Source organism: Lepisosteus oculatus, chromosome 7 (assembly GCF_040954835.1).
Source record: "Lepisosteus oculatus isolate fLepOcu1 chromosome 7, fLepOcu1.hap2, whole genome shotgun sequence".
Taxonomy (NCBI): domain Eukaryota; kingdom Metazoa; phylum Chordata; class Actinopteri; order Semionotiformes; family Lepisosteidae; genus Lepisosteus; species Lepisosteus oculatus.
In genome coordinates, this window is record NC_090702.1 from 2,587,105 (window position 1) to 2,806,091 (window position 218,987).

At 48.4% G+C, this 218,987-nt stretch overlaps 7 protein-coding genes across 14 annotated transcripts in view; 4 read left to right on the top strand and 3 right to left on the bottom strand.

Annotated features, from left to right (window-relative positions):
- The window catches only part of LOC102693954 (haloacid dehalogenase-like hydrolase domain-containing 5), a 15,031-nt gene extending 12,700 nt beyond the window's left edge, over positions 1–2,331 (bottom strand). Inside the window, exon 1 of the mRNA XM_069192022.1 lies at positions 2,030–2,331. Within this exon, the coding sequence (XP_069048123.1) occupies positions 2,030–2,137 (108 nt within the window). The 5' untranslated portion in view covers positions 2,138–2,331. The remainder of the gene's footprint in view (positions 1–2,029) is intronic.
- Positions 2,332–7,860: 5,529 nt separating this feature from the next.
- On the bottom strand, positions 7,861–21,283 carry ccdc77 (coiled-coil domain containing 77). Its single transcript, XM_069192024.1, has 11 exons — positions 21,199–21,283; positions 18,591–18,795; positions 17,194–17,336; positions 16,266–16,362; positions 15,784–15,847; positions 14,721–14,806; positions 13,818–13,966; positions 13,033–13,264; positions 12,153–12,278; positions 9,654–9,806; positions 7,861–8,281 (listed from the first exon to the last, which is right to left on the bottom strand). Exons 2-11 carry the CDS (start codon positions 18,792–18,794, stop codon positions 8,135–8,137), a joined length of 1,401 nt encoding a protein of 466 aa, XP_069048125.1. The 5' UTR covers position 18,795; positions 21,199–21,283; the 3' UTR covers positions 7,861–8,134.
- A 15,935-nt stretch (positions 21,284–37,218) lies between these two features.
- Positions 37,219–47,057, top strand: LOC107078088 (apoptosis facilitator Bcl-2-like protein 14). The gene is made up of 7 exons (XM_069192025.1): positions 37,219–37,316; positions 39,178–39,268; positions 41,321–41,642; positions 42,590–42,694; positions 43,108–43,178; positions 45,008–45,268; positions 46,230–47,057. Exons 3-7 carry the CDS (start codon positions 41,354–41,356, stop codon positions 46,278–46,280), a joined length of 777 nt encoding a protein of 258 aa, XP_069048126.1. The 5' UTR covers positions 37,219–37,316; positions 39,178–39,268; positions 41,321–41,353; the 3' UTR covers positions 46,281–47,057.
- Positions 47,058–50,782: 3,725 nt separating this feature from the next.
- Positions 50,783–135,076, top strand: rassf3 (Ras association domain family member 3). 4 transcript variants are annotated; one of them, XM_069192026.1, is made up of 6 exons: positions 50,783–51,336; positions 74,449–74,576; positions 123,015–123,122; positions 125,228–125,474; positions 129,621–129,736; positions 131,096–135,076. In XM_069192026.1, the coding sequence occupies exons 1-6, from the start codon at positions 50,835–50,837 to the stop codon at positions 131,243–131,245; spliced, it is 1,251 nt and encodes a 416-aa protein (XP_069048127.1). In that variant the 5' UTR covers positions 50,783–50,834; the 3' UTR covers positions 131,246–135,076. The 4 variants fall into 4 exon arrangements, with proteins under 4 accessions (XP_069048127.1, XP_069048128.1, XP_069048129.1 ...); XM_069192027.1 differs by lacking the exon at positions 50,783–51,336 and adding an exon at positions 57,335–57,485; XM_069192028.1 differs by lacking the exon at positions 50,783–51,336 and adding an exon at positions 68,591–68,672.
- Positions 135,077–137,920: 2,844 nt separating this feature from the next.
- On the top strand, positions 137,921–151,919 carry LOC102693358 (adipocyte plasma membrane-associated protein). 2 transcript variants are annotated; one of them, XM_069192031.1, is made up of 9 exons: positions 137,921–138,214; positions 140,537–140,626; positions 142,420–142,541; positions 143,090–143,188; positions 144,322–144,471; positions 146,573–146,685; positions 147,706–147,884; positions 148,376–148,571; positions 150,592–151,919. In XM_069192031.1, coding segments are annotated over exons 1-9 (1,158 nt in total). In that variant the 5' UTR covers positions 137,921–138,212; the 3' UTR covers positions 150,799–151,919. The 2 variants fall into 2 exon arrangements, with proteins under 2 accessions (XP_069048132.1, XP_069048133.1); XM_069192032.1 differs by having other exon boundaries at positions 137,924–138,214; positions 147,724–147,884.
- Positions 151,661–173,584, bottom strand: gnsa (glucosamine (N-acetyl)-6-sulfatase a). 2 transcript variants are annotated; one of them, XM_069192030.1, is made up of 15 exons: positions 172,785–172,876; positions 172,229–172,395; positions 170,834–170,893; positions 167,477–167,683; positions 165,793–165,858; positions 163,808–163,906; positions 162,073–162,240; positions 161,086–161,168; positions 159,662–159,780; positions 158,814–158,917; positions 158,339–158,440; positions 157,010–157,120; positions 155,611–155,721; positions 155,268–155,428; positions 151,661–154,538 (listed from the first exon to the last, which is right to left on the bottom strand). In XM_069192030.1, exons 4-15 carry the CDS (start codon positions 167,612–167,614, stop codon positions 154,463–154,465), a joined length of 1,338 nt encoding a protein of 445 aa, XP_069048131.1. In that variant the 5' UTR covers positions 167,615–167,683; positions 170,834–170,893; positions 172,229–172,395; positions 172,785–172,876; the 3' UTR covers positions 151,661–154,462. The 2 variants fall into 2 exon arrangements, with proteins under 2 accessions (XP_069048131.1, XP_015208811.2); XM_015353325.2 differs by lacking the exon at positions 172,229–172,395 and having other exon boundaries at positions 172,785–173,584.
- Positions 173,585–178,265: 4,681 nt separating this feature from the next.
- tbc1d30 (TBC1 domain family, member 30) lies at positions 178,266–217,496 on the top strand. 3 transcript variants are annotated; one of them, XM_069192033.1, is made up of 14 exons: positions 178,266–179,252; positions 180,853–181,017; positions 189,854–189,915; positions 191,283–191,348; positions 192,329–192,454; positions 195,484–195,669; positions 196,997–197,165; positions 198,212–198,380; positions 202,349–202,454; positions 207,077–207,183; positions 209,917–210,056; positions 212,568–212,777; positions 213,652–213,711; positions 214,622–217,496. In XM_069192033.1, the coding sequence occupies exons 1-14, from the start codon at positions 178,715–178,717 to the stop codon at positions 215,386–215,388; spliced, it is 2,871 nt and encodes a 956-aa protein (XP_069048134.1). In that variant the 5' UTR covers positions 178,266–178,714; the 3' UTR covers positions 215,389–217,496. The 3 variants fall into 3 exon arrangements, with proteins under 3 accessions (XP_069048134.1, XP_006633896.2, XP_069048135.1); XM_006633833.3 differs by lacking the exon at positions 213,652–213,711 and having other exon boundaries at positions 178,269–179,252; XM_069192034.1 differs by lacking the exons at positions 178,266–179,252; positions 180,853–181,017 and adding an exon at positions 187,203–187,728.
- Positions 217,497–218,987: the final 1,491 nt, after the last annotated feature.

Below are 218,987 nucleotides of genomic sequence, written 5' to 3' on the forward strand. Positions count from 1 at the left end.
TGGCCAAATCTCCCATCGGCCTTTATCAATCATGGCCTCCTAATTACCCCCCTCTCTGAACTGGCTTCATTACTCTGCTCTCCTCCCCACTGAGAGCTGGTGTGTGGGGAGCGTTCTGGCGCACTATGGCTGCCGTCGCATCATCCAGGTGGGGCTGCACACTGGTGGGGGTGGAGGGGATCCCCATTACCTGTAAAGCGCTTTGAGTGGAGTGTCCAGAAAAGCACTATATAAGTGTAAGAAATTATAATTATTATTATTATTATTATTATTATTTTCTCCCGGGTTACAGGCAGGGGCCGGACTATGGTGTCCGTAGGCCCCCGGGCACTTCCCCTCCGCCACGCGGAGAAAGAGGGGCGACACGCCAGTTGAACGACGCCGACGGACGTGACGCACTTCGAACTGTGCCAAACCGCGTGACTGACGGAGCCGAGCGACTGTCACTTCGACACTCCTAGTCTCTAGAAGAGCCGCCGGACAGCGTCTGATCGTTGATCTGGAGCACCTGGAGTCCATCGCAGGCCTGTTGCTCCAGCTCGTTTCTCGTCCGTCACTGGTGTTTCCCTCCTGCGTGGGCCCCTGGGCACTGTGCCTGCAGAGCCTCATGGGAAACCCGGCCCTGTTCACCGGGCTAAAACCGAAACAGGTACGGGCTTGGATTGAAAATCACAGGGCGCACAGCAAGGCCGGCAGGATATGCCCGAGCTCCACAACCACCCGACAGAGTCAGAAAGGGTTCAGTACGGTGCTCAGGAGTAACAGACGCCTTGTGAAGAGAGGAGTGCGTTTTTTTTTATTGTTTGGAGAACTGTTTGACATCCAGACCAGAGCGGAAGAGCCGCTGAATGAAACCGACAGGGCCCCGTTGGCAAAACGAGACACCCTGTCTCTCTCTTTCTCTCGGGAAGGGCAAAGAGCAGAGAGGGAGAGAGGTCGCCCCCTGCTTCATCTCGTTTGAACAGGAGACACGTGATCTTCTCGACACAAACACCGATCCGGAGGAAAGAAAGTTTTTGCTCGAATAACTACCCGGGTGTAGCGCTTCTCCTAAAACAGCCCTCTGAAAACAACAACAACAACAACAACAACAACCAAATAAAATAAAAATAAAAACCTATTTTCCTTAAACAAGCTCCTTTCCACATATATACACATCTACTGCTACATCTGTTCTCTTTCTTTTTCTTTTTCTTGTTCCCGTTTACAACCACTTTTGTGCAATATATGCCAGGGACCTGTGCAATACATTTATATCTATATCTATATTTACATCTATATTCATATTCATATGTGTGATACGATTTTCTGTGTACTGTTCTGTTCTAGTTTGTTCTTCGTGTGTCCGGACTGTGAGTAACTCTTGTATTGTATTGTATGTATTGTACTATTATTATATAATTCGTTACACTGTGGCTGTGTTGTGTGTGTTAATGCTGCTGTTGCACTGCAATTTCCCTCACGGGATCAATAAAGTATCTATCTATCTTTCCCAACCTCACACCGGTAAACCCGACACAAGACCGAGACCGTCGTCAAGGGGTCTGACGGACGAAACGATCGTGTCACATGCAATCGTTTTTAAGGGTATTTTACGGTTGAAGCCCTCTTTAAATAACACGACGTGCTCGGGATCAAACCCGGCAGAATCTCTGCTGGTTCCCCTTGGGTTGTTGTTTTTATGTTTTTTTGCACCCCGACACTGAACCTCCACAGAACCGGAACAGAACTACAACCAACGTGAGCCGCTTACGTCATCGAACGCGGACGGGCTCCTCATACCATGAATTATGAGTTAATTGGGGGCGAGTGCGGGGCTGGACGTGAGTATTCAGAGATCCCGGCAGGAAAAAAAAGCCCAGTAGACCATCCCAGTCGTGGACTGGGAGTCCGGACGGCACGGCACATGCAAGCACACACAAACACACACCATGTTGAAATGCAATCAATGAACGAGCACAAGGCAGCCCTATTGCGACCGGCCGGCCTTCGGTTTTTTTTTTTTAGGACAAACGGAGTCGCTACTTACGGAACAGGAGCGGTGCGCCGCCACCGACACAAACCTGCGGCTTTCGGCTGCAGCCCCGGCTCCGCATCTCGCCAGCCGCCTCCAGACGCCCAGCCTTGCGTGAAACATTCTCACCGACCCGCACAAACGCGCTCGAAACGATCCTAGCGGGTAAATTGCGATGACTAATCCAAAGCCCGACTTTAGCAACGCCCCGTCAGCTACGGCTTGCAAAGCTAGCCGGCCGCAAAAAGTTAGGGGTCGGTTGCTATTCCCGTGCCAAACACTGGCGGGGACTCGCGGGTTCGCCACCGCCCCGGACTACAAATCCCAGCGTGCATAGCGCCTCATGACGTATTAATCGAGCGCCTCCTAAAGGGAGGGGGGTGTACTCGCGTGTCGTTTTAAAAAAAATAATTAAAAAAAGTTGCGTGTGGTTTTAGGTTGCACTTAGGCGGATCACTACTCGCAGGAAGGAAGGAGTGTGATTTTCTTGTCGCTGCGCTGTTCCAAACTCACATATACCTCACAAAACCGTGTTGCTGGTTCAGTATTTCAAAAAACAACTGTCTGTATCCCCGGTGCAGTTTCTAATGCCAAACATAACGAACTGCAAGCATTAAATTAAAGTATAAATAATATTTTATCGCGGCAGTGTTCCGATATAGGGGCTTGCCTGCTTCACTTGGGTCTAGTCAATTACAATATTGGTTAGATAAGTCCATATGATCTTTGTGCTATTTATCTCATGTTCTTCTGGAATTAAATCAGTGAAGGTGTTTCAGATAAGTAAAATACAAAAACAGCTGCTTATTCGTCCCTGCCTAAGGTGGCTCTGCGGCTCAGGACCTGCGCCTGTGGCTGGGAGGTTGCCGGTTCGAATCCCGCGGCCCAGCAGAGGAATCCTACTCCGTGGGGCCCCTGAGCGAGGCCCTTCACCCCAGCTGCTCCAGGGGTGCTGTATAAATGGCCAACCCTGCGCTCTGACCCCCAGCTTCTCTCTCCCTGTCTGTGTGTCTCATGGAAAGCAAGTTGGGGTATGTGAAAAGACACATTCCTAATGCAAGAAATTGTATATAGCTAAAAAAGTGCTTATCTTACTCGGCTCGGGTCTTTTCCTGTTGTAAAGAGTATGGTCTCTCCTCTTCCGGTAGTGCCTTCTTGTGGTTGAATAGCTACACAGAGATTGTGGTTACTGTACAGACAAATGCCCCTTGAGAAGGCTTTCAGTTTGCTGTACAATGCACTTAGATATTAGTAAGTATAGGTGCATTAACCTTTTTTGGTTAAATAAATCATGCACAGTATCTACATCTACATCTAGAAGATAAGTTTGGTTGGATTTTGACTTTTTTTTTTTAGTAGGCTTTGCCCCGGAGTAAGATTTTCTCACAGATAAGTACACAGGAATAATCTTTGCAACCCACTCTGCTCGTTTTGGATGTTAGCAGCTAACTGATAACACATCTACATATGAAATATCACATCTACGTATTTGTTGAAAGGACATCGACTCTAAAACATGACCGAGCAGCTTGTTCGACAGCATAGGGCATTACTTGAAGTCTTTGTAGTTTTACACAAGTTCCTCACCTTGGGGGCGATCACAGAGCAGCAATATATATTTTGTTGGACTGCTGCACCCACAGTTACCCACAACGTTTTAAATAAGGTCCTCATCGAGCATTAAACGTTTAACATAAAGCGTTAGACATTTTCAACATACTTCAATTTGCCTTCTCTACTTCTGACGATGCATGCTAAAATTCTCTTTGCCTTTTTTAAATTGCTTCGCCATGTGATCTGCAATACGCCAGCGATGCATCAGTATTGATGCCTTACAGTGAGGCTGTGCCATCAGTAGCTTTTGCAACCTCAGTGATTCTTATTGTGCACATATACCACAATATAATGTGGCACATATAATGTGCACATATACCTGCACATTAAATCCAAGCAAAAGAGGGCTGACAGTTTCCAAGGCACCTGTAAGATCTTTAGAAAACACGACCAAAGATGCACAATAAAAGCATAGAGAACATAAGATCGATGATACCAGGACATCAGTAGGTCAAACCTGTTCTCAAGCCAGTCTATACACTGGAGTATATGTAGAGTACCGAACTGCACACTACAACTGCAGCTGCACCTTAAGAGTTACACCACTTTGTACTCTTTGTACTCTTTGTACTCTTTGTGAACTCTGTACGTCGGCGTGTAAGCTTGGCATGCTACACACGTGAAGTCTTTCTGCGTGATCCGGATTATATGGCCATGTGTAACACGAGCAATTACAAAACATCGCAACAGCAAAAGAAAAACAATAAGGTTTGACCGCATTTCTCAGATGTCACGTGAGGAGCTGTACGGATCACCCTGAACACGATTTTCAGACGTTCTGTGGTCTGATGATTCAGCCCTTGAGTCATCCCTACAGCAGGTAACAAGTTCAAACGCACACGAGACAAGGGATGACTGCTGTGACAGATTTATAGCTCCTGGCATCAGAATCGATGATACATCCATCACCGTTCTGCTTTACGCCCTGAGAGACTGAAAACCTGTGTGTGATCAAAGTACGTTCAGCTGAAAAAGCACGTTACTGAGTGCAAAGCCCAGTGATTGGCTGCACTAGATTTCACTTCCTCTGTCAGCACCATGAAGGTCGAAGCCAACAACATGGAACCTCTGGGCAGGAAAAGGATGAGATTATCTGAGACCCCATGACTATACCTGACTTGTTATAATAATAATAATTCCCTACACTTATACAGCTCTTTTCTGGACCTTCCACTCCGAGCTCTTCCCAGGTCAGGGGGAATCCCACTACCCCCACCAGTGTGCAGCCCCACCTGGATGATGCTCCAATCCTCTCACACACACCAGCTCTCAGTGGGGAGGAGAGCAGAGGGATGAAGCCAGTTCAGAGAGGGGGGTTATTAGGAGGCCATGATTGGCAAGGGCCAATGGGAAATTTGGTCAGGACACTGGGGTAACACCCCTACTCTTGTTGAGACACCCTGGGATTTTTAATGACCACAAAGAGTCAGGACCTCGGTTTTACGTCTCATCCAAAGGACGGCGCCTGTTTACAGTTTAGTGTCCCCGTCACTATACTGGGGCATGAGGACCCACACAGACCGCAGGGTGAGCGCCCCCTGCTGGCCCCACTAACACCTCTTCCAGCAGCAACCTCAGTTTTTCCCAGGAGGTCTCCCATCCATTATGCTTGGACTTGAAGACACGCTCAGCTGACAAGGGAGCAGGAGAGCCGGATCAACCCTCTTCGAAATGACTCACCCCCGAGCCCTTAAGGGAGAAAAGGGAAGGTGCGTTTCCCAGTAACGATGCGGGAGTCACGAGCTGGGTCAGCTGCGAAGGGACAAGCTCAGTCCAACTACCACGCCGAAGGGGGAAAGAAGAAACAACAGGTTTCGGCCACCAGAGCCTCCTTTAGGTTTCGTGACACAAGCAAGTCGTTACACGCCCAGCGAAAACCAATCACACTTGTATATACTCGCCATTCCATTGAGTCATCGTTGGGAATGCAGGGCAGGAAAAATAGAAGTGTAGAAGTCTGATCTGATCTACTACTGTAGTGCTGAACTCACTGGGGTATCTAAATTGACTCTGAACAAACTGCAGTATGTCCACAATTCAGCAGCCAGAATCCTGACCAGGTCTAGTGCAGGTGATCACATTACTCCTGTCCTGGAGTCCCTGCACTGGCTTCTTGTCAAATTCCGCGTGGACTTTAAAATCCTCATTGCTCACCTATAAGGCTCTGCATGGCCTGGCCCCTCAGTACCTCCCTGAACTATTATCGCCCTACTCCCCACCTCGCAACCTTCGCTCTTCTGATTCTGCTCTCCTCACTGTCCCCCAAGCCCCATCTACACTCTAGGGGTGACAGGGCCTTCTCCTGTTATGCCCCCAAGCTCTGGAACTCTCTCCCCAAGGATATCAGAGAGCCACCTTCTCTAAACTCCTTCAAATCCAGACTCAAAACTTTCTTCTTTAGAAAAGCCTTTACTGAACTGGTTCCATTCTTCACCCCTCTGCTCCTACTGTACTTAGTACCACCATCCACGGTCTCCTCTGTGTATTGTCATTGTGTTTTATCTGGTGTATTCTACTTATTTATTGTTGTTGTCACTCGGTGAAGCGCTTTGAGAAGCCACCTTTAAAGGCGCTATATAAAATAAAGTTTATTATTATTTATTATTATACTCATTTTGAGTAAAATAAGCCGTACTGTTGAGCACTGCTTCAGATAAAATATAAGACGTGATTCAGACCTTCGTACCCATTTGTGCAAGGCAAAACAACAAAACGCACAATTAGACGCATTTTTTAAAATAAATCATACAGTCACAGCACACACACACACACCCAAGAAAGGCCTGGTCCTTTTCACAGAATGCAGCAAACGCCCCCCTCCAAAAGAAAATAACCCTTTATTAAATACCTACAAGGATCTACTAAACCAGCTGGGTAAAAATATATTTTAGACGTACCGTAATGAGCTATGATGTCTTGGCACCCAAATTAAAAAAAAGAAAAAATCAAGATGGGAGAACCCCTGAAGCTGTTTATATCTACAATTTTTTCTGATCGTCAAGAACATAAACAAATGAGAGGACAGAAGAATCGTCTGGAATACTATAAAGTAAATTATATGATCTAAGCACATCCTGGCAAAGTCAGGAAAAAAGCTTTCAAGCCCAATGCAACCTCATATGACAATCCTAATCTATAGATTACCTACGGCATGTTGAAATGAATCTACTCTTAAGAACTGTTATGTGGAATCCACTCGTATATTTCTTTTCAGCCTCTCAGGGTGTTGAACCTTAGATGACGATAGAGAAGAGCACCCGCGAGTCAAAGGGCTGGATAGCAAACCGTCAATTTGAAACCAAAGCAGACGGATTTGGACAGAAAATGATCCGTTTTGTGGGCTTCACGCCTGGAACAGAATTAAGCTCCCAGACGCAGGAGGAGGTGTCCAAAAGACATCTTGAATCGGTCAGGTTATTATTATTTTTTTGAAACCCTTGTCCCAGAGGCCGTCAGAGCGCAGGTGGGGGGGGGGTCGAGGCAAGATGCACCCTGGGCCAGTTTGTTCTTTATATCCTTATCCTGTCCAGCTCCAGAGATGAGTGGTCATCTTCATTCAATGACATTCAATGGCAGGGGAGGTGTTTATCAGGCTTGTTTAAAGCACACAAGTGGGCTCCGAAACATCTCCGTTTCAACTTCTCAGGTTGAGCACGATGAACCAGATGTCGCTGGTTATCAGCCGAGAGCTGATGTGTCTCTGTATGCATATGTGTTTGTTTAGGTGTACATATCTATGCATGTGAAAGTGTATGTGTTTGTACACGTTTATGTGCATATACACGTGTATGTGAGTCTGAAGGTGCATGTATATGTGTATTGCAGTGACCTGTGTATATGTTTGTGTATACAGTCCACGTGAACGCTTTGCCGAGTCAATTGTAGGGGGGTGGGGTTGGGGATAAGTTGGCCAGGGCTCTCTTGACCACCCGGAAAACAGTGATCTTAGCTCCCAGGTGCCCGTGCGCTCGCGGTGACATCACTGCGGGCAGCGCCTCTCCTCCAATCAGAGCAGAGGCTCCTGCAAGTCCTTAGGGAGCCTGCAGCAAGTGAACAGATGAACAGCCCCGTGGGAACACAGGAATTGTTCCAGTGAGTGGGGGATGTGTAAAAAAAAACAGCTGGAAATTCCAGACTGGTTGGGACATAAAATAAAATAGTTAGGAGCTCTAATGCGGGGACAAAAAAGACAAAACAGAAAAAAGACATCAAAAGATGTAGTTGGCACCATCTAAAAACAATGACCTGGGCTTTAATTAAGTCTACAAAATATATACACATATTAATAAAGGTATTATTATTTTATTTATGGGTGATTCATTAATTTGCAACGCTTGAGGATTGTGGGCTAAATGCATTCTTGAAAATGAATTTCAGGACGCGCCAATAATTGAAACTACCACAAACAAACGTCCATTTTTAAAATCGGAATTCAAATAAGAGACGGGGGTGGGCTCAGAGCTCACTGTCCGGCGGCCTCGGCTTCAGGCCCCCCCCGGATCGGCCTCAGCCCAACCGCAGCTCGTTCTCCAGCCCGTAGATTTTGGCCTTCAGGGTCTTCAGCTCCCCCTGGATCTTCCTGGTGCGGGTGTTGCTCTGCCTCACCTCCTGGAGGATGGCCAGGTCCTGGTTGGGCCCCACGTTTAGCGTCACCTGGGGGGGCCCGGAGAAGGAGAGATTGAGGGGTTCGTGGGAGGTGGGAAGATGGAGGGAGGAAGGGGGTGTGCGGCGCTGCCCCACCCTCTCTCCAGTTAGAGGAGGACTGCAGTCCCGACGGCTCTTGGAACCGGCGAGGAAATGTGGGTAACAAAATAAATTCGTTGGTGGAACGGAACACAACGTGCGGATTACAAAATGAAGCAGGAAATCGTGTAGTCACCATGTTGTCGCAAAGCCCCGGGTCTCTCCACGGGGAGAGACTGGGAGTCGGTGAGAACTGTGAGGTGAGGCGGCCCTTCCTGCTCACTAGTCCCTGCACTGACTGAGGCGCTGTGATGGACGAGCGGATAAGGACAGGTTGTGGCAGCAGACATTTCACGGATCCCTATGCAGAGCTAACAAGTAGTGTGCGTCGATAAAACCGGCTGGAAGTCGAGAGCGATATTTCAGCTGGATTGTTTCACATCGCATACCGCGTTCTGCGCCGTTTCCAACGTAACAGCGTCACGTCGCCTGTCGTCGTTCTGAATCGCAGAACACGGCGCTGCGCAGACCTGGAAATTTCCCCTATTTTGTGACGGAAATTGGAGGTTTCACAAGTTACTGCAGAGAAACACTGGATACCGATGAAATTTTAATGTCGTGCTTTATCCCTGTGGGGGCAACACAGTCGCACGTTGCTGGCTCGCACTAGTGCGGCCCTGGGTTCAATGCCGGAGCTGGGGTGCTGTCTGTGCGGAGTCTGCATGTTCTCCCCCACGTTCGCGTGGGTGTCCTCCAGGTGCTCTGGTTTCCTCCCACAGTCCGAAGACATGCTGGCGGGTTCATTGGCTTCTGGGGATTATTTTCCTGGTGTATGCGTGTGCCCTGTGATGGACTGGCGTCCCACCCACAATGCACCCTGCCTTGCGACCTGTTGCCTGCTGGGATAGACTCTGGCTCCCCCATGACCCTGAATTGGATAAAGCGGTTGGAAAATGGATGGATGGCCTTTATCACCGTAAAAGCCTGTCTACCTCTGGTCACACAGTACGCCTTTTAATTGACGCTCGGTGGTTTCTCGGTGGCTCAGGATCTGCGCCTGTGGCTGGGAGGTTGCCGGTTCGGATCCCGCGGCCGGCAGAGGAATCCTACTCCGTGGGGCCCCTGAGCGAGGCCCTTCACCCCAGCTGCTCCAGGGGTGCCGTATAAATGGCCGACCCTGCGCTCTGACCCCCAGCTTCTCTCTCCCTGTCTGTGTGTCTCAGGGAGAGCAGGCTGGGGTCTGCGAACAAGACGAATTCCTAATACAAGAAATTGCATCTGGCCAATAAAGTGATCTGATCTGATCTGATAACACTGAAGGAGCTGAGGACAACGCGCCCACCTTGAAGAGCTGCTTCTCCACCTCCTTGAGCCTCTGGCGCAGGTGCTTGATGTCCGTCTTGAAGCCCTCCACCTCCATGGACCGCCTCTTCTCCAGAGCCTCGTAGCGCTGGGTCATCAACTGCAGCCGCCTGGCCATTTTGTCCGAACGCTCCTGAAGAGAGGGGAGTGACGGAGATGACTACCTCACCAGCGGGGGACACACCCACACAAACACAACACACACTGGCATGCTACTGAACTAGCTGAATGCCTGACCAGAGTAAGAAACAGCAGAGAGAAACAGACCCTGACGAATTGCAGGCTCAGTGGCCGCATTCTGGCCAGAGAAACTGGGCGAAACCTGCAAACATAGCTGTCCAGACAGGACAGTCTCAGTGACCACAGCCTGGCCATATTCAGTGGACATAGTGAGACCTAGCTGTCCAGAGAGGACAGGCTGTGCTCCAACTGCCCACAGGGTGAAGCAGAGACAGAGATGCACTTTCTATTGCACTGTCACAAATATCCTGGGATAAGATCAACATTCCTCCCCAAATTAACAAATCTAATCCCAGAATTCCCACGTCTGCCTAAATCAGAACAACTCTCAGTCCCACTGGGAGAGGGAGGGGGAACTCAGTTGAACTGATAGCCCAGTCTGTGATCTCCTGTCCCAGGCTGAGGAACAGACAGTGAGCTTGTCTCTCAATAATAATAATACAGTGTGTGATCTCCTGTCCCAGCCTGAGGACAAGACAGTGAGCCTGTCTCTCAATAATAACAATACAGTGTGTGATCTCCTGTCCCAGCCTGAGGAACAGACAGTGAGCTTGTCTCTCAATAATAATAATACAGTGTGTGATCTCCTGTCCCAGCCTGAGGAACAGACAGTGAGCCTGTCTCTCAATAATAATAATACAGTGTGTGATCTCCTGTCCCAGCCTGAGGAACAGTGAGCCTGTCTCTCAATAATAATAATACAGTGTGTGATCTCCTGTCCCAGCCTGAGGAACAGACAGTGAGCCTGTCTCTCAATAATAACAATACAGTGTGTGATCTCCTGTCCCAGCCTGAGGAACAGACAGTGAGCTTGTCTCTCAATAATAATACAGTGTGTGATCTCCTGTCCTAGCCTGAGGAACAGACAGTGAGCCTGTCTCTCAATAATAATAATGCAGTGTGTGATCTCCTGTCCCAGCCTGAGGAACAGTGAGCCTCTCTATCAGCATGTTGCATGTAAACGTCCTATGATGTGTTTGTATTGTAAATGTCTGTAGACGTTGTGTTGATTGTACATGCTTTGGCAACACTGTAGTTCAACGCCGTTGGAATTGAGTAAAATTCAAGGACAGAGAGAGTGAGAGAGAGACAGAGAGACAGAGAGACAGAGAGACAGAGAGACAGAGAGACAGAGAGACAGAGAGACAGAGAGACAGAGAGACAGAGCACACAGAGCCCGGAGTCAACACTGGCCGGCGAGGAAGGACTGAGGTGTGGCGGTACAGAACAGCCTGCGCAGATTTTCCTTCAAAGCCGAACGGCACAAGCCTACAGCGTGAGTCGCTACGGCTCGGGGGGGTCGGTCGCGGAAGAGGCTCTCAACGAACGAACCTCTCGCGAGGCCTGCGAGGGCTGGGCTCCCCCCTTCCGTTTCGGGAGCCCATGCTGGGGCGGAGGGAGAACGGGAGTGCAGAGCCGAGCAGCGGACGAGGCCCAGCTTTGCGATATGGCGGTATGCGCACGCGGTCGGTCGCGCTGTACTGAAGGAACCTGTGCCTGTCAGCACCTCATCGAGCCCCTCAAGAACTCAAAACTGCTTGACTGTTACGCGCACTCCCAGCTGGCCCAGGTTCCTTCAAGGTCTCCTGAGCGGAGGGGTAACTCAGCCCGTCTCACACGTGATTCAGCAGCGTGAAAGTGAACAGGGGTCGCGGTTAATTAGGGTCTTGGTTAATTGCCCTAGGGTAGCCTAACAGCCTAACTTTCTGGCCGTGTTTACACCTTATGTGGTAACAAACTGCTACCGACCAATCCGAAATGGCCGAAAGAGTTTTGTGTTTCTTTTCTTCTCGTTCCGGCAGGGAATAAACTCCTTTGCAGCCTGCGCATGCTGACGCAGCTCCCCACCTGAACTACTTCTGCTGCGACCCAACATGCTCTCCTCTAAATCTTTTCCCAGATCTCTTCCATCGTTCCTCCTCCTCCTCCCTGGGCTCCTTGCCCGCTTCTCTCGGCCAACCAGCACTCTGTCTCTTCACGGCGATCTGTTCCAAGACCAGGCTTTCTACCCACCTCCTGTTCCTTTCCGTTATGATATAATTCCCTGAAAAAGGATCTCGCCTGGAATGGAACACTTCAGGAATAAAAGCCTGTTACTGCCCTAAGGAAAGTGAATGAGAGACGGGGTTATCATGTCTACATTCGTCTGTCCTCCTTCCTTTGTTGCAATAAAGAAGTCTCCGGCTCGATCGGGACAGGGGCGCACGCGGGGTTTCCCGAGAAGAGGAACGAGCCGTACCTTGAAGATCTCCCTGCCCACGTCGCCCTCCTCTCGGATCTGGGCCAGCTCCGTCTCCAGGCCCACGCACTGCTCCCGGTACATGTCGGCCAGGCGGTGCGCCTGCTTCAGCTGCTCCTCAAGGGCCTGGCGAGACAAACCGCTGAGCTCGGCTACACTCCCGCTGCCACCCGCCGAGATGAGATGGAACTTTATCGTCCATCCAAAAGGGTGGACAGTCGTGAAACCAGCAGGTTCATCACTCTGTTCTGTTCCCCAGACCACCATGGTCATGGCCTCCTAATAACCCCCCTCTCTGAACTGGCTCCATCCCTCTGCTCTCCTCCCCACTGAGAGCTGGTGTGTGGGAGAGGACTGGAGCATCATCCAGGTGGGGCTGCACACTGGTGGGGGTAGTGGGATTCCCCCTGACCTGGGAAGAGCTCTGAGTGGAGGGTCCAGAGAAGTGTTATATAAGTGTAAGGGTGATTATTATTAATTATTATTATATGGCAATAGACTCTCTTACTGTGGTATTATTAAGTAGAGTACGGTGTTGTACTGGAGTACCAGTCATGGCCTCCTAATAACCCCCCTCTCTGAACTGGCTCCATCCCTCTGCTCTCCTCCCCACTGAGAGCTGGTGTGTGGGAGAGGACTGGAGCATCATCCAGGTGGGGAGGCTACACAGTGGTGTTAGCAGTGGGATTCCCCCTGACCTGTAAAGAGCTCTGAGTGGAGGGTCCAGAACAGAGATATATAAATGTAAGGGCAACATTATTATTATAATGACAATGATGTTTATTCCACCCATTTTTACGATAACAAGAATAGTACTGAGAATGACGACGGCAATGATGACATTATGATGTCGATGACCGTCACCTTCAGGGACACCCACCTTGACCTCCTCCCGGGATTCCGGCTCCGCGGGGGGCGGCGGCGGCGGCGGGTGGGCCCGCTCCCGCTCGGGATCGCCGCGGCCCTGCCGCAGCCTGTCCCGGCAGGCGTCCAGCTCGCGCAGCAGCCGGTCCTTCTCCGCCATCCAGCCCTTCTCCTGGGCCCTGCCCTCGAACTTCAGCTGCAGGAAGTCCCGGGTGCTGTCGTAGAGCAGGCTCTGGGTCCGGTGCAGCCTGCGGCGGAGGGGGGAGGGAGACTGAGCCCAGCACACACGGCTCAGCGGGTGTGAGCCTGGAGGGGAGACTCCTGGGAAAGCTGAGGCTGCTGCTGGGAGAGGTGTGAGTGGGGGCCAGCAGGGGGCGCTCACCCTGCGGTCTGTGTGGGTCCTGATGCCCCAGTTTAGTGACGGGGACACTAGACTGTAAACAGGCGCCGTCCTTCAGATGAGACGTCAAACCGAGGTCCTGACTCTCTGGGGTCATTAAAAATCGCAGGGTGTTTCTCGAAAAGAGTAGGGGTGTTACCCCAGTGTCCTGGCCAAATTCCCCCCCTGGCCTTTACCCCTCATGGCCTCCTAATAACCCCCCTCTCTGAACTGGCTCCATCCCTCTGCTCTCCTCCCCACTGAGAGCTGGTGTGTGTGAGAGGACTGGAGCATCATCCAGGTGGGGCTGCACACTGGTGGCGGTAGTGGGATTCCCCATCACCAGTAAAGAGCTCTAAGTGGAGGGTCCAGATAAGCGCTATATAAGTGCAAGCAATTAATAATAATAATAATAACATTACTTGTCGGTGAGGGCGGAGATGCGGTCTTGGTCTCGCTGGTGCTGCAGCTGGGCCTCCTCCACGCGGATGCGCCGGTCCTCCAGCAAGGACTCCACCTGCTCCTTGGCCAGCCGGGTCTGCTCCTCCATCTGGGCCTGCAGCGCCTCCACCTGGACACACGGGCGGCAGGGCGGATCGCCGGCTCAGCAATTTATTTTGAAAAGGGGGGGGAGCCGCGCCGAACCTCAGTTTTCCTCAGGCCGGCCATCAAAATCTCGGGACGAGACAAAATCAATTCACTGGCCCGGGCACCGAATCGGGAACTTGGCGGACGTCCTGTAAGTCTCCATGCTGTTGCAAACCCCTGGTCTCTCCACGGGCCAGAGGGAGGGTGTGTGAGAACTGTGAGGTGAGGCGGCCCTTCCTGCTCACTAGTCCCTGTACTGACTGAGGCACTGTGATGGACGAGTGGACAAGGACAGGCTGTGCAGCAGACGTTTCACCGCAGAAATGTTCCGACCTGATCTGCAGGCAAGAGTTAACAATTAAGTCGAATTTGTCAATGAAACCGTCTGGAAGCTGAGAGCGATATTTCTATTGGATTAGAAGAGCTGGATTCACAAGCCTGCTTGTCTACAGTGTCACCGGAGGTCTTGTGGCCTCGTTCTGAATCACTCTATTTCGTGATGGAAATTTTACATTTTACTGTATTATTTTTGTCAAGGTCTGAAACGCGCTCATGTTTCCCCATGACCTGGAAAGAGCTCTGAGTGGAGGGTCCAGAAAAGAGCTGTATAAGTGTAAGCAATTATAACTATCATCCTCACTACGGCTGGCTGACACAGGCCCCCTTCCTGAGGCTGGGCTGTAGGCACTCTGTCTTAGCTGCAGGGTCGTGTAATGGCCTGAGGGCTCTAGGCCTACCTGGAGCAGCAGGGTCTGATTGTCCTTCTTGTAGCTCTCTGGGCTTTCAATAGCTTCATCCCCCCTCGAAGACTTCCTGCGGGTCACTGCGTTAAAAAAAGCACAAAGAAGGGAACTAAATCACAAGGCATTCCTTCTGTACGGAGCTTTCAAAAGTCATGTCATTTCTTTTTTTTCGGGGACTCCTGGACCATCAGATCAAAATTGTGCCGGGCGGTTTGAGTTCAGGCATGGTCACATGCTCTCCCCCAAGAAAAGACTGCCGTTCCAGTGTGTGTGGTCTTAAGTCCCTGAGCAGATACACATATGACAGAGAAAACAGTGTCCCATAAAACAAATGACACGGCACCAGCGGGAACTACAGGAAAGAGCATTAAAATCCCCAAACAGGAGGCGCTCCTTTACGCAGATAGTGGTGGGAGTGTGGAACAAGCCGTCCCGGCCATGTTGCTGAAGCCGAAACTCTGGACTGCTTCCAGATGCAGCTGGATGAGATCCTCCATTCGGGACGGGGGGGGCAGCACTACTGTACACAAAGAGTGGTGGGGGAGTGGAACAAGCTGCACAGCTAGGATGTTGGAGCCAAATCCCTGGCTTCTCTCAACAAACGTCTGGATGAGTTCCGGGGATCAATCGGCTACCTCACGGCTTACTCTCAGTTATAAGAACATAAGGACGGATGCAAACAAGAGGAGGAACAATTTTTTATGTTCTTATACAAGTAGGGAAAACTATTCTCAGCAGAAGACAGAGCAAGATTCAAAATCCCCGGTACCAATGCATTCACCAATGCACGAAAGCAACGCTTTAAAACACTTAATGATTTCTCAATTTCAGGTGCAACTCGAATTTTGATATTTGGTTCACTCCTATTTAAGGGAGTATTAAATCAGAGTTGCACAATGTTCTGAATTTCTCTGTTAAAGGCTGTGCAACTGTAATAAGCTTCCCCACCCCAGCAGGATTAAAGGCAGATGTGCCGATTAAACATCCTGCAGCGTTTCGATTCATAACTGCTTGGCTGTTGTGTGGAGGAATGAAATCGTTCGGAAATCAGCCCGACCTGTTTTTGTCCTCTTAAGGGGCTCTCTCCCAGTGGGCTGGGTCTGCTTTTGAGAGATGGTTACCTAAAAGGAAGACAGCGGAACAGTTTGGATTGAAATAAAACCGCCACCGCAGAGGGGTCTCAGGGCCTGCGAATTTACTTTGGATTGACGTTATGAAAACCACAGCCCCGTTATCTCACTCGTGTCTTTTCGCAGTACGTGCAGTTCGAATTCCTGAAAGACCTTCAATTACTCTAACAGCTAGTGTCATTTTTTCCATTTTAATAGTTTGTAACATTTTTTATTCTGTCTAAGATAAGATCACTTTATAATCCATGTACAATTTCCTGCACGAACCGCCAAACTTCCAGCTACAGGCACAGATCCCCATGACCTGTAAAGTGCTTTGAGTGGAGTGTCCTGAAAAGCACTACATAAGTCTAAGCAATTATGATCATTATTATTATTATAAGGGAGAGGGGGAGAAAAGGTGTCTCACCTTGTGTGGGGGTTCCTTATGAAAGTAGGTGATTTCTCCAGCGTCAGGGCCCACCAGGGCCAGAAGATGCTGAATTTTCTTCCGATCCTCTAGTTCCCTGGATTGAGACAAGGAACGACACTGCATTGACACAAAACACGGCCGTCTACTACCTGTAGGGGTGCCTGTCCCACAAAACACGGATGTCAGTTCTAAAGTAAGTGCCTGTAGTGCTTCAGCTACACAGACATGTCCATCCGCAGCCAGTTGTTTGTCTTAGGACGCAAGAACCTGAGAAGGTCACAGACCCAAGAACAAAATAAATGCCCTGTCATGTTTCGAGCGCTGCTTTGGTTTTCTGGTAGAATGGTTGCCTGGCTTCTGGAAGGTCCCGGGTTCGATTCCTGGACAATGCACAAGTTGCACTGTAAATTCCTGTTTTGACACTGGTGATGGTGGAGGGGAGTTCCCGTGACCTGCAAAGTGCTCTGGGTGGAGTGTCCAGAAAAGCAATATATAAGTGTAAGGATTATTATTATTATTATTATTATTATTATTATTATTATTATTATTGAAATGCATGTCATGTAAATTGAAAAAAAGAGAAAGAGGTAAAGATATCAAAATACAGTGAGTTAAGGAGAGGTTCAATATTTCACAATACTGCACATGCTTCTAAATGCCCCTGCAAAAAAATTCATCTTTCCAGACCACAACACTGCAAATTAACTTCAATGAAATCTAAGGTACGTGATCTGTTTCTGCGACTCTATACGCCTACCAGTGTAAAAGAAGAGGATAGAAAACGACAAGAAAGAAGAACAATCAAGTAATCATTAAGGAAGTATAAGGATGCATAGAGGATTCGGATCAAAACACACTTTGAACCTTAAGATCAGGCAGATTTCGGGTGTATATTAATGAAGGGGAGGGCGAGACGGCGACCTACCTGATCTTGAGCCGGTCGTTCTCGGCGTACAGCCTGAGAGCCTGCTCCCTCTCCTGGAACAGGTAGACCTGCATGTCGCTCAGGGCCTTCTGGAGCTCGGCGATCTCGCCCTCGCGCTGGCGCATCTCCCACTCCATCTTGTGCTGGGTTGGGGAACACGGCCACAGAGTCAGAGAGGCGCGAGCCCAGCGAAAAGCAGAGAAATGGCGGAGCGGAGCTGGGGAAGGCACTGCTTCAGAACCACTCCTGCGCAGATCGCATCAGGGAGAGCGCACTCCTGCGCAGATCGCATCAGGGAGTGCGTACTCCTGCGCAGATCGCATCAGGGAGAGCGCACTCCTGCGCAGATCGCATCAGGGAGAGCGCACTCCTGCGCAGATCGCTTCAGGGAGCGGGCACACTCCTGCGCAGATCGCTTCAGGGAGCGGGCACACTCCTGCGCAGATCGCTTCAGGGAGCGGGCACACTCCTGCGCAGATCGCATCAGGGAGTGCGTACTCCTGCGCAGATCGCATCAGGGAGAGCGCACTCCTGCGCAGATCGCATCAGGGAGAGCGCACTCCTGCGCAGATCGCATCAGGGAGCGGGCACACTGCTGCGCAGATCGCATCAGGGAGCGGGCACACTCCTGCGCAGATCGCATCAGGGAGAGCGCACTCCTGCGCAGATCGCATCAGGGAGCGGGCACACTGCTGCGCAGATCGCATCAGGGAGCGGGCACACTCCTGCGCGGATCGCTTCAGGGAGCGGGCACACTCCTGCGCAGATCGCTTCAGGGAGAGCGCACTCCTGCGCAGATCGCATCAGGGAGCGGGCACACTCCTGCGCAGATCGCATCAGGGAGCGGGCACACTCCTGCGCAGATCGCATCAGGGAGAGCGCACACCTGCACAGATCGCTTCTGGGAGCAGGCACACTCCTGCGCAGATCGCATCAGGGAGAGCGCAAACCTGCACAGATCGCTTCAGGGAGCGGGCACACTCCTGCGCAGATCGCATCAGGGAGAGCACACTCCTGCACAGATCGCTTCAGGTAGCGGGCACTCCTCTGCAGATCGCATCAGGGAGAGCGCACACCTGAGCAGATCGCATGAGGCAGCGCACAAACACCTGCACAGATCGCATGAGGCAGCGCACAAACACCTGCGCAGATCGCACAAGGCAGCGCACAAACACCTGCGCAGATCGCACGAGGCAGCGCGCACACCTATGTGGATCACCACAGCTGCTGCTGCTGCTACTGCACACATTTTTAGACAAAGAGGACAGAGCTCAGAACAAGGAACCGTGAGCACAGTCAGCGAGTAAGGAGACAAGGCGCCCGGAGTCACAAGCCGCGCAGGAAACCGGGTCCACGCATTTCCCGATCCGGAGTCCTGCCCGCCCTCGGCGCCGTACCTGATCCTCGGTCGTGAGGCGGTACGTCTCCAGCATCCGCAGCAGCTCCTCGTGCTCGCCGTCGAACTCCGCCACCTTGCGGCGGTAGAACTCCAGCAGCTCCCGGGACGGCCGCAGGCCCGCCAGTCGCTCGCCGACGGGAAGGAGGGGAGAGTCCCGGCCGGGGGTCTGGCCGCCGAGGAGCGGAGAGCAACGTCCAGGCATGCTGCCGGGGGACAGAGAGGAGCAGAGAAGAAGGTTCCCATAATAATAATAATAATAATAATAATAATAATCCCTAAAACTTATATAGCACTTCTCTGGACCCTCCACTCCGAGCTCTTCCCAGGTCAGGGGGAATCCCACTACCCCCACCAGTGTGCAGCCCCACCTGGATGATGCTCCAGTCCTCTCACACACACCAGCTCTCAGTGGGGAGGAGAGCAGAGGGATGGAGCCAGTTCAGAGAGGGAGGGTTATTAGGAGGCCATGAGGGGTAAAGGCCAGGGGGGGAAATTTGGCCAGGACACTGGGGTAACACCCCTACTCTTGTCGAGAGACACCCCGGGATTGTTAATGACCACAGAGAGTCAGGACCTCGGTTTGACGTCTCATCTGAAGGACGGCGCCTGTTTACAGTCTAGTGTCCCCGTCACTATACTGGGGCATGAGGACCCACACAGACCGCAGGGTGAGCGCCCCCTGCTGGTCCCACTCACACCTCTTCCAGCAGCAGCCTCAGCTTTCCCAGGAGTCTCCCCTCCAGGTACTGGCCAGGCTCACACCTGCTGGGCTCCAGTGGGCAGGGCGATATGGCTGCTGGCTAGCTCCACTAGTCTACTCTAGTGAAGCGATTCCCCTTGCGGTACCTCCGCCTGAGCTCCACTCACCCATCCTCCCTGGCCTGAGTAATCCGAGGTGGCGGACTTAGCACGTCACTGTGAAGCTGTACTGTACGGGGGGGCAGCCCAGTGGCACAGTGGTCAGCATTGCTACCTCGCAGCGCAGGGGCCCCGGGTTCGATTCCCGACCTGGGGTGCTGTCTGTGTGGAGTTTGCATGTTCTCCCCGGGTGCTCCGGTGTCCTCCCACAGTCCACAGACATGCTGGTGGGTTAACTGGCTTCTGGGAAAATCGGCCGTGTGTGTGTGTGTGTGTGTGTGTGTGTGTGTGTGTGTGTGTGCCCTTGCCTTGCGCCCCCTGCTTGCTGGGAGCCCTGTGTCACCCTGCCACTCGCTATAAACACAGATTAATCCTTCAAATGTTAGCTAATAGAAATGCAGGTAACTCTATTATTGATACTCTATCAAGTATATCTATTATAGGAACAAGTAAGAGGTTTATTCCCTGCTGAAAAAAAGAAGAGAGAAAACGCAACGTTTCGGCCGTGGAGCCTTCTTCAGGTGTCTCTTTCTTCTTTTTTTTTCAGCAGGGAATAAACCTCTTACTTGTTCTTTTGCAGCCTACGCATGCTGACGCAGCTCCCCACCTGAATATCTATTATAGACATCTATCTATTAGAGATATATAGGTATATCTATTATAGATATTCTGCTTTCTGATGAAGCTTCAAATGCCCCCCATCTTCCACCCTACGTTATGCATGTGTGTGAAACAAAACTTTCAATCACAATCACCTGTGATTAATATGAAGCTTAAACGCCACGACTGTGTGGGAAGAACTACCACCACATTCATCGGAGAACGCCCAGATCCCACTCCAAATAATCTCTCTTTAAACATCGGTACTGGACAGCGGGCATATTGACTGCAATTCCGCTTTTATTTTTCCGGTTGCGAGACGTCGGTGTTCCTATCAAGATGCGAAACTAGTTGTGTTTTTTTCCCTCTCATTTTGCGCCGAGATGTTCCAGAGCAGAAGGCACGTTTCTTTTTGACGGGAAGGGGGGCTCTTTGGGAGTTCACGGCGCACGTACGGGAGTTAATACGTTGTTTTTACTGGAAGCCTTAAAGGATTAACTTTCGGGGCGGGAAGGTTACAGCATTGAACTCTATAAAAACAAAATGCTGATCAGTCCTGCCTCACTAGACGCGTTGTCATGGCGCCACCAGCCGCCAGTGGAGGCGGGACATTTAAACCAACTGAACTTCACCAGCACGGCCACCGTGAGGAGGAGAAACTATTTCCCTTCGCAGTTTCAGCTCATTTCTTCTTTGTTTTTTCACCTGTATGGCTGCGATATTCTGTATTGTTTGTTTGTTTGTTTGTTTGTTTCGCTGGCTCTCTCTTTGACACGCATTATTATTTGTATCCGTCTGCATGAACACTGGCGAGAGGGGATAGGCACCGCGACTTCAGACGAAAAGAAACGACGACGGGTTTCCCAGGATAAATCCCACGAACCGACCGTGGAAATCACATCAGCGGAGCTCGCTGTAAGCGATAGCAAAACACAAGCCACGCATTTTGCGCACATCAATCCAAATAAAGTAGCCAGCGATGAGATTATACCCGATAACGAGTCCCTTTTCCCTGTGCAAAATTGCGACTTTCCTAGGCGATGCAATATCGCTTGCAAAAGTAAAGCAAGTTACTGGGAAGGAGGAGGAAAAAACAATGCTGAGCCTAACAGACTTAGCCTGAAAAGAAAAGTACAAATCGTGTTTACCTGGAGCTGTTAAAAGGAGTAGCTGCGTCTTCCTGCTGTTAACCTGAGCTAAACAGACAGATCTCAGCCAGCCAATCAGAGGGCGACTTCCTCTCGACAGTTAGCCGGACTTCCGCCTCCTCTGGCGCGGGGGTGTGTGGGAATTGAAGTCCTGCACAAACACAGGGGATCTTGGGGAGGGGGTGACTAGGAATTCCTGTCATGTGGCGGGGTGACCAGCCGTAGCCTAACAGAGCTACAGTCCAGCTGGTCTTATGAGACACCCTTAAATCATCAATTGTAAAGGCTTCAGAAAAGACTAAAGAATACGCATGAGTTTCGATCTTTTTTAGGAAGTTCCGCGGTGCAGTTAAGTCAAACACAGGCAGCTGCGGTCATTGGGATCTTATTGCACTAATCACGCAAGTGGTCAAAAAAGTGATCTCAGCATTTAAATTTAAAGGTGTTGTATAAAACCTGTTGGATTAGCCCCTGGTCTAATCCGTCCAGCAATAAAGCAGTTGCAATTTGTGGTGGGATCCGTTCCTCGCACGAATATGTCATTTCCCCTGAAATCCTCTTCGGGGTAGGACTGCGACTCCAAGCAATGGGACTGATACTGTATCAGACCCGTCCACAGCAGCGGTGACACTGTCTCAGACACCCCCCCAGTGGGAGTGACACTATATCAGACACACCCCCAGTGGGAGTGACACTGTCTCAGACACCCCCCCAGTGGGAGTGACATTAAATCAGACACACCCACAGTGGGAATAACACTATATCAGACACACCCCCAGTGGGAGTGACACTGTCTCAGACACACCCCCAGTGGGAGTGACATTAAATCAGACACACCCACAGTGGGAATAACACTATATCAGACACACCCCCAGTGGGAGTGACACTGTCTCAGACACACCCCCAGTGGGAGTGACATTAAATCAGACACACCCACAGTGGGAATAACACTATATCAGACACACCTCCAGTGGGAGTGACACTAAATCAGACACACCCACAGTGGGGGTGACACTATATCAGACACACCTCCAGTGGGAGTAACACTATATCAGACACACCTCCAGTGGGAGTAACACTATATCAGACACACCTCCAGTGGGAGTGACACTAAATCAGACACACCCACAGTGAGGGTGACACTATATCAGACACACCTCCAGTGGGAGTAACACTATATCAGACACATCCAGAGTGGGGGTGACACTATTTCAGACACACCTCCAGTGGGCGTGATACTATATAAGACACACCCCCAGTGGGGATGACACTGTCTCAGACACACCCACAGTGGGGGTGACACTATATCAGTCACACCCCCAGTGGGAGTGACACTATATCAGACACACCCACAGTGGGAGTGACACTAAATCAGACACACCCACAGTGGGGGTGACACTATATCAGACACACCTCCAGTGGGCGTGATACTATATAAGACACACCCACAGTGGGAGTGACACTATATCAGACACACCCACAGTGGGGGTGACACCATCTTAGACACAACCACAGACAATATGATTATATTGGTTACATTTCAGGAACAAGTAAATGAAAAAGTAAAGTAAATAAGCACAATGTTTTGGCTGTGGAGCCTTCTTCAGGAGTCTTTTCTTCTCTTTTCAGCCTGGAATAAACCTGTACTTGTTCCTCTGCAGCCTACGCATGCTGACGCAGCTCCCTACTGGAACTACATTTCAGGAAGCACTGCTGGATGAGGGCAGCTCTGAAACTCAGAAATTACTAAAACGCTGATCCCACTTTAAAAATAAAATCCCATCTGACCTTTTCACAGCTGAAAAGCCGATTTTCAATGTGCTGAAACAGAAAACTGAAATCAATTCCCCTGTGATTAAGAACTCAGCTGGAGCAAAGAGAACACCATTCCTACAAGCCCCAGGTTAGAAAATCCCTTTCCTAGAGTCAGATCCAGTTGTTTATCCCAAGATACTCCAGCAGGGGAAAGTGTTGTGTCAGTTCTTAAATCACAGCCACTACGGATACATTCTCTTTACTGGCTGTTAAACCAGTTCTGCATGTTCAATGAGGGCATATGGTGATTAATGTCTGATGTGGAATTTTATAAAAAGTCTTCTCGGAATCCAAATTTCATAATGTGCTGTTACACATCCCCGAATGACTAAGTCTTTCTTTTTCAATACAAGGTAGAAGCTCAAAGTTATATTTTCTACTAGTGTATTCCAGCATTACAAATTTCATACATTTTTCATTGCAGCAGATAAGAGTTTTTCCACACCATTCTCAGTGTGTGTTTGAGTTCTTTCCATATCAGCCTTTCCCAGAGAGTGGAGTTTGCTGTTTCTCAATGTATTTCTGTTAGAAAAACACATATTCAATCACACAGCGGTTATGTCTTCTTAAAGATTTATTTTCCAGGCTATTAAATGGCATTGCCTGCGGAAGAGAGTAGCCCAACTTTTGCAAGGATGTTATTGAACCTGAAAGGTACCACCTGGGATAAATTATCCATTCATTTTCTAACACACTCCCACAAGGGACAATGTTCCCAGAAGCCCAAATAACCCACAAGCATGTCTTTGGACTGTGGGCAGAAACCAGAGCACCTGGGGGAAACCCATGTGGAGATGGAGAGAACATGCAAACTCCACACAGACAGCACCCAAGAAGATCAGACTTGGAACCCAGCACCCCACACTGCAAGACAGAGATGCTAACCACTGCGCCACCCATGTGGGATGATTGATACGCCAAATTTGGTTTCAAGAACCGGTGCCTGTTGATTGTCACAGCAATTGTTGGCAGCCAACGCCGATCACTGCTGCTTGGGAAAATCTAATATTAAAAATTAAAATGTAAACCTTCCGGATATTTGACCAGTTTTTAAGAAAAATGTGCTTTTCTCTAGCTTCTGAAAAGAGGAAAGGGGCCCAAGCCAGAATGACTAAAATGTCCTTTTAATTCCTGCAGACTACAGGAAAACAAGCAGAAATTGTTAAAAAGGCAACATTAAGTCTGTCCCAAAGCCCCAAAGTCTATTAATGTGGCAATCAGAATACCAAAAGCTTTTTTAAAGTGAAGTAATGGGTTGTCTAATTCTGTGAGGCACTGTGGGCCTCCCACGCCCGAGCAGTTTGTGCATAAAATTTTAGGGGGAAACGTATCTTCTTTGCATGAATACAAAAAAGAACTTAACACAAGATTTTTCGACCTATTCTCTAACATACATTAAGTCTCCACGACAGGTTTGGAAACATGTAACAAAGCCACGGGCTTCCATGATTTTATCTTGACTTCTCAAATGAGCGGAGAGGCCAGAATGAGTACAACTTTGTTTTAATGACTACAAACGACAGGAGAACCAGTACTACTCAGAAAAAAAATAACATTTAGCACCTGGGTGGCTAAAGGAGGGAATTATACTCTTCCCCAGTAAAACAGAAGAGGGGTTCATGAAGTCTCTGTTGTAACAGAACGAATGAGGTTCTTGATCCCGAGATGAAGTAAAACAGATGAGTTTATTGCACGCAAGGAACAATAAAGCCGAAGTCTTGTTTCCCGCAAGAAACAACAAAACCGAAGTATTGTTCCCCGTACTGGTACAAACGTTTGGTTTATATAGTGTCTTCTTTTCCGTTTCTGACGTCACTCAGTCTGATGGTAAAGAGGGGGTTCATGGTATTTGGCCAGTTTACGATGTCCTGGCCAAATGGTCAGGTTAAGATTACACCCAGGGGGGTTCCTAGCTTGCATCTGCAATCCTTATCAGTTAACCCCCTTTCCTGCCATAAACTCCAGCTTGTGACTTAGAAGTCTAAACCTCATACAGAAAGGATTAAATTCAAACCCCCGTCTTCACATCTTTCTTCATCTCCCTCCAAGGCCAACAGACGATACATTTTGGCGAACAGAAGACTGCGATCTTTTTTAAAAAGCGAGGCAGAAAGAAAAGTAGTGGCTCATTTCTTTCTGAGAAACACCGTGTGGTACTCATGAGTTCTTTGAAAAGCATGAATGCTAAAAGAACTCTGACGTAAACAAACGCTTGGGAATATTTTGCACAGGCTTGGGCTGGGCCGCCCAGCTCTGTGACACTCACGTGAGTCAGAAACTTTGGAAAACCGACAGCGCCTTTTTAATTGAGGGAGATTTTCTATCAGTAAGGAATCCTGTCACTCGCTGACTGCAAAGGGGATTTCACAAGCTGCGGGGAGAAATGGCGGGGTTGGGACTAGTCAGTCTTGTTTCTCGGCAAACGGCAACTCCTGTGTCTTCCTGGATGATGGGTGCAGGCTTCACGTGATGTCACTGAGAGAGGCATTGCTCCTCCAATCAGAGCTGACTCTCCTGTAAGGCACTGTGGAGCTCTAAGCATGTCACAGGTTAAAGACAGCATGTCCCAAAGCAGAGACTCCTGTGACTTCCTGGATGAAGCGTGTGGGCTTCCTGTGATGTCACTGAGAGACAAGTTGCTCCTCCAATCCGTGCTGTGACCCTCCTATAAAGCACTGTGTAGCTTGCAGAGTGTCAAAAGATGATTGGCTCAAGGTGTAGGCCAGTGGGAGGAGCTTTTGGAAAGGAGATGCAGGGATTGTCCGTCTCCCCATGTAGTATAAGAAATCATTGTTGTGAGATGAGACGTAGACAAACAATTGAAGATTCGAAATTGGTTGGGTATTAAAAGAAAAAAACAATAAGATATTTCACAATGATGCTAGCATTAAAATGTTTTTGTGTATTTTAAAGTTTTAATGAATAGGAATGAATCAATTAAGTTAGAAAAATACAATTACAGTACAACTCATGCTTTTGTTGAAAAAAACAAAACAAAAAGTCCACACTTGCTGAGACAAAAATGCAGAAGGTAAAAAAGAGCAATGGCAAACGGGGGGGAGGGGGGCAATTGCTTACACAAAGGGTGGTGGGAGTGTGGAACAAGCTGCCCAGCCATGTTGTTGAAGCCGATACCCTGGTGGCTTCTTCAAGGAAACAGCTGGGTCAGATCCTCCAGTCAGGACAGGAGACACCTCTTTATGCAAACAGTGGTAGGCGTATGGCTCTATTAGGTACTAAATACCAAAAGGGATAGACAGGTCAAAAGGTTTTGTATGTCCTTAACCCAAGTCTCCTGAAAGAGATGGTGCGATGTTGCACAGCAGATTCTGATTGGAAAGCCTTTCAGATGTTCAGGGTTAGTACTGGACAAGCCCATCCACCCACTCAGTAATTACTGTAGTTTTAACTGAAAAGCACTGTTAAACTAATATTCACATGCACAAACTATGTACCCATCCATTTTTTATCCAAAGCAGTGAGCTCTTCCCTCTCTTGGTTCGCCATCCCAGTACAATTTGGGATGTTTAGCTGGAGGTTAAACAATTGAAATCTCGCATTTTTAATGAAACAGAGTGGAGAGGCAGGGCCATACACACTGCACGAGCTTGGAAGCTGAGCCTGAGCTTTTTAAGACCAAAATCAAGACGATATCAAAGCTGATGTCTTATAAAGGAGGAGGTTTTCCTGAAGCTTGAAAGATAGAAGATAACAACCTTCTAAAGGGGATAGAAGATAACAACCTTCTAAAGGGTGAATCAGAAGGGGATTCCGATTATCGGTCTATCTGCTGTCAAAAAGTCAGGATTGTGGCCAGGTGGGTCACATTTTCTGAGCTCTTAAACCGACCCTAACTGGAAAAGACGTGGAGCGACAGAAATCAAGAGGTTTCTGAATAGCCTCACTCACACAGGGCAAAGTGACATTTAACAAATCACACCGTCCTGTGTGTCACGAACACGGACTGAAATCCGTGTCAGGTCTTGTAGTAGACCCTATGCGAATGCGGTAAGAGCTGGAGAAAACAGGAGGCGTGGTAAAAAGGAACACACAGGGGTTTAATAGTGCACAAAATAATAGTGACAGTCCGCGAGACAGTGTACGGGGAAGACAGAACGGCATCCAAATCCAAACGGGTCCAAAGGCAGGTCAAAGCACAGTCCGAGTGTCCATCAACTAGAAATCCATCCTGGGACGCGACAAAGTTAAAATCCCCGGGAGGGGGGGAGAACACGGACAAACGAAACATGGAGGTCCAGGGGTGACGGGGCGAGATCCTCCAGACCCTGGGCTCAGGAAGCGGTAGGTGTCGGGGATGAGGCCTGTGCCCTCAGGAGACGGCCGTAGGGTTTCCTGGGGCTAGGCGGGCCTCGCGACATCTTACCCTAATGATGAGCCCCGAGGACAGGAGGAGCTGGTCTTTAAATAAGAACACTAAAAGGGTACACCTGGAGAGTTTAATCACACGGACAATAATGGGAGCAGTGGGGCGCCCTCTAGGGAGGGATGTCGGGCGTGACACTGTGTTTGGGTTTTTCCATATCAGCTTTTTCCAGAGATTGGAATTTTACAGTCTTCAAATGTATTTCTGTTAAAAAAAAACACCTATTAAATCACAGCATTGCCTGCAGAAGAGAGTAGCCCATATTTTGCAAGATGTTATTGCAGGACCTTATTGAACCTGAAAAGGTATCACCTGGGATGATTTCATCCATTCATTTTCTAACACACTCCCACCAGGGACAATTTTCCCCAGAAGCTAATTCACTCCCCAGCATGTCTTGGGACTGTGGGCAGAAACCAGAGCACCTGGGGAAAACCCCACGTGAACATGGGGGGAACATGCAAACTCCACACAGACAGCACCACAGGTTCGGAATCGCCCAATTAGGGTCTGTTTAAGAGCTCCGAAAATGACTCATCTGGCTACGGTCCTGACTTTTTGACAGCATCTGATTCGCCCTTTTAGAAGTTTGTTTGCGTTTATCGTTCAAGCTTCAAGAAAAGCTTCGCCTTCATAGAGCATCAGCTTTTGATACTTCAAAAGCTTTTGATAATCAGTCTAAGACTGATTCCAGCTCGGGAAACTTGGCTGCTTCTGCTACATCTTGTGCTTGAACAGAATTGGACCCTGCTGAGGAGAGAAGAGAAGGAACACAATGTTCAGGCGCTGATAAGCAGCCACTGGACTCAAAGCCCCAAAGTACCAAACGTAGCGTGTTATCGCTCCATGAACACGTGCTAAACTCTGACTTGGTGAAATAGCTAATCACATTCTGAAGCTAGAAAATAAAATAAAAAAGCTTCAGTCGTTCACACTATTAATGAGGTACTGAGGGATCCCTGTAGGATGAGGGTCTTGCATCGTAACGTGATGACAAACCAAACGAGTAAGGCAGAGCAGTAAGGTGGTGCAGTAGTCAGCATTGCTGCCTTGCAGTGCTGGGGGCCTAGGTAATAATGTATAATAATGTAATGTAATGTTTCTTTATTAGCCCTATACAATTTCTTGCATTAGGAATGCGTCTTTTCGCATACCCCAGCTTTTCTCCAGGTTCAAATCCAGACTGGGGGTACTGTCTGTGGGGAGTCTGCATGTTCTCCCTGTGAAGGAACAAGTAATAGGTTTATTCCATGCTGAAAAAAAGAAGAAAGAGAACACAACGCTTCGGCTGTGGAGCCTTCTTCAGGTGACACCTGAAGAAGGCTCCACAGCCTTCTGTGGGCTCCACAGCCCACAGGTGTCACCTGAAGAAGGCTCCACAGCCGAAATGTTGTGTTCTCTTTCTTCTTTTTTTCAGCATGGAATAAACCTATTACTTGTTCCTTTGCAGCCTACGCATGCTGACGCAGCTCCCCACCTGAACTACATGTTCTCCCTGTGTTTTATTGGGGTTTCCTCTCACAGTCCAAAGACATGCAGGTAGGATATTTGGCTTCTGGTGTGAGTGTTTGCGTGCCTGGGTGAGTGCCTTGTGATGGATGAGTAATGTAGGCTGAACGGTTTAGTGACGTATCCTCTTCCCAGACGGGGGGGATATTTTCTCTTCGTAAGGTCTTCCAAAATAAACAGCACAATTTTCATCAGATAGGTTATCCTCTTGTGGAGTCACCTCCCACTCATCAAAGAAGATTTCGAAGAAACAGAGCTCGTCTCATCTGAACTGTAGCTGCAGCAACACGTCTTAGTAAAGATGAATTAATTTATGTCCTGAAGCCCTTGCTAAAGTTCTTCAACAAGGATACGTCACAAGAAGTAATCTTACATACCGGCGATATCTTACAATAAATTTATCTTTTCATCATGGGAAAGCCCAGACACGTTGTCAGATCAGATAACTTCTCTTCTTCCTCGAAAGAGCCAGGTGAGTTTGCTTGGGTAAAACAAAAGAGATAAATAAGCCGCACTGCAAATGAGGTCTTCACAGCGTGTAGGGAGATAGCAGGGCAGTCAGAGCGTTAAACTCAACTACAGATGTCTGATTTGCCAGATGAAAATGAAGGACAACTGTAAGACCCAGACAGCAGTGACTCAGCCTGTGGTGGGCAGAGGTCAGAGGTCAGAGGTCACCTCAGGATAGCTGGAAGATCACCCAATATGGATGTCAACCCTAGACCTGCCTTAGGAAATATCTCTTTAGCGGGAATCGAGTAAAGCAAATAATGGATATAAACCTCAGAAAACATGCGTTCTATAGCTACTGTATCATGCTGCAGAAGCTCCAATACTTTGTAAGACTTTGAGGTGGGGAGTGGGTTCTCTGGAAAGTAATCTCTCCAAGCAAGGTGCAGGCTGGGGGGGGGTCTTTAAGCTGTCTCTCGAAGAGCTGTAAGTTGAAGATTTCCTCAGTGATCTTCCTCAGTGCGTGTACGTTTTTTAACAACCTTCCAAAAACAAAACGTTTTTGCTGCTGATCCATGTCTCTGTTCTTTCTGTTTGCCTTATTTCCACCCTGAGGTCGACATGACTACCAAGATGAATCGGCGCAAATAAGACCAGCGGGAATTACTGTGCTTATCAGAAGATTCCTCTAGGCAGCTCCTAAGCTACAAAGTCCTTAAGTAACACTTGAAAAGTCCCGGGGGGCGTGCTCTGTGTGAATCTGGAAAAAGGACAGCAACCCATGAGATGAAAACAGTAATGCTTATTTTACAGTCGTACTAAATGTGACAAATATTTGTGACTCTGTCCCTTTCTGATCCATCTAGTGTAACCAAGACCGTTGCTGCTGGTGTTGTGGCTGATCAGAATATTTCTCTTTCTGGGTGAACAGCAGAAGTAGCTCCAAAGATGGGCAGCCTGCCCTTCAGGGCTTTTGGAACGAATTCAAAATTCAAAGCTGCATTGTTAGAAAACACACACAAACTTTTTTTTGTGTGTGTCGTCAAGACAAAGGAATTTACAGGTAGCCCAAAATAACAATCGACTGTTCTGTTTTCACTTTTCATTTGACAGTTATCTTATGTTTTTATGTAGTGAACTATTTACGGTATGCCAACATGGGTTACATATGGAAATGTAATTAGTAAAAACACAACAGCTAATATCCACACAAAAAAAATGCTTTATTTTCTTTCACAGAATAAAATCAGGTCTTAATGGGGTCACACACTATATATATAACCTAAGAGAACATGTTATCTTTAGTAACTTTGGCCAGCAGCCATATCACCCTGCAACTCACAACTGGCAGCCCCACTGAAGCAAAGCAGGTGTGAGCCTGGTCAGTACCTGGATGGGAGACCTCCTGGGAAAAACTAAGGTTGCTGCTGGAAGAGGTGTTAGTGGGGCCAGCAGGGGGCGCTCACCCTGCGGTCTGTGTGGGTCCTCATGCCCCAGTATAGTGACGGGGACACTAGACTGTAAACAGGCGCCGTCCTTTGGATGAGACGTAAAACCGAGGTCCTGACTCTCTGTGGTCGTTAAAAATCCCAGGGTGTCTCTCGAAAAGAGTAGGGGTGTAACCCCTAATTTCCCATTGGCCCTGACCAATCATGGCCTCCTAATAATCCCCCTCTATGAATTGGCTTCATTACTCTGCTCTCCTCCCCACTGAGAGCTGGTGTGTGGGGAGCGTTCTGGCGCACTATGGCTGCCGTCGCATCATCCAGGTGGGGCTGCACACTGGTGGGGGTGGGGGTGGAGGGGATCCCCATTACCTGTAAAGTGCTTTGAGTGGAGTGTCCAGAAAAGCACTATATAAGTGTAAGCAATTATTATTAACTTAGTTTAGTTAAACGTTAGTTAATTTAGTTTTCAGTGAAAGCACAGTACCTCCTACACGTTACTAATCATATATAAAATCGTAGGGGATACAGATATACCTCTTCCCAACTTGGGGAACAGACATCCAAGAACTATTTTTTTTTACTGAAAAATACATCCTGATATGTTTCTGATCCCAACAAAGGAGCTCAATTAATCCTGTCTCAAAATATTCCATTCGACTCAGGCTTTTTTATCCTCAGGAGGAAACTGGGTTGTAGGTTTATTCAATGTAATGTCTTTTTTGGAAACGTATTTGACAGTCTAATCCAACCATACGACAAGGAAGACGAACCGACAGAGAAGACTGTACAGCGGTGCTACAGGAGACAAGAGAGAAGACAGTTACTTCACCTTGTTAGAGAGGGATATTGCCCAGTATGTGATCTCCTATCCCAGTCTGAGGAACAGTGAGCCTGTCTCCCAATAATGCTCAATATGTTTACAGTATATGTAAATATTTTATGACGTGTCTCTGTTGTAAATGTCTGTAATGTGTCTGTAGATTTTATTTTATGTTTTGTTCCATGTTAATTTTATTATTTTTATCTGCTTTGGCAACACTGATTGTACCCATCGGTCATGCTAATAAAGCCCCTGGAATTGAATTGAAAATATTGCAGAGGGCTCGAGAGATTTCTCGTTACACAACGGCGTCTCCGAGATGGGTTATAGTGTAAATTCACAGGGGGGTGAGACACACACTCCATAATTCTCCTGGAATTCTTTACAAGAATTCACCTGTAGAAGACATTTCAGTTGGCGTGATTTGCCCTCAATTCTGTTGGTAATTCACGAAGTTTCCCGGTCTATTACGGTTAATACTACCAATGTTAGGAAAGGCAATTGTTGTCTTGTTGTCTTGGTGGTGTATTTTGTGCCTGCCACTCTGTCACATCTGTCACAAGATCCGTGTCAGGTGAACAAACAGACGTGAATTCCTCACTGAGCGGCAGGAAGAATGGGGAAAAACTCCCCAGGTTGTGGCTGTGATTCCCTGCTACTCGTGTGTTCCTGTTAGCGGACTCTCTTTGACATCAACCCTGCAGTCCAAACACAGCCCCGCTCCCCGTCTGCATCTGTCAGCCTGGAAATAAAGTCTGGACAAAAGTCCCTTCGGCGTGGTCTGCCCTCTGGGCATCACAGACAGGAAGCGCGATCACCAGCCCCCTCGTCCAACAGGCTATTCCGAGGCACAAGCGGGTTTGCACAGAACCCATGGGGAAATATACTGACAAGCGGTGGATCGTCAGTCCATGAGAAATCGTGAAAACACACACACACATATGAAATAAAAGAAGCACTTCTAAGAATACGAAAAAAAAAACAAGCAATCCAGTGGGCGATGTGGTACAGCGACAGATGACGGCGCTGACACAGCGGGGAGGGGAGAAAAAACGGGAAGGCCCCCCCGTTCCTGCCTACGGTCAGGGAGTTGGTTCGCGGTAGATTAATCACGGGAAGAAGACAAACAAAAAAAAAACTCATGCTGCGCGAAAAACGAGCTCCCACCCGCTCAGGGTTTCTGGTTACGAGGTGTGATTTCAGCCTGACCTCATCGCCTGTGGTATTCCCCCAGAGACGCAGAAAAAAAGTGGGATTCCGGACCCCGGACGTGATCTGCAACGATTGCCCCCGCGCTGCAAGCATGAATACCCCCGCAAGGTCGTTCTGCTAGCCGGTAGACGCGAAGGGTGCATCAGCGCACCACTGTACTGTAGCTCTCAAGGCTCACGCCTCGGTGTTAAAACCTCTTTGCAGGCCGATTAAAACCACATGCCGTAATGATGGTAAAGTTGTTGAAAGGGAGGTCAAGACAGGGGATTCCACTTCTTAACCAACGTCGGTTGGGTGAGTGAAGGAAAGGAAACATACTGACATGTGACCCTGCCGCTCCCGGCTGGCTGGCAGCCCCCCCCACTGGAGCCCGGCCAGTACCTGGAGGGGAGACTCCTGGGGAAAGCTGAGGCTGCTGCTGGGAGAGGTGTGAGTGGTGTCGTGGGGAAATTCTCCATCAGGGGAGCAGGACGCGGTCTTGTGCAGATTTGAGTTTTATTGAGCTCAATAAGTCCGACAACGCGCGCCGGGTCTGCCCCACAGAGCAGACAGACTGCAAGGGTCTCCCAGCTCTTATATATACATACAGTCCGAAGAAAGGTTGTCTCACAATCTGAGTGCTTGTCCTGTTCTTTGATATGTAATTACCTCTTGTCCTATTCTGTCTTGCTCTAGGTTCTGTCCTTTGATATGCAGTGGACATTGGTCTGGTTTGTCCTGTTTGCGGGTGTCGTTCCTGTCGTTCCTGTCTTTTATTATGTAGCGTGAAGTATGCACCTCAGTGTAACTTTTGTTTGAGGCTAAATTAACAGACCCCACCAACACCTCTCACAATGTGCTTAAGTGGTGATACTGTGATGCTGGATAAGTGAGATATATACATGTTCTACTTCAGTGGGGCCAGTAGGGGGCGCTCACCCTGTGGTCTGGGTGGGTCCTCATGCCCCAGTATAGTGACGGGGACACTAGACTGTAAAAAGGTGCCGTCTTTCAGATGAGACGTAAAACTGAGGTCCCGACTCTCTGTGGTCATTAAAAACCCCAGGGTGTCTCTCGACAAGAGTAGGGGTGTTACCCCAGTGTCCTGGCCAAATTTCCCCCCTGGCCTTTACCCCTCATGGCCTCCTAATAACCCCCCTCTCTGAACTGGCTCCATCCCTCTGCTCTCCTCCCCACTGAGAGCTGGTGTGTGTGAGAGGACTGGAGCATCATCCAGGTGGGGCTGCACACTGGTGGGGGCAGTGGGATTCCCCCTGACCTGGGAAGAGCTCGGAGTGGGGTGTCCAGAAAGGCGCTGTATAAGTGTAAGGGTGATTATTATTGTACAGTAATGGACTCTCATACTGTGGCATTATAAAGTAGAGTACGGTGTTGTACTGGAGTACCAGTCATGGCCTCCTAATAACCCCCCTCTCTGAACTGGCTCCATCCCTCTGCTCTCCTCCCCACTGGGAGCTGGTGTGTGTGAGAGGACTGGAGCATCATCCAGGTGGGGCTGCACACTGGTGGCGGCAGTGGGATTTCCCCTGACCTGGGAAGAGCTCTGAGTGGAGGGTCCAGAAAAGAGCTATAGAAGTATAAGGAATTATTCTTATTCTATGGCTAAAGTTAACATGGCACTTTCTGTCGCCTGCAGGTGAATGATCCCTGGCCGAGACGTCTTCATGCGGGAAACATGAAGAATAAACACTGGTTCCCCGAGACCACAGTTCCTCTCGAAAGCTGTCTCTTTCCTCTATGTCTGACTCTGGACTTTCCACCTCTGCGGTGAGACCATTGCCACGCCCTCTTATATAAGACTTCTTGTTGTTTACAAGCTAACTATAGCAGAACGGCTACAGAGATACAGCAGACAGCCCAGGAAGCTGATCAGAAACAGTTAAGAAGAGGAAGTCATGCGGTTTCCTTTTTTCTAATTCTTTTTTTTTTCTCTTCTTGCCAAACCTAAAGAGCGCTTTACATAGCAGCCCAGAAGCCACTGAGTCACTTTGTACTGGAACTGAAAATTAGGGAACCGTTTTTATTGTTCAGAAGAAGAACAGAGGAATTCCTCACTGTGTTATGGAAACAACAGTCAGTGAATAATAATAAGTGAGAAATGTATTTCGGTTGGATAGAGATCAGATCAGACCACTTTATTAGGCAGATACAATGTCTCACATGAGGAATGTGTCTTTTCTCAGACCCCAGCCTGCTCTCCATGAGACACACAGACAGGGAGAGAGAAGCTGGGGGTCAGAGCGCAGGATCAGCCATTTAAACAGAACCCCTGGAGCAGCTGGGGTGAAGGGCCTCGCTCAGGGGCCCAACAGAGTAGGATTCCTCTGCCAGCTGCAGGATTTGAACCAGCAGCCTTCCAGACACAGGCGCAGATCCTTAGCCACAGAGCCACCACACTGCCCAATATTACATATTGGTGAATGGGGCAGTGTTACAGATTATACAGATGTACACAAGTGTACAAGTGTACAAGGGCATTAATTTGGAATTTTTATGCCATCATAAAGTGATCGTGTAGTTGTAGAAAGCACCCCATTGTCTCTTCATAGAAGTAGGTAAACGTTAGTCCTTTCTGTCGAAGCATACTCATATTATTATGTGTATTTATAATGTGTACACATAACTTATGTACACTTCATAGTGTATTATGAGGGGGTTCCATGACATAATCCAGAATGGCAATAATCCAGAAATGTACTGAAATGTACCCCAATAGACCCCAATGGACAGGTCTCGGACCATCAAGGAAGCAAAACGCCGGAGGACACAAATCAAATTTATGAAGAAGTGTATTTAGGGTCAAAAACAGGAGGTGCCTTTTTCTCGCAAGACCCAGCTGGATGAACTCCTCCAGTCAGGACAGGAGGCTCTTCTTTACACAGAGGGGGGCGAGGGTGGGGAACAAGCTGCCCAGGCGTGTGGTTGAAGCCGATACCCTGGCTTCTCTCCAGCCACAAATGGATGAGATCCTCCAAAGACACTCTTCTTCTGACCAACCTTTTGGCCCTTGAAACTCTCGCCCTACCCCCTCGACCACGGCTTCGCCTATGTTTTTTTTCGGAAGTGGATACTTTTGTACTTGATGGGACCCTTCTGGGACCACTGAATCGCACAGGGTCCCAACCAGCGACTTCGCGAGCAGCACCTGACAGCAGTCAGACAAACATGCACACACACACCAGGGCCAGTCCATCACAGGACACACACAGATATATACACACACACACACACGCGCACGCACGCACTCACACACACAAACACACACACACACACACACCAGGGCCAGTCCATCACAGGACACACACGGATACACACACACAAACCAAGGCCAGTCCATCACAGGACACACACACACCAGGCCCACTTTTCCCCTAAAGCCAGTTAACCTGCCAGTATACTATGGAAGGAAACTGGATCACCTGGAGGAAACCCACACAATCACGAGGGGAACATGCAGACTCCACACAGACAGCACCCCGGGCCCCCAAAGCCACCAGTTTTCATCGGCTTTTGTTGATAAAACATAAGATATGCCATGCCAAAAAAAAAATAATAAACGACTGAAATATTCCACAGCGGGTTCCCTAGGGTGCGATCTTAACTTCTCTTTAAAGTGAAGGGTCGCTATATCTCTAAGCCGATGACAGAAGAGGTTTTTAAGGTACTTTCAACCTGCAGCGACACACTATTACGACGGTCTACAATTTTGTTGTACGGTCCTTGTTGTTTTAAAGAAGGGGTTCTTGTCCGCGTTGTATGCTGTGATGCAAGGCGTAAAATATTAGACATAGAAGAAGTTTGTTGGCGTTATTCGTCTTTTAACACTTGAAATCGTTTGAAACTGTCGAGCCAGCCCAAACCCCGCTGCTCAAAACAATTAAAAACAACAAAATACCGTTCGCGTAAAAGACGCATTTGCCTAGTCTCCTCAATACCTAAATCCTCTCGGCTCAACGTTAATATTCGTTACGGTGAGGGGCTCTGCCAATAAGTTTTTAGAAATGCTTTTTTTTTTACCAAGGTGTGTTTCGTTTTTTCTATGCCAAAATTGTTGTTGTTTTTCGTGATGTGACTCTGTCGCATATAAAACAAACAAAATAGCAGGCATAATGTAAATAGTTTATTTTATATGTATGTAGAAAGATAATGTAACAAAAATTAAAGAAAGATGATGATGATGATGATTATTATTATTATTAAAGATGAAGGCAAATGTTTATGTTTCTGTTCCGGACGCGTTCTGGTTGGTAAACCTTCCCATCCGCTAAACGGGCAGAAAGGAGGATAGCATTTCACGGGGTTTTTTTTTTTCCTGAGCTCTGTTCGGATTGGGCGAGGCTGGAAGATGACGCGGCGCCCCGTCTTTAAATCCCAGCTGCGCCTCCAGCTGCCAGTGTCGTCAGTCTCGGGGGGAGCTGCAGGTGCTTTCCGCTTCTTCAGCCGGTTACCCGCTCGGTGCTGTCTGCTCATTGGAGACCAGGTAGGCTGTTTGGATACTCGACTGTCTGACAGGCGGCCGGTGAAAGGTCGCTGGCGTCTTTATTGCTTTATTGGCGCTGGGGTTCAGCGGTTCGCGCCTGGGGCGGGCGGTTGTCAAATACTGCACTAAGTAGCACAGGTACAAAGTAGCCCCGCAGATCTCTGCGCCGGTCGAGGCTAGAGGCTAGAGGCGACCCCGTCAGATAACAAATGGGTGATCTTGGGGAAAGAGTCACCCTGCGCCCGGGTTTCCAGCCGTTCTCCAAGAAGCAGCCCCTTAGCCGAGGCGTTTTGGGGGAAAAGCATCGCATAACGCCAAGGAGTGTCTTAACTTTATTTCCTCTCCTTACTGAAGGGGACTGTCCCCCTACCCCCACCCCCGTTTTCCTAAGTTTAAGAGTTTCACCCGTCTTCTAAAGGATAGGAGCGAGCCGAGCAAGACCCCAGTTCAAACACCGGAGCGGAAGAAGCTGGCTTAGAAAACGGGCATCTGACGTCATCGTGTTTTTGTTTTTTTTGCTCGCAGCTGACTCTGACCAAGCGCGGGTGAGTCACGGTGCTTCCCACGCGTTCGCGTGGCTTTCTCCTGATCCTGTAGGACCTCCACTTTCGCTCTCCGCGGGACTGTTTCCGCGTCCGTGTGCGCCCGCTTAAAACCCCCCAAATAAACGCGATCCCCCTATTGCATTACCTTGCACAGAGAAGTAAGAGCAGGCTCTTTCATTGATCTAATAATGTAACGCAACGGGGGTTCAGGCGGGCGCACTTGCCGCATTAGGTCGGCCCCCCACCGTCGGGGGCTCGAACCCGGGACTCCCGCGTCGCTCAGCAGGGACCCAGCCCGGTGAGCTGAAGAGATCTCTCTACAGCCCAGTAGCTGTGGTCCTGCTCTTACTGGGAAGGGCGGTGACGTCACCTGCTCTGGTACGCCGGCTCTTACACAGTACCTGTCGGCCGTAAGCGTTACAATAATAATTACTACTGTTACCAGCTTATAGGAGGCTGCGCAGGGTGCAAACGAAAGCAGGTGTCCGGGCTTTCAGGTCTGAACTTTCTGGAATTGTCGCTTCCCCCCAAACCCCAAAAAAGTGCTGATCGTGCGTTTTCCTGTAAAAGGAAGTCCTCTTGAACTGAAGAGCCGGGCGGCAGCGCAGATACTGACGCACCCCGCACCCCCCGCGTCAAAAAAACTCGGAATGCGTATCGATCCGTCGGTGTTGCTCGGGGGCGAAGGAGTTGGTTTCCAACTTCCGAGACCTCTGGAAAGAACTGAGCTTGGGTGGGCTTTGTGAGATCGCTACTGGTAACCGGGAGACTTTTGTATTTTAGCGTCTCGAAGTTTTTAAGGACGCGTTTTCCCTTTTTTTTTTAAAGCTGTCTTGTGATTTTTTTTTTTATTATTGGACTTCGGCATGTAATCACGATTCACGAAGGTGCGTCTAACTCTCGATTCCCGTCGGGCTCCGCAGTATATGACATGATATTTCGGAGAAGAAACGTGAGAGCTGTCTTGGTGAGAAACATGCAACGTTTTGGTTTTTATGCGATTGTCTGGGCTCTGCTTGTGCTGGGAACTCCTTTCTACTTCGGAGTGGGGGGGATATAGAAACTATTTTGGATGTATGCGTGGCTTCCAGCACGCTGTCGCCGCTTAATGGGAGTTTAACGATTTAAAAACTTAAATCTGCCCGCCTGCGTACGAAACTAAACCTCGTCGCGTCGCATTTCTGGAGAGAAAGTCACAGTCGACTTCGGAAGACGTGCCTTCAAGTCACTACGGTCAGCTTCCTGGAGGCAAGCCTGGACTAGCCTGAGTTCTTGTTTTTGGCACCGATTTTATTTGATGTTTTCTCTTCCGCTAGGATATCTGGAGCGCTTTCAGGTTCAAAAGTATACGAATACCGTCCATCGCATACTCGTAGGACACTGAAGGCCGTGTTCAGACCTGTTACGGTAAGGCTTTTGATGACGTGCATTCTCTTCCTGTTTTTTCCCCCGTTTAATTGCACCTTCTTGTCCGTGTCTTGCAAAAGTTTCGATCGTGTTATTTTGAACGCTGTCCGGGACGCTGAAATGGAAAGGATTCCCCCTCAAGGCGGTTTCCTGGAATGCAGTGTACAAGTTTAGGATTTTTCTTATTCAGTTGAAAGAAACCGAGGGTATTCAGAAGCTGGAATAGTGAATTAGCCCGTTTTTCGGGCAGATGTGGACTAGTGCGAGTAGCTACACCATCGCTTCCGTGGTTGTTGTCAAGAAGGGCCCGTAGCTTTTCTAATCTGCACTTTTCCTTTCGTTATTGAAAATTTAAAGTGAATGTAGGCGACTGTGTTCTGAGCATTATCATAACCATTTTTTTTTAAACTGGAGGAGAAAGTGTCTGTGGTCTTGCAGACTTTTTTTTTTAATTATTTGGTCCTTCAAGAGTTAAACCCCGGCTGGCAATGTTCCCCCCCGTTTTAAATCCCTAGAGAAACTCAAACATGAGGCATCTGGTTCTTCTGTCCAGCTTGGGTCAATAGTAACATTGGTCTGAGCGACTTGCCCAGCTGTTTCTTGGAAGGTGTCAGGCATTGAGAGAGAGAGAGAGAGCGCGTGTGTGTGCTCTTGAGCTTGTTCCATGCCCCCACAACCCTTTGGGTAAAGAGATCTCCTGTTCTCAGATTTTTAGGTGCACATCCTGGTGTAGTTTCCACCTGGTTTGTGCTTCACTGTTTATTCTTGATGTGTGGGTGCAGTTGGTCGCTGGCTTTGAAGATTTTGAGTGCTCGAATCTTGATTCATTGCCTCCGTTCGAGCCCAAAAGTTCTTTCAATCTTCCATGGTGGAGATCCTATAATGAGCAAGACCTAACATTTAAGCTGGTTGATCTTCCCGCTGGCAGCACAGTGGATAGGGAAGGCTGCCTCATGGTGCTGCGGCCCTGGGTGTGATGTTGGACGTGAGGTGCTGTCTGTGTGGAGTTTGCATGTTCTCCCTGTGGTCACATGGGGTTTCTCTGGGTGGTCTGGTTTCCTCGCATAGTCCACAGACAAACTGGTGGATGAATTGGCTGCTGGAGGGAAAGAAGTGTCTGTGTGTGCGTCCCGTGGTGGACTGGCCCTGGTGTGAGTGTGTGTGTCTGTGTGTGCGTCCCGTGGTGGACTGGCCCTGGTGTGAGTGTGTGTGTCTGTGTGTGCGTCCCGTGGTGGACTGGCCCTGGTGTGAGTGTGTGTGTCTGTGTGCGTCCCGTGGTGGACTGGCCCTGGTGTGAGTGTGTGTGTCTGTGTGCGTCCCGTGGTGGACTGGCCCTGGTGTGAGTGTGTGTGTCTGTGTGCGTCCCGTGGTGGACTGGCCCTGGTGTGAGTGTGTGTGTCTGTGTGCGTCCCGTGGTGGACTGGCCCTGGTGTGAGTGTGTGTGTCTGTGTGCGTCCCGTGGTGGACTGGCCCTGGTGTGAGTGTGTGTGTCTGTGTGCGTCCCGTGGTGGACTGGCCCTGGTGTGAGTGTGTGTGTCTGTGTGCGTCCCGTGGTGGACTGGCCCTGGTGTGAGTGTGTGTGTCTGTGTGCGTCCCGTGGTGGACTGGCCCTGGTGTGAGTGTGTGTGTCTGTGTGCGTCCCGTGGTGGACTGGCCCTGGTGTGAGTGTGTGTGTCTGTGTGCGTCCCGTGGTGGACTGGCCCTGGTGTGAGTGTGTGTGTCTGTGTGCGTCCCGTGGTGGACTGGCCCTGGTGTGAGTGTGTGTGTCTGTGTGCGTCCCGTGGTGGACTGGCCCTGGTGTGAGTGTGTGTGTCTGTGTGCGTCCCGTGGTGGACTGGCCCTGGTGTGAGTGTGTGTGTCTGTGTGCGTCCCGTGGTGGACTGGCCCTGGTGTGAGTGTGTGTGTCTGTGTGCGTCCCGTGACGGACTGGCGTCCCATCCAGGTGGTGTCCTGCCTTGCTTGCTGGGATAGACTCCAGCTCCCCCCTGCGCCCCTGGATCGGGAGAAGGGGTGGCTAACGGCAGTGTCTCCGTGGTCTCGCCCCCCCCACAGTGTTCCCGCGATCACACGCTCGGCAGCGCGGCGATGTGTCCGTCCAGCAGCTTGGAAGCGGAGACAAGCGCCATGGAGCCCACCATCGAGTTCCGCCTCCTGATGGCCTACGCCCAGCGGAGACGGCCCGGGGTCCGGCTGCAGGCGGAGGAGGGGCTCGCCGCCAGGGACGCGGGGCCGGACCCTGCGGCCAAGGACGACCAGAAGAAGAAGAGGAGGAAGAGGAGCTGGAAGAAGTTGCTTCCGAAGTGCGTCCGACCCGAGGGGGAGTCGGAGTGTGTGCCGGGCGCCAGCCCCCTTGAGGAGAGGGCGCTCGTACGAGGTAGGTAGCTCCACGCGTGGCCCTTAAAAATGGTGGAACGTAGTGAAGGGTTCCTACCGAGCGACGTCTGTTTGACCCCCCCAAAAAAAAAACCCAACGTTTCTTTTTGACGCGTGGGCTAACCAGCATCACTCGGTAGTTCTGTTCCTGTTACCTTCCAGCTGTTTCTTGGAAGGTGTGAGAGAGAGAGAGCGTGCGTGTGTGCTCTTCAGCTTGTTCCATTCCCCCGCAACCCTTTGGGTAAAGAAATCTCCTGTTCTCAGATTTTTAGGTGCACATCCTGGTGTAGTTTCCACTTGGTTTGTGCTTCACTGTTTATTCCTGTTACCTTCCTCAGCTCTGTTCTCTTTTTTTTTTAAATCGTTTTCTCCAGTTCGGGGGTTGTGGGAGAGCCGGGACCTATCCCAGCATGCAATAGGTAGATGGCGGTACACACCCTGGATGGGACGCCAGTCCATCTCGCACTCGCACACTAGGGCAACATGCAAACTCCATTGGGATAGTACCGCAGGCCTGGAGTCGAACCTGGAGCCCCAGAGCTGCAAGGCAGAATTGCTAACCACGGTGCCATTGCCCTGCCCCTGTGACCAGAATGACATTGCACCATACCATCATAGTTTTGGGGTTTCAATACCACTGGAGCCTTCAAGACCTTTGCAGGACTGTGTAGTTTTAGTAGGGTGTTCCCAATGTGTACAATTTTTCTCTGCTTGCTGTTAACCTGCATTTGTTGCAACAAGTTCTGAAGAATTGTGACCATCATAGGCTATTTTCTGTAGCTCTGGGCAGAGCTGAAAAGTTCTGACCGGTTTAGAGGCTTTTTTGTACCTCCTAAAGAAGATTTTGCACGTCACTCTTGCAGGCTTTTATGAATGCCTGTTACTTTTTTTTAGGCTCTCTAATGGATAAGCGGAAATGCTCTTGAACCAATTTTAATTTTCGTTTAGCTGCCGAAACGAGGAGAGACCTCAATGGCGTGGCTGAGAAGCTGGAGGAGATCGTCGATTCTGTGCAGCTCTGTCCTGCCGAAACGGAATCGGATGGGATTGAAGGTAAGTTTCTGTGCAAAGCAACATTTTTATTTTTACCCATTAGAGTTGACGTGTGCATAAAATACCTTTTTCGAGCATAACCCGAATCTTAATCTAACCCCAAAGGCCAATACTCGGAACGCACAGTCTCTGATCAATGTTGGTCTTAAATGTTCAAGAAGACTTATGCCAGAAAATTGGTAAATGTGGGTGATAATTGAAATCTGATTTGAATATGAAGGGCATTAACTGTACTGTTAAATTATTCCTGAACATCCAGCGTTCCAATAAACCCCTGGTTATAAGTGTTGCCCCCTCTCTTTAAGTCATCCAGACTAAAGTGTTCGGGTTCATTGTCCTTAAGATGTGCAGCAAAAAATTTAGAGACTTAAGATCTGTGACCGCAGAATGTTTTAATGTCTGTTTTTGAACAGATGAAGAAGACTATGCTATCCAGAGAGTGGTGGAACTGTTAAGAGAGTCTGGAGACCAGCTGGACGAAGAGGCGAGTATGATCGTTCGTTAAATGATTCCACATATACCCCCAAGTATTGCATCGGCTACCTCAGGAATGACCATCGCATAAGATCCTCTTGTTTTGATGAGGGTTCTGTGGTCATGTTGACAGCCGGGCGGTCTGATAGTTGGCCTTTTAGATCTTGGAAAGACTTCTCTTTTTAAGCTCATCTGGTCTTTGGACGATTTTTCTCATGCTGTGCTCAGCCCTCTGCGATTTGCGTTCGAAACATTGACATTTTAAGTGATTTTTGTTTTTACGTTGGTGATTAAGTACCTCATACAGGAGAACCAGATCCCAGGTTGGTGTTGGAAAATGTAACAAGTACGGCTTATCCACCAAGTTCTCATTCTGGATACCTGTAACTGCTGTAATCTGCGTTGGTATAGTACGGGTTTATTCCATGCTGAAAAGAAACAACTTTTCTGACGTGGCGCCTTCTTCGGGTGTGAAGAAGCCGGCTCCACATCCGAAACATTGTTTTTCTTCACATGTTAACGGAGCTACTTGTAAAAGTACAGTAAAAGGCACTTATTCAAGCCCTCCTAATTTGGTGTAGCTATTTCTGTGTTCCTGTTGGATAAAAGAGTTTTTTTTTTCCTTGTTCAAGATCGACAGTGATTTTTTAATTAGTTATGATCTTTTATTTACGTAGCTTTCCAAGTAATGCCATCCATCCAGTTTCTAAAAGCCTCCTCCGGTGGAGGGTTGTCAGGAGCCTAGCCCGCAGAGCACCGGGCGCAAGACAGGATGCATCCTGGACAGGATGACACGCTGGCCCTACTACGAATGTGTGCATTTGCATTTATCGGCCTGCCATTAAGTTTTTGGACTCGGGTGGTGGGGGAACCCATGTGAACGTGGGGAGACCATGCAAACTCCACACGGACAGCATCCCAGATTTTGAGCCCAGGGCCTCGGCACTGAGAGGCAGCAACGCCGCCTACTGCGCCACCCTTGCAAAACTCGTTTCATTTGCTTGTGCTGCCAGGTTGTGCAGGCATGGCCTGTTCTCATATAGCCCACACTAGGGCTGGGTTAAAAAACGGGGTCTCGCTGTTGTGCCGTTGAAGCTGTGAAATACAGTGACTTCTGACCAGCTCTCATGAAATAAGATTAATAGTGTTGATTTTAAATGGTCATGCAATGGACCTGCACCACAAATTCATCCCCTTTAGGGTTCTGGGTGTTTAAAGCTTTTCAAATGAGCCAAACAGCACCTAGCATTCATCCTCCTGCAGCTCCCAGCTGACACACCCCACTGGAGCCCAGCAGGTGGGAGCCTGGCCAGTACCTGGAGGGGAGACTACTGGGAAAGCTGAGGCTGCTGCTGGGAGAGGTGTGAGTGGGGCCAGCAGGGGGCGCTCACCCTGCGGTCTGGCTGGGTCCTCATGCCCCAGTATAGTGACGGGGGACACTAGACTGTAAACAGGCGCCGTCCTTCGGATGAGACGGAAAACTGAGGTCCTGACTCTCTGTGGGCATTAAAAAATCCCGGGGTGTTTCTCAAAGAGTTAGGGGTGTTAACTGTAAAATGCTTTGACTGGGGTGTCCAGGAAAGTGCTATTATAAGTGTAAGGATTATTCATTATTTAGGAAGGACATGGCACATATAGATAGACGAGCTTCGTTTGCTCGGCCGTTGAGAGCATCCCTCCAGATAAACTGGTGGGGGTGGAGGGGATCCCCATTACCTGTAAAGCGCTTTGAGTGGAGGGTCCAGAAAAGTGCTATATAAGTGTAAGCAATTATTATAAACGCGATGGAAGCAGACCGCCTCTGATGGGGCATTTTTGGTGTGTGTTCCCTCCTTCCAGATCAAGAAGGACAAAGTGCTCTCCAAGGCCTTCCAGAACCTCTTCGGCTACGCCTTCTTCGCCAGCGTCGCCGACCTGTTCCTGATGAGGACGGGGGCCGCCGCGGACGCGGACCAGCAGAGGGCGAAGATCGCCCTCACCGCCGAGATGACCAGCAAGCTGACGGCCGTCGATAACCACCCCATGAACCGGGTCCTGGGCTTCGGCGCCAAGTACCTGCAGGAGCACTTCACCCCCTGGGTCCAGAGCCAGGGAGGATGGGTGAGTGGAACTCAGGGGGAGGTGCCGCAAGGGGAATCTCTTCACTAGAGTAGACTAGTGGAGCTAGCTGGCAGCTGTATCGCCCTGCCCACTGGAGCCCAGCAGGTGTGAGCCTGGCCAGTACCTGGAGGGGAGACTCCTGGGAAAGCTGAGGCTGCTGCTGGGAGAGGTGTGAGTGGGGCCAGCAGGGGGCGCTCACCCTGCGGTCTGTGTGGGTCCTCATGCCCCAGTATAGTGACGGGGACGCTAGACTGTAAACAGGCGCCGTCCTTCGGATGAGACATCAAACCGAGATCCTGACTCTCTGTGGTCATTAACAATCCCAGGGTGTCTCTCGACAAGAGTAGGGGTGTTACCCCAGTGTCCTGGCCAAATTTCCCCCCCCCTGGCCTTTACCCCTCATGACCTCCTAATAACCCCCCTCTCTGAACTGGCTCCATCCCTCTGCTCTCCTCCCCACTGAGAGCTGGTGTGTGTGAGAGGACTGGAGCATCATCCAGGTGGGGCTGCACACTGGTGGGGGTAGTGGGATTCCCCCTGACCTGGGAAGAGCTCTGAGTGGAGGGTCCAGAGAAGTGCTATATAAATTTAAGGAGTTATTAAACAAACTGGAAGAAAACAGAGTGGGGGAATGCTTATGCAAAAGATGCAATTTGGGGCAGCGGCTTTAAATCTTGGGGAGGATATATCATTGGAGTGCATGGGTTTATAATCAAGGATGTCCTCCTCCCTCCTGCTGGAGCTCGGTGGAATGGGCTAGAATTGCCATGGCAACCGGTGGCCATGACAACACGCTCTGGTGTCTTTTGTAAGCGAGGTTAAGCAGCTTCTTAATCGAAGCCTTCATTGAATCTATCGGATGAAGGTGGGAGGGAGTGAAAACCCGCAGGTGTGTGTGGAGCACCAGGCCTGAGAACTAGTGCCTTACAGTTGTTTTGTTTGGTTTTTTTTCCCCCCTCAGGAAAGGGCTTTTGATGGCACAGAAGACGATGACAACGACGAAGTCCAGTAAGGAGAGACGCACTCTTCGGCGGTCGAGCCATGTGAATGACCGGGTATTTTACAAAGGACCTGAAAACGGGTTTCACCCCCAACCAAAACAGCTTCAGATGGCTCTTTCTCAGGGTTGTTGCTTCTTGCCCCTGTAGGGCTTTGTTTTTTATGGCTCCGGAGGGGAAACTTACTCCGGAACCCTACCTCCGTTAAAACCTGATGGGTGCGTGCATGTGTGTACTACCACTCTTGTGTTTACAAAGTTTACATGTCTGATTGTGCCTCAAGAGCCGTTTTAGGCCTGAATTTCTTTTAACTAAGGAGCAAGAAGGGCTTTGTTAGAGTCCCTTTTTTTTTATTTTGCTCAACTCCTTGAAAGCAGGCTTTGTTTAATGTCTACGAGCTTGGTGATCTGCCGGTTTTATCTGGTTGGTTCTTGGAAATGTCCGAGAACCTTTTTAAGCGACTGGGGGGGGCGTGTTGACTCTGTAAAAAGTTGATTTTTAATCACCATTTGTCTTGCTTTCTGCACCACCCTGGTGTTGGTGTTTTTGAGAGATTTCTAGTGTGAAAGCTGAACCATTCTAGGGTTTTCTGCATCTTGTGGGGCTCATGCGTAAGATGTTATGGGTGCAATGTCTCGAGTGTGCCTTGATTACTGAAATCCTGTCTGTTGACAGGAGTGAGCTGTTAGGGGTGACACGTTTACATTCCAGCTGACCTCTGTAATGCACAAAAATCTAATGTTTATATTGAAGGGGGTGACAAAGAATGTTAGCATTTTTTTCAAACGCTAAAAAAAGTGACTTGGTTTTTGTAGAAAGCTGTGAGTAATGAGTGTCTGAAAGGGGGTGGGTGGGAGTGGGGTGCACAGTGTCCCTTACTGTGCATGGTACAATAAAACTATCCCTCCCCCCCCCACCCTGTGTCACAGTGCTGGCTGGGTATGTGAGGGAGCCTTAATTATCATTTTTGTAATGATACAACTGTCCACTGAGCTCTTCCATCTTGAGACTGAAAATATTTTAAGAACAGATCTCTTGACGTGACCTGCAGACGTCCCCTTCCGAAGCTCCTGGGGAGGGGCCATGAGGTTTGTGGGATTGCTCGGGTCTTCCATGAGCACCTCGGACCACAGTCTTCTCCTCTCCCCTCCAGTCTCATTATTTAGGTCTAGGTTTGGTATTAACTGGGCATGGGGCTGTACAGTGGGTAGCACTACTGCCTTCCAGCACTGGCACTGTTGGGTGCTGTCTGTGTGGAGTTTGCATGTTCTCCCCATTTGTTTACAGGGGTTTCCTACCCTAGGCAAAAGACATGCTGGTAGGTTAGCTGGCCCTGGGGTGAGTGGGTGTGTCTGTCTGCACCCTGATGGCCTAGTATCCCTGTCCTGGCTGTGCCTTGAGCTTCTTGCTTGCTAGGATAGACTCTGGCTCCCCCTACAGACCCGGAACTGAAATAAACCAGTAGAAAATGGATGCATGGATAAAAAGCGAAATCTCCCACTTGTGCATAGTTGAGGTCTTTTGAGAAGTTCTTTCTTAGCTTGCTAGAAACTTCACCCCGTTTCTCAGTTTCATTCAAATGTCTCTGAACACTCATTCCAGACTATTTGGCAGATATGCTGCCTTTGTCCATCGGAGCAAATCTCCGTAGTCTTCGAGAACGGGCCGCTTTTAGGTCCGGACTACAACTATCCAGGCTTCCTGTGCCAAAGTCGGCCTCTCTCATCAGAAAAGAGCTAATGGCACAGAACTTCCTGACATGGGGCAAAAATACTGCACATGTTCTGAGTATTAAACGCTTATTGCTTTATTTTCCTGGAGATTGACTGGGATGGGATTCACAACGTGCATGTGTTTATAGCCAACTTTAAGGTTTTGAGATATTAACTGTGAAATAGTGCACACACTATGCAGATGCCTTTTGTCCCCAAGGCACATAGACATTATGGGACATAGAATATTTTTCCCCTCTTTTTAAATTGTGTCATATTGGCTTAATGTTAACTCTACAGGTGGCATAGGTGCAATTTGCAGAATTAAGGGCACTTGCTTGTATAGCATCTTGAATCTGCATATGTGATCAGCACTTAAAACGGACTGGTCTTATTGATCCTTCTGTATGAAGACGTTCTCAATTCAAATATATGCAGGTTTGGTTTTTTTAAGACCGGGTTGGAAAACTGCATTAAGAAAAGGATGAAGGTGATATTCCTGGAACTGCCAAATCTAAAACAAAAAGATGGTTCTGTATTGTAAGTGCATTCGTTTCAAAGTATTCCTACCTATTGCAAATCAAATGAAGTTCAATGAACAGGCTTGTGTTCTGAAATGGAACAGAGGTGTTTTGATCCATCTGCCAATGTGCTGAATGTTTTGTATAAACATGTTTTAATTTCCCGTTAAAGTGGGAGACAGACTGAGATAAATTGTACAACCTAATGGTGTTAGTCCAATTTCAGGGATGAAGCTTTTTTTTAATAGAATAAATCTTTAAAACAATTGTCCATTTTTTGTCTCTGAGGTGTTTATTCTGAGGAAGGGTGGAGTTCACACCTGTGTGTTTGGTGTGAACAGGGTCACAGTTGTCCAAGAGCATAGTTTTTATTCTTCCCCACTGTTTTTTTTTGGGGGGGAGAGGGAGTCTCTTGGACCCTCAACACCAACAGCCCCCGAGACAATGCAAAAAAAAAAGACTGGAGTCTGGGATTCATTTTTTTTTTTTCTTCTGGCAGTGGCAGGGGTGCCTTTTGAAAGCCCAAGGTGTCCACATCTGTTTTATTAACAGAATATCGCATCCTGTATGCGATGCAGGAATATTTGTGCTTAAATTTGCTGTCGGTGTGATCTTTCCTCTAGCTGACAGAGCAAACTCATTTCGCGTGGGGCTCCTTATCTCTTCTCGGTAAGCTGCAACATGTCCAAAACTCTGCAACTCAACTATTCACGTACCCCAGACCCTGCCAGCCCATCACTTCATATACTTGCATTTCTACAGGGGTCGCCCACAAAGTCATGTGTTCAATACAAGATCTCGTTACTGACTCTAAATACTGGAAGTAATCTGGCTCGGCCATACATCTCCCCCTGGGGGGCTCTGGTCACTTGTGGCCTGTCCTCTGTCCGCTGAATCTGACTTTGGCTGACCTTTTCTGTCGCTGCTCCTTGAGTGACCTTCCCCCTGCCTCCCCGAGAGACCAAATCTCTCTTCAAATCTAAACTCTGAACTCGCCTTTTCACTAGGAGCCTGCGTCTGCTGGCTCCTAATAACCCCCCTCTCTGAACTGGCTCCATCCCTCTGCTCTCCTCCCCACTGAGAGCTGGTGTGTGTGAGAGGACTGGAGCATCATCCAGGTGGGGCTGCACACTGGTGGCGGTAGTGGAATTCCCCCTGACCTGGGAAGAGCTGTGAGTGGAGGGGCCGGAGAAGAGCTGTCTAGGGAATAAATTCATTTATAAATACCCTCCTGCGCCTGCACGCTGTTTTCAAAGACAGCGCTTCCCTTCAAGCAGGGAATTTGAAATTGACGCCCTTGAATACAAACCAGATATACCGGAGACTGTACTGAAGCGCGTCCTAATGTGCGAATCGCAAAAAGACACTGAGACCTGCCTCAACTTGCCAGTTCGTTTCTGTTTTGGGGACTAAAAGGCAAAGCACCTTTATGAACGTTTTCACCGTACAGTTGCAAACGTGTTTTTCTAAAACGCGGTCTGTCTTGGTAACCCGTTCAGCATGCAGTATGGGCACTGCAGCGATTAAAGAACAGGGAAACACGGTGGAGATAAAGGTGTACTCGAAACGCCTTGCTGAGTAGTTATTTTACACACCCTACTGTAGCTGCTTCTGGGGGGTATAGGCGTGTTGTCAACTTTTCTCTCTTCCGGCGAACCGTGGGGGCATCACGTCGAGCACAGTGGATCCGACCCATTTCACGAGCTCAGCTGAGATGTTCAGGAGCAGGCAGTGAAAACGCGAGCTCAACACTTTTGCCCAACAGCTGGGAAACGTACAGGCTCTACTAGGGAGAACAGGTTGAAGGAACGAGAGATGTAAACACACAAGCTGGGCGTCGGTTATTAGGTATAAAAAAAAAACTTCCTTGAAGCAGGTGGACGTGACGGGACCGGTAATATATCGAAACGATCCGGGGTCTTTGATTGGAGGGCGACAGATTCCTGTCCGCCGCTGGGCTTCTGAAACGCGTCGCCCAGTGTCCGTCTCTCCATATCCCCCTATTACAGGCAGAAACACCCGGCTCGCCCGGAGCCAGCTCCTCCGCCGGGCTCGGGTTCCTCGGCTCTTCCTCGCTGCTCGCAACCCGGAAAGCCGTCGATGAAGCGGGGGGAGGAAGAAATGCCTTAAAGATCACAAGAGCGTCAGCGGGCTGCGCACCTGTTCAGATTCGCCTCCGGACTCGGTTGCGCAAGCGGCCGTCGTCTCTGGGTAGCAGGTAAAAAGAAAAAAGAAAAAAGTTACCGCTGTCTCGACCCCGGCGCGCTGAGCTTCCTCCTCGACCCCGGCGCCGACGTGATTCGGCAGGGATGCGCTCGCCCCGCCGTGTGGAGGGATGAACCAGGCGCGGAAATACTCCTTTGCGCTGCGTCCCGCCGCGGGCTCCCCGGCGCCCTCGCCCGCCGCGCCGGACCCGACGCCGAAGCCCCATCCGGCCCAGCGGGCGCGCAGGGACGGACACGGGGATGTGCCCCCCGCCGGCGCAAGGGACCGGAGCCCCAGAGCGCACCTGAAGGCAGTGAAGGCGCTCCGGACTCACGCCGCTCCCCAGGCTCCTCCGAGGCTGGACAAGGGGAAGGCGGCGGCGGCGGCGGCGGAGGGCGACGCGGCGCCCCGGGAAACCGAGCCCGGCACCGCGGGCGACGCCGTCGCGCAGCCCCGCAGCAGGAAGAGAGGCTACCGCCCGCCGGATGTCAGGACGATATTTGAGCCCACCGGGAAAGACCCGCGGGTCCGGGAGGAAAGGGGAGAGGGGCACACGTTTCTGCCCCTGGCGGCGGAGGGGTGGTGCGACCTGTGCTGCGAGTATTTTTTCGACGGCGGCTTGACCTGCAAAGGTAATAGTACCGGCGGTTTTGCGAAACGGACCCCTGATTTCATTCTTGCGGGGTGTGTGTGTGTGTGTGAGTGAACCGACCAAAAACTATTGCACAGGCCGTAAGGTATCACAAGTTGTGCTAATTGAGCGTTGCTCAGCGATCATCTGTTGTGTAAGGTACAGTAAGAGAATGCTCTTTTTTTATCTGAAGATAATGCATGGAGACGAGGTGGTACAAAGTTAAGAAACGACAATAAGTAAACAGTCAATTTTGCTTCTTATTCGATTTACACCACATGTGGAAATCCTGCTCGCTCCTAACCTGGTTTGACGTCGGGGGCGGGAGGGAATTGATATTTTAACAGTAACGCGATCGGAGAAACGCACAACCTGTCTCCTGTCAGCGCGACCTGGGCGATTTTATCTGGGCGCTGAATCGCGAGTTTCTCTGTCGAATCCGGTTTCCAGCTCACTCGATTCCCACGCCCTCAAAACGCGGATTTCGGGTGACCAGACGTCTCCTGGACTTGCAAGGAGAGTGACCGTGCCCCGTGGTCGCTCTGTCGGGTCTTGGTCCGAGTAAGGTGCATTATTTCCCAACAGCGCGTAAATTACTCATCTGATCTGGCTTCACCTGCAGGCTGGCGTCGCTCAACAGCGGCAGGACTTAGTATGATTTAAAGCGCCTGCCTCTTTGTACAGGACCTGCACGCCGGTGGTCCGTTGGCTTTTTCCTGTCAAGACGCACTGTGAGCCGTCTCGATGACCTTTCTTATCACGCTTCTGGGTCCGGGTAGGGGTTAATCCTATCTGAGCCATGGGATTTTGCGGGAGAAAAAAAAAATATAGATGTTTGCTTTTGTTGACGCGTGTCCGCGGCGCCCTCGTCCCTAGTCCCTTTCCTTGAAGAGAAAAATCTCTCTCACCCTCCTGCGAAAGATGTTGTTCGGGACAGCTTTGAGGCCCGGCCGGATAAAACGGTTCTCACCCGGGTGTAGTTATGGAGCTTTATCTGGACGAACGCTTGAGAGGGTTTACTCAAGATTATACCGCAACCTGGGGCAACGCAATTTAATTGAAATGCAAGTGACCATATTAAGAGCCGTATTAGATTGGCCAAGATTGAATCACATCATGACGCCCCGCAACAAAACGCTTTAGAATGAAAGTATCGGACGACGGCGCTGCGTTGGGTTTAACTACAATACTCGGTGTGTTGTTCTTGTTGTGAACGGCTGTAGCCTTCAAGGAAATCTGTGCTTTCGCAAGTCTTAAAAAAGATCACCCTACCTTTATGAAGTTTCCTCATAAAGGTAGAGTGAGAACTGCGCCCTTTAATTCAGGAATGTGTCCGAGTGCGATGGGGTGTGACTGTCTCACAGGGACGTGTTTGGGGGGTGTGCTAGGGGGTGACGCGGATACCAATTGTTCACCTGGGACTGAGCAAATCTGTCTTTTCAAAGCCAGCCGTGACAAAATATCACTCACCCAGCGCTGACTTGTTACATAATGTCGTTTTTTTTCCCCCCAAGTCGTCTTTCTAGTTTTTGTGGGTGTGTGTCATTCGTACAGTATCGAAAACTTCTAGGCCAGAGATAGGAGGCTGCCCAAGGACTTTTTGTCTGACTCTGCAGGTTCGCCGAATGATGTGGTTCGAAACAAGGAGATCTTTAGCGTAGATCCAATAAGAAGTATTGTTTTTCATGAGCAAAGATCCGAAATTCCCCTCTGTGTACCCCAAACGATAAACGCGTACCGTATTTCACAGTTTGAAAAACAAAAAAAAAAGACCTGACTTTGTGGCTTGTCCGAAACTGTTCCTGTCTTGACACCAGACGGACGATAGCACGCCTTTCGTGTTTTTGAGAAAGAAAATAGAAACACTTTGAATTTCTAGGCAAGACGTCCGTACAGCCTTCACAATTGAACAAATGGGAGGACGTGTGTCCATACCGCATGTGTAAAGAAGATATAGGGGCCATTCAAATTCCTAGAACAAAGTCTGTGTGTTTGGAAAGACGCTTTGCATATTGTCTTGGGCTGTTAGCCGTGGAAAATGAATAAACGGTTTTATTAGGAAGGCGAGAGGTGATAGACAGGTCCCCAGGAGCAGATAAAGTACAATCGGCATTTGCATAGTTGCATAGCACAGTGGTTAGCATTGTGCTGCGGGCCCCGGGTTCAAGTCCTGGATCTGGGGTGCTGTCTGCGTGGAGTTTGCATGTTCTCCCCAGGAGTGTGCGGGTTTGCTCCCACAGTCCAAACACACGCTGGTGGCTGAATTGGCAACTGGGAAATTGGTGAGAGTGTCTGTGTGTGTCCTGTGATGGACTGACCCTGGTGTCTGTGTGTGTCCTGTGATGGACTGGCCCTGGTGTGAGTGTGTGTGTCCTGTGATGGACCGGCCCTGGTGTGAGTGTGTGTGTCCTGTGATGGACCGGCCCTGGTGTCTGTGTGTGTCCTGTGATGGACTGGCCCTGGTGTGAGTGTGTGTGTCCTGTGATGGACCGGCCCTGGTGTGAGTGTGTGTGTCCTGTGATGGACCGGCCCTGGTGTGAGTGTGTGTGTCCTGTGATGGACCGGCCCTGGTGTCTGTGTGTGTGTCCTGTGATGGACCGGCCCTGGTGTCTGTGTGTGTGTCCTGTGATGGACCGGCCCTGGTGTCTGTGTGTGTGTCCTGTGATGGACCGGCCCTGGTGTCTGTGTGTGTGTCCTGTGATGGACCGGCCCTGGTGTCTGTGTTTGTCCTGTGATGGACTGGCGTCCCGTCCAGCGTGTAGCCTGCCTTGCACCTGTTGCTTGCTGGGATAGGATGGGGGTGTCGAGACCTGTATTCGGTGCGAGTCAGCCGTTTAGAGGTGGTTCCAAGCCCTTATTTCTACGTCATCCCGATTTTCTTCCCGAGACGCTGACAGCAGCTTCCAGTCCCGTGGAAACTGGTTCGGGGATCCGGCCAGAGTTGCTTTCCCGGTTTCGCGACGCGGCGGTGCCCGCGGGCGGAAGGAGGAAGGCACGCCGCAGGACCGGTTCCGCGGGATCCGTTTCGGCGCTTTCCGGGCGAAAACACGATTTCTCACGAACTCCACCCCTCCCACCCCCCACAGACACACACGCACTCAAACAGAACACGCCCGTGCGTCCGAAGGCGAGGACGCTGGGCTCTCGGCTCGAACCCTGAGCCGGCTCTTCTCAGCCCAAGGGTGTTCAGGGAGCTTCCACTGTGCTGTTCAATCTGGCGCTACGCTCTTCCAGACGTCCGTCTGTAACCTGGTCCTGGTATGGGACAGCGCCGCCCTTGCACTGAGCGCTAATTTGAAGCGGAGGCGCTCAGTGGTAACGAAGCCCTGTACAAACAGAATGTACCACACAGAGGCTCCTTGCTCTAACTCGCATTGATCCGTGCACCGTATCTGTAACCAGGGCACTGTCTGTGATCGGTGCACGGTGTCACAGACGCTTTAAATACTGTATTTGTGTTTCTCTCTCTCTCTCTAATTTCACGAGACTTGAAGAGTATCACCTTGTTTGAGCTCCCCGGTTCAATTTGCACTGTTGCACCGGTAACCTGTGAGTTTCTTAATGACATAAGAAAGGTCATAGACAGGCCCAAGATCTCTACCAGCCGATTCTCGAGAGAAGCGCAGGCTACCGTCGTTTTTTTAAAAAAAAAAACATTTTTCTTTTTTTGAGAGAAACCGAATGCGCCTTTACCGATCAAGGCACTGGGAGAGCCTTCCCTCCTCAGAAGATTTCAATCGGAAGTCGGACCTCAGGTTACAGGACTGTCTTGTGAGGGTTAACTACGCAACAACCAGACAAAACGACAACAAACAAACAAACAAACAAACAAACAAACCCCTTTGGACCCGTGGCGCAAAGAAACTCGAGAGACAGAAACGACCTACGGGTTCGTAGAAGGAAGAAGGGTTTCCACGCAGCCGAGAGAGTTTCCCCGTCTCGATTTTCTTTTCACTGCTGGTTCGTGCTCGGTTTTCCCCCTTCAGTTTCTTTTTTCGTGGATCTAAGCTGGACGAATCGTGTCTGATTGCCAGGCTGCCTGCCCCCACCCACCCCAACACCCATCAGTGAAAATGACCTCAGGTGCGTTGTCTCTGTTAGGCACCTTTATCGGGTTTCCTGTACAGCCAGGTAGCTTAACGGTGCCTGTGGTCCTGGGCATGCCATCTCATTTTTAAGCAAAACAGATGACAAGTGAATCACACATTTTGCAATGATTTAAATCCGTCCATCCAACTGCTTTGTCCAGTGAAGCCTATCCCAGCAAGCACCAGGCACAAGGCAGGGTACACACTGGGCAGGATGCCAGTCCATCGCAGAGCGCACACACACACGCACGCACGCGCGCACGCACGCACACGCGCGCGCGCAACAGGGCCATTTGTTTAGAGAGGCTAATTGACCTAGCAGTACTGTATTGTATTTGGCCTGAGGGAGGAAACCAGAGCACCCAGAGGGAACCCATCCAAACATGGGGAGAACATGCAGACTCCACACAGACAGCACCCCCAGGCTTGGAATTGAACCCGGGGCCCCAACGCTGCAAGGCCTCAATGCTGATCCCTGTGATTCAGTGCCATTTGTTGGGGGGGAGGGGAAGGGGAACTGTGTGTGTGTGTGTGTGTGTGTGTGTGTGTGTGTGGGGGGGGGGGGGTAGGGTGTTTGCTTTTACCCCTGGTGGTGTACATCTTGTAGCAGCTGGCAGCACTGGAAGGGCCTGCTGGTAAAAAAAAACAAAATTCAAATTTCAAAAATAACCCCGCGTCCTGAGATATCCCTTTATAAAGACATGAATCACAGGCAGATGCGTCAAAGGAGATCTTGAAATGCCTGAGACGAACTGTTCTGCCTTCTCTGTGTTTTTAGAAAGGGAAAAAAAGAAATCGGGGTCGAACATCGAGAAATGTCACGGGTTCGAGAGTATAATATTACAAATATGCAGAAAAACCTTATTTTTTATATTGAGTTAATGCACCCTGAGTCTAGTTACCTTTGGGTATCATAACAAAAATGCACGCTGTCTGAAATAAGCTGTGTGGGGAGTGAGTAAGGACTCTGGGTGTCTCTTAGCTGTCATTTTGCCAATGGGATCGATTCCTGCTTGGGGGCATTTTGCTGTTGTACCCTTGAGAAAGGCACTTTCCTGTAGCGCTTTCAGTAGAAAACTCGGCGGTGTAATAAATCATTAATAATAATAATAATAATAATTGCTTACACTTTTGTATAGCGCTTTTTCTGGACACTCCACTCAGAGCTCTTTCCAGGTCAGGGGGAATCCCACTACCGCCACCAGTGTGCAGCCCCACCTGGATGATGCTCCAGTCCTCTCCCACACACCAGCTCTCAGTGGGGAGGAGAGCAGAGGGATGGAGCCAGTTCAGAGAGGGGGGTTATTAGGAGGCCATGAGGGGTAAAGGCCAGGGGGGAAATTCGGCCAGGACACTGGGGTAACTCTTGTCGAGAAACCCCCTGGGATTTTTAATGACCACAGAGAGTCAGGACCTCAGTTTTGTCTCATCCGAAGGACGGCGCCTGTTTACAGTCTCCCCGTCACTATACTGGGGCATGAGGACCCACACAGACCGCAGGGTGAGCGCCCCCTGCTGGCCCCACTCACACCTCTCCCAGCAGCAGCCTCAGGTTTTCCCAGGAGTCTCCCCTCCAGGTACTGGCCAGGCTCCCACCTGCTGGGCTCCAGGGGGGCAGGGAGCTGGTTGCCGGGTGAAAAGGCTCAGGCGGGGGTTTTCGGCAGATGACAGGGGACGGCGGAGGGGGAGACGGACCCTCCCCTGACCGACAGCTCACACCTCCTCCTCTCCGACCAGACGCGCTCAGGGAGGGAGGCAGAAGGAGCCGTCTGAGGCAGCTGCCACTTCTCTCACACATTCCTCGGAGGGCGGAGAGACGCAGAGAGGAAGCGCAGGGGAGGATCAGGGGACGAGAGGATCAGAACCGGGACGCGGGGGGCTGGGGGGCCAGAGCTCTTCCCCCCCTGCCCGGCGGTCCGGCCCGCGATGAGCCCCCCCACCCTGGGGATTGGGGCGGGGTTCGGCAGGACGCTGCGGAGAATCGCCCGCTTCTTCCACGGGGTTCCCGGGCGGCCAGGCGGCTCCAGGAGGCCGAGGCTCAAGCTGCTGTGGAACTGGAAGGGTGAGTCGCTGCTGCTGCTGGGGGTGGGGGTGGTGGTGGTGGTGGTGGATGGGGGGGTTCCGACCTCCCTCGGAAACCCCCCTCCCCCCCCCTCCCCCCTCCACCAGGGCTCCCCGAAAGACGATTCCAGAGAGAGCTCTCCAGAGCGGGCGGGCAGGCAGAGATCCGATCTCGCCATAGCTCCGGCCACCCCGGGCACATCTGGGTCTCGGGTCAGAAGACACCGAGCCTGCACGGGGCAGGGCTTGATCGTGCTCTCGCTCCGCTGGCTTGCTGTTTGCTGGCTTTGGAGGGCGTAGCAGTCCCGAGGCATGACGTGCTGCAGAAGATTCCAAGAGTGGGAATTCGTAGGCTGCCATTTCTGAGAGCCGGGTTTTTAGGCTTCTGTCTCCCGGATGTTTGAAGGGGCTTCGCGAGGGGGTGTTTCTGGATTGCGGGAGGCTGTCTTTTGTAGCAGGCTGTGTGGGATGAAGTCCTGAGCGCGCTCTCCCCGTGCGGAATGGGAGAGAAGGACGTGGAGTCCGAGTCTTGCGAGCCTCAACACTACAAGAGGTGGAGACGTGGAATAAACATCAAGGGTTGAAGTGCTAAGTTTCTTGAAAATGATGATCATTTCTAACATAGTGGCGCAGGGGTGGGCACTGCTGCCTTGCAGCTCCGGGGCTCCGGGTTCAATTCCTGGGATGCTGTCTGCATGGAGTTTGCATGTTCTCCCTGCGTTCGTGTGGGTTTCCTCTGACGTCCTAGTAGGTGAATTGGCTTCTGGGAAAATTGTTCCTGGCGGGAGTAAGGGATTGTGTCTGTCTGCCCTGTGTTGATGGACTGGTGTCCTGTCCAGGGTGTTCCCTGCCTTGCGCCCATTGCTTGCTGGGATGGGCTCAAGCATACCCTGTATTGGATTAAGCTGTTGGAAAATGGATAAATGGGTGTTGTCCGAAAAAGCTCCAATAATCGCTACAGGTGTACCTTTTCTCCAATGCTCAGCCTATAATGTGCACAGATACTGGATGAAATATTTCTTTGTGTTGATGTGGTTTTCAAGAACCTGCCTTCCCCCTCTCTTTAGTATTTTCTTAAAAATTCACCTTATTTATTATTTGGCTCTTGGGGTGTTGTGTGTACAGTTATCACTACCTTTTTAAAAGGACAAAAAATTTTTGGATCGTCTTCTGTCATCACACTGTACAGTAGGAGGATTCCCTATGAAATCGGTCAGTTGCTGCTGACCCCTCAGCCTCCCTGTGCTCTGCCCTCTGGATGAGATGTAAAATCAGGTCCTGCTGCCAGTGGCTCTTCAGCAGCTGTTACCGATATCACAGTTCGCCTTTCCCATTTCGCTCTCCGTAAAAGCCTTCGCTAGATGAATAATAGGAACATAAGGTTAAAAAAATTGGCCCATCTGGTCGGCTTGGTATTTTAGCATTCAATTGATCGGGAGAACAACTTGACTGGGCAGCTTGTTCCACACTCCCACCACCCTTTGTGTAAAGAAGAGCCACAGGGTAACGGCTGGGTTGCTTGTTCCTTACCTTTAACGATGCTGTGAGGCTGCAATGCTGACTAATGTGTCACTGTGCCACTACCCCTATTAACTGACTGCTGTTTCCCCATCTGTTGTTCAGTTGAGCACTGGTTTTGCTCGCTTTTGAAGCACAGGCAGAGTTTTACCTGTCCCTTTGCAGTCACTGCATGCTTTTCGCCCCCCTAACTCGAACCTCTTGAAGAAATAGCGGGGCCACGTCAGAACTTTTCCAGATCACGGCTAGGAGACGATACAGCGTCCGGACTCGGAAAAGAGCTGATCTCCGCAGCGGGAGGCGAAGATGGATGCCCTTCGGCTCTCGAGGGAAACGAGCTGTTTGGTTTCTCCTCTTCTGGCAGGAGACGCCAGTGCTTAATAATTGAGTATAAAGGCTGGGTGTTTTCCAGAGGAAGGCCAGCGAGGCCCTGAAAGGCATTTCATTTAAGTGGGTGTAAATTCAAGGGATCAGCAGGGATCGCTCAGGTCCTGCGTAAACGCTTCACTCCTGCGAATCCGCTTGGACTGATGCCCCTGTTAACAACCTGCATGGTTTAAGTCATGAACACGTTTAATTATCGCCCTCCTCTGGGCTGATTTCTGCATTCCTCCTTTGGGGATCTCGGGCAGAGACCTTCTAGCAATCACTGAGAGTTTCAGTCACACAGGTGACTGGGGCCACGGGTTACTGGGGTTGAAACGGGGTCTTGCCACCAAACTGGAGCGCTCAGGCTTGTGCAAAACGGTAAACAACTCGGAGCTAGGGGTGTGGATCTTGATCTTTCTCGGCAGAATTGGTCTCCGTCGGCCTCAAGGGGTGTGTGTGTGTGTGTGTGTGTGTGTGTGTGTGTGTGTGTGTGTGTGTGTGTGTGTGTGTGTGTGTGTGTGTGTGTGTGTGTGTGTGTGTGTGAGTGAACGGCCTGGAGTTTGTCATTTCAGCAGCGTCTGAATGGAAGACAACTGTGATAACAGGCAAAAGAGCCAGCAGGGTGTGATCACGCTCCTCAAGACTCCCCCAGCTGGCTGTCAGGCCCAGTACGCGCAGAGGATGAGTTATTCTGTCCCAGCGACACCCCCACCTCCCAGCAGCCAGTGACCCCAGAAAAGCATTCAGACAGCAGCAGCTGAAGACATCTTCTTCCCTGACACCTGGTATTAACCCCACGGCCCCAAAGAAAAACAAAATACACTCGACACTGCGCCAAAAGGCAATTTGAGAAACAATCAGTTGGACGATTTCATGCTAGCTGTAAGAGGGAAGAGTGGCGTGTTGGTGCACTGGCTAGCATGCAGTGCTGTGAGGCCATGGGTTTCGACTCCTAGGGTGTTTTCTGGGTGGAGTTTGTCTTTAACTCTCTTGTGTTTGTGTGGGTTTCCTCCAGCAGTCCAAAGACAGGCTGGTAGGTTGGTTGGCTTCTGGGAAAAACTGACCCTGGTGTGAGTCTGTGTGTGTGTGTCCTGTGATGGACTGGTGTCCTGTCCAGGGTGTACCCTGCCTTGTGCCCATTGGTTGATGGGATAGAGTCACTCTCACCCCCCGCCCCCCCTGTATTGGATAAAATGGTTAGACAATGGATGTACGTAGAAGGTAAATCAAAGGTGTCTGGACAGTACTATGGATAATGTTTGGCTTTATAGGGTCGCTGTTCTCTGTAAATGCGAGGGCACTAAACCACTTTTCTGAAAAGACCCCTAGCCCGCGCGCAGAAAGAAAACGTCCTGTTTTTTCGCGAGTGTGATGTTGTCCACTTGTTTCCTCTGAAAATGAGATTCCAGCTTTTCCGCCTGTAGGTAACTCACCCCTGACCGCTCAATTCAGAGGGGTGAAAAAAGGCGATCGCAAAAACGGAGCGCAACTTGAAATGGGAAAAAGGATATTTTCTGAACTCTGTTTAGTTAAAGTTTAGGTTCCCCCCCTTGTCAGCAGCTTTAATATTGGAACGTAACTCGCTTAGCTCCATGTCGCTACTCGGGAATTTGCCTGGTGTTTTGTCAGGTGTCCTGAAACGCCTCTTTCCAAATCACCCAACTATTTGGAGAGAATGTGCAGCAAACCAGTGCTTGGCAGATGGGTTTTGAATGTAACCCAGGCGGAAGGGGAACGAACAAGCCCCGTGCCTGTCTGAAAGGTGAGGAATGTGTCGGGCCAGCAGGCAAACAGGCCCGGCTTTCAACACCATTCCGATGAATTTTCGTCTGTGTCTCTTCCTCTTGACACAGCCAGACAATCCGCATCACAGCTGGGGGGAGGGGATGTGGGCGGCTCAATGCTCAGCACTGCTGCCTTGCAGAACTGGGGGACCTGGGGTGCTGTCTGGGTGGAGTTTGCATGTTCCCCCCCGTGTTCACATGCGTTTCCTCCGGGTGCTCTGGTGTCCTCCCACAGGCCAAAGACATGCTGGTGGGTTAATGGGCTTCTGGGAAAACTGGCCCTGGTGTGAGTGTGTGTGTCTGTGTCCTGTGATGGACTGGCCCTGGTGTCTGTGTGTGTGTCTGTGTGTGTCTGTGTGTGTCTGTGTGTGTGTGTATCCTGTGATGGACTGGCCCTGGTGTGAGTGTGTGTGTGTGTGTGTGTGTATGTATCCTGTGATGGACTGGCCCTGGTGTGAGTGTGTGTGTGTGTGTGTGTGTGTGTGTATGTATCCTGTGATGGACTGGCACTGGTGTGTGTGTGTGTGTGTGTGTGTGTGTGTGTGTGTGTGTGTGTGTGTGTGTGTGTGTGTGTGTATGTATCCTGTGATGGACTGGCCCTGGTGTGAGTGTGTGTGTGTCTGTGTCCTGTGATGGACTGGCCCTGGTGTGTGTGTGTGTGTGTGTGTGTGTGTGTGTGTGTGTGTGTGTGTGTGTGTGTGTGTGTGTCCTGTGATGGACTGGCCCTGGTGTGAGTGTGTGTGTGTCTGTGTGTATCATGTGATGGACTGGTGTCCTGCCCAGGGTGTATCCTGCCTTTAGCCTGTTGCTTGCTGGGATAGACTCCAGCTCCCCTGCAACCCTTAATTGGAAGAAGTATCTTGAAAATAAAAGGAAGGAAGCAAAAGAGGCTTAAAAACCCAACGGGGAAAGTGTTGGAGAATGGCAGACTGAAGTGGTCAGATAGCATCTCGTGATGCAGCAGTCAAATGCAAATATCTCTGTTTTTGTTTTTCCAAGGCAGCGGACTTTATAGCGAACTCTGGCAGTACGGTTCTGGCAGTTTTGAGGTTTGCTGACAAAGTGTTTCGCAGGTGCTAAGTAAACTGCAAATGTATGAGGATTTCCCCAGTGACCTGACACTATCAGAAGCCACCTGAATGTGGTGCTACACACATTTCGGGCTTAGAAATTGGTACCTCTCATCAGAATTTACTGCGGTGTGTCATGAGCTGCACAGGTTTAATGAGGACTAAAATGAAGGCACAGGGGACGCAGCAGGATTTCGAAGGTAGCCAGCAAAACTGTTGGTGTAGACCGACTACAGCTTTCAGGCGTCTACATCAAGCGAGTATAATCAGGCCAGTATAATCACTGACTGTCATGGCCACCCCCTGCACAATGCATTTGAGCTCCTTCTATCTGGGCATCGTCTTAGGCTGCTTAGGATTGAAGAGCAATACAGCCAAGGCACCTTTTATCCCTCCAGCTATTATCCTTCTCAATTGGGACAATTGACTGTACATTCACTTCATCTTTATTCATTTTCTTTCTCACCATACCTTTGTTAGATGCATTATGTGTTAAATGTACAGTGGAATGTGTGATGTCTCTGAAATCTATTATGTTATGTCTTTACCTGCCTGCAAAGCCAATTTTCCCATCTCCAGTAAAAGTACGTCATGGAAGAGGTGTTAGTGGGGCCAGTAGGGGGCGCTCACCCTGCAGTCTGTGTGGGTCTTAATGCCCCAGTATGGCGACGGGGACACTATACTGAAAAAAGGCACCGTCCTTTGGATGAGATGTAAAACCGAGGTCCCGACTCTCTGTGGTCATTAAAAATCCCAGAAAAGAGTGGGGGTGTTACCCCAGTGTCCTGGCTAAATTCTCCCCCTGGCCTTTACCCATCATGGCCTCCTAATAACCCCCCTCTCTGAACTGGCTCCATCCCTCTGCTCTCCTCCCCACTGAGAGCTGGTGTGTGTGAGAGGACTGGAGCATCATCCAGGTGGGGCTGCACACTGGTGGCGGTAGTGGGATTCCCCCTGACCTGGAAAGAGCTCTGAGTGGAGAGTCCCCAAAAAAAAGCTATCTAAATGTAAGGAATTATTATTAATTTTTATGCTGGCATCGTCTGTATACGACAGAACTGCCTGAGGCGTCCTGTCCTGTCCACTTCAAATGAGATATTTGCTCTCAGCGCTGCTAGCCCAGTCAAACCCTGACTCCGTTAAAACTGTCAAAACAGCCATTGGTCGTCCTGGAGTCAGTCAGGTTTGTTTGTCCTGAAAGAGCTCTGATTTGTGCACGCACACAAAATTGTAGCTCAAAATGAGCTTTACATTTGACGCCACAGTGTCGGCTGGCTTAGGCTTCGCAGGTAAACGCGATGGAGACGTTGTACCGCGTAGCTCTGTTATAAAAAGCTCAGGCGCTCCCCCTGATTCTCGTGTGCTTGTGAACGAAACTAGAGAATAGGCTCTTCAGGCAGGACAAACAAGGAGCAGGTAAATATATTCTGAATCTTCTGCAGGTCACATTAGCTTAAGGGGGTGTTGAAGAACTTGGAATAAAGACTAGTGGGCAGGCTGGGGTCTTGCTTTCAAATCCTGGGGTACTGTCTGCGTGGAGTTTGTATATTCTCCCCCTAATTGTGTGGGTTTCCTCTTGAGGTCTCTGTTTTTTTTCCCCCAACCCAAAGATATACTCACGTATTGATGGGCTTTTGGGAAAATTGGTCCTGCTGTGTAGAAGTCTGTGTGTGCCCTGTGATGGACTGGTGTCCTGTCCAGGGTGTACCCTGCCTTGCGCCCATTGCTTGCTGGGATAGGCTCCAATATACCTGCAGATCTCTATTGGATAAAGCATCTCCAATGCTCAGCCTATAATGTGCACAGATACTGGATGGCATATTTCCTCGTGTATGGGCGTCAGCGTGCAAGAGCCTGTTACAGGAAGTGACATCACTCCCCTTGAAGCCTAGGCAGGAGGCCCGGCCTTTCGGCGTAGTGGAGTTTGGCGCTGTCCAGGGGAGTAGTGCTATCTCTGCTCAGACGCATGCCTCTCAAAAACAATAGTGTTTTGCCCTACAGCAGGCCAGTGCAAGGTTCTCCTGGACAAAGCAGAGTAAATCTGCAACCAACAGAAAGAACGAACAAACATCCAAGCTTCCTTTCAGCTTCGGCCTCTACATAGATTAGGGGATAGCTAGTTTCATGTGTAAATACAGGTTTGCGTGTTGTCATAATACCACGTCCCGGGGCAACAGGTGATAGAAGCTGGTTTCGTTTGTTTTCGGTTTCTTGCCTCGAAGCACAGCCCCGAGGGGAGAGTAAGTCTCTCTGGTGGTGCTTCTTCAAGGCAGATGGATCCTGGTTTTCACCTCACACCTCTCCTAACAGCCCTGCTGGCGAGCAGCAGAACTGTGATGACCAAGCAGGGGAGCCCGAACTGTGAACTGAGAATCTGAACCCGGAAGGCTTTCACTACAGAGCATCGAACCACAGCCTATGAATGCCCCTGCTTTTTTTGCATTTCACTCGAAATAACAACACCCAAGATTTAATCATAATTATTATAATAATTGCTTACACTTATATAGTGCTTTTCTGGACACTCCACTCAAAGCGCTTTACAGGTAATGGGGACTCCCCTCCACCACCACCAGTGTGCAGCCCCACCTGGATGATGCGACGGCAGCCATAGTGCGCCAGAACGCTCCCCACACACCAGCTCTCAGTGGGGAGGAGAGCAGAGTGATGAAGCCAATTCATAGATGGGGGGTTAATTCATAGATTAGGGCCTCCTAATAATCCGTTACACCCCTACTCTTCGAGAAACATCCTGGGATTTTTAATGACCACAGAGAGTCAGGGCCGCGGTTTTACGTGTCATCTGAAGGACGGCGCCTGTTTACAGTATAGTGTCCCCGTCACTATACTGGGCCATGAGGACCCACATAGACTGCAGGGTGAGCGCCCCCTGCTGGCCCCACTAACACCTCTTCCAGCAGCAGCCTTAGTTTTTCCCAGGAGGTCTCCCATCCAGGTACGCCTGTTTAGAGTATAGTGTCACTATACTGGGGCATGAGGACCCACATGGACCCTGGACTACACACTCCACTGAGTGTGTTGAAAGGATTGTGGAGAGTGTTTTAAGTCGAAATTTGGCCTGCCCTCTTGGTTGAGGGCTAACCTGCAGGCACAGAATGAACTACTTTTTAAATGAAGGGTCAAGATGTGTCACGGGCACATCTCGGATCGTACCGGCGAAAAGCTTGGCCGAAACGAGGGATTTAGTACTGTAACGCAACGGGGGTTCAGGCGGGCGCCCATGCCGCATTAGGTCGGCCCCCCACCGTCGGGGGCTCGAACCCAGGACTCCCGCGTCACTCAGGAGGGACCCAGCCTGGTGAGCCAAAGAGAGATCTCTCTACAGCCCAGTAGCTGTAGTCCTGCTATCACAGGGAAGGGCGGTGACGTCACCTGCTCTGGTAAGCCGGCTCTTACACAGCTCTTACCTGTCGGCCATATGCGTTTCAGTACGCTGGTTTTTGCTTGTAATTTGAGAAGGACTGGGGGAGCGACTGGCCCTAGTTACGGGACCATCGTCCTTGGAGACGAATCTAAATGGGATCTGGACAGCCCGGGCATCGCCAAGCCAGTACTCGGCAACGTCAAACAGCATCGTGGGTGTCTATAATATTAAAAGCGAAAACATGATGTGGCTTTTTCGGAAACTGGATAGTGCTGATGTACCGACTGCACATTCGCGCCTTCCTGTCCGAAACGGTGAGGAGTACATTTGCCACTGATAAGTTTAGCGTTTATTACCCGACTAAAAGTATTGAAGAGACGGCAACAGCGCACCAGAGTCAAACTATACCGAGTGAAGGATTAATACGCGTTTTAACCATTTTGCTCGCGGCGACAGCGTTGGCAATAAGACTGCTAAATAGCCAAGCTGCAGCTCCTTCAGCAAATCACCCGGAATCGTACATGGACACACAGTTTTCACTGTATTGGGCATACTGCACGACTTGGATATAATGTATTGCATACGCCCTGGGCACATCGCAGCTCTATTTATATTGAGTTTTGTCTGAGTCTATTTTATTTAATTTCTATTGCACTATTATCTATCATTATGTCACCTTATTTTGTTACTTTAAGTTTGTGATTTTTATCCTCTCCCCCCGGTGAGCTCGTAGAAAAGACATTTCACTGCCAGCAACTACGGCTGCTGCACGCTGTATTGTTGTGCATTTGATGAATAAACTAATTTAAGAAGGTACATTTTCAAAACTGTATTTACATGAGATATTCGCGAGACGTGCGTCGGAAATACCACAAGGTGGCGACAAAGAACGTGTTTACCTTTACAGTTCCTCTCATTTCAAAACCTGTCCTCCCAAGTCAAATTAAAAAACCAAACCGGACCGGATCAGATTTTCACATGGATCCGGACTGATAGAGGGAAAACCCGGACCGGAAAGGCCGTCCAATGGATCCGGAATGTCATGGGGAAAACCCGAACCGGAGATAATGATGATGTCACAACTGCAGCAATGGTGTAATGATGGACCAATGGGTCCTGCATACAGGAAGTGGGAAAACAAAACAAAACATAGGGACACACACACACTCAAACCAGGGCCAGTCCATCACAGGACACACACCAGGACCAGTTTTCCCAGAAGCCAATTAACCTCTCAGCATGTCTCTGGACTATGGAAGGAAACCAGAGCACCTGGCACAAGCTTCCAAATCCATAGCGTAGCAGTAAAAAACGATTTTATTTGCTTCTTGACTTACTTCAGTCTTCTTCACTTCAGTCTCCCGAGACTGCAAGCTTTTTGGTCGGGACTCTGCCCGTGCAGATTCAGGGTGTGATGGTCACAGTACTCCCTGCTCGTTCTCTGACCTCTGTCCTTATTGATGGAAAATGCAGTGGTTTCATTGTGGCAGGCGTTTCGACACATCCATCAAGGAGGCGATCGGTACCCTTTCTAAGGTTGCTGCTGGAAGAGGTGTTAGTGGGGCCAGCAGGGGGCGCTCACCCTGCGGTCTGTGTGGGTCCTAATGCCCCAGTATAGTGATGGGGACACTAGACTGTAAACAGGTGCCGTCCTTCAGATGAGACCTAAAACCGAGGTCCTGACTCTCTGTGGTCATTAAAAATCCCAGGGCGTTTCTCGAAAAGAGTAGGGGTGTAACCCCGGCGTCCTGGCCACATTTCCCATTGGCCCTGACCCATCATGGCCTCCTAATAACCCCCCTCTATGAATTGGCTTCATCACTCTGCTCTCCTCCCCACTGAGAGCTGGTGTGTGGTGAGCTTTCTGGCGCATTATGGCTGCCGTCGCATCATCCAGGTGGGGCTGCACACTGGTGGGGGTGGAGGGGATCCCCATTACCTGTAAAGCGCTTTGAGTGGAGTGTCCAGAAAAGCGCTATATAAGTGTAAGCAATTATTATTATTATCAAAGGAAGGGAGATTCAGATCTCACCTTCAGTGGACGAGCACAGTCTAAATGGCCCGCTCTCGGTTTCAGTGTAGTCCCTACATGACCTCTGACCTGGTTTTTCTAACCAGGCACACGGAATGTTCCACCTGAACCGGTGTGCAGATCAAGGCTTTAGCCAAAGTAGAGGTTGATTTTACCTGCTTGATCCTTGAGAGCCTACGAGAGGCTACAATCGAGAAGAGCCGGTAGTGAATTGATTCAGGAATCTCATTCAGTCGTTTCTCGAGAGAAGCCAGGGTATCGGCTCCACCGACATAGCTGGGCAGCTAGCTCCACTCTCCCACCACCCTTTGTGTAAAGTAGAGCCCCCAACTTTCCTTTCCGCGTCAAGGCTCCGAAGGAGAAAGTGTCCATCCCGATTTTCAAAACCTCACCATTTCGTTTCCTGCGCAAACTGACCCGACAGGTTTTATTTTGCCAAATTGGTCGAAGAACACCCTTCATCGCATAACATCGGGGCTACAGGGCTGGGAAGCACTTCCACTAGCGCGCGTTTCCACAGTGCCCAGCCTTTACACGGCGTGAAACAGCATCCTTTCAAGAAAAGGCCTTCTAAAGAGCCGCAAACAGGGTGACACCTCTGCTCCTGCCGGGTCTTGACTGCTCTCCTGCGTTGTTTGGAAGTGCAGCAGGGAGAGTCTATCATTTGACAGGCAAATTGACAGGCTCAGCAGAAAAAAAAAACAAACACAACAACTCTGGAATCCAGGCAAATGAGCTGGCCAGAGCCCTGGGGCCTGTCTTTGTGGAGTCAGGAATCTGCCTACAATTATCCCAGCTGCTGTGCCTGCGTGCGCATGTGCTTATGAGGCCAGCCCGAGAGGAGAGTCAATGAGGTCTTGCCTGTTGCAGCATCACCACCACCCCAGCGCTATCTGGGCTCGCTGGCTCAGCTCGGCTCGGCTCGGCTCGGGGGAGCAGGTGTAGGGAGACAGCCCGGATGACATGGGGACGGCCATATACAAGCTTTCCGGCAAAATCACGCTGCAGGTGAAGAAAAGGGCCGCAGCAGGTAAGAGCAAACTTCTGGGTTGTGTTTTATTTTTCCATTCATCTGAGCCAGGGTGGGAGAAAGCAAAATCAATCAAGCAAAACGCTTCCCAGATGTAAAAAAAAAAACCAAACCAAGTCTGGCTGGCCTGGATCCGAAGTCGAGATTGTCTTGGATGTGATTCAGGAAGGAGCGTTTTAAGCGTAATATTCTGTTTAATGCACATGGCAGAGCGGATGTGATGGTGTGATAGCTTCTTTCTCAGCATGTTTTATGATGAAGAAGATGCCTCTCACCAGAAGAGCATGCAGTGCACTGTGCTCCCCGCCCCCTGTAATTCTTAATGCCTGCACAACATTTCTTCTTATAAGGGATATTGGACAGTAGCCCAGATCTGGAAAATGAATTAGCGCAATCTGATTTTGTCCTCGGCTTAACGTCACCCAGAACGAAACGCGTGCAAATGGAGAGCATTTTTTCCCTCTCGTGAGCTGTGCTTTTCTGATCCGCAAGGAATGGCAGCTTCTGTTGATCCTCGCTGCGAAAGCGCAGTCAAAGCGAAAGAACACGGTAAAATAAAAAAATAAAAGCACAGCAACATCGCCAGGAGTTTATAAAAAAAGTGCTGCCACAACTGCTGAAGATCAGGTCAAGGCCCAGAAAGTCTCCAAGGTGTGTGAAGCCCCAGCTGTAATTTTTCAACTCCTCAGGGCTCCTTGTAAGGCTGGTGTCCCCTGCCTTTCAGATTCAACAAGTTCTCACATTCCTGACACCTACCGAGCACGTGCAGTACGACAGCACCAGTCGCGTGGAACAGGACTTCATCTCTGCTGTAATGCTGCCGTCAGGCTGTACGTAGCATCAGGAAACGGACTTCTTCAGAAAAATAAAGAGGTGCTTCCCAGTCCTTCAGAGACAGTGGCTGGCCAGCCTACGTTTTGTGCGACGCCCGAATGTAACATTCACAAATAAATACTAAGAAAGAGTTTCTCTTTCAGAGCGGTCGGGTACGGTTTTAAATGAAGGGCCTTGTTCCACACCCCCACCACCCTTTGTGTAAAGTAGAACCCTTACTTTCCTATCCCCGTCGAGGCTCTGAAGGACAAAAGTGTTCATCCCGCTTTTCCAAGCTGGAAGTCAAGTAAAAGGGAGAGGGGAGAAAGGATGCCTTCATCACAGATATAGCCAGCAGCCATATCACCCTGCGACTCACAACTGGCAGCCCCACTGGAGCTCAGCAGGTGTGAGCCTGGTCAGTACCTGGAGGGGAGACCTCCTGGGAAAAACTAAGGTTGCTGCTGGGAGAGGTGTTAGTGGGGCCAGCAGGGGGCGCTCACCCTGCGGTCTGTGTGGGTCCTCATGCCCCAGTATAGTGACGGGGACACTAGACTGTAAACAGGCGCCGTCCTTCGGATGAGACGTCAAACCGAGGTCCTGACTCTCTGTGGTCATTAAAAATCTCAGGGCGTTTCTCGAAAAGAGTAGGGGTGTAACCCCAGTGTCCTGGCCAAATTTCCCATTGGCCCTCACCAATCATGGCCTCCTAATAATCTCCCTCTATGAATTGGCTACATTACTCTGCTCTCCTCCCCGCTGATAGCTGATTATAATAATAATAATAATTGCTTACACTTATATGGTGCTTTTCTGGACACTCCACTCAAAGCGCTTTACAGGTAATGGTAACGTCAGCTATCATGAGCTATCTCTCTGATGTGTGGTGAGCGTTCTGGCGCACTATGGCTGCCGTCGCATCATCCAGGTGGGGCTGCACACTGGTGGTGGTGGAGGGGATCCCCATTACCTGTAAAGCGCTTTGAGTGGAGTGTCCAGAAAAGCGCTATATAAGTGTAAGCAATTATTATTATTATTATTATTATTATTATTATTATTATTATTATCATCAATTGAAGTGATTCGTTCGGTTTTTGAAGACATCTACAGAACCTGAAGACCTTGGGGCCTAACGGTAAAGATCTGGGGGGAGACAGAAATTGGAGAGAGAAAAGGCTCGTTTTTGTCAAGGAAGGTGTGACGAGGAAGGCTGGTTTGGGTCCCAGGGTGGGCTTGGTTGGAGTTAAAAACGGAGGAGCTGGGATTCTGTCCTGACACTGATGTCTGTAAAGTCCACACAAGTTCTCTTGGCCTCTGTTCTGTTCGTACTGCTTTGCTTCATGTGTTCAAAGGTACTGTAGAGGCTCTGTGTTTTGCGTGGCACCTACATCCATCCATTCATTTTATAACTGCTGAATCCACTGCAGGGACGCAGAGGGGCCAGAGCCTATTACAGTAAAAAACAAGGGCACCCTGGACAGGGCACCAGTCCATCAAAGGGCACACACACACCAGGGCCAGTCCATCACAGGGCGCACACACACACACACACACACACACACCAGGGCCAGTCCATCACAGGGCACACACACACACACACACACACACACACACGCACACACACACACACACACACACACACACGCACACACACACACACACACCAGGGCCAGTCCATCACAGGACACACACACTCACACCAGGGCCAACTTTCCCAGAAGCCAATTAGCCTACTACCATGTCTTTAGGCTGTGGGAGGAAACCCACAAGAACCTGCAGAAGAGAACATGCAAACTCCACACAGACAGCACACCAGGAATTGAAGTGCCTCAGTGCTGTGGGTCATTAATGCAGCCCACTGTGCTACCCGGCTGCTGATGAGCCTTATAAACTTACACAATTCCTGTAGCTGGCATTGGAGAAAATATGCAGGCTACTCCTTGTCTAATTCAAGTCAACTCTTGTCAGCTTGAGTAGTTGGAGTTCTGAATCAACCAAATCCTGTACTGGGTTTTAAAAGCGCTCACATAAGTCTCAATCACTTTACTGTGCCTGTTGATTTTGAAATCAAATTTAGCCTGGGCTGTATCTTTGACCTTTTTTTCTCTGTGTATAAAGCTGATTCAATCTCCTTTCATTCCAATGATCAGGGTGAGTGTTTAGTCAGACTCTGTACTCGTGCACTCATGAAGTCTTCATCGCTCTGTTGGAAGCGCGTTTATCTCCTGGAGAAGCAGGATGCTTTTTGCATGAATTATAAATAAGAAACTACTTCCGCAAGACGTTGATCTGCAAAGCAATGATCGGAGATGTGGTCTTCGGAAATGCAATCTTCAATGCGCTGCATTTCTTCAAATACACCGACTTAAACCAAGCAAAAACGCAACAACAAAACATCCAGGTTGATTTTTGGAGATGATAGACTTCTTGAACTTTAATTGAGCTCTGATACAAGTGCTTTCATGTGGGCACGGTGATGCATTGCAGCCTCGCAGTGCGGAGACCCCCGGTTCGGTTACTGGGGTGCTGTCTGTGTGGAGTTTGTACGTTCCCCCTGTGATCGAGTGGGTTTCCCCTGGTGTCGTCTCAGAGTCCAAAGGCATGCCGGCAGGTGAATTAGGGGGGGAACTGGTTCTGTGGCGAGCGAGGGCTCGTATCTGTCTGCCCTGTGATGGACTGGCGTCCTGTCCAGGGTGTACCCTGCCTTGCGCTCGTTGCTTGGTGGGATAGACTCCAGCTCTCCCGCGACGTCAATGGGATTGGGCAAAATACTATGCATGCGCATTCATACAGTACATAGCGTATATGTATATAGCATGTCAATTGGCTATGTCAGATAAAACAGAATATCGAAGGTCGGTACAGTACTGGACTGTATTTTGTTACTGAGATCTAACAACCGGTCTGAGAAACTGGGACTGCAGTTAATAATAATAAGAATTGCTTACACTTATATAGCGCTTTTCTGGACACTCCACTCAAAGCGCTTTACAGGTAATGGGGATCCCCTCCACCACCACCAGTGTGCAGCCCCACCTGGATGATGCGAATGCAGCCATAGTGCGCCAGAACGCTCACCACACACCAGCTCTCAGTGGGGAGGAGAGCAGAGTAATGAAGCCAGTTCAGAGAGGGGGGTTATTAGGAGGCCTTGGTAAAGGCCGATGGGAAATTTGGCCAGGACGCCGGGGTTACACCCCTACTTTTTTCGAGAAACGCCCTGGGATTTTTAATGACCACAGAGAGTCAGGACCTCGGTTTGACGTCTCATCCGAAGGACGGCACCTGTTTACAGTCTAGTGTCCCCGTCACTATACTGGGGCATGAGGACCCACGAGAGCCGAAGGGTGAGCGCCCCCTGCTGGCCCCACTAACACCTCTTCCAGCAGCAGCCTTAGTTTTTCCCAGGAGTCTCCCCTCCAGGTACTGACCAGGCTCACACCTGCTGAGCTCCAGTGGGGCTGCCAGCTGGGAGTTGCAGGGTGATATGGCTGCTGGCTAGTTCCTCTTTAAAGGGGTCTCTGCTGCCGTATTAAACCTCTCGGTCAGGGAGTGCGCTCCAATGTGTGCCTTGACTCTGAAGCACTTGGTCCGGCTCTCCCTCGATCTTCCCTGTTCTGCGCCGAAAAGGTTCTCTTCCACGCCACAAACCAGTCTGGCTTTTAGCCTTTTCAGCCTTTTCAGGGGCAGACTCTTTTCTTACGGTGTGGCGACCAAAAGACGAAAATCCGATCCCTGTACGACGATGTTTCGCCTCTGGTTTTATCCGGCGTGAGGCCTGCTGTGATTTGGAAGGCATGACTCCCATTTTTTTTTCCTGGCACAAGTGTCTGTGAAGCTCCTGCCCAGCGCACATGACGAGCAGAGCTACCGATAACGGAACATTCCTCACGCACTCCCCCTCGCTGATTCACACAAGAATTCACCTGCGAGCGATGCGATTTAGACGCGCGCATCGTGAGAGCCTGTAAAAAAAAAAAAGATTGAGTTCAATGACAACTCACTTCCAGACCGACACTGGATCTGATGTACTTTCTTAAGATCGCCTTACCTTGCAGTTCTTGGTGCGCTGCAGTCAGCTATTCTGGAACTGTCCTGATTTCCTTGGAGAGCTGTAGGATTTCTTTACTGTAAAGATTCGAGCCCTGTGATGCTCTGTATGGAGTCTCTGCTACACCCCGAGCTCATTTCTGGAATGGGTGACCTGGATGAGGCGATGGCACGTAACTTCGAGGTCTTCGTCGGGCACTTTCGTCGTGCCCTGCGATAATACGCCCGCGTTTCGGGTTTGCTTCAGACCGTGCTCGTTCGGAAAAAATCTGGTTTACCCGTGAACTGATCCACTGAACAAATCCTGCTGTCATCCCTTAGCGGAGAGCAACTGAAGTCGACCCCCCCCCCCTACAAACAGCACCCCCACATTTGTTTGAGCCAGATCGTGTTGCTGAAAGTAGCGTCTGAAGTTGGTTTCCTTCCCGAGATAGGGCGCCTTCTTTTTCAGAGGATGCAAGATAAGATTAGATCACTCTATTGGCCAGATACAGTGTCTCGCATGAGGAATGTGTCTTTTCTCAGACCCCAGCTTGCTCTCCAGGAGACACACAGACAGGGAGAGAAGCTGGGGGGTCAGAGCGCAGGGTCGGCCATTTATACAGCACCCCCGGAGCAGCTGGGGTGAAGGGCCTCGCTCAGGGGCCCCACGGAGTAGGATTCGTCTGCCGGGCCGCGGGATTCGAACCGGCAACCTCCCAGCCACAGGCACAGACCCAGAGCCACAGAGCCGCTCATAGCAACAATCATAGCGTAGAGAGCACAAACGCAGGGGAAGTTCACAGGGAAAGCCAGCTTCACGGAGCTGAGGAGCGGAGGACGGCCAGGCTGAATTCCGATGCAGCTGGGGGTTAAACCTGGGAAAGTTCGTCGAGCGGTTCTCGCTAAGCTTCTGTTTCCTCCTCCTCCGCAGACTGCAAGTACTCCTGCCACCCTCAGTGCCAAGACCGGGTCGCCCTGGACTGCCACCCAGATGGCGCCTCAGCCGAAGGAGTCACTCTGGACTCGGAGGACCACCTCAACAACAACCACCGACCTCTGGTAGGGATCGACCAGGCTGGTCTTTTTCTCCTCTTTCCCTCCTTAGACTGGCTGCATCATTCCCTGCCTGTGGTTGTACTTGGGGGTCACCCTCACCCTGTTCTGAGTCAGAGGCTCAGCGCCATGCGCCGGGCAGGGAGTCGGCCCCCACTCATTACACTACAGCCAGCAGCTACTGTATATCCCAGTTGGCAGCCCCCACTGGAGCCCAGCAGGTGTGAGCCTGGTCAGTACCTGGAGGGGAGACTCCTGGGGAAAGCTGAGGCTGCTGCTGGGAGAGGTGTGAGTGGGGCCAGCAGGGGGCGCTCACCCTGCGGTCTGTGTGGGTCCTCATGCCCCAGTATAGTGATGGAGACGCCATACTGTGAAAAGGCGCCGTCCTTCAGATGAGATGTAAAACCGAGATCCTGACTCTCTGTGGTCATTAAAAATCCCAGGGTGTCTCTCGACAAGAGTAGGGGTGTTACCCCAGTGTCCTGGTCAAATTTCCCCCCTGGCCTTTACCCCTCATGGCCTCCTAATAACCCCCCCTCTCTGAACTGGCTTCATCACTCAGCTCTCCTTAGTTTTTCCCAGGAGTCTCCCATCCAGGTACTGACCAGGCTCCCCCATGCTGAGCTCCAGTGGGTTGTCAGTTGTGAGTTGCAGGGTGATGTGTGTGGTAACACACACACACCCAATTAAAAAAAAATAAATCCCATCAAGGGAGTGCTATGTCATTGAGCAGACACCCCAGACATGTTGTTGAAGCCGATACTCTGGCATCTTTCCAAAAACTGGCTGGATGAGATCCTCCTTTATTTGCACAAAGAGTGGTGGGAGTGTGGAACAAGCCACCCAGCCTTGTAGTTTAAGCTAATATCCTGACCTCTTCCAAGAAATGGCCTCCTTTCTTGGTCTTAATGTTCTTATGATCAAAGGAAAAAAGAAACATTCTCATCAATATAAAAAAGTGGAATTTCAGGGTCAGAAATGTGATAGTAAAACAATCCAGTTCCTCTGATAATTTCATAAGGTGCCTTTTTTGTGCCGAGAGTAAGGGGAGAGTTCAATTTGCCAATCAATAGGACCCCCGATCTTATTTGGGACTGGTTTCCTAATTAGTGTTTCCTTTTCAGTTCTGTAACAGCAGAAACTGCCAACAGTTTTCCTTTACACTTTGATTAATAAGCTTGTATGTTTTTATGCATATAGTAGGAGTATCCTGTAGGCTATAACCTCACCAATTCTAAAGTTCACCTCATATTCAGAAGGTATAAATATATATATATATTGGCATGCATCCATTTACAGTTCTCTGCTGAGTATGATCTCCCTGTATTACAGGCTGGTGATAATTTAGGTTCTTTTCCAGAGGTGTTTAGACAGCTGTTGACCCGTTAATGTTAATAGTTAAGGAGGGTTCAAAGCCAGTGTCATTAAACAGAACGGTTGTGTCTGCTGCTAATTGCACGACCTACTTAGTAATATTCCCTCGGGACAATGTTAGGAGGCACCTGGGTCTCTGTACAAAGCTAATTACAACATCTGTCACTGGGATCAAACGACTAGGTTCAGTACGAGCTGCTGGGATCTGTCGGTGCTCTCCTGTTTTATCTTTTTAACCCTGCGGAGGTTTGCTGGGAGTTCTGCTCTGGAGCCTCTGTTTTTTTTTTGTCATGCGTCGCAAGCTGATTTAGTGTCTCGGCGACCTCTCTGTGTGAGAACGAGCCAAGCTTGTTTTCTGCTCAAGATGCCCCTAGCTTGACCCCCTGCGCTGTCCATCCAACATTAGGAAGAGACGTGGCACTACTATTTAAGAGATACTTCAAAGATCCTTCTGTGGAGGGGATGTAATATAACTACCGAGCCCAGACAGAGAAGGAGGTGTAGCAGTAGAGGTCTCAGTTCCCCTTACAAAGTTAATGGCCATAGTAGGTCACAAGAGGCGAACCACATATGTTTCTCAGACCAGGGCTATTCAACATGCAGTCCTTCTGACTCCTGTTATTCATCAATTAAATAATGGCAGGAGCTAATTAATGGCAGGGGGTGGTGTGGTGGCAATGTGCCTCAGGATCTGCGGTTGCCGGTTCGTATCCTGAGCCCCGCAGAGGAATCCTACTCCGTTGGGGCCCCCTGAGCGAGCCCCTTCACCCCAGCTGCTCCAGGGGCGCCGTATAAATGGCCGACCCTGCGCTCTGACCCCCAGCTTCTCTCTCTGTCTGTGTGTCTCATGGATAGCGAGCTGGGGTCTGGGAACAAGACACATTCCTCATGCAAGACATTGTATCTGGCCAATAGAGTGGTCTGATCTTAAACTCAGCTGGAATGAAACCCAGCAAAAGCAGTAAGTGTCTGTGGCCAACAGGGGTCACTGTTTCACTATTTAAATTGATAAATGATCCTGGAAAGGAGACAAGAGATAAGAGCACACGGACACCAATCCTTTTTTCTGTTCTCCGGGATGTTTTAAATGTATTAACTGCTTTTTATAAATGTATTTCTTGCTTGTCTTTTGAACTCTTTCATTGCACCAGTTAAAAGACGAGCTGAAATACACGGCTTTAGACGGGGAACATCCATGAACTGGATTAGACGCCTCCTTTCGTGCGTAACTGTTCCTGTCGCTCTGTTTTTGCAAAAGAAAAGAAGAAAATCTCTGATCAGGAGAGTTTGACCCAGGTGCTTGTGTGATTTTAAAGAGTTTTAGGAGGACCTGTACATGCAGAGGAGGAGCGGTTGAAATATCCGTTGTTAAAAACGCTATCATGCGCTTTTTTTTACAGTTTGTTGTTTTACTCTCCTACGAATAGTGTGCTTGCATGTTTTGTTCTGTCGTGCAGATCTTAGAGGTGTATTTACGTGGATTTTACCCCTGTTATAGTTGTAGATCTAACGAGTTAGAGAAATCATAGCACTTGAATTTACGGCTTATGAAGTTTATTTTTTTTTAAAAACCAACGACCTATTCACCTATCCCGTTTGTACTGGAACACAAAATAATTGAAATCTATATTGAATCCGTCTACTTTTATTTTCTTCTTTTTTTTTAATTGGATACAATAACGTGCAAAAGATCGGGTCGCTGTATAATTGTATGCGTTTGCTTGAGATTTGAGCTTCCGGTGGCTTCAAGCGTATTCAATAGACTATCGCCAGCGGTTGCGCGGTGCTAGAAATCGGGCTGCTGTCAGTACGCCTTCAAAAACGATCGGAAAACGACATGAGAAGACCACCCCCAAAGAACCGCAGCAATTCGTGCCCTTTTCCTCCGTGCCCGGTGACGCACGCCGGCGTGGGCAGTCACGGCCAGGGCGCGCTCCCGGAGCGCCGCGCTGAACAGCCAGCGCCGTGCCGTGAAACCAGTTTGCCCGCAGCGTGCGGTGAGCTATGCGGGCTCGGACAAACCGAGCGCCGCAGAGGCCCCGCCGGTACAGCTGTGTGCAAAAGAAAAAAAATTGTAGGCTCCCCTCGCCAAACTGTGCGTTTTCAGCGAATCTCTCGGTGGGAAGAAAGCTGACACAACCTCTGCGTGGCACAAACACGAACAAACGCTTTAGCTGCTGACTTTCCTCTCTCTCTCTCTCACACCCGAAGAAGGCTCCACAGCCGAAACGTGTTTCTTTCCCTCTCTCCTCAGCAATGGAATAGACCTTGAACTTGTTCTTTTGCAGCTCCCTACTTGAACAAACTGTCAACAGGACGCCTGTCTGCGACTTTTAAGGCACGGCCGGTATTGGAAATATTCAAAATAATAAAACGGTGAAGATGCCGAGTGAAAAAGTCTGGGCACCCTGCCAGTCAGCACTAAGTGACACCTCCACTGGCAGAAACCACAGCTTCCGAAGGTTTCCTGTAGCCAGCTAAGAGTCTTTCTGTTCTTGCTTTTGGAAGTTTCTTCCCCTTACTCGGCCTTGCAGGACAGAAACCGCCTTAGGTCTCCTTGCAGTCACTGCAGGTCTGAGATCTCCCCCACAGCTGTTCAACACTATGCAAGTAAGAATCAATTTCAATATTTCACCTCTTCAGTAACATTCATACTACTGTGTATCTCACAGACCCAGAGCTCCGACTTCATTGAAATCAGGCTGTTGCGACCTCAGATGAGCCCTTTTGAGCAAAAGACTTAATGCACAAGCTTTCTGTGGTGCATTCTTACACGCAGCCAGTAGCTCTTATGGCAGAAGTTGTACAATATATTGCAGTACAGCACAGTAAACACAGTGTAATCATGGTAAAACAAGGAAAGCACAGAGGTTTGGTAAAGCACAGCCATCGGCAATCTCAGCCAAGTGGAATGCTTTATGGGAAGAAAAGTGTAAGTCTAAACCACAACGAGAGGCACATTAATCCCCTGTACGGTTGTAGTTTTCATCAGAGGATTTGGTTGCTTATCTGAATCTGTATCTGCTCCTTACTGGTCACTCAGCTGTTGGGGCCATGAAAACAGCTGACACAAATCTGCTTACGGCAGCACCTGAGGTTGAGAGCAGAGACCAGGGCCGAAGTAAAATCTGTGGAACTTCATTAGAAAATAAGACAGATGAAACTTCTTTCCATCCAGGTCCCGAACTTAGCACGAAGAGGTTTGTGTTTCAAATTTCAGCTGATCATCTTGTGCTGCCAAGATTAATTAATCATCTTCATTAATTAATAATCAATTAATAATTGCTAACACTTATATAGTGCTTTTCTGGACACTCCCCTCAAAGTGCTTTCCAGGTCAGGGGGAATCCCACTACCGCCACCAGTGTGCAGCCCCACCTGGATGATGCTCCAGTCCTCTCACACACACCAGCTCTCAGTGGGGAGGAGAGCAGAGGGATGGAGCCAGTTCAGAGAGGGGGGTTATTAGGAGGCCATGAGGGGTAAAGGCCAGGGGGGGATTTGGCCAGGACACTGGGGTAACACCCCTACTCTTGTCGAGAGACACCCTGGGATTTTTAATGACCACAGAGAGTCAGGACCTCGGTTTTACGTCTCATCCGAAGGACGGCGCCTGTTTACAGTCTAGTGTCCCCGTCACTATACTGGGGCATGAGGACCCACACAGACCGCAGGGTGAGCGCCCCCTGCTGGTCCCACTAACACCTCTCCCAGCAGCAGCCTTAGTTTTTCCCAGGAGTCTCCCATCCAGGTACTGACCAGGCTCACACCTGCTGGGCTCCAGTAGGGCTGCCAGGTGGGAGCTGCAGGGGGATTATTGCTGCTGGTATCTGATCAATCTTGTAGAAAATAGAGGATGTCCTTAAAAAGCAGACAGATGAGCACTCACTGTCTGAAACAGCTGGAACCAACTAAGTTCATGAAATGTATCCAGTTTTTTTTATCATGTTTTCTTCCATCTTCTCAGAAACATCATAGCAACATAACAACTTGAGAATGGTTACCAACAAAAGGAAGCTGTTTAGCCCATCAGGCCCGTTTCGTAGTGAGTAGTTAATTGATTACAGGTTCCCATATGGCCTTTCTGAGAGAAGTGAGGGTGTCAGTTTCAACAGTATGGCTGGGCAGCTTGTTCCACGCTCCCACCACCCTCTGTGTAAAGTACTGTCGTACTTGCTCTTCCATACAGTTTCCACTTGAATCTTAATTTGGAAAGACACTTTGCAAGCAGTCTAACTACCCACGAGCCAGATATTAAAGGCCGTTTTTAAAAACCCCGACCTCTGTTTGTCAATCTGTAAATTTTAATAATAGCAAAACAGCCTGCAGCCGATGCACAGATAGCAGCTTAAATCAGAAAACCTTGCTGCTCCATTTGGCTTGTACCCAGTTCTTTATGACTTTTCCCAGTCATTTTTATCATCGATGATGCAGATAAAATTACAGAGAAATTCAAACCAATTCACATTTGATTTACAACAACAGGCACGAACAGAGGCGGGAGACCTCAGTAGTTTGGATATACAAGAATTCCGTATTTCAAATGAAAAATGACTGCGCGGTTTCATATTCTTAGACAAAAGAGCAGACCAAAACCATAATTGACTACAGCTTTGTGTTTTGTGGCTGTTTATCTTTCCATTGGCAGTAGAGGTCCATCTGGGCTGCAGAAAACAAGATTAAAATTGAGCTACAGTGGCTCAGTGCAGGTTAGTGCATCTATGCCACGCTTGCAGGAGACCTGCGTTTGAATCAGGGCGCGGGCGTCTGTCTGTGTGGAGTCTGCATGGCTTTCAGAGGTGTGCTCTAGTGTTCTTCCACCTCGCACAGGTGGAGACACACCGATAAGATCTGAGCGGCTGAACTAGACTTGTCCCCCCTGCCTCCGCTGCCCTCTGGGGGCAGTTGACCTGCCCAGCGGGAGACAGTGCTTTCGCCCCGCCCTCTGCACGGCTGGGATAGCAGGAGACGGCGCTCGTCAGCGTAAGCGTTTTTTTTTTTAACAAAGGCCCGAACTGAAAATTCATCTAAACGCTAAACTAAAACTTCAAAATGAGGATGAGGTTTCAAGTTGATATTCAGGATGCGATTCACGGGGGATTCTCGTCTTTCCGAATTAAGGATCACTCATCCAGGACGTGAACCGAAGCCCGCTCTTTGCAACAAGAGTGGTGGGTGCCTGGAGCTCCCTGACCGTATTGTAGAACCTGACGCTGCGAGATCCTTGAACAGTCTGAGGAGTTTATTGGAGTGCTTCGTAGTGAGCAACCGAGCGGGCAAAAAAAAAAAAAATTGACAGCGGTTCTCCTCTCGTGTGTGACGTTCTTATACTTTTGCGGCTCCAAATGGTCAGGTGTCAGATGCCGAACAGCTGCGAAAGTTCGCGTTGTGTTATCATCTTAATGGACAGATGAGCCCCAGCTGTGACGCGCTCGATTTCACGTCCTGCTGGCGCTGCTGCTAGGACTCGAAAATGCTTATTGGGGGGGAACCGAACTGCTCCAGCAATAGACCCATCAGCTATTGATTAATCCGTCTGTCAGGCGGGCAGTCACCTTCCTGTGATCAATGAGAATCTGGCTGACTGGTCGTGATGAACCATTGGCGCCGGCTCGGTGGGTTCTGCTTGCTTAACCCCTCCCCCAGTTAATTCGAGTTAATTAGATGGCTCTAGAAAGATATGAGGCGTTCTGCAATAAAGTCAGATCCAGGAGACGGGAGCTTAAGGTTGTTTTTTTTTCTGCACATGCGGAATCTGTATTTGGCCAGAGAAGGTTGGAATCGAGCATTCGAAAGTTTGGACCATCATACTTGGACAGCGAGCGAGCGATTCGTCTTTCGACACCCCGTAATCACAGAGATTTGTTTCCACTCACATTGGGGGGAAATATGAAATATTAAAAGACGCTAAATAACGTCACTAGCAGGAGCGCAATGGCGTGGGGAAAAAAAACAACAAGAAGTTAAAACGTTGTTGCTCTTGATGGAAGCCTTAATTCATTTCAATACTTTTATTTTTTGTGTTAAGGCGTGGGAGGAGAAGGGAGGAAATGCTTTATTCAACTGTTTTAAGTGGGCCCCCCCGCCGCCACCGTGATTTGAAAAAACGTCCCTCTGTCCCGCAAAGCGGGAGAAGGCGCGCCTTGAGACAAGCGTAGCAGAGCCCACCGAGAAGAAAATAAAAACGGCGTTACTTGTCGATGGGCTAGAAAGACTCCTCAACTCGGCGGTGTCGCTTTCTAAACGTGGGAGACGAGACATTAGAGAAAGAGAGAAACGTTGTCTAATAGGAAAATAAGCGCATGTACACCACTCCGCTTACTGATCTGGTGTGGTGTTTTCGAGGCTGGGCGGCTGAGAGCACACGACAGCGTTCATTTGTGGTGCATGACGTCAGCCATTCCCATAATTGGCAGGGGGGGATTCTGTGGCATTTTAACGGCCCCGTCTTTCTAAAGCGTGGGCTTTTTTGTCGACGCTCTTCGTCGGCTAATAAGCTCAATCATTCCGTTGGTAATGCGCAGGGAGGCAGGGCACAAAAGCACATTGTGCTGCGCGTCCCTCAGAATGCACGGCTTTTGAGAATGCAATGCCGTTTTGCCCACTTGCTCCACCCACAGGTTGTAGGTCTGACTGCAGATCACCCCGCGTGGTTCAGCTCAGTTTCAGTTTGTTTGTCAGCTGCACGAGTGAGCAACGAAATGAGTATTTGCACGTATCGGCTCCAATCCAGAGACAGGAAAGGAAAGAAGCTCGTATATCGCGATATGAAATACCCCCGACAAAATGCCCGGCCCCTATGTCGCGACATGGAGTCCATATGTTGCAATAGGACATACCCTGACAGGATATGCTGACACCATATTGCGACACGTCCTATCTGGGTATATTATGTCCTGATATGAGACCTTTGTTGCGACAGCGGTGGCATGGAAGCAAAGCGCCAGTCGCGATATATACTGCCGCGATATACATGCGTTATACATGAGGTCCCTATCATGACATGCTGCGGAGGTCTTGTCGCGATGGTATCCCACAGTTACGCATTTGGCAACGTGCCTTAGAAACTAAAAAAAAACATAGATCTTATAATCACAGTGATTTTATATACATTACAACCACAGGTTTATGTCATAGATGGTTAACTTGTCGGCAAGCGTCATGTCTTAGTATATTATTCACATCTAAGGAGGCTCGTATGTTTATGGATGTTGATTGTCTTTACAATGTCAAGGGTGCGAGCTCAACTGTAACAGAGCGCTTGAACTGGGCAGACGGGGTCACGGGAGGCCAAAGGCACCGTGCACGGTCACGCGATCACCGGAAAAACAAGGCGCTATATCTCGAGAACGAAAGCCGCACAAACGCAACTTTCAACGGCACAAACTGGCGCAGACGCAGCCCTAACGAATGAGGTGGGTTTCATCGTTTGTGCTGTCTGTGTGGGGGTGGCAACTTCACGGAGCTCGGTAGAAAGTGTACAGTAATTGTTCCCAGTGCCTGGCGCGTTTTTACTTCAAATGCACAGCCCTTTGATAGTCCTGAAGAAGACACCGTTACGCAAAATGAGCGACTTGGGGCGCTCATCCAGCAACCGGCTCGCGTTTCAAACGGAGGGGAGGGGGGTCTTTTTCATAGGTTTCTGGCAGAGCCGAACAGGTCCCCCGAGGTAAACGGCCGCCCCCCGTCGCCTCGATGAGACGCGCACCTGAGTGTGACCCCTCTGGAGATTATGGCGGTTTAAACCGCCGGGTGGCCCTTCTTCTGCTGGCTGGTGCCCAGCGCCTAATGGGATCGGCGTGATCCTCTTTGTTACCCCGCCGCAGGCCGCAGGCGTTACAGTAAAATCCGAAAACCTGTCGAGGCCGTTCAATGTCTCTGTCCTGCCGAGCCTGAAAGATATAGAACCAGCTGGGCACTTCGTAGCAACTCAGAATCTACATTCTGAAATATTAATAAATTATTCAGAACTTGGAGCCTTTCTCCCTCATCGTCGGATATTGACATTAGGCACCTCAATTAGACATGTGGTAATTTTTTTATCTGCTTTATCCAGTATAGAGTAGTAGGAGGAGCTGGAGTCTATCCCAGCAAGCAGTGGGTGCAAGGTGGAGTACACCCTGGAGGGGACATCAGTCCATCACAGAACACACACACACACCAGGGCCAGTTCATCACAGGACACACACACACACACACACACACACACACACACACACACACACACACACACAGGGCCAGTTCATCACAGGACACACACACACACACCAGGGCCAGTCCATCACAGGACACACACAGACAGACAGACACACACACACACACACCAGGGCCAGTCCATCACAGGACACACACACACACCAGGGCCAGTCCATCACAGGACACATACACAGATACACACACTGTAGAATTGAGTCCATTTCCCCAGAAGCCAATTCACCCACCAGCACGCCTTTCGACTGTAGTAGGAAACCCACTCGAACACAGGGAGAACATGCAAACTCCACACAGACAACACCCCTGGAATTGAACCCAGGGCTGCAAACCACTGCTGTGGACCACTGTGCCACCGTGGCCAGTTTAGAAGAACCTGCCAAATTGCTCACTGAAGAGACAAATTCCTTTTCCTCCAGATGTGGAACAGTGCCACTCTGTTGTCTGTTGTGGAGGCCCTGTTTACATCGAAAAGGGGTAAATGTGAGACTATGAGCAATGCATAGCAATACAAACCTAAATTAGGATTTCTGTGCTTTCAGTTCTTTCAGTTCAGGTCAGTTTCAGTTTCAGTTCTTTTGTCTTAGCCGGAGGATTTTACATAACATGTATCCAGGGTGAGAACGAGAAATGTCTAGACACTGAAAAGGAAATAAAGTTTCCTTTATTCAAATTCATCTCAAATTGCAGGCAGTCGGTATTGGAGGTAATGCATGGGATCACACTGAGAACCATTTGATGGACAGAGAACAGAGAACAGACAGGGATGTTTATTTTGGATGAAATTAAAAGAAATTAAATGTCAGCCACCTGAGGTGTATTTACAGTAAGATCACTCTATTGACCAGATACAGTGTCTTGCATGAGGAATGTGTCTTTTCTCAGACCCCAGCCTGCTCTCCAGGAGACACACAGACAGGGAGAGAAGCTGGGGGTCAGAGCGCAGGGTCGGCCATTTATACAGCACTCCTGGAGCAGCTGGGGTGAAGGGCCTCGCTCAGGGGGCTCAACGGAGTAGGATTCCTCTGCCGGCCGGGGGATTCGAACCTGCAACCTCCCAGCCACAGGCGCAGATCCTGAGCCACAGAGATTATTAGAGCACATTTGTTGCTCTAGAGTGTACTGTATTCCTGGATGGATTGGAATCCTCCAGAGTCTCTATAGAGTAGTAGACTAGTGTTTACTGTTGGAAACTGTGTGCCAGTAGGTCTTGGAGGAGACCAGAAAGATGCATCTGTCAGTGAAGAGAAGACTGGCAGTGGAAGGGTGTGCCAGGGTCCTATTACTACTCTGGGACCAAGACTCTTCCTAGTAAAGGGAAGACTGAACATACAGTAGATGGAAGGGCCAGGGGTTAGTTGATGCTTGCCAACCACCAACATTGGGAGCTCCATCGATCATTAAGACAAGAACTACCCTCTGCTATTTCAGCCCTGCTTTTACGATATTTTTCCTTGATCTTTAAAATACCTTTGGAGAGACTTCTACCTTGTTTGTGCAGTTATTTGTACAACTATATAATGTATAGTCAGTCAGTCTGTGTTGTTTCTCAAGATAACACAGATTACAGAAATCCTAAAACATGCCCACCGTCTAACCCTTTGAAGGTTCCCGTGGCTATTTAGAAAGTGAGTGATTGAGTCATACCAAATCAGAGATGAAAACAAGGAAACTAAATGGTTTCCGCTCTGCCCCTGTGGATCTAGGGATGTGACGTTAGAAATTGTACAATGCACTACTAAGGCCAAGTTTCATAAGATGGTGAACAGTGTCGGGCGCCACATGACAGAAACGATACGCCTGCTCTGGAATCAGCCCAGAGAGCAGTGACCGTGTTGACAAGGGATGCCCCGGTGTGGCAGGCGTGAGTCCTTTCAGTGGAGGAGAGAGGGCATCTGGCTCAAAAGCACGAGCCGGAGGACAGAAGTGGAAACTACAAGGGACTGAAAACAGGAGGCGCCTCTCTTTACGCAAAGAGTTGTGGGGGACTGCGGCCATGCTGTTGAAGCCCACCAAGCCATGTTGGTGAAGCCGATACCCTGGCTTCTCTCCAGACACAGCTGGATGAGACCCTCCAGTCCGGACAGGAAGCACGTCTTTACACCACAGGTGGTGGGAGAGTGGAACACGCTGCCCAGCTGTGTTGTTGTAAGCCGATCTCCTGGCTTCACTCATGAAACAACTGCCGGAGTGGCTCAATGGGCTGAACAGCCTCCTCTCTTTAACACCTACATTCTGGTGATCTCTGTAAAGATCCTATTTTATTACACGCGAGAAGCTCCTCATTTTTCTGATTAAAGAGGTGTTAGTGGGGCCAGCAGGGGGCGCTCACCCTGCGGTCCATGTGGGTCCTAATGCCCCAGTATAGTGACGGGGACACTAGACTGTAAAAAGGTACCATCCTTCGGATGAGATGTAAAACCGAGGTCCTGACTCTCTGGGGTCATTAAAAATCCCAGGGTGTTTCTCGACAAGAGTAGGGGTGTTACCCCAGTGTCCTGGCCATATTTCCCCCCCCTGGCCTTTACCCCTCATGGCCTTCTTATAACCCCCCCTCTCTGAACTGGCTCCATCCCTCTGCTCTCCTCCCCACTGAGAGCTGGTGTGTGTGAGAGGACGGGAGCATCATCCAGGTGGGGCTGCACACTGGTGGGGGTAGTGGGATTCCTCCTGACCTGGAAAGAGCTCGGAGTGGAGGGTCCAGAAAAGCGCTATGTAAGTGTAAGCAATTATTAAATGATTAATTATTAATGATAAACCCCACAACCCCGAACACAATCTGTTGCACCGGTGAGCTTCCACAGGGAGAGCTTTCCTTTGACCTATAATTGCGCTGTGTACTGCTGACATCGGCGTACAGTACTGCTGAGTTGGTGTTACAGTGTGCAGGTAGATTTACTTGAGATCATTTCCTGAAGGTCGCCGCATGAGTCATTAGTGCAAATATGGGAGGCCCAGTCTGCTTTCCTCCAAAACCTCTTATCAGCGTGGCTATAAATAAGTAAATGGAAATCTGTTTGGTGGCCTCTGTAATTATGTTTGCTTTGCTGCCTCATGTAACAGAGGGCTGGTCAGAGGAAAGAGGGGACATTGGGCGTTCAGTGGTTGGAGCCAGGTGCACTGGGAAATGCCAAAGCAGGCGTGCTGAGGGCGGGCCACACTGTGCATTAGGCCCTTATATTGTCAACGTGAGGTACTTATGGATCGTAGCAATGTGGAACCATAAGGCAGCTGGCAAGGGTGTCATTATTTTTGTCAGAAATACAGGAAATACCCTGGTGGCAGCTGCTGTCCAGGGAAAGGTGAAATGACATCACGAGGTCTTTAATTCGCTCTGGGGTGGCTGGACATTAGGCCCTGACCCTAACCCAGACCCGACCAGTCGATCCATGAACCACACCCACTCACAAACAAATCAATCGACCGAGCAACTGATTGACCCATCCATCAATCGATCAGCCAGCCAGTCAATTAATCCATCCATCCATCGATCTGCCAGCCAGTCAATCAATCAATCAGTCAATCGATCAGTCAGCCAGTCAATCAATCAGTCAATCGATGAGACAACCCTAGAGAGTTGGTACTTCAGTAGGTACTTCCCTACTTAAATCTGGAAAATGACAGGGCAGCAAATGACCATGTTTGAACCCATTCAGGTGGACGTCCTGTACCCTCTGGGTCGCACACGTCCTCGCATCCGCTGGACGTCCACAGGGCTAAACCCCCTGGCCTCCAGATCTTTACCAACCCAGGTGACACGCCTGGGCACCATGTGTGTCTCTGACTTCTGCTGTCCATGCTTGGGCAGCTCTCACACGTGAGACTGCGCTTCACAAAGAAGTGGAGCAAAACTGTTCCTAAAACATTTACTGGACAACAGTGATGGCTGTTACTAGCTTTCAGACACCATCCATTCACCTGTTTAATAACCACTTTATCCAGTTCAGGAACGCAGGGGGAGCTGGAGTCTATTCCAGCAAGGAACGGGCACAAGGCAGGGTACACCCTGGATTGGACACCAGTCCATCACGGGATACACACAGACACACACACTCACGCCTGGGCCAGTCCATCACAGGATACACACACAAACACACACAATCACACCAGGGCCAGTCCATCACAGGATACACACACAAACACACACAATCACACCAGGGCCAGTCCATCACAGGACACACACAAACACACACACACTCACACCAGGGCCAGTCCATCACAGAACATACACAGACACACACACTCACACCTGGGCCAGTCCATCACAGGACACACACACAAACACACACACTCACACCAGGGCCAGTCCATCACAGGACACACACAGACACACACACTCACACCTGGGCCAGTCCATCACAGGACGCACACAGACACACACTCACACCAGGGCAAGTCCATCACAGGATACACACACAAACACACACAATCACACCAGGGCCAGTCCATCACAGGACACACACACACACAAACACACACACTCACACCAGGGCCAGTCCATCACAGAACACACACAGACACACACACTCACACCTGGGCCAGTCCATCACAGGACACACACACAAACGCACACACACTCACACCAGGGCCAGTCCATCATGGAACACACACAGACACACACACTCACACCTGGGCCAGTCCATCACAGGACACACACACAAACACACACACACTCACACCGGGGCCAGTCCATCACAGAACACACACAGACACACACACTCACACCTGGGCCAGTCCATCACAGGACACACACACAAACGCACACACACTCACACCAGGGCCAGTCCATCACGGAACACACACAGACACACACACTCACACCAGGGCCAGTCCATCACGGAACACACACAGACACACACACTCACACCTGGTCCAGTCCATCACAGGACACACACACACAAACACACACAATCACACCAGGGCCAGTCCATCACAGGATACACACACAAACACACACAATCACACCAGGGCCAGTCCATCACAGGACATACACACAAACACACACACACACTCACACCAGGGCCAGTCCATCACAGGACACACACAGACACACACACTCACACCTGGGCCAGTCCATCACAGGACGCACACAGACACACACTCACACCAGGGCCAGTCCATCACAGGATACACACACAAACACACACAATCACACCAGGGCCAGTCCATCACAGGACATACACACAAACACACACACACTCACACCAGGGCCAGTCCATCATGGAACACACACAGACACACACACTCACACCTGGGCCAGTCCATCACAGGACACACACACACACAAACACACACACTCACACCAGGGCCAGTCCATCACAGAACACACACAGACACACACACTCACACCTGGGCCAGTCCATCACAGGACACACACACAAACGCACACATACTCACACCAGGGCCAGTCCATCATGGAACACACACAGACACACACACTCACACCTGGGCCAGTCCATCACAGGACACACACACAAACACACACACACTCACACCGGGGCCAGTCCATCATGGAACACACACAGACACACACACTCACACCAGGGCCAGTCCATCACAGGATACACACACAAACACACACAATCACACCAGGGCCAGTCCATCACAGGACACACAAAAACACACGCACACTCACACCAGGGCCAGTCCATCACGGAACACACACAGACACACACACTCACACCTGGTCCAGTCCATCACAGGACACACACACACAAACACACACACACTCACACCAGGGCCAGTTAACCCACCAGCAGGTCTTTGGACACAGGTACACGAGTACAGGGGAACGTGCAAACTCCACACAGACAGCACCACAGTAGTTGAATCAGGGCCCCAGCATTATTGTTAATATTATTCTTGTTTAATTTAGTATATGTTAAACATAAAGAAGAATTGCAAACCCTACGTATGATTTTAAAGAAAGAGCCCGATTTAGCAGATTCTGACGATGCTTGTAACATTTTAAAATAAACAACAGTGACCCCGAAACAGCCGGGCGGCCGAGCTGTGTAAATTTACCTCGAGGGGTCAAAGCTCGGGTGTTGGACGGATCTCGATCGGTTGCTATCGCGACCATTTACTTCTATCACGCGGCCCTCGGCTCTCGGTCCAAGCGGGGTTTAGCAAAGGGCACAGGCTTGGAGCGGCGTGCAATTTTTAAAAACGTTTCCAACAAAGAAAAGCGCACGTCCCGCAAAGCGTCGGACTGCATCCGCGCTGTCCTGAGTTCTTCATACGTTTTTGCGAGCTTTGGTTGCTAACCCGTTGTTGTTGTTTTTTTTTTACGCGTGGCAGCCAGTGCGTTCCCGAATTTGATGTCATTTGGCGATTTGCCGACTTTGGCCGCACAGGCCAGAACTTTCTCCCCTGAACGGCACCGCTTCCCTGCCCTCTGACGCTCTGTCCCGTCCTGTCACTGCTCCAGCCGCCCGGGCACCGCCACTTTCTCGTAACTTGTCATTTTCTGTGCCTGTAATACCAGTGACAGGGCTTTGCTCCCAACAGCACGGCTCCCAGTCAGGGGCTGCCAAACCACAGCTTGTGGGAAATAAAAACCCCGCGGAACTCAGTATTTCCTGCTGGATCTTTCCTTTACTGTGAGGGAATTGTATTGTACCGTTGTCTGCTCTGTACTGTGCCTCGCCGAGGCGCTGATGTTACCCTCCTTCGGGAGATGGGAGGGAGTTTTGTGTATGAAAATTGGCTGTTCTCTCGCTGATGTTGTCTCCTGGCCCATGAAAGTCCTCCTACGGTCGATAACGTTTCCAAGAAGCTTGAAATATCATGAGTTTATTTTGCCCTGTGTACAGTACAGGTAGATTGGGAATAAACACACAGGACAATAAATACTGACAATAAATACAACAGGAACTGTGGTAGCTCCAGTTTGTGTAACAGGTCCCACAGTGGGTGGGATGAGATTTCCAGTACTGCTTGGCAAGACCTGTTATGTGTGCTGTGTGGTTTTGGGCTGGTTCATTCTGTGACATTTCTTAGAGACATTTTCATTTTAATGCAGCCTGGTGGTGAGCATCCCTGCCTTGCAGAGCAGAGGGCCCTGTGTTCAGTTCCGGACCTGGGGTGCTGTCTGTGTGGAGTTTGCATGTTCTCCCCATGTTCACTTGGGTTTCTTCCGAGTGCTCCAGCGTCCTTCCACAATCTAAAGACATCAGGAGGAAGGTTCATTGACTTCTGGGAGAATTGGCGCTGGTGCGAGTGTGTGTGTGTGTGTTTTTGTGTGTGTCCTGTGATGGACTAGCGTCCTTCCCCAGGTGTACCTCGCCTTGTGCCAATTGCTTGCTGGGATAGACTCCAGCTGCCCTGTAACCATGAATTGGATAAAGCAGTCACAAAATAGATGGATTTTTTTTCATTTTAGTAAATGATCCGGAAGTCAGACAAAAGTTACTTACCAAGGATTTCGAATATGAGATAAAAAACACAGAAGAACAGAACTCGGTCTCCAGAGATAGCCGACACTCTTGAAAAAAAATATTTAAAGGAGGATTCATTCCTAACAGTGAATTACTAATAATGAATCAGTCGTTGTGTTGAAGCTTCCCGTTCTGTAAAAATTGGAGTCTTCCAACTTCCAAATCCTGTTGTCCCCATCCGGCCCTTCAAGATGTCAAGAATACTAAAAAAACCTCCAGAAAAAAAAAGAAGAAATGTACGTCACCTATGAGACTGCTTTCTCAGTGAAACGTGAACTCATTAATCCGATACCTGCACTCCAGGAAAGAAGAGAAAGACAGCTCGCTGTATTTAAGTGAACAATAATACCAGTGTTACTAAATTATACATCAATAGAATCCCCCTGTAGTGGAAATGGGTTTTCACAGATAGAAGCTTAAGCCCTTGGACAGGAAGTAAGTCACCCTTTTAAAATTCTGCGCAGATTTACGCAGGACTTGAAAGAACCTAAAGTGAAACATAGGAAGGTTGAAAAGAAGGATCTGGCCCCTGAATATCTTTCAAATGTGGATTCCGACGAGAGTGCATCAGACAGCATGACAGACAAATGCGCTGTATTGTATGTTAAACATGGATTTCCTTTTGTTTAGCTGCAGGCTCAGTCTTCCTCAGTGATTGTTTTCGGTTCACCTCTCACAGTTGCAGTGTTATCTACCCATTGTAATCTATCATCTCTTTATGACCTGGAGTGGTAATGATATAGAAGAATAGGTTCCTCCTGATTAAAATGACAGTGGCGATTCATCATGCTCAGCGTGGCTCCGAAGTTTGATGGCGTAACAGAGTATTTTGTTGAATTAAACGTATACTGCTTCGAAGCACAGGATGTGTGTGCCGGGGAGAAATGCATCCCTTATCAGATACGATGGATTTTCGGCAGAACAAGACTAGATCTGACCTGCAGCAGGTCATCTTTTTAGTGCTCTGTAAACACAGTAATCTTGTCTCCTAATGACTTCCTGTTTGTTCTTTTAACTAAGTTACTCCTTTGTTTCTCTTTGAGTTGCAGGCAGTGCAGCATTAATGTTGTCTGGTGTCACTTTGTAAAATTAGATTCATCGGAGGACGTAAAAGGGTATAATGTTGACTGCTTTTCATGTGTTTGATGTCTTGTAACTGTCAGTGTCTTTTTAAAATCTGATTCACCAGATCTGTGAGTCAGTGTATTTAGAATATATTGTGCACTATTGCTCATCATGTTATAAGACACAGTTATTGTTACTCTGGAATCACAAGGGGGTTGAAGGATCTGAACCTTTTCAGTTTTGAACAGGGCAGACGATGACCTGATTCAAGTCTTCAAAATCCTCAAAGGCACCGTCGATGTCAACCCAAATTATTTATTCAGAAACTGCCAAACAAGAATCAGAGGACACACTGTATGTGGAAGCTACAAGGCAGTATATTTAAAACTGAGAACGGGCGCCACTTCTTTACACAAAGGGTGGTGGGGGTGTGGAACAAGATGCCCAGCCATGTGGTTGAAGCCGATCTCCTGGGTGGATGAGCTCCTGGGATCAGTCAGTTACTACATACCAAATGGGTGACATGAGCCAAAGATATCCTTATGTTTTTCTGGAAGATCAATGCTGGGAACACGGAGGGGTTTCTGTGTCTTTAGGGGATTGTCTTTCGAACAGTTCCACACGCCTGCGCTTGAACACTGGCGCTGTTAGCGTGACGCCGCTGAGCTGGAGGGGAACCATGCTGGACATTTTTGTCCAGAGAAATGTCCACCCTCCCTGTAACGATAGGTTCTGAGAAGGCCGACGCCACCTTGCCCGCTCCTCCTCAAAACGTTCCCTCATCGGCAGGCCGTTTCGTGTTCGCCTCCAGCGTTTTCTGTTCGAGCCCGAACAGCGTTTTCTGTTCACAGACCTGATTGGAAGGGGAGGAGAGACAGGTCTGTGGGCGAAACAGGTGGGGAGGTTGAGGGTGGCACAGTGGTGCTGTGGTTGGCCTTGCTGGGGCCCTGGGATCAGTTCCGGGTCTGGGGATGCTGTCTGTGTGGAGTTTGCATGTTCCGTCTCCTCCAGGTGCTCTGTTTCCCTCCCCGCAGTCCCAAGACATGCTGGTGGGTCACTTACCTTCTGGGATAATTGGCCGTGGTGTGAGTGTGCTATAAAATAAAGTTTATTATTATTATTATTATTATTATTATTATTAATGCAGATAGCACCCCAGGAACTGAACCCGGGACCCTGTGCTCCTTACCACTGCGCCACCCTCTCTTGCTAAAGTCAGAGCTTCGCATCTCGCAGAAAGGGAAATGAAAACGAAGCCAGAAGCTCGAGTGCTTTTCAGGCGGCTCTGTGAGAGATGCTTTTTTGGCAGGGAGGTGGGGAGACAGCTTTGAGGCAGAGGGCACGGCCCCCCCATGACTGGCCGACTGGGAAATGCCTGGGTCTCCCTACCTCTCCGGCTGTACTCGTTCGGGGGGGTTTCAGTTCCAGCCCAGTGATTATTTCCGGAGATGTATTCCCTGCATTATTATGCCTTGTGGTCCGTTGCTTGCTGGGATAGACTCCAGCTCCCCCGCGGCCCCGTACTGGATACAGTGGTTAGAAAAGGGAAGGGAGGGCTGGATTTATTCCCTAAATGATGCCTTTGGGGTTGTTTTTAGGGGTTTGGACGGCTGGCCGCGGGCGGGCTATTTTTAAGCCGATCTCGGTGTTGGTTTCGTCCTCTCACCAACCCCACCGCGCACAGGGGTGTGGTGTCACTTGGTGATTGACTGCAGATGTTCCATGCCTCGGCCCTTCATCCCCCGGTGGACGATTGGAACGCAACAGGCTCGTCAACACAGAAGGGCCGGCCCTTCGCAAAATAACCTCCATCGACCGCTGGAGTTCAGCCCAGGGACTCACAAGTAAAGCGTTTCATGTTTTTTTGCCCGAGTGCAGTGGTTTGGAAGTTCACGGCGGCTAAAAATGTCTTGTGAGCTCCGTCTTTGAAGGGTAACAGCAACCCTCGTGCAAAAAAGGGGACAGAAAGATGAAGCAGGTGCTGATTGTTCCTTTAAAACTTGGCTCTTGATGGGGGGGAATGCTCCTGGTGCAAATAGACAAGAACTCAAAAATCAACAGAAAATAAGAGAAGACCGATATAGAAAATAAGAGTAGAGGAGTTTACTGAACACGCACAGTCCAGCAGATGACACAGTATGACAGACAACAGCACACAATGTAGACGGTCCATTCCAGAACAGTACAAAATGAATGGTATATAATGGTAGCACTGTAGTATTGCTGGGCACTGTGGCGTAGTAGTTAGCGTTGCTCCTCACTCCAGTCCCGTACCCAGGAGGTGCTGTCTGTGTGGAGTTTGCATGTTCTCCCGGTTTCCTCCCACAGTCCAAAGACAGGCTGGTGGGTTAATTGGCTTGTGGGAGATCTGGCCTTGGCTTGAGCGTGTGCGGGTCCTGCGATTGGACTGGTGTCCCATCCAGGTGGTATCCTGCCTTGTGCCCGTTGCATGCTGGGATAGGCTCCAGCTCCCCCCCACCCCCCGCGACCCGGAATTGGAAGAACTTGTTCAGGTCCAGTACAGGATCGCAGGGGGGGGGCGGAGCCTATCCCAGCAAGCCACAGGGGCGAGGCAGGGTACACCCTGGATGGGACACCAGTCAATCACAGGGCAGACACACACACACACACACTCACAACAGGGCCAGTTTTCCCAGAAATGAATTAACCCACAGGTTTTGGCCTGCAGGAGGACACCACTTCCTCTTTACCCAGTCAGCGTGAGGGCGAGTGTTCCTCGGACTGGGGGTTGCTGATGGTCAAGGCCTCTAGGTTTTCCTGCCACTGTTGTTTTGTTGTTTTTGTCCTCGAAAGTGTTTGCGCTGCATTATCGAAAGACGACAACAACGCCAACAACAAGGAAATAAACACTGAAGCAGAGCGGTACTGCGCACCCCAAGCTCGGCGTTGGCGCTGGTGCCAGTTTGCAGATCCCAGAAACCGGTTTTTAATGATCCTAGACGGACCGTACTTTGGCCTGGGTAATGGAGAGGAGGGGTATTGGGATAAGGGACTGCCTGAGGATTCGTCCCATCCAGCTAAATTCCGAGCCCCGAGACCGACGGGTTTGGATGTGGCCGCAGCGCTGGGCTACACCCTCTCGGAAAGGGGGAGGATGGTGTCGGTGGCGTTTTTCTTTTTTTCTCCCAAACTTTTCTCTCTCTCTCTCCTTTTTTTTTTTTTTGACATGCCTTTTGGTTTTTGTATTTTTAGTCAGTCGGCAAGTCGGGGCAAGATGCAGGAGAGAAAGAGGCTCAGTAAGCTGGCTTTAGTCTGCTGCTTGTTTATTGAGGTAAGTGCTGGCACAGAGAGAGAGAGAGAGATCTCAGTTGATCTGGCAGCCCAGTATGTGATCTCCTGTCCCAGCCTGAGGAACAGTGAGTCCGTCTCCCAATAATGCTCCAGCCGCCTACAGAATATGTCGATATTATATAATATGTCTTAGTTGTAAATGTCTGTAACATGTCTGTAGATTTTATTTTACTTCTATTTTTTGTTTTGTTCCATGTTAATTTTATTATTTTTATTTGCTTTGGCAACACTGATTGTACCTATCGGTCATGCTAATAAAGCACCTTGAATTGAATTGAATTGAGAGAGAGAGAGAGATCTCAGTTGATCTGGCAGCCCAGTATGTGATCTCCTGTCCCAGCCTGAGGAACAGTGAGTCCGTCTCCCAATAATGCTCCAGCCGCCTACAGTAGATGTCAATATTTTATAATATGTCTTTGTTGTAAATGTCTGTAATATATCTGTCGATTTTATTTTATGTTTTGTTCCATGTTAATTTTTTTATTTTTATTTGCTTTGGCAACACTGATTGTACCCATCGGTCATGCTCATAAAGCACCTTGAATTGAATTGAGAGAGAGAGAGAGAGAGAGATGCATTTTCACCTCAGCCTGCTACCTTTGCCCTTCCAAAGAGGACAGCCCGCGTATTAGAGGTCAGCACGGGTGTCTTGCACCTCAGAGCTTGCCCGCAGGGCTCCGGAGTCTTCCAGCTCTCCTAACCAAGGAGATCTTTTCTCTTTAACTGGCCTAGCCCGGCCATTTTCTCCCCACCTTCCTTTGCCAGACGCGTGTTCCAAACGGGATTTGCATTGCCGTCCCTACAAAACCGGTTTTGTGGCGGTTTGCTTTGTTTTGCGCCAGCGTGGTTTTCCTTTCTACGGTGCCGACTTGTTGTTGTTGTTGTTGTTGTTTTTAAATTCCTAACCCACTTGTAGTTTCGGAGGGGGGGCGGCAGAGGCCTCGTTCTTCAAAAACAGAAAAGAAAAGATCTCGACGCGTGAAAAGAGAGAGAGAGAGGGCGCCTGGTGTCTGCTCTCCTGGGACTCCACCTATAAAATCCGAGCCGAGCCTTCAGACATTACCGGCCGGGCGAGTCCGTCCCTATCCGGGAAGCGATCTCGGCTGCTGTGCAACAGGCAGGCGCACCGCGGATTGGCCCGGCGGCCTGGATGACTTCACCCCGGGCTGCGTGGGTGTGTCCTGCCGAGCCAGCGAGCTCAGAGGACGGCCTGTCGAGACAGCGGTCGGTAGGGACGGGAGTTTTTGGGGACCCGCTGGCGAGAGGGTCTGGGGGAGCGGGGATCCGCTGGCTCGCTCGTTTGCCGAGTTGACTTTACCCGAGGAGTATTTTTTATTTTTTTTTGGGAGGGGTGGTGGCAGGAAAGGTGGAATTTGTTTTTTCAGAAAAGGAAAGAAAGTTCTGACAACGCCGGCTGGAGCGTGTACAGTAGCCCAACGCGCAACAGGCGGCCCTGTGACCCCCTGTACCGGCGTGGAGTGGGGTTCGTGTAGGCGTGGAAGACTCTCTTCAGAGACACCCACACCTCGGCCGTCCCCCGTCCCCCCTCTTTTTTAATTTTTTTTTAAATTGGGGATCTTTGGATGTCGCGGCGCGCTAGTGGGGGAAGCGGAGCCGACTCCCCCAGCGGATGACGTGGGCGAGCACGATGAGCAGCGGCTACAGTAGCTTAGAGGAGGACTCGGAGGAATTCTTCTTCACCGCCCGGACCTCGTTTTTCCCCCGGCCCCTGCGCAAGCCGGGCGCCGCCCAGGTGAGTGCGTCTTCGCCGGCTGCGGCGGCCGGACCAGAGCGCACAGCGCAGAGCGCAGAGCGCACAGCGCTGCCCGAGCGACGGAGCGGGCGCAGTGGTGTGCGCACAAACACGCACACGCACGACGGTGGTGTTGGGTGGGTGGGTGGGGGTTGCGGGTTCGCGTGTCCCGGGTCGTCGCCAGCATACGCCGGGGAGCAGTCGGCTGCTGCTGCTGCTGGGCACCTAAACTTGTAGTCTCTAGTCACCTAAACTGGGTCTGAGTCCCCCCCGGATATTGTGGGACACTACTCGCGGCGCCGCACGCCCGTCGCCAGGTTTCCCGAGTGGAGACGTGAGAGGGGAGGGAAAAAAAGATGTTTCACCTCCCCAACCTCCTAAAAAATAACAAATGTGCAAAAGTGTCAGCAGAAGTGAGTTTTCCTAGCTAACGCGTTTTTAGAGCGGACCAAAAAAAAAGTGGTTTCGCCAGACAAGAAGTTTCGGGTTAATGCTCTCGGTCGACAAACTGACGATCGCTAGAGCTTGCTTACTGCAAGCGACCCAGGGGTTCCTACTCACCTCTTAACTGGCGTGAGAAAATATATATTTTTATAAAACTTTGTTTATGAAGCATTTTCTCCCTCTCTCTCTCAAAAAAAAAAATAAAAAAGGCCAGACAATTCACAGTAATCACGAACAGGCCCGCCGCCCCTGCCGGTTCTCGCTGCGATCAGGAGCGATGTGTATTGTTTTTTTGCCTCGTATTTATTGATGTTTACGTGTGAATTAACATCATCATGTACACAAAGCTGCGGGTAAATGCAGCGCCTCACTGGAAGTCTTCAGTCCCATTGGAAACCGGAGGGATACGTAAAGGAATTACAATGCTGTTAAGGGACAGGGGGACGTGGGGATTTGCAATTGACGCATTTGAGTTGAATCGGGGCAGAGTTGAGAAAGTCTGCCCAGGTGTGGGTGCTGCTTTTTTTTTTTTGTAAATAAAGGGTGCGGGCCCTTTTGTTAATCCGTGGAAACCTCCAAACCGAGGTCTCTGAAAGTTCACATGTCACATGCAGTCTCTGTGTTGACGGGTTTATATCGTTTAAAAAGCGGGGAGGGTGCGGCGGAGCTGTGCCCGCCACCAGCGCCGGCCCCGTGGAGGTCACACTCGGGCATCGTGACGCGGGACCAACCCGAGACCAGGGGCTGCGTTATGCCACCCGTCCCACGCTTAGCCCGCCAGGGACCCAGAAGGTGGGGTACTCTGGAGACGTGGGTGCGCAGGACGCGTGGATTCCGCGTGTGGCAGTGCCTCCTTCGTGTAGGAAAATGACTTTGGGAAAAAAATGCACCCCCATCGACCAAAATGTCGATTTTTATTTTCTCCTGCTGTAGGGTTAACCATTCTATAAGTATATTGTCTTGATGCACTGTTTGCACTTTGTTTTGTTTTTGTACACTTGTTTTACAATCGAGAGACTTTCAGTAAATAAGAATTCCATTGTACCAGTACCGATTACATATGGCAATAAAGTTCTTCAGTAGTTTTCGCTTATGGTCCCGAAGGTGGACTCTGTGTCTTTGGTGAATGTAAGGAAGGTGGAGTTCACTAAATAGTGACTAGTGCTGCATCTCTGCTGACACCATGACCTCAAAGGGTTTTGCAGGCGCGAGCGTTTTGCAGACCTGGTGCTGGACGTCCCGAGAGCACAGCAGGCCAGAGAGCAGATATAAACGAACTTTATTTTATATAGCGCCTTTAAAGGTGGCTTCTTCGAAAGCGCTTCACAGAATGACAACAACAATAAATAAAAAGAATCCACCAGATAAAACACAATGACAGCACACAGAGGAGACCGTGGATGGTGGTACTAAGTACAGTAGGAGCAGAGGGGTAAAGAACAGAACCAGTTCAGTAAAGGCTTTTCTGAAGAAGAAGGTTTTGAGTCTGGAATTGAAGGAGTTTAGAGAAGGTGACTCTCTGATATCCTTGGGGGCATAACAAGAGAAGGCCCTGTCACCCATAGAGTGTAGATGGGCCTGGGGGACAGTGAGGAGAGCAGAATCAGAAGAGCGAAGGTTGCGAGGTGGGGAGTAGGGCAGTAATAGTTCAGACAGGTACTGAGGGGCCAGGCCATGCAGAGCCTTATAGGCGAGCATGAGGATTTTAAAGTCCACACGGAATTTGCCAGGAAGCCAGTGCAGGGACTCCAGGACAGGAGTAATGTGACCACTGGCACTGGACCTGGTCAGGATTCTGGCTGCGGAATCTTGGACATCCTGCAGTTTGTTCAAAGCAGATCGAACCCCGCCCCCTTAAAAATTCTCTAGATGTGGTTATTGTACAAGGGGACAGGTCAGGTCAGCGTGTTTTTAATGAAAGATCAAAGTCCGGAGTGGACCCCGATAGGCCATCCCACAGAGCGAGAGGGTGTCGCGTTAGTTTAGGGGGATTTCAGGGTGGTCTGCACCCGAACTAATTGCCGGTTTCGGTGGTTTCCATTGAAATCCCCAAACCCCCCCCCCCCAAGGTGCTGAGAAATTCTTGTTTTCTTGATTGACTCGCGATACCAGTTTTACCTGCGTCCCGGATTTGTCTAATCACAGACCCTTAAGATCTCTGCAAGCGAGTCCTGCCAGCGTTTCCACATTGTATAGCGGTTTAGTCGGAACGAGAGTGACTTCAGATTCGCACTCTTTGCTGTGCGAGTTAACGTTCTCATCGTCTCCTCAAACCATCCTGTTGGACTCCAGTCAGACACTCTGTGCACTAGCTCTTGAACACCTGTATGTCTGTCTGTGCAACAAGGCAGGAGGAGAATGTTTGCAGACCAGTTACTGCAAAGGTCATTTCCAGTGTCTTAACCAAAGTACCTGTTAGAGCCTCACAGTACTTTTCAGTCTAGAAACTGCTGCAGACTTAATTGTATTTGTACTTGGTGTGCCCTTTATGGCACTGTGGTGCAAGTGTAGTGTGCATGCTTGAAAATACGATGACAGACTGCTATGTATGGTATGGTGGAAAACAGCTGTGATGTTACACTGTGAATTTCTGATTATAATGTTACTGTGCAGTATTTAAAGCACTGTTTTTAAATTCTCAGGATGACTTCCATGTATTGAATTTTGTTATGTAGGCAGGGAGTGGGCCGCACAGCTGCCTCACAGAGCTGGGGTCTATTCCGGACCTGGGGTGCTGTTTGTGTGGAGTTTGCATGTTGCCCCCTTCCCATGTTAAAGTGGGTTGTCCTCATGGTGCTACGGTTTCCTCCCACAGTCCAAAGACATGCTGTCGGGTTTGTTGGCTTCCGGGAGAATTGGGTGTCTCTGTGGGTGTCCTGTAATGGACTGACGTCCCACCCAGGGTGTACCCTGCCCTGTGCCTGCTGTTTGCTGGGATAGACTTCAGCTCCGCCCTTGACCCGGAATCGGACAGTTTAGAGGATGTTATGCAGGCAGGTATCCAGACAGCTTGCGACAGTTAGCAGGTTTTTCAGCTCTAAATCATTCCCTGGACAGACATACTGGTCATTTCTTTGGTGCATTGGAAACAACAGTCCTGCTCGCACTACAAACCTGTCTGTAATGTGTCTTGATTTTTTTTTTTACAACTGTACGTGTTAATAATGGAGCTTCCACAGTCGGGAAGAGAAAAATCCAGCTGGACTCTTTTCGAAGCTGAGCTTGAAAACTCACTAGGGACTTACAGTTTATCCCACGAGTCCTTGTTTCGTTTGGTTAATGGTTTTTTTTTTATTGCATTTGTTTCTACCTCATCGCTGTGTACGGCGTCCTGGGTTCAGAAAGGCCCTTCCTAAATACAAGTTGAATACTGCTACTAATAATGTAGCTAATAATAATAGCTAATAATAGTAATTCGTGCGGATGAAGGCATGACTCTGTCGGACTGCGGGGTCTCTCCACTCTCTCCTCAGTGCTGATTGGCTGGCGCTTGTGCTGTGGTTTGGCTCTGACTGGCCGCGTTTCGGATGAGGAGTTCCAGAGCAGCCTGCCTTACTGTTTACCACATCAGTACTATGGAGCTTCACTGATCTGAAAACATTCCTTAATCGTGCGCTGTTCCATGCCAGAAAGGGGGTACCTTTATTCCTGAAGGGGAGGGAGTCCCTGACCCTGGTTCTGGAGAGTGCCGGTCCAGTTAGTACAGGGGTCTCCGACCCTGGTTCTGGAGAGTGCCGGTCCAGTCACTACAGGGGTCTCTGACCCTGGTTCTGGAGAGTGCCGGTCCAGTCACTACAGGGGTCTCTGACCCTGGTTCTGGAGAGTGCCGGTCCAGTCACTACAGGGGTCTCTGACCCTGGTTCTGGAGAGTGCCGATCCAGTTAGTACAGGGGTCTCTGACCCTGGTTCTGGAGAGTGCCGGTCCGGTCAGTACAGGGGTCTCCGACCCTGGTTCTGGAGAGTGCCGGTCCGGTCAGTACAGGGGTCTCTGACCCTGGTTATGTGTACCAATCTAGTTAAATTTTATAGGTCACCTGTTTTTAAAGATTGGCTGCACCTGTTAGATATTGGCGAACCAAGCAAGTAATTGTTCAATTAAGAGAACTCTGGGTCTTAAGAGCTGTGGTCCTTAGTCCTAAATAACACATTTTGTGCTTAATTGAACAGAGCAGCTCTGTAACGGACGACAGTGGAATTGGCTCTTATCTTGAGGGTCTGTTGATTTTAATAGTGACCTGCCCAGCCTGGCTCTCTCCGTACTGTACTAACTGCCAAGCTTGTACTAACTTGATGGGGGCTCTCCAGAACCAGGGTTTAGAGACCCCAAAATTAACTGGACGGGGGCTGTCTCCAGGACCAAGGTTTGGAAGGTCTTTGCTATGAGGTTGCAAGATCTATGGGTCTCGGGACTGCAGCACCTGAAGGACCTCTGTTCTTGCTTAATCTGGTCAGTCATATTCGTTGGGATTCTTCCGAACTCAAGTCAGAATCGAAGCTTAATCTGATATCTGGTGTGTGGGGAGCGTTCTGGCGCACTATGGCTGCCGTCGCATCATCCAGGTGGGGCTGCACACTGGTGGTGGTGGAGGGGATTCCCATTACCTGTAAAGCGCTTTGAGTGGAGTGTCCAGAAAAGCGCTATATAAGTGTAAGCAATTATTATTATTATTATTATTATTATAAAGCTTAAACCCACCGTTGCTCTCGGTTTGCGTACCCAGGATCTGTGTATTGTCCTGTTCAGGCCCAGTAACCAGCCAGACTCTCAATAAGAGGAAACGTGAAGGGGAAACCGATGAGGCACACAATGTTTTTTGTTTTCCTCAGCACTGTGGGACGCCAATCTGCTTCCCCTGTACTCGAGAGCGTTCCAGACGCCGTGTTTTGCAACACAATCGGCCGACGTGGTTAATCCCAAAGAAGCCAAGTTTGTAGACTCGTGACCACCCGGCACGGAGAGCTAAGTTACTCTTCCTCCCCACAGCTTTGAGCCTGCTCGGTTTGGACAAGCGCTGGCTTTAATTTTTTTCTTTTCCCCTGATCGTTTAAAACATCTGCCTTCTCGCGTCTCCTGCGTGTTAAGCTCCTTATCTGCTAATGGGTTCGTGCTGGGTTCAGTGTATTAGGTGTTGTGCTCTTTGTACCCGCCTGCAAAGAACGTTTCCCATCTGGGACAGTGAAGTGTATGTAAGTCGGGGGGCTGTTTGGGGTGCAGGAGAGTGAGCAACATGCAGAGAGATCAAAACTGCCTGCTTTTGGCATTGCAGTCGGTGATGTGTCGTCTTATGTGGAGTTTCTGTGCTCCACCCTGTCGGTTGCACATTTGCATACGGCCAGCAGTCATATCACCCTGCGACTCACAACTGGCAGCCCCACTGGAGCTCAGCAGGTGTGAGCCTGGCCAGTACCTGGAGGGGAGACTCCTGGGAAAAACTAAGGCTGCTGCTGGGAGAGGTGTGAGTGGGGCCAGCAGGGGGCGCTCACCCTGCGGTCCGTGTGGGTCCTAATGCCCCAGTATAGTGACGGGGACACTAGACTGTAAACAGGCGCCGTCCTTCGGATGAGACGTAAAACCGAGGCCCTGACTCTCTGTGGTCATTAAAAATCCCAGGGTGTTTCTCGAAAAGAGTAGGGGTGTAACCCCGGCGTCCTGGCCAAATTTCCCATTGGTCCTGACCAATCATGGCCTCCTAATAATCCCCCTCTGTGAATTGGCTTCATTACTCTGCTCTCCTCCCCACTGAGAGCTGATGTTTTGGGAGCGTTCTGGCGCACTATGGCTGCCGTCGCATCATCCAGGTGGGGGCTGCACACTGGTGGGGGTGGAGGGGATCCCCATTACCTGTAAAGCGCTTTGAGTGGAGTGTCCAGAAAAGCGCTATATAAGTGTAAGCAATTATTATTATTATTATTACTACTATTATTTGATTTGGGGGGGGTTCCCCGATCTGATTTTATTTCGAGGGCATTCCGGCCCCCAGAACAGACTCATTGGACCGTTTTGTTGCGGCAAAGAGGGGGTGCAAAGATCCCCTCTTGGAGCACGAGCCCGATCCCGGGAGCTCGTGTGTTTGTTTGTTTTTTTTTCCGTGTGTGTGCGTGGTGGAATTCAGCGAGGGAAAACGCATTTCCGCCTGTAAATCTGTCAGCTGCGGGCTCCCTGGTCGTTCAGCGGCTCTCTGGTTACGGAGTCAGCCGGGATAAACTACCGTGCTGTCAGTGGCTCCGTCATTCATACGGTCACTAAGCCACCTGGTGCCAGTTTAGGATTTCTCCCTGTTCCCCCCGTATCCTGGAGTAAACATTCCTTTGGTAGTGACCCCAAGGAGACCCATGAACTCTTGACTCTGCTAGAAGCCCACTGTGGTAATGAGTCCAATATTTGCTTCAGTCCCTACGCTGATCCAGGCTGATCCATCCCATTCTGCGTTGACGTAATCCTTAATTGCTGAGCGTGAGGACCGGTTATGTAATCGAGTACAATTGCCCATAAAATCTCAGATGACTGCTCTCACCCACTTTTTTTTTTTAGAATATATTCTCCTGCCCCCTGAGAGGAGATACCAGATCGCCTGTATAAAGACTAAGGGAGCACGGACTTCCTTCACACCTAAAAGCCTTCAGTGGTTGAGCAATGGAAAGATTGTCTGCAGATAGCGATCTTCCTGTTCTTGTTGTTGTTTTAGACTTTTAACCAGCTAATTGTCTTGTTTTTAACCTCTGTGGTGCTGGATGGCGTTGTGGCCAAGCGATGATTCTGGAATGCTGTTTTTGCCGTTGTGGTTGTGTACCGTTGTGTTACCGTTGTATTTGTGCGTCATATGTTTATGAGCTCTTGACGTGCGAGACGAATCCCCCTTAGGGAGCGCTGAAGTTCGGTGACTGGCGGGCGGCGCTGTATTGCGGTGGTCCGCATGGCACGGGTGGGCTTTGGGTTCAGTTCCTGGGCTGCTGTCTGGGTGGAGTTTGCGTGTTCTCCCCGTGTTCGCATTGGGGTGTCCCCCCACTGCCCGAAGAACAGGGTGGGTGAATTGGCTTCTGGGAAAACTGGCCTCCTCCAGCTTGAGAAACAATGGAGACACGGAACTCTCTGCTTACATTCCTGTCCCCTTGATCTGTGTGTAGATCTTCTGAGTACAGCTGTGGAGGTGGGGTGTGGGGGTGTGGTTGTGTGTTGCCCCTTCCAGGGAAGCAGAAGGGACTTTTTAAGCTGTCTCCCCCCTATCTCCCCACCCCGTTTCGTTTGAAAAAGTGTGAAACAGCAGCGCGCACAGGAAATAACCCTTTCTCCTGTTCCTACTCGGCTTTTTTTAACGGCTCAGTCCAGCCCATTGTTACACTCGCGAGCTGCTGTGTTTTCAGCTCTGCGAAACTTGTTTCCAGGTCTGAAAAGCTTGGAGGTTTCCGAGAATTTGAACGAGTAGCTGTTTTCACAAACTGAACTGCGCAGCTGCGAAAACGGTTTAAGAGAGACGCTCGTGGTCTCTGCCTTCGCTCCTTGTTTTCAGTGTGCACTGGAGGGGACTAAACGTCTCATTTCATAACGGGGCACCTCAGCTGTCGCCGTTATTAGACTCTGTTAAGGGGCCTTTTTTTTTGCAAAGAGCTTAATTTCTGATTCGGGGGCGTATTTAAGCCCGACAAATAAAGCGCTTAAAATAACGGTAACTATTTATCAGCAGGCATGGAGGCATGAGAGTTAGCAGTGTTGTCTCGCAGCTCTCGGGGCCTGGTTCCAGTTCTGAATTGGATCCTTCTGCGTGGAGTGTGCATGTTCTCAGTACGTGACATTGCTGCCTTGCAGCGCTGGGGTCAGGGGTTCAGTTCCGGACCTGGGGTGCTATCTGTGTGGAGTTTGCATGTTCTCCCCCCCCATAGTCTGCGTGTTGTTTTCTCTGGGGGGGTCCCTGTTTTACTGTGTGTGTGGCATCCTGTCCAGGATTCCGTGCAGCTGTATTCCCTGGGAAGATCTCAGTTGCTGCAGCTCCAAACCACGAATATGCAGCTTTCTAATAAGGGGTGGCTGGTAACCCCAGACTTCTGTGTCTGTTCTACCTTGTGCTCTGGAACGACGGAGGATATCTCCGGGGTTCTGAGGCTCTGTCGACGGCAGCTGACGGGTTCTGCTGTTGGCAGAAACCCTGAAAGATTGTTCACTTCATACTGGCACGGGTTACCCCAGCCTGTCTCTGCCTCTCCGGTGTTCCGCGTGAGGGATTCTCAGAGTCTTGGGGAGCGACCGCAGAATTGTGGGTCAGTTTAACCAGATTCTTGGATATTTGCGGGGAGCTCTATTAAGAAATGAGGTTTAAATGCACAATCGGCACCTGCTTCGTGTTCCTGTCCTCTTGTCTTAATGGCAGGGGGCACGTTTTGATGACTGTCAGCCTTTTTTTATTGTAGAAAAGCATTTCCTTAATATCTTGAAACTACAACCCGGCACGGTGAATATCTGTCCCTTCCCATCTGTATAGTTTTTTTTATTCGAGGGGTATTTCTTACAGACCTGGGGGTCAGATTTACAGTTCCAGCAGCTTTGATATCTTGTTCAGGGACAGTTCTTTTTTTCTTCGATTTTCTAGACTGAACTTTTATTTAACTGGTTCTGTCTGTCCCTTATCTTTCCTGCTTTATTCCAAAACCCTCATCTACTCTCTCCTCTCACTGGGCAGTTTTTGTGTTCTGTAAAGTGCTTTGAGAAACCACTTTTAAAGGTGCTATATAAAAATAGTTTACTATTATTTATTTCTTAGAGTACTTACAGTTGTGATAGAACAGGTTATTATAAGCGTAGCTGCTGATTAATAAAACTGTTCTGAAATGCAGGGGATTCCTAAGGTATAGCAAGTGATGTCATTGTGTTAAGAAGAAACAAAGGAATGACTGAAAAGTGAGTAATGAACCGACTGTACTGTTAAAAAACAAAAAAAGGTGCTGTCCTTCGGATGAGATGTAAAACCAAGCTCCTGACTCTCTGTGGTCATTAAAAGTCCCCCTGGCTTTCTCTAAAAGAGAAGTGTAACCCCAGTGTTCTGGCCAAATTTCCCCCCTGGCCCTTACCCTCATGGCCTCCTAATAACCCCCCTCTCTGAACTGTCTCCATCCCTCTGCTCTCCTCCCCACTGAGAGCTGGTGTGTGGGAGAGGACTGGAGCATCATCCAGGTGGGGCTGCACACTGGTGGCGGTACTGGAATTCCCCCTGACCTGGGAAGAGCTCGGAGTGGAGGGTCCAGAAAAACGCGATATAAATATAATACATTATTATGATCCGACGTGGATGTTGTTTGATCACCTGAGCTGCCTTCGCAGTCACACTCGCATGACAGGCCGTTGCAGGATCACAGTTATGGGTGACCCGAGCTGTCTGTACCATTGACTGTATGGGTTTATGAGGAGAGTGGCAGTTGTCCTGTATGCAGCAGAAGTCTCGGCTCCCTGTGCGTGTCACTTCCTGTCTCTGGAGGGGATAGGTGGCGGCCCAGAAAGAGGATCTGTTTGGGTCTCGTCACCCCACGACTGTGTCTATCCCCTGCCGTGAACAGAATTTGTGTCGCATTCCTTGCTTTGAAGAAGTATCCCTGCACACAGGCAGGTTAACCAAAGCCCATTTCCAGGGGTGTCCGTTCCCATCAGCCTCTGTTTTTTCTATTTGGGGAAGAAAAACATGACGCTGCACAGCACACGGTTTCTCACACTTTGTTCTTCTTGTTTTTCTTCTGAATTCGACACCCCAGTAGAGATCAAAGGGTGGCAAAGTCCTTCAAAGCAGTAAAAAGGTTGCTTTTGAGCTGGAAGACTGGTGCAGGAGTCCTGTCATTTTTTTTTTCCTCCCCCATCTAAAGCTGTGAGGTGTTTCTGTGCCATTGAAATCCTAAGCCGTGCAGCTGCAGGGTTTTAAATCTTCTGTCTTGGGGGAAAAAATATTTTCATCTTTCAGCGCCTTCAGATAACCTATCTTGCTGTAGTTTTGTAGCTCACGGGCAGAACAATCCCTGGCACTCTGGAGGTGAAGAAAGACCTCATTTTGAAGTTGCAGATTTTTCAGTGTTATTGAAAGCTGAGCTTCCTGTGGCACTCGGTTCTCACAGTTGAATTTCTAAACCGAGTGTGCTGTGCTTCTGGGAACTAGCCTGTTTATATAGTGTCCGCATGGCATAGGATAGCCCAACCTGATCACAAACAGAGATGGCTTAAGAGTGAATTTGACTTGGTATTGTGTTATTTAGCCATTCCAGAGACACGGTCTGTGTATCATGTCTAGACCTGCAGGAAATCAAGGCCGATATTTTTTTTTTTAAAGTACAAAAAGCATTTACCAAGATCCGTGGGTAACTATTTGCAGCAAAAGTGCGTTTCGGACCTCGATAAATCTCTCTTTGTGGGATTGCTCGTGTTGGCATTTGAAAACCATTTCACGTTTCAGTGAATAATTGTTGTGGGCACTCCTGGTGGTGTGAAGTCTCTTAAGACTGCAGAAATGTTCGAAAAATTCAAGGCACTGTCTGTTGTTTCCTTACAGAACAATTCTGCTCCCACAGCCCTGCTTTATTGTAAACAAAACTGCAGGAATGACTGTAACGTTAACATCTGTAGTCCAGGTAGGTAGACTATCCGCTTAAAAAGGAGCAATTCCTAAATCTTAAGTAGCCTCTGTACCCTGTGTTTTCTCGTTACTCAACGCTACAATAGATAAGTGGAGCAAGTGCTTTTACAATGAACCATTCCCAGTGTCATTAAAAGTGCTTGGGACGACGAACTGTATACAAACAGGGCATTGGCGCTCCCTGCTTAGGAAAAGTGAAAGCTGAGTCTGTCTTCGCTGCTCTGGCGTTTGTTATGAAATTGGCAGCGTGTTTCCCCGAAGATCCGCTGCCCAGTCCTGTGAAATGCCCTTTGCCCTGGACTCTCTCTCTCTCTCTTCATTCCTGCTGGGCACAAACGTCCCCCGCGTCTGTGCGCAGTGCCAGGGTCTTTCCTGTCCGCGCCGGACTGGAGAGCTGCTGTTTTTCAGCTTCCTCTCGGAGCAGAGCTGGAGGGAGGCCGAGGGAACGGATGTGATTTTCACGAGACGCCGTTGGGGCTGTTGGGGCAGACGAGTGATGTCGATGAAGAGACCTGGGAGAATCCCGGTCGTGCCTCTGGATGTGCGGACCCGTGTAGCCCAGAGTAAAGTCGCGCATTCTCAGCCTCGCGTGCTTTCCAGTGGAAAAACAACTCCTGTTGTTCGAGAGCGCAACAGCTTTTCGAGCGCGGCGCTGTTAAATCGCTTTTACGTGTACTGCTGTTACTCTCGCCAGTGCCTTATGTGACTCGAGCTCAGTTTGGACAATGAGGCGTCACAGTTTATAGCTAACTGTGGCCAGTTAGGGGCGGCGGGGTGGGGCAGTGGTTGGTAGTGCTGGGATCCCGGGTTCGATTCCCGAGGTGCTGCCTAGTTGGAGTTTGCATGTTCTGTCCAGGTTTTGTGTGGGTTTCCTGCAAGTGCACTGGCTTGCTCCCACAATCCAAAGACCTGCTGGTGGGTTAATTGGCTTCTGGGAAAATTGGCCCTGGTGTTTCTGTCTGTGTGTGTCCTGCGATGGACTGGTGTCCTGCCCAGGGTGTACCCTGCCTCGCTAGTCTCCCTAGACTCCAGCTCCCCCATGACAATGAATTGGATGAATCAGTTGGAAAGCAGATGCTGTAGCTAGTTTTAGCTACAGTGTACAGAGTGAAGGAATACTGTGCAATACAAAGTACAGACTGAGTAGTTCTGTTTCCTGCCCTGGAATATGCGCCCCGACACAAATTAAATCTGACACATTTCAAACAATTTAAAGCCTTTTTCCAGCTCAAGTCCAAGGGAGAACTGCCAGTTTGATTTTTTAAAAATTTTTTTATGGAGCCAGCACATCCCTCGGTTTGGATACTATGTCTTTTAAAGCAATTGGACAGCTGAGAAGAGAATTCTTGAGCATCTAATGTTTCGGACAGCATGGAGAAATCGTTCCTCCCAAAGAGGACACTCCATGGTTGCTATCTTTGCGTTTTGCAGCATGGCTGGTTTCCTGGGCAGATCCGAGACGTGGCTGCTGAAGATCTCGGGCTAGGGAATAGCCGATGTTGTGTGGTATAACTAGGGCTGCTGCTGGGAGAGGTGTGAGTGGGGCCAGCAGGGGGCGCTCACCCTGCGGTCTGTGTGGGTCCTCATGCCCCAGTATAGTGACGGGGACACGAGACTGTAAAAAGGCGCCGGTCTTCGGATGAGACGTAAAACCGAGGTCCTGACTCTCTGTGGTCATTAACAATCCCAGGATGTCTCTCGACAAGAGTAGGGGTGTTACCCCAGTGTCCTGGCCAAATTTCCCCCCTGGCCTTTACCCCTCATGGCCTCCTAATAACCCCCCTCTCTGAACTGGCTCCATCCCTCTGCTCTCCTCCCCACTGAGAGCTGGTGTGTGTGAGAGGACTGGAGCATCATCCAGGTGGGGCTGCACACTGGTGGGGGTAGTGGGATTCCCCCTGACCTGGGAAGAGCTTGGAGTGGAGGGTCCAGAAAAGCGCGATATAAGTGTAAGCAATCATTATTATACCTGGAGACCCCAGCAGATACAGAAATAAAAACTGTGATTTTTCCATTTGGAATCTTCCGACTTCAGTCCTGGTGAAGGCGTATTAAGTGCTGCGTCGTAGCGGAGAACCTTAGCTCAGATGAGGGTCGTTTGTAGTTTGTAGTTGTGCACAGCTGCTGTAACCCTCTTGTTGCAGCAGAACCTTCCCAGGAGCTCTGGGAGCTGAACCTGCAATTCTCGAGCTAGGCCTGCTGTCGTACCTGTACCTGTACCTGTACCTGTACCTGTACCTGTACCTGTACCTGTTGACCACAGCTTGCTCCTCTGTGCGGCTGTGTGCTGTGCGGATCTTGATCGGTGGGGGCGGGAGAGTCTTCCCAGGAAACGCTGGCCTCTTTCTTGGAATTGTCGCCCGACAGCCGAGACTGCTGGGGTCGAGCTACGGGGACTATAGTGTTGCAATGCTTATCGGAACAGGCGATGGCTTTGTACACACCCCTGTGCGACTTGCATTAGAGACGTTCAGTTCGGCAGCCAGCGAGCAAAACAGCGCGTCTCATGTTTTCGTTTTCACTTTGACGTGGATCGTAGCCCAGGAGTTCAAAGTCGAAAGACAGGCTGGGAGGTTCGTTGGCGTCTCAGACGGTTGTGAGTGTGTGCCTGTTGAATGTTTGTGCCAACATTTTCCTGGCTTCCTGTCCAGGGCGTATCCTGCCTTGCGCCCGTTGCTTGCTGGGATAGACTCCAGCTCCCCTGCGCCCCTGAATTCGATAAAGTGGTTTGAAAATGGGCGGATGGATAAACCTGGTAAATGTGGGGCTCGGTTTTCATGCCCTTTTGTGCGAACTCAAATCTGTAAGTGCAAAGTAGCTTCTGCAGGTGTGACATTTTCTCACGTGGCGTTTAAACATTACGCACTCAAGAACGTCTTTATTATCCAGGGGCACAGGAAGAACGTCTCGGTGAGTCGTGAGATGAATGCGTCACTCTGGTCTCCTCCAGGCCACCATGAACAGCTGCCAAGGTTATAATTCAGCATGGAGAAACGTGAAGTTTTTGAATGGATTTGATCCAGACCATGCAAGAAAAGTCTGAGCTTTTCTTTTTCTCCTCTGTCAGCCAAGTACGTCGTCGCAAAGCTTCGGTGTATTTTTGATCTGTTTGTTTTTTTGGCGATCTGCTTTGACACTTTTTCACAGTTCAGTGCCTGGCTTGACCTTGTGGCTCAAACAGAGCAGGCTGTTGTTCTAGCTGCTGTATTTAAACAAACAGAGCACAGGCTTCTGTCTGCCAGTCTATTCATGGTGCAGCCACTGTGTGCTAACAGACACTTGGGTACATAATGAGAGAGAGAGGGACTCTGGAGTACATTAACACTGCACTGAGAGAGAGAGGGGTTAATACAGGCACACTGACTGGACACTCCAGTACATTAACACTGCACTGAGAGAGAGAGGGGTTCATACAGACACACTGACTGGACACTCCAGTACATTAACACTGCACTGAGAGAGAGAGGGGTTCATACAGACACACTGACTGGACACTGCACTGAGAGAGAGAGGGGTTCATACAGACACACTGACTGGACACTCCAGTACATTAACACTGCACTGAGAGAGAGAGGGGTTCATACAGACACACTGACTGGACACTCCAGTACATTAACACTGCACTGAGAGAGAGAGGGGTTCATACAGACACACTGACTGGACACTCCAGTACATTAACACTGCACTGAGAGAGAGAGGGGTTCATACAGGCACACTGACTGGACACTCCAGTACACACACAGTGATTTTTAGTTCCGTCCATGGGAACAAGTGCTGAATCAGGTGTACGTGGATCGACTGGGGTGGCTCCTTTCGGTCTGAATTGCGCAAGGAGAGGCGGAGGCATTCAGCAGGTGATCTCCCGCCCCGGCCCCGATAGTGCTGCTGTGTCAACAGACCGAGAGCTGACATCAGCCTGGTGCTGGGGGCTGGGGGAAGATCTTATCTGTCAAGTTCCTTTCTGTGTCAACACTGGCTGCCTGCAACACGCCCACTACAGTAGCTCCTGCACAGTGGCCCCCTCAACAGAGGGATGAAGCCAGTTCAGAGAGGGGGGTTATTAGGAGGCCATGATGGGTAAAGGCCAGGGGGGACATTTGGTCAGGACACTAGGGTAACACCCCTACTCTCGTCGAGAGACACCCTGGGATTTTTTAATGACCGCAGAGAGTCAGGGCCTCAGTTTTATGTCTCATCTGAAGGACGGCGCCTGTTTACAGTCTAGTGTCCCCGTCACTATACTGGGGCATGAGGACCGACACAGACCGCAGGGTGAGCGCCCCCTGCTGGCCCCACTCACACCTCTCCCAGCAGCAGCCTCAGCTTTCCCAGGAGTCTCCCCTCCAGGTACTGATCAGGCTCACAGCAACCTGTGAGCTGTATGATGACGTAGCTGTGTGTTACAGCACAGTGAGCCATTATTCCAAATAATGAAGAATTGCGAAAAATGAGAAAATAATTTTACTGTAATGATTGGGTTTTGGGTGAGGATTAGGGTGGGACAGTGAGGACGGACTGCTTGATTAAATGGCCACATTTCTGTTTAATTTCACTGAGTAAGACTGACTGAGTGGTGAATGTGCTCTATTACAGCGCCCTGCTGCAATTGTCATGGCTGGGAAACACAAAGGGGGGTGGGAGGGTGGAACAAGCTGTCCAGCTGTGTTAAGAGTTTGATAGCCTGGCATCTGTCAAGACACAACCGGGTGAGATCCTCCAGTCTGGACAGGAGACACTTCTTTACACAGAGGGTGGTGGGGGTGTGGAACAAGGTGTCCAGCCATGTTCTTGAAGCAGGTAGCCTGGCTTCTCTCCAGACACAGCTGGATCAGATCCTGAGGTCAGTTAAGTACTAACTCCCAAGCAGGTCTCATGGGCCAAATCGGTCCTCTGGATTGTAACCTTAATGATATAACCTTTACCAGCATTTGATAAATAAATAAGAAGAGAAAAAAGTGAAGTGGATTGCCCAAAAAATGCATAGATTTTAGTACAACGATCAGATGTTTTCACAGTATTTCATTGGTTTACATAAAGTAAAGATTATTAGATAGTCAGAAGTAGTAAAGGGGATATACTTCATAAGACTGTCTTTGAAATTTATCTTATACTGCTGCCAATTACTGCAGTTTTCATTGGAGCCAGGTCAGCCCTGTACAAGGACAAGCTTGACGTCGTGGACTCGATTTTTCTGAGTGCACGAGGCTGTGGGGTCTTTCCAGGGAGTGGGCACTCAAAACTGTGCACAGAGTGTCCGTGATGCTCATTAGCAGAGAAGGCAATGGTTTTAGGAAAGGTGGTGCCATACACTGCTAATGGCCTGGATTTCCTGTGCAGGCAGTGAGGAAGTCTGACTGTTGAATTTGTAGCACACTGACAGCACAGGGATGCTCTGATTGCTTGGTCCTGCTGGTTTGGGAATTGGCGGTGCTGTCGCTTGGTGGTAATGAAGATCTCTTGATGGAAACCAACCATTAATTTTCTGACTACTTTCATCCAGTACAAGGTTGTGGGGGAGCTGGAGTCTATCCCAGCAAGCAACGGGCACAAGGCAGGGTACACCCTGGACAGGACACCAGTCCATCACAGGACACACACAGAGACACACACACTCACACCAAGGCCAGTCCATCACAGGAGACGCACACATAGACACAGACACACTCACACGAGGGCCAGTCCATCACAGGACACACACACACACACACACACACACGTTTACACCAGGGCCAGTCCATCACAGGACACACACACACTCGCCAATTAACCAGAACACCTGGAGGAAACCCAGTGATCCTGAGGAGAACATGCAAACTCCACACAGACACTACCCTAGGTCCAGATCTGAACCCAGGGCTCCAGTGCTGTGAGGCAGCAACGCCATGCCAACTGGCATTGAATCATTTGGGGTTCCCCCCCCCCCTTTGCTGTGCAAATGGAGAATCCTCAGATTGGCTTTGGTGTCTCTGCGTAGCTTGTATTTCACTCCCTGCATTCCTGCAGGATGATCAGAGCTGGTGTCTTCAGAGGAACATGCACGCCCTGACCCATAGCCTGCCAGCAGTGACTTGTCCGTGTGGTTTGCCTGCCTTTGCGCTTGTAGAAATCGGTCACTGTTTCAGTCAAGATTACATCTCGCTGAGAAGAGAAACCAGATAGAGCCCGGTGCTTAAGCAAACTCCTGGAACTGAATCCTTTAGAGTCTCGAGAAGCAAAGATGACAAGGGGACCAGGTCCAACTATTCAAACAGGCACTGTCTGAACTCGGGGAAAACGGCCACTTCTAGAGAGCACTGAAGGAGACGCACACAGGGTGTCTTTCCCACAGAGCCCTGAATTACAACAGTGCTACAGAGGGTTTTATAATCAGCCATGTTATTACCATGCATGGGGGTTTAAGAGTCTTGCTTTCTAGTTATGATCCAGTGGCTATTCTCGATGACATTGTCCAGTCTTTCAGCTATTATTGAGACATCATGTACAACAGCAGGTGTCTGCTCCTGATCTGGCTTGAGGGTGTTGTAAACAGTGACCCCTGGCCCGGGTCAGATTTCTACATGATGAAACGGGGATCATAGGACACAAGTGGAAACTACATGGGAAGTACCTAAAACGGAAGAAGCTTCTTTACACAAATAGTTGTGGGAGTAGGGAACGAGCCAGCCAGCAGCGCTCTAGGAGACGAGACCTTGGTTTCTTTCAAGAAATCACTTGGGTCAATTAACTACTAGCAAGTGGGTGACCTCTTGTTTTGTGATACTTTATTTTATTGTTAGCTTCACTTCTGAGATCAGTGTGGCTGGGGAGCTGTTAAATCATTTTAGGAACTTCTTGAAACAAGTTTTGTTTGAAAATGTCGACCCACAGGCTTCCTGATCATAGGAGGATCCACAACTTAGGCAGAAATAAAAATAATGTCTCAGGAAGGAGGCCTTTTTCTTTTCCTTTTTCTTTCATCTTCAGTAAAAGATAGTAATGGATTTTTTTTCTCCAGTTGTAGCTTTCCGTCTGTGCTGTTGTGCATTTTGCCATGCTTCTTGGCTTCAGAGGAAAACCTAGCTCTTTGTGCGTTGGTTGTGGTTTTGTCTGACACAATGAATTTATATTTAGCTGAAAGCATCAGGGATGTCTGGTTTTCCTTGCCCCTTTAGGCTATGAAAAGTCTCTAATGCTCAGATATTGTTGGGTGTCCTTATGAAGGTGATTGAAATGTTTGAAAATTAACATTTTATTCATAGCCAGCAGCTACATCACCCTGCAACCGGCGATCCACTGATCCGCTTATCAAATTCAGGGCCTTGTGTCTCCACTCTCAGGATACTGAGCGTTTGTGCTTTTTGCTCATGCTATACTGAGTCTAAAACCTTCCACTTTTCATTGGTTATTCTAGGCCTTGTGAATTATTATTTTTATGTATTTATTAAAATTAATTTTAATATAAATATGAATAATGGTACTTCTTTGTATTTTTTCGACCGATGCTGTACTTTATTATTCCGTCTTTCGCTGAGTCTGAGGTCCACATCTTGTTTCTTTGTTTAAAAAATGACCATTGCAGGAATTAACTGAGTCCTTCTCACTGGCTGGAAGGGGCCTGCTGGCCTGTTCTTGTTTGTAACAAGCCATGTGTTCCTTCGTATGGATTGTGGAAGGCATTAGATCTCTGTGTTTGTGTCAGGCTCGCCCCCTGCTGGAGTGCTGCAGAGTGAGCTAGCACTGCCACGGCAACCAGCCAAGCCCCTACCCATCTGTCAGTCAGTGCTGGTTGCCATGAATACATGATCAGACGGGAGGCCTGTACCACCTGTGGGCACTATACAACCACGCCTCAGGTGGTCCAGGATACTTAAGGTCTGCTCTCACAGTGATTTTGTATAGAGTTTTGCTTTTTGAGTCTATTTAGAGCCTCTCTGAGTTCCTTAGTGTTGTAGTTCTTTAGTTTCTTGTCTTGGATGTTTGACGCTCGCGTCTCTCTAACCTTGTCTTCTGGATTTGCCTGTTCGTACCTTCGAGCTCTGAGCCACACTTTGCTTCTGATGGTGTTTTGCCAGCACCATGCTTGCTTGCAGGCTTCTCACTTGTACCTTGGCTGTGACCTACACCCCTCCTTCCTGCAGCTTCCCTGCTTTGTCTCTCTCAGCCAATTCTTGGGCTCACCTCCCGACTCCCACAACCCCCGGCTTCGCTCCAACAGAGGCAGACGGTACGATCGTCTGTTCCTCTGAAAGGACAAGGGCAGAAAGAGCAGCTCGTTTCTCAGACGCCTCTACCTTTGGCGCGTCTGTCATTGTCGGACGCAGCATGATACCCCAGGGTGGACTAAGCCTCCAGTGTCCCGCGCAGGGAGAAGAAATGTGCTTCACCTGAGCTCTCCCTTTGCTACAGAGGTTAGGGATCACGCGTGTCAGAGCTACTTTGCTCAAGACCCCACAGTGGTGGGGAATTAATCCATGTACTGGTAGTTTTCTTGCGATCCCTAAATTTGTGGCGTTAGGAAGGACAAAGATGGACACAAAAACACAGCCTGATTACCTCCCCTTTTAAGAGCTGCAGTCCCTGTTCTCGGGGAAACCCGCCTCAGAGGATGTGAAATCAAAGCAGGAGAAGAAGGAAGAGACTCATTAGCTCATCGGCTGGCTGGTGCTTGTCTGGCTTTGTCACGCAGTCGGCAGTGCTGTTCAGAGTTTCCTAACCCTCTCCCGATCAGCTCCTCCTTCTGCCACCCTCTCTGTGCGGTATAGCTCAGCTGGTGTCCCAGGTGGGCCTAAACAAGCAAATTTGTTGGCAGACGCATCCAGAACCAGCCCGTTTGGCATAAGGTGAGCTGCTACACCTTGAGCAACTCTTCGCTACAGCAGTTTTTCCCCTGTATAAAATGTTTACCTGCTTGATGTATTTCAGTTACTGGAGTGGCCCTCATATGGTGCCCAAGCTGGGCTTTTTAATTGCTGTTCCTTGAGACAGTCCCACAGGGTTTTTTTTGGTGCCGTTTGGAAACTTGGTCAAGGCTATGAACAGTTCTGAAAACCGTCATTGTGAGTGAGTCGCTGAATAACGTGACCCACTGATGCTTGGATCTTCATTACAGTCTTTCTGAAGAAGGTTTTTTCCCCAATGTGATTTGGGATACTTAAAGCACAAGGCAGCCCAGTCGCTTGTGATGTGCGTGTGGTGTGTCGGTTTGCATAACATGCTGTTTGTTTTCAGAAGAAGTGGTCCTAATTCTGTCTCTCGTGGTGTGCGGGCTGATAAACTGCCCTTGGTTGGTTTGAGCTAACTTTGTGCGGGGAAAAAGTCAGGACTTGGAAGTGTTTCCCTCTAGGGTGTGAGTTGGATGTCCTTCTCGAACAAACAGCGGAGTGTTTTCTGTTTAATCGACTTAGCGTCTTGGAATCAAGAGCAGGAGTTTTAGCAACATCTGGTTTTCCTGTGTTCCTTCTCCAAGATGTAATGGTTTAATTGAATAATGCGAGTCCATAGCACTTTAAGTCCAATGAAAAAGGCTTCCACTGTCTTGCCCTGCGGTGAATAGGCTGTACAGTAGCCAAAGAGTAACGGAACATGATCGTTGGAGGCAGTGGTAGAGAACATCGGTTACAAAAGGAGATCTTGCAGACAGGAGGTCCTGTTTGCAAGTTGGAGAAGTTGGAGCTCTGGCCCAGACCCTGGTTAGCATTAGGATGGTCAGAGTTTGCTCACGTTGTTGAGCTGCAGCTGCCTTGCTCATTAAACAGACTCATTTGGTATCATCAGAAGTTTTTTTTTTATTGCAGCCATATCACCCTGCAGCTCCCAGCTGGCAGCCCCACTGGAGCTCAGCAGGTGTGTGAGCCTGGCCAGTACCTGGAGGGGAGACTCCTGGGAAAGCTGGTGGGAGAGGTGTGAGTGGGGCCAGCAGGGGGCGCTCTCCCTGCGGTCTGTGTGAGTCCTCATGCCCCAGTATAGTGACGGGGACACTAGACTGTAAAAAGACACCGTCCTTCGGATGAGATGTAAAACCGAGGTCCTGATTCTCTGTGGTCCTTAAAAATCCCAGGGTGTCTCTCGACAAGAGTAGGGGTGTTACCCCGGTGTCCTGGCCAAATTTCCCCCTGGCCTTTACCCATCATGGCCTCCTAATAACCCCCCTCTCTGAACTGGCTCCATCCCACTGCTCTCCTCCCCACTGAGAGCTGGTGTGTGTGAGAGGACTGGAGCATCATCCAGGTGGGGCTGCACACTGGTGGGGGCAGTGGGATTCGCCTTAACCTGGAAAGAGCTCAGAGTGGAGGGTCCAGAAAAGAGCTTTATAAGTGTAAGGAGTTTTATTATTAAATGTAACGGTGTTCTTTTTAGAATGACTGTGAGTGTTGGGAGAACACCTTACAATGGGCCAAGGAAAGGTGCAGAGAAACCTTAAGCAAACATTTGCTGATTTTCTTTATACATTTTTCCACGTAACCAGCGCCTCTCCGCTTTTGGACGAGGCAGTTCCCTTAACGAGCTTTAATTGTGCTGTGCACGAGATGAAGGCGGCACCTGTTCCCCGCGTACGCAGCGCAGTGCAGTTTCTCCACGCTCTGCCAGCCTTCATGGAGAACTTGAGGAAGACGCCTTCCACACCAGGATCTCCGATTCCTCCTGCAGGTGGAGCTCTGAGAGGGATTACAGTAAAGGACAAGCTGTCTGAGCTTTGGGAGTTGGGAACTGCTGCCTGTACCCGGTATCGGGCTATGAAGTTGCCTGCAGTAACTTCTGATAGGCTGTGCAAGTAGGCGATGGGGTCTGACTGTGTCTTTTAAGTCTCTAATTAATAAACACAGTATCTGAAGGGGGAGGGCGTTGCTTTCTTCTGAAATCCTCAACGGTCTGAAAAGTGACCTTTTCTTCCTTTTTGAAGGGAGAGCAGGAGCATAGCTGCAGCAGCCAGAGGAACCGGTCTTTGATTGACCAGCAAGTACTTTTCTCACGCTGGCAGGAGTCTTTCATGTCATCCCAGCTTCTGAACCGCCGCTGAATCTTGTGCGATTAATGTGCCCTGAACTGCCGCTGAATCTTGTGCGATTAATGTGCCCTGGACCGCTGCTGAATCTTGTGCGATTAATGTGCCCTGGACTGCCGCTGAATCTTGTGCGATTAATGTGCCCTGGACTGCCGCTGAATCTTGTGCGATTAATGTGCCCTGGACCGCCGCTGAATCTTGTGCGATTAATGTGCCCTGGACCGCCGCTGAATCTTGTGCGATTAATGTGCCCTGGACCGCCGCTGAATCTTGTGCGATTAATGTGCCCTGGACCGCCGCTGAATCTTGTGCGATTAATGTGCCCTGGACCGCCGCTGAATCTTGTGCGATTAATGTGCCCTGAACTGCCGCTGAATCTTGTGCGATTAATGTGCCCGGCTGTTCTAGACAGTTTAATACTCTGTCTCTGGTTCTAGCATGTCGTCCTTGTCATGATGATGATAACACTTGTCGCTATAAACATCAGATGAGTCTTATACGACTTTATCATATAGTCTTATTATCTGGTTAGTTATACAAAAGGCCCTTTCAACAGTTAAAGCCCCAGACAAAGAAACAGCGTGCTGGAACTCTGAGGATTGCATTTTAATCAAGTTATGTCATTTGTTAACAATCTGAAGTCTTGTCTTCAAAACACATGAGAGCTCAAATTCCCAACTGCTGCCCAAGAGTTTTGAACGCAGGACCCCTTGAATTTGTTTTATTAACAGAGCGTTTGTCTTAATCCGCAAACGGCGAAGTGGCAGGGGCTCGGGGAACGTTATCTCAGAGTAAACGCGGAGCTCAAAATATTATTTGGCTTCATGCAGTGAATCGATTTGTGGTTTTAAACCATATAAGGTGTGGCGACTGCTTCTATTCTCTGACTGGGGAGCTGTCGGGTCGTTCCTGCCACAGCTGTGCTGAGGCAGTACTTACTGCGTGTTTCTGGACTCTCTGTCCTTTTATACCCGACTTGAAACCCCAGAAAACTTGTAGAAGCTATATCTGGGGCATGAGAGAAGTCTTGCAGTTCTTTGCTGTGCATCTTAGTGTTTGGCCCCATTGTATTCTGGGAACCAGTGACCACACGAAGGGTAACAAATGATAAAAGGCCATTCTGGACCGTTTGGTAGTTTGTGGCTAATTGGGCCGAAGGTCTAATCCATCTGTCTCGAGAGAAGCCAGGGTATCGGCTTCAACAACATGGCTGGGCAGCTTGTTCCCCACCCCCACCACTCTTTGCGTAAAGAAACCCCTCCTGTCCTGACTGGAGGCTCTCATCCCGCTGCGTCTTGACAGAAGTCAGGGTATTGGCTTCAATAACATGGCTGGGCAGCTTGTTCCACACCCCCACCACTCTTTGTGTAAAGTAAGTGCCTCCTGTCCTGAGTGGAGGATCTTATCCGGCTGTGTCTATGAGAGAAGGCAGCCAGCAATGGAACTGAGGCTTCAGGCAGGTTTCTGTGTAACAGTTATAGAGGCTGAGGGAAGTCAGATCAGACTTAAGGTTTTGTCCCCCAGCTGAGTTCAGACGACTGCAGTGCAGGGGAGAGTCACGTGCTCTTTCTTTAAATAGCTCTCCGGCCATATAGAGTTAATGCAAGCACGGTCTTGAGCTTGAAGTCGCGTCAACATTTCCTTTTGGAAAGGCAGCGCTACAGCTGTAGGGCCCAACTGAGCGGTCAGGGTGCCGTCTGTGCGCACATTCTCCCCTTCAGGGGAGGGGAGGGGATGTTGGGGGGGCCCTGGGTTTTGTCGACTCCGTTGAACGCCAGCCAGCTAGTTTAATTTCCCAGCAGGCCCTGGGGTCTTAACAGACGCTGTGGTGGGCAGAATCCATGTTCAGGGCAGCCTAAGGCAGAGATGGCCGCCCCCGTTTATATAGAGGACCACAGTAAGGCAGAGGGAGGCCTGTTGATTTCTGTGTGGTTTTCCGTGTCGGCAGCACTCGGGGTAGGTGCCCAGCCCATGGAAGCAAAATAATTAGGGTTCCCTTGGCTGTGGATGAGGTATTCATACAACGTTTCATTGCTGCAGCCTTTATTGAATGAGATCTGGTCGTTGAGCCTGCAACCACATTTTAAGGTCGGCTAACGGCTGGCGTCCCGAACGTTCTAGAAAAATGTATTGTGGGGGGGAAAAAGATTCCACGTGTATCGGAGTACTCCTACCTCTTGGGGCCTGGGAACCTACTGTGCGGAGTTTGCACGTTCTCCTCGCGGCGGCGTGTGTTGCTGTCTGGCTAGATCCCATCATGCATTGAAGAAGGCCAGCAGATCTTGTCCAGAAGTCGCGTTTTTACAAAACTCCTCCTAGATCTCTCAGATCCCCCACCTGTCTGCGCAGAGTTACTTTTAGAGGTTTGCTCTTTTAAGGCCAAAAAAAAAAAGGTGGGGTCAGGAGGGATTGAGATCTGGAAGCAGTCGGTGACCGAGACGAGCAGAGACCAGAGTGTCGTGTGAACCGATGTGAAATCGCTGAATCCTCTACGCCCTGATATGGGGTTGATCTGCTCTTACGGGGGCACCAATGGGAGAAATGAGTAAAAGAGCCCGTCCATTCTTAAAGACTCCCTGCCCCGGCGTGAGTTCTTTTAAAGCTGGTAATTGTTGCGATGGATCTGATTTTCAGGTCCTGTGACAGTGATGTGTTGTCCTGCCCGGCTGTTTGTACTAGACGTGTTAAGTATTGCAAACTTTAAAATTGTATGAAGATTTTTTTTTTTTCCCCTGAGTATGTCTGGCAGCTGGATGGGACACCTCCTTAAGGTCAAGGAGAAATCTTAAGATGTTCTTCTCTGGACCCTCCACTGGCTCTTTCCAGGCCAGGGGGAATCCCACTACCCCCACCAGTGTGCAGCCCCACCTGGATGATGCTCCAGTCCTCTCACACACACCAGCTCTCAGTGGGGAGGAGAGCAGAGGGATGGAGCCAGTTCAGAGAGGGGGGTTATTAGGAGGCCATGAGGGGTAAAGGCCAGGGGGGAAATTTGGCCAGGACACTGGGGTAACACCCCTACTCTTGTCGAGAGACGCCCTGGGATTTTAAATGACCGCAGAGAATCAGGACCTCAGTTTTAAGTTTCATCTGCTTTGAGTGGGGTGTCCGGAAAAGCTCTAGATAAGCGTAAGGAGTTCAGTTTAGTGTTGATGTCCTCTATGTGGTAGACTTGTGATGCACTCCCTGCTGCTCCTCTGTGTGCGCCGTCCGCTGTTTTGACATGCTCTGACGTCTCGTTGTCTCCCTTGTGCTCCCTAGGATGTGGAGAAGGAGAGAGAACAGCGCACACAGCTCAGCAAAGAGGAGATCCGGCAGAAGATCGAACTCTACAACGCCTCGGTCACGGACCATCTGAAAATGACCTTGGTAAGTCGACTTTCTTGTTTTTGTGCGGGCCATGTAAATCTTTTTAATCGTTTTGTTTCCCCCAAACGATTTTTTTTAATTGAAATATCCGTGCACCTCATTCTACTCACATTGGATTAACCCTCTCTCTGGTCCAGAGCACTTCATTCTAATTGGACTGATTTAATTATTTCTCTGGACTAAAGGTTTTAAAGACTTAAGAGGTCTGCAAGACCTGCTGGCCCGTGTGTTGTGTAGTACTTGCTGTTAAATCTTCCCTCAGGGCAGTGATTAGGATTGCTGCCTTGCAGGCCCTGAGTTCTGTCCCTGGGCTCAGTTCCTGGGATGCTGTCTGTGTGGAGTTTGCATGTTCCCCTTATGTTTGCATAGGTTTTCTCTGGGTGCTCCGTTTCCCCCCCCCACCCAACAGTCCAAAAACATGCTGGTAGGTTAATTTGCTGTGTCCTGTGGTGGACTAGCGTCCTGTCCAGGGTGTATCCTGCCTTGCGCCTGTTGCTTGCTGGGATAGACTCCCGTTCCCCCTGTGACCCTGTATTTGGTGGCTGTGAGACAGCAAAATGGACAGATGGAAATCCTTCTTCGAGCAGGTTCTGATATGTATTTCTTGTTGGTTGAATTAAGAAGCTGTAGTTCAGACGGTTTTTCTTTTCCCCAAATCAAAGCCTTCACCTACAGTACTTCTGGAAAAATTCTGCCCAAGCAGTTTTCTTTGTCGTCTTGTTTGTGATCTATAAAAGCAAGGCGTGACTCACCCTTGCCTCCGTTTCCACGGAATTTCTTTGTTTTGTTTTCTGTAGCCACTTCTGCTTCACAATGCCAGTGATGACCTCAAAAGTTTGCTTCATCTCCTCTGTTTAACCCATTTTCTGCTGAAACGAGAATGATCGCAATCATAACAAATAAATAACGTTATTTATTTATAAATGAATAAATAACACTATTTTTACACCACCACATTTTAGAGCTTTTAGCATTTCGTGTTTTTCGGAGGATTCAAATGCAAAACGTGGAAGAAAGTAGAAAATTACAAAAAAAAAACAACTGGGGACAATATGCCTGTGTAGCAAGTTTTGCTTTGCAGTCGTGTAGCTACTCAACATGTTCTTATTTTTATTAAGTAATCAGGCAAGAGTTTTTAGTCTGGGATTTGAAGCAAGAAGCCTCAACTGTGAAAAAGGTTTGAGATTTCAGGAATGGTCCAATAAAAGCTCACCTCTGAGAGTTTTCTGTTCTCTTTGGGTCTACAAAAAACAACACTTAAGTCACCAGTGTATAAGGCGCTAGCTATAGTACCAAACCATTAGTGATGTTGCTTTTTCACCAGCTTCAAAATTCAATCCTTTAGCTGTGAAAAGAGTTTGTTTTTGGAACATGCATAATACACTGTTTTTTGGAACCTGATCATTTTTTTAGTGGTTGGACAAATTCATTTATGTTTTGTTCCAGACCAGTTACTTAAATTGAAGTTTATTTATAGGGTGGCACAGTGGAACAGAGGTTAGCATTAGTGCCTTGCAGAGTTAGGGCCCCCAGTTCAATCCCCAGTTCAATTACTTTTTTCTAACTTCAGGATAATTTAATCGAATGAAAACCCACCTATTTTCCAGTTGCTTTATCCAGTTCATGGTCGCAGGACAGCCGGAGCCTATCCTAGCAAGCAGTGGTCACAGGGCAGGATACATCCTGGATGGGACGCCAGTCTGTCGCAGGGCACACACAGACACAGAACCACACACTCTCGCACCAGGGCCAGTTTTCCCAGAAGCCATTTATGCTACCAGCATGTCTTTGGAAACCGGAGCACCCTGAGGAAACTCACACGAACGCGAGGGGGGAACATGCAAACTCCACACAGACAGCACCCCAGGGGTTGAACCCAGGGCCCCAGCGCCCCGAGGCAGCAATGCTCACCACTGCGCCCCCCCCGTGCCGCCCCCTTTCTATACCAGACCCGGTCAAGATTAGCCCCCAGCGCGAATGTGACTCTTCTCGTTAATCAATTAAAGCACCTCAGGCGAATCTGTGTCCGAGGACTAGAAACTCGAAGGCTCGCTGCTCGCTTGCTCGCTCGCCCTGCCACGGCTCTCCCCTCTTTCCTCCCGCAGAACGCCAGCGGCCTGTATACGGGGTTCATCAAGGTGCAGATGGAGCTGAAGAGGCCCATCACCGTGCGGGCGCCCAGGGGCGGTAGGGAGGAGGCCTTCTTCCTGCCCAGGGGCTCCACCAACACGCTGCACATCAGCAGCGCCAACACCGCGCAGGAGGTGATCGAGGCCCTGCTCAGCAAGTTCCTGGTGGCTGACAACCCCGCCAAGTTCGCCCTTTTCAAGTGCTGCCACAAGGAGGACCAAGGTGGGGGTCCCCGACTTCCGCGCGCACACGCTCCCCCAAGGCAGAGTAGCGGGAGAATCCGGTCTCTCTCTCTCGTGACAAACGAGCCCGGTTTTTACACGGAACCACGTTGCGGGTCCGCGTTTCAAATATCGGCTGATCTCGAGAGGGCAACCTGGTGTTTGCCGCAGCGGAGCAGCTGATCTCCGATCCGTGTTGTAGAAGAACTGTTACAAGTGAGAGGAGGGCGTTGGGTCATTGCGTTCAGTAGCGCGCAGTTAACTGATCCCAGGATCTCATTAAGACTTTTCGTGGGGGAAAAAAAGCCAGGTTATCAGGTTCAACCACACGGCTGGGCAGCTTGTTCCACACCCCCACCACCCTCTGCGTAAAGAAGAGCCTCCCGTCCTGACAGGAGGGTCTCCTCCAGCTCTGTCTAGGGCGAAGCCAGGCTATCGGCTTCAACCACGTGGTTTGTCCCACACTCCTACCACCCTTTGCGTAAAGCCGCGCCTCCTGTCCTTGGTTTAAAATGCGCTTTCACGCCGTTCCTGCTTGTGCCAGCTGTTTTCCCCGAGTTCTGACTCGTTCGTTCCTGGGATGCGTTCACTTGAGCGACCGACCAATCCTCCTCGTGCTCTTCCCTCGAGAGAGAGAGAGAAAGAGACCACTTGATAACGCCATTAAACCGCGGCGCTTGCAAACCCACCCCGCAGAGGACAGGGGATCCGGGACGGGCACGCCCGCTCTCGGGGCATGTGCGAAGGCCATCTGCCAGCGATCTGGAATGTCGCAGGCCTTCCAAACACAACACGGCGCTATTAATACCCCAGCACAGCTGGAGCGCAGGGAGAGCCCAGCAACTGCAGAACAGCACGAGCGAGCGCTTTACAGCGCGGCTTGGAACCCGTTCAGACATTCCCTGGCTGGCTCCCGGCCTTTCCTGTGAAAGGAGAGAAATGTCAGTTTAACCCCCGAGGGGTGAGCCGGGCCCAGCGTGGACCCACAGTTTGCCTCTTCCCTCAGGAAAGCAGCATCTGAACCTTTAAAACGCGTCTCCCTCCCTTTCCAAGCCAATAAACCCCAGGTCGAAGGAAACACTCAGCTGCTGGCGTGCTGTATCATCCTGTGCAGTTGTTTTTCTTTGTGGTGAAAAGCCAGTTTCGACACTGGGCCGTCCGGTGGGAAATATTGGGGGCGGAGCGCTGGCTCTGTGGCTCAGGATCTGCGCCTGTGGCCGGGAGGTTTGCCGGTTCGAATCCCGCGGCCCGGCAGAGGAATCCTACTCCGTCGGGGCCCCTGAGCGAGGCCCTTCACCCCAGCTGCTCCAGGGGCGCCGTATAAATGGCCGACCCTGCGCTCTGACCCCCAGCTTCTCTCCCCGGTCTGTGAAAAGACACATTCCAAATCCAAGAAATTGTATCTGGCCAATAAAGCGATCTTATATACGCCTCACGCGGCTGACATGCAAAAAACATTTTTGTTGGAATTGGGAAGGGCCTGCTCTTTTGGAAAGCTGCAAACTGTCCGTGTGATTATTGAGGTCTCCTGCTCCCTGGAGCTCCCCCCCCCAGCAGACGGAAAGGCAGAGCGTTCCGATCCCCAATGGGGGATCGTCCTAGCGTGGCACTGTGGTCTCGGCAGGTTCAGTCCGTCTCCTGCTCTCGGCCGCATTAAAACCGCGCCTGGGCTCTGCGGGATCTTTCAAATGCCATTCCTGTCCCGGCAGGGGGCACACAGGTGGGAGAGGAGAATCCCTGTGAGGACTAATCCCGCATTCCAGGGTTCTCTTATCTGTGCTGTGTTTGCCGATAACAGCACCAGGAATGGGAGGAGACACCTCCTCCCATTAATGAAATGTGCTGTCTAGACACCCCCTGAGCAGATTAAGGGGACGTTCTGGTGGCACAAGTAGGCACAAGCGCCCGTTTCACAAAAAAGGCGATCATCCTCTGACCTCTCGTTCCTTTCCCTAATAGAATCCATGTCCTCAGGGAGTCTGTGATGTCTCCCGTCTTTAAAATCTGTTTTTCGACTGCCCCTGCTGTCTGTAGCAGATGGGAAATGCGCCGTGCACCGCAGAGCCACTTTGGAGCTGTGACCTGAAATCGGGGCGTTTCTTAGGATTAAGATGCGCTGAAGGTTTCATGTTTTTTTTGTCTTGCAAGCACCTTAACTCGGGGTCAGTTGTGCACAAGAGGACGAGATAAAAAACGGCGGACCGTGGCTTCTGCTTAGCGCTGGTCAGGAAGAGCAATTTTGTCTTGGCTGGGTTTTAATCGCGCTGCGTGACAAAAGGGGTCTCGTCTCGACACCCTGTAGTTTTGCTCAGGATAATTGTGTCGGTTGTACATTCACAGAGTGGCTGAGCCTCTGAGACTTGGCAGGGGGAAACGAGAGAGACGAGTATCGAATAGGGTGTTAAAACGCAACATGCGCTTTTAATGTCTTGTTGCATGAAGCAGGAGAGCTGATGGGATCTTAAATTAGAACAGGCGGGGTGCTTCTTGCTGGCCCTGGGTGGGTTTGTGACAGTGATGATGAAGCAGAGCAGGGAGAATGTCTGCCTCTTTATTGCCAGTCCTGTGTGAACACACCACAGACATCGGAGAATAAGAGCAGGCCATTCAGGCCTGAGTTAATGGCCTTTAATTGCTAGTAGGTTATTGATCCGACCGATCAGTAACATTCTGATGCTGGTTTCCAGTCAAGCCAGTCAATTTAGCTGCAGTGCAGTAGTAGATTAGTTAAATGGTAAACTCCAACTCGACTAGCAGAATTAAGGAATCAAATGCTCTAGCACTTCCCCGATCTCCCATCTCCCATGCTAAAGGATTCCGATTAAGATTAATCAATACATTCAATATGTTTAATCGTGATCTATGAAAACTTGCATACAAAGTCCTTTCCATTTTACTGCAAGTGCAAAGCTCGTTGTTTTGATGTTGTGCTCTTGGACTCTTCATTGACGATTAATCATTTACCCAGAACTTAATTAACTAAAGGTGAACTTTACAGTTGCTTTGATCTCTGAATCTGGGATCACTGCATCTTGGCCAAACATTTTAATTTGAAGCTGGAAATGTTGAGACTAGCCAGGCATTACTCATTGTATCTAGATTCTTAAAGCCACTTCATAATACAGATTCTGATAAATATATATATAAAGTTGCATACAATGTAGTTTACCTTTTAAAGGGGAACTAGAGTCTAAATTTTTCCTTCCGGTTATTAAATCTCGGAAACAAAATTAACTCATTGGTGCTAAAGAAAAATGTCACAAACTTCGAATACCGTAAGTCGCCATGTTGTCGCAAACTTGCATTCGAGCCGTTAAGAATTGTGACGCGAGACGGCCCTTCCTGCTCACTAGTCCCTGTACTGGCTGAGGTACTGTGATGGACGAGTGGATAAGGACAGGTTGTGCAGCGGACGTTTCACTGCAGAAATGTTCCAACGTGATCTGCAGGCGGAGTTAATAAGTAAGTCGTATTTGTAACTGTCTGGCAGTGGAGAGCGATATTTCTGCTGGATGAGAAGAGCTGGATTCACAAGCCTGCTTGTCTACAGAGTCACAGGGCCACTTCCCCTCACATGAGGTCTCGTTGCCTCGTTCTGAATCGCACAACATGGCGCTGCGCGGACTAGCCGAACCCTTGTCGCCGTTGCTGTGCTCCCCGAAATGAGCAGGCATTTTGAGCCCGCGCCCTGAAACCTCAGAGTTTCTCTCCCCCCAGACCCCCCCCCCAGTTGATCCTGATAAGACCCCTTCGGTCCTGTGCAGCAGAGGGTGGAGATTTTGAATCTTTTTAACTGCAGGGATGATGCCAGGGCCGGATTGTGGTGTCCGTAGGTCCCCCGGGCACTTCCTCTCCGACATGCGCAGAAACGCCAGTTGATCGGCGTCGGCGGACGTGACGCACTTTGAGCTGTTCTCATGCTAAACCGCGCGACTGTCACTTCGACACTCCTAGTCTCTAGAAGAGCCGCTGGACAGCGTCTGATCGTTGATCTGGAGCACCTGGAGTCCATCGCCTGTTGGTCCAGCTCGTTTCTCGTCAGTCGCTCGTGTTTCCCTCCTGCGTGGGCCCCTGGGCACTGTGCCTGCAGAGCCTCATGGGGAAACCCGGCCCTCGATGACGCCTGTTCCCTCGCTGTGTGTTGCAGTGTACGTGTGCAAGCTGTCCGACGGAGAGCACCCCCTGTACCTGCGGCTCCTGGCCGGCCCCAACACGGAGGCCCTGAGCTTCGTGCTGCGAGAGCAGCAGACCGGGGAAGTTATGGTAAGACGTCCCGCAGCGCTCGGGTGAAATCCCCCCTTAATTGCTTACACTTATATAGCGCTTTTCTGGACACTCCACTCAAAGCGCTTTACAGGTAATGGGGATCCCCTCCACCACCACCAGTGTGCAGCCCCACCTGGATGATGCTCCAGTCCTCTCCCACACACCAGCTCTCAGTGGGGAGGAGAGCAGAGTAATGAAGCCAGTTCATAGAGGGGGATTATTAGGAGGCCATGATTGGTCAGGGCCAATGGGAAATTTGGCCAGGACACTGGGGTAACACCCCTACTCTTGTCGAGAAACACCCTGGGATTTTTAATGACCACAGAGAGTCAGGACCTCGGTTTTACGTCTCATCCGAAGGACGGCGCCTGTTTACAGTCTAGTGTCCCCGTCACTATACTGGGGCATGAGGACCCACACAGACCACAGGGTGAGCGCCCCTTGCTGGCCCCACTCACACCTCTCCCAGCAGCAACCTTAGTTTTTCCCAGGAGGTCTCCCATCCAGGTACTGACCAGGCTCACACCTGCTGAGCTTCAGTGGGGCTGCCAGTTGTGAGTTGCAGGGTGATATGGCTGCTGGCCATAATGTGCCCACCAGGCTCAGAGTCAAGGAGGCGCACCGGGCAGTACCTAGCTGTGACCTCCACAGGTCCTGGGCGTGCTCCACATCACACACGGCGAGGTCACATCCCGAGGAATATCGCGAAGATCCAAGCCCGCATCTTGGTTTGAAGACCAACCTGAGAATCGTCGCTGTGCGCAATATAGACTTCAGCTACTTTTTGCTACAAGGAGCCGATTTGTTATCAAGTTAACTACTTGACTGTTTTGTAACCCTAGAAGACCTCACGGCAACAAAGAGGTCTCCATCCATCCGTTTTCTAACTGCTTAATCCAGTTCAGGGCACAACGCATCGGTTCATCTCAGGGTGTAGACACACACACACCCACACACACACACACACACACAGACCAGGGCCAGTTTTCCCAGAAGCCATTTAACCTCCCGGCGTTGCCTTTGGACCGTGGGAGGACAAAGAGGAGCACATGCAGACTCCACACAGACAGCATCCCCGGGTCTGTAACTGAGCCCAGCGCTGCACCACCCCACCTCCCACGAGGAAATACCGGGGAGTGTTTTCTGACTCCTGATGCAGCGAGCGACGTCACCGAGCGAGACTGTAGCCGCACAGACTTCTGGGTCCACGTCTTCAAAACTGCGGCCTTTTAGGCAGTGGAGGGGTTAGGCTTTGGGGGGTGGCGGTTTCTCTCCAGTTGACGCGTGTTGGGGGGGTCTCCTTGTCCCCCGGCTTTCCTGCTCTGTCTGACCCCCTGTCCCCTTCCCACCTCCCAGTGGGACGCCTTTTCCATTCCAGAGCTGCAGAACTTCCTGCGGATCCTGGACAAGGAGGAGGCCGACTACGTCCGACTCCTGACGCAGCGCTATCGCACCTACCGGCAGAAGCTGGAAGAGGCCCTCCGAGCCGAGGGGAAGCCGGGCTAGCAGCGGAAGGCGCCGGAAGGCCAAAATTCCCGGCAGGGTCCCGTTAGCGACGGATGGACTTGCTGCTTCCTTAATAGAGGGGGGGGAGGGGGGTAATTTTGGGGGGTGCCTGGGGTGTCACGAACTCTGACCCCGTGACCCACAATCGCAGGTACCCCTCCTCCCCGCCGGCTCGCCCTGTCCCCGGTGTTGACCGATGGCTGCAAGCTTCACTTGAGGGACTGTCCTCGTCTGCAGCACTCTTCCTTGCCTGTCTGCCTGCCTCGCGCGGAGTCGTTTTTTTTATTTTGGAGGGGCCCCTCCCCATGTGCCACATGTGAACGGTCGCGCGCGGGGGGGGTGGGGGACGAGCCTGGAGCGTGTTTTTAATTTAATTTGAGAACGACGTAGCGGTCTGTAAATATTTTCGGTTTGATGATTATTTTTTATTTATAGGGTGGAAGCTTTATGGGTTTCGGAGACGCAATAGCGGGGCTTAACCTTTTAAAGGCGGAGGGGGAACAAACTTCCAGGTCTGGGAAGATGCAGTTATTAGTTAAACTAATTGAAGAGCAATAACAGCACCCAGAGAGCCCGACAATCACGTGTCAGAAAACCCGTCTGCCTGCCTGCGCCAATAGGGCTCCCTTGTCGGACGGGATCTGGACTCTTTTTCGGAAACCCTTTGGGGTTCCTCCGTCTCTGCGTTTTTTATTGTGCCTGGTGTCCGTTCAGCGGCGGGAGATGGGGTGGTGGTGGGAAAACGAGGATATCTTTCAGGGTGGGAGCACTGGAGTAGGCACCTGGCTAGCGGAGTTTAGGTCTATCTCAGCTGGAGCTCCAAACTCTGACATCTGTCACTAGTCCACATAACCCTGTGCCTTGGACCGCCTTGGAGAATGGTTTAGGGTGGTGGTAGGGCAGTGGTTCCCAGTCCTCTTCCTGGATTTTTCAGGTGGTAATAAAGCAGCACAGCCACAGTAAAGCAACTGCCAGCGAGCCCTTTTAACAGAAGATATACTGTACAGGACAACATTGGTGACCTAGAAAACCAGCCTGACACAAAGAATGTAAAAACATTCACGTGTGGATTGTGAAAACGGTTTAAGACAAAGGCCTGCACGAACGGTGGCTCGGTCGATTCCCATTCTCTCAGTTGTTTAGACTGACTTGTTTCTTCCGTCAGGCCTGAGACTCAAGAATCCCCGACTCTGATCAGATTGGTTCCAGCTCCCGTCTGTGCACAGAACTTTTATACAGCCTCGTCTCGGCTCGATAGCTCTTAAATCTGTCTAAACAGCTGCTTCTGGTGTTTCTAGAAGTGTTTCTAGTGATCAGTGGACGAGGAACGGACACACAGGGGCGGGAGTGGCACTGTAACGGACACGCCCACATAGGGAGTGGCTGGTCAGGGACGCCCACTGTGGGGGGGGGGGGGGGGTCGACCGTTGGACACGCCTACGAATGGGCGGTGCCGTGTAGGTCACGCCCACAAGGCGTGTTTCTGCTTTATGGCGAATGAGGCCAGTTCTCGCATTCAGAAATTGGTGCAGGGGGGTCGAGATCAATTGCCGACCCCCGTTCGACCTCTTTAAGAGTTAAAAGTATGTTTTTTGTGCCGCAAACAGGCGCCTGAAATGAAGAATTCTGAGAAAGCGGAAGGGACAGTTCTCTTCAGTTCCAGGAGTTTGGGACCACTGCTGTAGGGATAGGCGATGTGCTGATGGAGGTTTGGCGCTGTGCGTGTAGAAAAAAATAAAAACGTTTCCGTGCAGGAAACGTTTTTGTGAGCTGTTGGGGAAAAGGGAAGTATCTGAGGAAGTCGACGAGTGGTTTGGAGAAAGTTGAAAATTGAGATGGCGGTAATGGGCACCGGGGGTGGTCAGGAAACAGGCGAATCCATTGCAGAACAGGAGCAGATGTTCATTTTCCAGGCCAAAGCAGCGCTCACAGCCCGTTCGGGTGAAATTCAGCCGAGTACTATAGCACAGATTGTAACCGTGAAAATGCTCGCGTTTGTGCGTGGGGCTCCCAACAGCCGCGTTTGGATATTAAATATACAAAAGACATTCCGGGTGGTTGGTTGTTCAAATATTTTAATGATTAGTGATTTTTTTTTTTTGAATGAGATGGACGTGTAGCTGCTCCGGGAAATGCACTCGCGAACGTGGGTGGGATAGCAGTTCGTCGGACAGCAGGTGGGCTCTCGTAAACGTCCCCTGTGGAAGTGGGAGATCACCCGCAAGAACCGATCGTACCTGCGTTTCTTTTCGGCGTCCTTTTAAACGTCATTGCAATGCGACACCTGGAACCCGGCAACCAGATCCTGTTCACAGCATTTAAAACAAACAAACGCGCATATTTGAATGGAAGGCCATTCAAGTTCAGTAAGATTTTTTCTGGCTGTACTCCTGGTTGTAGGAAAGCACGGGGGGTTTATACCAAAGCTTAAAATTTTAGTAGTGGGCCCCTTTCAGCTCGGTCCCCCGGCTAGCACTGCGGTGCAGGATGTACGCTGTAAGCCGGAGAGGCTTTCGGGCAGGGCGGCGTTTGTGGGGACACCTAGTGGACAACTGCTGTAACTGCACATGCTTTCTTCCGTTTCCCCCCTCCCACTGTCGTCTTTCTTCAATCAATATAAACCAAAGACCTAAAGCCGGAGGCGATTGGGGGGTGTGATTAGTTTGGGTCCGGCGCAAATGCTTGAGAAACAGCGGTGCGGGTCTGGCGCCTGTTGGTGTTCTTGTGGGCATGTCTTAAAAGCCATTTGCAGAATCCTGTTTTGAGTGCCTGCTAAAAGACGGTCTGTGCTTTTTGTTAATTGTCGTTGTTGTTACTGTTGTGAGCACAGGCCTTGCATTGAAAACCACTTCAACACTATCCGAATAAGAATACTGTAGTGCGATTTTGAGCTCCGAGTTATGGGGGAAAAAAAAAACCTTCATCCACGAGTTCTCGTTTGGGCACTTTATTCACTGTTCAGGGATCGTGTTCGCGTTTTTGTTCTGTTTATTAGAGATATAGAACAGGTAATATATTTTAATATAAAGCTATTGACTGAGAGCAGAATCGCTTATATCCTGTAATCCTGGTGTAGTTTAAGAGAGAAAAAAAATGTTAGTTTAAAGCAAGAATTGAGCTGGGAAAATCGCCCTTTATTCGGTGTTCTTGATCTCTTTTTTTTTTACTGTGAAGTAGTTTCACTTGAACTACGACTTGTTGAATAAAACGGCTTGATCTATTGAGAAGGCACAGAGCCTGGGCATTAACGTGCTTTGAAATGATTCTTAAATTAGGAAACCTTCTTTTCAGGTCCACTGTATCTGTGATTTATGATACGTGTGTGCTGTAATGTGAAACACTTGGGTCAGTATTGCCCAGAAAAGGAGCTGTTTAACATGACTGTTGTTATTTGCCAAAACATCTCACCGTTTTCTTCAGGCTATGCTTTAATGTTAATCTGTGTTTGGAGATGGAACACTGTGATAAAGGCCAACTCCCAGTAATCGGCTGTTTAGTTTCAACACTGGTTGATAGATATATATATATAAATCTGTTAATTTAATAAAGGGGCAGCATCTTGCCTCGGTTGAAAAGTGTTACTTCAGAGAGAGAAAAAAGCGTTTCTGGTGCTGCTGATGTGGAGAGGCTGGTGGTATCAACGAGCAGGAGAGCTGGCAAGAATCGGCAGTGCAGATCTCGGATGCAATGGTTTTCTTCGATTTATACTGAATGCAAGTTCAGGTATATTTTTATAGGGTCGCTACTGCTTCCTGAAATTTGTTACCGAATGCGGCTTTTTTTTTTTTAAGAGCCTCGGTCCCTTTAATAAAATCAGAACTGCTAAACATGCTTGTGGGTCTGTGACGTTTTCTTGAAGTAATTGTTGGTTATTACACTCTCTGGAATATAGTGCTATTGATGGTGGATCACAGGGGTCCACAGATTGTGACCCTGGAATGTCTTAGGGTCTTCCTGAAGTCGTCTTGAGAGTGCCAGCAGCTGAAGAGCTGGGAGAGGTTGGGAAATTGGTTTCGTTAAGGCACTAACGAGCTAATTCAAGTTCGTTAAGAGCTCATCTGGACTGAGCTCCTGGAGACACACCGACTGACCCTGCAGGACCAGTACTGGACACCCCTGTCCTAGAGCCAGGACCCTGCCTGGAGGCTCGGATTGGCTCATGAAGGAGTCAAGACCTGCTGACACACCGACTGGCCCGGTAATCTCACTGTCCCATGCATTTTGTGATCCATTAATTCCTTTGCTCAGATTACGGTCTTCCTTTCCCAATTTAGAGATGTCAGCGTGGCAGGACTGATCTGTGATGGCAATGCATGCTGGGACTACGTGCAGAAGAGTGACTGAAGCAGGAGTTATCCCCCATCTTGTATACCCCAGCGAGTGATCAGTTGAACAGTCTGGCATAATCGCTAGCCTGCTGGTTGCTGCTTTTACCTTGAGCAAAAAAAACAAACAAACATTGCAGCTTATCTCAAATGTGGTTTCAGTTCCTGTTATCAGCTCCTTGAGTTTTGAAAGGGCGCTTTGTCCAGGCTGATCTTGCTGTGTGGAGTGTGAGAAGAGCCTGAGATCTGAAGATCTACAGTCCCGATGGTGTCAGGTGAGTGCTGGCCATAAAACAGAAACCAGAACACGCCCCTCCCCCCCATTGAATCAGAGGGTGAGGGCCAGAAAGTAAAAGCAGGTGACCTAGGTTTGACAGGGGGCTGAGCCATAACAACATAAGAGAGGTCACAAATGAGAGGTCCATCTACCCCCTTTGGTATGCTAGTTGCTCCTGTAATTGATCCAAAGTGATCGTCTCCGCCTGGTTTTTGAAAGCTGCCAAGGTATCCGCCTCAACCACATGGCTGGGCAGGTTGTTCCACGCTCCCACCACCCTCGGTGTAGAGTTCGCAGCTGTAAAGGCAGTGCTGTGTCCTTCCCAGCTGCAGGGCCGGTAGCGCAGACTGCCATTCCCTCTCTCCTGTTCACTCGGCTAGGCTTTCTTCTAAACCCAGGAAGAGCTGCACCAGAGCCACAGCCTCTAGTGACAAATGACAGAAAAATCACACGCAAGTTCCTTGGAAGTAAAAGAAAGTCTCTACATTATTTGTTTTTTAAAATATGGGATTGCTCAATGCCACATTAACATCTTCTCTGACCCCTCCACTCCGAGCTCTTCCCAGGTCAGGGGGAATCCCACTACCCCCACCAGTGTGCAGCCCCACCTGGATGATGCTCCAGTCCTCTCACACACACCAGCTCTCAGTGGGGAGGAGAGCAGGGGGATGAAGCCAGTTCAGAGAGGGGGGTTATTAGGAGGCCATGAGGGGTAAAGGCCAGGGGGGGAAATTTGGCCAGGACACTGGGGTAACACCCCTACTCTTGTCGAGACACACCCTGGGATTTTTAATGATCACAGAGAGTCAGGATCTTGGTTTTACGTCTCATCCGAAGGATGGCGCCTTTTTACAGTCTAGTGTCCCCGTCACTATACTGGGGCATTAGGACCCACACAGACCGCAGGGTGAGCGCCCCCTGCTGGGCCCACCAACACCTCTCCCAGCAGCAGCCTCAGCTTTCCCAGGAGTCTCCCCTCCAGGTACTGGCCAGGCTCAGGGTTAATTGGCTTCTGAGAAAACTGGCCCTGGAGTGTGTTTGTGTCTGTGTGAGTCCTGTGATGGACTGGTGTCCTGTCCAGGGTGTATCCTGCCTTGAGCCCGTTGCTTGGTGGGATAGACTCCAGCTCGACCAGGGATTGGATAAAGAGGTTTGAAGATGGACTGATGAATTACATCTATTGCTGCAAGCTTTGTAGAAGATTCTCCTCTCTTAAATTGCCTTCTGCTTGATAAAGACCTAAGTGTCCGGTTATGTCTTTGTACATGAAGTTGTTACTCTCACAATGACCAGCTGACCGATGACAACAATAAGGGGGGGGGGGGGGGAGATTCTCCCCGGGGGGGCTGCTGGTTTATTTCTAAGTCATAATGTGAATCGCATGCTGTCAGGATGGGTCCACGACTTACCGTTTTGGCCGGGGTGACAGAAAAACATCTGCAGTATAGCTGGATCCACGGCAAAATGACTCGGCTTTGATCGAGGAAACAGAAGAAAAAAAAACGTTTTTGCCACAGCCCAACCATGGCAGGAAGTCCAACAGCTTTACTACTGTTTACAATCAGAATGGAATAACAAAACAAAAAAAGCACCGTAACATTTTACAAAACAACCCTTATGACAAAAATATCGCCGTGGAAAGGGTCTTGATTTTAGTGTGAACGAGTTGGTATTGGACAGTCCGCGCCTTGCTGGATTATGTGTAAAAACAGTGACAATTTATTGAGAAGGTGGCTATTCAAAAATAAATTTGAATCGAAAATAACATAAATATGCAATTAGTACAGTATTCAGTATTGGAAGCAAAGCTGTTCTTGTAGTTTAAATGCACTTTGACCCTTGTATTGCAAAAGACGGTATAAAATACAATGAAAACCAATTCTAAGAGATGATAAAATCATTCTTCCAACGTGATAAATGCCATTTTGTTGTTAGAATGTCCTCTTCATCGGCTTGACATACTTTTTTTTTTTAAGTAAGAACTTATTAAAGTCTGATAAAGTAGGCCGGGGCGCCATCAGTGACTTCAGTGTATCGGCTTTTCATTAGTCAATATGCGGCGCATTGTTCGCGAAATGAAATCATTAACCACCACTTGACACCCGTAACCTGCAAATGACCCAGTCTGAACACCCCCCACAATGGGGTGACCCCCCACAATGGATGAGGTTTCTTCGTCCGGAACAGACTGCTTAGCAACGGAGTTTAAAGAGCTCTCCGCCTCACTAGCTCTTCAGGAGGAGATACAGACACTACGAGCCCTTTTCTACTCCGGCAGGAAAACGTGTAACTTTCTGGAAAACGGATTCTCAGCTTGTTGATTGAAGCAGACGTGTGCCTGCGGGGGATAAAGAACAAAAAAAACATGTAAGGTCGACGTTTATTTGTAAATGTACGTAGCGCTAGCTGTAGATTCATTGTTGCAAAGACCTGGATTTTGCAAGACTGGTTTGGGAAGCGCAGCAGAGTTAAATTTGTTTGGGAGACCTACAGGGCACTGAATTTCGTGGGATATGAGGGGGGAAAGATTTGCGTTTATCTACTTGCATGTCTGAAAGAATTGGATGAGATTATAGCGTCGGTTCTTAGCAGTAGTATGGATTTCAGCCTTGGCAGCTGATTAGGGCAGCTGTCGATCCACGTCTTTGGAAGGGCGGTTTTAAATTAAGGAACACCTAAGAAACTAAAATCAAAAGATGGAGGGGGAGACTTTTTTTTTAATTCAAAAATTTTGAATTTGTTTTATATAATAAACGGTAGTGTTTATTTGTGTCGATTTTGTTTACCGCGAGATAAGAAGCTCTCTACTGGGAAATGACTCGTAATTTGCAGCTCTTCACTCAATAATCAAGAAACTGTTTTCTGTTTATCCTTTTGATGTCTTTGTATTATCTTAGATAGCCAAAGCAGTAATTTACGCGTGAATACGCAGCGAACAAATTGTTTTTTAAAGCACTGTTTTTGTCCTGTGATGTTTTGGGAAAGCAAGATGATAATGTGAACAGTGGTTAAAATCTTATCTTTTGGTTAGATTGACCAAATTTACATTTGTTTGCCCGATTTAATTCCCTGATTAAAAAAAACAAACATATCTGAAATACCTCCGGATAAATGAAGGATGTCGTAAGACTTTTTTTGTACTTGCTATGAACCAAGACTGAAACCCTGCAAAGCAGTACTTACTGTTCAGGTTTTACACCGGTGTTTTATTCAGTGGTATAAAACAAAGTATTAATCTATATGTCACTGTTTAAAGATGTGATTAGAATAAAAAAGACCTTAACTGAAACAGTCCAGTTTAAGGCTGTGAACTGAGACTGAACAATCCTTTCTTTTCCTCAAACTCTGGCAGCTCATGTCTTTTAAGATCCCAAATGAAGTGTGCACAACGTAGTCTCAAGAGGACTCTGAATTGAACAGGTTCTGGCAAACATTTTCAAAACCTTTGCTTTTCCATGTGGACTCTGAAGCAGGTTGGATTTGCAACCTTGAATTTGAAGTGGTACAGGTTAGCTTTCTGAAAGGAGGCCAGGTCTGACATGAACATTTGTTTGTCCTGCAGCTGCAGGCCAAATCAAAGTTATAATGCCCTTACAGTGCAGTGCACCTTGACCTGGGACGTACTCACCCCTGGGGTGAAAATATGCCTTTTTTCTGGGGTGCGTGAGATAGGCTAGATCTATTTTTAGAAGGTGAATCATAAAAAAAAAAAAAAAACCATAAGCACAGGCGCACAAGGACAACTAATTTATTAACCAAACCCTGGGATTTTAAGGTCATCTTAAATCATATGTACTTACTTTTACAGTGAAATTAAAATAAATGCTACAATCCTCTCTCTTTCATTCTACAGTTCTGACATGCTGTATCTTAGGTTTACAGAACCGACCTGTTTCAGAGATTTTTGATCAGGGGTGCAAAAACAGGTTTTGAGCAACAAGAGGGTGCAGACTGCAGTCAAGGTAAAGGACCACCTGTCTAATCAGATTACAGTGATGGCTTTAGGCGTGACACCACCTTCCCTGAAAGTACTGTGGCCCTATTACATTCAGAATTCCTGTCTGGACGCTCCACTCAAAGCTGTTTTCAGGTCAGGGGGAATCCCACTATCACCACCAGTGTGCAGCCCCACATGGATGATGCGGCAGTACACTTAACACACATCAGTTATCAGTGGGGAGGAGAGCAGATTTCATAGACCAGCACTATTAAGATGCCATGACTGGTAAAGGCCAGGGGGAAATTTGATCAGGACACTGGGGTAACACCCCTACTCTTGTCGAGAAACACCCTGGGATTTTTAATGACCACAGAGAGTCAGGACCTGGGTTTTACGTCTCATCTGAAGGACGATGCTTTTTTACAATATAGTGTCCCCGTCACTATACTGGGTCATGAGGACCCACACAGACTGCAGGGTGAGCGCCCCCTGCTGGCCCCACTAACACCTCTCCCAGCAGCAGCCTCAGCTTTCCCAGGAGTCTCCCCTCCAGGTACTGGCCAGACTCTCACGCCTGCTGAGCTCCAGTGGTTTACCAGGTATGAGTTGCAGGTTGATCTGGCTTCTGGCTGTATTACTAATTATGCAGTTGATAAATTAAATAATTAAAGCCAGTGTGAGCTGCATTTAAACCTCCTTCAGTCGACTTCAGTAAAGGCACTAGGCTACTTTTCCCCTTTGTCCTGCAGGCTGTGGAAGTGGGCTGTGTCTGTGGTGGCTACTGCAGTGATGGTTGGGATATATCTGCTTCCTTCTCCCATTGAGCCAGAGCCATTCGTGTGAGTACAAGCACAAGCACAAGCACAGTTCCAGACAGTAGATCCACTGATGTGTTGCAGCTCCTGCAGAAAACAGAGCAGGTTGTCTTTTAGCTCACTGCTGAAGCATGTGTCACACTTGCTCAAGAAGGGCAGCTGTCTGGGCACGATGACATGCTGTAACAGGGCACATTCCTGGGACGACATCTTCATTCGTCAGCGCTCTGTTTTAAACCGTTTTTTTTTTTCCCCACAGGGCTGGTAGTGACTTCATCTTTTTCATTTCACCACGCTGAATACCAAAAAAAAATGGACAAGATTTGAAATGCTTGATATTTAGGGTTTGAGTTGTTTTTTTTATCAGTACTAGCTGTCTGATTTTTACAACATTGACTCTTTAATACAAATGTTTCCCGCCTTGTACTAATAGTTTAGAGATGTAACACTGTGCACTCGTTAAAGTTAAATGCGATTTTTTTTTTCCAGCCTGGAAACGTCTAAATCTGTTTGGCTTTACTGCTTCTACAGTGTTCTCTAGTTTTACTGTTCCAGCATCGATGTCCATCCATCCATTTTCTAACTGCAAACTCGGGAAGAACATGCAAGCTCCACACAGACTGCACCCCAGGTCCGGAATTAAACCCAGGGTCCCAGTGCTGTGAGGCAATTATGCTAACTACTGCTCCACAGTGCCTTCCAGCATCTAAGTCATTGATATAAATTAGGAAGAATAGTGGAAGAACACAATTGAAATATAATGATAAATTAGGATGAGCAGTGGTCCTAATACAGATCCTTGTGGTACTCCACTCAAGCCACTTTGCAGATTCATGCACTTACCCCTTAACTGTAAGAGCTGTTTTTTACAAACTGAGAATGTTTTATGAGGAATGTAATGAGAAGCGTTCTTAAATTTCAAATATACAATATCACTCTTTGTATACAATTGGTGGCTGGGGGTTGTGCGTTTTTCTAACAAGTCAAGGACAATCTATTTTCTTCTAAAGCCACGCTGATTAGCCGTTAGGAACCTATACAGATCATCGTTGAGTTCAGATGATCTTTTCCAGAATCCAGTTAGAGCCAGCTGTAACTTTCCAAAAAGAAGACTTACTGGTCTCTACTCCATTTACAATGACAAATATCAACTCTTGGAGGAGTTGAGTTAACGACCTATGAATAATATCTCGTTGCCTGAAGTACAAATGGTACCTGGAGCCTGGAGATTTGCTTATCTTCCTCGGTTCTCCTACCTGTAAGACGCATGAGCCCCTTCTGGGATAATAGCGCAGGATTCTGGGATATGAAACGCAGAATTTTTTCCTTTCCTCAGTCTGACACTTGTGAGCAGCGGAGCGACAGATCCACTTCACTCTTTGGCCATGTCCCTGCCATCAGCTGAAACATTGCTCATCTCTATCTCCGAGCCACTTGCTCTTTTGCTGTGGTGGCAAAGTTTACTTACCTTATAAATGCAGTGCAGTATCTTTTTCTGTTTCCTGTCCAATAGGCGTTTTGTGACTGTTCATGCTGTTTTTTTTTTATTTCTTTTCTACAAGCTGGAACTGTGCTTCTGTAGTCATTCTGGGGTGTGCTGTTTTGTAGTTTGGCAGGACACGCTGCTAAATTATGAGTGCCCCACAGATGACTATCTTACAGTCCTGGGCAGTTTCTCTGGGGCAGCTCTGCGAGGTTGCCCGTGACGATGAATTCCACTTGTTTTTGAAGAGTTTGTCGTTGGGTTTTTTTTTTTGTCAGTACTGAACCCGCTGGGGGCGGGGGGGGTTTACCGACAATGTCCTCCGCTCTCGCAGATTTGAGAAGACCCCTCCTACCCTGCAGGGCCCCCTGGCCGTGAACAGGGACCTCCAGGAAGGCCGGAGAATCTTCGCTGGGCAGCTGAAAGGGCCCGAGTCCTTCACCGCCGACGCGGATGGTAGGTGTGTCGCGTCAACTGGTTGGCGCCAAGGGGTCTTGTGGGTAGGAAACCCAAAACACATGCCACTGATAGGGGAGCTCGCCTTCTTGAAGGTGACCCAAGTGGCGAATCATGACCATCTGAATCCCAGAACTCGCTCTCGGACTGGAGTGTGATCTCCTTGGGAAACACACAGCTCCATTGGGTTCACGGATGACGATGATGGTGATGATGGCCGGCCGTCATGTCCGACAACGACGGTCGTACTTCACGCAGCTTCATCTGTTTGGAAGACGAGCTGCATGGACACGACGGACGGCCATCGCCATCATCCGTGAACCCGATGGAGCCGTGGTTTTCCAAGGAGATCACGCTCCGATCCGGGAGTGAGTTCTGGGAATCAGATGGTCGTGACGTGCCACTTGGGTCACCTTCAAGAAGGGCGCGCTCCCCTAGAAGTGCTGTGTGTTTTGGGCTCGAAGCACTGACCTTCTTTGTGCGCGGCTCTGGAGATCTGGTGGAGCCCGAGTCAGCTGACGTGACATTCTCGCCCTTCTCCTGTGCAGGTGACTTGTACACGGGCACAGTGGACGGCCGACTCTGGAGGATCCATGAAGATCGCTTGTACTTTATTACCCAGATGGGCCGAAATGTCTCAGGATGCGGTTAGTGAAGGCCGGAGCAATAAAGAAGGGAAAAATCCCGAATGGATGAATGAAAGTTCGGGGGGGGGGGTTGGGTGTGTCTGCTTTGGAGTGTGACGGACAGTGCCTTAATAATTGATAATAAATAATTCCTTACACTTGTATAGCGCTTTTCTAGACACTCCGCTCAAAGCGCTTTACAGGTAATGGGGATCCCCTCCACCACCACCAGTGTGCAGCCCCACCTGGATGATGCGACGGCAGCCATAGTGCGCCAGAACGCTCCCCACACACCAGCTCTCAGTGGGGAGGAGAGCAGAGTAATGAAGCCAATTCATAAATGGGGATTATTAGGAGGCCTTGATTGGTCAGGGCCAATGGGAAATTTGGACAGGACACCGGGGTTACACCCCTACTCTTTTCGAGAAACGCCCTGGGATTTTTAATGACCACAGAGAGTCAGGGCCTCGGTTTTATGTCTCATCCGAAGGACGGCGCCTGTTTACAGTATAGTGTCCCCGTCACTATACTGGGGCATTAGGACCGCAGGGTGAGTGGCCCCTGCTGGCCCCACTAACACCTCTTGTGTGTTTGTATTCACAGACTCTTTTTATCTACCCGATCAACAGGTTAAACCGGCTAGAGATCAGATTGGAAAGCAAAGTTTTCCTTAAGTACCAGTGAAAGCAAAGCAAAACCTTTGAGGGGAAAAAAAAACAGCTTTTTACATCTGCTGATGTCTTGGGTCTGCCTGCTTAAAGAAAGTGTGGCCACTTTAAAGCAGCAGGACAGTAGGGTCCCATCTCTAGATGGGATGTCAAAAAGTAATACCCCCGTTACCTGTGAGATCACAGATCAAATCGTTAGGCAAGCGTGTGAATGCCCCCTTTTTATGTTTGTAGGTAGAAGTCCAAATAAAACTGAGACCAGAAGGCTCTTCTTTACACAAAGGGTAGTAGGAGTGTGGGACAAGCTGCCCAGCCATGTGGTTGAAGCCGATACCCTGGCTTCTCTCGAAACACAGCTGGATGAGTTAGTTATTAATAACTATGAACCAGGCCTGATGGCACTGAATGGCTTCCTCCTTATTTCCTGACTTCCTAATACCACTGTGGTGGCCGGAAGTCAGGATAGGAGTCTCTGTCTCTCATCAGGCACCCCCGACTATGAGCCTGTGTGTGGCCGGCCTCACGGAGTCAGGCTGGACAGGGAGGGGTACTTGATTGTGGCAGACTCGTACTTGGGGCTCTACAGAGTGCACCCCAAGACTGGAGAGAAGACCCTCCTTGTGTCCAACGAGGAAGGTAAGAAGCATCATTATCAGCCCTAGATGGCTTTTTCATCCATCCATTCATTCATTTTCTAGCTGCTTGATCCAATTCAGGGTCGTGGGGGGGGACCCGGAGCCTATCCCAGCAAGCAATGGGTGCAAGGCAGGGTACACCCTGGATGGGACGCCAGTCCATCACAGGACACACACACACAACACGAGGGCCAGTTTTCCCAGAAGCCGATGAACCCAGCAGCATGGCTTTGGACTGTAGGCTGGAAACCAGCGCACCTGGAGGAAACCCACACAAACCCGGGGAGAACATGCAAACTCCACACAGAACTGAACCCAGGCACCCAGCACTGTGTGGCACCAATGCTAATCACTGCACCACTTTCTTATTTCAGTGCCTCATTGGTTTTTGTATGTATCCCAAACCCATCAGGAAATGCTAATTGTTTAAGTCTTAAGTCTATCCCACACTGGCAGATCAGGGATCTGACATGCTTCTCCAGTGTGCCTCATTGGGGAACCTCTGCAAGCTCCATAGCGTCTTACAGGAGAGCTGGAGCCAATTGGAGGAGGTGGGAGTGTCTCTCAGTGATGTCATTGCAAGCTTGCGGCTGCCCAGCACGTCCCAAGAGTTGCTGTTGTGCCAAAAGATTATCCAGGCGGACTAAGACACCCAACACTCTAGTACATCTTAACAGCTTGTGCGTCGCTGCTTGGGGGATCTTGGTGACGGACAGAGAATGACTCAGCCTGGGCTCGAACAGGGCGAAATGTCTCGCTGTTTTCAAAGAGAATGGTCATGCCAGGCTCTGGAGAAAAATGTAGCATTGCTGTAGGCCAGGCTGCAAGAGGTTGCTCTCGCAAAATAAAAAGAGAATCAGTCTTGGATGATGTGTTGAGCACTTGTCAGGTAAAGCAGCTACTGCCTGCACTGTTGTAGAGGATGCCAGGCAGTTCAGCGAAGGGTTGAAGTGAGTTTTACTTTGTGACAAAACAAGGATCCAGAGAACGCCTAGAAATTCACATGGAGTGTCTCCCCTGTGGTGCTCTGAATTCAAGCAGTTCTGCAGGAAGGTTTATAATCTGATTACAGCTCTGGACCCACTCTGGTCTTACCATGAGTTCTAGAAGTGACCACTGCATGTGCATTAGAACACTTGCATCCACACAATGGCTGTTTCAAATAATGTTATTCCTGAAATGTCACATTACAACAGGTTTCTGTTTAAAATGCATTCAGGCTAAGGTCAGGAATGCAGCCAGATCAATAATAATAATAAAAAAAATACTTTATTTTATATAGCGCCTTTAAAGGTGGCTTCTCAAAGCGCTTTACAGGATGACAACAACAATACATAAAAAAGAATACACAAGATAAAACACAATGACAATCCACAGAGGAGACCGTGGATGGTGGTACTAAGAAAAGCAGAGGGGTGAAGAATGGAACCAGTTCAGTAAAGGCTTTTCTGAATAAGAGGGTTTTGAGTCTGGATTTGAAGGAGTTTAGAGAAGGTGACTCTCTGATATCCTTGGGGAGAGAGTTCCAGAGCTTGGGGGCATAGCAGGAGAAGGCCCTGTCACCCCTAGAGTGTAGATGGGCTTGGGGGACAGTGAGGAGAGCAGAATCAGAAGAGCGAAGGTTTTGAGGTGGGGAGTAGGGCGATAATAGTTCAGGGAGGTACTGAGGGGCCAGGCCATGCAGAGCCTTATAGGTGAGCATGAGGATGTTAAAGTCTACACGGAATTTGACCGGAAGCCAGTGCAAGGACTTCAGGACAGGAGTAATGTGACCACTGGCACTGGACCTGGTCAGGATTCTGGCTGCTGAATTTTGGACATCCTGCAGTTTGTTCAGAGTAGATTTAGATACCCCAGTGAGTTGAGCACTACAGTAGTAGATCAGATCAGACTTCTACACTGTCAAACCTGGGAACACAGTGTGTACTCTTCTGTTTTTTCTGCTGGGAAAAAAGTTTTTATAGACCCTGGTTTCTGTCCTGTTCCCCAGGACAGCAGGCTCTCTGATCATTCTGGTCTAGAACACGGTTTCCGATCAGCTCAATGCGAGTATAAACTCATCTGTGCTTATTATTTGAAAGGGGTTTGTGTCTCGCATCTAGGTGTCGATGGAATCCCCTTCAAGTTCCTGAATGGGCTGGAAATCTCCCGAAATGGCACTGTGTTCTTCACGGACTCGAGCGGCAAGTGGGGCAGGAGGCACCACAGATATGAGGTGAGCCCCCAGATTCTTCTGTCTGTGTCATCTTTGACCTCACATGGTCTGCCTGGGGCAGTTTTCTGCTTCTGTTGTACACCTACGGGCAATTTGTCGCGCCAGTACTTCTCAGTTAATCGCTGGCAATCTCGCTGTAAGGATTTAGTTTTAAATGAAAAGATTTCTTTTTGGGGGCAGCACAGTGGTCAGCATTACTGCCTTGCAGCGCTGGGAATGTGGGTTCAATTCCAGACCTGGGGTGCTGTCTGTGTGGAGTTTGCATGTTCTCACCATGTTCATGTGGGTTTCCACGGAGTGCTCCGGTTTCCTCCCACAGTCCAAAGACATGCTGGTGGGTTAATTGGCTTCTGGGAAAAGTGTGTGTGTGTGTGTGTGTGTGTGTGTCCTGTGATTTGAAGCCATATCACTTTGCAACTCACAACTGGAAGCCCCACTGGAGCTCAGCAGCTGTGAGCCTGGCCAGTACCTGGAGGGGAGACTCAGTACCTGAGGCTGCTGCTGGAAGAGGTGTTACTGGGGCCAGCAGGGGGCGCTCACCCTGCGGTCTGTGTGGGTCCTAATGCCCCAGTATAGTAACCCTGTACTGTAAACAGGCGCCGTCCTTCGGATGAGATGTAAAACCGAGGTCCTGACTCTCTGTGGTCATTAAAAATCCCACGGTGTCTCTCGACAAGAGTAGGGGTGTAACACCCGGCGTCCTGGCCAAATTTCCCATTGGCCCTGACCAATCATGGCCTCCTAATAATCCCCCTCTATGAATTGGCTTCATCACTTTGCTCTCCTCCCCACTGAGAGCTGGTATGTGGTGAGCGTTCTGGCGCACTATGGCTGCCGTCGCATCATCCAGGTGGGGCTGCACACTGGTGGTGGTGGAGGGGATCCCCATTACCTGTAAAGCGCTTTGAGTGGAGTGTCCAGAAAAGCGCTATATAAGTGTAAGCAATTATTATTATTAGAACTGAACCTTACGGAGAAGTTGGCGACAGACGGTTGTCCGCGTCGCTTTTTTTTCTAAAGGAAGATTCAAATGTTCAGGTCATCGAAACCAACCACCTCGGACGGCTGCTGGCCTACGACCCCGCGACACGTTGGGTGCGGGCCGTCCTGGATGGGCTGTACATGGCCAATGGCATCGCCTTTTCCCCTGAGGAGGACTACCTGTTAATAGCCGAGACCAGCGTGGCCCGGATTCTGAGGTGGGTGTTGGGAAGAGTGTGACAAGAGGCAGAGCCTATATTGAATTGACTCCGAAGGGGAATGGAGATGGGGCAGCTTAGTGGCTCAGGGGTTGGCACTGCCGCTTCACAGCGCTGGGTTTCAGTTCCTGGGGTGCTGTCTATGTGGAGTTTGCATGTTCTCCCCCATGTTCGCATGGGTTGCCTTCCACAGTCCAAAGACGCGCTGGGAGGTAAATTGACTTCTGGGAGAGCTGGCCCTGGTGTGAGTGTGTGTGCATGCCCTGCGATGGACGGGGGTCCCATCCAGTGTGTACCCTGTCTTTTCCCTATTGCATGCTGGGATAGGCTCCCGCTCCCCCAGTACCCTGAATCTGGAGAACCAGTTCAATAAAATGGATGGAGATGTTAAGTGGGTCACAAGAATCTGAGCCCTCTGAATCTTCAAGCGATCCTGGGACCTCATAAGATACATGTGCAGTCTAGGAATCCATCCTTGTCCATCGTTCCAGGTTTTGGCTGAAGGGACCTAACGCTGGCAAGACAGAGATCTTCATTGACAACATGCCTGGCTACCCAGACAACATCAGGCTGACAGACCGAGGAACGTTTCTTGTTGGCATAAGTACAACTCGATTTCCAGGCTTCTCGCGACCCTTTCTGGACCTCATCGGACCTCACCCTGCGCTGAAACGCTTCATCGCCAAGGTGCGTGAGATCTGTGTGTGAGATGCCAATGTCGCATCTCTCAAAGCTCTAGCAGACTCTCGGCTCCTCCAGTATCTCTGTCACAATACATTTTAAGGCGGAAGGTGTCAAGTCTGAATGAGCTGTGCAGATCTTGGCTCTCTTGACACTGCGCCTCTGTTGAAACCCAGCCCTGCCTCCAAAGAAACAAAAGCACACTTGTTCTCTTCTATCTCTGAAAGCAGGCGCCAGATTATGGAGTCAGACAGAAAGTGAGAACCACTGTTTTTTCAAAAGCCAGATTCTGTGTATGCAAAGATGGATAGAGAGCCCCGAAGGATAAATAGATTTCTTTTTGACTCTGAACAACTTTTTAATTAGATAGCTGTTGTTTTCCACGAGCTTCTCACGAAGTGTCCTGGATTTGTGTTTTTTTTTTAAATGGGTATGGTACAGTGCGATGCATTCCGTCAGGACGTTCGGGACAGTAAGTCGTTCTTTGGGTGGGGGGGGTGTTTCCGATCAGTGTCCGGTGGGACTCTCCGTCTCCTAATTTTGTTGCCATATCAGCTCAGTCCTTAACTACGCTGATCATCTGTCAGTCTGAGTAGGGAGCTGCGTCTGCATGGGTAGGCTGCAAGGGAACAGGTAAAAGCTTATTCCATGCTGAAAAGAATAGAGACAGAACGTTTCGGCTGTGCAGCCTTCAGGTGTGAGGTTTGGCGTTTTAAGTCGTGGCAGTTATTATATCCACTGAGGTCCTTTTTATCCTTGATTGCCAACTCGGCAGGAGCTGGATCCAATTAACTGGAGGAGGAATGCATTTTTGTAGTTAAGGCACACCCCCCACTTCAGTAAATGGTGTTTGAGCAGATGTTCTGGCAGCATCACACTTCCTCTTTCCTGCGCATCAGTGCTCCCCTTTTACTTCACCCCAACATCACCTCTTCAGCTGCCTCCCTGGCTCATTCCTCATTCCACTCATTCCAAGTGAGAGGGCAGGGAGGTTGCGGCAACCTGCAACACCCAGGGGAGTTAAGGCCAAAGTCTTAATCACTGCTGTCCCTTCATGTTTATCAGCCCACTTCGCCCTTATTAGAAAACTGACCTAACAGCTGAAAGGCTTCAAAAGGAATCAGAAGGCAGGGAGTTAAATTTTGTTTTATCTTGAAAGACGCGTGATGTGGTGACACTGAATTTGTTTTTAAGGCAGGCTCATCTCGGAGAAAGTCATTTATGTTCTGAAACATTTGCTGAGCAACGGTTCCCAGTGGTCTTTTTGGCTAGCTGGGATCCGGGAGCGCTGCTTGAATTGGCGATGGCCTGAAATTGAAGGAGATAATTAATAATAATAATAATAATAATAATAATTGCTTACACTTATATAGCGCTTTTCTGGACACTCCACTCAAAGCGCTTTACAGGTAATGGGGATCCCCTCCACCACCACCAGTGTGCAGCACCCACCTGGATGATGCGACGGCAGCCATAGTGCGCCAGAACGCTCCCCACACACCAGCTCTCAGTGGGGAGGAGAGCAGATTGTTGAAGCCAGTTCATAGAGGGGGATTATTAGGAGGCCATGATCGGTCAGGGCCAATGGGAAATTTGGCCAGGACACTGGGGTAACACCCCTACTCTTTTTGCGAAATGCCCTGGGATTTTTAATGACCACAGAGAGTCAGGACCTCGGTTTTAAGTCTCATCCGCAGGACGGCGCTTGTTTACAGTCTAGTGTCCCTGTCACTACACTGGGGCATGAGGACCCACACAGACCGCAGGGTGAGCGCCCCCTGCTGGCCCCACTAACACCTCTCCCAGCAGCAGCCTCAGTTTTTCCCAGGAGGTCTCCCATCCAGGCTCACACCTGCTGAGCTTCAGTGGGCTGCCAGTTCTGAGTGATAAGGCTGCTGGCTGCTACTGAGCTGGATGGAATCAGTTTGGTGAAACCCTGCAGGGGCTCTGTTTGCCCTGTTTTCGCGGGTGTGTGTGTGTACTGAGGGAGCCGCGCCGTGCAGCTCAAGTCTCCCTGTCCTCCCAGGTCACCCCCCTGGAGTTTTTCAGCGTGCTCCTCCGGAAACACGGGCTGGCGCTGGAGCTGAGCGGCGCCGGGGAAGTCCGGCGGAGCCTGCACGACCCGGACGGCGCCGTCACCTGGGCCGTCAGCGACGCCTTCGAGCATCGGGGCCGGCTGTATCTGGGGAACACCGACCTGCCCTTCCTCGCCGTCCTGGATCTGCATAGCTAACGCCCCACCCACCTCAGAGGGTGGATGAATGGGTGGGTGGCTGGGGGGGGGAAGGAGAGATTTGTGTCCGTCTTGTACCGAACTGACCACCGGTCACTGTCCGAGTCTCCGAATCCCTGCTGCCCCGACGAGCTCATCCCGACCTGACCATTGCTGGAGGTTTGGCTTGGTGTTGATCACAGACATGAGCCATTTCCTTGGAGACCAAGTGTGGGGGGGATGAAATCAAGCGACACACTAGCCAAACTGACAGTCACCCAGCGTTCTGAAAGTCCTCAAAGAGCTGCTCAGTGTTACACCCAAGGATGAGCCAGCTGGGAACACAGTTCCCCAGCTGCCACCAAAAGCACGGGCCAACTGGCTGACTGCTGCTCACTACAGTGCAGCTGGAATATTGCAAACCAGTTGGCAGAAGCACCCCAGCCGCATGGGAGCAGTATTGGAAAATTCCCGTGTTCCAGAGAGGGGCGGACAGCAGGAGGAAACGGCACGCAGCCTCTGCCGAGAGATCCGATCCCTTTCTCCACCGAGCTCGGGCCCTCCACGCCGAATCTCAACGGGGGGGAGGGGTGTTTCCGAACTGGCAGGCGTGACGTGACAGGTGTGCGGCGAACGGGGGTTCAAAACGTCTTTCTTGCCCGAACGCAGGCACACCTGGGAAGGTCGGTCTGCACCCTGAACTCAGGCAGGGCACTGATACCATATCCCGCCAAATATACCGCATTCACACCCTTGGAAAGTATCGTGAATGAAATCGGATACATTTTGTAACACCATGATTCAGAAAGTGGAGCACAACTGTACGGGCTGAATCGCAAAATAACGCCGAGCGTTCAGCACCAATAAGGAGTGGAGCCCACAGTCAAGAACACCATTTATTTGAATGAATAACATTATTAATCAGAATTAGAATGTCTAACAATCCTAAATACTCATCGTAGCCTGTAGCCCTACTCCTCCGTCCACTCTGTGAAAGCCTGCTGCATATTTCAAGACTGAGAATGCAGACTGCAATAAATCTCTTTCACTTAAACCCAAGACCTAGAGGTTGTGGCAAGCTACATGTTTTTTTAACTGTTGTCCGCTGACCTGCTGGTTTTCATTCCAGCTGAGACTAATTACTTAAACAAATCCTTAAGGGAATTAACAAGTTGCTTGATTGGAATAGTTTACAGGTTTTTTTTTTCCCCCTGCTCCGAACTTTGGGATCTTAGTTTACTTCTGACCCGTGAGAGTCAACAGGCCGCCGCCAAGGTGTTTAAGAGCTCAAGACAAACATTTCAGCGGAATCCCAGTCTTAGGTCCATATTATTAAGATTCAGTTATGGAAGACAGCAGGAGTGAGTGTGGAGCTTGTAGGACCAGAATTGCTAATTCCTGCATTAGTTAACCTGGGAACCAATAGTTCTGAGGAACAGCGTGTGGGAATCTTTTCTGGAGTCTCGGATTCTGCAGTTTCCTAACCACCAACAGAATGTTTCACTAAAGGCACGAGTGTGTTGCTAAACCCTAATAAAATACAAAATACCCTGCTGGTGCTTCTCCAAATAAAGTACTCACAGTACATAACAGGCTCCTTAAATTGCACTTTCTCAGTCCATTGAAAGAACAGGACTTTGCGTTACAGCATGTAGCCTCCATTTCATTAAAAGAGGAGAAGGGGGGTTTGGCTTTTGATATGTATTAGAAATACGGATTATCAATTGTAGTTGGAAATGAATCGACTTTTGACCGATGCAACAGAAACAGCGAGTCATCCCTGAGGGTCTGACAGATCTCGCCCCTGTGCTCGAATCCTGAAGGCGAGCACGGGAGCCGAGCTCTGTCCAGCGGCCTTCCATATCTTTTGCCCAGGTCAACGGATTTAAAATCAGACCAAGAAATGAAGTGAAAACCAGCTGTGTCCTTTACTCTATCCGGAATAGTAAAACTGCTTTTGTAAGCACAGAACTGCTTTTTCTAACAGGTCAGCATTGGAAGTCTGACCTGTCGCTTGCTAATCCTTCCTCTCTCCGTACCAAGTCTGGTATGGAGACTTACCAGTTGTGCAAAGAGATCAAGTGCAACAGCGTCCTATGCAAGTGCTGTGCCGGAGAGCTAGAGCAACTAGTTGAATATTATATAAAAACTGAATGCATTTCTTGGGAATGGAATTCAGTGAAAAATTAAGCGGGAGGCTGAATTTGTGTCTTGGAGAGAAAACAAAAAACACCCCCTCCTAACTGCAGCTTTCTCTTGTCTTCCAACCCTCCACCCCAATTTTGAACCACTTCATCCAGTTTGGGGTCTTGGGGGAGCTGGAGTCTATCCCAACAAGCAATGGGCGCAAGGCAGGGTACACCCTGGATGGGACACCAGTCCAGCACAGGACACACACACACACTCACACTCACTCCAGGGCCAATTAACCTACCTGCATGTCTTTGGACTGTGGGAGGAAACCCACAGAAATAAGGGGGAGAACATGCAAACTCCACACAGACAGCACCCCAGGAATTGAACCCAGGGCCTCAGTGCTGTGAGGCAGCAGTGCCCACTACTCTGCCATCAGGTTGTCCCTCTTCTTATCTTACTTGTCCTAGGGCATTTGCTGTCAAGCACATGATGTTTAAGAAGAAGAAGAAAAAAAAGGATTTTTTTCTGCTGCTCTGATAACGCAGAGATGTCACGTGTCAGTCTCTTTAAGGAGGAAACCAGCTTTCACTCCTGTTTATGATCGGATTGCAGTATCGCTGGAGGGGGGGTGTCACTTTTTTCAATTGCAAACTTGGGAAAAATCAAACCTTTTCTGGTTTCTTATAGCCTGTTGCATCATATATTATAGGAATAGGCCAACAACCGCCAGACATAGACAATGATCTCGTCTCAATGCATAGTATGAATCCTGCGTATATACACGTTCAGGAGTGCCTGCATTGCAACTTTATCCATCTTTTTGCAGCAAGTATTTGAAAACAAGGGCACTTTTTCTTCTTAGAAGGGCTGATCACAGGTTTCAACCCCAAACTCAAGGACATCCACTACCGGGACACTTAAAAATAGTTTCAACCCACAGATTCCGTACAGAACCTGAAATCACAGCCTGAAAACACTCAACTAGACACTAGTGGGAAAGAAAACCAGACTGTGTTGGGAAATGACTAGTGTTATCAAAAGAGCTGCAACAAATTTCACAAAAACATATCCACAGACGGAGACTGTGAACCAGTCCAGGCATTATCAGTCTAGTGTGTCCTTTTGTCGAGACGATCTATAAATAACTCTTAAGTGAAAGTGTACTGTGAAAAATGTCAGTGTGTGGTTGATTAATATGCTTGACGTTCAGCTGGGTCGTGCAGGAGATATGCACAGTTATTTCGTCAATGCTGGCTTAGAGTCCACACGTTTTAGAAGTGCTGCAAAAGGCTGAAGGTGAGATATTCCTTTTATACTTAAAACGGTGGTGCTTTTTCAGTGTTGTATATAACCGTATTAGAATTGTAAAAGCTTTCGGGTTAAGGCCCGAGTTTTCTGGAGGCAGCTTATCAATCCTGCACATACTTGATCACATCGTCTTTGTGCCCGTCTTCTGCAGCAGAGGCGGTATTAGACAGCCAAAAAGGAAGTCTTTGCGAGGACAGACAGGATATGTGGTTGGGGTTTGTCCTCCAGGCCAGTCTCTACGTTACTTCAATGACTGCAGCAGCTCTCTTGCCCTGGGATGGTTGCTATTCAACACGAACCGTGCATCAGACCTGTACCTGAGAGAGAGAGGAAACGACTCCCTTACTCACTGCTGGACAGAACATCTAAGAACAGAAGAGAGGTTACAAAAGACAGGAGACCATTTGGCCTCTCTGGAACCTGTCTGATAGCAGCTAACGTAGCTGATACCCTGGCTTCTTGTAAGAACCAGCTCAGATCAAAGTCCATGGTCTGGGGGCTTGTTCCACACCCCCACCACCTTTTGTGTAAAGAGGTGTTTCTTGTGCTCAATGGGGGATCTCACCCAGACGGTTCTTGAAAGAAGCTAGGTTATCGGCTTCAACACCACAAATCACACAAGCAGGAACTAACTGGAAGAGCATTTAAAAGTACAGATGGCCCCCCCCTTTACACAAGGAGCGGCGGGAGTGTGGAACAAGTTACCCAGCTATGTTATTGAAGCCCGGCATCTTTCAAGATACAGCTGGATGAGATCATCCAGTCAGGACAGGAAACACGTCTTTACACAAAGAGTTGTGGGAGTGTGGAACAAGCTGCCTGGCCATGGTGCCGAACCCCAACTTCTTTCAAGGAATGTCTGGATATGTTCCGCAAATTAATCCGCTACTAACAAAGGGATGTCTAATTAGGCTGAATGCTCTTTTTCTGGTTTGTTACTTTTCCTGTGAAGATTTTATACAGCCGATTGTCAGGACAAGCAATGACAAGCAAGCACATCTCACAGGCTAACAGAAAGGTACAGCGAATGACGCTGCTGACCCAACCTCGGCTTGAACACGCCAGGAGTTCGGCAGCTGAGCCCGGAGCAGGTCTGCAGCATTATGGTCCTGCGGTTCATCTTCTCCAGCACCTCCTGGTCAATGGTTTTGGCGATATTGATCAGCTGGAACGGGTCGGCCGTCAGGTTGTAAACCTCCACAAAGAGCTGCAGGAAGAGGAGGGGGAGACGCAGTCCCAGTTACTCAGCACTCCCGGCCACGAAATACATTTCGAATTGAGCACAGCATTGCAAACGTTGTGGAAAGTTCTGTAAGCCCCCTGGGACGTCTACAGAAACCCCGAAGGAGGCGTTCACTCGAAGCCTGAATTCACGTCTCGCCGCCTCACCTCGCTGTCCTCGAACTCGCAGTACTGCAGGTTTGCTCCCTCCGCCAGGGTCCGGACGCAGGTGTACGTGTTGTTGGAGGCGTCTTCACAGACGCAGTCTGGGAAACATTGCTTGGATCGCAAAAAAAAAAAAGAAACCACACAAACAAAATGCACGTCAGATGGAGACGCCACTGTTCCAGTCCCTTCACTGGTTTTGGCTGTTGATGCTCATGCCCAAATCCCCACCCTACTATTTATTTAAGACTTGGCCTGTCCCATGCCCAAGTCTGAGACCGCAATGACCAACACTAACCATTAGAGGGCACCAAAACACAGTCTGATAGTCTCACCAAGTGGATCTTATAATGCAAATAGTAAAGGTTAATTCCACGCTCAGAAGGAGAAAGAAGAATAAACCTTTTTTCGCTGTTGACCCTTTTTCAAGTGTGAATTAGTCAATTATTGCGGTTTTGTATTGGGGGTTAAAATGCACAATCTGACCTGGGTGTAATTGCTGGAGTACCTTCACAGTGTTAGTGGTGATGAGGGAAGCTTAGACATTAGGTTTGAGTGGACTTAGTCTTTCTTAGTTTTTGCAAGACTTGCTAAAACTCTGCAATATGCCATACCGTGGCTTGAGGCAACAGCATCTACCACAGGGGTGGGTTAAAGTTATCCCAGCATTCTGCAGAAACATGACACTGTTATAAAGGTTCATATGGCAGGAATCTGAAGTCAGCAGTGCTGTGGCCCTGGCTTAAATTCCTGGGGTGCTGTCTGTGTGGAGTTTGCATGTTCTCCCTGTGCAGGGATTTTCTCCAACAGTCCAAAGACATGCTGGTGGGTTCACTGGCTTCTGGGAAAACTGGCCCTGGTGTGAGTGTGTGTGTCTGTGTGTGTGTCCTGTGATGGACTGGCCCTGGTGTGAGTGTGTGTGTGTGTCCTGGCCCCGGTGTCAAGTGTGTGTGTAACTGTGTGTGTGTCTTGTGATGGACTGGCCCTGGTGTGAGTGTGTGTGTGTGTCCTGGCCCCGATGTCAAGTGTGTGTGTAACTGTGTGTGTGTCCTGTGATGGACCGGCCCTGGTGTGAGTGTGTGTGTCTGTGTGTGTCCTGTGATGGACTGGCCCTGGTGTGTGTGTGTGTCCTGTGATGTACTGACCCTGGTGTGAGTGTGTGTGTGTCCTGTGATGTACTGGCCCTGGTGTGAGTGTGTGTGTGTGTCCTGTGATGGACTGGTGTCCTGCCCAGGGTGTATCCTGCCTTGTGCCCGTTGCATGCTGGGATAGGCTCCAGCTCCCAACCGCGACCCTCAATTAGAAAACGGATGGATGGTGGGGTGGTATGAAACAGTGCCGGCTGGTTTCCTCCCAGCTGTGAGAAGGCCCCTCCCTCCTGGAGAGGGCTGCCAGTGCTTACCGACACTCCCGGTCCCAGCACAGGGCAGGACGGGTCACCAACGTCTCCTCCTTCCCCGTTGTACTCCAGCAAGACGTCGGTCCTCCAGGTGACGTTATTCCCCTGGCCGCTCTGGAAGAACACCGTGCCCACCCCCCGGGGTTCAGTGAGAGGGCGGGTACAGGCCGTGACGGACCGGCACGTACACCCGCCCGGGGCCCCTATCCAACTCCTTTGATTTCTGCCGTCAGCTGGCCGCCTGGGGCTCCGGGTCCGAGGATAGAGCCCGTCTCCGGCGTCACTGGGAGAGATTCCGTGTGCTTCCCGGCTTCCCCCCAGAGATGCTCAAACCAGGTTGTCACGTCGACTTCAGGCTTGCAAACTACATCTACCACAGCTCTGTATGGTATGGCAACTTCAGTAATGCTGAGCGCAGAGCCCTAAACCGGCCAGTCCATCACTGGGGCTGCCCTCCCATCCATACAGGACACTGGTGCTTGAGGAAAGCTCTAAGCATCATCAAAGACCCCACACACCCCACCTACAGTCTGTATGACTCTCTACCATCTCGAAAACAGTACCGGAGCATTCGGGCCCGGACTACCAGACTCAGAGACAGTTTTTACCCCCGCACTATCAAACTATTCAACTCCCAGCCTCTCTCGCCTACGATCTGAACCTCACAGTGCCTTCTCTCTTACCCAAACCTCAAACACACACTGAAATCTACCTCTACCTCACATGTCAAAAAGGTCACTCCCCATAATTTTCTATCCATTATTTCATTCTGTTGATGTATGTTTTTGTACATCTGATGTCGTTTTGCACACTGCCTGTTGTCTCTGTCTCTCTTTTATTATACAATTGTATTGTTGTTGTTTTTTTGTACGACTTATCGCCTGAGAGCTCGCTAAATAGCATTTAGTTAGTCCATATACCTGTATACGAGTATAAATAACAATAAACTTGAACTTGAACTTGAAATCTGCTTCTTCAGGTTCTGTTTTCAATGAACAAACACGCACGTATCCGAGCGCACGAGTAGAGACCAAATAGGCAGGAACCTGTTCTTTTAGGCTCTTTCGCACACGAACCTGGGCTGCAAAATGCCAAATCGATTCAGACAAGCACGTTTGCGTGGGTTTAGCAAGTGGAAGGAAGACGATCTAGTGTATATGATGAGATGAGAAGAGTGATCTCAGATTTGGACAACCTACATGTGGTCCTTACATCCACGTGACAACAGGTTTTACTGCCACAAAAAAACAACAACATATTTCTTCAGGAAATGAATGCATCCCGACTTACAGCGTCACTTGGATCTAAATCAAAGGGGCTGGAGGGATTTACCATGAGGGGCAGAAAAGACATCCCATCCATCTGCGTCGGGTTCACGCTGTGTCCCGCGATGTCCATGATCGTTGGCCCAAGATCTATATTGGCGACGAGCATCTAACCGGAAAAACAAAAATGAAAAGGCGAGAGTCTCAGATGGAGTTACAAAGCAGGGAGGGTTGCGGGTTCAAATCCCAGGTGAGATCACTGTGAGCGTTCCGCTGTCCTCTCGCTCGGGGCTCTTTACACCCAGCAGGCTCCAGGACGCCCCCTCGCTTACAGGGGGACCACGTTTCAGAAACGTGTTCTTTCACCCGAGATTTTCCATCCCGAAACTACATCTCACGGTGACTTTCCACCCAAGCGCCCCCCTCTTTACCACGCGCCCCGATTTCGACGAGGAAGACCCGGGAGTCCCATGAGAAAGTCAGAAGCAGTGTGAGAGGAAAGGAAGAAGCTTGAAGAGGACAGATGGAGACAACACCCTCACCTGGCAAGTCTGGTTGGGTTTGATGCCAGGCCCTCTCACCAGCAGGGGGACTTTGATGTCAAACTCATAGAGCTGTCGCTTGTCTACAGGTAGGGAGAACTGGCCTGGGACAGGGGAGAGACAGGGCCGCGTTAGGCTGATTCACACAGACAGGACTGGCCTGGGACAGGGCAGAGACAGGCCTGTGTTAGGCTGATTCAAACACACACAGAACTGGCCTGGGACAGGGGAGAGACAAGGTTTCCAGTACCTAACTGATCCAAAAATCTCATTCATCTCTTTACTGCAAGACACCCTCGGCTTCAACAATATGGCTAGTAGCTTGCTCCATTCTCCCACAACCCTTTGTGTAAAGACGTGTCTCCTGTTTTCAGATTTAAAACTCCTGATTGCTTGGGCATTTAAGATCCCACGACACTGTAAAGACATTGTCCTGGCTGCATCCTTCTCCAGACTTTGACAATCTGACCTCTCAAACGTTTTCTTAATAAAGTGCTTTGGGGATGCTTCAAGATGCAAAGCATGTTAGTAATGTAGGGACCCGATACAAGTTTTCAAAATCTTCAAAGGCAGTGACAAAGAGAACTGGGCAGATTACTCCGGGATCAACACTGAAACACGAACCAGAGGGCACAGGTGGAAACTACATGGAAGGGCATTTGAAACTGAAAACAGGAGGCGTTCCTTTACGCAAAGGGTTGTGGGTGTATGGAACAAGCTACCCAGCCACCTTGCAGAGGATGATACTCCAGCTTCTTTCAGAAACATCTGTTTCATCTCAACCGTCCGCTGAGTAACCTTTGTAACCTTTCTTAAATGCATAATCCTCATTATTATTATTTTCGCACCTGTGTGATAGCCGTTGTCAGAGGTGAAGAATATGTATGTGTTCTGCAGCTCTCCACTTGTGTCCAGATGCTGCACCAGCTTTTCAACAAGGTCATCTACAGACAGCAGAGTCTGCCACCTGGGACAGAAACAGACTCAAGTCCACAGCTTCAGAGTTACAGTTTCTATTTGGCAACCAAAACCGAATGCTTTATCTTTGCTTGTATTCCAGCAGCCATATCACCCTGCAACTCACAACTGGTAACCAACTGAAGCTCAGCAGGTGTGAGCCTGGTCAGTACCTGGATTGGAGAATCCTGGGAAAAACTAAGGCTGCTGCTGGAAGAGGTGTTAGTGGGGCCAGCAGGGGGCGCTCACCCTGCGGTCTGTGTGGGTCCTCATGCCCCAGTATAGTGACGGTGACACTAGACTGTGAACAGTTGCCATCCTTCGGATGAGACGTAAAACCGAGGTCCTGACTCTCTGTGGTCATTAAAAATCCCAGGGCGTTTCTCGAAAAGAGTAGGGGTGTAACCAAATTTCCCATTGGCCCTGACCAATCATGGCCTCCTAATAATCCCCATCTATGAATTGGCTTCATCATTCTGCTCTCCTCCCCACAGAGCTGGTGTGTGGTGAGCGTTCTGGCGCACTATGGCTGCCGTCGCATCATCTAGGTGGATGCTGCACATGGTGGTGGTGGAGGGGATCCCCATTACCTGTAAAGTGCTTTGAGTGGAGTGTCCAGAAAAGCGCTATGTAAGTGTAAGCAATTATTATTATTATTATTATTATTATTATATCTGTAAACTGGAAAGTGCAACACTGTGCAATACTACAGTATGCTTCTAAGTGATTTGCAAATTGGATGACAGAAAGCCCATATGAAATCTCTCAGCCTTGAGGCACTGATTCAAATATTCAGAATCTTCCATTGCACAGAGATCTTCTTCAGGATGAACAGTGAAACATGAGTGAAACATGAACCAGAAGGCACTAGCAGAAAGTAAGGGCAGCGCATTCAATACCGACACACAGGGCCAGCGTCTTTACGCAAAGGGCGGTGGGAGTGTGGAACAAGCACGGAAGTGTACTTAAAACTGAAAACAGGAGGAGGCCGCAGAGAGGCTCCATCGCTCCCTGAGAGATCAGCTCTACATCATAGGCATTTCTAGGGGGTATTTTAACAGTTCAAAACGCAGCCATGAACAGCCTGCTGTCTTCCCATTTATGCGGTGTTGGGAAACAGGAGAAGCTTGGCACAAAACAGGTTTGACCCTCAACACAGAACGCTGGCCAGCCTAGCCTAAATAAAGACCCGGAGTTCCAGCAGGGGGATGTGTCTTTAAAGCACGAGGGAAAGCAGTCTAACTGCAGTCTGACACCGTGCAGGCCTTTGGATTAAGAAAGGGGTTTCCCCACGGTCGTCAACGGCAAAACTCACCTTCTCCTGTAGACGTCGTCCAGGAACTGGACGGAGGAATTGGACATCGGGGTCCTGGCTTGTCGGATCAGCCAGTGTTTCCCCTAGAGAGAAAGTAAGGAGATCTTACTCACTCTAGGGCAAGCTAGGGAGGACCGTAGTGAGGCCTCTTAGAAGCTTAAAAACGATTTTGATTTGCGATTCATTTTTGATGTATATCATACAGGGAGGGGGTGGCAGGGTGGTGCAGTGGTGAGCAGCGCTGGAGCACTGGGTTAGATTCCGGCCCTGGGATGCTGTCTGTGTGGAGTCCTCGGGTTCTCCAGCTGCTCTGTTATCCTCCCACAGTTCAAACACACGCTAGTGGGTTAACTGGCTTCTGGGAAAAAAACTGGACAGCTGGCTGCAGTGCACTATTGTTAGATCTGCAATGAATCACAGCTCCTGCAGCAACAGTCCAGGTAGGTGTGTCCTAAGTTATGAAGAAGGTGGTTTTGTATGAGAATAAATACAAGCTTGGACTTTCTTAATGAATTTGCATGTGCTTAAAATCTTGTTTTATCTTATATGAAATGATCAAGAGGGGTGCGGCACAGTGGTAAAATCGTTAGCAATGCTGCTCAGGCCCTGGGTGCAATTCTGGACCTGGGTTGCCATCTGTGTGGAGTCTGCATGTTCTCCCTGTTAAAACTACATCCAAAAAACGACATTACGGGTGAAATTCTTACACAGCTAGTCCGATAAATATCTGCTTAACACAATTAAGCACGTGTTAGTGAGCATTTCCTCCCACAGTTCGAGCTGGCAGGCTAATTGGCTTCTGGGAAAACTGGCCCTGGTGTGAGGGCGTGTGTGTGCCCTGCAATGGACTGGCGTCCTGTCCAGGGTGTACCCTGCCTTGTGCCCACTGCTTGCTGGGATAGCCTCCAGCTATCCTGTACCCTGTACTGGAAGAAGCAGATCGAATATGGATGGATGGGCTACCTGACGGGAGTTTTGTGGCCGTACCTTCCCGTGAACGTCGAAATTAGCCTCGCGGGGGGCTCTGACGCCTGCAAAGCTTTTCTCATACTGCGGGGCGGCTGTCCAGGGAGAGTGGGGTGCGGGCGTGGAGATCATCAGGAAGAAAGGCCTGGAGGAGGACTTGTACTCTAGGAAGTTCAGCGACGCGTTTGCCTGCCGGTAAGCACAACGAGACGCTGTTTCCGAGACGGCAGAAACGGACAGTTTCAACGCGCGCCCGTCTGAACACCAGTATTCGAAGAACCCCCAAGAGCACTGGACAAGTCCGGCTTTCTTTAGAATGAACAGCGAAACACGAACCAGAGGACCCAAGTGGAAACTACCTGGGAGGGCCGTGTTTTAAACTGAGGATAGGAGGCAGTTCTTTGCACAAAGGGTGGTGGGAGAGTGGAACTCCCAGCCATGTGGTTGAAGCCAATACAGTATGCTGGATAACCTCCTTAGATCAGTTAACAGCTAAATACCAAACAGGCCAAATAACAGCTATAGCTTTTCGTACAATCTTCTGTTCTCATGACAGTTAAAACTACATCCAAAAAACAACTCCAAAAAAAAACATTACAGGTGAAATTCTTACACAGCTAGACCGATAAATATATGCTTAACACAATTAAGGGCAATTAGACATAATACCTCAGACTGACAGTTAAAACTACATCATATAAAAAGAAAAATACAGGTTACCAGGTGACATTTGCATATAATGCAATATTTGAGTATATTAGCAATTAGGGCCCTACTTACGCACTGGATACCTGTAAAAATGGATGCACTCACTTTCATATTATCTCAATGAGTTTAAATGACATTGAAAAAATAACTGCAATTCATTTCGGAGCCTCGTGGCAGTCTAACCACTCCAGTAATACAAATCTACAGATAATGTATAATTAGGAATATAAAATTAGCCCTCATAATTATGAACATTTTATGACATATTTAAAGATAAAGATTAAAATGAGAAAAATAGATACACTCACTATTGATGAATATCAAATTATATCTTGACCACTTCACCTTAGCTAAAAAGGCTGCCTTCTAATGCTGCAAAACCATAGAACCTGATAGTGAAGTATAGTGCACTATAAACATATTACTTAATGTGCAGAGAGAGACCAAGAATCCAGTCATCCTCATTTGAAAGAGTAACATGCCTGAGCTCATACCTATCTTAAGGTTCACTTTATTACAGAATCAGTGGTTATTCTTTAATCCAGATAGGGGTTGCAACTTCCATTTTGAAGCAATTAATGAATTATATACTGTATAGAGCTAAAAAGTCAGGGAGACATTAAAATGATAACAAACCTCTATAGCCGATTAAAAGCATGTTAACAAATCCCTAAAGATGACAAAAGCCACAGACCAAACCTTAACCTTAGCGTTATTTATATCAGACTCCTCCCTCCTTCAACTTTATGGGCAGATTAAGAACTGGGCTATTTTCCTAACATAAGAGATAATGAATTTGCCTTTTCTGTGGAACCAGGCAGCGGAAAATACCGTTGTAGCCAGGAGCAGCACCTACAGATGTATGAAAGTATGAGCCTTATTAAAAACAAATCATGCTGTGGCGTGGATATTTACTTACACACAGCATGACAAGAGGGGGAAAACTACTGTTTATTTTAGCTGGCAAAGCAGCAGTGTGTTGCATAGACAAACGCTCACACAATTTGATACAGCCTCAGGTTCCTACTCTCCTTGTCCCCTGTCTTACCAACACGTCTGTCAGGTAGTCCTTGCTGTAGTTCTCTCCATGTTTCCTTGCTTTGCCATTCACTGACAGCGTGTAATTGTAGTACTTGGAGTTCTTCTCCTGCAGGGAAACACATTCATATGAGCTTGTGAGGTTGTTTCTTCCATATCTATCCACTTTCTAACAGGCGCAAGGCAGGGTACACCCCGGATGGGACGCTAGTCCACTGCGGAACACACACAGGCGCGCACCCAGACTTCAGGGCCAGTTTTCCCAGAATTCAGCTAACCTACCAATGTTGACCACCGCCGCCCAACCATGCTGCCCTTGTTTTTTTCCAGTTAGTACCACATACTGGCCCCCTGGGGTCCTGGAGGGCAGTGTTTCTACGGGAGCCCCAGTCTAGCAGTTCAATATTAAATCACCAAGGTGATTTATAACATGAAGTCATTTAGAGATCATCTAGAAGTAAAATCGAAGTGCTCTTCAGCCCTCGGGGATCAGAAGTCTTAAACAATTCAGGTTTTGATTTAGCTATTTATCAAGCTTGGTGCAGCCAATCTTTAAAAACAGGAGACTTACAAGAGCAACTGCATCAGGGTTCTCCAGAACCAGGGACAGAGACCCCTGTACTGACTGGACCGGCACTCTTCAGAACCTGGGACAGAGACCCCTGTACTGACTGGACCGGCACTCTCCAGAACCAGGGTCAGAGATCCCTGTACTAACTGGACTGGTGCTCTCCAGAACCAGGGTCAGAGATCCTTGTACTGACTGGACCGGCACTCTTCAGAACCAGGGACAGAGACCCCTGTACTGACTGGACCGGCACTCTTCAGAACCAGGGTCACAGACCCCTGTAGTGACTGGACCGGCACTCTTCAGAACCAGAGACAGAGACCCCTGTACTAACTGGACTGGTGCTCTCCAGAACCAGGGTCAGAGATCCTTGTACTGACTGGACTGGCACTCTCCAGAACCAGGGTCAGAGACCCCTGTGCTAACTGGACTGGCACTCTCCAGAACCAGGGTCAGAGACCCCTCTACTAACTGGACTGGTGCTCTCCAGAACCAGGGTCAGAGATCCTTGTACTGACTGGACCGGCACTCTTCAGAACCAGGGACAGAGACCCCTGTACTGACTGGACTGGCACTCTCCAGAACCAGGGTCAGAGACCTCTGTACTAACTGGACTGGTGCTCTCCAGAACCAGGGTCAGAGACCCCTGTACTAACTGGACTGGCACTCTCCAGAACCAGGGTCAGAGACCCCTGTACTGACTCTACCGGTACTCACCAGAACCAGGGTCAGAGACCCCTGTACTAACTGGACCGGCACTCTCCTCAATAAGGGTTGGAGATCCAGGACCAGACTAATCTAACCCTCCTGCTTCAGCTACTGCCAATTTAAAGAGAGGATTAGAGGTGGCATGCCCCAGACTAAGTTTTAAATCACAACCATACAAAAACTAAGCTGTTGATCCACTGAGTTACGAGCAGGAGAATTTAACCACTTTCTATGTGTTTATTTTGTTGCTGTTGCTCTTTCCTGAGTGATCTGAGCGAGTTCTCACTCTTTCGGGCAACATCAGGACCAGTTCTACCTCGAGAATAACTGGGGCAATACCTTTTACTTGATTTAAACTGTAATCGTCATTTTCTGTTCCCCACAAAGTTCTGTTCATTACTTCTGTGCCATAGGCAGACACCTAAAATAAATGAGTCACTTTCTCCGTGTACACGACAGGTTACAAGCGTCATTTAATATTTGAATGAGGTTATCAGCGTGATCAGCGATCTGTACTGGGAACCAAATCCTAGAGACTTCCTTGGTTTCACAAACGCTCACGAATTATTAATCTAATTAAATGTCAAGGTCACCCAGTCCCAGGAACTCTAGAGCCCAGCTGCAATAGTGTTAAACAAAGGGGTGTTTGCTTAGGAACTTTTCCAGAAGGCCAAGAAGCTGTAGGTGTTGACTTTTCAGCAGGTGAGCGGTTTCCTTACCAGACCGAACCAATGATCCCAGCCAGGAGGCACATGATCAATTCCACCAGCCTCGGAGTTTCCGTACTGGAACACCATCAAAGACACAGAGCAGGGAGTCAGAAGACATAAGAGCTCCAATCCCAGTAAACACAAAAACTACAAGTCCCTGCAACTCAAAAGTCGCAGTTGGGCATTTTTAATTCATTGCTTGATGATGTATCTATTGCCAAAGGCTGTATGAAAGAATAGAGATGCTTAATTGTAGTCCAAACCACCAAATCTACCATTATTAAGAACTGTGACATCAGAACAGCAAAACTAACTTCAAAACAGTGCTTTTGAATGACCACAGCTGAAGTAGGATCTAGGTTATAAATTTGACATATAACTACAATAACAACGCAGTAGGTATTTCAGTCTAGAGACTGAGGCCAGCAAGAATCCATCAGTACAGAACCTGTTTTTCTTTTTTAGGTGCCACTAATTCAGAATGCTATAAAGGTAAAATACAGTCTGGTGGATTAAGAGATGTAAAAATCCACTCTATCCATATTTTAAATTATTAATTGGTAATAATACATTAGTTATAATACAGTCAATGCAGTAATTAATAAATATTACAATATAGTGATAGTATAATGATAAAAATTACATTTCTAGTAGTAAATTGCACTATAAAGGTACCATGTTCCACTCTTTATTGCAGAAATAAGGGAAGAGCTTATCCTATCAGTACAATTAAGGAATGGTGTTTAATACATTGAGATACTGGAGGTGTTCAATCAGTGATTCTGAACCCAGGTGGTGGAGGAAGACTTTCCTCTTGAGTTTTGCTCCAGCTAAGCTCTTCTGAATCACAAGCAAACTGATTTTCAGTTTTCTGTTTGTATGGGATATATTTGTAAATTTGCTTCCAGCTTTTAGTCTAAAGGGATGTGTAGTTGATACCAACCTAGCATGGACTTCAGAAGTGTTATCGTTTCATTACATCATTGAGATGTAGCCAATTGGACCTCTGCAGAAGGAAGAAACACTCACATGGGAGTTTGGTAGTGTCGCTCCTGAAGGGGGCGTGTCTGATACAGTGTCACTCCCACAGTGAGCGTGGTTTGTACAGTGTGACTCCCACAGTGGGTGTGGTTGGTACAGTGTCAGAGTCACTCACTCTGGGGGTGTGCCCGATACAGCGTCACTCCCACTGTGCATGTCTCTAATGCAGTGCCCCTCCCATCAGGGGCGTGTCTGACACGGTGTCCCTCCCACTTGGGGGCGTGTCCGACAAAAGGCCACTCCCACCTGTGTCTGTTCATCATCAATTGATCAACTAGTGAGAGCTGTTTAGCCAGAACAAACAAGCAGTGGAGAGGCTGCTGGAGGTGCTGTGCACTGAAGCTGTTGGAAGCAGTCTCCTCAGAGCCACTAATATCCGAGAGTCAGCACTGACAGAAGAAACATGCTCAATAAAAGCAATCAATCAGCGCTGGAGATTAGCAGAGCTGAAAAACCAGCAGATCCAGGGCTGGGTTCAGGAGCCCCTCTGTCCTAGCGATCTCATGAAGTTAAGATGGCGGGATTTCTGGGAATTCTCTGAAAGAGAGAGCAGTGAGCCTGTTGCTGAACAAACGGGAGCTCAGATGGAGACCCTGTGGCCACCAAGGCACAGAGCTGACTGTCCTTGTCCTAGCAGAGGGGCGACAGATACCTCGTTCAGATACTTCCCTGCGAAGAAGGTCTGGTACTGGGCGTGCCGGCTGAGCAGTGCTGGGAAGGTGTTGGGCTCGTGCCTCTTCTGCCAGGCTGGGCTGCTGCAGTTCCCCTCCAGGGTGTTGTTAACCACCATGTGGTTGTGAGGATACTTCCCCGTCAGGATGCTGGCTCTGCTGGGGCAGCACAGGGGACTGGCTACATACTGGGAAGGACAGAGACGTCTCTTGAGGCAGAGATTTCAGGACCTGCTAAATTGCTCCCTGTTACTCATCCCCAGCTGAGGACTCGAGTGTCTAACGCCTCACCTTCCCTGCTTCAACCCCAACCGGAGAGAGTTTCATCACAAGAAGAAGAAGAAAAAAATGTTAAATCCATTTCCTGGGCAAGTAGTGTGTGATGTAAACGAAGTCACAGTGATTTCTGGAGGAAGACGTGGGAACTGATCAGAAATGGAAATCCTGTATTTTAGGGATAAAAGGGGTATAATTCAGTAGTATTACATGGGCTATGGAAAGATATGAGGGACGAGATAATAGCTGTTTGCATCCCAGATAAATAAGAAAAAAAAAGTCTCTCTGCTCTCCATTGCTGGTCAGGAATGATATACAGTGCCTTGCGAAAGTATTCGGCCCCCTTGAACTTTTCAACCTTTTGCCACATTTCAGGCTTCAAACATAAAGATATAAATTTTTTATTTTATGTGAAGAATCACCAACAAGTGGGACACAATTGTGAAGTGGAACGAAATCTATTGGATTTTTGAAACTTTTTTAACTAATAAAAAAATGAAAAGTGGGGCGTGCAAAATTATTCGGCCCCTTCACTTTCAGTGCAGCAAACTCACTCCAGAAGTTCAGCGAGGATCTCTGAATGATCCAATGTTGTCCTAAATGACTGATGGTGATAAATAGAATCCACCTGTGTGTAATCAAGTCTCTGTATAAATGCACCTGCTCTGTGATAGTCTCAAGGTTCTGTTGAAAGCGCAGAGAGCATCATGAAGACCAAGGAACACACCAGGCAGGTCCGTAATACTGTTGTGGAGAAGTTTAAAGCCGGATTTGGATACAAAAAGATTTCCCAAGCTTCAAACATCCCAAGGAGCACTGTGCAAGCGATCATCTTGAAATGGAAGGAGTATCAGACCACTGCAAATCTACCAAGACCTGGCCGTCCCTCTAAACTTTCAGCTCAGACAAGGAGAAGACTGATCAGAGATGCAGCCAAGAGGCCCATGATCACTCTGGATGAACTGCAGAGAACTACAGCTGAGGTGGGAGAGTCTGTCCATAGGACAACAATCAGTCTTACACTGCACAAATCTGGCCTTTATGGAAGAGTGGCAAGAAGAAAGCCATTTCTCAAAGATATCCATAAAAAGTCTCGTCTAAAGTTTGCCACAAGCCACCTAGGAGACACCCCAAACATGTGGAAGAAGGTGCTCTGGTCAGATGAAACCAAAATCGAACTTTTTGGCCACAATGCAAAACGATATGTTTGGCGTAAAAGCAACACAGCTCATCACCCTCAACACACCATCCCCACTGTCAAACATGGTGGTGGCAGCATCATGGTTTGGGCCTGCTTTTCTTCAGCAGGGACAGGGAAGATAGTTAAAATTGAGGGGAAGATGGATGCAGCCAAATACAGGACAATTCTGGATGAAAACCTGTTGGAGTCTGCAAAAGACCTGAAACTGGGACGGAGATTTATCTTCCAACAAGACAATGATCCCAAACATACAGCAAAATCTACAAAGGAATGGTTCACAAATAAACGTATCCAGGTGTTTGAATGGCCAAGTCAAAGTCCAGACCTGAATCCAATCGAGAATCTGTGGAAAGAGCTGAAAACTGCTGTTCACAAACGCTCTCCATCCAACCTCACTGAGCTCGAGCTGTTTTGCAAGGAAGAATGGGCAAGAATTTCAGTCTCTCGATGTGCAAAACTGATAGAGACATACCCCAAGCGACTTGCAGCTGTAATCGCAGCAAAAGGTGGCTCTACAAAGTATTAACGCAAGGGGGCCGAATAATTTTGCACGCCCCACTTTTCATTTTTTTATTAGTTAAAAAAGTTTCAAAAATCCAATAGATTTCGTTCCACTTCACAATTGTGTCCCACTTGTTGGTGATTCTTCACATAAAATAAAAAATTAATATCTTTATGTTTGAAGCCTGAAATGTGGCAAAAGGTTGAAAAGTTCAAGGGGGCCGAATACTTTCGCAAGGCACTGTATTTATATACTTGAACACATACTGTCATATACTGTAAGAAAAAGGTACTGTAAGGCATGAGTATATATACTAAAATATACAGGAGTATTTGCTATGATATATGTCAATAAACATAAGTAGAGATTCCACCTCGCAAACACTCTTTTTCCAGGATGAGCTCTTTAATGAACAAAGGAAACATTTGAAACAGCCATTATAACATACCTTTATAATATAAACAATACCTTATATGCTGGACACTGCAGCTTTAACTTAGAAAGAATTTTCTCACAATTACGTGGCAAAAATCTATTTACTACAGTGGCCCCAAAGTGCAGAAGAAAGAAATGCGCACTAGAAAAAGAAACACACGCTAGACCAAAGAAGTGCACACTTAAAAAAAATGATTGCACACTAGAAAAACATAAGTACAGAATAGCATCATTATTCTTTCCACCACTTATAGGCTGCAGTAAAATAAAACATCTAGTTTATTAGAAGAATCCACAGAAACAATGCCTGCAGGAATAATATAGACACAATTGGGATTTTCAGAGATTAATAAAAAAAATGTTATACTACAGGAGGGCGGTGAGAATGGGACACTCCCTTCAGACTAAAGAGACTCAGCTCCTCCAGCCTGTCAGTGTGGGACACTCCCTTCGGACTAAAGAGACTCAGTTCCTCCAGCCTGTCAGTGTGGGACACTCCCCTTCAGACTGAAGAGACTCAGTTCCTTTAGGCTGTCAGTGTGGGAAACCCCTTCAGACTAAAGAGACTCAGTTCCTTTAGGCTGTCAGTGTGGGACACTCCCCTCAGACTAAAGAGACTCAGTTCCTTTAGCCTGTCAGCGTGGGACACTACCCTCAGACTAAAGAGACTCAGTTCCTTTAGCCTGTCAGCGTGGGACACTCCCCTCAGACTAAAGAGACTCAGTTCCTTCAGCCTATCAGTGTGGGATACTCCCTTCAGACTAAAGAGACCAAAGGGGAACCCCAAAGTTGTTCTTTGATTGCAAAAATTATTTTTGAGGTCTACAGTGATGCACAAAAAGCCTGCCATACAGGCACATACTCTTCCTCTGCACTGGACAAGCATGAACGAGTAGTTTTTTTATCCACATAGAAGACACTTACTGCATTTGTAAAGGAAATTCCAGCTTCACCAATGAGCTTCTTAGTCTTTTTCAATGGAATCTGAAAAAAAAATAAAATAAAGACAAAATAATCGAAATATCTGAACCCAGGGGCTGCTGTTAAAAACGGATGGAAAAAGCTGATGGATTCAAAATAGTTATTGTGTTGCAGAAGGGCTGACGAACAGTCAAGTCACTGGAATGAGTGATGGTTTATATTTAGGCCACCAGTATGCCAGTTCCCTGTCCACTATTCTCAATAGGAAGCACTTTATTCCTGGTGCAACTTTCCAGTCAAAACATGTGAGAGAGGTGGAACCACAATATTGACTTTGTGTCGAGCTATCTGGGCCTCACGGCTAGTTGACCAACGTTTACATTTACTGCACTACATTACTGTCCCTGCAGACTGGAGGACAGGGATATTCGCTGGCACAGTGGCTCAATAGTTAGCATTGCTGCCTCGCAGCACTGGGGCCCTGGGGTCAGTTCCGGACCTGGGGTCCTGTCTGTGTGGAGTTTGCATGTTCTCCCCGTGTCCACATGGGATTCCTCCAGGTGCTCCGGTTGTCTGCCACAGTCTAAAGACATGCTGGGAGGTTTAAAGGGCTTCTGGGAAAACTGGTCCTTGTTGGAACCTGTCCCAGCAAGCAACGGGCACAAGGCAGGGTACACCCTGGATGGGACACCAGTCCGTCACAGGACACACACACTCACTCCAGGGCAAGTCCATCAGAGGACACACACACACACACACACACACACTAGGTCCAGTCCATCACAGGACACACACAGACACACACACTCACACCAGGGCCAGTCCATCACAGGACACACACAGACTCGCACCAGAGCCAGTCCATCACAGGACACACACACACTCACACCAGGGCCAGTCCATCACAGGACACACACACACTCACACCAGGGCCAGTCCATCACAGGACACACACAGACTCACACCAGGGCCAGTCCATCACAGGACACACATAGCAACACACACTCACACCAGGGCCAGTCCATCACAGGACACACATAGCAACACACACTCACACCAGGGCCAGTTTTCCCAGAAGCCAATTCACCAACCAGCATGTTTCTGGACTGTGTGAACAAGAGTAGAGCATGCAGGCTCCGCACAGAGAGCACTCCAGCTCCAGAACTGACCCCTGGACACCATCATACTGCCACACAGTCTAACGATATACCCTTAAATTACCATGTGTGCACGATATATTTTTTAAAAATAAAATAAAATACAAAATAGCTCGAGGGGGCTTCACATACAGTACATGTATGTACAAGAACTGCGTAACTTTGAGCGATTTGTGGAAGGTAAAAAGGTCGGAGCCTTCAAAATAAAAAGACTGACGGTTTTGCAATGTTCTGTTAAGACCTGGTTGTGCTGTTATTAGTCCCCGCTTGCTGGAGTGTAACGTGTTTTTCTGAAGGTCCAAGGTTGTTGTTGTTGTGAGTTGGCTGACTCGGACTATCTCCGCCGTATTGACCCTCAGCTGACTGCTCGGCTGACATTTGTTTTTTGGGAAATTCATAGCGCCGTGGCTGGGAAAGAAAAAAGGCGTTTTGTCTGTGCACGAAAAAAAAAATCACCTCGCACATTGCAATTTGTAGAAAAGATAAAGAGATGCTATTAGAAGCTCCGACACATGATGAAATCACGGGCTGGCGTGATGAACAATCCCAAGTATTTTCCCTCACTCCCTGTCCATCTGCACAAGATGCTTTAATTTATCAGGTGTAAAGAAATATTGTATATTTTTTCTAAGCGGGGATTCTTTTCATCTAACGCTATTTTATTGATGCATGATTGATGCAAGACGACTGGTATCGCGGCTCTCTGTCGAGCTACAGAACAATGTCCCCCACATGCAATCGGACAGTCTGGTCATTTTGACGCGAAACGTTATAACCCCCAGTGTGGCGATACTCACCATCCCACCGATCGCGACATCTAAATCGTCTGCCAGGATGAGGACAATGTTGGGTCTGTGAAACGTCGCCTCCACTCTCGAGTAAGTGGGAAACCAGCCGGCGCTGACCAGCAAGTAATTCAATAAAGCCGTCAGCCATAATCTGATTGAAATCATTTTTTTTTTCTCTCTCCCTCCACGGGGTGAGACAGATGCAGTCGCCAGGAGGCCGGAGAAGCCGTACAACACGCGTGAAATCCAATCTTCGCCAGCAGTCAAAGCAAAGAGTTCATCCGCTGGCAGCAACGTCCCAGTATCCTACAAAAACAGCACTGGTCATGTGTCGCGACGGAACAGGCCAGTCAGCTGATAACCTCCCCCCTTGCTCTGCTTGTAAAAGAGCTTCGGTTTTCACTCTTAAAGCGATAGTTGGTCTCTGTGATTCAGGGCCCGAGTGGACTGGACATACCCAGTGATTTAAAATTAATATAGATGACAAATGTGTTTTTTGTGTGACAATAGCCCTGAAACTATTCAGCATTTGTTTTGGTTCTGTCCTAGGGTAAACTGGATTAAGTTGCAGACTTATATTAAAAAAGAAACCAAGATTGATATTTGTTTTGATGAAAAAGATGTTATGTTAAGTTTCAGCCCCACTGAAAACAATATTAAAATTTCGTTTGTAATACATGTAACTATTATAATGGCACGTTATTATATACATAATATGAAGCGGTCTGGGAAGTACCCTCTGTTTGAGCATTTTAAAATGGAAGGGGGGTATTTGCAGACTATGTACCCCTGACGATATTTTTGTCTTGAATTGTTATATTTACTCTTGTTTGTATTGTAATTTTTGTTCTTTTGTTAAGCATAAATAAAAAAAAGAGCGGACTGGACATGTATCCTGATGTTGGATACGCAATGATAACCTGTTTGTTTTTCTAATCTTGCCGTTTCATTAACAAAACGGTTTTAAAAAGGTGTGGTGTTGAGGCACGCCGATGGCAATTCTGCTTCAAAACAGAGGGCACTGGACCCAACCCCCCGTTTTAAAATCGTTATTGTGAACGATATTACCGGTGTAGACTCCAGCTCCATTGCAACTCTGTACCTGACAAAATGCTTAGAATAGGGAAGGATAGATCATAACAGAGCTGCAAGCTATAAGCTAGAACTGCTATGATATACTATAACATACAGATCCTGTATGTATATATTAATCCTATTGATACAATACGTGTTAAAAATTCCCCTTTGTTTCTGGAAATCCATGGGGCGGTCTGACTCCTAGTGTGAACTTGGTTAAAATCCTTAGCTAGACGAAAGTGAAGAAAGTGGAAATCCAAATGTCCGTCCATCCGTTTTCTAACCCCTTTATCCTATCCAGCAAGCAACGGGTGCAAGACAGAGTAATAATAATAATAATAATAATAATAATAATAATAATAATAATAATAATAATAATAATAATAAGTATTATTATTATTGCTTACACTTATATAGCGCTTTTCTGGACCCTCCACTCAGAGCACTTTACAGGTAATGGGGATCCCCTCCACCCCCACCAGTGTGCAGCCCCATCTGGATGATGCAACAGCAGCCATAGTGCGCCAGAACGCTCCCCACACACCAGCTCTCAGTGGGGAGGAGAGCAGAGTAATGAAGCCAATTCATAGAGGGGGATTATTAGGAGGCCATGATTGGTGAGGGCCAATGGGAAATTTGTCCAGGACACTGGGGTAACACCCCTACTCTTGTCGAGAAATGCCCAGGGATTTTTAATGACCACAGAGAGTCAGGACCTCGGTTTTCCGTCTCATCTGAAGGACGGTACACCCTGGATGGGACGCCAGTCCATCACAGGACACACACACACACACCAGGGCCAGTCCATCACAGGACACACACACTCACACCAGGGCCAGTCCATCACAGGACACACACACACACTCATACCAGGGCCAGTCCATCACAGGACACACACAGACACACAGACACTCACACCAGGGCCAGTCCATCACAGGACACACACACTCACACCACGGCCAATTTTCCCAGAAGCCAATTACCCCATCAGCATGTCTTTGGAGGGGGAGGAACATGGAGGTGTTCAAAGGCATCGAGGTTCCAGTCAGGGGAGCGGGTGGCCAGGCCCGGTCCATTATTAAAGACTATTACATATATCTGTGGAGAATAGGGAGGGAGCAGAAAATCAGAGGAAAATAGAGGGAATAGGACCGTGTCTCAGATCCCTGTGACACTTGTAAAGAAAAAATGGCATTTTTCATGTTTGGTAGCAATTCAAAATGATCTGTGAGCTATAGATATAGAATGTAATTAATATCAATTACATTGGCTTTGTGACCTTAACTAGATGTGTGCATACACTATACTGCCTTTGGTATATAAAATACTGTAAAATTTTTCCTTTTCAGGATTTTCTGTATTTATTTGTGAAAAGGAACTAAAGTTCTTAAAAATCGAATCGCCTGTCTTTGGGCTGTTTCGAGTGCGGTGTAACTGGGGGAATGGCTCCGGAAAACCTTCTCAAGGGCACCAGTTCCTGCATAATCAGTAAATAAGCAGTGCCAACGAGTGGTAGCTCTCATTTCTGTGCACCTCAAGGTCACGCTGGTTTTGATCACTGTCCCTTGCCAGGTTCTTTTAGCTCATATCCTGCTTCTGACACAACGCTTGACCTCCCGGCTCCTGCCCGTACAATAGTGAGGTCGGAATGAAAGATAAAAGAGATTTTTAGAAATGTCATGACCTACTGAACGTCTGCTGGAATTCCACTCCAAACGCTTCTGGGTTTAATAAGAGATTCTGCCATTCAATTCAAAGTCAATAGTCTTTCTATAAGGTCTATATCGCCTATTCACCCCTCAGCGCACATTCATGCTGTTTTTTCTGCTTCATAAATTATTAATTATATTAATGACATCTCATGTTTCATTTTGGGGGGAGGGTACGTTTCCATTTTACTGTCTGTGTGGAGTCTGCATGTTCTCTGTGTGGTCATGGGGGGTTTCCTCCCCCCAGTCTAAAGACATACTGGAAGCTGAACTGGCTTCTGGGAAAAATGGCGTGCGTGTCTGTTTGTACCATTGCTTGCTGGGATAGGGTCCGACTACCCTGCGACACTGTATTGGATAAAGTGGTTGGGAAAAGGGTGAATGTTATAACATTCTTTACCATGTGATTTGCTTTCACATGGTAAACTATAGTGAATACATATAAGGGTACCAAATCAAATGATCAAATGGATTTAACCCTGCCGAAATTCAGAAGAAGGGATGGAAACATACTGTATTTAAGGTGAACCTTATTTGGCTGTATATTTTAAAGGTGTTAGCACTTTTCTCCTCAGTGTCACCATCTCTTAATATCCATAAGAAGGACCAACGCTTTTATTTCCTGAATTCTCCTCATTTCTGTTTTTTTTTCCATCATCGGTAACTTTTTTTATTTCACAAAATATAGGGCAAAACGGAAAAACATCTGGTCATCAGCAAGATGAACTACAGCGTGTAGGAGATGTTTCTAGATGTACGCTGGTGTTTGTTTTTGAAACGTTAAGACCTAAAATGGGGAGAAACTCTTTGGCCTCTAGGTCGACATACCAGCCTCTGTAGCTGGATCCTAGACTTCCTCACCAGCAGACCCCTGACTGTCAGGTTTGGCAAGCTCACCTCCAACACGCTCACCCTTAACACCTGCGTGCTCAGCCCACTGCTTTACTCCCTGTTCACACACGAGTGTACTGCTAAGTTCAGCACAAACACCATCGTCAAGTCTGCCGACGATACCACAGTCGTTGGCCTCATCACCGACGACGATGAGACTGCCTACAGGGAGGAGATGAAACAACTTGCAGACTGGTGCCGAACCAACAACCTATGTCTCGACATCGGCAAGACCGAAGAGCCGATCATTGACTTCAGGAGACAAGGAAAAGTCCACTCCCTCCTCTACAATCGAAGGGACTGTGGTGAAAAACTTCAAGTTCCTAGGTGTTCACATCTCTAAGTACCTCACATGAGCGCTCAACACCTCCAGTCTCATCAAGAAGGCACAACAGCGGCTGTACTTCCTGAGCAGGCTGAAGAAAATCCGCCTGCATCCACAGATCTTCGCCAACTTCTACAGATGTCCGGTGGAGAGCGTACTGACCAGCTGCATCACAGTCTGACCGTCAGGCCCTGCAGCGGGTGGTCAAAACTGCCCAACACATCATCGGCAGGGCCTTACCATCCCTCCAGGAAATCTACAACGCCAGGAGTCTGAACAAAGCCACCAAAATTACGTCTGACCCCACTCACCCCAGTCATAACTTGTCTGTCCCCCCCCTACCGTCTGGTAGAAGGTTCCGGATGCTCCAGTCGCACACAACTAGACCCCAAAATAGCTTCTTCCCCAGAGCCGTCAAGCTGGTGACGCCCCCACTCCCTCCCATCATGCTATCATCTCTCCTGACTTCCTCCTGTACCCACAGTGACTGTACTCCAACACCACTACATACACGACAACTGAATGTCAGCCGAAATTGTACTTAAAACTGTACTAGTTATTAATCACTGTATTATTTTTGCACGGTTCACCGAATTACTTTTGCACTGTTTTTGTCCTGTTTGTATACTTTTCTCTGCTTTCATATTTGCACAGTTTTTGACGATTTTGCACTGGCGCCATACTGTTGTTCACACTGTTATTGGTATTGTATTTCTGTCTACTGTCTTGTCTGCTGTTCAATATTTATATACTGCACCTGAGAGACTAATGAGCAACACTTTTCACTGTACTGTGCACCCGTGTACATATAATTACAAAGTTGAATTGAATATTTAGATGTACTGTAGTTTATGATCAGCAACAATTTACTGAAAGCCACCAGTCTTGTTTTTTTTTAACAACTTTGTAATTAATACCGCTTTTATTAGGGAGAGGATAAACAAAGCATTAGCCATCTTCAATTCCCACTGACCTGAACCTCCGAGACGTTCATGATTTCGCAGTGTTACCCTCTCCACGTCCATTAAGCGAAAACGCTAGCCTTTGTGCTAGGAAACAGATTGATCACGGTTAACTGTTACCTGAAAACAAAATCGGTTCCAAACGCAGAAGATGGCCTTCGGAGAGTGTTTCTGCACAAGGGAGGAAAACACGCAACAGAAGCGAACAAAATGCACAATGTCGAAGATTAATCAAGACATTTCTACGGATTTTATTCCGACTCCGAGGAAGACATTGGGAGTCATACCCTCACGGGCTTTGAATGTTTTGTGAGGGGAAAAAAATAGTTTACCCTGAAACTGAAATAAAGGTATTCCCTGCTATTTAGAATAGGGGAGGGTGGTTTATTTTAAACAAACACTTTTCGGAGGTGTCGTTTAATTCCAGCGGGCGGCCTGAGACACGAGATCCGGGATGTCCCGGAGAACAACGTCCTGTAACAATAAATAAATAAACGGCAAGTTTTAAGATTCCCGGAGCGCCCTGGGCTCGGATCTGGGCTGTCGGTCCCAGACAAAAAAACACGTCTCGATTATGTGCGTGTTCTGCGCAGGTACCTCTGCTACCTTTACAGTTTACACCTGCTCGGAGGTGGGGTAAAAAAACAACAACAACACAACACGTTTGTGCAGCAGGACAATTCAAGCGGGCGCTACTATGAGCCGCAGGAGGGGAGTTCTTCAAGCTATCTGAATCGCAGGAAGGAAACATAATCACCAGCCGGCTCAACCTCGGCTGCGGGAATGGGATGCACCCGGAACTGTGCTCTGCGGTGAAGTTACACGGAGGGCCACCTGGCGTGGGTGCGTGGTTACCTGTGCGCGTCTCACCTGCCCCGGCCCCGCTGCGCGTAAACTTCTCTTCACTTGGAGCAGGATGTGAGGCGTAAGCGGGCTGGAGACCGCGGTGAGGGCAAGCAAACAGACCGAAAAAAAATGGCGTCTCCGGTACAACTTGGCCGGAGCGAACTTTTGGAAATCGACATCTGCGCTGGTCGGGGCTCCGGGGGGGAGGACGGCGGCTCCCCCCCGGCGGACGGCTTCTCGGCGTTTCAGCGGTGGGTCCCCGCCAGGCGGAAGACGGTCCGGGAGTCCAGCCAGCGGGGAGAAAACGAGGGGTTCCCCGCCGAGCAGAACGGGACGCCCGCAACACGCCCGAGCCCGACCCAGCCCCGCAACGGCGAGGTGCGGGACGCTGCGGAGCCCACCTGGACCGGACCCTGGCCGGACCGCGAACTCGAACGGGCCGGGCCCGCGCGTGTCCCCCGCACCTCCATAGTGGACTGCCTTCTCGTGGAGCTCTACGACACGTACTCCGGCTCCGGAGGGAAGAGCGCGGACAGCGTGGACAGCTCGACCGAAGCCTCGAGTTCCGATGCCTTCCTGGGCCGGAGCAACACCGGCTCGAACTTCCTGCTGGAGCTGCAGGAGAAGCACACCCGGCGACACCAGATGAAATACCTGGCCCAGAAAGGTATCGTATCGTATGTAGGTTTACGTAACAATCAGGACCGACACCTTACAGAGAAGGAACAAGTAATAGGTTTATTCCATGCTGAAAAAAAAAGAGAACACAACGTTTCGGCCGTGGAGCCTTCTTCAGGTGTCGCCTGACACCTGAAGAAGGCTCCTGAAGAAGGCACAATAACAGACTCCAGGAGTCTGTTCTCCTGGATGAGCTCTGTTTTCAAGGTCCCCGGTGTCGTTTTGTTTGACACCTGAAGAAGGCTCCACGGCCGAAACGTTGTGTTTTCTTTCTTCTTTTTTTCAGCATGGAATAAACCTCTTACTTGTTCCTTTGCAGCCTACGCATGCTGACGCAGCTCCCCACCTGAACTACAACCTTACAGAGAAGCCTATTGAGTCTCCCTTTCAATTTTACTGTTCATAACACGAAATACCAGCGCTGTTGGCTTTTTTTTTTTAATGCAACGCCATTAAACAGCTGCGAATTTGTTTTTGCCCAAGCACTTTTCATACATATCATGCTGAAGGTTGACTCATACAGGTGATATCGCGGCTTGCACACGGCCGTTCAAGTCGAGTCGCCAGGTGAGAATTTTTAGCAGCTGGTATTGAAACGGTCGAGTCTGTTCTCCTGGATGAGCTCTGTTTTCAAGGTCCCCGGTGTCGTTTTGTTTTGTTGTTTTTTTACTTAAAGGGGATGTATCGGCCATTAATGACGTTAACAACGAGATTTCGGCTCTTGCAGCCTGAGCTAGAAATTCCTTTTTTTTATTTTAGGTTAGAAGCTTTGTACCACTTCATTAGTGGCCTAACCTGCACAGATAAGAATGGCCCGTTTTGCGACAGCATATATGATATGGGATGTCATAGAGTAGAAGTACAATAATTAATAGCGGTCATCAATATTTCCTTTTAATGCGAAGTACAAAGTCAAAACGTTTTTAATACTTTAAAGACTTTTTACACCGTCCCTATATTAATTCAGTGGACATGCATTACACCAGGTTAACTGTACGATAAAGAGTGATTGATAAGCGACTTGTGTTGGAAAGGCGATATAGTGTTCTAGTAATTGTCTTAAAGTTTTGTGATTTGGATATTTTGAATCACCTTGAGGGCAGCAGGGGTCAGTGTTGCTGCCTCCGAGTTTTGGGGCCCTGGGTTCAATTCCTTGACTTGGACTTGGGGTGCTGTCTGTGTGGAGTTTGCGTGTTCTCGTGTGCTCCTCCAGGTGCTCCGGTTTCCTCCCACAGTCCAAAGACATGCTGGGTGGGTGGGGGGGTTAATAGGAATAGGTCCTGGTGAGAGAGTGCGTTGGTGTCTGTGTGTGTCCTGTGATGGACTGGCGTCCCATCCAGGGCGTATCCTGCCTCTGTGCCCGTTGCTTGCCAGGAGAGACTCTGGCCCCCCATGACAATGAATTGGATGAGGCAGTTGGAAAGACGGATGCGTGGATGTTCTCCAAGAAGTGAAAAAAGAAAGCAAGGTGTGGTTGAAGTGTATTACTAAAGTCCGGAAAATGGACAGATGGATTTCCTCAAGTCCTTGGAATGAGTTGCAGCTGACAGTGTTATATTGTTCTTTATCCCTCCCGCCATGTGGCCCAGACACGGAGGAGCTCAAGTGGATCGTCCAGGAGGTGAACTATCGGATTGGGATCCAGTCCGCGAAGCTGGTCAGACAGCTCAGGAGGAAGGACAGGCTGTACCACAAGCTCCAGAAGAACAGTGACATTGTAACAGCGTGCTTGCAGGCCGTGTCCCAGAAGAGGCGTAAGTAGTTATTTTTTTATGTTTGTTAGCCAAGATTCTTTCCAAAATCGAAGGACCAACTTACTTTCTTCTTCAGAATTTGCTTTGGAGGCTGTAAACCAAATGTAGAAGCTAGTGGCGCTGATCACAGAGGCAAACGTTTAATGTTATACACTGAAGCCTCTGCACAAGCAGCACATTGTAGTAATGAACACAGTTCATTTCACTGATACTTTTGTGAAGCATTGTGAATTTGAGATCATTCCCATGTTAATAAAAAAGGGGCCAAAAGGATAGAATGATGTATTTGTAATTCTGAGCTCATCCTTGTTGCCCAATTTGATTCAAATGTCCCTTCACCTCAGCATAGAGATAGCGTACCTGAGAGAAACGCATTAATAGCAGATGCAAATGTGTTATTTGGTTAGCACGCTTATCTTTGCTCTGGCCTTTTTTTTTTTTTCCATGGGTTAATGGATTGTGGCTGTCACGGGGTCAAAGTTCAAGGTGAAAGGTCACAGGTTAAATGAGCTAACCAAACGACTTCCCACAATGTAACAGCATGGCAGCAGCTGCCTTCTGTATCCTTCTCTGGTTGAGGGACACAGAAGGCCGCTCATCACTTGGTCTACTCCAGCTCCTGCTCTTGTAGACTAACATACGAGCCATGCTGTGTCAATGGTTCTCTGTTGTTATACAATACATTTTTCAAGCATAAAAAAAAAATCGGGTTCTCCCAGGCTGGCTGTAGGAAAGCTGTAGGAAAACTGCACATCAGTCTGAAGCAGCACAGCACAGAGGTGTATATATTGCCGGGGTGGAGTGGTGGCTCTGTGGCTCAGGATCTGTGCCTGTGACTGGGAGGTTGCTGGTTCAAATCCCGCAGTCGGCAGAGGAATCCTACTCCGTTGGGCCCCTGAGCGAGGCCCTTCACCCCAGCTGCTCCAGGGGCGCTGTACAATGGCCGACCCTGCGCTCTGACCCCCAGCTTCTCTCCCTCTGTCTGTGTGTCTCATGGAGAGCAAGCTGGGGTCTGGGAACAAGACAAATTCCTCATGTAAGAAATTGTATAGGGCTAATAAAGCAACATTATCACATTACATTATTATCAAAACACAACATGAATAGCAGGTGAAACAACCGAAGAATGACAGGAGCCCTGCACATTTCTTGAAGTACATGTGCAGAAGAAGACCATGCGATATGAGCCGCAGGTGCTACAAGGACTTCTAGGGCTAGACCCTTTGAAAGCGTTAAAGCGTTTGTTATTATCCCATTGCTAGTTTTGGAGTTCTGACTCTTTCGTGGGCTCTTTGAATAAACACAGCTCACTGGCGCCACCTGGTGTCTTGCCAGGGGTGAGCAGGAAAGGTTTTTTTTCCGCAACGAGATGGAAAGTGTGCAAACGTCTTAGCAGCCGCCGTCCATTTCTAACATAAACCGGCATCATTATTAATCAGCTTACAGGGCTGGGTGTTATTGCTGGTTTAGTTTCCACTTTTTCAGGATTTCGCCTCTGCTTGATGCCAGCAGGCATAGAAATGCTGAATTGCGTTTGCAGAAACGTATTCAGTGGTGAACAGTGAAATGGAGGAACGATAGGGGTGAATTCTGCCCCGAAAAGTAAAAAGAAAGGACAAATGGGAAGCAAAAAGAAAAAGAACTGAATAATGAGCGCAGAGTTGAGTGTGAACAAACAAAGGGAGATTTAGGTGAAACCGGGTGGCGAAAATTTAAAATCTGCGAAGGAAAGGAGGGGTTTAGAAAAGAAATGAAATTATTATTGAAGGCTGATGGAAGGATTGCCTTTTGGTTGCCAGCAGGCCTGTCACTCCAAACGGGCAGCCCCCCACTGGAGCTCAGCAGGTGTGAGCCTGGCCAGTACCTGGAGGGGAGACTCCTGGGAAAGCTGAGGCTGCTGCTGGAAGAGGTGTGAGTGGGGCCAGCAGGGGGCGCTCACCCTGCGGTCTGTGTGGGTCCTCATGCCCCAGTATAGTGACGGGGACACTATACTGTCAAAAAGGCACCGTTCTTCGGATGAGACATAAAACCGAGGTCCTGACTCTCTGTGGTCATTAACAATCCCAGGGTGTTTCTCGAAAAGAGTAGGGGTGTCACCCCAGTGTCCTGGCCAAATTTCCCCCCTGGCCTTTACCCCTCATGGCCTCCTAATAACCCCCCTCTCTGAACTGGCTCCATCCCTCTGCTCTCCTCCCCACTGAGAGCTGGTGTGTGTGAGAGGACTGGAGCATCATCCAGGTGGGGCTGCACACTGGTGGTGGCAATGGGATTCCCCCTGACCTGGGAAGAGCTCTGAGTGGAGGGTCCGGAAAAGCGGTATGTAAGTGTAAGGAATTATTATTAAGGAGTGATCCAAGGTTAAGGATACCTATTGCAAGTGATGATTTTGTGGAGTACGAGTCCTGGGATCAGGTCAGTGTAGTCATGGCCAGGAGAGGTGAACTAAGGGGCTCCTGGCCTGGAGAGATCTTTGATCTTTGCTGCTCCATGATACATATTTTTTCAACTCCGAGTTTAAAGATCTTAAGTTCCTTACAGGATTAAGAGCTGGGAAGGAAGCGTTCAAATGAAACCCATCTGGTCAACGAAGGGGTCAGATTTTTAATTGGGCAGTCACAGGAAACGCCAACCAGCAGGAAGTGTGGCTGGTCAGAGATTTCCCAGGAGGCTCTGTGAAACTTGTTTTCCTGTCTTTAAAGCGATTCTCTTGAATTGCAAGACAGAGGATATTTTGATCATCAGGAGCTCATTGATTTAATGTGTAATTAAAACTTGCTTGACATGGTCAGACTAACACTTGAGCGAATCTGTGTCGTGTATCTATTTGTCTTAGATCTTATTTTTTCATTAACATGCAGCAAGGCAGCGCTAAATAACCAGGTATGGTAAAACTGTTTTTTTTTTTCTTGATGAGCATGACTTCCTGATAGTCTGCAGCAATCACGTCCAACACATTTATTTTTATTTATTGTTTAACCAGCAATGCATGGGACATCTGGCTCACTGTTTATGAGATGAATGAGTTTTGCAGTTAATTTTAATTGTTGTTCTACCCCAAGAAGAGAAGAGAGAGAATTTTCTTCTGCTTTTTACGTGCGTTTGGTTCTACTTGTAAAGTTTTATGGACACGATTCTTTGAGAATTTGAACTGTTTCAGACACAAGATCCCTGATTAATCAAGCACTTTTATCAATTTTAGGTGCACGGTACTTTACTTTAGTTCCTTTCTTAACTGTACTTAATTTTGTTTTACTTTAGCAGTGTTAAAAATTAAAAGAAAACTGTCTTCACAAAAAGGTGTCAATTTGGTTGTTGGAAAAAAATGGAATGTGTTTAGTGTGAGTTTTTTTAACATACTGATGCAGTTTGCCATTGGTTGAGAGTTGAAAATGTGCTTCTTTGAGAAAATTGCCCTGCAGTGAATGTCAGATTCTCGTTGACGCACACTCACACCTGGGCCAGTTTTCTTAGAAGCCTGTTCACCCACCAGTGTGTCTTTGAACAGTGGGAGGAGACTGGAGTACCTGGGGGAAAAAAACCCAGGTGAACACTGGGAGAACATGCAAACTCCACACAGACAGCATCCCGGCTCTGGATTTGAACCCGGGTCCCAAGTGCTGCGAGGCAGCAGTACTGATCACTGTCTCACCACCTAGCACCATGTTATTCCATTTTACATTAAATCATGCAGAAAAAACATGCAATAAATGGCACACTCACTATATACTGTACTAGACGATATTCTATAATATTAACTCGCCAGAACAGGTTCGCCTACTCTTTCTCTTGATGGCCCTAATCTAAATAGCAAATGGTAAGTCATTGATAAGGAGGAGTCATATAGGAGGTAAAATGACCTGTTGTATTTGCATTTCTGATCTCCTATCAGAATCACCGGCCAGCTCATAGAAGTAGTCTGGATTTAGACTTCAGTTTGTGAACAGACGTTTGCTATGGTGATTTCCATGTTTCCAGCAGGTGCTCTTCACTGATGAAACAGCACAAGATTGATTCCATCAGATAAATGGAGATCAAGCCTCTCGTCCATTCACTGCTTCAAAAATGTGCCCAGAATGCAAACGCACCTGCTTTATTCCCAATGGAAAAACAATTATCCATTTATTTTCTAATCTTTTCCCAATTCAGGGTTGATGGGGGAGATGGAGTCTATGCCGGTAAGGCAGGGTACACACTGGATGGGACACCAGTCCATTGCAGGGCACACACACAAATGCTCACCCACTCCACACAGCCAGTGTGGAACTTTATTGGAGAATTGAGAATTTTCTTAGGCGGCGCAGTTCTTAGCATTGCTGCCTTACAGCACTGAGGCCCTGGGTTCAATTCCTGGGGTGCTGTCTCTGTGGAGTTTGCATGTTCTCCCTGTGTTCGCATGAGTTTCCTCTGGGTGCTCCAGTTTCCTCCCACAGTCTAAAGACATACTGTTGGGTTAATTATAGGGAAATTGGGCTCTGGTGTGAGTGTGTGTGTCTGTGTGAGCCTTGTGAGGGACTGGCGTCCCATCCGGGGTGTACCCTGCCTTGTGCCTGTTGCTTGCTGGGATAGACTCCCACGACCCTGTACTGGATAAATTGGTTGGAAAATGGATTGATAGTATAAAGATAGGGATTTCCAACAGCTCTGTGTGATAATACTCGGGAAATCTTTCATCCTCTCTGCGATCTCACTCCGCATAATCTAAAATAGCTCTCATCTCCCGATGCGGTGCTGTACCGTCTTCTTTGTGAGTGACGTTTGTCCGTTTTTCTTGTATCGTTGTGTGGGCCTCTGCAGTGAAACATCTGGATGTTTTGGCCCTCATTAAAAATCCCGGGGCGCTTCTCAAAAAGAGTAGGGGTGTAACCCCGGCGTCCTGGCCAAATTTCCCATTGGCCCTTACCAATCATGGCCTCCTAATAATTGATGAATGAATTGGCTTCATCACTCTGCTCTCCTCCCCACTGAGAGCTGGTGTGTGGGGAGCGTTCTGGCGCACTATGGCTGCCGTCGCATCATCCAGGTGGGACTGCACACTGGTGGTGGTGGAGGGGAGTCCCCATTACCTGTAAAGCACTTTGAGAGGAGTATCTAGAAAAGCGCTGTATAAGTGTAAGCAATTATTATAATAATAATTATTATTATTCAGAAAGAGTTGAATTGGAGTTCATGTTCTCCAGAACCTCATTAAATATTCAACTCATTTATATTAATTTACAGTTTCTTTCGGGAAGCCAAAGATGAGCTCACAAGGTACAGGGTGTCTCGATGCGGAGGTTGGGTAATTGGATTTTAATTTTGCTCTCTCACGGCTCGGGGACCCTGGGGTGCTATCTGCTTGGATTGTTATATGTTTGTCCTGTGTTTGTGTGTGTGGGAGCCTTGTGAGGGACTGGCGTCCTGTCCAGGGTGTACCCTGCCTTGCGCCTGTTGCTTCCTGGGATAGACTCCAGCTCCCTGGCGAACCTGAATGGGAAGAAATGGTTAGAAAATGGATGGATTTTAATTTGACTATCCAGGTTAAATTTATGGGGCTCAGGCAGGGAGCCTTCTGTGTGTTGTGCTAGGATTGCATTCAGAGTTGTCTTGACATCAGTTTTGCTGTGAAAACTGGTCACTTTACTTTCAGGTACTCTTGAAATTTCATATTATACAAACTAGAGTCTGAAACGCCTTTCTCTTGAATAAATCGGTGCATTCTTTTTCAATCCTTAAAAGCCTGTTCGCGGGAGATTGCGGATTTGCCAAATGAAGGCGATGTGTTGTTGTTGTTCACCAGCTTCATTCACATTTTCCGTAACTATAAAGTAACGTTACAAACCTTATTAGGCAAAAAAAAAAACCCCAACCAAATCTTATTTTTAAAATCAATCACAGGTTGTAACACCGGGGTTCGCCGTTTACTTAGTAGGCTGATTGACGGGATTAGTAAAAAAAAGAGGTGGTTTTTGAAATATTTATTGGCGTTTAATATCGACTTGAGGGTGAAAACTAAAAAAAAAAACAACTCGAAAAGCAAATTTGCTTTTTCTCCGTGCGCCTGTACTCCTTATCTGCGTTCTTTCGCCCAGACAAAGGCGACAAAATGCCACCTACAGCCCTAAGATCCATTTTCCATCTCGTCCATGAGCCGGCAGGTCTTCATAATTAGACAGGAAAGATCCGGACCTCACACGGCCTCCCCCCGCCTTCGATGACGCTGGTGGTGTGGGTGGGTGTGTGCGTGGATCACCGTGGGACCGCGCCGTTGCTGCAGTGCAGATACTCGGGAGAGAAAAATATAAAACCAACAACACACACACACACGTCCGTGATTATATCTCCGTATTTTCCTTCAGCGTTGAAGAATTTTTGCTATCCTTTATCTTCGTGTGGTTTCGAGATCAGGGAGAGAGAGAGACGGCTCGGATAGCAAAGATGGGTGGGCCAGTCAACTGATTTTTTCCCTCCTCCTCCTCCTCCCCGTCTTTTTCTGGAACAATGTTGGAGAAGATCTGAGGGACGTTTCTAGGCAAGGGGGGCATTGTTGTGTCAGAACGCAACCTCTCTGTCGGTCACCGATGAAGCAAGACAGGCTCACCTGTGCCAAAAGATCTAGAGGCTGTGTGAAAAAACAGAATAATGGAGGTGTTAGCAACATCATCAGCAATGTCCTCAAGAAGCGCAATTGCATTTCCAGAAGTGCCCCAAGACTGCTCTGCACTTTAGAACCAGGTGATGTGTTTTGTGTGTGTGTGTGTGTGTGTTCTTATCCGGAGTCTTTTAACGGTGAGGTGAGCAATCGGGCCGATTCTGACATTTGCAAAACGATCTTTAATGGTCAAGCCCGCGATACAATCTGAGCCCTTCAAACCGGGCTCGTATCGTATATCCAGGGGCGTCTTGGCTTCATGCTGTGCGATTACTGGGTCTTTGTTTCGAGCAGCTGTTTTTGTTTGCTTTACGTTTGGTGTGACATTTTGTTTTTTTTTTATTGACACGGCATAAATCGTTTTGGGTTTAAACTTGGAAGAATGTTTTTTTTTATTGCGCGCTCCGTCCCCGTGTGTGAAATCGCGTCGTCCGGAGAAGGAGGGCTGGGTTTCGGGGAGGATGATCCTTGTTCATCGCAGGACGATAGCGACGGATACGAGCAGGTTTGAGGCGGACTGAGTGACGATGGGCGACGAAGTTGCTGCGTTTGGTGTGGCAATCGTGTTTTTTTTTTTAACCCGAAGCCATGACTGAAACGGAGCCAGGCTGTTCAGTCTTTGTCGTGTGTTTATATATATATATAAAAAGTCTGGGGGTGTTGGCGAAACGGTGCGTTATCGATTCAGGCGTGGGACAGACATTGCTGCAGGATCCACAGTTACAAAACACAGCGATGGTTGCTCCTGCAGCAGTCCGAATGCAATATTATTATTCGTGAACCTCCAACAAGTGCCAAGTTAATGATATAATTTCATCGGGGGCTGCTGAATGATTTTTTTTTTAAATTGACCACGTCATTTTCTGTACTTCTTGGACGTAGCAACCTCAGCGGGAGAAGAAATTCAGCACCAGCGTGTTGGACAGCGACGGCCGAAGATGAAAAGGGGCCGTGATTGATCGGGGCAGAATGCTTCATTTTGTTTCTGAAACAAAAAAGCAAAACGCGACCCTTAATTTGTTTAGTTTCTTAAACGGAACACGAGAATTTAAGTATATATAAAAACGCTGTTGACGATAACAGAAACCTTTCTCGGACGTTGTGCGAAACTGCAGTAGGTAGTGGATACCGCTGGTTGAATGAGGCCTGCTGTCGTCAAGCTTTTCCATTATTTGTGTTTTGACGAACTCCCTACACCAATTTCTGTGCCTTTCATTTCCGTGAGTGTTTAATACGTGTCCTTATTTGATTAAAACTGGGGAAAAAAAAAACATTCTCTGAGTGCGTACCGAGAACAGTTCACGTATCCTGAGCGATGGCTGCTCCTCTTGTTTTGGCCCGTAATGTTCTCCGTAGTCGGACATTACTGTTTCCATTCCGCGTGAAATACCGGTCAGTTTGTCGAAATCGTGCGCAATAGTCAATAAATTACATTATCGGCTTTTGTCGGTGGTGTGTAAAAACTTTGTACAAAGAGATGGTGTTGGGGAAATGGTGAACGTAAGATTCGGTGGTCGCTAGCTGGGATATAGAGGCAAGCCGCTCGAGTTTTGTCAGGAAAAAAACAAATATACCAGTCGAATTGCAGAAAACGGGCTGCTAACAGGGAGGAGTGTGTTCAGCCATGTACTGGTTTGGTCTCCTTAGCTAGTGATCCCAGGTTTGCTCCGAAAGGTCTTTGACGGGATGGCTACATCGGATCAGTGCAGCTCTCGGGGTGAAGTGGCCCACTATTTCAGGCTACATTGACTTCGGTCCTCCAGTCCTGGTTCTGATGCTGAGTTTGCAGTAGGCCACTGGGCTTACTCTCTGGATTTTGAATACCTGAATCAGATTTGCCCCCATCTGTCGCCAGTTGTTCCTGCGGTTTTCTGGATGATTTTTCCCCCCCATACCTTTGCTACATTGACTAAAAGAGGACAGTTTTCGAGTTATCATGAAGGCCTACAGTATGTCCTTTTTCGTGAGTTTCCTCTTCATGTTTGGTGACCCCCCTGTAATCATTTTTAAAACTCATTTTATTGCCTGCATGGGATTTTTCTAAATGTTTTAAGCGTGTTTGTGCGTGTGTTTGGGGTACTTGCGCGGAGGTGCAGTTGGAAGGTTTTGATGTGAAAGCTGTTGGCCGTGCATTCATTTTCCTGCGTTTTGCCCGATGCCAGTTCAAAGCTCTAAGCCAAATTTATTGTGCTTTCTTTTTGTATTCAGGTGTTGACACCAGGCTGAAGTTTACGCTTGAGCCATCTTTGGGCAAAAATGGATTTCAACAGGTAAAGACGTGTATGCTTTTGTCTTCTTTGGGGTTTTTAATATTTTCCCAAGAGTAAACGGGACTTGTGCCTGTCTCAGTGCAGTTTGCCAAAAAGGCGTGCTTGAATTGCTCGGTAGCTACCTGACTTCAAGAATCATTGTCGCCTCAACGCAGTCATACGCCATTGACATTCATTCGTCTTGACTGCCAAGACTTGGTTGTCTCATTTTCTTGAAAAAAAAACTCTTGTTGAGGTGTTAAAATAAGACCGTGTAACCATATTCACAAAAACAGGTGGGGATGCAAATATATTGACCACCTGATTAGCAACACCACTATTAACCTAGTACAGTTATGGAAACAGTAGAAGTGTTTTCAATTCTAGAAAACTGTCAGGAAATAATTCTCTCATTCATTACTGCAAGCTTCACATTGGAAGATTAAGGATCACATTGGGGCCTTATGAATCCTTGCCTAATTCATTGTGGTGTTGTGTTAACAAAGAATTTATACAAAGACAAACTATTCAGACCTTCCAGTTGAACATTTTCCATGCTATATCATAGTGTTTTTTTCACTAAAGTACAATAAAAATAAAAGTGCCGTACTGTAGGTAGTTATATTTCCTGTTTGTTTAATGAAATGGACCACAACAGCACTTTGTACAGTATATCCTTCATATTTTTCCCCTCTGTTAATATTTCATTTAGCAGACGTCCTTGTTTAAAGTGACTTTCATAGAGTCAATGAACTGTAAAAACGAAGAAGAAATTAGTTGACCCACAAAAGCGAACACAACACAGTAACTGTCCCCGAGTGTGTATCGAAGTGTCCTGGGTGAAGAATGATAAAGAAGTTCTGCTTGTGTGTGGCGTTGCTTTCTCACAGCGCTGGGGTTCGGGGTTCGGTTCCAGACCTGGGGTGCTGTCTGTGTGGAGTTTGCATGTTCTCTCCCTTTTCACGTGGGATTCCTCCCACATTCCAAAGGCTTATTGGCAGCTGGGAAAATTGGCCCTAGTGTGAGTTTGTGTGTGTATCTGTGTGTGCCCTGCGATGGACTGGCGTCCTGTCCAGGATGTATCTTGCCTTGTGCCCGTTGCATGCTGGGATGGGTGACCCTGCCACCCTGTACAGGATAAAGAGGTTAGAAAATGGGTGGATGTATGAATGACTATGCTTGCGTCTGTGTGAGGGTGTCCTCAGCACGGTTTCCAACAGTACCCATCCACGCTTGAAATCCAAAGTATTTCGAATGAGAAACTCTGGCTTCTAACAGATCCCCTTTTTTGTGTGCATCTAATACAATCTCTTTCATCCTGTACATCTAAAGTCCGGAAACTGGGCTCTTGCTGATGGGACTGACTGGGTTTGGCTTCTCTCTCGCAGTGGTACGATGCTCTCAAGGCTGTGGCCAGGCTGCCAACTGGGATTCCCAAAGAGTGGAGGAAAAGGGTAAGGTCAGCTTCGCTCTGCTTGAGTGGAACAACGGCGATAAGTAAGATATTCGAAAAGCAGAGTCACTGGGAACAATGAAGAATCTCCATACAGTAATATGTTCAGTATTTTAGACCAAGAGAGCCTTTTATCAATAGTTCTTCATCAGGAAAACCTTTTGAATTTAAGCGATTCCTTCTCTTTTATCTGTCCACAGTGTATGTCTATATCTTTCCTTTATTCCCCCTTTCATTATATTTAATTATATTAGTGATACTGCTTTTAACCTTGGATCTACTCAGGAAAAGGGAAAATTAAGAACCTCATTCTTCTTAGATTTTACTGGGCTAGATCATTTTGAATGGCCATTTTTTTTTTTACCACACAGAGTTCTTCAGACAAATGTCAGCTTCCCTTAACCCATCGAACATCAGCCTCAGCCTTTTGCTTGTCTAAGTTCCAGCATAGAGACGATATTAAAGCTAGGAATTGGTGCCTTGAGTCTAGAAGTATAAGCTTGGTCATAAGATATGTTTTACAATTGGATGAGAATATACTAAATGTGCAAACCAAACAGTTGAGAGAGAACCAGTGTTCTTGATTGGTGCTCCGGAAATTGCACGTTTCTCTTTTTGGGGTGTGTTTGGTTATAAACTATGAAACCTGACCTTCTCTTTAAGAGCCCTTTCCAATTCCTTACTGATTCCACCCTTTTAAAGTTTTTACATGTCGTCTGTCACGTATCAAACTGTGCATGAATCTGGTCTGAACCCTCTTGCTTGTGAGAAATGGCGAGTTTGAAGACGTCCTGAATGCCTCATTTTTGCTTCCGGCTGAGGAGAATTTTGGGAATCGCCGCGCTACGTCTGAATGTAGGGTTGTGGATCGCTAAACATACTACATCATTGCATTGTGAAGTTGGATCTTCCGGTAAACCTTTGGAGTTCAGAAGACGAAAGACATGATGGTACTCATTGCTGTGTTCTTCTGTTGTTTAGGTTTGGCTGACTTTGGCTGATCAGTACCTGCACAGTATTTCTATAGACTGGGAGAAGACCTTGCGATTTGCCTTCAACGACCGCAGTAACCCGGATGATGATTCTCTGGGCATACAGATAGTGAAGGTATTGCAGCTACCGGTGTTTCTCTAATCCTACACTACATGTTGTAATAAACATTAAATCCTACAAACCTAAGGACAGCAGGATACCTGAATGGTGATACTTGTTTATTTAGATCGTCGTTGAAAAGTAAAACAGGCCTGGAAACTTTTAAGGGTTTAATAACAGTTCCACACAAATGGGGAGGAATTTGCTCCATATAGCGTCTTTGGTGGCTAATAGCGAATTGAGCTAATAGCTTTCTATCCTTTAAAGAAGCCAGGATATGAGCTTTAACAACATAGGTAGGCAGCTTGTTCCATACTCCCACACCACTTTGTGTACAGTAAAATTAATGAGAAAATTAATTAGCAAGTGGAAGTCTTTTAATTGCTTTTATTAAGTTTTATAAAGGGAACAAAAACAAAATGCAATTTTTATGCAAATATAAGGGGAATGGCAGGAAAAGAGAAAAGTTGGGAGATGGCTTGAGATGCAGACTTGAGGATGCAGAAAGTGTTTAACTATGCCCAACAGCATTCCATCGGTATTTGTGCAGATGAAGTCAAGTTTGCTTCCTTGCTAAGCGATATTGTCTGGGGAACGGTGCAGTAGTTTCTAACCTCAGAGATTCAGTGTGCAGTGACTGCAGTTGAGTTAAAAAGGGTGACCGATGAGCGAAGTCAATGCTTTGAAAACTCAGTTCAGTTTTTTGTTTTCCCCAGTTAGATCCATTTTAAAAAGGGTATTAACTTTCACCTGATTACAGAATTCCTGCCATCGGGGATGACTCTTTCAAGGTGAAAATTCAAAGGAACTAAGTGTTTCCAAAGGCATTGTTTGGCAGGGTATCGTTCCCACATGTGCATATACTGTGCATCACTCATTGATTGCTGTTGAGTTGTTTAAAAAACGTATGAGACCTGTAACCAAACTGAAACAGTTCTTAGAAGCAATTGACGTAGGGAAGGTAATTAAAGTACTCTAATTAAAAGGTCAGTACACACAGGTGGAATAAAAAAATGGAAATTACAGTTGGGAAACGCTGGTCGTGATGTCATCATGTATTCAATAGAAAGTGACAGGCTTTCTGTTTCTTGTTTTTACAATGGGCAGCTATCTTACCTCACCTTCGATAAGCACTGACATTTACAGTTGTCCAGGATCATTTTTCATACTGAGCCAAAGCAGCCTAAAAGTCCATCTGTTCACTTCTGCACTCTTTCTGCCACGTCAGCAAGAAGTTGTTGTGAGCTCGAGTAATAATCAGCTGTCTTTACGGGTCATTGAAAAGTTAGGCGCTAGCAATTATTGCTGTTTCGGCTTTATAAAGGTTTAGGCTTCTATCTATCACGCTTCAGGCAAGATCACAAGAGTCCTGGAACTATCCTGTAGAGACGAGGCCTGTCTGAAGTAGTTTTCTCATACAAAGCTGGAGTTTGGTGACAGGTGTGTTAAGTTCACGGGAGAAGTTTAAAGCTTGCGCCGTTTGATCTGTTAGCAGCAGCAATTGATGGGCGAGTCGAAGATCTTGGGTGCAGTCTGATCTCACGACGTTGAAAAGGGAGAGAAAGGGTTGTATAGGCAATCGTGTAAATCCGAGCTAAACAAAAAGAGTAAATTCTTGGTGAATGTCTGATGGTAGTAGCAGATCTTTCAAAATGTTCACATTCCTCGAGAAAACAAGCATAGTAAATTTCTCCTCCATCACTATCAAGTGTTAATACTAATAGTTGAATTAAATTACACAAATTTTAATGAGGAATATTTACACTGCAGATAAAACACATCACCCTTAACATTTTACTTTGGCTATGTCCAGGTGCTTCAATGATATATACAGTAGGTATGGAAATTAATACATGTGATATTCATGCCCTTAGTTGGATTACAAACTACTGGCTCCCTGAGGCTGAAAAAAAGGTTATTCTGTAATATAATGTGTAATACACCATTCTTAGCGGTGTTAAAATTTGCCTTTCTGTTGCTAGTCAAATACATTAGGCAGGGCACCAAACCGGAGATTTTAATCATCCATGCCCTACAAATAAATCGGCAGTTATTATGATAGATCATTCTAACAGAAGATCAGTGATAGGCTCTGATAGGAGCTCAAAACCTTTCACAAGGCTATATCTGCTAAATGCAATGTACATTGTCAGAGTGTGGGGTAATTATAGCCTTTATGAAGCCTGGAAATTATGTGGATGTAGGATGTTTGTGAACAACACTGTGCCAACAACATTTCAAGTGTGAAATGGAAATAGCCCTGAGTCACTGGGTGACACCCATGCTAATGCTGAGTTTTGCATCTCAAAGAAAGCTGTGCCTCCCATTGTCTGAACCCAAAGCGGAGGTCATGAAGGCTTCGCTGCTGTCTCTGAATCGGCACCGAGAATATACTCCGACTTGTCGGGGTCTTGGTGCTTCATCAGAGCCTGCCCTTCATGGCTCTATGTTGTTGATCGATTTGCGCATATTTGCAAGGAAATCGTTCTCCGAACAGAAGGGCGGTGTGAGTTTCAGAAGACGATTCGTTCAGGCGCTGAAAAAAATTCTGCTACTGAAATCTTCCCTTTGGGAACATGAGCAAATGTACCTCCCCCCCGAGATTGCAGTCTTTTGCGAAAAGGAAACAAAAATCAGTCTACGGTCTGAAACAGTACCTATATAGAGGCCATTAGGCACCTCAATACGTAGATCCTGGATGTTGTGGATTGAGTAATTTAAATAATTTTACTGACGGGAAGTCAGTACTGTGTAATAAAGTATGCAAGTGTAATATGTGTTTTGTTGTTTTGCTGTTTTTATCTGGGCTGCACAGGTGCAAATACCAGTCAGTTGGGTTGAGCTGGGGTTGAGCTGGGGTTGAGCTGGGGTTGAGCTGGGGTTGAGCTGGGGTTGAGCTGGGGTTGAGCTGCTTGCTTTATTATCATTGGTAAGAGATGCCAGCAAGACAGCAAGGGCAGATATTGGTTCTGGTAGACGGGCCGCGTCCGTGGAGGTGAAGCGATTCTGCTCAGGGGCGCCCGTCTCGTCTGCGATCCCCACAGGACCTGCACAGGACCGGCTGCAGCTCCTACTGCGGCCAGGAGGCGGAGCAGGACCGCGTGGTGCTGAAACGGGTGCTGCTCGCTTACGCCCGCTGGAACAAGGCGGTGGGCTACTGCCAGGGCTTCAACGTGCTCGCCGCACTCATCCTGGAGGTCGTGGAGGGCAACGAGGGCGATGCGCTCAAGGTCGGTCCGATCTGCCCCCCCCCCCCTCCTCCACACCAAAAGCCGAAATGCTACGGGACAAACGTTATATCAAGGAACCAAGAATGATGTCTGCCAAAAGACTTTAATTTTGTCTTCTGTCAAAGGAAAAAAAAAAAACATCCTCACACACAGAAACCAGAAAGTTTAAGACACAATGACAATTTGAGGCACAGATATGGATCAGGAATAAAATAAATACTTCGTAAATTGAGCTGGAATGAGAAAGGGCACAAGAATAAAAAGTGCATATATATAAATAAATCAGTCATGTGTCATTTAGTTTTGCCAGGCGCAGCAATCAAGTGTTAAGACATAAAACAAATCTGGGGGGAAAAAAAGCGAATTATTCACATCTCATAAAAGTTATCCAAATTCAACCTCAACAAATTCTGTATTTCAGAGAATCGGCATCGATGACCACATTTCAAACTGTAATGAAACGCGTAAAACCTCCAGTTTACATCGTAAAATATATTAAATGTCCAGGTCTGTCCAGTGCCATGTTCTGTGATTCAGAACGAGGCAACAGGACTTCCGGTAAGGTGAAGTGGCCCTGTGACTCTGTAGACAAGCAGGCTTGTGAATCCAGCTCTTCTAATCCAGTAGAAATATCACTCTCAACTTCAAGGTGGTTTTGCCGACAAATACTGCTTGTTAACTCTGCCTGCAGATCACCTTGGAACATTTCTGCAGTGCAATTTCTGCTGCACAACCTGTACTTTGTCAATCGTCCATCACAGTACATTGGTCATTACAGTGACTAGTGAGCAGGAAGGGCTCATGTATCATGTCACAATTCACGCAACTGGCAACTATGCAGTACTTTCACAAAGTTCCCGATTTTGGGCTTAATGTGGAATTCGTAAAGGTTTTTGCGATACCGTCAACTCATTTAATTTGATTTAATAAATTAAATTATTGCTCAAAACTAAATTGGGGAAACTGGGACTGCAGTTCCCTGAAAGCTTACAGGCGACTTTCATCTTCCGCCTTCTTCCATGTGAAGGCTTTGAGGTGCCTTAACGTCGCCCATTTTAAAGTGGATGAAAATAAAGCTGCAGCAAATAAACATTGCGGCCAGCGCTGACTTTTCTGTTCTGCATGAAGGGGTGAGCCTATCGTCCGATGTCTTGATTTAATGAACCTTGGGTGTGAAATCTGAACCGAATCTGTAACAGGGTTCTTGTTTGAGCTATCGGCCAGAGATTCTGAGATCCAGAAGGGGCTCTGCAAGCTTTGCTGTACTCCGACCATCCTGAACGTGCTCGGGGTGTTTCATAGTCTGCGTTGCTCCGTTTTCCCACAGGTCATGATCTACCTGATCGACAAGGTCCTTCCTGACAGCTACTTTGCCAACAACCTTCGTGCGTTATTGGTGGACATGGCCGTGTTCAGAGACCTGCTCAGGCTCAAGCTTCCTGAGCTGTCGCAGCACTTGGACAACCTACAGAAAGCAGCGAACCGAGAAGTCGGGGGTGAGTTTTTCTTCCCCTAACCTTCTACTCCCACTTTACAGCTGTTCCCTGGAACTCATTTGCTGGTAGTCTGTTTGTTGCGGTCTTGTTTGTTTTTAAGAAACCCCCCTGAGCGCTGGTCTCCAGCTGTGTGTGTGTGTGTATTACCTACCTTTGTCACATACCCAAACCCCTGCTTTAAAATCAGCAGTTGTCTGTCAGCCTCTGCTTAACCACAGTGACCCCTGTCCCCACGTGGGGTGAACGAGCAGGTGCGCGCCGAAGTAGTATTGTTCAAAGGGTCGGTACAAACTTTTAGTTTATATAACACTTCCTTGCTGCTTCTGACGTACTCATTACTGTGGTAAAGGGGGGTCATGGTGTTCGGCCAGTTAACAGACCCTGGCCAATGGTCAGTTAGATTACGTCCCCAGGGGGTTTCCTAGCTCGCATCTGGAATCGGTTCTCCCTTTCCTGTCACAAACTCCAGCTTGTTGCTTAGAAGTCTAATCTTCAGGCTGAAAGATAGGATTTAATTTAACCCCGTCTTCACATCTTTCTTCATTGGTATTCGTAGTTCACTTGTGTATTTGTGTGGACTTTTGTGTAAGGGTTAGTTTAGGCTGTCAGGTACATTCTGCACACGTAGTTGTATAAGTAACACTACTTTAGGACGGGTGAGTGCCTTTTGTCTTGTATGGTTTTGGGTAGCCAGTGAAGGTTAAGCTAGGGTGTTAGACGCCGAAGACCGCGTGTTTCGGGTTTTGTTTTGGTAGTCAGGTCCGCTTCCCCTCACCTTGTTAGCCAGCTCCATTTTGTTTATTTTATTTCCTTTGGCACCGCTCAAGTTCCTTTTCCCTGTGTGTTTGTGTGTCCTGGTGACGTACCAGTCACTTATTCACTTTAAAATAAATCCTTTTTTGCTCCGAACTTGTTGCGCTTCCTAAGTCCCTCACCAGAAACCCTCCTGCATCCACACCCATCCTGAATGTTACACCCCTTTACCCCTGGACACAACAGGGCAGGCCTATCTGTGAGTGCGACCTGCCCTTCCCCCCTTTCTCCAGGCAGCTACGAGCCTCCCCTGACGAACGTCTTCACCATGCAGTGGTTCCTGACCATGTTCGCCACCTGTCTCCCTCACCACACCGTCCTCAAGATCTGGGACTCCGTCTTCTTCGAAGGCTCCGAGGTCCTGCTGAGAGCCGCTCTGGCCATCTGGGCCAGGCTGGGAGAGTAAGTGCCCGTCGCCGTCGGGGGGACAGAATCCGGGGGCCGAGGAGGGCGAAGGCGAACGAAAGTGGATTCGTCCCCCGCCGAGGGCGTTGGGGAATTTACAATCTCATTTTTCACCTGTTCAGGGTGCACGTTGTTGTAAATTCTTCGGATTCCCCATAAATCGAAGAGCGTCGAGCCGTTAACGGTGTGAGTGTTACACAGTGAGTGCGCTGTCACGTCATTTCAGAGCAAAATGTCAGTTTGGCTGTCTTTCCAGGCAAATTCCCCAATGCCTGGTGGGTCATATTCATTTGAGCGTTTGAGTTCAGTCTCTTGTGTGTGTGTGGACAAGTCCGAAACAAGTTGTACTGTATGACGGACACTGCTGGACACTAAAGTGTTACAAAAACTTCTGTGGGATTGTTTCAGCATGTTATCCTGTTTTCCCGCTTGGGGAGAACAAGCCTGTGCTCTTGTTGAGAACGTAAACCTCTGCAGTACTGTGATCGCCTCTCCCACACCTGAAATTTGTGAATGTGTGTTCACTGGCGGGATCTGTCGTAATATCGGCGTAGTTCATCCTGCCCCCCCCGTAGAGACGTGCCGGTTTTTAAAGCCGCGAGGGGGGGGGGCGGGTTGGTTATTCAGCCTCGTGCCGTCCTCCGTGATGAGGGTTAACGCGACCCGTTATGGCAACCCCTTAGAACCTTCCGGAAGGCCGTTGACGGAATCTCGGGAATTCTTCGGGTTCTCTGACCAGGAGAGCTGGATCCGGCTGTCGAAAAGCCAGTCCCCCCCCCCCCCGTTTCCTTCCCTGCCGATAACGGGAGTTAGATTGAAGGCTGCCCGGAAAACGCGCTGAAAACCTGGCTTCCGGAACCTCCCAGGGAGACGAACTTCCCGATGTCGTGTAGCTGGCGGCCCAGGACGGGGGCGAGACCTTTTCAGAACTGAAACCTGTATGTTTGGACATCTCTGTGAAAAGTGTCTTTTTTTTTGTTTTAAACATGTGGGAGAAACTCATGGGGTCATTAAAAATGTGTCGCATAACTGGTAGGATGATTATCTGTCCAGGGATATATAATATCTGTTTTTACGTTCATCATCCAACAGGCAGTAACACATCCCTTCAAACTGAATGTTTTTACATAAAATGCACATAACATAAGGAAGCCCTTTGGGAAATGTGCTTCTGCTTTTGAAATTGTGTGAAATTATGCAATGTTTTCTAAACACACCTAGGTATTTCCTTATTAGATAATTAAACAAGTTGTTTATCTGTCATAGACTAGCCTGTGCTGTGTCACTAGAGGTTTCTTGCACGTGGTTTATTGATTTTGATGAGCATGAATTGATTGTTAATTGATTCATTTTAGTTTTTTCGTTTAATAATGAAGAAAAATGCAATACATAAAATACACAAAAGCACCTTCGTAGTATCCTGGAAGAAGCTGTGAAACTTGTAAGTATTCAGAGCTGTTTTGTGCATCCTGTTCTTTTAATGATCTCTACTTAAAAAGTTGCTCGCTTAATGAACAGCGTATGGAACAATTTTAATTGAGTTTTATTCAGAAAATGACTATTCGCTTTGATATACTGTAACTCTGCACCTGGGCCTATTTTACATATTAGTAGCTGTTTATCAAATTAGCAGGCAGATTTGCATTCAAGGTGAATCTCTATTATTAAAAGGCAGTTCTGTGTCTTTGGCTGGTTTCAATTAGGATTCAGATGTTCTCTTGAGTACACTACCCATAGGTCTGGTAACATGCAGAAACAATTTCACTGCAATTGTTCCTATAATAAAAGTTCTGGAAAATGGAAAAACTTAAAAGGCTTCATTTGCCTTTTGTGGTACTATTGAGATGATCCCTTATAAATCATATGAAGACATGTGCTTTTGTGATGGTCCCTTACCCTTGTGCACTCTCCTAAATGTTGGATGCTCATGGAGAACCTGCATTTATAGGAACTGTAACATTAATGCAAGGTGATGAAACATCCCTTAAAAAGCTGTCTGTCAGTTAGGTGTTAAATAAGATTTGTTACGGAGAACAAAATGTTTTATGCACCTTCCAAATGGTATGGAAAGGGTTCTCTTGAGCTAAATAAGCAGTGGAAACCCTTGTCTGCTGTGTATTATTATTGCATAATTAACCCAACACTGGAGGAGGTTGTGTGGACCAGTCTGTTCCTGACAAGAGGCGCCCTCTGGTGGAGTACTTGCAAACTACAGTAGTAATAAACTATTTTATAAAGCGCCTTTACAGGAAATGTTAAAAAAAGGGCATTTAAACGAAAACAGTAACAAAGATAGAAGATGATAAAATTAGCCCCAAGAAACACAAGGGATTAGAAACAAAGAAGTAGTTGCAAGAAGCAGACACAGACACTCAATTCTGCAGGAGAAGGTTTTGAGTCTGGATTTGAAGGAGCTCAGGAAAGAGGACTCTCCGATATCCTTGGTGAGAGAGTTCCAGAGCTTTGGGACGCAGCAGGAGACGGCCCTGTCACCCAGAGTGCTGGCTTGGGGGACAGACAGGAGACCAGAATCAGAGGAGTGAAGGTTGTGAGGTGGGGAGTAGGGAGATAGTAGCTCAGACAGGTACTGAGGTGCCAAGCCATGTAGAGCCTTATAGCTGAGCATGGGGACTTTGAAGTTGACGTGAAAATTGATAGGAAGCCAATGCAAGGACTCCAGGACAGGAGTAATGTGATCACTTGCATGTGTCCCGGTCAGGACTCTGGCTTCTTACAGTGATGTTAGCCAGTTAGTGCCAGCTCCTCCTTTTGGGTACTGTGAAGCTCACAGTCTCCTTCTGCTGTACAGGAGATTTAACAGGGAATTGAGTAAGAAATGTAACCAAAGAGGAGTAACCACACTAAAAATTGCTCTTTAATAAATATTTAAGACGGAGGGTGTTTTGTCCAGAATATGTAATAAAAGAACCACAATGGCTCCTTAGTGTGCAAACTTTTGTTTGGGGAACTTTGACTGTGATTTTGTTTATAAAGGGAATCATAATATTGTTTTCATAGAAGTGATAGAACACAAAGATAATACTGAAACGTTTAAACAATTTGTAGGATATTAAAACAATCTGAGTCTGTTAACTGTTTCTCAGTGAGAAGTTGATGTGATTTTTTTAGTCGAGAGAGAGTTCACTTTTCAGTTTTTTCTAATTCATAGCAGAATTACTGAAATGAAATGGTACAAACAAATATTCTGACTGGTCATGTTTGGAGACTAAACACGCAGACATGGTATGGATTGTCCCACAGCTGCGCACACTGCAATGCACAGTCATATTGTTTGTTCTAATTGACATCCTTTGATTGTAAATATTTATCCAAAATGGGCTTGAATTTATCAGTTGATTCTCTTGTTTTGAAACTGTTTTCTTTGAGCTCACACCTCCTTCAGGTATGAGTTGAGCGCAGCTGTTTAAATAGCCATCCATCCATTAGCTAACTGATTTATCAAATTCAGGTACAGGGGAGGTGGAGCCTATCCTGGTAAGCTTTAGGAGCAAGGCAGGGTACACCCTGGGCAGGACACCAGTCAGTCACGGGGCACACAGACACACAAACACTCACCAGGGCCAATTTTCCCAGAACACACCTGCCAGCATGTCTCTGGACTGTGGGAAGAATCCTATAGGTTTCACCCGGAGGAAACCCACGTGAACATGAGGAGAACATGCAAACTCCACACGGACAGCCAACAGGTCCAGAATTGAACCCAGGGCCCCAGCGCTGAGAGGCAGCAATGCTGACCCCCTGCATCACCCAGTGTTCTGAATATTTTGTTCCAAATTTGTAGCAGAAAAGCAGGTTGCAGTTGATTGGATAATAGGATCTATAACAATAGGCCTGCATAGCTGTGTGTGTGTGCGCGCGTTTTCATTTGTTTTCTTCAATACGTTACTGTACGTGACCCAGGTGAGGGAGGAGGGTGTCCACCATGTCTTTCTTTTTTCTTCCAGACGGATTGAGAGTTGCCAGAGTGCTGACGAGTTTTACAGCACGATGGGGTGCCTGACCCAGGAGATGCTGGAACACAATCTGGTTGACTCCAACGAACTGATGCAGGTCAGTGAAGGACAGGGGCAAGTTCCCCAAAACCCTTCTTGTCCCCCCCCTCAAGCTAACGGCTGGCTCAAAGGCCTTTCAGTAAAACTGTGAAACTGCAGAATGAAACTGCAGGTGTATATTTGTTTTTTTCCCACCTGCCAGTTCGCTCAGCTGAAAAGTGAGTGAATAAGAAACAGTGTAGGGCAGATGGGGTGGTGTGGTGGCTCTGTGGCTCAGGATCTGTGCCTGTGGCTAGAAGGTTGCCGGTTCGAATCCCGCGGCCGGCAGAGGAATCCTACTCCATTGGGCCCCTGAGCGAGGCCCTGCACCCCAACTGCTCCAGGGGCGCCGTATAAATGGCAGAACCTGCGCTCCGACCCCCAGCTTCTCTCCCTGTCTGTGTGTCTCATGGGGAGCAAGCTGGGGTATGCGAAAAGACAAATTCCTGATGCAAGAAATTGTAAAGGGTTAATAAAGTGATATTATTATAGATGCACTTACAAATGTTGCAGGTGCAGATCCAGAGTCTTTCTGTACTTCCTGAGAGTTATCTGACTTGCTTGCTTGAAAAAACAGATCTGGGCTATGGTGGCTAATGCTAATAATGACTGGTTCAGCTCGGTAAGAACCAAGAACCTCCAGGAATCTGGACTGGGGAGGCTTTTGGTATGGACATGATATGAGCCAAACTGTCCTTCGGCAACATCACTATTTTCACATCCTGTGTTGTTTCACAGTCGCAGTGTTGTCTAATGGATTAGTGACACATCTTTCCATCTGGAAATCTTACTGCAGCCTCATTCGTTCACTGTCACTTTACATTCTTACTAAAATTGTAAAATTCTTTCCGCTGCAAATGGGCCGAGACAGAACTGTGTTTTGATCGAATGGGTAGCTCCCGCACTCCAATACACAGAAGCCATTTAGTGCCGGGGAGGAATTATTTTTGCATTAAAAAAAGATACTGCATTTAAACAAGCTCTTGCAGCTAACACATGGTCAGCAAAAGGACACTTCATAAATGCGTGACTCCGTGGGCGACATCCTGTGCGCTGTCCTGGAATTGGGTTTGGTTTGGTTTTGCAGTCCTGTATCTCTTTACATTCCTGATGCACACCGACGCAGAACGTCTCCTTCTGGAAATGACCGTTTCTTCTTCCTGTCAACTGATGCGTTTCCTGTATTTTGCTGAGGAATTCCAAATTCACATGTGCTTAAATATTCAACGATTGACTAACCAAAACAGATGGCCAACAGCAAGTGGAAGTCTTACTTATCATAAATGTGTCCCGCTCAGTGCTTACACCTATTAGGCAGCCACCTATCAATAAGTTTGTGGAGCTTTGTCATTTTTGCTTTTCAAATGATAGGCTTTTCACCTAGGAATGCTCAGTCACAAGGTGTTCTACTTCAAGTATATAAAAGATAGTCCTTTAGACATATTCATTGCTACAAAGAGGAGTGTGATGATATTCTAGTGTTGTTAATGACAATGCTACTTTGCTTGGGACAATATTATTGCATATGTTGCAAGATATTTATATAGGAGAACATTTTATTTACAAAGTAATAATTTTGTATTATCTCATTTAATAATTAATAATGATAATATTGTCAGCAGCCATATCACCCTGCAACTCACAACTGGCGACCCGCTGAAGCTCAGCAGGTGTGAGCCTGGTCAGTACCTGGATGGGAGAGGTGTTAGTGGGGCCAGCAGGGGGCACTCACCCTGCGGTCTGTGTGGGTCCTCATGCCCCAGTATAGTGACGGGGACACTAGACTGTAAAAAGGCGCCGTCCTTCGGATGAGATGTAAAACCGAGGTCCTGACTCTCTGGGGTCATTAACAATCCCAGGGTGTTTCTCGACAAGAGTAGGGGTGTTACCCCAGTGTCCTGACCAAATTCCCCCCCTGGGCTTTACCCCTCATGGCCTCCTAATAACCCCCCTCTCTGAACTGGCTCCATCCCTCTGCTCTCCTCCCCACTGAGAGCTGGTGTGTGTGAGAGGACTGGAGCATCATCCAGGTGGGGCTGCACCTGTTGAATTCCCCATTACCTGTAAAGCAGAGTGGAGTGTCCAGAAAAGTGCTATTATTAATTAATATGAATTATTCTTTAAATGCAAGATTTTTTTTGAGTTAATAGGCCTATGTAGTAATAGTAATCTGCCAAGGAAAGTTATATTTTTACTATTCAGTTTGAAATGCTGTTGAGACTACTCAGGTTTTCCTTTATTAGTCAGGATACATTGGAAGTCTGATCTGCACCAGTTTTTACTAGGAGAATCCGGAACCAATTGAAAATCTGATCCGGATCCAGGTTTCCCCCGCCAGTCCCGTTTCCAGTTGAAAATCCGATCCGGTTTCTGGGTTTTCCTTTTTGCCAGTCCGGATCCAGTTGAAATTTAGGATCAGTCCGGATCCAGTTGGTTTCCGGGTTTTCCTTTTTGGGAATCCGGATCCAGTTGGAAATTCGGATCCGGTTTCCGGGTTTTCCTTATTGCCAGTCCGGATCCAGTTGGAAATTCGGATCCGGTTTCCAGGTTTTCCTTTTTGGGAATCCGGATCCAGTTGGAAATTCAGATCCGGTTTCCGGGTTTTCCTTTTTACCAGTCCGGATCCAGTTGGAAATTCAAATCCGGTTTCCGGGTTTTCCCCTTCCAGTCCAGATCCAGTTGGAATTTCGGATCCGGTTCCAGGTTTTCCCCCTGCTAGTCCGGATCCAGTTGGAAATTCGGATCCGGTTCCGGGTTTTCCTTTTTACCAGTCCGGATCCAGTTGGAAACTCGGATCCGGTTCCGGGTTTTACTTTTTGGAAATCCGGATCCAGTTGGAATTTTGGATCCGGTTTCCGGGTTTTCCCCTTCCAGTCCGGATCCAGTTGGAAATTCGGATCCGGTTTCCGGGTTTTCCCCTTCCAGTCCGGATCCAGTTGGAAATTCGGATCCGGTTCCGGGTTTTCCTTTTTGGGAATCCGGATCCAGTTGGAATTTCGGATCCGGTTTCCGGGTTTTCATTTTTGCCAGTCCGGATCCAGTTGGAAATTCGGATCCGGTTTCCAGGTTTTCCTTTTTGGGAATCCGGATCCAGTTGGAAATTCAGATCCGGTTTCCGGGTTTTCCTTTTTACCAGTCCGGATCCAGTTGGAAATTCAGATCCGGTTTCCGGGTTTTCCCCTTCCAGTCCAGATCCAGTTGGAATTTCGGATCCGGTTCCAGGTTTTCCCCCTGCTAGTCCGGATCCAGTTGGAAATTCGGATCCGGTTCCGGGTTTTCCCCCTGCCAGTCCGGATCCAGTTGGAATTTCGGATCCGGTTTCCGGGTTTTCATTTTTGCCAGTCCGGATCCAGTTGGAAATTCGGATCCGGTTCCGGGTTTTCCTTTTTGGGAATCCGGATCCAGTTGGAATTTCGGATCCGGTTCCGGGTTTTCCTTTTTACCAGTCCGGATCCAGTTGGAAATTCGGATCCGGTTCCGGGTTTTCCCCCTGCCAGTCCGGATCCAGTTGGAAATTCGGATCCGGTTCCGGGTTTTCCTTTTTGCCAGTCCGGATCCAGTTGGAAATTCGGATCCGGTTCCGGGTTTTACTTTTTGCCAGTCCGGATCCAGTTGGAAATTCGGATCCGGTTCCGGGTTTTCCTTTTTGCCAGTCCGGATCCAGTTGGAAATTCGGATCCGGTTTCTGGGTTTTCCTTTTTGCCAGTCCGGATCCAGTTGGAATTTCGGATCCGGTTCCGGGTTTTCCTTTTTGCCAGTCCGGATCCAGTTGGAATTTCAGATCCGGTTCCGGGTTTTCCTTTTTGCCAGTCCGGATCCAGTTGGAATTTCGGATCCGGTTTCCGGGTTTTCCTTTTTGCCAGTCCGGATCCAGTTGGAATTTCAGATCCGGTTCCGGGTTTTCCTTTTTACCAGTCCGGATCCAGATGGAAACTCAGATCCGGTTCCAGGTTTTCCCTTTTGCCAGTCCAGATGGAAACTCGGCGTTTCTGGGTTTTTCCTTCCAGTCCGGATCCATTGGACGTTAAACGAATCTAGGACATTCTCAACAGGACTATAGCAATTATTGCTAACGTCCAGATTTTCTGTTGGGAACCTAACAAATAAAAATAAAAATAAAATTTATTAAATGGGATGGGAGGGTGGCTCAATGGTCAGGTTAAATTCCTGAGGTGCCTTCTGTGGGGAGTTTGTATGTTCTGTACAGGTGCTCTGGTTTGCTCCTACAGTCCAAATAAACATCCTCATAGATTAGGTGCGTAGTCTGCAACGAAACAAGTAATAGGTTTATTCCATGCTGAAAAGAGAAAACACAACCCTTTGGCTGTGGAGTCTTTTTCAGGTTTTCACACACCTGAAAAAGGCTTCACAGCCGAATCCTAGTTGGTTAAGTGGCTCCTGGGGATATTGGCTCTGGTGTGTGTGTGTGACCTGGGATGTCCAGGGTATACCCTACCTAGTACCCATTACTTGCTGGGATAGGCTGGCTCCTCTGCAACCCAGCTGGTTGAAAGATTGTTGGATGAATTAAATGAAAGATGAAACCTTGCTCACTTGATAGAAATACCTACCCTACGCTTCATAGTAACCTGTTAACCAGAGCTGTCCAGTTTACACCTTCTCCTTCTCCTTCTCTTGCAGACTGTCTACTCCATGGCAGCGTTTCCATTCCCTCAGCTGGCGGAGCTGAGAGAGAAGTATACCTACAACATCACTCCCTTCCCTGCTCCTGTCAAGACCAGCTCAGGGTGGGTGGAAGGAGGCGGTGGAGTTTGTCTGCATGCCTGGTGTCAGATCAGTGGCTCTAAAGTGGCTTTTCAGTCTGTGAGTAGTTAGGTGAGCCGAGGGTCTCATGCAGCTGTTTCTGGAGAGAAGCCAGGGTATTGGTTTCAACCACATGGCTGGGCAGCTTGTTCCACACTCCCACAACTCTTTACGTAAAGAAGTGCCTCCTGTCCTGCCTGGAGGATCTCTTCCATCTACGGCTCGGGAGAATCTAGGCTATTGGCTTCAACCACATGGCTGGGTAGCTTGTTCCACACCCCCGCCACCCTATGTGTAAAGAAGAGCCTCTTCTTCTCTGTTTTAAGTGCACTTCCACATCTTTTTCACTTGTGTCCTCTGGTTTGTGTTTCCCAGTTCATTCTGCAGCCTTAATAAACTTCTGCAGCACTATTATAAGGTAGAACCACACACCGATTCCAAACTCCGTCTGGCGATAAGCAGTAAAATAGAAATTATACAGCCACAGGTCCCACTTCTCTGAACTGCTTAGCAGCTTGCAGGTCAAGTCCATCCAGGGAATTTGTGCATAAAACATTGAGCTGTAAATGCTGTTTGGCGAAAATTCCTAACAGAACTAGTCGTACATTTACATTGCAAATAGACCCATGAACTTGAGGTGTCTCTGTTGTAAAAGGTGCTTGCATGCACTCACTTGACTTCACAGCTGATCGCTTAACAGGTAGTGTTTCTCTGCCTCATTTCTGCCATAATGAACAAATGGCAAGCATTTCTGCTTTCAGTATAAAGGGATTCCTTTAGACGAGAGTTGTGGCATTCTTACTCCCTTACTCCACAACTTCTGGGGATTTTGGGAAAAGCAAGTATTTTCCATGAAATATAATCTGAAACAGGACAGCATACGCTGCCCTACTGTTATCGTACGTTCCAGTGGAGATGACCATCCCTGTAGGAGCGACACAACACCTAGTGTATCCCATGGTTTCTGAAGACTGCACAGAAGTAACTGACCAGGTTTTCTGTTCTTTGGAGATGATAGCCAGTGAATGATCTCAACCAGAAGACACCTTGGGTTCCATACTCTCACCACCCTTTGTGTAAAGACGTGCTGGATCTCGAGCAGGCCTGTTGAAAGAAGCCAGGGTATCGGCTTCAACGACATGACAGTGCAGCTTGTTCCACACCCCCACCACCCTCTGTGTACAGAAGAGCCTCCTGTCCTGACTGGAGGAGCTCACCCAGCTGTGTCTGGAGAGAAGCCAGGGTCTCTGCTTCAAGGACATGACCGTGCAGCTTGTTCCACACTCCCACTACCCTACGCCTTTGTGTAAAGATGTGCCTACCTGGCTGGCCGGGTATTGACTGGTTCCAGGCGTCAGGCAATACTTCTGTACTCAAAGAGTTGTGGTTGTCTGGCACAAGTTTCCAAGCCAGATGGTTCAGGCCCATTCTTGGCTCCTTCAAAAATTAGCCGTAAGAAGTGTTAGATTCATTTAGCTACCTGCTACCAAATAAGCAAAAGCTGATTTACACACACTGTTCTTTTATGATCTCTGCCCCAGGCTAAAGAGACTACGTTTATTTAAATTGACTAAATACGGTGCTTCTCCAGGGACAAGAATTTACCCGGTCACCCGTCTTTCAGAAGCAATTCCAGAACAGTAATGCATTTTTTGAACCATATGGTGCAATTCATATTACACACTTATATTTATATTTCCACACTTGAGTTTTACACTGTACACAAGGTTGTGTAACATTATGTGGGTCATTTTTAAAGTTTTGCCACACGGTGTGGATAAGATTTTGGACGAGTCCACAAAAACTAAAATCTAAATCCTTGTCATCAAATATCTGGTTCCTCGAGTTTATTTGTTAGGTGTCTGCCCAGTCCTGGACACACCTATCAGAGTCTTATTGCTCTGTCTTTACTGTTCCTGTAATGCTTGCCTGCAGTTGGATCCTCTGCAAACCTCAGCCTACTAAAACTGGATTCTAGGTAGTCTAGAATTTACTCCAGAAGTGTGCAAAGATATAATAAAAGAAGACGTAATATATAGGGAATAGAACTTGTACAGATTGTTAGAGAGTGGCCTAGTACTGTACAGACTCAAATGGGAAAGGTGTTATCTTGGGTAATGGTTGCTATGCAACAAAATGAAACCCTTTCCACTGTACCTGTCTCCTGTTTGTTTTGCAGGAGGTGAGATATGCTGTACTGTACAGTAGCATGCAAATATGTCTAATCTAGACAGGCCTTCCTGCGAATGTGCTGATACAGGCACGTATTTGAATAAAAACATGCCCCATTCATCCACACCCGATGATGAAACGGTTTGGAAATATTAGGACTGAAAGGAGCCACCAAGCAAAATCGTCCGAAAACTGCAACGAAAACCCCAACAGCTTTTACTTATGCCATCATCAGGAAAGTTTTTGACCCTGGGGTCAAAAAATAACGCCCTCCCCTTTCCTCTTCTTTCTTCCTGGCATCCTCCCCATCGCCTTGCCAAACGGAAGCTGAAACGGTAGAAAATTTGCTTTGTAAATCTCCTGCAGACAGGCAGAACCCTGCATTGCGTTTCCTGTTCCTGGACAGACCAGGGTTTTCTTGATGGACACGTAGTTACCATCCCTGATACACAGCGCCACCTAGTGGCGGACCTGAGTTAGTCCTCCACCCTACACGAGAGCATTCGGGGTGCGGTAAAACATTAAAGCTCTTTCCTCCCTTTCAGAAAACTAGGAAGGGGCCGGGACAGCGATGAAGAGATTGATATTGACGACGAGGACGCCCTGGTCAGTGCCATCGGATGCCTTGGGCCGCTCAGTGGACTTCTGGCTCCAGAGCTGCAGAGTTACCAGAAGCAGCTGAAAGGTGGGTCTGATCGGAGTTCTTCTTAGATCATTATTTAAACAGTGAGGAGTATGATGGCGTAACTGAGGGCTCAGCTGGAACACAAACCAGCAGGCGTGTGGGTCACCAGCAGCAGGAGTGGAACTGCACCTGCTATTTTTAGATTTTGGGGTTAGAAAGAACCAGCTTTGATGAGCCACGATGGAAGTAAAAAGGTACACAGCAACTTTTAAAACCTCCGACTTCCATCGCAAAAACAGACTAAAATTCCAGGTCTGCGCAGCGCCGTGTTCTGCGATTCAGAACGAGGCCACAAGTCCTCCGGTGAGGTGAAGCGGCCCTGTGACACTGTAGACAAGCAGGCTTGTGAATCCAGCTCTTCTAATCCAATAGAAATATCGCTCTCAGAAATAGTTCTCGTGAACTCTGCCTGCAGATCACGTTGGAACATTTCTGTGGTGAAATGTCTGCTGCACAACCTGTACTTATCCGCTCGTCCATCACAGTCCCTCAGTCAGTACAGGGACTAGTGAGCAGGAAGGGCTGCAATTCGCTCCAACTCTGTCTCTAGCCCACGGCAAGACCAGGGGTTTGCGACAACATGAAGACTATCCAGTACTTTGACAAAATTCACGATTTTGTGCTCAATTTAAAACCTGTCAAGTTTTTCCAGACCACGAGTGAATTGATTTTGCTGCCGCGATGTAATAACCGGTCTGAGCCTACAAGTTCCTCTTTAAGGAATGTGTCCCGCTGGCACTGCTTGGCTCGAGCCCATGTCTTCACCCCCTCATCTCCTGCTAGCGAGCGCCGCTCGATTTCTGTTTCCTGCCCTTTGACTGACTTGCACAAAGACAGGATGTCTGCCGAGATGCCAGCTGGGGGGTTTTGGGGGAGGCTGGCTATTCTGATAAGTCCACGCTTTTAAAGGTAACGGGTAAATAGAAAAAGGCAGCTTTGAGGAAACATCGAGCACTGGCTAAGGACAGGCTAGGGTAATCCAAAACCGATTAAGGGGGCTAAGGAAAATCTCTGGGTCTTGACCGACAGTCCTGTTCGGCACTAGCAATTCAGTTTTCCGGTTATATAATTAGGGCCGTGTGATATAAGCAGCTCCACCCTGTCCCAGAGCACCACTTACAACTTTAAAATGACCAATGCATTCTTGGAGATGCCAAAAACATGCAGGGCTACACAAAATACTTAAAAACCCAACTGAAATTGACAAATATATTTCTCTTTTTTTATCCCACCCTAAATAAAAGACCATTGAACCCCCTGCCTATGTGCTGCTGAACTCCCTTCACTGGCTCAAGAGGCTGAAAGAAAAATACTTGTTTGAACATGCCAGTAGTGTAGCTGGGATCACTGATGTAACACTTGCGACTACACTGTTCCTAATCATGGCACTGAACTGATCTGAGCTTCATCCAGCAGAATGGCTGTCTTTAGGAAGTTTCCTAGGGGAATGTCTGGACTGTTGTCAATTTGCCCAGCAGTTTCAGTTTTCCTGGCTGTATCATTCTTATTCTGTTTAATGTCTTGCGATGAAGAACGTGAATACGTCAATACCCTCTTTGCCGTAATGTGTACAGTGCATTTCACAACACACATGTCCTACCTGGTATTTCTGACAGTTAAATTCCTGAAGTCTGCAATGTGGTACCATAAGTCCAAGCTTTGGTTTATGTGAACTGAGTTAAAACTCAAAGATACGCCAGTAAGTGTTTTTTCCCCCCCATCCTCAAAATACAAAAAAAGATCCGATTTTTTTTAAAGCAGTAAATCCCAATTAATGTGACTGCAGTTGTTGTCGTTTCTCCTTTAGCAATGGCTGTTTGCCAAGCAGGTTTCTGCTGCGTTATAATGGAGGCTGCCTCAATGTCTGTCTGTTACTCGTATTTGGGCTGTGGTTTTTATGTGGCATGTATGTCATGTCTCAATTGGAAGCATCCAGAAAAATCCCGAAACAAATTCCCCCAATTTCTAGCTCTTAATTGGAGTATTCACGAGCACAGATTGGACAATCCTTGTGGGGTCTGCATGAAAATTCAGCTGCTAAGCACAAAACTAATCTCAACTCCCTCACGCTGAGTTAAATTTGTTTTAAGGCTTGTGTGAGGAAGAAACAAAAAGCCCTTTGGCAGACAGGAGAAGCCGCCATCTGGTACTGGGCTTGTAATTTGTGAGAAGCAAATTGGGCCAAGCTGATACCGGCAAGCCATGGGTGCCAGGCAGGGTACACCCTGGATGGGATGCCAGTCCATCACAGGGCACACAGAGCGACAGTGGGGTCAGTGTTTCCCAGGAGACTTTGGACTGGGGGAGGAAACCCACACAAATGCAGGGAGAACATGCAAACTCCACCCAGATAGCCCCCCCCCCACAATGCACAGCAATGCTAACCACTGCGTGAATTTTGGAATCGAACCCAGGACCCCAGCGCTGCTGACGTCTGCCTGCCCCCTTTGTCCCTTGTCTCGCCCTTGTCTGGTCTCGGCTGGCCCATGACGGTTGCGTTTCCCCGCCCAGACCACAAGGGGGAGCAGAGCCTGCGCTCCTGCGGGAACATCGCCGAGCTGAGCCCCGGCGCCGTGGACGCCAGTCGCAGCGACTACCAGGCCACCTTCAACAGCATGATGATGGAGCGCATGACCACCGACATCAGCGCGCTGAAGAAGCAGTACATCCGCATCAAGAGGAGGCAGCAGCAGCAGGCCAGCCTGGTCTACATCAAGCCAGGTACCGGATCTGGCAGCAGGGGGCTTTCTCTGAAAGCCTGAGCTGTCGTGGTGTTAAGAGTGCTCCCCTTTTAGAGCCTTCCAGCAAAACGTTTCAGAAGAGAAGAGGCTGTTCAGACCCTCTGGTCTCGTTCTGCAGTTAACAGCCAATCGATTCCAGGGTAGCGTGGAGGGGCTGCCTGTTCCACGCCCCCGCCACTGTTGGTGTAAAGAAGTGCCTCCTGTCCTGATGGGAGGGTCTCATCCAGTCCTTTACTTGAAAGGATCAGGGTAGTGTAGCTGGACGGCTTGTTCCACACCCCCGCCACTGCTGGTGTAAAGAGGTGCCTACCGTCCTGATTGGAGGATCTCATCCAGCTGTTTACTTGAAAGGAATCGGGGCAGCATGGCTGTTCCATTCACAGTACTGTACGGTTCGGTATGTTCATAATGTCGACGCCGAAGTGCCAGTTTGGATCATGTTGTTCTTAAACTGGGCAATTAAAGCAATTTAAAATATTATTGTTTTACCTGCAAGCAAAAGCCAAGCAACAGAAAGTTCCCAATCGCCCTGACTGTGTGTTTGTGCCTTTCTTGTGTTTTGGGGGCATTTTTAAACTGAATGCGATGATGTTAAGAGTTTGGTTTGCCACTTCGGTGTAGTTTACTGAGAGTGTAACGGATATGAAGCCAAGCGAATGACTCTTTCCCTGTCTAGACACTGAATATAAGCAGTATATCCTCATTCCACATGATCCTTTGGTTGACGGAGGGAGATTTTTACCCATCAGGCCAATTGCTCGGACGCCGAGATGATATGGCAGACAACGAGACCGAGCGAGAGGAAGCCTGTTCTTTTCCCGCAGCCCGTGATCATCTTTGTGTTTTATTCTCAGGCCTGGAAGTCGAATCAGATCCTGGGATCGCAACAGATCCCAGGAGCCAGATGAGCAATGGTACTGGAGGCTACTGTTTAACCTTTCTTGTTTGGTGCAAGGCTTCTTTCTGCTGGGACTTTGGTGGGGGGGAACAGAAATCATGCTTCGTTTAGAACGTGCAGTTCTCTCAAAGGATAACTGCTGTTCTCAGGAATGTAAGGTCCATCTACCAGGCAAAGAACCAGAGAACACGCAGAAGCAACAACAGGAAGCCAGACATTTTGTCTTGCCCCGCTACTGGTGCATTGCATTATAGGAATATTTGAGATTCCCTGAAACAAGGCTGCTTCTTAACGTAACATTACAATCGTACAGGAGAGCGCAAGAGTGGACTCAAACGAGAGGGAAATCAGCCCCTTGCTTGTTTGGAAGTTGGGGGAATCGAAAAAAAATTGCATCCAGACGTTTCTCCAAGGTTCCCTTCAGGAGCCTTGACCGCCTGGCTAGGGAGGTTGTTCCCGTCACCCGCAACTCTGTGTGTAACGCAACATGTTCTGCTCTCTGTTCACAATGCATTCCCTTTCAGTTTCCAGCTGGGGCACTGGGCTTATTTAATCGCCACGTTTGCTAAACAAATCCCTTTTAATTCTTCTTGTTTCTAGACTGAAGAGATAATAACAACAATAATAATAATATAAACCTTTGATTGTAAGGCACATTTTCAAATCCAAGGATGCTGTCTATTATTATTATTATTATTTGTACAGCCAATGTGTTAAACCCTGTTCATCTTCTATATATTCATAATAAAAATCAAAATGCGAAGCACACTGATGATTCTTCCCTGCAGCAAAGATGATGATTGTCTTTCAGCCAAGGGGTTTCTGAGTCAGTATAAGGGGAAGCAGGACTGTACCTCTGGTCGTGGTGGAGGATGAGCTGTAGCTCGAGTCCTGTCGCTGACTGCTGTCTCTGTGCCTTTTCCCAGACAAGGGCCCGGCCACCAGCCTCCTCCCCTCCCAGATCCCCCAGTCGCCCGTCATGAACCACCTCCTGCTGGGGAAGAAGCTCAAGCCGAGCGAGAGGGGCTGCAGGAATGCCATCGTCCACGTGCCGGGCTCCGGGAGCCCCCCGACGCCCCAGGAGGACCTCAGGGCCAAGCTGAACTCCCCCTGGCGCACTCACGTCCGCGTGCACAGGAAGAACGTGGCCAGGGCGAAGGGCCAGCTGGGATACGGAGACGCCCTCGGGCTCATCGAGGGCCGCGGTCCGACAGCGGAGGGGGAGCCGGGAGAGACCTCGCTGAAGAACGAGGAGGAGGAGGAGGAGGAGGAGGAGGAACGCAGGGCGGAGCAGAAGGTGGACGGCCAGTCCCCGGAACCCGTTTTCCGGGACCCCAAGGCCAAAGCCGAACTCCAGGAGGTCCTGCAGCAGCTGTCCTCCCTGGGCTTGGAGCCCGGCGGCCCTGGATCCCCCGAGCAAGAGGATCCCCCCCCCTGCAGGAGGAAAACCTCGGATTCCTCCAGCTCGGACAGCGGGGGCTCCGTCAAGCGGACCCCGCTGGCCAGCAGCGCCGCCCCCGCGCCCCCAGCCTTCTGCCCCTTCCCCAGCGTCAAGCCCCCCAGGAAGTCGGCGGCAGCCAGGAACTTGGGGCTGTACGGGCCCACGTCTCGCACCCCCACCGTGCACTTCCCCCAGCTGAGCAAGAGCGTCAACAGAGCGGCCAACGGCGCCGCTGGGCCCAAGATCCGGTGATCATGGACGCGTTGTTTGTTTCTGGTTTCCGAAGAGCCGTACCGTACCGCTCTCTCGCTCAGATTCACGTTTCGTGACCGATCGGTGTGCCCCGTCTAGATCCTAGTCTTGAGGGGGTCCAACGAGATGGAAGGTGACCGAAGGGGGCGGACGGGGTGACGTGGCACAGGTGGAGACGTCGTTTTCCTCTGCTTTCTGGCAGCCCTGCACTTTCGAACACGGCGATATATTTAAACAAGCTAAGAGTGTACGCTTCCTAAAGAGACCAGTATGATCTATACTGCCAAAAAAAGGCTCATAGCCCTTGGTCTTGCAGAATAAATAGTAAAACTGAACACAGGTGCATCATGTTAGAGGAATATCTACGACTTTCGGTCTTGTAAATCCCTGGTGATTGAGTAGCTCTTGGCTCTAGCTGCAGGGATTATAGTTAAACCTCTCACCCTCTTGTGTTTTCCTTAGGGCACGCCTTAAGTCAAGGTGAATAGCACGTGCAAAAGGATGAGCATTAACTTGACCCTGGAGGTCTCCTGAAATGTGTCAGAGCGCTTTTTAAACAAAGCACTCTGACAAAGGTTCAACATCACGACCTTAGAAATTTGTTCTCTGCTCACATCATTTTTGGGGAAAAGGTTCTGCGTCGGGTCTTTGCCATTTCTTCGTCATCTGGTGATGAAAACCCCGGTGTAACGTCTTAAGAATTATCCCCCCTGTGTAGAAATTGAAGATCGACATTTGATGACGAAAAACTGGTCTAATGTCATAATAAGAAATGTCCACCAAAGTCAAAGAGTGAAGATCAAAATTTAGCATGGGCGATTCAGCTCCGGAGTTCTCTTCTGAAAGATGTTTGAAATATGGAAATAGGAACTAGGAAGTGGAGATTCTCCACCTCCAAAATGTTTTTTTTGTCCTATTCCCTATTCAGATTCTAGTCTGTAGTAAACCCATCTTAAGGCGTGTACCAGTGACCCTGTGAAGCAGGCCAGTTCTCTGAGCAAGTTTATACAGCCTGAGTGCCGCCAACCCATGTTTCAAGTCATGCAGGGGACAGATGATGACACTTGGCACCCAAACTAGACTGAACGTCCCTCCTAATGTGCTATACGAACACCCAAGGGCTCAGGTCAGCGTGAACCTAACGCCAACCTCTGATCAAGGGCCCGTTTTTCAGTTTGGGGCTTTGTCTGGTCCCAGGGGGACAAATGTAGGCCATGTGCTTTCAGGAGCATATATTAGCACAATTTCTGAGCACTGTGGCTCTCCAGCCTCGTTGAGGGGGGATAACATCACTCCAAAATGAAGGCGGAAAGCCCAGTGGTTTATATGGATGTATGACAATTTATTTTTCTCCGTTTCATGCAAATGTTATCCAAATTCTCATGCTCTGCACCTAAAAAGTTTACTGACTTAGATCTAGAGCTGTAGAACTCTGTAGACACACACTAGACCGAATGTTTACCATGTGTGGTTGCCTCTGAAAGTGTTTTGTTACTGTTTAAACTGACAGATGTTAATGTGTCACAAGAGATGCCTGTGGACTGTATTTCTCTCCAAGATAGTACGGGAATTGTTTTTTTTTGCGATTACAAATTAAGTTTCTCCCCCTCCAGCTCGTGAGTTGTGGAAGAATTTGTATTTCTGGAAGCTTTGAGCATGAAACGCCCGATTTCAGTTGAGATAAAGGCACAGGACTGCACGAGACAGTTTTTCGAGCTACCCCTTTTATTGTCTGCTTGGAAAATAAGACTTAGCCAAGGAACTGTCGATAATGATGTCATTGTAGGGGGCTGCAGTGTTACCAGAGAAATGTGTTCCGCCTCTCTTTGTGTTGTCATGGTAAAGTAAAAATTTTGGAGATGTATTGAATTTAAAATGGGTTAGAAACGAGTCATGGATTTCTAGAAAACCTTTAAAGATTAATTGCACTGTAAATCACAGGGGATTTATTTTTGTTGCCTGTTAAGTTACTGGCCTATTTAAGTTCATTCCTGTTGTGAGGGGATGTGGTGTATTTGCAAGATTAAGAAGCACAGCTCATGAAACCTAAGCATGATACTGCACACTTGGCACTGCAAGGAAAAGTCTATTAAAACTATGAACCTTTATCTTTTGTTTCCAGTTTCCAGTGTTTTTTTTTTGTTCTCTTGTGTACAATTCTTAAGAAAACAGTTACACTTAATTCACCCATGTGAAAATACTCCTGACCCTTGTTATGAACCATTCATTATGGAAGGATTCGTTTCGCTAACGGGTAAACAAATAGATCAGAAACCAATTCAAATATTAAGAGATACTGGAGCAGCCCAGTCGTTTATTGTGGCGGATGCACTGCCCTTGTCTGTTCAATCTTTCTGTGGTTCGAGTGTATTAGTTCAAGGCATCGAAATGGGTTTTATGAAAGTGCCTTTACACCATGTACATCTACAATGTGGTTTAGTTACTGGATTTGTTAGAGTTGGGGTACGTCCTTCGCTACCTGTTAAAGGGGTAAACTTTATACTGGGAAATGACCTGCCTGGTGGAAAGGTTAAGCCAGTGTTAGAAATAATGGATGAACCGGAAGCTCATGCTCGCGATGAACTACTAGAAACATTTCCTGATACATTTCCCGCGTGTGTAGTTACTCGTGCTCAATCAAAGAAACTAGGTGACTTAGTAGATTTGTCTGAATCTTTTTTAGTACATGAGGACAAGAAACAGTCCTCAGCAAAAAGACTAGATGTAGGATTGGGTGTTCTGAATAATGAAATAAAGGGGAAATTATCTCGGGAACAGTTAGTAGCTGCTCAGAAAGTGGATCCTTCTTTAGCTAAATGGGTCTCTTCTGTAATTAGACTTGAGGAGGCTAAAGAGAAGAAAACTGCTTATTTCATGGAAGACGGGTTGCTTATGCGAAAATACTAATACTACAGTAGTGTTCCAATACTACAGTAGACCTGGACTGGAATGTAGTATTTCAGATAGTGATACCATTAGGCTATCGTAAACAAATACTTGCTCTCGCCCATGATCACCAATTATCGGGTCATTTGGGAATCACGAAAACATACGATCGTATCCTTAGACATTTTTTTTGGCCTGGTTTGAAGTCTGACGTTGTTCAATTTTGTAAAGAATGTCACACGTGCCAACTTACTGGAAAACCAAATCAGGTGATTCCACCTGCTCCGTTGTACCCAATTCCAGTTATTGGTGAACCTTTTGAACATGTCATTGTTGATTGTGTTGGACCACTACCGAAATTTAAATCTGGAAAACAATTTTGGTTAACTATCATGTGTGTTGCTACAAGGTTCCCAGGAGCAATTCCACTTAGAAAAATTACTGCGTCTAGTGTTGTTAAGGCACTCATTAAATTCTTTTCAACGTTCGGCTTACCGAAAATAGTACAGTCTGATCGAGGCACAAATTTATCTAGACTTTTTGCACAAGTATTACAGTCTTTAGATATCACACATCGGGTGTCAAGTGCCTACCATCCTGAAAGTCAGGGAGCTCTTGAAAGATTTCATCAAACAATGAAATCTATGTTAAGAAAGTACTGTTATGAAACAGGAAAAGATTGGGATGAAGGCATTCCATTGATATTATTTGCG

What these genes read in the sequence shown, in the direction of transcription:
- ccdc77 (XM_069192024.1), bottom strand. Translation starts at nt 18,794, where the DNA reads ATGCCTGGACGTTGCTCTCCGCTCCTCGGCGGCCAGACCCCCGGCCGG. An exon ending in AACGACCGGCTCAAGATCAG is followed by an intron (nt 16,363 to 17,193) that starts GTAGGTCGCCGT and finishes GTCTCAATCCAG; the next exon opens with GGAACTAGAGGATCGGAAGA. An exon ending in AATCCCGGGAGGAGGTCAAG is followed by an intron (nt 12,279 to 13,032) that starts GTGGGTGTCCCT and finishes TTGTCTCGCCAG; the next exon opens with GCCCTTGAGGAGCAGCTGAA.
- LOC107078088 (XM_069192025.1), top strand. Translation starts at nt 41,354, where the DNA reads ATGTGTCCGTCCAGCAGCTTGGAAGCGGAGACAAGCGCCATGGAGCCC. An exon ending in GGAGAGGGCGCTCGTACGAG is followed by an intron (nt 41,643 to 42,589) that starts GTAGGTAGCTCC and finishes ATTTTCGTTTAG; the next exon opens with CTGCCGAAACGAGGAGAGAC. An exon ending in GAGACCAGCTGGACGAAGAG is followed by an intron (nt 43,179 to 45,007) that starts GCGAGTATGATC and finishes CCCTCCTTCCAG; the next exon opens with ATCAAGAAGGACAAAGTGCT.
- rassf3 (XM_069192026.1), top strand. Translation starts at nt 50,835, where the DNA reads ATGAACCAGGCGCGGAAATACTCCTTTGCGCTGCGTCCCGCCGCGGGC. An exon ending in ACAACAACCACCGACCTCTG is followed by an intron (nt 74,577 to 123,014) that starts GTAGGGATCGAC and finishes TGTGCTCCCTAG; the next exon opens with GATGTGGAGAAGGAGAGAGA. An exon ending in AGCAGACCGGGGAAGTTATG is followed by an intron (nt 129,737 to 131,095) that starts GTAAGACGTCCC and finishes CCCACCTCCCAG; the next exon opens with TGGGACGCCTTTTCCATTCC.
- LOC102693358 (XM_069192031.1), top strand. An exon ending in CTTCACCGCCGACGCGGATG is followed by an intron (nt 142,542 to 143,089) that starts GTAGGTGTGTCG and finishes TCTCCTGTGCAG; the next exon opens with GTGACTTGTACACGGGCACA. An exon ending in AGCGTGGCCCGGATTCTGAG is followed by an intron (nt 147,885 to 148,375) that starts GTGGGTGTTGGG and finishes CCATCGTTCCAG; the next exon opens with GTTTTGGCTGAAGGGACCTA.
- gnsa (XM_015353325.2), bottom strand. Translation starts at nt 172,940, where the DNA reads ATGATTTCAATCAGATTATGGCTGACGGCTTTATTGAATTACTTGCTG. An exon ending in GAATTTCCTTTACAAATGCA is followed by an intron (nt 167,684 to 170,833) that starts GTAAGTGTCTTC and finishes TGTCCTTCCCAG; the next exon opens with TATGTAGCCAGTCCCCTGTG. An exon ending in ATTTCGACGTTCACGGGAAG is followed by an intron (nt 161,169 to 162,072) that starts GTACGGCCACAA and finishes CTTTCTCTCTAG; the next exon opens with GGGAAACACTGGCTGATCCG.
- tbc1d30 (XM_069192033.1), top strand. Translation starts at nt 178,715, where the DNA reads ATGGCGTCTCCGGTACAACTTGGCCGGAGCGAACTTTTGGAAATCGAC. An exon ending in GGCCGTGTCCCAGAAGAGGC is followed by an intron (nt 181,018 to 189,853) that starts GTAAGTAGTTAT and finishes TTTTGTATTCAG; the next exon opens with GTGTTGACACCAGGCTGAAG. An exon ending in AGCGAACCGAGAAGTCGGGG is followed by an intron (nt 197,166 to 198,211) that starts GTGAGTTTTTCT and finishes CCCTTTCTCCAG; the next exon opens with GCAGCTACGAGCCTCCCCTG.